This window comes from Hemiscyllium ocellatum, chromosome 24, assembly GCF_020745735.1.
Source record: "Hemiscyllium ocellatum isolate sHemOce1 chromosome 24, sHemOce1.pat.X.cur, whole genome shotgun sequence".
Lineage (NCBI taxonomy): Eukaryota > Metazoa > Chordata > Chondrichthyes > Orectolobiformes > Hemiscylliidae > Hemiscyllium > Hemiscyllium ocellatum.
In genome coordinates, this window is record NC_083424.1 from 32,901,366 (window position 1) to 33,178,510 (window position 277,145).

Sequence of the window (277,145 nt, forward strand, 5' to 3'; positions counted from 1 at the left end):
TCTTCTCCGTTTAAGTAATGTTCTGTTTATTTTATCCTTTCTGCAAAATGAACATGTTCACATTTTTTTCATATTATGCTCCATCTGCCAGATTTGTACCAACTCACTCAATCTCTCTGTGTCAGTTTGCAACCTTGTAAATCCCCTTCACAAGATTCTTTGTGTCATCAAATTTAGCTGCCATGTGTTCAATCTCCTCATCTAAGCCGTTGATGAAAATTGTAAAAGGTTGAGAGAACAGCACAAACTCCTGTGGAATCCGAGGCATCACATCCTGCCAATCAGAAAAAGATCCATTGATACGAGTTCTGTGTTTTCTGCCAGTCAGCCAATATTCTAACCATGCCAGTGTGTTGCCCTCTACACCATAAACTCTTGCATTGGGAAGTTCAACCTTATTTTTTTTCCTTGACTGGCCAATTACTTGCACCACTCAAAGAAGCAAAGTGGTGGACTCTCAAAGCTGAAGGTTCACTGGGAGACTGTCCAGCATGGAAGGAATGCTGCCATAATGCTGCAGATAAGGGAGACAGAGAGGCCACTTCTTAAATCTATTCACAGCACTTAAAACCCTTGAAGCAAAACATAAGGCCAGGGAACCATCATGGATAGATTGTGCCTCTTCTGAATGACAGGATGGCCTGTTGCAACAGGAACACAAAAAGTTATCCTGAAGCACTGGTCTCCCAGTTTGTCACCAGGAGAACATTTCCAGGAAGCTGCCCTGTTCTTAATATTGTGACAGGTCTGCAAGCTGATGGGAAGATTCCAGTGAACCTCTGATCAGAACTTACCTTCCTTCGCCTTTTAACCATCGCCCGCAAGCAGGCGATAGCCATTCCATCTCCAATCCAACTTCTCAAACATGGTTTGGTGGGTGTTGGGTGGCTGGAGGAGGTGAGCTAATTGTACAACACAGTCAATACAAAGTCTCGCATCCATCCACCTCAGTTCACACTCCCAGAGAAGTCTTGGTTGTGGTGCCAAATTAATGGCACAACTTTTGCCGACTTATTTATAAACAATATTGTACAGATGGAAAGATATTCTCCTAAGGCTACAAGAACACAGGGTGATTGAATGTGGGCCAAGGGATAATGAATGTTGAACTAGTACAATGTCAGCAGATCGGATAAGTGGTTTCCCTGATGACATTGATTATCTTTAGGCTTCAGTGGTAAAAAAAATGATGTCATCTATATCTCATCATTGGCTCCTTTAGATGAACAAGTTTATGGGTCATTAATCGGTCAGGATGACTTTTCTTTCTGAATCCTCCCTGCATGTTTCTTTATCGCAAATTGTTCTCCTTAGATTCTTTTTTTCTGCCCCAATTGCTTTCAGAATATAGCCCAAAATATTCCCAAGTAATTCCATTCCTAAAATTAAACAGCATTATCATCGCATCAGCAGATTGTTCTCAAACATTTTGAAAGTTATTCCCTAAAAATTGTTGTCATGATTTGAAAGTGAGTGTCTTTCAAGTATGTCGTGAGCTTTATCTGATTTAGTTCCTGAGCCCATATTCTCAACCCTTTTATCTAGCACAGGGGGCTTAGTGTCTTTACTTCTGAGCAAGTATCTCTAGATTCAAGTTTGACATCAAGCCTTTTTGGCCAATGAAGCATTGACTGTGATGAGGTTCAACAGGCTGATAATCTTCTGTCTCCCCTGCACCAATTGTCAGAGGGAAAAGAAAGTGTATGCAGAGATACACCAGAGATAAAAATCCAGCCCCTGGGAAATTAGCAATTACAGCAAATTATATTGTCAAACACAAGCATCTATCATTTCAACAATACTTTTAAATACTTGTGATAATTCACTGTCTCTCTCACAATTTTACCTTAAAGTCTTAAACCCCAAAATTCCTCAGATTATGGATCTGTTTGTACACAGGTCAGCATTACTGGATTTGCAGGATTTGTCGGGTGAGTGGGAGGGAAGATATCATTAGAGTTGGGGAAGCAGTCTAACTGTGGATGCACCTCTGGCATCTGCTTGCTCCACTTCAAAAGAAATGCCAGGTTTGGCATGCCCACAGAGGGACAGATCCTCCTTGCCAACCTTGAGTCTGTTCTCCCCTCCTCCTAGAACAAATCCCCACTGATCCTTTGCCACACTCTTACAGAGTCCAGTGCACTGGCCTGGCCTATATTCACAAAGGCATCTGATTCAATACATTCTCAAAACATGAATGTAATGACACCACCAATTAGTGGTCGTTAGCACTCCACATGTTGTAAATACCACACATTTATATCCAAGGCAAACTTTAGTTAGTTGCGTGCATAGCCTGTGGATTCACAGTCAGCAACAAATGAATAGAATTTTTAATGCAGAACTTGTGGCCTGATGAGATTTTGTCAGCTGGGGGATGGGTGCTTTCTTGTTATTGGGGAAGATGGCCAAATCCTGGATGGTATATACTTTGATGAAACAGATCAACTATATATCAGGTTAGTTCAAATACTTGCCCTGAAATGTGATTTCAGACACAAATCAATGCCCAGTACTGCAGTATCATATTAAACATGGTTGATCAGTTCAGTCATTCAGATTCCTTTTTTTTTAGAGGGGTCTGTGGCTGTGGCCTTTACAATAAACTGGCAATTTCACTGTTTATTTCACAACATCCATGGATCTCATTACCATAGCTAGTCACATTTTACAGCTGCACTGTATCCACCATCTGTGCAAAGGGTATTGATCTGAACCCAAGTAAGGCCCAAGTATGTCTTCCGATTTCCATGCTACCCATTTGCTATCCTAGAGGAGGCAGGGCAAGATCAGCGGAAACAGACAGTGCTGCTCAGCCAAGATCTCAATTAGTTCTTGCTCTGCATCCTAATACTTTTGCCGTGCAAAATGGCAAACATCCAAAAAGTGATATTCATCTGCACAAGTACCCAGTACTCTTGCCAAATATAGCAACACTTTCAAAACGTACAACAGTACTTCTGGATAGCAGTTTCTCAATTTCAGACCAAAAAGACTGTCAGGGCATCTCGGCATTCATTGCTTCAAATTTACTCAGCCTTTCAATAGGCGTTGCTGGTATGGCATGGTGGTACAGTGGTTAGCACTGCTGCCTCACAGCGCCAGAGACCCCGGTTCAATTCCTGCCTCAGGCGACTGACTGTATGGAGTTTGCACATTCTCCCTGTGTCTGTGTAGGTTTCCTCCGGGTGCTCCGATTTCCTTCCACAGTCCAAAAATGTGCAGGTTAAGTGAATTGGCCATGTTAAATTGCCCGTAGTGTTAGGGGCAGGGGTAAATGTAGGGGAATGAGTCTGGGTGGGTTGCGCTTCGGTGGGTCGGTGTGGACTTGTTGGGCCAAAGGGCCTGTTTCCACACTGTAAGTAATCTAATCTAATTAGTTACCCTGGATGCTCCACAAACTGAGAATGTTTGAGGCTGATTATTACTCCCATGTGTTTGCAAGTACAAGATGAGGGAGGGACAGCTGTGGTGGAAAGAGTGAACAACCACACCACCACCCAGCTTACAGGTTTGCCAGCATCATCCTACCCTGCACCATTTTCTTGAAGCTGGGATTGGTAAGAACTTTTGAACATAAAAACTAGGAGCAGGAGTAGGTCATCCGGCCCTTCGAGCCTGCTCCGCCACTCAATAGGATCACGGCCAATCTTTTCGTGGACTCAGCTCCGCATTTTCACCATATTCCTTAGTTCCTTTATTTTTCAAAACCGTATCTACCTTCACTTTAAAAGTGATTACTGAAGTAGCTCAATTATTTCCCTGGACAAGGAATTCCATAGATTAACAACCCTCTGGGTGAAAATGTTCCTTCTCAGCTCATTCTGAACCTGCTCCCTCTAATCATAAGGCTATGCCCTCTTGTCCTAGTCTCACCCACCAATGGAAACATCCTATCTATTTCTATCTTAATGATTCCCTTCATAATTTTATAGGTTTCTATAAGATCCCCCCTCATTCTTCTGAATTCAAATGAATATAATCCTAGTTAACTCAGTCTCTCCTCATAAGCCAACCCCCTCAACTCCAGAATCAACCTAGTGAACCTCCCCTGCACCCTCTCCAGTGCCAGTACATCCTTTCTTAAGTAAGAAGACCAAATCTGCACACAGTACCCCAGTGTGGCTTCACCAGCACCTTGTATAGCTGCAACATGACCTCTCTGCATTTAAACTCAAACCCTTTAACAATGGAGGACAAAATTCCATTTGCCTTCCAAATTACTTGTTGTACCTGCAGACCAACCTTCTGCAATTCATGCACAGGGACACCCAGGTCCTTCTGCAAATCAGCATCTGCAACTTGTTATTCAAGTAATAATCTATTTTGTTGTTACTCCTACCAAGATGTATGACTTCACATTTACTAACATTCTATTCCATCTGCCAGACCTTTGCTCACTCATTCAATGTATCTATGTTCCTCTGCAAAGTTTCACAGTCCTCTGCTCACTTTGCTCTGACACTCACTACCATCGGCAAATTTTGACACCATACACGTGATTTCCAAATCCGAATCATCAATATAAATTGCAAATAATTGTGGTCCCAACACAGACCAGTAACAGAGATGCTACCCATGTAATAGTAGCTTAATTTTCAGGAGTGTTATCAGAAAATGAGAAATATGGATACTGCTTCAATACAGGGAGAATACAAGCAGCTATTAGCAAATTTGGAAAAATAAGTGAAGTTAACCAATGCATGTGTAACACTGTTATTTTTGAAGACATTATGCCAGGGCAAAATAGCATCACCTGTGTGTGTTCAGGGCAATTTTGGCCAGAGGTAGTCTTTTTCCACTGGCATCAGTTGTCATGAGTCCTGGAGAGCTCAGCTTGGCAATAAGCATCTGATTCATCAGGTTGCAGTTTAACACAGAGTCTGTGAGGGAACAGAGCGAGGAGAAGCACAGAGAATTCAAGCTGGTGCATCAATACTTTCTCTTTTCTCTTTCTTTGTAAAGTTGCTCTATCCAATTTCCTGCTGAAAGTGCAGGAAAAAGTACTTTCAGAGAATATGAAAGGAAGAATACTAAAGGTCACAGGAAAAGAAAGACTTTGAGTACAATCAAAAACCAGTGAGCTAAAGATGGTTCATCACTATGCAGATCACACCAAGGTCTCATCAATAAGTCAAAAGGGTTTTGGAAACAAATCTAATATTGGTGTGGTGATACAGCACTCTTGTTCTGCCTTTTTGTGTATGTGTGTGGTGTGGAGGAATTTTAAAAGAAGTAAAATTTAATCTGCACAAATTAGAAATCTGTTTTTAAACTGTTCAATTTAAAGTTAAGTGTGTTACAATTATGTTTTTTTTATTGTTACTGAAGTAACCTGGTGTGGTTTACTTTTAACCTGGGAACAGGCAGTCAGGGGCAAATTGGGATTTTTGGGAGTTTTGTTCAATCTTAACATTTGTCACAATTCTGGAAATATGGAGTTTAATTTCAGTGCAGTACCTGAATGGACCATTGTAAAAAATGTACCAACTTATTTTAACTACAAGAACTAATGTATGACCCCACAATAACAGTTAATGCTTAAAAGAAATTAAAGTTCAAAAGAAACACACAAAATAATACACATTGGCCTGTTAAAGTTTCCATTTTAAAAATGTAGCTATCTCTTTGAGCTCTGTCTAGTTCAAAAGTATTTACATATTGTCAATCGAAGTTTACATCAGCTTGAACCTTTAAAAGCAACCAAAGAAAAAACAATGGCTTTACTTTTATTCTAGGCATATAGTTTTTTTCTGTATGGAAAATGTTTAACAAATGACCACAGATAAACCAAATAGCATTTAATTCCTCATTTGCTTAATCAAGTCAAAATTATTAATTACTTTTAAAATCACTCAATTTTGAATTAGGATATGCTGGAAGAACAGTTGCAATCTACCTTAGATAGTCTGGAAGCTGACTGTAATGATCTGTCATAAACACTGAGAGTGCATGGGCATGATCATACAAAGAAGATAGATTCGTCTTTGCCTGTTGTAACGATAAGTCAGACACTGAGATAGCTATGATTGGCATGCATAACAATATTTCATATTCATTTATAATAAGTCTAGTTCTGCACACAGTTCTTGACTTTTCCTTTCTCTCGATCAGTTTGTTAAGATACTCATTATGTGCCATCAAACTACATGATAAATGAATCACTGAAATGGAAGCTGAACTCATGCCTGCAGGTGATACACCAAGATTCAGCATGTAACTGAGAAAAGGAAAAGCCAAAGGTCTATAGGGATACAACATTGTAATCGCAATACTACTGGACAAGTAATCCTGCATTAATTAGCCAGAGAAACCCAATGCAAAATTGATCCACGGCAGCTTGGAAAGAGATGTACAGCATGGAAAGAGACTCTTTGGTTCAACCCGTCCATGCCGACCAGATATTCCAACCCAATCTAGTCCCACCTGCCAGCACTCAGCCCATATTCCTCCAAACCTTCCTATTCATATACCCATCCAAATGCCTCTTAAATGTTGCAATTTTACTAGCCTCCATCACTTCCTCTGGCAGCTTATTCCATACCCTTACCACCCTCTGCATGAAAATGTTGCCCCTTAGGTCTCTTTTATATCTTTCCCCTCTCTCCCTAAATCTATGCCTCCTAGTTCTGGACTCCCCCACCCTAGGGAAAAGACTTTGCCTACTTACCCTATCCATGCCCCTCATAATTTTGTAAACCTCTATAAGGTCGCCCCTCAGCCTCCGATGTTCCAGGGAAAACAACCCCAGCCTTTTCAGCCTCTCCTTATAGCTCAAATCCTCCAAACCTGGCAACATCCTTGTAAATCTTTTCTGAACCCTTTCAAGTTGCACAACATCTTTCCAATAGGAAGGAGACCAGAATTGCACACAATATTCCAACAGTGGCCTAACCAATGTCCTGTACATCCTCAACATGACCTCCCAACTCCTGTATTCAATACTCTGACCAATAAAGGAAAGCATATCAAATGCCTTCTTCACTATCCTATCTACCTGCGACTCCACTTTCAAGGAGCTATGAACCTGCTTACCTTTAAATGTATAAGTCCTGCTAAGATTTGCTTTCCCAAAATACAGCACCTCGCGTTGATCTGTATTAAACTCCATCTGCCACTCCTCATCCCAATGGCCCATCTGGTCAAGAACATGTTGTAATCTGAGTTAAACATCTTCGCTGTCCACTACACCTCCAATTTTGGTGTCACCTGCAAACTTACTCCCATCCACATCATTTATATAAATGACAAAAAGTAGAGGACCCAGCACCGATCCTTGTGGTACTCCACTCATCACAGGTCTCCAGTCTGAAAAATAATCCTCCACCACCATCTTCTGTCTTCTAGCTTTGAGCTAATTCTGTATCCAACTGGGTAGTTCTCCCTGTGTTCCGTGAGATCTAACTTTGCTTACCAGTCTCCCATGGGGAACCTTGTCGAAAGCCTTATTGAAGTCCACATAAATCACATCTACCACTCTGCCCTCATCAATCCTCTTTTTTACTTCTTCAAAAAACTCAATCAAGTTCATGAGACATGATTTCCCATGCACAAAACCATGTCGACTTTCCCTAATCCAAATACATGTACATTCTGTCCCTCAGAATTCCCTCCACCAACGTCAGGCTCACTGGTCTATAGTTCCCTGGCTTGTCCTTACCATCCTTCTTAAACAATGGCACCACGTTTGCCAACCTCCAGTCTTCCGGCACCTCACCTGTGACTATTCATGATACAAATATCTCAGCAAAAGGCCCAGCAATCACTTCTCTAGCTTCCCACAGAGTTCTAGCAAACACCTGATCAGGTCCTGGGAATTTATCCACCTTTATGCATTTCAAGACATCCAGCACTTCCTCCTCTGTAATATGGACATTTTGCAAGGTGTCACCATCTATTTCCCTACAGTCTATATCTTCCATATCCTTTTCCACAGTAAATACTGATACAAAATATTCAATTAGTATCTCCCCCATTTTCTGCAGCTCCACACAAAGGCTGCCTTGCTGAACATTGAGGGACCCTATCCTCTCCCTAGTTACCCTTTTGTCCTTAATGTATTTGTAAAAACCCTTTGGATTTTCCTTAATTCTCTTTGCCAAAGCTATCTCACGTCCCCTTTTTACCTTCCTGATTTTCATCTTAAGTATACTCCTACTGCCTTTATACTCTTCTAAGGATTCACTCATCTATCCTGTCTATATCTTACATATGCTTCTTTCTTTTTCTTAATCAAACCCTCAATTTCTTTAGTCATCCAGCATTCCCTATTCTTACCAGCCTTTCCTTTCACCCTGACAGGAATATACTTTCTCTGGATTCTCGGTATCTCATTTCTGAAGGCTTCCCATTTGCAAACTATCCCTTTACAATGCCGAACATCTGCTTCCAATCAGCTTTTGAAAGTTCTTGCCTAATACTGTCAAAATTGGCCTTTCTCCAATTTAGAAATTCAACTTTTAGATCTGGTCTATCCTTTTCCATCTCTACTTTAAATCAAATAGAATTATGGTCGCTGGTCCCAAAGTGCTCCCCCACTGACACCTCAGTCACCTGCCCTGTCTTATTTCCCAAGATGTTTTGCCCCTTCTCTAGGAGGTACATCCACGTACTGTATCAGAAAATTGTCTTGTACATACTTAACAAATTCCTCTCCATCTAACCCCTTAACACTATGACAATCCAGTCTATGTTTGGAAAGTTAAAATCCCTACCATAACCACCCTATTATTCTTACAGATAGCTGAGATCTCCTTACAAATTTGTTTGTCAATTTCCCTCTGACTACTGGTGGGGGGGGGGCGGTCTATAATACAATTCCAATAAGGTAATCATCCCTTCCTTCTTTCTCAGTTCCACCCAAATAAATTCCCTGGATGTATTTCCAGGAATATCCTCCTTAAGTACAACTGTAATACTATCCCTTATAAAAAGTGCCTCTCCCCCTCCTCTCTTGCCTTCCTTTCTATCCTTCCAGTAGCATTTGTACCTTGGAACATTAAGCTGCCAGTCCTGTCCATCCCTGAGCCATGTTTCGCTTGAGAAATTAATTCAGTTAAAATGTTAACCCTGTCAAATGATTGTGTTTAATAGCCTTTAAAGGGACCTGCTATCTTTCTGTAGCTTTGTCACCATGTGACTCCAGTTCCATGTGAATACTGTCGACTCTAACTGCTTGTTGAAAGACAATCACAAACCGGTTCAAAGAATGAATATAAACAGTGTACAGCTATTTTCACCATATCGTCCACAAAGATTCAAGAAGGGATGGGCAATGAAATGACTCCACAAAGGCTGGTATCCAGTCCCCAAGTCACCCTTTATTGACATGTATATAGTATGTCAATGACACTGATCCAGCTAGCTCAGAGCTGGCTCCTAGAGTGAACACAGTCACTGACACTCCTGTCTACATCTGTCAGCATGGCTCCCTGATTGAACCAGGTTAACAGGCCCAATCAGGGAACTCCTAATCTATGAGGGCCTAGCTGACTTCATTTCAAACACTACAGGCAGCAAATGACAGGCTTGCCAGCAAAGCTTATATGCCAAGAAGGAGTTTTTTTTTTCAAAAAGTGTCAACTCTTGGATTTCCAGCAAAGTTAGGCATTCAACTGAATAAAATATTTTAGGAGTTCGTGAGCGGCACAGTGGCACAGTGGTTAGCACTCACAGCGCCAGAGACATGGGTTCAAATCCTGCCTCAGGTGACAGACTGTGTGGAGTTTGCATGTTCTGCGTGGGTTTCCTCCGGGTTCTCCGGTTTCCTCCCACAGTCGGGTCAGGTGAATTGGCCATGCTAAATTGCTCGTAGTGTTAGGTTCGGGGGTAAATGTAGGAGAATGGGTCTGGGTGGGTTGCGCTTCGGTGGGTCAGTGTGGACTTGTTGTTTCCACACTGTAAGTAATCTAATCTAAAAAACAGGAAATTCATTTGTATTTTCAACTTTTTTTGATTGGTATGTAAATGTAGTTTTATTCTGCAATTTTATTTTTAAAAAGCTGGAAAATTTCAATGAACAAAGAATGAATGAACAATGAATTTCCATGAACAAAGCAACCACTTGATCAGTTCTCCATCCATTGTGTTAAACAATCATTCCCTCCACTATTGATATACCATGATGCCGTTTATTTGTATAAAATGCACACAATAGCAACTTGCTCGAGCCTCTTAAATGGCACAATCCAAGAAGGAAAATGGCAGCAGGCACACTGTAACTCTGCTATCATCCCAACTTGGATATATAATCACTGGGCCTTCCGTGACAGACACAGGTCTCGCGTTCCTGACCTAGCTGTGGCATTATCCTCTCTAAACAGAAATAGAGGGGTTCAAGTTATCAATTCACAGTCACACACTCTGGGGCAACTATAGGACGGACAGTAAAAGCTGTCTAGTGTACATTCCAAAAAATGAACACATTTTGTTTTAACATCTAATCCTAATTTGCCTGGAGGCTAAGATTCCTATGTTCTATATACAAAGGTGACAAATGCGTTTAGTGATAGCAGCATTTGGTTTTGCTTTTTGTTACCTGAAGAGGCTATTCCAATATGGAAGCCTCGAATGAACTAACCAGGCAACAAATTAAAATGGCAATATTAGTGACCTAAGGAAAAAACAAACCTACAAGGTTAAATATTTTCCTAACTCATTTTCCACAAAGAGTGACATCAGGAAGTTTTTATTGTTGTGAGGAGATGGGAGTGTCTCACAGCAGATTCTGTGGGGAGTATGGCGATTTGATTTCTCTCCATAAGCACATTCAGCCTACGCTAGCACAACAGTGAAGTTTAAATGTCAATATGTTAACATACGGGCACCCTGGGGAGAGATTTACATGTTTAATTAAACTACAAGTGCTTTCCTATTGAACAGGTTTACGATTTTGTTGAACATAAAGTGCAAAATCCTTCTCGCCGTCATGTGAAAATCTCAATAAAGGTTTTGAACAGTTACAACAGCAAAATATCCAGAACTACAATGTGTCAATATTAGTCAAGTCAGGAAACGAGATGAAGGAGTTTACCAAAAGGCCTCTTGATTACATCGTGGTACCCAATATAATGCAAAAGCAAACAAAACATTCTTAGGTACTGGCATTAATTTATGAAATTTTAATTTATTCAGCCAGAAAATACAAACTGTACATTTCAGTGCTGCATTTCAGAGACTACTGATCCATATTAATGATTTGGATTATCTCAGTTTTCCCCAAATTTTAGCAGCAAAAGTCTGAAACCCCGGCTCTCAATCCAATCAAAGCACAATATGAGAGTCAGATCAGCTAAGGTAGTTTGGAACCCTAGGTAGAAAGTAATGCCAATATTTAAGCAATAGATTGTATTTTTAAAATCACAATTTGAATAGAAATTAGTGCCATTAAGGAGTAAAAACCATGTGGAAAAATTTGTCCAACCATGGCTAACATGGAATGTTAGTGTCAGAATAAGGGAAAAAGATTTCTAATATTGATAAAAAGAGGAGCGCACCTGTCAGTTGGAAGGATTTTCGAATTCAGGAAAAGACAACCAAAGAAAGTCGATGAGAGAGAATTGGCATCTGTCTGTCTTGGGGATATGACGGACTACCCTCAGACCATTTGTCACTTCTGTACACAGACTTCATCTGTTGTCGCTGCAGAGACAGATGAACAGGCTGTAAAGACAATTGATAAATGGATATAAAGAGAAATTTGCAGAGACTACAGTGACAATTGATAAATCGATAAATACAGAAAACAAAACGAGAGTAAACCAACTAAAGATATCAAAACAGATTACAACCACTTCTACTGATATATAAAAAGAATGAAATTAGCAAAACAAAATGTAAGGCCTGTGCAGACAGAAGAAAGACAAGTTCTATTGGGAATATGGTAAAAGCAGATGATAGACTTTGTCTCTGTCTTCATGGAAAGAGGCATAAAGAAAATTCCAGATATCATATAGGAACTAGAGGTCTGGTGAAAATGAGGAATGTAAAGGAATTAATATTAGTAAATAAATTTAAAAAAACGTGAAGGGGACCAACAATGATGCAAATGCTGCTTCTTAGAGTTTTAAAAGATGTGCCTATACCCCAAGTGAGTGATCTTCTAGATTCTAGCCTAGTCCCCACAGATTGTAAAGTAGCAAATATAACTCCACTATTCAAAAAAGGGAGAGAAACTAGAGAAAATACATCATTACAGGGAGTAGGGTAAATGTTGGAAACTATTATCAAGGATATGTTACCAGGGCATCTAGGACACCAAATTTATATGGAAGGGAAAATTGAGGTTGTAACTGGCAGGATAGATTAAGGAAAATCCATGAATGTATTTGGATTTTCAAATTCCATTCAATTTCAGGTGGCCCTTTAGAGATTATTAAATTAAATGGTAAAGTTTCCACAGTCTTACCAGACCACAGGGCTACTCTCTCGCTAGAGGAAGACGACTTCCTGGGGTCACAATGCCTCAGGAGATGGGAGAGGTTGAGAAAGAGAATCCTTCATCGCAAACCTAGATTAGGGCACATGGGATTGGGGGCAATACATTCACATGGATTGAGGATTGATTCATGGATAGAAAAAGTGATTTGGAATAAAATAGTCATTTTCAGTCTTATGTGTTGCAATGAGAAGGGTACCACAAGACTCAGTGATCAGACCTCAGTTATATTCAATCAAATCAATGATTTGGGTGAGGGAGCCAAGTTCAATTTATCATAATGCTGATGATACAAAGCCAGATGGGATAATAAGTTGTGAGGTGGACACAAGGAAGTTGCAAAGTGAGGTAAGCATGGTTAGGTAAATGAACAAATGGAAAGTAATGTGGAGAAATATTAACCACACCAGTAGGAAAAATGGAAAAGCAGTATAGGTGATGAGAGACCAGGAAATGTTTAAATTCAGAGGGACCTGTGGGTCCCTGTCCATGAATCAGAGAATGTTAGCATGCAGGTACAGTGAGCAAATAGGAAAGCACATTTTATTTGGCCTTTATTACAAAAGGATTGGAGGATTGTAGACTGTAATTGAATAGGGCTTTGGTGAGGGCACACCATTGTACTTTAGATTTCTTATGCAAGAAGGATAGATTTGTTTTAGAAGGAGTTCAATAAAGATTCACTGGACTAATTCCTGAGATGTATTTATCACCCACTGAGGAGAGGTTGAATAAACCAGAGCACCTTCTCTCAAATTTAGAAGAATGAGATCTTTAAAATGTCTAAAACTTAACCATTCCTTAAGAAGCTTGATAGATTGAAGACTTTGAGATTATTTTGCTGAAACTAGGAATGATAGATTTATAATTGTTTGGACCACAACTGATGGCAATACTGGATAATTCAGATCTCACAATGATTTAATACTCCATAAAGCTTAGTTTTACAAGTTAGTTACTGTGTGGTCATTCAATTAAAATACTTCAAGAAGAAGCCAATGTAATTTTGACAAAAGAAGGATAACAAGGACAAAGAAAATGATTTTAATTTGTATAAGAACTATTTGAAACTGCTGCGTTACATATATCAGAAATAAAGATTCAACAGTATTTTTCTCATCATTAACCTCTACTGATGCTTCATCCCAGTGAAATATTATCACCATTTTTATTGTTTAAGTTCTTGCTCAAATGACAGGGTCACAAGCATTTCCTTTCAGTGACATTCTGTACGTACACCAGATGGGAGTCTCTCCATCTGTCTTTGTGGCACACATCCATGAATTAACTTGCTTAATTTTCTCACTGAACTCTAAGCAGAAAACCTCAAGGCTTTACTGTCAGGCTGCTACACAGCACAGCTGCTGAGAGGAATCTATTCTTCTGAACTGAATTTGGTTCTTGCCTCTGATATCTACCTCTCTATGGATGATAAACGCTCAACTGACTAAACTCTTCAGCAATTATCTCATGCAGCTTCTCTAGTCACTTAACGTAAATCAAGTGATTTCTCAGAAATGCTGTTTTGACACTCTGCTAAATAAAAGATCAAGTTTCTGAACAAAAGAAAAGTCAACCTTCACAGGACTGAAAGTCAAAAAAACATTTAGCTTTACTTTAGAACTCAAGTTCACAAATAATAATCATAATACTACATCCCAGCTTTCCTCGCTGAATAAGAGTTAGCCATTTAGGACTGATTGAAGGAGAGAATTCTTCATTCAAAATGTTATGAAAAATGGAATTCACTATTCAGGAGAGCTGTGAATGCTTGGTTCTTGATAGTACTCAAGATAGAGATTAATAGATTATAATTGCCAAAGGAATCAGGGGATATGGGGATAATGTGGGAGGAGGGAGCTCAGGTGCAAGATCAGGCATGGTGTTGTTAAATGATGGAGTGGACTTGAAGGGATAAATGGTCTATTCCTGCTACTATTCCCAACGTTCTTATGTTCAGGAAATACTTACAACACTGAAGTACTGAATGTTTGCTAATACTTGCCTCTTGATCATCCATCAAAAATGAATCTTCCTTTGTACATACGGTGACAAACAGTGTTTATGAGTCTACAGTGGTCATTTGCGTTGTCAAGGGACCTTATTTTGACAACCGTTAAAATAAGAGTACACTTATTTTCTAAAGTGTACTCTCTCCCAATAACATGCCTTAGGAAACAGCTTCAAGGATTGCACTGCATCCCTCTGGTCTGATAGTTTCAGGTCAATTTGTGCAAGGTTGTCAGTGACAATTTACACTGGCAGACGGACATGTTAGGTCTGCTTATCCTGATCCATTCGGAATTGGCTGGTATTAGCCAAGCCGACTGCCCACAGACAATTACCCTTATAAAAGCAATTAGAAATGATTAAATTCTGATCCTGCAAATAATGCTCACAGCCTGTAAAAGAACGTTTAAAAAATAGGTAAAGAGGTTTTGTCCATCAGGTTGGTTTGGTTTTAGACTTAATCTCTTGAAATAATAAATGTACTAATCCATCTCACTACCCAATCAAAAATCAAATTCCCATTTGTCTGAATCTTTTAAGGTAGCTGCACCAAATGTCTGACCATTGCCTCAGCAAAATGGAATTCCCTGTTGATCTAGAGGTTTCCCAAACAGTTTTGATTGAAGGAGCCCTTTTCAATTTAGCTACGATTGGAAAGCACTATGATGCAAACAATATAAGTCTTCGTTGTCAGGTCAATCAAAATATTTGACAGACACTAACCTCCCTACATTATGTTTAAAAACATTGAAAATAGGAACAGGATAGGCCATTCGGCCCTTCATGCCTGCACCACCATTCAACCGATCATGACCGTTCATGCAATCTCAATATCCAATTCCCGCCCTCTCCCCATATCCCCATTCCTTTAGCCTCAAGGGCAACATCCAGTTCCCTCTTGAAGATATCTAACAAACTGGCCTCAATTACTTCCTGTGGGAGAGAATTCAACAGATTCACAATTCTCTAAGTGAAGACATCCTTCCTTATCTCAGTCCTGAATAGTTTCCCCCTTATTGTTAGATGATGAACCCTAGTTCTGGACTTCCTCAACACCGGGAACATTCTTCCCACATTGAGCCTGTCCAATTCCATCAGGATTTCATATGTTTCTATGAGATCCCCCCTCGTATTTCTAAATCCCAGTGAATTCAAGCCTAGTCGATCCAATCTTTCCTCATATGTCAGTCCTGCCAGCCCAGGAATCAGTCTGGTGAGCTTTCACTGGTTTCCACAATAGCTAGAATGTCCTTCCTCAGGCTAGGAGACCAGAACTGCACAGATTACTCAAGGTGTGGCTCACTAAGGACCTGTATACCTGCAGCAAGACATCCTTACTCCAGTACTCAAATCCTCTCACTATGAAGGCCAGCATGCCATTAGCTTTCCTCACTGCCTGCTGCACCTGCACGCCAACCTTCAGCGACTGTTCCACCATGACACCCAGGTCTCATTGTACCTCACTTTTTCCCAAACTGCCACCATTCAAATAATAATCTGCCTTCCTGTATTTGTGACCAAAGTGGATAGCCTCACATTTGTCCACACTGTATTGCATTTGTCAAGTATTTGCCCACTCAGCCAGCCTATCGAACTCACCCTGCAGCCCCTTAGCATCGTGCTCACAGCACATACCCAGCTTAGTGCCATCTGCACATTTGGAGATAGAATGTTCAATTCCTTCATCCAAATCGTTAATGTATATTGTGAATAGCTGAGGTCCCAGCACTGAACCCTGTGGCACCCCACTCATCACTGCCTGCCACTCTGAAAAGGACCCAATTATTCCAAGTCAATGCTTCCAGTCTGCCAATCAGTTCTCTCTCCACATCAATACATTATCAACATTTTAAACACATTCAGTGAATCCCATTACATTGTTCAATACAGTTAGCAGAAATTAGGAGATGGCCAGGCAGTTATTTGCTTTGTATACCTTCATGCCACTCCCAGTGCTGTCTGTACATGCTCTGACATACACCCATCCCACATCTGGCAGCCAAACCCTACTTGCCTCCATCACCAAGTCTAACTGCAGATACCACTATGGTGGAAACTTTAGTTCCAAACTTGAATTTTTAGTTGAAATCCTAAATGGAATGCAAGTGGAAACTTCAGCCAACAGAAAGTAAAACTGAACTTATCGAATAATAGAGATGTACACCACAGAAACAGACCCATTGGTCCAACTCGTCTACGCCAATGAGCTATCCTGATCTAATCTAGTCCCATTTGCCAGCACTTGGCTCACATCCCTTTAAACCCTTACTATTCATTTACCTATCCAGATGCCTGTTAAATGTTGTAATTGTACCAGGCTCCACCACTTCCTCTGGCAGCTCATTCCATACACACACCACCCTCTTCATTAGAACGTTGCCCATTAAGTCCCTTTTAAATTTTTCCCCTCTCACCTTAAACCTATGGTGTCTAGTTCTGGACTCACCCAACCCCAGGGAAAAGTCCTCGTCTATTTATCCTATCCATGTCTCTCGTGATTTTATAAACCTCAATAAGGTCACCCCTCAGCCTTCGATGCTCCAGGGAAGACAGCCCCAGCCTATTCAACCTCTCTCTATAGCTCAAACCCTCCAATCCTGGCAACAAGTAAGTGCAGCATGAAGGATGTTCAGTAAATGTGTAGTATTTTGTAAAGACTGTGCATGCAGAACTCAAATTGCTGGCAGCTGCTTTCAGCTGGGCATCTGGCTAACCCTCAAAGTTAAAGGAGTGGAATTCCACCTGAACATGTTCATAGCTTTGAAGGGCTTGGTTTCAGTAAAAAAACGTAATAAGCTGAGTGGATTGCTGAGAAATCTGTGAAATCTACCCTTATTATACTATTTAACATGTAGCTTACAGGTTATATTGATCGTAAATTGCTTGTTAGGTAATGCTTAATTTATATTGATATTGGTTTGATTGTTAAAGTAGAAGTTATAAGTCATGGAATATTATCTATTGGTTCCTCATTGACAATGTACAGTACATGCGGCTCTTTTGGTTTATTTTTGTTCACATAGATCACACAACATTGCTTATTCATTTACTTGTCTACTTAACCAGGACAGGTCTATCAATATAAGCAGACAAGTTGATTTTCTTGAACTACAATTATTTTGAGAAGCTCTTTTCCCTGAAAGTTTCCATAACTCACACTTCCTAAAATACTGCCCAGCTCCTGGAACATCTCCATAGATGCTCATAATTCTGCAAACCTCACTTTGAGAACCTTTGCACTAATAGATTAGAGAAACAATTACTTACACAATAACTTTAATGTACAACGTGTAATTTGGCTTTGAAGGTCTAGGATTATTCTCGGGACATTTTAGAATACTGTTTGTTTTGGAGAAAAAAAATGAAAATTTTAATTCAATTAAAAGGAGACATGAAATCAAGTGAATAAGTTTCCTTTTACTAAAGTTTGAAAAAAGAGTACATAACAACACAGGACTAATAATTGAAAGATCAAGTAAGTTAGCCTGATCACATGCAAGTGTAAGATGGGGTCAAAGGTCATACACAAACGAATAACTGGCACTAATAATTTCAGCACCTTATTAAACTAACCGACGGAGTTGCTTTAGAATAGTAGAATTCCTTCGGTGGGAACAGGCTCTTCTGCCCAACAAGTCCATATGGACCCTCCACTCCCATCCTACACTTACCCCAAACTAATCCACCTGACACTATAGGCAATTTAGCATGGCCAACTCACCTGACCTGCACATCTTTGGACTGTGGGAGGAAACCAGAGCAGCCCCGCACAGACACAGGGAGAATGTGCAAACTCCACACGGACAGTTACCCAAGGCAAGAATTGAAGCTGGGCCCCTGGCACTGTGAGGCAGCAGTGCTAACCACTGAGCCACTATGCCACCCCTCCCTAAGTGCTAATTAAAATGATTGCAAGTCAGCTTATAAAAATGGCTGGTTTTCAGAAAACACCTAGCTTTGGACAGCTGTATTGGAGACATTGCACCTTAGTTAGTTACAAATATGTAAAAGGTTTTGAGACTTGTGCAGTCTGCTTGAAACCTCCAAATTGACGGATAACCAAGTCTCCAAAAAAACCTTTAGGTCAGCAACATTCGTTATGGTTAGAAACATGATTGCAATAGTGGAATCAGCAGTTTAAATTATTTTGCATGACATCGTAATAGATGGGAAATGATAGGAGATCAATATTTCACAATCAGAAATCCAGCTATTATTAGAAGGCAAAGTTTAAAGGTCTCACTTTGCTAAAGTACATAATTGAGAGGTAGAATTTCAGATTCTGCGTAACATCCATTAGGAAGTCAAGCAATTAAACAGATACAAAGTCCCAGGAGTATTTTAATGGCTATTCTATTTCATTCTGACTTTCATGTTGGTAAAATGTTATACCTGCTAACCTTCAGGGATAAAACCAGAGATCATGCCAGATGTGCTAATCTCAGTCAACTTTGAAGCAGTCAACACTTCACTTTCAAGTCAACCTCCAAGGTCAGAAGAAGAGAAAATAGGAAAGCACATGTCAAAATGATAAAGGCAAAGAATTAAATGAAAGTCAAGGTTAATGAAGAGTACATATCTGGAATGGTGATTTCAAATTAATTTCTTCAACACAGGTTTAGCAGTGTCTCTGTTGAATAATGTTGAACTTCATCCCATCTCAGTTCTGTATAGGCTGGCCTATGTGTTTGCACATTTTAAGAAGTAATGTCCTGAGTTTTTAATGATGTGGCATATTAGTACAATTAGCATATTTTCTGGACATTGTTGCTTGAAGCGACAATGAGAAAGGTGGCAGCTACAGATGTCATTAAGCATCTGGAGACAATAGAAAATGATGAGGAGTCTCTTTTTTTGATGGTTAACCGGGACTCCACAATAATGGAGTATTGTTTTGTTTTTACCGATAATGACAAATTCTACAATTTTCAGAACCTAGGAAGGAGCAGGGAGTTAATTCAGAATGACACACTGGGATACAAGATTCTAAGCAAAATTGTGAGAATCAGTTTACAGTAACACTGCACAGAAAGAGAGTAGAAAACAAGGTGAAGAAAGCAGAAGGGGCATTTGTAGGAAATACACAAGAGAGGGCTAGAGAGTGTGATGATCACGGGGTGGCACAGTGGCTAGCACTGCTACCTCACAGTGCCTGAGACCTGGGTTCAATTCCCGCCTCAGGCAACTGTCTGTGTGGAGTCTGCACATTCTACCCATATCTGCGTGAGCTTTCTCCAAGTGCTCTGGTCAAAAATGTGCAGGTTAGGTGAATTAGCCGTGCTAAATTGCCTGTAGTGTTAGGTGTAGGGGATTGGGTTGGTGTGGACTTGTTGGGCCGAAGGGCCTGTTTCCACACTGTAGGTAATCTAGTAATCAGGTGAAGAGAGATGGAATGCTTCCCTCTTTTGCAACTGCTCATTTGACTCCAACGGGTTTTTTTTGTAAAGGATATGTTTGCCAATAAATGAGAGTGTTTAATCGGTCATGTGCTGTAACTATAAAAGGCACAAACAGATGGGTTTTCCTGAGGCTTTCTGTAAAAAGCCACTTTTGTTGGACTTAACCCGATCCAAGTGAAATAATAAAAATGCTCTGACTTTCATGCACACACACTCAAGGTCACACATTCAAAAACTGAGCTTACTAAGATTAACGTGATACAATTCTCTTTGGATAGTGACGAGGGCAGATGCAGGCTGCATTTGATGCTCCTAGTTTCAACACTGAGACAATTGACTGTGGTATATAGATAATCTAAAAGATGTGCAGGTCAGGTGAATTGACCATGCTAAATTGCCCAGAGTGTTAAGTGCATTAGTTAGGTGTAAATTAGAGAAATTACTTGTTGGGCTGAATGGCCTGTAGAGAATGTAATCTAATCAAACAACAAACAGAGTTGAAGCTTGCAGAATAGATGGTGAGGAAAAGAGATCTTCTCAGGTATCTTTTGTGCCATTATTCTGGATATCTGCTTACCTGAAGTCAATTCTGATCAAGTGTTCTCCTGATTCCTACGTTCATTTTCCACATAAATGTGACAAAGTTATAAAGTTGGAAGTAAGAGAAACAGAAATTGTAGTAACATTCTGAGGAAGAGTCACCAGACCTGAAATGTTAACTTTGATTTCTCTCCACAGATGCTGCCAGACCTGCTGAGCTTTTCTAGCAGTTTCTGGTTTTGGTTCTAATTTGCTGCAGTTCTTTTGGTTTTTATTTTGAAGTTGGAAGTCATTGCTATACAATGGAAAATGGAAATGGTGACTATTCACAACTACTAAGACAACTTGGTTTCTCTATACCTCTCTTTGTTAAGTATCAGGTTCAGAGGCAGTGAATCTGACAGTCCATGGATTTTGAAATTTAGTCGGTTCATAGATAATAGGAAGTGCAAATTCCACAGATAAATTCATCTCAGCACGTCCATTCAAGGGACAGCATCCCACCCAGGATAATTTAATTAAGGATTTTTCTGATTTAACTTGACATAAGCATCAAATAATCCTTTGCAGCCATCTTAACTTACTGTCTTAAAACTTAGTGATTTTCTGCCAATAAGCACATAAAGTTATTAAAGTCAGTCTGAATAAAATATGGTTTTGTAACAAGAGGGATTAAAACTGACCATTCTGAGTCATACCAAATGTAAATGAAGCTGATAAAGCAGGAAGTAGATAGATGCTAATTGAATATACTACTGGAAAACGAGACATAGGACATGGTGTAAAAATTGAATCTGTTCGGTGAGAGGTAAAGAGTAAAGCAAAAACAATCACTCCATTGGGAATATTTTGAAAGGGGCTATTGGAAAACATACACAGACAAATTGCTCTTTTGAACAATCTTGAAGCTGTCATTAGGCATTCTGCTAATTCGTCTTTGACTTCCCTCAGTTTTACAGGATGCATGCCATCATGCCTGGTGTCGTTTCACTTTGAATTCTGCCAATCTCTTCAGCACTTTTCCCTTAATAAAGCTATAGGAGCAACAGGGCTGTTACAATAGGTGACTTCAAGATGGGAATGGCTTTCCAATCTAAATCCAGGACCTCATTCCTGTTTATTCCACCTTTAGTCCAAAAAGGGAGCGAGCACTTTGGGATTTTGCTATGGGAAAAGGGTAGGGAAAGATACAGATAACAATAACAAAAAAAAATTCATATTTAGAATATAAATTGAAAAGAGAGAACGGATAATGACAATGGTGTTTAACTGGAAAGAGAACAGTTACAATTAAGATCAACAAGGAAGTAACTTCGATGAATTGGTAGATAAGAAAATGAGCAAACAACAAGGAGGTGTTTAGAGTTAAAAACTGGACACATTTTCAAAAGAATTAAATGGGACACAGAAAAAAACAAATGGAGCTTCATGGAACAATAGAGTTATATAAATTACAACACAACTTTTAAAAGGCAGACTTACGGCCCATTCACTGCAAATAACAAAAGGAAATTAAACAGAGACTAAATATACAGAGTGAGCAAAACAGATTAGAAAATGAATAGGGTATTAAGGATGTTTGCTAAGGAACAAGCAGAAAGAATCAAGGGTTTTAAAAGTATATGAAGTAAATTAGTAACTTGGGAAAAAAAATAGAAATAATTAGTCGATAAAAAATTAATCATTTGGGACTTCCAAACTTGTTGTCAATCATCCTATTCCATATTTATTGCTTACTGATTCTTTCAACAACCGTAACATTCACTGTCACAACACATGCATGTATCCACCTCACTGGGGTGAATTGTTTCCCCATGGCTTTCTGCATTTGTAACTCAATTAGCAACATGGGTGCAGTAAATTAAAACTTGGAAAACTGAGTCAATGCATAGATCCAAAGGATCTCAACAAAGTTTTGAAGAAACTTCAATGTCCCGTGCTAGCCATTGAAGAAATTTCACTGTAACCTATCAAAACATCAATCTTTAATAGTCTTGATGTGACAGATGGTAACTGGGAAGTGAATCTGAATGAAAGCAACTGTTTTCCACCTACTTTTTAGACTCTGTTCAGGACAATTAGATGATAGCGCATGTTGCTTAGCATCTCCAATGTTCCAGAGGAATATCAACATAGATAGCACGAGATAGTCAGTGACCTTCCCAGGGTGGAAATTAGTGTGGGTGGTCTACAGTGAATGAATATCAAGAGCTCACTGGATAAAACTGAAGGTGACCAAGAAAAAGATGCAAATGAAGATGTCTGAAGTCAAACAAATAGATCACAAATTGACAGCAAATAGATTGTACTTGGATCCTGACAAGGTGAGAGCTGTAGTGGAGAAGCAACAGACAGATGTGAAAGCTATGCAACAATTTATTGGTTTTATGAACTATTAACAAAGTTCTTGCTGAATTTGACAATAGAATATGAACATCCACAAGATGCTAAGTACGTGCGGTGGGCCATAGAATAAGTATTAACCAACACTAGGATCAAACAGTTAGTGACAACAATGTCAGTGCTGGGATACTAAAATGTAATGATGAAACCATCTTCAGTAAGATGGCAGTGAGACAGCATTTGGAACAACTCGATGACAACTGGATGTATTTGCATCAGGATGCTAATGCAAGAAGAATGACACTACCCTGAAATAGAGATGGACTGTCTGGCTATGATCTTTGCTTGGGAGCAATGTGGGAGAGACAAAGTGATAGTGGAATTCAACCATAAACCATTTCAAAGCACCTTGCTCAACCCGTAACTGACTGCTCCAAAATGACAGCAAAGATTATTGTTTTATTTCCAAAGGTATCATTTGGATTTGCATTCAAGGAAGGCAAACAATGTTCTTTGCCGAAATGCACTCCCCCTATGAAGCTTGTGGAGAATGCTAAGACAGAGTCTGAAATCTTTCAGATTCAATCAGGAACAACAGCTCAACATATTCTGAAAGTTTTCAACCCAGCAGAGATATTGAACCTGAAAGACACCGAAATAATTCCAAAGAGGCTGATATTCCATCACCCCTTACCTGTATGCGGAGAGTCCTTAACACTGATCCAGCTCCCTCAGAAGCAGCTGTCATGGTGAAGAATGTCAGACACTTCTGTTCTTATCAGTCAGCCAGGGCTCCCTGATTGGACCTGATTAACAGCCCCAATTAGGGAACTCATGTTCTATAGTCCACCTGGCTGACCATGTCACAATCATTTTAGACAACGTCTTCTTCATATCAAGCAAACTATGCAACATGATGTAACACTCTAAGTTTTCTGCAAAAAAAGTAGTGAAGAAAGAATAGCCTCTAAGCTTCAAGTAGGCATTCGATGTTAAAAGAAAGTGGTGGGCATACAGAGGCAAAGTCATAGCCTAAGTTGGTATCTTATGCAAAGGAATGAGAGTCATAATCCCGAAGAAAATGAGAAGAAATGTTGAATTGCAAAACATCAAAAAATTGCTGAGGAAGAAGAGGAAAGTGTTCCACTGCGTAAACAAGAACAATGAGACTAAAGACCACCTCAGCCAATGCAGTTCACATAATGAATACCAAGCTCAGCAAAATAAAGAACACTCGTGACGTATGACATCCCAGGCAGATTATGGAAGAATCTTGGAAATGAGTCCTTCTCACAGGAACTGATTATCTTATCACCACCGTTATTCTGACCACTGGGAGTTAGACCGGCTGACATCAATGGCTATCAGCGAGACGGCAGAATGCCTGAAAGCAGACTTCAATCATTATGGCATTTCAGACACTACCATGAGCAACAATGACCCACAGTTCTCGAGTGAAAAATTTAGTCTCCATAAAGGATTGGGAAATTCAACATTGCCATCTCTAGACAAATGGAAAGGCTAAGGTGGCAGTGAAAATCACCAAAGGGATCATAAAGAAATTGAGCAAATCCAACACAGAGCAAATCCTGAGTGAAGAAACACTCCACTGAAGGCATGGAAAGTTGTCAAGGCCAAAGATTAAAGTAGTGGTTTTTACAAATACATTAAGGACAAAAGAGTAACTAAGGAGAGAATAGGGCCCCTCAAAGATCAGCAAGGTGGCCTTTGTGTGGAGTCGCAGAAAATGAGGGAGATACTAAATGAGTAATTTGCATCAGTATTTACTACGGAAAAGGATATGGAAGATATAGACTGTAGGGAAATAGATGGTGACATCTTGCAAAATGGCCAGATTACAGAGGAGGAAGTACTGAATGTCTTGAAACGCACAAAGGTGGATAAATTCCCAGGACCTGATCAGATGTACCCTAGAATTCTGTTTGAAGCTAGAGAAGTGATTGCTGGGCCTCTTGCTGAGATATTTGTATCATCGATAGTCACAGGTGAGGTGCAGGAAGACTGGAGGTTGGATAACGGGGTGCCACTATTTAAGAAGGGTGATAAGGACAAGCCAGGGAACTATAGACCAGTGAGCCTGGCATCAGTGGTGGGCAGGTTGTTGGAGGGAATCCTGAGGGACAGGATTTACATATATTTGGAATGGCAAGGACTGATTAGGGATAGTCAACATGGCTTTGTGTGTGGGAAATCAAGTCTCACAAACTTGATTGAGTTTTTTGAAGAAGTAACAAAGAGGATTGATGAGGGCAGAGCAGTAGATGTGATCTATATGGACTTCAGTAAGGCATTCAACAATGTTCCCCATAGGAGACTGGTTCGCAAGGTTAGATCTTACAGAATACAGGGAGAACTAGCCATGTGGATACAGAACTGGCTCAAACGTAGAAGACAGAGGGTGATGTTGGAGGGTTGTTTTTCAGACTGGAGGCCTGTGACCAGTGGAGTACCACAAGGATCAGTGCTGGGTCCTCTACTTTTTGTCATTTACATAAATGATTTGGATGTGAGCATAAGATGTACAGTTAGTAAGTTTGCAGGTGACACCAAAATTGGAGATGTAATGGACAGCAAAAAAGGTTACCTCAGATTACAACAGGACCTTGATCAGATGGGCCAATGGGCTGAGAAGTGGCAGATGGAGTTTAATTCAGATAAATGCGAGGTGCTGCATTTTGGGAAAGCAAATCTTAGCAGCACTTATGTACTTAATGGAAAGGTCCTAGGGTGTGTTGCTGAACAAAGAGACCTTGGAGTGCAGGTTCATAGCTCCTTGAAAGTGGAGTCACAGGTAGATAGGATAGTGAAGAAGGCATTTAGTATGCTTTTCTTTATTGATCAGTGTATTGAATACAGGAGTTGGGAAGTCATGCTGCGGCTGTACAGGACTATGGTTAGGCCACTGTTGGAATATTGCGTGCAATTCTGATCTCCTTCTTATCAGAAAGATGTTGTGAAACTTGAAAGGGTTCAGAAAAGATTTACAAGGATGTTGCCAGGGTTGGAGGATTTGCGCTTTAGGGAGAGGTTGAACATCTGGGGCTGTTTTCCCTGAAGCATCGGAGGTTGAGGGGTGATCTTATAGAGGCTTACAAAATTATGAGGGGCATGGATAGGATAAATAGACAAAGTCTTTTCCCTGGGATCGGGGAGTCCAGAACCAGAGGGCATAGGTTTAGGTTGAGAGGGGAAAGATATAAAAGAGACCTAAGGGGCAACTTTTTCACACAGAGAGTGGTACGGGTATGGAATGAGCTGCCAGAGGAAATGGTGGAGGTTGGTACAATTGCAACATTTAAGAGGCATTTGGATGGGTATATGAATAGGAAGGGTTTGGAGGGATATGGGCCGGGTGTTAGCAGGTGGGACTAGATTGGGTTGGGATATCTGGTCGTGTAAAAAATGAGGTCTGCAGATGCTGAAGATCACAGCTGCAAATGTGTTGCTGGTCAAAGCACAGCAGGCCAGGCAGCATCTCAGGAATAGAGAATTCGACGTTTCGAGCATAAGCCCTTCATCAGGAATACCTGATAAAGGGCTTATGCTCGAAACGTCGAATTCTCTATTCCTGAGATGCTGCCTGGCCTGCTGTGCTTTGACCAGCAACACATTTGCAGCTGGGATATCTGGTCGGCATGGACGGGTTAGACCGAAGGATCTGTTTCCATGCTATACATCTCTATGACTCTATGACTCTAGCCACAGCCAAATTACACTTGAAAATGTGAAGTTCAGTGGTGCCACAAAGCTAATCTTTTTTTCTAAAAGCTGTTCCTTTCCTCAAGGATACTGTGTCCTTGGTTTTGTATAGAGGGATCAAAAAACAGGCTGGGTTCCAAAACAGCTGGGTTCGGTACAAAGATGAAAGGCCTTTTTGTTTATACATAAACAGATTGTTCTTTAGACCAAAGCTTTGATGTTTTTAGAAATAACCTGTATAAATCAACAGGGCATGGCCAGTTTTCTGTCTGAGCAGTTCAGTCCAGAACTAGTTCGTGAGTTCAGCTGTGGGCTGTGTGGAAACAGGCTGCTAAATTCTCTCTCCTCTGCCCTTCTAACTTCAACCTGTAAGTCTTTGTTTCATTTTTATTATGTTTGAGGGGTTTGCTTGTTGGGACTGTTGTGTTTATTTGGAATGGCATAATTAAGTCTAATTTGGATAAACTGAGTTCTGTTTGTGTTCTTTATTCTGTTCTTTGTGTTTCATTGTTTAATTTTGTGAAAAGAAATTTTGTCTGTTTGAAAACCTGGTAATCAACCTAGCTAACTTACCCTGGATAATTTTGACTGTACACTTAATGAAACAAATTGCAAAGTTATGGTCTGGGCTGCCTGCTTAAGAATATTTTGAGTGGTCTGGCCTTGTTCATGACAGTGGTAATAGATGTGAGTGACAAAATCAAGGTGAAATGTCAGAAAGCCAAATTTTATTTTAATAAAATTGCCAAATCATTGTCGAAAAGTGTGGCACTGGAAAAGCACAGCAGGTTAAACAGCATCCAGGAACAGGACAACTGGCATTTCGGGCATAGCCCTTCATCAGGAATGTGCCCGATATATTGACTCTCTTGCTCCTCAAATTCTGCCTAACCTGCTGTGCTTTTCCAGTGCCACACATTTTGACTCTGATCTCTATATCTGCAATCCTCACATCCTCCCTGCCAAATCATTGCCAAAGCTGAGGTTTGGAGCGTCAATCAAAACATGTATTCAATGCGATCAACAAGTGGCAACTTGAGACCTGCATTGAGTAGTTGTCAGTTTGATTGAATGCAGTAATGTAAATTACCAGATATATTGCTGCAACTGCAGACATCTATGTACAATGAGCGAAGCTGCGATTCTATTGCAGACAGCTGATCAGAAAAACATGACCTCACCACCTGCACTGAGTACAGAATGACCATTAGTACCACAGATCCTTTGCTCCCCAGCAATGGAAGTGAATCAGTAAAAACAATGACAATACAATAGGACTCACCACAGGAACAGCAATTCCCAGACAAGGAACACCACCCTAGGAACAAGAGCTTTCAGATAAACAGCCAACAACATCATACACGTATACCATTAACAAAGTTACACAATTTAATGATTATGCATGCAAAGCACATGCAGAGGCTGACAACAGCGAAACTAACTAAAGTTAACACATTTGTTAACGAATGGTAATTTTCATAGTGACCATGGAGATTAGGTAACGTGCAAAATTGCAAATAATAGGGGCTTGTCCCCTTTGTGTGCTGGTTGGCTTGCCATACTCACTTGATCTCCATCTCTGCTATAAGCGCCTTTATGACCAATCTGTGACAGCTAGTAAATGCACGTTACTTGTAATGAAGGCTGCTTCCAAGGATGCAATGATAATGGAAGTGCCCATGCCTAGTACTTAGATTTCACTGTAGTAAGAATAGAGGAAGGAGCAGCATATGTAATGCAGTAATGAACATTAACATTTGTGCCATGATTAATCTCACTGGAGTGATTGAAAAGTGATCAGCCAGTGGACATCCTAGAATATGAGTTCCCTATTGGGGCTGTTATCCTGGTCCAATTGGGGAACCCTGGCTGACAGACATAAGCAGGAGTGTCAGGGGTTCTGCTCACTTTAGGAGCTGTCTCTGTGTTAGCTGGGCCAGTGTCACGTGTAAATAAAGGGTAACGTGGATACAGGATACTGCCTTCATGGAGTTATTGCACTCCTGTCCATCATTTCTACCTAGCATAGATTTCTTTCTGAAAATATATAATTTTGAAGTACTGACATAAACAGTAACCTCTTCCTCTACAACCAATTTATTTTGCTCAATGAAGTATACAACTAAATTTATTGAAAACCCTGTCAATGTAAAATTAATAGGAAAGCAGCACTCCCATCACCATAGTGTGTCATTTTTGTGCATTCTGCTCATCTAATTAACTCATGTGTAACTGGTTTCTATGGATGTGGAAGATATGATTTTACACAGAGTGTGCACGTCATGTATATACTGTCAGCTCTTTACATAACCCAGTAAAACAATAACATGTTGCCCAATGTACACAATTCAATTTTGTAAGTCTATTAATACACAATGCAGAAGATAATTTGATTCTTGCATAAACAAATGTTGGCCTTATTGGGTCTAAGTGTTAGGCAGTCAGATTGTCACAATAGTGATGTCACAGTCGATCATTCTGCATGCAGCCCTTGAAGAGGCAGAGGAAATATGTGAGCCCTAGCTCTTGTGGCACATTAGAAATGTCCCTTCCTCGGGTCCCAAGCCCAGATTCAAGTCACATCTCTTCCAGAAATATTTCAGACCAAGTTTTAGCAGGTTAGTTAAAACTAATGCCCTGGTAGGCAGTCTTAAGACATGAAGTCGTGCTGCCCATGCTCAGCAAAGGTGGTGTGGCTTTGTGTTGGTGTGCTGCATGTTGCACAAGGTCACCGTTATTGGGAGAAAGTCCTTGTCAGTGAAGAGGGAAGGAGAACAAGGTGATGGGGAGAGTAGGGAAGGATGAGAAGGAGCTGCTGCTCTCTGCTTGAGCTGTCCAACAGGAACAACGGCAGTAACGTTTCATGTAGCCCCAAGTCCTTACTCAAGAGCAGCCACACTTTCACTGACTGTCAGTGTTCACTTTACCACAACGCAAAATCAAAAGTAACAGAATGCAAGATTCCAAAACAATTCCTTTAAAAAAAATTCAAATTATAAAAGCCAACTAATTATCCTCTTGCTTTTCCTTCCAGCTCATGTCTTTGTCTATTTCTAGGAAATGCCTGGCCAGTGGCTGCAGGATGGATGGTGCAAGGTGGCTAATATTCAGAGCTGATCAGTAATCCCACCCTGAGGAGCTCTGGACCAGGAAGGACTGGCTGCTGCTGGTCTGTGTCTCAGTATTGGTGGCTGAAGTCTGGGCCAGCTGCCTGACAGGCAACAGCAAGTGCACTGATGGTTACAGGGCTAGGTGGGTGAACACTGTCCTCTTGAGGATTGCAGATTCATGCACCACCAAGCCATTGCCCCCCATAACAGTGTCCCAGCAATACTAGCAAGCGTTTGGGGAACAGACTGCTACACTGCTATGATCCCACCGTGCAAGATGCAATGCACACTCTATTCTGCTGCAAAGACAGCAGCAGTCTGATTTTGCTCAGCAGTGAACATAAACTTGTATGACTTAAATCTCAGCTTCCACAATGCAGCATCCAGATGTTAGATGTATGTTCCTTCTGCCAAAATGAAAACTGATACAAAAAATGTAAAAGACTTTTGCGTAAGTACATGACTAAGAAATGTTTGGAGGGATATGGGCCAAATGCAGGCAAGTGGGAATAGTTTAGTTTGGGATTATGGTTGGCATGGACTGGTTGGACCAAACGGTCTGTTTCCATGCTGTATGAATCCATGATAAGTTGGCCATCTGACACTGCATCATGTTTGGGTCACACCATATGCTACACGAGTTGGATATACTTCACAAGTTCTATCTAAATCCCTGTGCCTAGTTGGTATTTCATGATTCTTGGCAGTGACAAAGGGCTTTCAGCAAACTTTCCAATTCACCATGTATTTAGCTGAGCATACTGTTGTTACAAGGTCTAGAGGGATAAATGAATTCCTCTCTTTTTGTTCATTGGTTGGTATGACAGAGTTTTGAATTTTTCAAAATAATTGTTTTTTATTTCAATCCATTATGTATTTGACCCTGTGTAAAGCTGTGAAAGATCAAACCACTTATTGCACTTATCAAGAACAAATTCAAGAATACCAAAGGACAACTAGCCAAATGAGACATTGCCATGTTGAAAGCAAGGGGCTCCCAAGTTTTGTGGGCAGCATGGTGGCACAGTGGTTAGCACTGCTGCCTTCACGACTCAGCCGACTGACTGTGTGGAGTTTGCACATTCACCCTGTGTCTGCGTGGGTTTCCTCCGGGTGCTCTGGTTTCCTCCCATAACCCAAAGATGGTGAATTGACCATGCTAAATTGCCCGTAGTGTTAGGTAAAGGGATAAATGTAGGGGTATGGGTGGGTTGCGCTTCGGCGGGTCGGTGTGGACTTGTTGGGCCGAAGGGCCTGTTTCCACACTGTAAGTAATCTAATCTAAAAAAAAAGTTCCCAGCTCTTTCAGAAAAGGCATAAGGACTTGGGTAAGTGGACCTTTCTTGCTCCCTCCTCAGAGTCTGCACTTTCTACTCCACACTGGAGTTCCAGGAGAAATTCTACCCTCGGATGTTTGGTTGACGGCACTTAAGGCAACATTTCCTAAACATTTCCTCAAATCAGGAAAAATAAAATTTTAGGCAAGTGCACAAAACAACAATGTAAACAGAAAAGGAGCTGCATTGATAGAAAATAAGAACAATGCCAGGAGGAAAGGGCCACCAGTAATAACACCAGTTTCCTTTTTAATCAGAGGGAATCTTATTCAAGTGCATTATCAAGTGAAAGCCTAAGAGAAACTGTTTATCACACCTTCAGAATAGCTACTGTTCACTGGATTTGCTGTGGAAAATGGAAATGGTAGGTCATATAGAGGAATCATGATGCTTAATTACCACATGACAACATGGGGCAGGCTGCTTTGACCTGCTGGTTTTATTTACCATCTGCCGATTTTGTATGTTCATAATAAAGGAGGACTGAATAGTTGCCTATTAACTGTCCTCTAGACAATTTGAGATGGGCAATAACTGTTAGCACAGCCAGTGAATGGATGGAATTCATCCTGTAAACGAGTTTTTAAAAATAATGTCAGAAAATTGGAAAAAGAGATTAGACAATGAGATGATTAGAGCTGATAACATCAATAATTGTAAGTGAGTTGGACCAGTATTTGGTAATAAAATAAAATGAAGGCTGTACGTAGTGGAATGTATTTTTTTTTTCTTTGGATACCTAGGTCAGCCAGATGGACAGCAAAGCTGTTCTTCAATGTTATTTATTTTTACATTCTTACATGGTCTTGAGGCTGTTTCAGTTGAATCTAGCATTTCTTTTTCAGCAAGACACAACATGCTTTCCCATTATTGACCATTATTGACCCTGTGAGGAAAAATACAGGAAATTAAGGAAGATGGTCATAATAATCAAGTCCAGCAATAAAATCTTAATGAGGCAGTCACATACTTTCTGTAAGCACACGTTCATACAATAGGTTCTGCCAAGCAGAAAGTCAAAGTAGGAACCAGGTTTAAGGTCTGCTGTGCCCTTTCTCAATGCAACCAATCCACATCAACACAACGGCAAGTAGACTCAAACAATCTTGCCTACTAACTGGTATGTAATATCTTCAAAAATATACATGCTACCTATTGAAAATTTGTTTTGCAAAACTTGTTCCTTTTTGCTCAAGATCACCTGGAAAGCTATTCCATTTTTTAAAATGCTGACTACAGCATAAATGCAATGAACTTTTAGTCAAACTGGCTGCTTTCTCAATATAGTCGGAATGAGAAACTAGTATCCCAGTTGCTTGTTATAGTCAAGTCAAATTGTGAAGAGTTACAAAGATAAATTTTACAAATGTACTAAGTTAGAAACTATGAAATTCAGTTGCAATATTTTATAGTAACATGAATGATACATTTCCTTGGGCCCTGCTGACAAAGCCTATCTCCTAATTGAAGGATCGTACATTGTATTCATGCAAATAAAACCTGAAACCAATAAAAACAGTTATTCAACTTCAAGTCCTTCAGATAATAATTCTCCAAGCTCCAGATGTATATTCTGATTTACATGAGTGCCCAAAGCAATGCTCACTGCCTCCCTGTTGAATAATCACAACTATCACAGTTGTCAACAATTCTTCTCGTTCTTTTATGCCCAATGGCATCATTAACAATATTAACATTCATAATAGATATTGAATCATTGCTGCTTTATAATTTTATCTCCATTAATGATGATTTATCTTTCTGACAGCCAACCTCTTCAAGCCAGAATCCACCACTCCCACTGATGTCATTGTCATCACTCAAACTAAACAATTAAATACACATTTTAAAAGGAAGAACGTATTCTGAACCATTGTCCTAAGCAATTATTTGAAGTTCGTAAGTTCTCCAAATATGATTTATATGCACAGCTTGTCCTATATGATTAAGTTATATCTGTGCCTTTGTAAATCTGCACAAAAGACTCAAACAAAATAAAAGTCCTCAGTTTGGTTTGAAACAGTCATAGCTTGTCGTGTTTTAGATACATATGAACAATATATTCAAAATAGGGATGAAATACACTGGGTAATGCTTGGTCACTTTTTTGTATTTATATTTATTTCTATTCCTTCTATTGCATGTGAAATAATGGCATTGACTGCCAGGTGCAAACACAAACATGTTCTGTACAAAAGCAACCTTACAAATTTCAGTCAATTCAGGAGGGAGAGATCCAAATTCCTTGACTTCTTTGAAGTGACAATCCAAGTGGAGGCTTTAAAATTGTAATTTGACAAAAGATCCAGATGAAAGTTATTGGCTAAAAACAGATTGTCAAGGTAAACCTCAGAAACAGAAATCAACTAAACTGTAGCAAACAGCAAGCATTTCTTAGAGATCAGAAGTCACATAACACCAGGTTATAGTCAACAGGTTTATTTGAAATCACAAGCTCTTGGAGCAGGTGAACACTTCCAGTCCAATCATTACAATAAATCAGATTTGTTTTCATTTGAGTAACCATTGTGCGCATGTGATTGTAGTCCAAGAGCTTGTGATTTCAAATAAACCTGCTGACTATAACCTGGTGTTGTGCGACTTCTGATCTCTAAGAAATGCTTGCTATTTGCTACAGTTTACTCGATTTCCGTTTCTGAGGTTTACCTTGACAATCTGTTTTTAGCCAATAACTTCTCATGTGGATCTTTGTCAAATGACAAATTATTTTCTTCCTAATTCTGTCTAAATATTGATCATACTCAAAATCATATGATGATAAATAATGTTTTTTGACATAAAACTAATGAAAAAATATACTATGATTAATTTGCCTGTATATTTGCACGAGAAACAGTTCCTCCAAATAACACTAAATGTCTAATATTTCTGAAACCATCAATCCCGCACTGTGTTCTAGTTTGTAGTTTACTAATATAAAGGAATATCTAAACAGTGTCAGAGGAAACTGCTTGGAAAATATTGAATCATTTTATGTATTACAATTCTAATATTAATTATTAATTCATTGTTGTTACAGTAAGTAAATTTTCATTTAAACATGCAATGTGATCAAGTGACCACAGGCCCCTAAATTGAGCATTTTAAATTGATCCATAGCCTAAACCTAACCCTGACCCTACCCTTGACTCATAGCCTAACCCTAACTCTTCATCTGACAAAAAAGCTCCAAAAACTTGTGATTTCAAATAAGCCTGGTGGACTATAACCTGGCATTGTATGACTTCTGACCTTGTACACCATTATTCAACACCATCACCTCCACATCATACTTCTTAGAGGAATTAGGATTTCCCATTAACTGCCACCTTGGGATAAGACTAGAACATGGGACACAGAGAGTATAGAAAATGTTTTATTACATATTTCTGGTCACAAGCAATATAGAATGGGGGACCCTTAGGATTCGGTGTTGAGATTACTACTGTTTCTAATTTACACAAATTACCTGGATTCAGAATCTCATGACAAAGCATTCAAATTTATTGATCAGGTCCAACTGGTTTTAAGAATAAAGAGGAGCAGAAAGTGAGTAGAACATTGAACCACATAGCAAGAACAGTACAATATAGGTTAGACCGCATCTTGATTTACTTGTTCAGTGCATTGACCAGGTCATAACATGAATGCCAAATCCAGGTCTAGCCACCAGTTGGTGGTAAATACTGACTGAAAAATGAAGTGTAGGAGAATATTGGTTAATAAGAGAGTTAATTTGTAAACATTAAAGGCTGCTAATGAAAATTTGGTTCTGCTCTAAATACCTTTCTCAGGTTCAATGACATCAGTTGGTTAATTTCTGTCCTAGATCTCACTTCTTGTCACTTTCTGTCTCATAAACTTAACACCCCACTTCCCCCAGCTTTTATTAAAAAGAATTTTGTTGGCATTTTCCCAGAGTGACTGGGGGATCATGATGCTCAGTTGCAACATGGGACAAGTTCATTGGACCAGATCATCTAACTTTTCATCTGCCAATTTTGTATCTTTATAAAAAAGGAGCATTATCTAACTGCATTGGCAAGAAGAGCAAATTATCATTTGATTCATGTCACCTGTACATTCATTGCTGATGCAACTCCAGTATCATTCCGTGAACATCAGTCAAAGTAAATTCAAATTATTTAAAAAATAAGGCATATTAATACTAAACAAGAAATTAATCACTTAAATAAGTCAGTCCTTAACAATTTGATAGTATTGTCAAGTTTTCTTGTTTTAAGGAGAATTACAACAACCAATTTCTAACAAACACAAAATACCAAAGAAGAAACAACATGGAATGACAAAAATAATCAAACTCTGCCAATAGCAAAATGTACACAGTATTTCACTCTGTTGAATTTAAAATGATTACCAAAATGGGTGGCATTTTTAAGAGACTGGGCGGCACGGTGGCACAGCAGTTAGCACTGCTGCCTCACGGCGCCAGAGACCCGGGTTCAATTCCCTTCTCAGGTGACTGACTGTGTGGAGTTTGCACATTCTCCCCGTGTCTGCGTGGGTTTCCTCTGGGTGCTCCGGTTTCCTCCCACAGTCCAAAGATATGCAGGTCAGGGGAATTGGTCATGCTAAATTGCACCGTAGTGTTAGGTAAAGGGGTAAATGTAGGGGTATGGGTGGGTTGCGCTTCAGCAGGTCGGTGTGGGCTTGTTGGGCCGAAGGGCCTGTTTCCACACTGTAAGTAATCTAACCTAATAAGAGTTTGTGACTGTCCCTGCAGACTCACACCATAACTTCGGAAGAAGCCAGCTAGAAGAGCTGGTTTTATGAGGTTCAAGTCTCTTTTTATTCATTGAAAGACCTTAAGGATTTGAGGTAATGATAGAATTCTCTTGCTTGGGTCTTTTTAGTTGTGTGGAACACATGAGACTGCAAACTGGAATTGTGACCAGGACTGGCAATATTTTATGATTCATTTAGCACCCTTTTAAGGAGAGCTTGCAAGTTAGTTTACCTTTCCATTCAAATGCACAACTTATCCTGCTGAACAATAAGGATCCCCAACTCTGCCAGATGCCTGACCATGTCCAAGCCCCTGGACTGATATCTAATGCTGGCCTTTATCCAGTCTCTGCTGCTTTCAGCTCTTACATTCTGTAGTTCAACCAATGAGAGAGCTGTTGCCAGACAGAATTTCCTTAACAAAATATTCTTGGTCTCAAGAGATTGAACTTTGAATTCTTCCAATACCATCAGCCTCCTGCAAACATCTTGTACCAGAATTGAAGAGCAGCAGAAGTAATTGTATGTGAAAATGAGATGACCTAATAAGAAAATCGAGACAAACTTAATCTGCATGGCCTTGCACAAAGTGGTTGGATAAGAATCCTTTTGAAGTAAACAAAATAATCTATGGTTTTGGTAATGTAAGCTCATTTAATAGGGTGAGAGAATAAACATTTTAATAAATGAGAATTCATTAGAGATAGATAAGTTTTTGATTGCCATGGGGATCAAAGGATATGGGGAGAAAGTGAGAAAATGGGGTTGAAAAGCCTATCATTCCTGAAGAAGGGCTTATGCCCGAAACGCCGAATCTCCTGTTCCTTGGATGCTGCCTGACCTGCTGCGCTTTTCCAGCAACACATTTTCAGCTCTGATCTCCAGCATCTGCAGTCCTCACTTTCTCCTTGAAAAGCCTATCAGCCATGAATGAATGGTGGAACAGATACACTGGACCAAATGGCCTAATTTCAGCTCAAGTGTCTTATGGTCTTATAATTAGAAGGTACGAGAAGAAACTTTTCCTAAACAGTGAAACATATTTGGAATAAGCTGAAGGAGGGCAAAAGTTTGGACATGTTCAATGCTTTAGCAATTTTTTTCATTACTCACCTTAATTTGAACTGTCATGAAATGCCTTACTCATTTCAGATCTTATGTAACTGATAATACTGTGCTCCTGCAATTGTTCATTTTCAATTTGGCCCCTGAAATTAAGGTTCAGTGAAGTCCTAATGTTTTAAAGTTTAGCACTAAATGACCAGTTATCTCCCCATGTTAAAGTAACAGGGTATCTCTGGCAGGTTGCATTGGATTACTGGGCCTTCCATCAGCATAGGACCTATCTTTCAGCTGGGAATGATGGCATCAACAGGTCTCCTAGTTAGTCACCACATAATTCTGTTTGGCAAATCAGCATTGTAGCTTTATTATTTTAGTAATTATTGTTATTAATCAAATTTTCTCACCTCTTTCCTCATTGAGATTACAATTAGGAGTTTCTTGTTCATCAATAGCTGCCTCTAGTCTTCCTGTTCTTGTTCAGTTAAGAGAGTCAACAGAGCATCCAGTTTTGATCTGGCAAGTCTGCCAGCACAGATAGCCTCTGATACACATGTGGTGAACAGTCCCTCTATCTCTACCAATACAACTATCTGTATGCAACATGAAACTAATTTGGAGATTGATGTTAAGGGGAGACTATCAAATCTATTCAACTTCAAAATTCATTTTCACAGATAAAACAGCAAAAGAACTTCAGATGCTGTAAATCAGAAACACAAACAGAAATCTCTGGAAAATCTCAGCAGGCTGGCAGCATCTATGGAGAGAAATCAAAGTTAACAGTTCCAGTTGAGTGGACCTCAAATGTAGGTTCTAGTTGCCTGAATGTCCTGTAATTTAATTTTTGAGTGGTCTGACATTAAAATGAACTGAAGTGTTTGATTTCCTATTCTGTTTTCACTGTTTGCTTTAGTATGAATTTCTCTTCCTCGGGTCACATTTTAGAGCTACTTATAAACAATGTCTATGAACAATATATGCAGGACAGTAAGCTCACGGGGGTCCCTGCTCTGAGCTGCACTAGTTTCTGGCAGAGTCTTTGAAACATGACTATTGAAGTCACATCATCGCATCATCGGAGACAGATCTGAATATTCATTAAATCTTACCTTTACCCTTTTTTACAGCAAATTTTACATTTACTTAATGCAGAAAAAAATGAAGCATTTGTACACAGTATTAATTTTTTAAAGATACCACAGCAAATATAGTGTTAAAATTAGTTATTGCAGGTTTATTTCTCAGACTGCACAGAATATAAAAAACGGGCTGATATGCTGAATATATACATCCAGCTGAAACTGACACCCGGAAACGGCAAGAACATCCATCAACAGACACATCGACCTGGACCCCACATACAAATCACTGCAGCTGAAACTGACACCCGGAAGCGGCAAGAACAAACCACTATGAATACCGGAAGAAACATCAAAGCAGTGCTTCACACGAGGCTCCAACAGCACTGATGATGTTCCCTAGCCAGGGAACGAAACGTTTGCAGCAAAAACTTCCAGCTCGGCGAGCAGAACCACAACAACGGATACCCGAGCTACAAATCTTCAATCAGATTTTATATACATCCATCTGCAGCTTGTTCCCATTGTAAAAAAAAGTTTACTATGCTGGTGTATTTTGTAAATATATCTAATGAAGATTATCCCTGATAACCCTGTGAACATGTTGCTAACTTTCAGAATCTCAAAGTGCTTAAAACAAAATGCTTTATTAAATGTTCTAAATCCTTTAGAAGTAATGAAGCCCAGACTTTGCAGTCAATACCAAAGAGGTATGTCTCACCACTGACTAATTAAAAGCTGCCCATAAAGATTTTGTATGGTCTAGATCAACAATTTCCTCTGTTCTGACATAGGTTTGAACTTGACTTGGTATCTAGCAACAGTGCAGATATTAGTCAGGCTGATAAATGAAATAGATTGAAGAATTCTCACAGGAAGGAGAAAGTATAATGCATATTTTAATCATTGTCCAGTAATGGAATTAATATTGGGACAGACGCATGAGTTTATGATAGAAAATGAAATATTAAATCATCATGAATAAAAATAAAATAAAGATTATTTTTCACTATATTAAAAGCCATGCAATTTTCAAATTTGCTTATGGGGGAGTGATATTTCATACTTGTAAATTAGTTTTTCTGGGTCAAAAAGATTGTTTATAGTAATTATGACTTAATAAACCCTTGTAAATTCAGTGAGTCACTGTTTAGCAATGCCTAGTTTTTTAAAAATGTTTCTGGAGTGGGAATAATGATAAACCAATGATGTTTGTATCATATCATTAACTCTGTGTTGATTGCATCTGCAAAGACTGCAACAGAACATTCTGTGGAAAGCTATTGACAGCAACTTTCAAATTTCAATGCCAGATGTTGAAGTCTATTACACAGTAATAGTGACAAGTATTGAAAGTTTCCATGTCATTACAGTTGCAAATCTTGAGCAATTAGTTTGGATAAGCGGTCATATTTAAGCTGAGAAAATATAGTCACAATCTTTGTTCTGGACTGTCTACAAAAGGAATTTGGAATCAATTTTTGATTATGATTTAGCAGCAATTAAGTTATTTTGAGAAATCAGGAGTAAAACGCACATCAAAGGAGCTACGGCAGTGCTTTGCCTCCAGGGAATGAGACATGTGTTGGATATTACTTGTGTAAAAGGTTACCATAGGAGTCATGCATTTTTAAACATTCCTGGAAAGCAAAAATGATTTAAAATTTTGTGAATTAATTTTGAGCACTGTACACTTACTGTTAAATAAATTGTTTGTTGATTTTGCCTGAGCCATTTTCTGTTGCATCACATAATATTCCAGCTTCTTTAGTCAAGGACATCGTTTGAGAATGTGTGATATAAACCAGTCACCTGGAATTCAGAGGGATAAAATCTCTATTCAAACTCATGAATTCCAGTATATTTCCCCAAATATCAGGCCTACAAAACCAAAAGAATTTTTTAAAAGTGTTAAAAATTGCCTTAATTAGCCAGAGTGTGGAATATAGGAGCAAGAATGTCTGGTTACAACTTTATAAATTCACCGGTTAGGCCACAGATGGAATATTGCTTGCAGTTCTGGTCACCACAATATCAGAAGGATGTGATTGCACCGGAGAAGGTGCAGAAGAGATTCACCAGAATGTTGCCTGGGGATGAAGAGTGTCAGTTATAAAGAGACCAGATAGGCTGGTTTGTTTTCCTTGGAGCAGGGGAGACTGAGGCAGGGTCTGAATGAGGTACACAAAATGCTATGAGACATGTCATAACAGTAGATTGTGAGAATCTCTTCCCAATGGGCAGACGTGTCTCGGATCAGAAGATATTAAGTTTAAGGTGAGGAGAAAGTGCATTAGAGGAGATTTTAGGAAAAATGGTTTCACTCAAAGGGTTACAGAAAGATGGAAAGTGCTAACAGACAGGGTGATGGAGGCAAGTACTTGTGAAACATTTCAGAAGCATCTGGATGAATACCTAAAATGCTAGGACATAACAGGCTATGGACCAAGTGCAGATATATGGGATTAATGTAGTTTTGACTTGTTTCTATGCTATAGGATTCTACAACTCTAAGTGTGATAAGCCATATCTCTCAAAAATCTTAATACAGCCTTCAATAATATTCTTTCTCATCCTTGCCAAATACTAATCAATGAGCAAAGGAAAGGCATTAGATAATGTTCAAGGGTTCATATCAGACTCGAAATGTTAACTCTGTATTTCCTTCCACAAAGGTACCAGACCTGCTGAGTTTCTCCAGCACTAGATAAAGGACTTGGGATAATTATTACTAATAATAAGAAGAAACATTTGCATAGGCCCATGTTGTAAAGTTTTTGAAATTCTATGCAGGAAAAGGTTATTCTACAAAGTTACCTCATATTTCTTGCCTACTGTTTCTTGAAAAGGGAAGTTTCAAATGAAACCTGCCAAAGGGTTAAATGTAATTACCTCAGATAACACATCAGTTAGCAGAACCTGCCAGTAAACACAAATTGTATCACAAATGAGTTAAAAAAAAACTGGCACCAGTCAGTTTCTACGTGACATCAGTCATTTTTCTCCTAGTCAAAAACAGCTTTTGTCAAATCCCTCAGGTCAACAGTGCCTTGAAATAAGAATTCCCTTTTCTTCCAACAACCACAGAGTTAACCATCTGCTTTGACTATTACATCAAGTTCCTCAGTGCTCAAGTATTCTATTTCAACTAGTCCCATACAATGTACCAGTGTGGCCAACTAAGAGGGCAGACAGGTGACTTGTGAGCTGTTCTTAGCTCATGCATCTTTGCAACCAGCTGCCCTGAGGAACCAGAGAATAGCCTGGTTTAGTTCATGGTCCAATTTCCTCTCTCAATAGACCACCTTTGCTCAGCCTGGCCCAGTGGAACAGAAGTCAAACATTATGTTTGCCAGACCATAATACATACATCTGTGCTAAAAAAAAACGTTTACATTGCCATGCATCTTATGGTCTGAAGGTTATCCTGGAGCACAGATCATCATCGTGTGATTCAGAGATACACACACAATGATAATGGCACAAATAGTTAGCAATGGGTTTTCCATAAAATCTGGTGAAAATGGCAACAAAACCAAAAAGGGAACCAGACTGACAAGGTATGGCAAAGAACATGGAAATAGATCAACTCCAACAAGAAAAATGCTATTTGAAGAATTGAAGAGTCAAGATGAATAAGTAATGACAATATAAAAATACAACCAGAATTTTGCAGAGCATTCTGGAAAATATCAGCTAGAAGAGGTAGAAAATTGAACAATGGATCACTAGAGAAAATAAATTTCTGAATCCACAAAAATGACAGTGTGCAAAGCAAGAAGTGTAGCTAAATTAGGCAGCATGACTGATATTGAGGGGATATGTTCATTTAACAGATCTATGAGAAAGTATGGGCTTTTGTACAAGAACCAAGGTAGCTCAGAATATGCTGGCAAAATAAGAAACAAAGATATTTGAATTTCATTGGTTCATGATTAATGCAGGGAGAGAAATGTGGTTAATTGCAGACAGATAGTCAATATTGGTTTTCACTTGTAATCTCTAAAACTGGTGCCCTATTAAACAAGACTTTGGGTATTAAAGGTACTAAAACAATACCAAAATGATGGTCTGACCACAGGAAGATTGAATGCTCTGTCATGCTGGTGTGTTATTCTGATCCCTAAAAACTACTACAATGACTGATCTCTAAGAGAAAATTAGCACCAGGTTCTACACAGTATCCTTGCTCATTGGTTATCTTAAAGGATAGGTGAATGAACAAGGGGTCAAATTGTGACTGGAAAGAAATGTGATTGAAGCAGCCTTTTAAATAAACCAGCCCTATTAGCACATGACACGGACACCCAAGGCTATGAAAAGAAGGCTTGCTGAAGGATTAAAGATGCAGCCAGGTGGTGGTATTACTACCTGTTCCCAGATATTTTGACAAATAAGCCATTTAAAATAGTAAGGACTGGACCAAATAGATGGAGACACCAGCACATCTATAATGTGCATGAAACAGTCACCATGATGTGAAACTTGTAGCCATTTGTGAAAAACAGCACAGTTGTAAATTTCATCAAAAATGTGGTTCTAGCAATTCCACGACAACAATGAAAATGGCATGCTATTTGAAGAAAGCAATTCTGACAGCATTGATGAGGTGTTTTTCAGCTTTTATGATTGGTAAGATATCATGAATTGTTCGTTTTCATCTGCAATGGTAAATTTTAATAATAAATATATACAGACACAGATATGTTTCTCTGGATATATGTTCTAACATCCTGTTGTACTTTATGCTCCAATCCATCTTAATAATCCAACAAATATAAGACTACTTTCTACATTAAATTGGTGGGTCTTTAGTAAGAGTTCAGAATTTGTTGTTTTTAAATATTTTGTTTACATATTGAAATGCTCAGCATGCATAACATTGTGGGGATATTTTGTATCTGGAACTTACTACCATGAACAATAGAATATGTAAAGAAAGCCATTCTGTACAACTCTCCTCGGATAGAACTAAAAAATATTAATTAGGGGCATTCAAGATGGTGGCAATCTAACAGGTTTGCCTTGCAGAGCTCTGCGCCATAATTCAGGCAAAGTGGAGCTCTTACTGTCCCCATCTAAGCTACTTTGAAGAAAATTGATAGCTGAATATCAATAGAATTGCTACAAACCTTTTTTTTTAGTATCGCAAGATGACTAGAGACAAAGGACTGAATAAATTGCAATAAACAGGACATGCCCCTGCAGCATTAGACACGCCTGCGGCTTCCGCTGAAATCCTGATGGACACGCCTACCCAACAAGGTCTGGCTGCATAGATTGCGAAACTCCGGGAGAAGATCGAAGTATCGGTTTAATACAATCGCGTCAGGCTGCAACCGACCTTGGCCATGCTGCAGAAGCACGAGCAGGAGCTGCAGAGTCTCAGGTGGTGAGTGGTACTGGTTGAGCGGTGCACCGTGACATCAGCGACCGCAGTCGAGTCCTCACTGGGACATATCCAGGCCCTGGAGAAGTAGGTACGAGCCTTAGTAGAACAGCTTCATGACCTCAGAAAAGACATCCGAGTGGTCGGGCTGCTGGAGCGAGAGAAAGGTGAGCAGCCAGCCAGTTTTCCCGAAGAATGGCTGCCATGACTTTTGGGCTGGGAGACCGAGGAGGGCTGGGTGCGGATTGAGAGAGCTCCCTGGGTGGCGGTGCACAGGCCCAGTTCAGACCAGCGTCCCCGCCTGGTCCTAGACTGATTCCAGTATTATAGGGACAAACAAAATGTAATAGAAGCCTCCAGATTGATGGGAAAGGATCCACTGGCTGTGGTTTATAACGGATCAAAGATTATGTTTTTTCAGGACTTTTCTGCAGCTGTGATCCACAAGAGAAAATCCTTTGATGAGGTGCAGAAAAGACTGAGGGATCTGGATATTCAATATTGCATCAGGTACCCAGCAGTGCTCTACTTTAATCATGAAGGATCCATGCATGAATTTGACTCCTCAGAAAAAGTGAAGAACTTTCTGGACACGTTGAAATAGACCAGATGGTCCAAAGAACATGGACAATCTTGGTTCTCTTTTCTTTTCCCTTTATTTATTTTCTCTACCTCATGTACTTCATTTTTAAAATTATTTTATTACAGAAAGTGTTGTTGGTTTCTTTTCTTCCCAGTGATACTTGAGGTCAGTGTAGGGTTGGGGATGGGTGAAGTGCCCACTTTTAATTTCTTTACCCATAATACCTTTTTTTTAATCCTTCACCTGAGTGTGGGACAAGGCTCAAGCTGGAAGGAGTTATGGAGGTGTATGCGGGTAGTGTTAGTGCCCCCTGTAGGTGATAGGTGGGGGGGCGCAACTCTCCCAACAAGTGTTTTTTGTATGTGGCAATTTGTTTAGTTGGTTGGTTTTTAATAGAGGTAGTTTTTGAAAGTTTTGTTAACATAGTTTTACTGTGTGCATTTTTTAGACTCCATGGGTTATTTACACTCCGTACGTTGTGAGTAGGGTTCTTCTTCTCAGTGGTTCAAGAGTTGTTATAGAGGGATATAGCTAAACTATGTCTGCTTAACTGGTGCACCTGGAATATTAAGGGGAGTCACTCACCGGTCAAGAAAAAAGTAGCTTTGAGTCTCAGGATGGAGAGGGTTGATATTGCCCTGTTACAAGAAACTCATCTGGATGATAAAGAGTACTTAAAGTTACAGCACAGTGGGTTTGATCGGGTTTTAACACTAAGAGCAGGGCAGAAGCCATACTTGTTCAGAAAAATCTCCCATTTAAGGTATTAGATTAAATTAAAAATGGATATGGATGGTTTGTAATCCTTAAAGCTTTAATACATGGTAAACATTCTAAATGTTTACTGTCCATGGCACATCTCCTCAAATTCCTGATTGATGCACTAAGTTGATTGCCCTTGGAATGCAACACACAATCATAGGGGGAGAGTTTAATTGCCTCATGGACCCCATAGTGGATAGAATGCCCAAAGGTCCCCCAAGCAACTGGTTGACATAAGCATGAAATTGGGGCTGGTGGACTGGGCTTGTGAGGACTCAAGATCAATATGATTGGATATTGAAGTCTCCCAGGCAAAGTGTCCCCTTACTAGTCTGCTGTTCATGGTTAAGATGAGGACACTTATGGAATACTGTCAGAATCTAATCATTATCAATAAGGACAAAGCATGGAAAGCAATGCAACAGAGCGAGGGCAGTTTATCAAAAAATCTCCTGGGAGATCCAAGATGGCGGCGACTCAGCAACTCTGAGTCTACACAGCCCTTCCCAAAACCTGGGAAAAGTGGGTTTCCTGCCCCCACCACACTTGCCAAACCACCCAAAAAATTTCTTTAATCTTAATTAGCTGCTGATTATTATATTTAAATAGTCTAATACTGAGTGGATAATGAGTAAATCAAAGGGACCCCGCAGCTCTCAGAAAACAAAGACCCCTCCCCCACCCTCCTCTCCTCCGGCTGCAGCTGATGTAAAAACAGGCCTTATAGAGATGATTGCTAGATTGGAATCGACACTCGTCAATTTCATCGCAGAATCCCGACAGAGATGGAATGCATTCGAAGAAAAGCTGCAGAAACAGAATCAAACTATAGGAGAATTACAGGGCCGAGTGGAGGGGGTGGAACTAAAGGCCACGACCTCCGAGGCTGCAGCTCAAACAGCTGCAGAACAGGTGCGAACCCTCGAGCAGAGAATCAGGGCCTTTGAAATCTACGTGGATGATATTGACAACAGAAATCGGAGAAAGAATATTCGGTTGCTGGGCCTTCAAGAGCAAGAAGGGAAAGGACAGTTAGCAGCATTTCTGGAGCGATGGCTACCCCAGCTTTTAAACCTGGGGGCTGAAACTGATCGGGTAAGGGTGGAGTGGGCCTACCGGGTCGCAGTACGCGGATCTGGCCCAAACCAGTGCCCACGCCCGGTCCTGTTCCGGCTGCAGAGTTATAGGGAGAGGCAGATACTCCTGGATGCCTCCAGAAAGCTTGGAAAGGATCCTAAAGCTATGATTCATGAAGGATCCAAGATTATGTTATTTCAGGACTTCTCCTCGGCTTTGGCATGAAGAAGGAAGGCGTTTGATGAGGTGAAGAAATGTTTAAGGGACTTAGATATTCAATACACCTTACGCTACCCAGCGACGTTATGCTTTACCCACGAAGGATCCGAGTATAATTTTAGATCATCGGAAGAGGCCAAGAAACTTTTAGACTCGGTTAAATAAATCGTAAGAGACAATTTATGTTGGCTTGCCTCTCCCACACTCCGTGGGGAGAAATGGATACTTTATTCTACTTTACTTTTGCCTCTGGGAGCGGGGTTGTCTTCTTTGTTATGTTATTATACTTAACTGTAATCTGTTGGAGTTGTAATTTTATAGTTATGTGTGTTTGTACGTGGCATTGATGCTATTAGATATACTCAGGTATGGGTGGGGAGGGGTGGGGGTGCGGCGCTCACTGTTAACTCTAGCTCGGTATTATATCTAAATCCTATTAAGGAGCGCCCGGGTCGAGGGTGGGACACTGTTTGGGAGAGGATATGGTGGAACGTTGGAAAGGTAGTAAGGCCCCCTGAGAACAAGGGGGAAGATCTCCATTCAAACATGTTTAATTTTTTTTTGTTCTTATTGTTTGGAAATAGCTTCCTTTTTATCATACTGTTATGAGTGTATTAGAGAACATTTTCTCTTATTTGAAGGATGTAAGCAACTCAACTATACACTCTGGATGATTGTGGATTAGTTGAATTTTGATGATTATATATTTAAGATCTATTTTTATATTAATGTTTGTGCTTGAAAATTCTGCTTATTTTTGTAAATTTGTCAAAATGTTAAATTCCCAATAAAAATATCTATTAAAAAAAAATCTCCTTTCTTACCCCTATAGTTGGTACACTAGGATTCCGGCCAGGGATGATGGACCCCGGATTCAAACTGTGGGCAACTAGGGGAGTTTCCTGTTTGGGGGAGGTCATGATGTCCTTCAACTAAATGAGCCGCAAGTATGGATTGCCCAGCAGAGATCTTTTTTGTTACTTTCAGGTTAGGGCCTTTATCCAAAAAAAGACTACGCTTTTGACCAACCTCCTGTTGTCTGACACAGAGAAGAGTGCTTCATGCCGCAAGCATTCTCTCGGTTAGTACTCTCTACCACCTACTGGGGTGTGATGACTCGAATGATATTGAACAACTGTGTGAGGTCTAGGAGCAAGAGTTGGGAGTGGAGATCCCATAAGCGACGTGGGAGGACATTTGGGAGAATGCGAGAAAGATCTATATCTATAACAGAACACACATCATGCAGTTGAAGGTTCTTCATGGGGTTCAGTTGGCTCTAGATCATCTTGTGAAATTCAAAAAGGGAACATCTCCAATGTGCCCCAAGTCCAAAATAAGCATAGGTACCCTCACTTATTGTTTGTGGTCAAGCTTTGTAGGTACTGGAACGCGGTGGCAAGAGTAATAGAGAAGGTCCTGGGGACCGAAGTGAAGGTAGACCCAATCTCTTTTCTCTTGACCTTGCCGAATTTATCTTCCTTAGGAATAATTGGGAAAAAGCTATTTAACATTCATTTTTACTATGCGAGGAAGGACATTTTGATCAGCTGGGTGCCCTAGAACCGTCCGGGCCTGTTGGGGAGGCGTACATTAATTATGGAACATATCTCTTTGGATTTCCTCACAAACATGTGCACCATTAACACAACCTTTTTATTTATTTTCTTTTTCTTTTTCTTTTTTTTTCCCCCACACTACCGTCTAACTGTGGTAGTGCTTATTATTATTTTTTTTTCCCCAGCACCCATGGTGTGTGTGTGTGCAGGTGTGAGACACAGTGAAAGACACAAGGTGTATGAATCTTTATTCAATTTCCACCACCAGGAAGATAGGAAAACACCCGAGTGGCCAGTAACAAGCAGTGCCCCTCACAAAGGGCAGTGCCGTGTGATCAAAACAGTGAAGGGGAGGGCAGGGGCTAAATCAAAATAGCGTTGGAGGGGGAAATGATGCACTCCACTCCCTGCGGCGCCCACCTCTCCCTGAACAACTCCAGGGTGTTGGTGGACACCGCGTGCTCCTTCTCCAAGGACACCCAGGCCCTAACGTAACCACGGAAGAGGGGCAGGCAGTCGACCCTAACGACCCCCTCCACGGCCCGCTGCCTGGACCTGTTTATGGCCAGTTTGGCCAGGCCCAGGAGCAGACCCACGAGGAGGTCTTAACACAACCTTTTTATAAGACATGGCAGCCCTTTGTGAATTACCAGGACAAAGACTTGTCTGTAATTTTAATTAGGGCACTTGTTTAGCCATGATGATTGGGTTTAGTGAGCCTTGTACCCTGGAAGGAAGAATCCCAAATAAATATAGGTGTAATAGTTGATGCTCCCGATGGTTGGGAGCTTTGGTGTGGTTGCGTTGAGTGGCATTATTTATTTATTTATAGATTTGTAGTGAGTGTAGTTTTGATTTGTTTTGTAGCGTAGGATAGTAGTTAGTTCATTTTAATTGTTGCAATATTAAATTTGTGTATTTTTGTAATTTTAATTTTGAAGATGATCCCTGCTGACTTAACTGAGCACTGCTACCAATCATGACAAGTCCCCTAGCTTTGTGTCTGTGCTAAACAGCAAGGCAACTCAGATATTAAAAAAAAGCCTGTTAGCTCTGGCCGAGGCAGCGAAGTGAAAAAAAAAGCAAGGCATGGCAAGGCAGAGATGGCGTGAGCATCCAGGTAGGGTCAAAGCGTGTGTGCGAGATCTAACAGCAATTGAAGAGTCTGGAGTTGTAGCATGGTCCAGTCCATGAGCGGATTGTCTCTCTGGGCACACAGTATTTTTGCTGCAGCTTCAATGAGTTACCAGTGCAGCCCACAATGCAGCAGTAGGTGCAGGAGGTCCTGTATGTGATCAGGAGGTGTGATACGAAGGCTCCTCAAGGCTGGCACATGTCAAATGTTCATGGGTGTGAGGTGCATGGTGTCCACAGAGCATGCCCTGAGATGTTGGTCTCCAGTGTCCAGATATTGTCTGGAGAAAGAAGTGAGCTGAATCAGTCAGGTGGTCACTCTGGTTTCTTCGCCAAGGCTTCTTGACATTCAGGAGGAAGTGAGGACAGCAGATGCTGGATAGTCAGAGTCGAAAAGTGTGGCACTGGAAAAGCACAGCAGGCCAAGCAGCATCTGAGAAGCAGGAGAGTCGACATTTCAGGCATAAGCCCTTCACCACGAATGTGGAGGTGGAAGGGGGCTGAGAGATTAACAGGAGGGTCGGGGTGTGTCTGAGGGTGAAGGTAACTGGGAATGCAATTGGTGGAGTGTAATAGTGATAGTTCGGTGGGGAGGGTGGAGCAGATAGGTGGGAAGGAAGATGGACAGGTAGGACAGGTCAAGAGGGCAGTGCTGAGTTGGAGGGTTCGATCTAGGATGAGGTTTGAGGGGGGAGATTTGGAAACTAGTCAAGTTAATGCTGATGCCAGGTGGTTGAAGGGTCCCAAGGGGGAAGACGAGGCATTTTTCCCTCCAGTTGACAGGTGGCTTTGATTTGGCAGTGCAGGCAGCCCAGGATTTGCATGTCCTTGGGGCAAGTGGGAAGGGGAGGTGAAGTGGTCGGCCACAGGGTGGTGGGGCTTGTTAGGTTGTTCTTGACATTCAGTTTAATGATAACTTTGATAAGATAGAAAGCTGAATATTAATGAGACAAGTGAAGGCATAAACAAAACAACCACCCTTTTAACTGCCAACTCACTTCTGCCTAAGAAATCCACCAGGCTGCTTGTCAAAAAGCATAAAATGAAGTGAGCTGCTCCCATCTCAAGATAGGCCTCGCTGGACTTCATGCCCCAAGTCTCACTCTAGCCCAAGTCATTCTGGCCCCTATAAGATTCCACCAACAGAACCAATAGGTCTTTGAAGGTTTTGTTGATTTGACATAAATGGCGATAATATAGTCAGGTTTTGACTAGATCGTAGTTGCCATAGGTCAGTTTAAGGGGTGCATCTATTTGTAGGTATAATTGACAGGCAGTGCCTGACATGTGCAGAGATACATAGAGAAATGGAATTCATGATGCATGCACAGCTATGAAGGAGTAGGAACACATAACGAAACAGCAGAAGGTAAAAAAAAATCACTGTCTGAGGACACTTTCTGCAAAGGATTGAATGAGAGGGATAGGAATGGTTTGACTTGGGAGAGGTAGAAAGAATGGGATAGGGATAGCTTCAGGGGAGTTGCACAGGAGTAAAAGAATCCTTCAGTTATGGTAGTAGGTTATCATTGTCCCTGAAAAATTAGGCAGAAGTAGCTTCTGACATTTACCAGCGACTGTACCTGCAGTAAACTTGTGTTTGACAAGCTATGAATGAAATAAACTTAAATCATTCAGAAAAAAATCCTGGTTTGTAATATTAAATTTTATTTTCAAAGGAACATACAATTTACAGGGATTCCTATTTAAAACATATGCAACTAATATAAAATGCATCATGTACATCAGCTATTGGAACTGTAGCCATGGAAATGGATAGAGTTGCGAATATTAGAAGATCATGCACCACCACAAAGAATGTACAATACAAGCAAGCTCTACTGCCTGTGGCATTCCAAAAGGTAAGCTCATCTTTAACCATTTCAAGACAAACACAGCCATTGTTTTTTATGTGAGCTTACAGCATACAATAATTTTAATAACTTACAACCAAGCAGATGTTTTTCAAACATATTCTGAGCTTCCCAATGTTAAAAGGCAAAACCAGGGACACTACCAATGCGCTTTATTTTATTTTTACATTGTTTACTGAGGCCAATGACCATCGCAGAGTTAAGGGAACATATCCCTTCCAGATAAACGATACCCTCCAAAATAAAAGCAGGCTTTCACTGTGGTATAGAGATTTTACACAATGAACCAAATGGTATGCAACATATTACTTTGTAGTGCAAGTCTACTGTGCTTTACAGTATGAAATTATTTCCTTTAAAAAGTCACATAACACTGGTACAGAAACAAAACTTTTCATCCATGATATTAATAATTTGATGCTCAATAAAAAAGTTTATCCATCAAGTTCAATTTAATTTAAAAGATCAAATATGGGGTACATCTTGGTTTCTTTATTGGCCATTATGATGTTTCAGGTCTATAAAGAATTACTCACATTCTAAGAAGCTTGTTTCTAAAGCAAATGTCTCATCAAATGGGTGAGTGTTTAATCAGGAAATAATACCAAGAATTCCATATATTTAGGTGGAAAGTTGGTTTTATGTCCTACACAAAATGACATTTTCCAATGGAAAGTAAAATCAGTGTTACACCAGATCCTGATGGTGTAACAGGCTTGAATAAAGCTGCTACGTTAGACATGTATATTGCCAATCTAGGTTTAAAAGTGTATTCTATACTGAAGAAGCATAGAAAAATAAACAAATGTAAAATTGCATTAAACCTCTTTCCTGTAACATTGCTATTCTGTTAAATAAAAATTACTTTGCACATATATACATAAAACATTCAGAAGTTCTGGAGTTCAGGAATGTTCTTGTAAAGGTCAAGAGAATCTGGATTGGAGAAGGCACTCCGCTGCTTCACGTCCTTGCCAGCAATAACCTGCTTCACCGCCACCTCTACTTTCTTTCCACTAATAGTGTACTACAGATGGAAAAATAAAGGGATATGAGAACAGTTTGTCCTTCTGTTTCTGTCTATTTATGATGGGTCAGTTCACTTTGCATCAAGTCATTCAGGATTAAGTACTTGTTTGAGATGATACTTGCACATAGTACATAACTGTGGCAGTGAGTACCATATGACTCTGGTATGACAAAGCATGATACACGTCTAAATGGAGGCATGTAGGCACTCATCACTGCTCAATCCTAGCAAAAAAATTAATGTTCTCTCTTGCTGCTAAGGATTGTAAAAAAAAATTTTTTTTAATTGTCCTGTAATCAGCTGACATAGAAACATCTTTATAGTTCCATGGATTTGTAACAAATACACATCTATTCCATATTAGGTTTATTTTCTTTGATATTTATTGTCTGATATAGGTATGCTCTATTCTACGTGAAAACTTTAGACAATATTTTATCACCTGATTTAATATTACTGTTCCAGTAAAAGTTCTAAATTTTATTCGAATTATAGTCAATTTATTTCACAGAATTCAGATCATTTTAAATGATAAGTGAAGTACCAATTGTAAGTGTAACAAAATAGAGAGTACAAAAACTGCAATTTTAATTTTGAATGGAAGGCTTTAATTACTGAAATAACAAACTGAAATAGTTCCATATAAATTGATTTGAGGTACATTTTTAAAATATTTGGCCAATTTTAAATAAGTTACAATAAATGCAGATCAGTTTTATTGAGCTTATTGCTCCAAGTTACCCAGGTGATTGCAATTCTGAAATGACGTGGATCTTCTAAAGAAATACTGAAGGCTAATTCAACAGAGTTAATCTCTGAGGATTTATGCCAATCTGAAATGTTATTTACATCAACATAAACTAATGGCTTGAAAGCAATCTATAAACCAATGTAAAGGATCTGAGGAAACCATCCGTGATGGCTATTAAGAAAAGATTTCCACTCCTGTTATTCAGGGACCATACAGATATATTCATGGTCAACTCCTTATTCCTCAAGTAAATTGATGAAAATAAATATTGGCCTTATGTCTACAATGAGCCCATCAAGTCAAAGAGTTCTAACGAAGGGTCATCTTTGTACAACTCTGTTTGCTCACAGATGCTGATTGAAATTTAAATGAAAATGCTACAAAACAAAGGCAGCCTCTACAATCTTCTGTTTTATGATGTGTATATTTTAAATACTACGTATAGCAGCTGAGCAACTTCAATTTTTATTTTTTAATAAACTGCTAGTTTAACAAAATGGGATCAATTGAAATTCAGCGATAACATTTTCAGTCCTTTGTTCACATTAATTATGTTTCAGTCAAAAATAAACCAGAATATGATGGAAGTGGAAATGCTGCTTTGAACCATCCCACTAAAACATATCTATCTCTATAGTCACCCAACGGTGACTTTACACATAACAGGAAATATCTTTTTTGAAGGAGACTATATAAAGCTACACAAAAGGTACACTGACTTACTGGAATGTCTTTAGTTTCCAGGATAAAGGCAGGTACATGTCGAGCTGATAAAGCCACCCGAATGGCATATCGTATCCTCTTCACCAGATTCGCTGTAAAAACCTGATTGTTGGCCATTTTCAAGAAAAGAATGACTCTTTCTTCACCATCCTTGTTGTACTGTGGGACACACAGACTGTCCACAACCTCCTCAAAAGCTTCAACTAGAAGACAAAATGGCAGAAGTTTTTTTCAGACAGGAAAAAAGAAAAAGACGTTGGTTTTTCCAATGGATGGACATCTTAGCTACCATACAAAAGACGTGTTAAGCATTCCAAAAGCTGTACAATGCAGCTATCTTGCGCACTTCAATTCCTATGTTAAGACTGAGAAACAGCAAAATCGGACTGATTGTTACATATTTTTTGAAACTTGCTCCTTCAATCCCCAAAAATGAAGACATTGTATAGATCATTTAAAGTTGAGAGAACAGGAGTGTTGTAACATTATCCACCATGGCTTCACGTGAGATGTCTTAACTTTTAATGTGACTGATATTACTGTGTTGTGCTTGCAAAAAAAATAAAAACTCATCTTCATCACGCACACTTCACACTTTAGTGAACTTTCCATTTCCAAGGTATCATAAATTCAGGGATTTGGAAAACAATACATTTACTGCACTATCCAACATTTTCATTTCCAACAATATTGCTAACCCCAATATCAGGAGTCATAGGGTCAGAATTTCTGCAAAATTCTTCGAACGCCAACCCATAACTTGCAAAAGATTGAGAAAAACCCCAGATAAACAGCATAAACAGATAAATGTATATATATCTGCAATACAGGAAACAAGCCAATCAGACCAACTGGCTTATTTTAGGTTTTGCATTTCCTGTCAGCCTCTTCCTACTTTAATCATCTCTTCCTTTCCCTCATGTTCGTGCTTTATCAATTCCATTGCTGCGTTTCACAATTTATGGATTTTACTTAATTCTTTATGTCTTATATTCTATTTAGTTTCAGGCCTTTTAAGTAGTGAGGCTTATTCTGATCAAAAATGTAGGATGTTACATGTTGCTAGATATAATCTCATTCATCATTATCTATCCAATCTGCAAGTTTGATTACATCTTCCTGTATTTTGATGCAGGCTTTCTTAGTCACCATCATCCCATTTCAGTATCACCTACAAGACATATATTGCTGAGCCAAAATAACTTATGAACAGTACCGGTCCAAAGTACAGACCCTTGTGTGGCATTATTTTCCACTTTGCCAATCTGAGATACTTCCTTTAACTCCTACCTAATGGTTACTGTACTTTCAATGTATTTTGCATCTTAGACCCTGACTCCACACACCTTTGTCACAAGTTTCTTATATGGTCACCTTATCAATGGCCTTCTGATCAGCCATGTATGCCACTCACTGCTTGTTAAATAGAGATGTACAGCTTGCAAACAGACACTTTGTTCCAACTCATCCAGGCCAACCAGATATCCTAAATTAATCCAGACCCATTTACCAGCATTTGGCCTATATCCCTCTAAACCCTTCCTATTTATATACTCAGTGTGATATATTCCTGACAAAGTCTTTTTTTGAATTTATTTTCTATCTTTAGATTATTTACTATTTAATGGAATAAGAAAACGTCTGTTGTCCTCTGTACCACTGGCATTAAGCACTGAAATGAACGGAAATGTAACATTGAGCAATTTTGATTATGCACAGCCAATCTGCAGATCCAGTTTCATATCCAAGAGAGAAATCACACCATTACGTTGCCAAAGATTTCAAACCAGCTTCCTTCTGGACTGCCTATCTTAACCCACGGCAGATAAAAGGATAAAAGCACTAGCTAACTGAAATACAACTTCAATACCAAAGAGAAAAAGACTTTACCTTTCGACACCATTACATCCAAATATGTTGGAAAAGAAGCAAATTTCAACCAAGTAATCGGGAACTAAAACGACCATTAAGCTCTATACTGAAATTCAAATGCATTCAACGAAAAGGTTGTTTAAAAATATTCAGTTACTGGAAAAAAAACATTGCATCAGACTTCCATACTTTAAACATTACCGATATGGTAGATTTCAGAGCTTCCAAATCTCACTCCATTTGGATTTAAAGTGCCATCACTGTAGAAAGAGGAAACACATTTAGAGCAGTTTACCTTGAAAAAGGTAAAATAAAACACAGCTTTTATCACGAGTAATTTTGTAGGATAGGGCACAAATTACAAAGTGACTCTTCATCATTGTTTCTAGGGTATGTCACCAGAATTGTTTCAGGGTCAAGAATCCCAAGGCAAGTAATGGAATCAGGTAGAAAGAAATGGATATTTTAAACTGGATGAGAGATTTGGAAATTTTCAATCTATTACATCCACCAAAATTAATTGATGGCAATTTTATGTCTAGTTTATACTCTGAGTCTATCAGATTAGTTTATTATCAGCTAAAATGAATTGGCACTCTTAGGTCTATTACAAAATGCTGCATTTCTCAAACAATGGAGTGTTGCTAAAATTGTCAAGGTCAGATCCAGTCTTCGCCTTTAAGTCAAATAGGAATTGTCTATAGCCTTCAATTGTTGGCATGGTAAGATGGTCAGTAATGCAATTTTAATTAAATAAGAAGAATCTGTGTTGGTCTTGCAGCTTATCATGCAATATGTCTAATTAAAGATGTTCACATTTCAAGGAACTAGGTCATAGAACTAAAGTCAAGGTTTATCCCAATTGAAGGCTCCTTTGACAAGCAGCCCTGTGTTGCGTACAATAGCAAGTTTGTATTTGCTCTGATTCTAATGTCAGTGGTTCAGATCATTGGCTTAATATGTGACCATAATCATAATAGTAAGCTGTTAGGCTAGGCAGGGCTCAAGAAAGGGAATTGTGCATAGTGCTCCTCTCTGGGGACCATGTCCTTTTGTGGGGGGGGGGGGGAGGGGGGGGGGGGGGGGGAGAGGAGGTGGGAGTGGGAACTGAGCTTAGGCATCTGTCACAAGTGATGGTCAGAATACGGCAATCCCCATACATGGCTGAGGCAGAATCTTGAGGAGCTATCCTCCAATCACAGGCTATTGCTCAGCTGCATTTTCTACTGATAGGTTTACTAATAAATGGAGGGAGTGAGAATGGCAAAGGAAAGGCTGCAAGAGGAGAGGGAAGGAGGTGAGTGACAAGTTTTAAAATGTCAAGAGGAATAGCCAACAAAGAAAAGAGGCAGGAAAAGTTTACTAAGTTGTGAATACTTTTATTGACTGGCTGAAGATTTGTCTTTTCAGTGCCTTTGAAAATGAATTTGCCCCTTTTTGCCTTTCAACAAGGGAATTTGAGCCTGTCACAGGAAAATATTGAACAAGAACAACTACCCGGAAATTTTCTGTTATTTCTTCATACAGGAGGGAGACCGAGATCTAAGCGCTCTCCCATTGCAGACTGGATGTTTCTCCAGAAGTATCCTCTGGCCACTTGGGTAGGAACCAATCAAGTGTCGGTTATTATGCTGAGCCCATGATAACAAGGCACTTGAAAAACAACCAATCGGATGGTCCGACTGATCAAACTGTGACCACACACACAGTTTAAGAAATAGTTCTAGTTTGGGATTAATCATAAACAAACATCCACAAAAATGTTGTATAAAAAGAAAGATGCTACACTTTGTAGATGGGTAGTGTTATTTCTACGTTTGATGCTATGCATAATGTATGCTTTGCTTTGCTTATGCCCGAAACGTCGAATTTCCTGTTCCTTGGATGCTGCCTGACCTGCTGCGCTTTTCCAGCAACACATTTTCAGCTAAGATAGAATTATTACCTGGCAGCTTAATACATGACTGTATATACATGTGAAATTGTTATATTTCTGGACTGCATTTAAAACTTCTCATACTCACCTTCGACCAAGCATTACAATTCCTCCAGTCTTTGGATTTATTTTGGCATAGTCACCATGGGCCCAAACTCCTAAGTGTGGACATTAGTAACAACTATTATGATAAATGTAGCAGTTGTAATGTTTTTCATACCATGATCATACACATGTGGCAACAAATTGTTAAAGTATGAAGCTACTCAAGAGCCTTTATTATTGCAAATGAATGTAACATCAGAAATTGAGCACTTTTAATTCTTTCTTTCCAAACTTAAGCAAGAAAAATCAAAAGTCCACATCTGGCCATATTACTGTTTAGTAAAATTGATACAATCAGATCTCTGCATGAATCTCTAAATAGTCAAATAAACAAAAAATGCCACAACTGTGCTTGTGGACAGCAATATATTTTATATGCATTAAATGACACTTCCACAGTCAATAAATAATTTGTTAATTGAGAGTGCTATACATTTATTAATAAATATTAAGAGACTTAAAATAATAAATTGACACATGAATGAAAACCATTGGTGCTCAATGTACGATATATATTAATCTGATTTGCACCAAGAAAAATAGCACCAAGTACATATCCAATACTATATTTCTATATCTATATATATCTATATCTATCTATATATCTATATATGAAAAATATCTAAAGGGTGGGAGGGCATTAAAATTATAATTTAGTCAACTGCCATTTTATTTGCTGTATAATCAAGCGGGGTCTGAATACATATTTAGCAAAATGTCATCAGACATGCTCCATAAATCCTAAGCACTTGTAATTCTAATGATCCTTCAGAGTGATTATGCTAGTTACATGTGGCAATTAATGATTGCCTCAGATTATTCACATTTAGTAAACAAAGCATCATCCTGAGAATTAGCACAAAACTGACTTAGCAACTTGAAAACATTGCAGAAGAGCATTCAATAATTGTGGTTATTAGACCAGAAATTACCAAAGAATGTGATTCAACAGCCTTGTTTAATAGGCATGCAGAGCAACAGACTGGATGTCAGAGAAAACTCCAAAGTTAAAAAAAACAAAACTTGCAACCATGTTCCCAACAAAACGTGATGAGAATTAGATCAATACAAGTTTTGTTTCCACCAGAAATTCATCCAACAGTCACAGTAAAATGGTAATAAACCAAATAAAGTCTAAAAGCTGGCATCAATTGTAGTAAGACTCATCATTGAATTAAACCAAGTTCTAAATAATTTGCAAAGTTACTGCTTATGGAACACAAAACAAAGAAAAAAAATGGTCAAGATTTGACACAGTTCAGAGGATAGTAAATATCTTTTGGATATGGATTTTAATTTTGAGTCAGAAGATATGTCCTTTAGAGATTGATTGTAGAGTGTAACTCTTCACAGTAGGATAGACATACTGCTCCTGAGTACGCAACACAAGTTGTTGAGTGAAAATCATTGGGTAGGTGGAATTGTTTAGATTTGTGTAATTACTTCTTTTATGGGATAAGGTAAGCAAACTTTCACAAAGAACATTATGTGTTCCCAGATTCAACTGTTCAATGCGTACATCAGAATATGAAATAAATAAAATAATTTTGATTTTTTTTGTCCTTTTTATTTACATTACACTTGGCATAAATCAAATGAACATATGACCTACCCAAGCTAATTTAATTGTTTTACCATGACTTTAAAATTTGGCTAAAAAGTCATCACTAAATCCTCCTCCCATAACCAAACAAAAACATCTGCCTGATTTAAAAAGGTTAAAATGCTGTAAAATCTGGATCACTCCAAAATTAAGTAAGAGCTTGTGTGTACATTGCTTTAAGACATAGAAAATGTAATAGGAAGATTTCACAGTCATTTACATTTCAGATATTTAGTCACTGTTGCAATGCAGGCAAAAGGTAATTTCAAGTGTTCTGCACAAACCTGGGAATTTAGCAAAGTATGCCTTGTGGTATTTGATACCACTTTCATCATTCCAAAAATGTGTAGGCTGACACGGAATGGGTGTGGTGCACACCAACTCTCCACTTTCCCCCCACAGAACATTCCCTATGAAGAAAAGAAATAAAACAAGACAACATTTTCATCCTTCCAGTTTATTATTCTGTTTTCTGGTAACTTCCTGTAAGTGTACTGCTCAAGACCATATATAAATATTCATTACTCTCATCTACTCATTATGTCAACTGCATACATCCTACCACTTAATGTTACAGCACTCCATATTACATTCATCGCCTTTTGGTGAAGCAGAACTAAACAGCTCATCCGTGAAGAAATGGAAAGAACAATCCAGAGATTGCCAACAGGAAAAAATAATTTTAATTAGCTACTTTTGCCATACAACTATCAGCAAAATAATGAAACAACTGCTGCAGCATGAGTCAAGTAATGACTATCATCAACAATGTAATGAGGACAGGGGAGGAGGAGGATGGAGACCAGTTCTCCCATAATAAGGGATTCTCACTTACAATGGCATTCAAGAGTTAAAAACAACAGTAACATGCTGTCCGAGTCAGCTGCAGTGATTAAATGGGAGGGGCTTACCAGTGGGAGATGAGCAGAATACAAGTATTAACAAGGGGAGAGGAATAAAAAGTGAATGCCAGCATCTAATTGGAAGAGAAGAAAAAAAAAATCATCTTGAATTGGGGAAAAATAGCACAGAATGGACTGTGAGGTTCAGCAAGGATTTAGTGTCTTTGAACTCAAAATTGGAGGGGAAAAAAAAAAGAGTTTGGATGGGGGAAGTGGAAATTATATTCTTTTAAAAAGTGAACTGCTTTTGTGAATGAGAGAAAACGAGTGAAGGAGCTTTCGGGTAAGCTATGGTCTGGGTCAAATAAATAAGCAAGCATGAGCCTTTGTGAGAAGATTAAATGAGGCAACTGGCCTTAGTCTTAGGTTGCTGAAGGGATTGTAAAGGTAAGCAGGAAGATTGAGATGCAGGGGTTTCTGGAGTTCCATAAGCAGAGCTTAAATGGTTTATTGTTCCAGAACGAAAGATGGGCAGAAGGAGACAAGATGCAATGGAGGCCTGAGGTAGAGAAATAAAATGGGGAGGGATCCAGGCTAGAGATCGTTGCAAAGATACAAAGGGGAATTTGAAGACCAGGATGTTGAATTTCAATTCAATTTTTTGGGAGGGTGAACCAATATATAATCAGTGAGGAGGGAAGCAACAGGCAAGTAGGCAGAACAATGTATGGGTAGCAATGTTTAAGATAATTTGGTATATTATCAGTACTGACCTGAATTGTCAGCCTTGATTTTTGCACTCAGATCCAGGAGTGAGATTTGAACCTGGAACCTTAAAGATTTAGAGGCAAAATCTCTATCCAGAGATCAATGGCCAAACAGCGGCTCAACACAGACAAGTGTGCCAATGTTATTTTAAGGAAACACTCGAGACATTTTAGGCTTTCCCAAGTACACTCACTTAAAATTTTCTGAAGTTCCAGCAGCCACAGTCATAAATTCAGAATTTCATAGTCCAGTTAGTCCCATCTGACCAAGTTGCAATGCTTCACCGTCTCACCACCTCAAATAATCATCGAGTGCACACAGGGCATCAACATGAAAGGAACAGACGATGTGACCAAAAGGTGGAATAGATTATAAAGTTTCTGCACTAACCTTCGTCATTCCAAATTTCCACACCCATTCCCAAATTCCTTGCTTGTATCTCTCCTCTGTAGACTGGGATAGTGAAGTTCTGGCCCATGAAACATGAAATGATGTCTGTACCACCTGTAGAAAAAAGGACAGAGAATGAACTTACCATTTGTCCCTCCAAGAGTCATAAATGTTGTATAACTCAAAACGAATTTCCTCCTATTAAGACCTGAAGCTCTACTTCCTCACTGCAGGTATTCTGCCCCTACCCACAAACACAACATTGAAAACACTATGAACAGCTCTTACTTCTTATGGAAAATGGACACAGAGTGGCTGTTCCTTTTTTGCCTATCACAAACACTCAAGTTGTGAGTTTATACAGCAAAACATGTCAAACGAGATGCTACTTCACATTTGTCAGTGTGCATTCTGGTACTTAGTACAAATATTAGCAAGGAATCTAACGCTGTATGGCACAGTTACTGCATTTAAATTGCACCTATTAGAATTATGAGACTTACAAGATTGCTATGTTTTGGGGAGTCTTTGAGGTAAAATGGCAGGGCATGGAATACAAATGGTTAAATCTGTTTTTAGAGACCAGCTGAGTTTGTTTAGCACAGGGATGACATGGTGGCTTATAAGGTACTGATGCTTAAACTGGAAAATACAATTAGAATGAAACTGAACCATTATCTAGTGTTCGTTTAACTTTCTTTTGGGCCAATTCCAATTTTGACTTAAGCCAATAAAGAACACAATCTCGGTTATCCGAACATCAATTATCTGCATTTTAGATTATCCAAACAATATCTCAAGGTCCTATAAAAACATTATCCGGAAGATCAGTTATCCGAACAAAATAGTCCCCATCTGTCTCGTTTGGATAATCAAGGTTGTTCTGTCGTTTACAGATTCCCTCAAGTTCCATCCTGGTTTTTGACTAGTTTTACTGATCTCGAGATCAAATTTCTGTTTTTTCCCCGAAGGAAGGTACAATGAAGAGGAAAATAAATCAGGGATAGCTGATCAGTGCCTTTGATTAGAATCATATATTTATTTATAGACATGGATCCTGAACAGCATCAGAACGGCCATGGTGGGTTCTATCTGTTAAATCTCCACCAATTCCTGTTATTGACGCACTTTTTCTTTAAAGCACAGATTCAGAGGCTCCCATGAAAGCTCTCCTGCCCATGAAATCATACCCTATATGTAGCTTTCCACTTTTAGGAGAAGGAAAAGTGAAAGGAAATGTGCAAAACATTTGACGAAAACACGCAAAGTAGCACAGTAGCCAGATTGTGTATCTGGATAGACGGTTGAATATTTCTTATTTCAAAATTTCTAAGACACAATTAAGTAAAAGATATTCCTTATTAGACTTCACCTGTGCAGTACATAGCAAGGAGTTTATAATGTTTACTGTGGCAATGAATGCAACTGTCACTCTTACTTTTCATTACATCAATCACAATGGAGAGCATTTCAGTGCTCATATACAAACAGTGTGAGCACATCTGGCAAAATATGCACAATGGCACCACACAGTGGTACCCAACTGCAGTAACGATGTCCTAGTCACTATAACTCCCCTGGCACATATTTTGTGAAGCAAACTGATGTGCTCCATGGGAGGGTAAAGAAAAAATTCCACCTCAAGGCCACAAGAAAGACATTACAACTTTTACAGGAATATCATTTATTGAGAACTGTGAGCAGCATAATCATTACCCTCAACAGTAACATCTATAAAGGGCATAATAATGTTTCCAAACCGAAAATTAGAGTAGTGAAACGGCTGTTGGAAATTAACTTCTTGTTTTGAGGAAATAAACTCGCTGAAACATATTGTAGGTAATAGTCTACAGTGACCATACAAATGAATCTTCTCGACGCACTGTGATCAGCTAGTTAAGTTTCCTGCATAGTTATACCTTTTGGGAGTAAGCCTTTAAGCTGTTATTTATTATCAGTCAAAATCTAGTACTTACTACTCTGTTTAGCCAAACAAGCGCAATATTTTTAGCATTTTACTATTTAGGTTTAATGTGCATTCTGTCCTTCGCACTTTTAAATCTTACTATGGAATAGAAGATGATCAAAGGATGCCACAATTAAAGAAACTGTTGAACTATCTATCACATCGAGACAAAATCAAATATTCTGTTACACAACACAAAGTAAAGTTGAACAAATAAATAACGGCTCTGATCTGATTTGGATTGACACAACTATTCAAATCTCTGAATTGACAGAGAATATATCACATTTTAAGGAGGTACAATTTATTTGTGATGGAAATTGGACTGAGCAGCCTTCAATCAGCTATGTGCTTTGGAGGTCTCATTTGGATTACAGTGACGCCAGAGGTTTATGCAGCATCACAAAGAAGAGAACTGCCACTCTCAATGGCTCATCAATTACTGCATCTCTGTTGAATTTACTTAATTAATCTCACTGATCACAAAGTAGGTTTCTGAATATTATTCAGCAACTGATTGTGAAAACTAGCATAAAACCAGATAGCAATTTCCAGTGATATGAATATGATTACATCATAGTCAACATGCGCTTCAGCCTTCAATAAACCTTCAAAAGAGCTGAATTTTGTGTGCGACAATATATAAAAAAAATCAATTTTCCCAACAAATCTACAGTATCCATTGTAATGCACATTTCCAAATAAGGTTAAAAAAAAGTCCTGCAGTAACTGTTTATATCATCATCCCTGTGGAAAACTATTATTTCCCAGAGTTAACAAAATGATGCAAACATGATTAGCACAAATTATAAAAACAAATGTAACCATGCCAAAAGAACAACCATTTATCAGTGTATTGAAAATGCATTAATTACCCAACAAGGGAATTCACGAGCTCACAGATCCTGGAAAGGTTTCAGTACAGCAGCTCAAACAACACATTCCACACAGTCCATATGATTAATTTAATTTGCTTCAGAAAAATCACGTAAAGCAATGCTCCAGTACTGTTAGCTGGTTTGCATTCATTTAATTATAGAACATTGTCAAGTAATATCATAAATCATTTAAATCTGGAAAAAAAAGCATTGATTTAGTGGTGTAATTTACTGCTCTGAATTTATAGGGACCAACCTATTACCAGGAGTTGGAGATCAGGCATGACAGAAAGTGATTAAAGCTAACAGCAGAAAATGAAATGAGTTTTTAGGAGATTTAGCCACGTACCAGTTGATTCATCTTGCAGCTTTGAGGGGCTTGGCTTGTCTGAACTGTTAAGTAAGCTCTTGTAACTGATAAAAGATTTTATTTTGGTACAATTAAATCCTTCACCCTGACAGATTTCCATCCCTTACCACATCCCGATTCATGACTGTAGGGATTAATTAGAATTGGATTCTGCTGCAAATTTTCAGTTCAGGGCCCAACCATGTCAAGCAGGGAACAAGATTTTGTTGGAGTGGTAATTTTCTCCAGGCAGTAAAATGGTTCATTTTGCAGCCTTGTTAAAATTTACAAAGCCCACCTTATACATCTTGGCAGATTGAATTGCCATCCACAGAGGGAATTAACCTCTGACCCACATTTCTGTGGCTGAAGAATCTTTTGCTCTTTTTCATTGAAATAAAATAGTGCTTAAGCCTAGCAACCAGAATTAACTGCATTTATTCTGTTAAGTGAATACTCTCAGATCCTGCACTTCTTTTTAAAACATCAACTTTTACCCTGTGCTGAGGGTTGTGAAGTCTTTCTTCTACAAAAAGATAGAGCAATGTGTAATCGATGTACTGTAACAGCAGAAACTGGTCAACATTTTACACACCACTGCTTTGGCTCAAGAACAGTAAACACAAGTTAAATTAGGCAGATAAAAAGCATTAGGGTATAAGTAAGATAGGCACTATTCATAACTGTGCATAACTGTGCATATGGGATCAGACATTTAGATTGACATCAAACAAGATGCAGAGGCTGGAAATAATGTGAGATATAAACAAGTGTTCAAAATGCACATTCAAGTTAAGCATCAGTGTAGAGAGAAAAGTTAACAATTCACGTCTGCAACCCTCCATCAGAACGGAGCAAGGTTGAGAATATAATAAGATTTGTGCAAGGGCGAGTCAAGGAGGAAGGGCCAATCTGTGTTTCAGTGAAAGAAGGAGAAATTGAATGGCAGAAGAGATAGCTGTCCAGCGCGAAAGGAAATGGTGAGGAGGCAAGAACAGAACCAAAGGATGTGCCCAGGGAAGGTGTGCTACTGGTCTTAGCACTGGGTTCCAGTGAAGTTCAATGGAAGCCTCAATTAAGCACTTTACTGCCTTCCAGACTCCATCAGTTCAACAACTTCAGACTCTAATCGCCTGCCACATTTTGTTTTGCTTTCAGTAAACAGCAAATTTGCTTTTTGTCTTGCTCCATCTCCAATCTCTTTGTCCCTAAGACTAACTCTTCTGTCATTCAATTAATCCTGCTTTAGACCCAACCACAGACCTTCCTATTGTCCTTATCAAACCTATTCCATTTATAACTTTGTTCACTTCTGAATACAGATCACAAAGCCATAATGTTATTTTTTTTCTCTCTCCGCAGATGTAGCCTGACCGACTGAATATTTACGGCTTTTTCTGTATCTGTTTCCAGTTCCATTATTTGCAGTCCTCCACTTAGTGATCTGTAAACAGTATAGTTTGGCCTGGAACCAGAAGAGAGGGGTGGTGTTGGTGGTCGGGTTACAGAGTAGGGCTACATTTACCATGGAAGTAGGGATTAGAAAGGGCATTGGCTTCCCAATATGTAGCTAGAGAAAATAACAACTTTTCCAACAGTTACCACTGAATGTCATTTGCGACACCTTCAGATTCTTAAATAAGCCCAATGTCTTGACGTCAGTTATCTTTTGATCACTGTGTAAAGAAATACTTCCTGAAATCAATTCTAAAACTGCCTGCCACAACTTTGAACCAGGTCTGTGCTGCCCTGGCATATCTGAAAGTATTGCTTCCAGCTCAGTTTCACTAACTCATGACATACCCTGTTGATCTCCAAAAATGTGAGATGACTTATTCTGAGAGTAATGAGCTCAGCTCATTAAATCATTTGCATGGTTTTTCCTTTGTGCACTGCCTATCACCTTCTTAGCTCTACATTGCCTTTCAGTCTAAGGTAGCCATCTAATGTTGTGGGAAAGACATGTCAGTAGCACTTGTGGTGTAAATCAGGTCACAGCTCAGTGCACTTGCAGTCTGATCACTGGAAATAGAGGCTCACCCGTTTTGGCAACGCCATCCAGCATCAGGTTTGTTCCACTTGTCCTGTTTGGTCTTGACCTGCTGTCACCCTTACATTCTGAACTTTCCCCACCCCTTAATAATGTGGGCACTGGTGAATCTGGAAAAATGAGACTCTGGACATCAAGAAAACAAAAAGGTCAAAATCTGCAATCACGTTTTTGAGATGAGAATATCACAAGTGAGCAGCATCAGACTGGTCTTCCACATGCCAGAGAGAGCGAGAGAGCGAGAGAGCGAGAGAGGGAGAGAGGGAGAGAGGGAAAAACCAGTCAGCAACAAATCCCAACAGGGAAAGACAGAGCAGGTAACTGGTGGATCCAGCTCACCACCTCCGCCCATTTCCCCCCTCCATTTCATGGGCTTGCTCCTTTAGCTCTCCCTCACCTTACACCAGCAACACATTTGCAGCTGTGATCTCCAGCATCTGCAGACCTCATTTTTTACTCACCTTACACCTACCTGCATACTCAAAACATTAGGTTGGCATGGTGGTTCAGTGGTTAGCACTGCTGCCTCACAGCAGCCGGGACCTGGGTTCAATCCCCACCTTGGGTGACCGTCTGTGTGGAGTTTACACATTCTCCTTGTGTATGCATCATTTTCCTCCCACAATCCAAAGATGTGCAAGTTAGGTGAATTGGCCATGCTAAATAGCCCATAGTGTTAGATGCATTAGTCAGAGGGAAATGGATCTGGGTGGGTTAGTCTTCGAAGGGTCTTGTTGGGACGAACGGCCTGTTTCCACACTGTCGAGATCTGAAATCTCTCTGTCTCACCTCAGCTTTTTGCAACTTGCTGTCTCATTTAGAATTTAAAAGGCTCACTACCCTCTGTCTTGTCTTGCCTTTTAAAATGTAGAAACAAAGCCAAGCAGCTTGTCATGGTTATCAGCAGTCTTCAGTCAATGTTGCTGCACAGCACCATGCTTCAATCTCACATCTGTACCATGTGAAACATACTGCTTGTGCTTCAACCAATAGGCCATGTCTGAAAGTCTGAGGGTAGGAGTCCTCGGTCAAGTGCAAGAAAGCAGCCTTTAGTCAAGAGGTCACATCACCATAAGTAAATACCATCATTCGATATCAATCCAGGGAGTTGGACATGATGAGTTGACCACTTGAAGCGTGCAGGGTCAGGGATCTGCACTCTTACAGCACAGGGAGTCTGTCTACAGTTCAGTTCAACCAACCCAGGAACTGGTGAAAAGTCTGTCAGACAGCTGCACAAAGATCAGTCAGGGTCTGCTCATCCATCAGTCACAGCTGTCTTTCCAAGAATGCAGCAAAGCCATTGCTTGTCTTCCATGCAATGCTGTGCAAGTGAGAGATGGGCAATGACATTGTACCTTATCCAGTGTTGGAGATCAGAATGCCATTTAATCATGTCAAGTGTAACTGCAATGAAACACCTTATTCTAATGGGATCATCAGAATTTCTGCTCTACAGTTGGAGGATATACTGAGTCTAAGGGAAGAACATTGTGATCCTTGAGAAGTGCAGCATTTTGCTGGAGTAAGAACATGAGGATGTGCTTCAGACAGAACAGCACCTTCAGCTTTCTTCAGAGCAGGAGGCTCAGACACAGAGACACAGGAAGGACCTCTTTTGGAAGCTCATTCAATAGAAGGGTGTTGCATGAAGTCTTCTTTCCCTCACTGCAAATATTCGGACACTGACAAAAATCAGCATCCCCTGTATAATCCCAATCGCAAGTGCAGCTTAATGCCTTTATCTTTCCTTAAAGTTCATTCTGTTTCAGAAATGATGACATTAAAACAGTTGGAAGCAATCATAATATCCAACACTCTCCTTCATTCAATCCTCACAAAGTACAGGCACAATGGAAAGGACAGCCATCACTCTGACAGCATTGTAACATCAGGATGCCAAGCCACTGTAACTTCATTCTCATCGATGCATCTAAAATAAAATTTGTTCACAAAGCTGATGACAAAAGTAAACAAACGTTTATAAAGGTGACAACATATTTATAACGAAAATGTCACCTTTACCCTCATAAGGTCTTTGTGTTTTTTCTCTCCCACCATATCTCGGTGCTGTCCCAGTGTCTGCAGCTGGGGTGGAGACATCCTGCCCTATAGTAGAGCTTTGCTCATGTGAAGACAAGGCATTTGTGGCCCAGATATTCTGTATCCTGCCTGGTAGAGGTTCACCCTTCTCACTTTGAACTCCACAGGGTTGAGGGTGGCAGGCAGGAGCCAAACACCTCTGGAGTGTCCTGAGGAGATATTGCCTGGGTGTCTGTAAGTGGTTCCTCTTCCAGCTGGGTATCCACTGGCACCACTGTCTCTTTGGGAAGGGACACCTGGAGTTAGGCCCAGAAATTTTTGCCAACCTGTCACCTTATCACTGGTAAAAACTGAAAAAACTATGGATGCTGTAAATCAAACAAAAATAGACATTGCTGGAAAAGCTCAACAGGTCTGGCAGCATCTGTGGAGAGAAATCAGAGAGTGAATGTTTCAGGTCAACTGACCCTTCCCCAGAATCACTGGTGTTGAGCACCAATGGCTAGGGAGAATCGGAGGTCTACACTATTCATTAGAAAACAAACTTCTCCTACTTAAATTTCCACCGGGTGGCTCAGTAGTAAATCGCAGTACACAGTGGCTCATATTTATCCAGATGGAACTTCATCTGTTATTAACCCAATCAGTTGCAAACCTGTTACAAAATCTCAGCTGTCTTCAATGTCTGCTTCTTTTGCACAGCCATCTCCATCCAACACAAACTTCCTGCAATCTGTCAACCAACCAACGTATAAGGAGGTGCCAATTCATCTATGTGCATCATCTCCACGTTTTTCAGGCTTTTTCTTTACCTAACATTATCTCCCTTTACACTGACCACTTCAACATAGCTACCTGCTGTTTGCTTCTTTTGAAGAGTTGTTAATGCACATTAATGGATTACCTTGGTACACACTGACCTTTACTTTCAAAAGGAGCCATTTATTTAAGCTGTTTTCAAAGTCTAGGAATGTGACTCTGGCTTTTTTCTGATAATTTGGGAAGTTGACTTCTAGAATAAGTTTGAGACATCTCAGATCCACCTTCTTCTAAAACCATATTTGCTACATTCATAGATTCTTCAGAAAGATCTTGTATTAATAAATTATCTTTCATAGTCTTCACGTGTCCTAAATGTAGTCACTGCTGTAATGCAGGAAGTATTGGCAGCCAATTTCTGTACAGCAAGATTCCACAAGCACAATAATGGCCTAGAGGATGTGCTTTAAGTTGAGGGATAAAAGTAGGCCAAAACTCTATAAGATTTCCACTGCACTTCATCAGTGCCTTGGGATCGGTTATATCTACAAATTATGTCCATGGTTTCACCCCACGTGAAAGATTGTTATCCCTATATGTTCAAGATTCGGGATTGAGAAATTAAACCTCAAACTTTATGACTTTAATCTGAGAATGTGCTTAGAATGAAGGCTGTCATTTAAAAGGTTTTCTTTAAATCTGAAGCTTTGATTTCATTAGTTTTCTCAGTATAATTGCAGAATGTTTGCTGTTTGTGCTCACCACATTTGCCTAGTTGCAGTCTACAAGAACTTCAGTCAAAATGACTGACTAACAGTACTTCATAAATCATTTCCTTTGTATATGTGCACAGTGCATCAATTCCTAGAGATTTGTTTGTTTTCAGCTGATCTTAAACCTCTGTTCACAAACACAAAACTGGAACGCATGATGACTATTTGTCGGTATACTGTTGCCTCCTCGCCATTTAAATAAAATGGTCATTAAGTCCATTAACTGAGTTATTCATCATCCTCGCATTGAACTGTATACAAGCTCTTTGGGATCCTAACTTATTATGGCTGGTATATTTTAAACATCATGTACATTTGCTGTGGATTCATAACTTTTACCCATTTTCTCTTTATAATCGTAAGCACAATCCATTTGCCACTCTCTTCCCATGTCATGCTAATGTTCCAAATCTTATTTCCTAATTTCCTTTTCATTTCTCTTCTGTCTCTCCATATTATATATTTCTATTTACCAAGTAGTTTACATATGCAATGGTTCTTGGTATGCAACAAATTATTTTTGTACAATATCAATTTGTCTTGAACATTTCAAAATTTAGGTCAACTATTAATCTATACAACTCAAACAAACTGTAAATCTGCCAGTGTGTGAAGGAAGAGAAGACAGGCTAATGTTTTATGTATTGGCACTTTGACAAAATTGAAGCTGTGTGAGTCCTTGATCTGGTGCAGATTCCACATCTAAACATTGTTTTCTTTCTGTTCCAATGCGATGCTCTTCTGCCCATGCACTCTTCCCTTCTGTCCCATTTTGCTCTTTCAGCCATCATAAGCCACACTGATTTGAATGCCTCAGCTGTATGTGCCCTTTCAACATTTCTCTTTCCACCAGAGAAGCATTTCCATATATAAATAGCTAGATACATACATCATAAAGATGGGTATTATATAGCTAGAATCCATATATTCACAATAGTTTATTTGTTTGGAATTCCTTCTCCAAGCAGTATTTAAACAATTATAAGCTTTCAAGTCTTAACCTAAGAAATCAGAAAAATTGTGAATTCAATTTAAAGGACCCAAACAAGATAGATTTCTTAAATGCTCAGGATTTATCATACCTATTAGAAATTTAATTCATTTAACTATCTTTACCATCAATGTCCGGATACAGCCCCTTTCTAATCAAATCAAAACTTTAAAATGACATCTGCCATAAACAGATAAAACTAAACAAAAATTGATATTATACATGACTTCATTCTATATTTGAAGATAATGCCAAATCCAGGTGTTTTAAGGTTACCATTTTTAAGTGCAGATTCAATAAAAATGGATTTTAAAAAACTAAAACTGTCAATCTGAAAATCCAAAAAAGATGTATGTTTAAGTTGCATAACTAATAGACAATAAGATTAATTACAATTGGATTAAAAATGCACATGTACTTAATAGTATAACATGGACTAGATCATCTGACCTGATGAACAGTAACTGGAAAATAGCAATTATCATTGCTCAATTTAGATCCAGCCTTCAGAGGTAATTTTTTACGCTTCAGTGAATTCTGATTCTGGCAAAGTTTTGAGATGGATTGATTAAGTACCAGCAATCCTGATGTGTACAGCAATTGAAGCATAATTTTTCATATGGATCCAATAAAAACACTTCACAAATCAATTGATTCCAAACTTGTGTTTTGCAGATGTTCTCTACGCATATTGTCATGTGCCACAACCACATGCAAAAATAGTGTTTTATGTTCTTAACTGGAGCATGACTGATGTGGAAATCAAAGTACTGAGATATTTACACGGTTACAATTTCTGTTGGTGCCCGAACTATAGAATTTCTCCCAATGACATACCTCTTTGCCTATCAGCGATAATACCTCATTTGCATCCAGAGAATTTGCTACAACTTTTTATCTCTTTTATTCTTTCATGGAATATAAGTACTATTGGAAAAGCCAATATTTGTTGCCTATCCCTAAATGACCTTGAATTTAAGTATCTTGATGGACTATTTCAATTAAGAATCAATCACAAGGATATCCAAGATGGTGGCGATCCAGGAGGTCTGCTCTGCTGAGCTCTGCACCAGAACCCAGGCAGACTGGTGCATTCACACCTCCCCCCTCCTTTCTTCATTGTTTTGGTAAAAATCAGTAGTTTTAGATCCCCAGAGTTGCTGTATGTCAGTTTGATTGAGTAAATATGATGACCTAGGGAAAAGGACAGTGAGGATTACAACAATCAGAGCACTCCCCTGCAGCTACGGACACGCCCGCAGCCACAGCCTTGGCCTCCTCGAACGTCCCGGGGACTTACCTGTGGAGCACAGCCTGGTCTCAGAGTTCGTGAAAGTTTGTACATTTTCCCCGTGTCTGCGTGGGTTTCCTCCGGGTGCTCCGGTTTCCTCCCACAGTTCAAAGATGTGCAGGTTAGGTGAATTGGCCATGTTAAATTGCCCGTAGTGTCAGGTGAAGGGGTAAATGTAGGGGAATGGGTTGCTGTTCGGAGGGTCAGTGCGGACTTGTTGGGCTGAAGGGCCTATTTCTACACTAAGTAATCTAATCTAATCTATTCAGCGATAGAGGAGATCCGGAACCAATCTCGGCCATGCTGTAGAAGCATGACCAAGGAGATCAAGCATCTCAGGCAGTGTGACGTGGAAGTGGAGCAGTGGACCACAGCCTCCGAAATCACAGCAGAATCTTCAGTGGGGTAGGTCCAGGCCCTGGTAAGGCAGGTATGGACCTTAGTAGAGCAGGTGGACAACCTCGAAAATCAAGGCCTTCGGAAAAACAACCGCTTGATCAGGCTGCCGGAACGGGAGGAAGAAGGCCTGCTAATCAGTTTTGGAGCAATGACTCCCGCAGTTTTTGAAGCTGGAAGTCGGGGTAGGCCGGGTGCAGGTCGAGTGGGCCCATCGAGTCACAGTGCGCAGACCCGGGTCAGACCAGTGCCGCTGCCTGGTCCTAGTGCAACTCCAACACTATACAGACAAGCAAATGTTACTAGATGCTGTTAGTGCACTGGGGAAGGATCCACAGGCTCTGATATACAAAGGATCAAGAATTAAGTGTTTCCAAGACTTTTCTGTGGCTATGACCAGCAAGAGGAAGGCATTTGAGGAGGTAAAAAGACTGAGGGTCTTGAATATTCAGTAATCTGCAAGATATCCAGCAACATTACATTTCAGCCACATGAAACAAGGGCCCATGTTTAATTTTCACTCATCGGAAAAGGCAAAGGACTTCCTGAACGCCTTAAAATAGACATGGAATAGCTCAAATCATATAGACAATAGTGTTCACTTTGTTTCTCCCTTATTTCTCTCCTCCCGTTATCCTGTGTTTTTCTGTCATACCCTTTTCAGTTCTCTCGCTTGATACATGATGGTGGGGTGGCAGGCTGGGGTGGGGAAGAGAGGCGGTTTACCAGGATTGCCCAGGCTCAAAGTATGGATGGGACAGCCTGGGTGCCCACTTTTAATTTTCTCATTGTAAGATGCATGCAACGTTTGTTTTTATACTTTGTTTCGCCTGGGTTTGGGGCACGGCTTCAGCTAGAAGGAGCCATGTGGAGTTAGTGGGTTGTGTGGGTGCCCCTGTGGGCAAGGAGGAAAGTTTCCTCTTATTTGTTTTATATGTTAGTTCATTGTAGAAGTAGTTGTTAGAAGTTTTGATTTTGTAGCTGTATTCTCAAGTTTAGCAGAACCGGTTACTGTTTTTGCTCGGTGCATTATGGGCAGGGTTCCGCCTTCTGCAAAGGTCACTGGCTGTTTCGGACGGCTATGGCTAATAGTTTGTTTAAATGGTGCACCTGGAATGTTATGGATAGTTATTCACTGATTAAGAGAAAAAAAGATGCTTTCAAGCCTTAGAAAAGAACAGATTGATGTAGCCTTGCTCTAGGAAGTATACCTAACCGACAAGTGGCACAAAGTTACAGCAGGGAGGATTCGGTCAGGTATTTTATTCATCCTTCAATTCCAAAAGCAGAGGAGCTGTTATAGTCATCCAGAAAAATCTCCCATTTCAGCTGTTAGACCAGATTAGGGACAAATATGGGTGGTTTATGATCCTTAAAGCTTTAATACATGGAGATGAGTATGGAATCTTCAATGTGTATTGCCCCCCCCACCGGCTCACCCCCTCAAATTTTTAACGGATTAACCTTCAAGGCTGATGACCCTTGGGGCGTGTCATACGATTGTGGGGGAAACTTTAATAATCTTATGGACCCCTGGGGTAGACATGATGTCTCGGGGCTTTACAGGTATATCCCTGCAATCCAGGCAACTGTGGACCTGAGCAGAGAGCTGGGGTTGGTGGACGTGTGGAGATGTCTTCACCTTGAGGGTAGGGACTTCATCTTTTTCTCTAACCGACACAAGGGTTATACTAGGACTAACTTTTTTTTTGCTCCACTGGCCTTTTTGAATTCGATGTTGTCCTGTAGAATGGGAACATAGCCATTTCTGATCATGTGGCTGTGTACATGGAGGTTAAGGCCGGTGGTAACGGGACAGACTCATGGCATTGGCGCATAGATCCTTTTCTCCTGAAAGATAGCAAGTTTACTGAGTATTTTTCATGGGAATTTAAAATGTTTTGGGATATTAATTCAGCTACGGCTAGTAATCCATTGATTACTGGGATACTGCCAAATCTTCTGCAAGGGGTTTGATTATTTCTTATTTGGCGACCCGGAAGCAGCAGAGGGGAGAGCAGCAGCGTATGCTTGAGGCCCGGCTGAGACAGCATACTTTGACAGACTGTCTGTAACTAAATTGCAGCAGATTACCGCCCTTAGGACTGCTCTGAATGCTGCACTCACCCAGACAGCAAAGAGGGAAATCTCTTTTGCAAAGCAACGGTTATTTCAAGTATGGTGATAAGCCAGGTAGATATCTGACCAGAAAGAAGAGCAACCCCTCCCCCGCCAAACTATCACATCCATCAGAGAGTGTGTTAGTACTCTCACTTTCAATTCCTAAAAGATTAATGCCCCATTCAGGAAATTATACTCTTGAGTGGTACTGGTCGGTGGGCTGAGAGGACAGATTGGCAAATATGGAGTCCTTTTTTTAAGGCCTTGGATACCCGAGATGTAACTTCAAGGCGTCTCTTTTCAATGCCCCTCTGACAATCCAAGAGATACAGGAGGTGGTGAGGCAGCTCCAGAGCAGTAAAGCGCCCGACCCAGATGGATTTCAGAGCAAGTTTTATAAGGAGTTTATAAGCATGCTGGCCGGGTCAATCATTCGTACAGTCAGGACTGCCTCCCATCTTCTGAGAGAAGCAAATATCTCCCTTATTCTGGGAAAGCCCCAGAGGATTGTACTTTGTACAGGTCCATATCGCTATTAAACATAGATTTTAAAATTTTGTCAAAAATGCTGGCATTGAGGTTGGAGAAGGTCTTGCCGTCCATCATAAAGGAGAACCAGACAGGTTTCATTAGGGGTCGCAAGTCTTCTAATAACATTAGAAGATTACTGAATATGGTTCAGATATGCCAGCAAGGGTCGATTCAGAGCTTGATAGCGTCCCTGGATGCAGAGAAAGCATTTGACTGGGTGGAGTGGCCATACACTTCTATGTCCTGGAATGGTTTTGCCTTGGAGGGGGTATTTGCTAGGTGGGTGGCAGCGTTATTTAGTTATCCCAAGGCAGCAGTTCTCACTAATGGTATAAGGTCTGACAATTTAAGTATTGGTAGAGGCAGCTGACCAGGGTGCCCTCTTTCACCGTTGTTATTTACATTGGTGATTGAGCCATTGGAGAGGCTGTCTGGAGGGATCCCAATATAATCATCCCAGAGGTAGAATCAGGACGGCATCTGACCCTTCATGCAGGTGACATTCTTTTTCTAATTAATCCAACAATATCTCTACCCTGTTTGATACAAGTGATTAATTTGTTTGGTTCTTTCTCAGGGTATAAAATTAATTTTATGAAGTCGGAGGCCATGCCTGTGGGGGGTCTTGTTAGAGTACCCGACCTTGGGGGTGGAACCCGATTCCCTTTCAGGTGGTCACAGGGAGGTTTCCTGTATTTAGGCATTTTTATCACCCTGACTTTCAATTAATTATATAAGGCTAATCTTGTGCTGAGAAGATAAGACAGGACATTCAGCGCTTGGTAGGATCTTCCAATATTCTGGTTGGGTAGAATAGCTCTGGTCAAAATGAATGTTCTTCCTCATTTGTTCATTGGAATGCTCCATTTGATGTTGCCTAGGCAAGCGCTACAGAGGCTTAACAGCTAGCTTGGTTCTTTTATCTGGTGTCATTAACAGCCCCTTATTAAGCTTGCCTAACTGCAGCTCCCACAGGAGTTGGGGAGTATGCACTTTCCAGATTTAAAAAATATCAATTAAGTTGCCTATTATCCTATGTGGCTAGCTGTGCCTGCCAGGACCCATGGTCAATCTGGCTGGACATTGAGGCCTCCCAGGTAAAATGCCCCCTCATTAGTTTGGTGTTTATGGACAAGATGAGGAATGCTATGGAGAAATCAGATTGTCCTTAACATGGTTAAAGCATGGAGAGGCATGGTGAGGGCAACTTTTAAAAAAAAACTTCCCCTTTCACACACATAATGGGAATGCCAGGATTCTGGCCAGGATCAATAGATTTCCACAGCCTAAAGCCAGAATCCAGAGGAGTTTCTTGTCTGGGAGATTTGAGGGGGAGGTCTTGATGTCTTTCGAGCAGTTGGGCCAGAAATATGAACTATGAAACATATAGGAACGACCTCTTTCATTATTTTCAGATTAGGAACTTTATACAGAAAAAGGCTACATTAATGGTTAGTCCCTATAAGTCTGATGTGGAGAGGAGCGTACTTCAGTTCACAGGTACTCTCTCGGTCAGCAACCTCTATCAATTATTAGGGGGCATAGTCTCGAAGGACGTTGTGCGGCTGTGCAGGATCTAGACTCAGGAATTGGGGGTTGAAGTTTCACCAGAGGTATGGGAGGATATTTGTGGAGTAACAGTATCAGTTTGTTTACTGTTTTTGTTGCTATAAGATTGTTACACTATTTTGTAGTAATTTTATACTTTTTTTTACAAAATTATAATTTTTTTTCTCAATAAAAATATTTACGAAAAAGAAGTCAACCACATTTCTGTCAGTCTGAAATCACATTTAGGCCAGATCAGGTAAGGACAGCAGATTTACTTCAACAAAGAACATTCGGCAACCAGATGGTTTTTTTTTTACTGTTGATGGTCGTTACGTGACAGTGACTAGCTCTGAATTCCAACTCCCATTGTGGTATTTGAACACATGTCACTACAGCATTAGCTATGAACCTATCAATTACCAACTGGTGACATCTTCACTACATCGCCATCTCCCCCCAAGCCATAGTCCCTGCTTAATGGACGCCCTAAATGTGAACAACAGAAAATATTGAAAACCAACAGGATAAAAATTACATTGCTTATCAGTGCAGACATCTGCGCAGTTAATAACCTACTGAGACACTGTCTGACAAGAAGTTAAATGAGAAGAATCTCAGGTTCCAGTGCAATGACTCTGACTAAATTAAATTTGGCAGTTTATTGCCCAATTCTGGTCCAATCTTCTATTGTCTGTTTTATCACCATGAAACCAACTCAACCTTGAGAGATGCTGCTTCCTTCAATTTCCTCCTCTCTTAAGGTGATACACACCAGCTGGTTATTAGACGACAACTGAGGTTTCACCCTCTTTCCACAGACAGACAATCATGCCAGGAAGTCTTCACAAGTGACAATATAAAAAAGAAAACTCATCAAAAAAAAAGTGTCCAAGCATGCCAAAAATACCACCAGGCTACATCATGGATATGTCATATTTCAATAAATGTAACTTCCTCCAATTGGAAGCACAGAAATTCAGCAGCATAAACTCTAATCTAATCATGGAAAGTATAAAATTCCGAACATCTCAGCCTGTATTTTCACACCCATCATTCAAGAAACTCTGTTGCCAGACAGGAGCTCACTTTCCGTTCAGCAAAATGGCAGATATTTGCTTTCAGAATGCTGGAAGGACCTGCAAGCAAGCAGCTTATGATATTCCAACCAGCTTTATGCTGTGTACCGAGTGTCAGCGCACAGCGAACAGTTTTTAAATCAACCTACTCATTAGAGGCTTTTGTGCAAGGAGATGTGCCCATTAAAAAACTGATCACTCTATTCAATGTGCTGAGCAAGAGATCATGTTCACCTACAGCCTGGTTTCCCTGCAACAGTTGACCTTTTTTGTCACAAATCCATTTGACAGCTTCACTTGCTCAGTGCTCCATTGTCTGGAGGAAGTTTGAACACCTCTGGAGTACAAGCTACAGGACAGATCTTGTGTGTGACAAAAAAAAATGACCTACATTTGAGCTTTACTATATTTACACAATAGAAAGATTCAAGTGTGCCTAATGATAAAAATAAATCAGAATTTACAGTTACTCCCAGACAAATGGGTTTAGGATCGCATGATTTCAGTATGCACAGCTTTCTCTAGTCTGTTATGTCGTTCTATCAATATAGAGCCAATGAATGCTCTGCACCTCTGACTTTCTCTCACCACATTTCTGGGGACAGGAGCCTCGGAATCAAGAACTGCCAGCAGAGTTTGATAAATGAGGTCTCCCATTTAAGATTGAGAGAGGGAACAACTTCCTCTCCCAGAGGTTCAAGAGTCTCTGGAATTTTCTTCCCCTGAGAGCAGTGGAGGCTGAATCATTGTATTCAAGGTCGAGTTGGTCACATTTTGGATCAATGAGGCAGTTAAAGGTTATGGGGGCCAGAGAAGAAAGAGGAATCAAGGTCACAATCAGATCAGCCGAGATCACATTAAATGTTAGAGCAGATTCAAACCACCAATGGGCTAATCATCCTCCACTTGTTCCTAGTTCGTATAATCTCCTCAGTGGTAGAGACAATGGTAGGATGACAACAGCCACTGAAACATGGGATGTGTGCATCCTCACAGACAATGCCATAGCTGACCACAAGAAGAAGAACTGCTCTTCGCATACAAAGCCCAGATCAGCATGCTCAGGACATACCTAACTGAGGAGAGTCAGCTCAGGGCAACTGCTGCAGGCTGCAGATTCTCTTAGAGTGGCCATGGAAAAGAAAGATTGCACAAAACAGACATGAATTTCACTGCCAGGAGCCATCATGTCAGTTTATTGACATCTTCCCAAACGTTCATGATTGTTTGATGGTGCTTCAACATCAGACAAGCTACTCTCCTCAGTGATTATCAACACAAATGACCCTGATAATGGCAAAGGTAATTCTACAATGATCTCCTACTCCTTGATTGCTCCTAAGTCAATGTGAGACAAGTGAATCATTCTCAATAAATTCAAGGAGTGCAGATCATAAGAGGTGGAATGGGTTCATCAGGAAAAGATAGTGGGCAGTTGTAACATCTCTCTGAAGACAGGTGTCAAGCTTGAGCTATTAAATATCAATACAATTTTCTGCTTCCCAAATTGCAACACATCATCTTGGATGAACAGCCCCCTCGTTCTATGGGGCTGGCACCTAATCAACCACATCATCATCATGATGAGCAATAAGTGGAATGTAGGTGTAACAGAAGCCAGAGCCAGGACTGACTGCTGGGCTCAACCCAGTTTTATGATTTTGAAAAAAAATCAAGGTCTAACCCTCTCCACAATACCCTCCCATCTACCCTATGGTAGAGCCTAATAGACTCTTAATATCTCAAGACTCAAAAGGTACTCAGAAGAGATCCCTCTGACAAACTTAATGGTCCCCTGTGGTCAATGGGTGATATGGTGTCCTCCACAGTTTTAAAAGTCGTTGGCTCATTGCCTCAATCTTGATGCTAATGAAACAATGTTAAAGTAACCTTGATGAGACATTATGACACAACAGGTTGCACATACTGCACCAAAGTGCATTGGTGATCCAAGTGCACATTGAACAAAATGGCAAGATCACCCGATCAGACAAACAATTCTTTCTGGATGGGATCACTTTTCTTGCATGTGCTGCTGTAATGACACAGCCAAGTGAATGATGAGCTGTTCATCACATTCCTGGCTCATGACTCTAATCAGAAAGAGCTTCAATGTAAAAGGACTGCATTGCATCCGAAACCTGGCACAGAAACAGGCCATATTGCTCAAACTACCCATGTTGCTGTTTACACGCACTTGAGCATTCTCCCACCTTTATTCATGTAAATTTACCATTCACAATCATCTATTCTTTTCTCCCTCCTACACATGCTTTGCTTTCCCTTAAATGCAACAGTATTTTAACTATTGTCATAGTGAGAGTTTCACATTCTCATCACTTTTTAAATAAAGAGGTTTCCCCTGAATTTACTATTGTGATTTTTGGTGGTTATTTTATTAAGTTTTAACTAAAACCATTCTCTTCAAGATAGCATTGCCACTTCATGTCACGTGTTCTGTCCAACTCTCACCATGCATCAATAAAACAATATCATTGTGAACAATGGATCTTTATTATCCATCTGACTAGTTCCATGTCATTATGAAAGACAATAATGTTTAATAAGATTGAAGAGCTATCAAAAAGGCTGTTAAAAGTCATTGGTAAATTACAAGTGTGTTTTCCAATTGAAGACAGCAGAAACTATTCATGTCCCTCCAAAACAGCAAACATCTCAGCAATGAGCAGTAATTTTCCTTCATTGGTACAAAAATAAGAAGTAAAAATAAAGAGCGCTCACCACTTACACATTTCGTATATTATAAGCAAGTCAATGATTACAATCACTGAGGGCAAACCTACCCCACAAATCAAGCCAAATATTACAGTTTCTCAAAATCAATGAATTTTAATCTGGGTAGAAGTCATTAAAATGAGTGAAAAGCTATAAATGTGACTGCGTCATCAAGTTTTTAAGCTTGTTAATTTACAATGTCATCTTGTTGGATTGCATTATTCTGGCAGTTTCCATTTGGACATGAGGAAGAACAATTAACCAAACAAAATCAGAATGTACAAAATTTATTTCATCATTTCACCAATCAAGTAGTGGAGCACTTGCATGTGGCTTATTCTTCCTGACTCGCTCGAAGGACTTCTTTAGAATGTAAAAGATTTCCCTTCAAAATAAAGCTTACCTTTCTGCTCTCAATATTGGTCTTTTCCATCAAGGTTGCAAGGGAGACAAGAAATTGTACGTCCCATCTAAAAGCTCTATACTGCAGTTATTGTAACTCGGCACTCTATTAACTCTGTGGTTAAATTAAATCAAGCAAAATATGATCGCATTAAGAAGAATATGAGCCAATGTTCTCCTTCTAAAGTGTTACAAATCTCCTGAAAATCCAATCCAGTTGCCAATGTAACGTTACTTTATGTTATTTTTCCTCCTCACAACAAATGAAAAATTTCATTCCAGTTGGCAGAGCAGACATGTAATCTCACAGTAAGATTTCCACTCAAGTGCTTCTCTTTGTGCAGTTCATATTGTAAACTCATTCTGAGGGGGATCTAGGTCATCAACTCATGTTCCATCAATCACTTTGCTTTGCATGGCAGAATGCCACACAGTATTAGCATTCTAGCTACGAACATCTTTACCAATGTACTTGGCTTGATGAGAATGTTACTTCAAGGATGAAACACATTTTATTCATAAACAGCATCACATAATGCATGGCTCTAAATGCACTGTTGAATAGAAACACCACCAATGCCCAGAAATCGTACCTGTGATTGATCCTAGCAGGACCGTACTCTTGATGTGTTTGTAGACATAATCGTAAGTTAGAGGTTTGAGGGGAGACCCTGTTGACAGAATGGTGTGTAGAGTCTGCAGACTGTGAGTTTCACCTGAAAAAGGTGAATGTGAATCAAACTTCAATTTTATAGTTCACTATTACATTCATTAGTTTTAATGATATGTTAATATTTACATTAAAATAGAACTTTGACAAGTTTCATAAATTAGTATAACTTCATTTATAAATATTTGGTTTTTAACTATTTATACAAGTTTACACTTTTTACTCCTGACAATTGAGTTTATTAAACTAATTTCATTCACATCAGATTTCTAAATATGAACAAATTTGTCTCATTGGAAATGACAAACTTAAGTGACATTTTATATCATTTCATCTTCATCACCTGTAGCTTCAGGATTGAGACAGAATTACAACAGCATCATCTGAACAAAGATGCTTTACGTATTTTTGCAAAGCTTTGGAGTCAAGAATTGTGGTAGTTATTGAATACCAAGTTCTATTTGACATGATACAAAAAAATTCCATAATTGATAAGACCTTGATACACAAGTCATTTTGCAAAGCAAACAAAATTATGACAGCATAACTGTGAATAGAGCAACAGAATTTCAATCATTTTATCTTCTTAGTTTTCAAGTTGGCAATAAATATTCAGGGTCACTTTGGAAGTACCGAAGTTATTTGGTGATGAAGATTTTGGACACCAGATCAAGATTTAATCAGAACAGAAACAAAAGCAGAATTTGTTGGAAGAGCTCAGCAGGTCTGGCAGCATCTGTAGAGAGAAATCAGAGTTAACATTGGGGGTCAAGTGACCGTTCCTCTGAAATGGTAACTCTGATTTCTCTCCACAGATGCTGCCAGACTTGCTGAGCTTTTTCAGCAATTTCTGCTTTTGATTGTGATTTACAGTGTCCACCGTTCTTTTGGTTTTTAATTCAAACAGATTTGACTTTATGCAAAGAGCATTAGCCTTATTACAACCAGATGGATTTTTGTAGATAAAACTTTTTCTTGTACTTGGGCTCTGAAATAAGCTTTTCTGCCACAGCCCTGGAATCTGTCAAGTCAAAACCTAGCCATTAATGTTTGAAAGCAAAGTTAAAATGGGCTCTTAAATCTAAGTACTGGCACAAAAAAAAACACTCAAATGTACGTTGATTTCAGCAGATGCATTCTCAAGAATCTGTAGTGAAGTATTAGTTAAAAGTCCTGTACAGACTTAACGTGTAAAGTATAGGTGGCATGAGTGATAGAATTGCGGTAAATCTACAGGGAAAGAAATTAGAATTGTTTCACACAATGTCTCTGTACAAAATGAGTAATAATCCTTTCTAAGTAAGGGTTCAAACAGTTGCATAAGATTGACATTGATTCCATGTGAAACTAAATTATTGTTATAGTAGTTCATGTCAAAAAGAAACTCAACAGAACTGAAATGTACTGCCTGAAATGGATTTTGCAACTAGATTCAATGGCAGTTTTAATCAGGGAATTTGATAAATATTTGAAGGAAAACCATGTTCAGGGCTATAGAGGAAAACAACTAGGAATGGGGCTAATTGCATAGCTCTTCCAAATAGTGAACAATCCCTGCTATGTTTGAAGACTGGGAAGGGGGGTAGGGGGTGGAGGCGCTCCTTCTGGGCAGTTTCATTGTGTGGTCCTGTGGGCTGCATTATAAGAAACTATTAATCTCAAATAAATTCTTAATCTTATATAACAATTGCAAAATTCATAAATTGACAATGTTTTAGAACCCATACCAAGTAAAATAAAATCGAGCATATTTTCAAGAAAGAGCAAGTGTTACCTGGTTTCAGATTTTTTTCTTCTAAAACAGCCAGCCATTTTGCACCAGTTCCAAGTATAGTAATTCTGAGAATGGAAAGACGACAGAAGGAAAAAGATTTACAGAATTATAAAATTCCTGTGGAAATAGGCCCTTCAACCCAACAAATCCACACTGACCCTTCAAAGAGTAACCCATCCTGACCCATTCCCCCTATCCTATATTTATCCCTGACCCCTGACTAATGCATCTAACCTACACATCCCTGAACATTATGGGCAATTTAGCAAGGCCAACTCATCTAACCTACACATCTTTGCATTGTAGGAGGAAACCGGTGCACCGAGGGGAAACCCACACAGAGACGAGGAGAATGTGCAAATTCCACACACAGTCGCTTGAGGCTGACATTGAACCCACGTCCCTGGTGTTGTGAGGCAGCAGTGCTGACCACTGAGCCATAGTGCTGCCCCAGTTTGGTTGTTAATTTCTAAATTGTTGCATCTGGTGAGCTTTGGACCAGAGTTTTTTTTTCCTTTTTTACTGCATTTAGACAATGAGAGATGATAATGTTTTAAAACATCCAAATTTTGGATAGCAACCTCAGCCACCTTATATGGGTCAGAGCAATTTCAGTATTGCTCCTTTAAGACAAATCATTTTGATTCCAGTGCCTATATGAATGAGTAGGCCACTCAGCCAATTGAACCAGCCACACCATTCAGTACAATCACAGCTGATGAACACTAGAATGCCTTCCACTCACCACACCCACATAGCGTTCTGATTACCAACGGCATTGAAAGTTATCAATCGCTACCTTAAACCTTCTCAAAGACTGATCCTCCACAGCCCTATCAGATAGAGAATTCGAAAAGATTCACAACCCTCCGAATTAAAAAACAAACAAACATGCTCGTCTTGGACCCAAGTAGCATTCAATTCTTTTTAAATTGTGCCTCTTGATTTTAGTCTCCCCACCCTGGGGGGTATAACCTCCTGCAGTTAAGATCTCTGTCCCTTTAAGTATTTTGTTGATTTCAATTAGATCATCTCTGATTCGTTGAAATCCAAGAGAACAGGCCCATTTGCCCAATGTCTCTTCATAGAATAATGCCACCATCCCTGCAATAAGACCAGCTAACCTTTGTTGGTCTGACTATGGAAATAATGTATTTAGCAGAGTCAAGGAGACCAAAACTGTACACAGTGCTCCAGATGTGGTCTAACCATGTCCCCATACAATGACACAAGACTTCACTATCCCTGTACTCAAATCCTCTTGGCAGAAGCAATGACACAACGGTATTGCGGCTAGGTTACTGATCCAGAAACTCAGCTAATGCTCTGGAGACGTGGGTTCAAATTCCCACCATAACAGATGGTGGAATTTGAATTCACAAACAAAAACAAATGTGGAACAAGAATCTACTGATGACCATGAAACTGGAAAAAACCCATCTGGCTCATTAATGTTCTTCTTTAAGAGAAGGAACTCTGCCAACCTCACCTGGTTTGGCCTACATGTGACTCCCAACTCTCAGCAATGATCCTCAAATGTCATTTGAAATGGCCTAGCAAGCCACTCGGTCATATGAATCACTATGAAGTCTTAAAGAAATGAACCTAGATGGATCATCTGGCAACAATCTAGGTATTGGGAAAGACAATGGCAGAAAAAGCTCTTAGAAAGTCATCGTTATTAACATAAGACCATAAGACATAGGAGTGGAAGTAAGGCCATTCGGCCCATCGAGTCCACTCCGCCATTCAATCATGGCTGATGAGCATTTCAACTCCACTTACCAGCGTTCTCCCTGTAGCCTTTAATTCCTCAAGACAACAAGAATCTATCAATCTCTGCCTTAAAAACATTTAGCGTCCCGGCCTCCACTGCACCCTGTGGCAATGAATTCCACAGGCCCACCACTCTCTGGCTGAAGAAATGTCTCCGCATTTCTGTTCTGAATTTACCCCCTCTAATTCTAAGGCTGTGTCCACGGGTCCTAGTCTCCTTGCCTAACGGAAACAATTTCCTAGCGTCCACCCTTTCCAAGCCATGTATTATCTTGTACGTCTCTACTAAGTCTCCCCTTAATCTTCTAAACTCCAATGAATACAATCCCAGGATCCTCAGCCATTCCTCATATATTAGACCTAATATCCAGGCGACTTGTGCCAAAATTGGGAGAACAGTTTCACAAACTAGTCAAACAATGGCTTGACATGGTCATACTCATGGAATTGTACCTGAAAGACAATGTCCTAAATACCACCATTACCATTCCTGGATGCCCCACTGGCAGAACATACTCAGCAGAGGTGGCAACATCATGGTACACACTCAGAAGGGAGTTGTCCAGGGAGTCCTCAACATTGATTCCAGATCCCATGAAGTCTCACAGCTTCAGGTTAAACATGGGCAAGGAAACCTCCTACTGCACTCCCTCTGCTGATTAATCAGCGTTTCTTCATGTTGCATAACACTTGGAGGAAGCATGAAGGGTGGCAAGGGTACAAAATGTAAACTGGGTGAGAGATTTGAACATCCAACACAGAGTGGCTCAGCAGCATCACTACTAATCAATCTGGTCGGGTCCTAAAGGACACTGCTCCACAAATAATTCCCATCCTCAATGACGGGAAAGCCCAACACCTCAGTGCAAAAGATAGAACATAGAACAATACAGTGTAGAACAGGTCCTTCAGCCCTCGATGTTGTGCTGACCTGTGAACTATTTTCAGTTTGTCCCCCTACACTATTCCAAAATCATCCATGTGCTTATCTAACGATTGTTTAAATCGCCCTAATGTGGCTGAGTTGACTACATTAGCAGGAAGGGCATTCCATGCCCTTACCACTTTCTGCATAAAGAACTTTCCTCTGACATCTGTCTTAAATCTATCACCCCTCAATTTGTAGTTATGCCCTCTCATACAAGCTGACATCATCATCCTAGGAAAAAGTCTTTCACTGTCTACCCTATCTAATCCTCTGATCATCTTGTATGTCTCTATCAAATCCCCCCTTAGCCTTCTTCTTTCCAATGAGAACAGACCCAAGTCTCTCAGCCTTTCCTCATTGACCTTTCTTCCAGACTAGGCAACATCCTGGTAAATCTCCTCTGCACCTTTTCCAATGTTTCCACATCCTTCCTGTAATGGGGCGACCAGAACTATACACAATATTCCAAGTGTGGCTGCACCAGCATTTTGTACAGTTGCAGCATGATATTGCGGTTCCAGAACTCCCTGTACCAATGAAACCTAACACACCGTATGCCTTCTTCACGGCACTATCTACCTGGGTGGCAACTTTCAGGGATCTATGCACATGGACTCCAAGATTCCTCTGCACATCCACACTACCAAGAATCTTTCCATTGACCCAGTACTCTGCCTTCCTGTTATTCTTCCCAAAGTGCATCACCTCACATTTAGCTGCATTGAACTCCATTTGCCACCTCTCAGCCCAATTCTGCAGTTTATACAGGTCCCCCTGCAACCAGTAACATTCTTCCAAACTGTCCACTACTCCACCGATTTTAGTGTTGTGTGCAAATTTACTAATCCATACACCTATGCCTGCTTCTAAGTCATTTATAAAAATGACAAACAGCAGTGGTCGCAAAACAGATCCTTGTGGCACACCACTAATAACTGGATTCCAGGCTGAATATTTTCCATCAACCACCACTTGCTGCCTTCTTCCAGAAAGCCAGTTTCTAATCCAAACTGCTAAATCACCCTCAATCCCATGCCTCTGCATTTTCTCCATCAGCCTACCATGTGGAATCTTATCAAAGACTTTACTGAAGTCCACGTACACCACGTCAACTGCCCTACCCTCATCTACATGCTTGGTCACCTTCTCAAAAAACTCCGAGGTTTGTGAGACATGACCTGCTCTTGACGAAACCATGTCGACTATCTGAAATCAAATTATTGCTTGCTAAATGATTACAAATCTTATCTCCTATAGTCCTTTTCAAGACCTTTCCTACAACAGAGGTAAGGCTCACTGGTCTATAATTACCTGGGTCATCTCTGCTGCCCTTCTTGAACAATGGCACATTTGTAATCCTCCGGGTCCTCAGGTACTAAACCTGTAGACAATGACGACCCAAATATCAAAGCCAAAGGCTCTGCTATCTCCTCCTTATCTTCCCAGAGAATCCTCGGATAAATCCCATCCGGCCCAGGGGACTTGTCTACTTTCACTCCTTCTAGAATTGATAACACCTGTGCATAACTAACCTCAATCCTTTCTAGTCTAATATCTCATACCTCATTCTTCTCCTCCACAATATTTTCCTTTTCCTGAGTGAACACAATATTCATTTAGCACCTCTCTGATCTCTACCGGGTCCACACTCAACTTCCCACTTCTGTCTTTGACTGGCCCTATTCCTGCCCTAATCATCCTTTTATTCCTCACATACCTATAGAAAACTTTAGGGTTCTCCTTTATTCTATTTGCTAAAGATTGCTCGTGTCCTCTCTTTGCTCTTCTTAACTCTCTCTAAATCCTTCCTAGCTGATCTGTAACCCTCCATCATCTCATCTGTACCATCTTGTCTCATCAACACATAAGCCTCCTTCTTCTTAACAAGAGATGCAATTTCTGTAGTAAAACACGGTTCCCTTACCTTATCACTTCTTCCCTGCCTGACAGGGAAATATTTATCAAGGATATGCAATTCCTTAAACCAGCTCCACATTTCAATAGTCTGCATCCCCTGCATTTTGCTACCCCATTCTATGCATCCTAATTCTTGCCAATTCGCATTATAATTGCCCTTACCACAGGTTGAGTTATCAATGGGGCATGTACCTATCCCTTTCCATCACTAAACGTAATTGAATTATGGTCACTCTCTCCAAAGTGCTCACCAACAACTAAATCAAACACCTGGCCTGGTTCATTACCAAGCACCAGATCCAGTGTGGCCTCCCCTCTTGTCGGCCCTTCAACATACTCTGTCAGGAAACTCTCCTGTACATATTGGACAAAAACTGATCCATCCAACGTACTAGAGCTATAACATTTCCAGTCAATGTTGGGGAAGTTAAAGTCCCCCATAATAACGACCCTGTTCCTTTCACTCCAACTCAGAATAATTTTGCTAATCCTCTCTTTCACCTCCCTGGAACTCGGAGGAGGCCTATAAAAACTCCGAGCAGTGTGACCTCTCCTTTCCTGTTTCCAACCCCAGCCCATACTACCTCAGTAGTAGAGTCCTCATTAAAAATTCTCTCAGCCACCGTTATACTAGCTTTGACGATCAAGGCCACGCCTCCCCCTCTTCTACTGCTTTGCCTATTCTTAATGAAAGATCTAAACCTGGAACCTGCAACATCCATTCCTCACCCTGTTCTATCCATGTCTCCGAAATGGCCATAACATCGAAGTCCCAGGTACCTATCCATGTTGCAAGCTCGCCTACCTTATTTCGGATACTTCTGCCGTTGAAGTAGACACACTTCAAACCAGTTTACTCTCTGCTAGCACATTCCTGTGACTCTGAAATCTTATCCCTGTCCTTCCTACTCTCATCCTCCTGTGCACTGCAACTACACCACCCTATCCCCCGACTGAGCTAGTTTAAACCCACATGAATAGCACCAGCAAATTTCCCGCCCAGGATATTAGAACCCCTATGGTTCAAGTGAAGACCGTCCGGTTTGTACAAGTCCCACCTTCCCCAGAATGAGCCCCAATTATCCAAAAACCTGAAACCTTCCCTCCTGCACCATCCTTGCAGCCACGTATTCAGCTGATATCTCTCCCTATTCCTTGTCTCACTATCACGTGGCACGGGTAACAATCCAGAGATAACAACGCTGTACATTCTAGCTCTCAGCTTCCACCCTAGCTCCCTGAAATCCTGCCTTACATCCCTATCCCTCTTTCTACCTATGTCGTTGGTACCTACATGGACAATGACTTGAGGCTGGTCACCCTCTCCCTTCAGGACACCAAAGATACGATCCGAGACATCACAGACCCTGGCACCTGGGAGGCAACACACCAACCGAGAGTCTCGTTCGTTCCCAACAAACCTTCTATCTGAACCTCTAACTATCGAGTCCCCAATGACTAACACTCTGTTCCTTTCCCCCCTTCCCTTCTGTGCAACAGGGACAGGCTCTGTGCCAGAGACCTGGGCCCCACTGCATACCCCTGTTAAGTCACCCCCCTCAACAGTATCCAAAACGGTATACATGTTTTTCAGAGAAATGACCACAGGGGATCCCTTCAATGACTGTTTTTTCCCCCCTTTCGAACGGTCACCCAGCTTTCTTCTTGCTTAGGAGTAACAAACTGCCTGTAAAATAAGGCTGAAGCATTCATAACAACTTTCATCCAGAAATGACCATCTTCAATAAGAGAATATCTCACCACCACCTCTTAATGTCACTGAATCCCACACTACCATGATCCTGGGTGGTGGGGGGAGTTTCCACTGACCAGAAACTCAATTGGACTTGCCACAAACACACAATGATTACAAGAGCAGGTCAGAGACTAAGGAAACTACAAGAAAAGTTGTCAGTGTGTGCTAACTGACACATTGCTCTGTATAATTTTAACAATTACTTTATGGTGTAAAATGGTGGGCGGATGGGGGGGTGTAGTTCAGAACTGTAATCTCAAGTGTTCACGGAGTAAGACACAAACCAGCAGCAAATATAACACCCAAGGTGATGAACCTTCAAGGATCAATAAAACTAAACGCAAGCTCTTTCAGTCTTTGATAAAAGGAACAATCTTACTACTTGGAAAATCAGTTCAAGTTCTGTTTACGTTCTCTTCAATTCCACATAAAATTATTTTCAGTCATAAGCATTTATAACGATTGGATTGCATTACATTAAAATGCTCTGCATGTAAAAAGGGAATAAATTCCATTCTCAAATCAACAGGATCTCATCTCAATTTCAATCTAAGGTCATAGATACATTTTTTTCAATGAAGACACTACATACTTATATTAACTAAATGAAAGCATAGACTGATTTTTTTTTTGTAAATTACATTTTTCCTCAAAATTTTCCCAACATATGCATCAATAACACTTGTAACCCAAGAAATTGTATTTTGAACAGCCAATTTAAAGTCAAATTGATAGATTTTTAAAAAGGTCTTCAGTCGTGCAACAGTGGGATCTGGATGTTCAGTCAAACTGCTCTTTCACTTAGGCTGGGAGCCTATACTGTTACACATCAATCATTTCAGATGGCGGAAGATGAAACTGTTGTGCATAACCAGAAGTATGTAGTTGTATGTCTAAATGTATTAGAACTTAGAACATACGTGCAGATAGGAAAAAAGATATTCAAAATAAATCGAAAGAAATTATGCAGCTACAGTTCATTACATTCTATTCAACACCATTTTGTGTGCCCTTATTAAATTCTGCTTAATGTACCATTTCATTTGTGGCAGATATTATATAGGTCAGTTATTCATAACAAGGTCAAAATAAACGTGCAGAAGAATCAGTGACCTGATTTAGTCTTGACACTCTGTACAGTTACAGAATTTTATAATCTCAGCTAGGAGCACAGCAGCACAAAGCTCCAGCAAATGTGCACATTGATGGGCTTCCTAATATTTACAGACTATAGGAAAGACACCAAACTTGAATAATAAAACAAAACTGCGGATGCTGAAGCTCTGAAACAAAAACAGAAATTTCTGGAGACACTCAGCAAGTCTGACAGTATCGGTGGAAAGGAAGCAGAGTTAGCATTTCAAGTCCAGTGACGTTTCTTCAGAACTGACAAAAGCTAGGAAAATGCTAATGACAGGGGTCAGTGAAGGGGTAAGGGGTAGATAGGTGGAGGTCAGACACATGATTACACAGGCAAAAAGATGGCTGATAGTAAGCCAGGGAAGGAGAAAAGCTGATAAAGGGGGCAATGAGATGAAAATGGGTGGAATGTGCTGAAAGCAGCCTATGTCATGACAGGGTAAAAAATGAGGTCTGCAGATGCTGGAGATCACAGCTGCAAATGTGTTGCTGGTCAAAGCAAAGCAGGCCAGGCAGCATCTCAGGAATAGAGAATTCGACGTTTCGAGCATAAGCCCTTCATCAGGAATAATATTCCTGATGAAGGGCTTATGCTCGAAACGTCGAATTCTCTATTCCTGAGATGCTGCCTGGCCTGCTGTGCTTTGACCAGCAACACATTTGCAGCTATGTCATGACAGGACCAGGGGTGTGGGGATAGGTAGAAGGAGATGGAAGGTGGTGCTCAGACCCTAAAATTATTGAACTCAATATGAACTCCTGGAGACTACAAGAATCCCAAGGCAGAATAGGAGAGGCCGTTCTTCCAGCTTGTGCTGAGCTTCGCTGGAACACTATAGCAAACCGGAGATAGTAATGTTGGCCGGGGAATATACGGTGGCATACTGAAGTGACAGGCAACTGGAAGCTCAGGGTCATTTTTTCAGACAGAATATAGGGGTTCCGCAAAGTAGTCACCCAGTCTGCATTTCATCTCTCCCGTGGTCTTCTTTTCAATACATTACAGGAGTCTCCTCTGTGAGCACTTCATCGTCCAGCTACCATCAGTTCGAAAAGCTAACTCTGCTTTCTCTCCACAGAGGAGAAAGTGAGGACTGCAGATGTTGGAGATCAGAGCTGAAAATGTGTTGCTGGAAAAGCGCAGCAGGTCAGGCAGCATCTAAAGAGCAGGAGAATCGACGTTTCGGGCATAAGCCCTTCTTCAGGATTCCTGAAGAAGGGCATATGCCCAAAACATCGATTCTCCTGCCCTTTAGATGCTGCCTGACCTGCTGCGCTTTTCCAGCAACACATTTTCAGCGTTTCTTTCCACAGATTCTGCCAGACCGGCTGAGTTTATTAGCAATTCCTGTTTTTGTTTCAGTGAACTGTAATTGGACTGTCCAAGAACCTGCCCAATGTGTGCATACTTAATTTTAGGAGAAAATGGCAAAATTATGCAATAAACGATAGAAAAGATAAACAAAAACAAAACACTGCGGACAGTGGAAATCTGAAATAAAAACAGGAAATTTTGGAAATATTCAGCAGGATTGCTCAAGAGGAGAAATAGGGATAATCCAGGAAATCATGGACTGGTGAGTCTCACATTGGTGGATAGGAAACTATTGGCAAGAATTCTAAAGGATAGGATTTATATGCCTTTGTTTATGCATGGCCTAATTATGCATGGCTTTTTGCAGGACAAGTCATGTCTTACTAACCTGATTCAATTTTGAGGAAGTGACATTGGTGATCAGTGAGGATACAGCAGTGGATGTTATCTACAAGGACTTTAGTAAGGCTTTCAACAAGGCCTCTCATGGTAGATTCATCCAAAAAATTAAGATGCATGTGGCCCATGGTGACTTGACCAGGTGGATTCAGAATTGGATTGCTCTCGGAAGATAGTGGGTAACGGTGGAAGGATATCTTTCAGGCTGGAGGTCTGTAACTTGTGGTATTCCACAGGAATCCGTACTGGGACCTCTGCTGTATGTGATAAACATGTATAAACAATAAATGACTTGGATGCAAATGCAGCAGGGTGGGTTAAGTAAGTTTGCAGAAGATACAAACAACGGTGGAGTTGTGGATAGTGTAGAAGGTTGTCAAATGATACAACAGAATACAGATCAGTTGCAGATATGGGCAGGAAAGTAGCAGATGGGAGTTTAATCCAGGTAAGTGGGAGATGCTGCACTTTGAGAGATCACATGTTAAGAAAATGTATACAACTAATAGCTTGACCCTGAACAGCAATAATGTACAGAGGAATCTTGGGGTTCAAGTCCATAGCTCCGTAAAAGTGGCCACACAAGTAGATGGGGGGTGAAGAAGGTGCCTTTATTGGTCAGGAAACAGAGTAAAAGAACCAGGATATCATGTTGCAGCTTTAAAAGACTTCGGTTAGGCCACTCTTAATGTATGGTGTTCAATTCTGGTCACCACATTACAGGAAGGATGTGGAGGCTTCGGAGAGGGTGCAGAAGAGGTTTTTTTTTAAGATTAGATTAATTACAGTGCGGAAACAGGCCCTTCAGCCCAACAAGTCTACACCGACCCTCTGAAGAGCAACCCACCCAGACCATTTACCCCTTCACCTAACACTACGGGCAATTTAGCATGGCCAATTCACCTAACCTGCACATTTTTGGACTTTGGGAGGAAACCAGAGCATCCAGAGGAAACCCACACAGACGTGGGGAGAACATGCAAACTCCACACAGTCAGTTGCCCAAGGCAGGATTTGAACCCAGGTCTCTGGCGCTGTGAGGCAACAGTGCTAACCACTGTGCCACCGTACCACCCAACCAGGATGCTGCCTGGATTAGAGGGTATGAAATATAAGGAGAGGCTAGAAAAACTCAGGTTATTTTCTCTGGAGCAGCAGAGACTGAGGGGAGACTTGATAGAAGTCTATAAAATTGAGATACATAGAAAGGGTTGACCGTCAGAATCTTTTACCCCCGCAAGAGTTGAAATGTCTAAACCTGGGGGCATGCATTTAAGGTTGGGTGGGGAGTTCAATGGAGATGTGAGAAGCAATTTTATTTTTAAATACAGAGTGGTAGGAGTTTGGAACTTGCTGCCAAAGGTGTTGAGGAGGCAGATACAATAGGAGCATTTGAGAGGCTTTTAGATTAACATGTGAATAAACATGGAGGGATATGGACCAAGTGTAGGCAGAAGGGGTTAGTTTAATTTGGGGTCATGTTCGGCACAACTCCATGGGCCAAAGGGCCCGTTCCTATGCTGTACAGTTCTGTGTCTGACAACAGCTGTGGGCAAAGAAACAGGTTCAAAGTTTCAGGTCTCTGAAAACCACTGGGTTTCTACATCAAGTGAGAGGAGGAAGAGTGAAAAAGAAGAACAAAAGCAAAGACCAGTGGCAAAAGGAGTGACAACTGGACTAATAAAGAATCAAATGGTCTGTCAAGAATAGGTGAAAATGTCAGGGTCCTGAATAGCAAAGGAAATAAGAGAAAACCAGCAACAAAACACGAAACTAAAATGCAGGCAGGAGTTAGGATTTAAAAGCTTTGAACTCCATGTTGAATCCAGGTGGCCATAAAGTGCCCTGTTCAAGGATGAATGTACTGTTCCTCTAGCTTGAATTGAATTTCATGAGAACGTTACAGCAGATCCAGGACAGCAAGGTCAGAGTAGAAGAAAGATAATGCACTAAAAGAAAAGGCCACTAAGAAGATAGAGGTCATGCTTGCAGAATGAACAGGGATTATTCATGTTTAATCACTGTCTTCAGTTGGTCTCCCTACTATGGAGAAGGCCACATCATCAGCAGAGAATACACTACACAGGTTAGACAGAGAGAGCATCGCTGATATAACAGGAGAAACAGGAGAGTCAAAAGAGGCAAATTTTCATACAGTCTTTAAAAGTTGTGGGCAAGACAAAGGGTATATGCTATTTTAAATAGATTTACCATCGGACAACAGATCTCTCTTCAAACTGGTTTCACAAATGAATTTTATTTGCTTTGTAAAGGTGTGTATGAGTGACAGCTCTCACAGATTGTTGTAAGTTTGTTGATTTTCATGTTCTTGTCATAATGGATACTTGTTGAGCACTAATGGAGGGGAGGTGGTATAAGGTGTTGCGAGTCACATGAATTGGAATGAAGGCTAGAGGGCCTGAAATCTAAGAAAACCAGTGGGCACCTTTTAATCAGCCCATCTCTTCACTTTCCTGACCCCTTGGTCACCTCTGATCTAATTCTGTAGTGAAAACTGCATGTGACAGCAGCCTGTATTTCAAGGTGGGTCTGCCAAGTCAAGAGATTTCCTGCAAAGGTACCAGCCCCAATTGTGAAAACCCTACCCAAAGTTTCAATTGTAAAGTTACTTTTAGTACAATACAGAATTGGAGTTCAAGAATCTAAGCAAATAATCTAGGCTGTTATCTTCATACAATGTGCATTACATTTGATTTTTATTCCTTACCACTTTCAAAGCTGAACACATAACAAGATGTACTGAATAGAGGATGATATCTGATACTTCATAGTAACAAAAGAGCAAATAGAATTTAACTGCATTGGGAACAGTAATTCAAGCACTCAATTGGCAGAGCACAAGTTCAGATACTTCTCACAAAAATGTCAAAACTTTAGTGTTTTAGTATTCATTTGGACAAACAATATTAGTAACCTGGCAGTTTTGGGAAAGAAAACAAGAATCTGCACGAGATAGATAATGCAAAGGTGCTGAAATGAGCAGGGAGGAAGAATGTGCTGTGTTATGTATACTTACTATTTATTTGAAGCAACTGCTAGACATTAAAGGTGGCTCTTCAGGACTGGAAATGTTTAGAAAGAAATATAAGGAAACAATTTGATGGGGTAAATCATGGCTGACAAACCTCCTTCACATCTTCTAGATGTTAGAAATCTAAAGTTTTCATTACTGAAGTATTCAATTATCCAGACTCCAGGTTTGATGGGCTAATTGGCCTCTCTCAACAATCAATTCTTTTGTTCTGATTAGTTGATTTAGAATTTAGAAGTTTCTTTAAAAGTTCCAGATAAAGGACTTGTATTCAAACTAAAGCTGCAGGGTCGTACGAGAGCCTGAGTATTTGTAAATGATGATGAAGGGAGAGAGTTATGTAGAGTTGCAGAATAATTAGCACTTGGACCCTTGTGGATTCTAAACTCCATTTACAATCTGGCGTCCAAATATATTTGTGTGCTAGTGAAATGTGCTAACGACACTAAAAATTACTGCAGCCCATTATCCAAACATAAGCAAAGCCGCACTCTAAAATAACAAGGTTACCGAATAACAGATTAGGAGAAATCTCCTGATACTCACAAGAATGGAAAACATATAATTAGCAGACTCCCACCTTTTCCAATTACATCTGACCTACTGTTTCTACAGCAAGCACCTCATTAGTGGTGTTACAGTCTATCAGTTAAAACCTGAAGAGTGGCAGAACTAGAGAAATATTCACTATGCTATTTGTACAATAAAACAGATGAGAAATTACTTATTTCCTGTGGCTATGCAAAACATCTGAATATTGCCCTATACAACATCAACTAACACATAAAATAAATGATCTCATTCATTCATTGCCTTCTGTTTGTAGGATTGTCCACTGTATAAATTGACTGCTTTGTTCCCTACAACACTGACTTTACAATCAATCAGATACTTTTGATGCAAAGCACTTGAGATGTTCAGAGGCACACAAGTTCTATTCCATGCAGACCTGTCCTAAGCGCTGAATTTGAAATCATCCCCACCCCTTTACGAGATTTCAGATTTGTTCTGTGACCCATCATCCTTGGGAACAGCTTCCAAATAGACTAATTAGGAATGTAACCGAAATGTGCTTCAGGTGAATCTCCACTTTCTTATCCAAGTGATTGGACGTTCTTTATGCTACAAGTAAATATCTCTTCACAAGCACAATCTGACTATCAGAAACAATACTCCACACAAAACCACTTCACGCTTTACACACTAGAAAAGGAGAGGCCAGGTTTTCTTGGAACAAAATGCATTTTCTGTACTAACACATGAATTAAGAATGTATGAGTCAGTAGCAGCCTGTTTCCTGTCATAGGCTTTGACATCATTTTGCCATCACAGTCCCAAACTTCTGGTACCTTTACAATGAACTTTGCAGGGAAAAGAAAAAGAAATATTGAGCACAGATCCTGCAAAATTAAGAATTTACCTTCTGAAGTGTCCTAACTTTATGTAAGATACTTATGACTATGGAAAACTAAAATGTTTAAGTTTTATTTTTCTAATTTTATTTATACCATAAAATGGATGGATGGTGGGAACAGTTTTCAGCCTTCATTTGTGATGATCCACGTGTTTTCGGAAGTAACTCTTTCTGTGCAATATCCCTTTAAAGTACAATAAAACACACAACTACGGTTGGAGGAGAAACTCAGCAGGTCTGGCAACAAGTGTGGACAGAAGTAGAGTTAAGGGAGTATTCTGAAGAAGGGATAATTGGTTTCCAGATTTTGACATCATTAAATGTGAACTTGTGCCCACATGACCTAGGATTGTCATCAGGATGAACAACTATGAAGCAAAGGGTCAATATTAAATTAATTACAATGAATTGAACCAATGTTGTCTGCTTGGCAATTCAAACACACTGAGGTGTGAACAGAACAGTTCTTTGTTTGGCAGACCGCAAACATATCTTGCGTTTGGAACCAGAATATTGCTTGGAAGGCCAGAATAGAGCAAAAACTGCTTGTTATACTGTTGAAATCGAAAAGAGCAGAGAGCAGAAGACAGGCAGAGTGATGGATTGTGGACTGAACAAGACCTGTTGTTGCAGTCTCAGTTTTTGCCCAATGGACCATTTAAATGGTCAGAGAAGGGAGTCTCTAGGCATTCTGTGTAATCAAGACTGTCACAAGCCGACAGGGGCGTCTCGTAGCTATGTCTGGTGACTTTGGATGAAACAACAGCTAAATGTGACTACAGAACTGAAAACAATTGGATCGGAAGTGAGAAATTCCACTAACAAGGGGAAAGTGGGGAAGACAGTTTTTGTACATGGTCCAACTTTGTAAAAATGTCATGTGAGCATTTGTAACTCAGAGATAGATCTCTGTTGTACAAACTATTTAAAGTGAAACATACTTTTTAAAATTTGAAATATTCTTGATCCTTTATTTCAACATTAATTAGTTCATTCGTTACAGGAAAAAGTCTTTAAAAAGTGAAAAAGTTGTCCAGAGGGGTTCCTTTCATCTTTTAAAAAAAGGATTACTGATCTCGACAAGGAACATAACACAGCCCTTTAAAATGGAGCATCAAGATGCTGGGAAAAAGTACCAATTCTTTTCATCTGAAAACTGGAATGATATTGTACACTGTTGTTCAAACTTAGATAGTAACATGAAGTGTGCAAACAAATCTTGAGATTAATCTTGACTAAGATTATAACTGTACTAGAATGGTGCTCAAAAAGCACAGCAGGTCAGGCAGCATCCGAGAAGCAGGAAAATCTACGTTTCAGGCAAAAGCCCGTCATCAGGAACGGCATTCCTGACGAAGGGCTTTTGCCCGAAACGCCAATTTTCCTGCTCCTCGGATACAGCCTGAACCTCAGTGCTTTTCCAGCACCACTCTAATCTTGACACTGATCTCCAACATCTGCAGTCCTCACTTTCGCCAATTATAACCTTACCGAGTGTTACTGTCAATGTATTCAAAATAGATAGGCTTGACTTCTTAAAGAAGTCTTTCATAGTAAGGCAGAAATTCAATAATTTCCTTATTATCAAAATTACAAGAAATTAACCACAAAAAAAGGGAATAAATAGATTGAAAGGAATAAGAGGCAATATTTTCCACCCTTATAAATTATCTGACCAGGACCACACTGAAGTATCAGGTTTCAATCAGATACGTAACTTTAGATCCTTCAATCCAAATCCTCACTTATTAGAAGTTCAACATGTACTGGCATTTCCCTTCAAGTTGGTTCACTACCTTCAATTAAGTGTAAAAAAAAGGCAAACATACAATGTCAAATTGTATGACACAGTATCACACAGGTGTACAGGCTTCCCTCAATAAAACAGATTCCATTTAAACCTGCAGATAATAAGCAAACGGATTTGGCAGTGTATAGCATCGCAGTGAAACTTATGCCGAGTTCTTCGTACTAACTGATGAACATTAGTATTTTCCCTATTAATCAAACACCAGTCACCTTCATTAGCCTATAACAAAAATAGAAATTGCTGGAGAAACTCAGTAGATCTGGCATTATCTGTGGAGAGAAAGCGGAATTAATGTTTTGAGTCTGATGAACCTTCTTCAAAACTAGAATTTCTTCAGCATTTTCTATTTTTATTTCAGATCTTCAGCATCTGCAATTTTTTAAATTCTTTAGTCTATTCACATGCAATGCTAATTCTGGATGTTACTTTCCAATGGATAAGGTAGACATTATTGATGGAATTAGCTATGTAACTGTTCCTTTGCCTTACCCATGTGATTGTATGAATCTACAAAAACAAAATTTTGCCACAAATACATCAATATGCATTACAGATTTATTACACAAGCTAAACCTTATTTTCCATTAAGCCACAATATATAAACGAAGTGATGTATTTTGCTCAAAGTCTTGTATTACTCCCAGACATATTCATACCATAAAATCTCTGGGTAAAATATCAATTATAGAGTCAGAGATGTACAGCACGGAAACAGACCCTTCAGTCCAACTGTCCATGCCGACCAGATATCCCAACCCAATCTAGTCCCACCTGCCAGCACCCGGCCCATATCCCTCCAAACCCTTCCTATTCACATACCCATCCAAATGCCTTGTAAATGTTGCAATTGTACCAGCCTCCACCACTTCCTCTGGTAGCTCATTCCATACTCGTACCACCCTCTGTGTGAAAAAGTTGCTCCTTAGGTCTCTTTTATGTCTTTCCCCTCACCCCAAACTTACGCCCTCTAGTTCTGGACTCCCCAACTCCAGGGAAAAGACTGTCTATTTATCCTATCCATGCCCCTCATCATTTTATAAACCTCTATAAGGTCACTCCTCCGCCTCTGACGCTCCAGAGAAAAAACAGCTCCAGCCTGTTCAGCCTCTCCCTGTAGCTCAAATCCTCCAACTCTGGCAACATCCTTGTAAATCTTTTCTGAACCCTTTCAAGTTTCATAACATCTTTCCAATAGGAAGGAGACCAGAACTGCACACAATATTCCAACAGTGGCCTAACCAATGTCCTGTACAGCCGCAACATGACCTCCCAACTCCTGTACTCAATACTCTGACCAATAAAGGAAAACATACCAAACCCCTTCTTCACTGTCCTATCTACCTGTGACTCCACTTTCAAGGAGCTATGAACCTGCACTCCAAGGTCTCTTTGTTCAGCAACTCTCCCTAGGACCTTACCATTAAGTGTACAAGTCCTGCTAAGATTTGCTTTCCTAAAATGCAGCACCTCGCATTTATCCGAATTAAACTCCATCTGCCACTTCTCAGCCCATTGGCCCATCTGATCAAGATCCTGTTGTAATCAGAGGTAATTTTCTTTGCTGCCCACTTCACCTCCAATTTGGGGTCATCTGCAAACTTACTAACTGTACTTTTTATGCTCACATTCCATATAAATGACAAAAAGTAGAGGACCCAGCCCGATCCTCGTGGCACTCCACTGCTCATAGGCCTCCACCTCCACCACCACTACCACCACCACCACCCTCTCTTCTACCTGTGAGCCACTTCTGTATCCAAATGCCAAGTATTCCCTGTATTCCATGAGATCTAACCTTGCTAACCAGTCTCCCATGGGGTACCTTGTCAAACGCCTTACCGAAGTCCATTTATTGACATCTACCACTCTGCCCTCATCTATTTTCTTTGTTGCTTTTTCAAAAAACTCAATCAAGTTTGTGAGACATGATTTCCCATGCAAAAAGTCATGCTGACTCTCCCTAATCAGTCCTTGCCTTTCCAAATACATGTACATCCTGTCCCTCAGGATTCCCTCCAACAACTTGCCCAGCACCGACATCAGGTTCACTGGTCTATAGTTCCCTGGCTTGTCCTTACCACCCTTCTTAAGTAGTGGCACCACTTAGCTAACCTGCAGTCTTCCGGCACCTCACCTGTAACTATTGACGATATAAATATCTCAGCAAGAGGCCCAGCAATCACTTCTCTAACTTCCCACAGAGTTCTAGGGTATACCCGATCAGGTCCAGGGATATATCCATCTTTATGCGTTTCAAAACATCCAGCACTTCCTCCTCTGTAATAGGGACATTTTGCAATATGTCACCCCATCTATTTCCCTACATTCTATCTCTTCCATGTTCTTTTCCACAGTAAATACTGATGCAAAATATTCATTTAGTATCTCCCCCATTTTCTGCAGCTCCACACAAAGACCGCCTTGTTGGTCTTTGAGAGACCCTATTCTCTCCCTAGTTACCCTTTCGTCCTTAACGTATTTGTAAAAACCCTTTGGATTCTCCTTAATTCTTTTTGCCAAAGCTATCTCATGACCCCTTGTCTCAAAAGATTTGTTATTACACAATTATTGAAGCACCACCACAACTTGAAGACTGGTTATTTACAGCATTTTGGACTTAAACATTGTTGTAGTTGTGGAACTAAGTATACTTTGTTTTCTAAATTGGGTTGTGGCACTGCTGGAATGGCCAGCATTTGTTGCTAATCTCCAACTGCTCAAGAAAGTGTGGAGAGTTCACATCTCAGTGTTACACCCATCTGATGCAGGTACCCTTACAATGCTAGAGTGGTGCTGGAAAAGCACAACAGGTCAGGTAGCATCCAAAGAACAAGAAAATTGACTTCATCAGGAAGGAGCCTGGGAGTGTCGGTGGTGGAGACATAGATGGGAGGGGGGGGATGGGGTGGTGGGAAGGTAGCTGAGAGTGCAATAGTTGGTTGAGGACGTGGCTGAAGAGCTTCAAGGCAGAGGAGGTGACCTGGTGGTTGCAGAGAGAGAGAGAGAGAGAGACTCACTGAGATCCTTGTAGAGGGAGGCGGAACACGTCAAGGTAGGCATCCTTGAAAGAGGATGTGCAGGAAGGTTAAAATCATCTAGGCAAAAGTGGGTACTCCAGATGCTGGAGATTAGAGTCAAGCTCAGAGTAGTGCTGGAAAAGCACAGCAGGTGAGGCAGTATTCCAGGAGCAGGAAAATTGATGTTTCAGACAGAAGCCCTCCATCAGGAATAAGGCTAGGAGCCTACCTTGAAGAAGTTTTCCTCCTCTCTCTACAAGGATCTCAGTAAGTCTCTCTCTCACACACACACACACACTGCAACCCCCAGGTCATCTCCTCTGCCCTGAAGCTCTTCAGCCACATCCTCAACCAGCTATTGCACTTTCAGGTACCTTCCCCCCTCCCAGCCCCAACTCCCTCCCATTTATCTCTCCATCCCAGAGGCTCCCAGCCTCACTCCTGATGAAGGTCTTTTGCCTGAAACATTGATTTTCTTGCTCCTCGGGTGCTGCCTGACCTGCTGTGCTTTTCCAGCACCACTCTAATCTTGACTTTAATCTCCAGCATCTGCAGTATCCACTTTCACCCTCACTATTCTGCTAGGGAAAGAATTCTATGATCATAATCCAGCAACAAATAAGGAACAATAATATAGTTTCTTGCATCTTGGAGAAAAACTCACAGGCATTGGTAAAAAGAGAAATTGCTAGAAAAGCTTAGCAGGTCTGCCAGCACCTGATAGAGAGAAATCAAAGTTAACACTTTGGGGCCAGTGATCCTTTCACAGAATGGAAGGCACAAGCACTGGAGTTCCCCATGCATTTATGGGCCTTTACCTTCTCTGTGACGTAGATTAATATTTTGGAAGGTGCAGTGAAAGGAACCTTTGCGAGTTGCTGCAATACTTCCCACCTATGGTACATACTGCTGCCACTACTAACATTTTAGTTGTTGGACAGGACTCCCAGCAAACAGACTGCTTTTTACCTGGATGGTGTCCAACTTCTTGAACATTGTTGTATAGACACTCATCCAACTAAGTGAAAGTATTCTATCACACTCCTGCCTTTTACCTTGTAGACAGAGTCATGGAGATGTACAGCACTGAAACAGACCCTTTGGTCCAACCTGTCCATGCCGACCAGATATCCCAACCCAATCTAGTCCCACCTGCCAAAACCCGGCCCATATCCCTCCAAACCCTTCCTATTCATATACTCATCCAAATGCTTTTTAAATTGTGCCAGCAATTGTGCAATTGTACCAGCCTCCACCACTTCCTCTGGTAGCTCATTCCATACACTTAACACTCTGTGTGAAAAAGTTGCCCCTTAGGTTTCTTTTATATCTTTCCCCTCTCTGATAGGTGAATCAGTTGACAAGTCACTCTCTGCAAAATTCCCAGCCTCTGTCCAACTCATCTAGGCACAGTGTTTACATGGCAGATCCAAATCAGTTTCTGGTCAATAGTAACCTACAGGATTTTAACAGTGAAGGATTCAATTATGAAATGCCATTGAATGTCAAGGAGTGATTATTAGGTTCTCCTTTGCTGGAGATTGTCATTGTCTGGCACTTGCTATTTATCAGCCCAAGCCTGAATGTTATCCTGGTCTTGCTACACATTAAGACACACTGTTTCAGCATGAAGAAGCCATAAATAGTATTAAACATCATGCCATCATCAGTGAACTTCTCTATTTCTGACTTAATGTTGAAGGGAAGCTCCATTGATGAAGCAGTGGATTATGATTAGGCCTTGGAAACTACCTGAAGAACTCTTGCAGAGTTGTCCTGGAACCAAGACAATTGGCCTCAAAACAACTGAAACCACCTTCCCCCATGCCAGGTATAATGTCAACCAGCAGAATATATTCCATTGATTCCCAGTGACATCAGTTTTGCTACTGCTGATTATAACTCCAGGGTCGTTTGCTAATACAGACCTTGAATATTAACAAAATGGAGATAGCTCAATGAAAAGCTTCAGCAACCTATTTGTCTATTTTACCTTATATTCTAGCAATCTATTGATCTCCATCTTGAACATTAACAAGGGCTAAGCTTCCAAAGCCATCTCAGGTGCACAATTGCAAAGATTCATCATTCACAGTTAAGAAATTCCTTCTCATTTTAGTCTTAAAAGGACCTTCCCCTTTGTGATGAGATAGTCTCCCCTGGTTCTAGATATCCCCGCCACAATAACAATTCTTGTATCTATTCTGTCTAGCCATTTAGGAATTTTCTAAGTTTCAATGAAGTCACCTCTCATTTTCCTAAATCTTAGACAATCCAGGCCCAGTCTCTTCCATATCTCCTCATTGTAATTAGGCAAAAATGAGGACTGCAGATTCTGAAGATTAGAGTCGAGAGTGTGGTGCTGGAAAAGCACAGCAGGTCAGGCAGCATCCGAGGAGCAGGAGAATTGACGTTTTGAGCAAAAGCCCTTCATCAGATTCCGAAACGTCGATTCTCCTGCCCATCATTGTAATTAGTCTGGTGACCATTTGTTACATCCCCTCTATGGCAAGTATGCCATTCCTTGGGTAAGAGAACCAAAAATGTCACAATACTGCAGGAGCAGTCTCAATAAAGTTCAATACTACCGAAGCAAGACTGTATTTGAATTAGAATCCCTACACTGTGGAAACAGGCCCTTCGGCCCAATAAGTTCACAATTACTCTCCGAACAGCAACCCACCCAGACCCATTCCCCTAACCTACGCTTACCCCTGACTCAATAACCTATGGCAATTATCATGGCCAATTCACATAACTCGCACATGTTTGGATTGTGGGAGGATACCAGAGCACCCAGAGGAAACCCACACGGACATGGGGAGAATGTGCATACTCCACACAGGCAGTCACCCAAGGCTGGAACCATACCAGTGTCCCTGGCGCTGTGAGGCAGCAGTGCTAATCACGAAGCCACTGTGACGATGTGATCTTCATTTGCTTTCATGATTGTTTGCTGCATCTGCATGTTAGCTTTCAGTGAGTTATGATTCAAGGACATTCAAGTCATTTTGAAATTTAAAATTGCCCAACTTCTCAAATATTTAAAGAGAGGATCTACACCTCCATTCTAACTACAAAAGTTGACAACTTCACATGACACAAATTCACTCAAAGTGTCCAAATTCCCTTGAAACCACCTCACAATTCACATTACAACTCAGTCAGCTGTAAACATGGAAATATCATTATTGGTCCTCATGTCCAAATCATTAATATAGATCGGAGAGATCTAGGGCCCATGCAGAGATCCTTACACCCACCCCACCCCCCCACTAGTCACAGCCTGCCAATCTGAGAATGAATCATTTATTTTGACTGTTTTCTTTCCATTAAAAAAATCCTCAATCCTTACTAGTATATCTCCCTTTTCCCAATGTGCACTATTTTGCTGAATGGCCTCCTGTATGGGGGCCTTTTTGAAAGCCAACGAGAAATCGGTACACACCATTTCCTGTAGCTTCCCCTCATCTACTCTGCTAATAACATAATAAAAACACAAAGAAAGGTGCAGTTCGAGAGACTAGTGCACATTTACAGGTTGTAGCAAAAGAATAGTTCACGCATTTGGCCTTATTGCAGAAAAATCAGTGAATTTGCAGAAGTCAATTGATTCTTGCCGGTCTCTTAATATCTTGTTAGGTAAAAACAATGACTGCAGATGCTGGAAACCAGATTCTGGATTAGTGGTGCTGGAAGATCACAGCAGTTCAGGCAGCATCCGAGGAGCAGTAAATCTTGTTAGTCTATTCTGAATGATAAAGCATAGTTTCCTGAAGCTTCCGAAAGGACACTAATAGGAAAATAAAATCTAAGCTTGCCATTACAAATATGTCATATCAGTACTCATGTGCTGATGAATACAAAAAAACATCAACTCAATGTGCTCTGTTCAGAACCACTCATGGAGACAACCACCATTAGGCAGAATGACATGCTTTCTGGGTTCATGTCGTTTTGGCAGGGCAACCAGCTGCCGGGTGTGTTTTTTTTTAAAAAGAAGAACCTAGCCATATCCATAAATTGATAGAAATAAAAGTAAAATTACCTCAAATGCTGGAAATCTCAAACAAACACAGAAAATGCTAGAAAAATCTCAGCAGGCCTGGCAGCTTCTATAAAGAAAAAAAAAACATTTTGGGTTCAAAAATTAAAAATCACACACCAGGTTATAGTCCAACAGATTCATTTGGAAGCACTAACTTTCAGAGCGCTGATCCTTCGTCAGGTGGTTTTGTCTGATGAAAGAGCTACGCTTTGAAAGCTAGTGCTCCCAAATAAACTTGTTTGACTATAACTTTGTGTTGTGCGATTTTTAATTTTGTACATCCCAGTCCAACACTGGCGTCTCCAAATTTTGTGTTCAGCTCTGATGAGGTGGTTGTAGTGGACTTGAAACATTAGCTCCCTCTCTCCCCAGACACTACCAAATCTGCTGGATTTGTCCAGCATTTCCTGTGTTTGTTCCCTAAATGGGATGTTTATCCTGTTTTTTGGCATGCAAGCAGCATTTGTCCCTTTTTATAAAAAAAAATAAAGCAGGCATGTGGAATCTGCCAAATAAAAATTGCAGATGCTTAAATCAGAAACAAAAGCAGAAATTGGTGGAAACGCAGGTCCGGCAGCACCAACAGAAAGTTCTGTTCTGGGGAAGGGGTCACTCAACCCGGAACGTTCACTCTGGTTTCTCTCCAAAGATGCTGCCAGACCTGAGCTTTTCCAGCAATTTCTGTTTTTGTTCATGACTTGGAATCTGCTGGTGAGGCCACTGCAGGGAAGACTTTCAACTTGTGTGTGTGGGCACTTCTCTTGGTGGCTCTAAGTTCACAGATGAGACAGCACTACTGCACCTCCTCACTCTCCCCTTTACCCCCACCCACTCTCTCAAACACCTGGTCTTTTGGCAATGCCAAAGAGTGTCCCTTAGATATTACCTTACACACAGTCAGCCTGCATTTTAGTGCCCTATGTATCTGGTTACCACAGCTAGTGCCTGGTTACCACAGCTAGTGCACAGTCTCCATTTTCACTTGATATCAATATGAGCTTAATTTATTGCCTCAGCCATAAAGAAGCATTCCAGTTTATTGGCACTGCACTTTTCCCCTGCGCTGCAATGAAAGTCACTTTTCTCATACCTTTTATTTGTCTGCAAGATTCATTCCATTAAGTGAAAGTGATCTAAATTTGCAAAACAAACTACTCCAATTTTATGATTACTGTAGATCAATAATTCACAAAAGCAAAAATAAAAATCATATTAAAAGGATAGAACAGTGGAACAATAAACTGGTGGCTGTGGCAGTATGGACATAAAGCAGTTTTAGCTCAGCTTCCCACTACTCATGATTACAATGCATTACAACGAATAATTAAGATAAATAATAATTTTCCAAGCTCTCTTCAAAATGAAACTCATTGAAATCAACTTTCAATATCTACAAGTCAGCTCTATCAGACAGATTTAGATCGGCTTTCAATGCTGCTGCAGAGGAACCACAGTGTCCTTGCGCATGAATCACAGAGGGTTGGTCTGCAGGTACAACAGGCAATTAAAGCAGCAAATAGAATTTTGTCCTTCATTGCTGAAAGGATTGAGTTTAAAAGCAGGGAGGTTATGTTGCAGCTATATAGGGTGTTGGGGAGGCCTCACCTGAAGTGCTGCATGCATTTTTGAGAAAGAATGTACTGGCACTGGAGGGGGTGCAGAGGAGTTTCACAGGGCAGTTGAGGGGGTTGGCTTATGAGAAGAGACTGAGTAGACTGGGATTATATTCATTGGAATTTAAGAGAAAGGAGGGGTTCTTACAGAAACATATAAAATTATGAAGGTATAGATAAGATAGAAGTAGAGAGGATGTTTCTACTGGCAGGTGAAATTAGGACAAGAGAGCATCACCTCAAAATTACAGGGAGCAGATTTAAGACCTAAATTGAGAAAGAACTTCTTCACCCAGAGGGTTGTGAATTCATGGAATTCCCTGCCCAGGGAAGTTGTTGAGGCTTCCACAATAAACTAAGATAGATAATTCCTTTACTGTTCAAAAAAAAAATAAGGGTTGTGGTGAGAGGACGAGTAAGTGAAGCTGAGGCCATGAAAAGATCAGCTATGATCTTATTAAATGGCAGAGCAAGCTCAAGGTTCAGATGGCCTCCTCCTACTCCTAGTTCTAATGTTCTAATGGTCTCATGTTCAAGTATTTGTGATTGTATTACAATGAAAAGTTAAAATTAACCATTTTCCAAACCTTCTTCAAAATGAAGCTTATTTAAATTAGCTTTCAGTTCTACAAGTTAGCACTGGTACACAGATAGTTTGGCAACAAGCTGCAACAATTTAGTGTTTCCTATTCAACAAGGGTTCTGTTGAAGGATGATACTTAAACCTTTATTAGCTTGGTCAAAGGCAGTAGTGTCAAGTGTTAGACTGCTCTATTTCTCTCTTCTACCATACCCCAATCACTAACATCATAGTTTGTCTTCTAAATAATGATACAATTCTTGTCAATCCTTAGTCTAAAAAAAAATCTATTTGTTCTCCTACTCATGGGTGAAGGACATAGCAAAGCTATTTCCTGAAACACTATTATCCTGGATACGTTATTCATCAAAATGTTAAAATGCAATTTTTAAAAAGTAACTGGTCAAGATTTTAATAGTATATCAATTGAACATAGCCTCCCTTACTATTGTAAAATTATTTTTTGTTGAAGACAAATTAATAGTCACATACAATTTTTACACGATTACCTTAGTCTTTTAGATAGGTGGTGGCTATTATGACTCCCTGAGCTCCTTCAACAACCTTACTTGCTCAACCATTCATGTCCACTGATAGCTAATATTCATCTAATTAGTTGAATTATAATTGCTATAATATTTTAATTATTTGAAAGACACCAAAAACTAACTTTTCACTTTAAAAACAATTCATTTGTGCAACAGTTCACATTTACACCACCAGAAAAACATTAATTGGATAAGCTGGGCAAAGCCCCTAGCATTCATATTAATGATACATAAAAATGAAATGAGGTTGCTATTTTTAAAGCATATCAGCAGCATACAAGAGTTTAGCATGCAGAAAACTAGGGTTTCTAAAATAGACATGCTACCAGACATCACACTCAGTTAATTTGAAAAGGTATTAAATATTGCAATCAATGCCTCTATGCAAAATCTCATACCCTACGCTTCCTCCAAGCAACAATTTGACAAACATAACACCTGGAGTATTTTAACGAAGTCATAAAACATTAGGAGAAAATGGGCTAAATGATTCGAGAGAACAACTGTAAAATCAACGCATTTTCAAAACGATTTGTGTTATTGGCTTCAAATTTACACCAACATCAACTAGTTATGATTAAAGGTATTTGTCTCAGGAAAAGCTCTGCAAATCTGCTAGGAGCTGTCAGCTTCCAACGACGCCCATTAAAATACACGAGAACTTAATTCACTATACGAAATGCAGTCGTCTCATCATGAACTAAACACATTTGCAGCCACAAGAGAGACAATCATGCATTCGATTTTCTTGAAAATACAAAAGGGATTTGGCTGGGAACAATCCACATATCAGCATCAGAATTAACATGTAAATTACAAATTGCTATTACACTCCTTTAGTCAAATTTGGATGGAGAATAACAAGCTTAGAAATAGCTGTTTGCTACTTTAGAATTTTGAGTATTGCTGAGAAAAAAAACATTGTCAAAGCATTTCATCACGTACTCTTCAGGACATTTTTCAACAATCATCCAAAAAAAGGGAAAAAAAATTTGGAGTACAGAAAAGGAGAACGCTGATGAGTTGACAAAGGTGTTGCCATGTAGAATGCACCCATTCGTGGTGAATGGCAGTTAAATGTCAGACTTTGTTTAAGTCTGGTACAATGACTCTGATTTCTAAGGGCATTTCCCTGAGTAATGAATCTGGAAATGACTGTCACTTGTGGCTGGGAGAAAGTGAGGACTGCAGAGCTGGGGAGTCAGAGCCAGAAAATGTGGCACTGGAAGAATACAGCAAGTCAGGCAGTATCAGAGGAGCAGGAGAGTCGACATTTTAGGCACAAGCCTTTAATCAGGAATGTTACTTATAGCTACCAACTTAGCGTGACTGTGTGAAGAACCATGTTGACAATTGATTTAAAATTGTCAGTCAGGTTCAGTGTCCACGTTTGTGTACACTAGAAGGTGCATGTATTCATACACAGCCAGTCCAACATATACACACACTGCATAGGTTTCAAATCAACAAAATAGCTGATAGCTATTTGCTTATGTATTTCGCTGATAGGATGATATATATCCTAACTAATCAGCACTCTCCATTCATGCAGTATGAATGTTTTCCCCTTTAATTGGTATTTTGTGAATTGATCAATTCAAACATCGGCCTTTTACACCTAAAAGTTGCTGAATTCTTGCTTTGGTCTGAAACAGTTTAAGAGCTTGATTCATAGCAATTGCACTTGGAGAAGATAGGGGGTGCTGTGACACCACCTGCCTGTTCATACAGTCTCAGAAAATCTCAAACTGAACAATCATTCTAGTCCCATTAAAATAAATCTACATGAAAGCTCTACTTTCAACTACTTAGCAGTTTTTGATACATCTTGTTGCAAGATTATCAAAGTCAAATTGCTTGCAATAAGAAAACAAAAACAGTATGTATTGAACTGATGTAATTTCTCTTATTTTAAACAAGAACTGTAAATGCATGTTCACGTAATATAAAGCATACTTTACGACATGTACTTGGTTGTATTGGAGTTACATTTAATGCCAGGCAGCATTCATTGCACTGCATCCAAAATCCATCAGAAAGCACTTTAATTAGTTCTGAGCTCAAATTAATGAACATTGGATGCGCTTTCTGTATTTCTGCTTGATGTATCAGGTATAGGATATGAAAGCCATTTTAATCTTCATAACTTAGTCAAAACACAGACTAAGCACAGGGTAGACATTCAACCCATCATGCCTGTTCTCTCATTTAATCTGATCCTGGTTGGTCATTCAACTCAGTCCCCGGTTCCCACTGTCTCCCCATTCTCTTTGATCCCTTTAGCCTCAAGACCTAAATTTAACTCCTGCATGAAGGAATTCATTGCTTTGCATTCAACTCCTTTCTCTGACAAAGAATTCCACAGGCTCACCACCCTCTGGGTGAATGAATTTCTCCTCATCTTGCATTATTCTGATCTATTTCAACCCTCCCCTTTACATTGTTGTGTGTTGTCACAGAGAAACAACATCTTACCCAAGCTTGTCAACCAAGTCCCACAGAACATTTGGGGAAGGAACAAGTGGAGAGCCATCATACAGGACAATGGAGGCCCCTGTAGCAAGAGCTGATAAAAGCCAGTTCCACATCATCCAGCCAATCTGGAAAAGACAGTGGGAAAAAAAATGCAGCTTCATTCAACAGTCAGGTGACATAATTAGTAAAGGTGCAACTAGAAACATGAGCGATTCCCAAACTTGGTACCACTGGTTTCATGGATGAGTGCAACATCAGATAAAAACTGCAGAGGAACAGGTCACAAAGACCAACATTTTGCATTTACAGTGCAACTTGCATTTAAATTACAATAAATATTATCAAATGGCCTATTCTTGCTTTCATTTCAGAGGAGGCAAGACAGGAAGAAAGAGGAATAAAGATTGCAAAAACAAAATTGGGAATTCATGAAACAATTACACCATCAAGTATATCATGGGAATGGCTGCTATTCATGAAGAGAAAGGTAAAGATCAGTTTACCACAACATCAAGCAACTGGGGTCAGGGGTGGGGGTGCGGATTCAAGTAAACCTTTAGTGAAATAAGTTATAAAGGTTCACTCATCAGTCATATTGCATGTTGAACTTTGTACAAGAATAAAATCTGAGATTAACAATGACCAGCTTTTGAACTGCGGTGGCTTGGATGCTCAGACAAAGATGTGGATTAACTTGTGGCAAATTCTAAGTCACATACAGAGTAAACCGCTGCTCCATTGGGGTATACCAGCTTGTTACATCCACGTATGTAACAATAGAACAACATTCTCAGATCAGCCAAGGATCTCACCTCCACGGGAATTCATGAACTCGATGGTGGATATAGCCACAGAAGTGGCAAGTGCCCTTCCACACTTAAACATTTCCAACTCCTATCAGGGATGGGATAAATAGTGTTGAGATTGTGCATTTTCCTTAGAGGAATTTGTAACCCATATTTCATGCATGGTGAAGAAGGTTCACTGGTTGGCAAGATCTCAGGAGCAAGTGAAAGAAAAAAAATACAGTGGGGCTGGGGAGTTAAAAAATGACAGGAAAACAACATAACCCAGCAAGAAGAAATTGGGACCAAGACAGGGGATACAACGCTCCTACTGCAGCAAGGCATCCGATTTTCAGGGCAGGACGAAATTGGACAAATCCTCTTGGATCATCAATTCACGCAAGTTCCAGTCACCACAAGAACGATCCAGGTCAATGCCAGAACTGTCAGCACGCACATGTGAATGGATAGTCAGACAACTAGGCTCTGAATGGATCAAATCAGAGGGTCAATGTAAAGAAAGAGGGATGGAGGAAAGAAAAGGAGCAGCAGACTAAAACAAAATGTACAAAAAGTAACATTGGGTGCAAGCAGTAAACAGCATTTTATGACCTCAGATATAAAAGTGATTTTTTTTCTAACTCACTTATTCATGGGATGAGCATCACTGGCGAGGCCAATATTTATTGCTCATTCCTAATTGCCCCAGATGGCAGTTAAGAATCATATTGCTGTGTGCCTGGAGTCCAGACCAGGTCAGGATGGCAGCATTTCCTTCCCTGAAGGTCATTAGTGAACAGATAGGTTTTTCCTGACTCTCACTTCCAGAGTATTATTGAGTTCATATTTCACCATCTGCTGTGCCAAGATTTGAAACGAGGTCCCCAAAACATTAACTGGGTCTCTGGATTAACAGTCCAGCAACATTACCACTAGACCACCAACTACCATTGAATGCAAGAACAAAGTCCGAAAATGGACACCACTGCTGTGCATACAGGTGATGCCTAAGGTAGTCACTGACAATAACAGGAGGTGAGCAGAAAACACAATGACGATAGCTGTGTTACACTGCTCTTTTAATTTCATGGTCAATTGAAGCTCTTTCCCCACCCCAACCCAAATGAAACGATAACAAATTCAAGTATAATCATTTGTGTTTTACAGAAAGGCCCTAGCTGCCCTCGGTTATGTAAATGAAATGACAAGCGTTGACAAGCGCAGAGATTTATTTATGCTGCTACAACAGAGAAGGTGGTGCAGCTTCCCATTCTGTACGTTATTTATGCACACAATAATCCGCACTTACTGTAGAGTAGTAGATAATGACATCATTGCTGCTCATGTTGCCATGGAGAATGTGCTCCTTTAGATGCTGGATGAGCGTGCCCTGTGAAGAGATAATACTTCTTGAGACATCGATAGCTAGAACTTGCGGCTGTAATATCATGTCCTTGCAGTGCTCACTTGCTGTTACACTCCAGTTAAGTGTTAAGCCATCTTACACTTGAAATTATTCATGTACTTATACAATAGCCTGAACAAGAGAAATGACACACCACTGTATGGAGAGGGAAGTCTCACATCATTCTTATTGACACCATATGTTGGTGCACTGCTGTGCTAAACAGACATTGATGAGGCCCAGTAGTCCCTTAGTCACTCTTAAAGAACTGCATGTAGATTTAAAATGGCTAAACAATGTCATGCTGCCTGGTACACTGCGTAAACTATTAAATGCAAATGCTAGACAACAGCCTCTCAGCCACAGATGGACACCCAATGCTGAAGCAAGCAAAGGCTGTTCCTTCCCCACACCACCCCACTTGCAAATATACGTTTGTGCACTTGTCTCCCTGTGCCCACATTTTCCCCAACTCCATCAAACAGACAAAGCCCACGGTCCCTACAACCCCAAAACATGGGGCAACATCTCATCCACCCTCAATCAGGTGAGTGAGGTCTCATCTCCAACTCCTGTGGCTAACAATGGATCAATAAGTAGTTGGGAGTCTCAATCCTGTGCAGCATTTGAAGCACTCTCATGGAAAGGAAGCTAACTACATTAGGAGTTTAACGTCAACCTGCTCAGGAAGTGCGAGTGACAAATTGCCTCAAGTATGTGAAAAGCTGCGATGCAGATTTTCCACACTAAAACAGCGAAATTTGTTGACATGTTACATCTTTACAAAGGACAAATCATTACCTACAACTGATAAATTTGGAGGAAATGTGTGCAGCATATATTCAGTGCCATCTTTACCCAGTAATTGAAAGAGAGGGCAGGAGATCAACAAAGATCAGGGAAACCATAATTTAATTGTCACCAACTTTTCACCAGCTAAAAAGTGTGCTGGCTGCCTCTTAATGGTTTGTAGAATGTGGGTATGGGACACTTATTGTTCAGTTGTAGTTGCTCTGAAGCTATGTTTCACCAGGCCTCAAGCATCAGTTGTTCGGTCACACTGAAATCACCACTGTGGGTCAGAACGGATAAAGATAGCAGGATAGTCATGAATAGCTCACAAATATTTGAATTCCATATCTCACATTGTAACAGTCTAGCAACCTAGAGATTTAAGTTCAAGGTACCTATGACAGTGAAAATTACCCCTGCATAAGTCATCTTGCATTAATAATTATTTTTTGGAAGCAACATCTCCCAAAATTATTTGTAAAATTGTCGATTTTAAAAGTACAAAACAAGAATCTTGCTATAAGTGGAAATTGCAGTTGCCACTTATAAAATGCAAACACTCGATACATAATTCTAAGAAAGTTTATTTCTACTTAAACTCAACATTAGAGCGAACTGAATTAAATGATGGGATTTTTCTCTCTAAAATATAAGTAACAAAATTGTAAAGGCTTTCTTCAATCATGTTCACACTTAGCCTTGGTGTGGCATTGTATAATGGTGCAACACGACTGCCCCCTGGTGGTGCACGCCTCTCTACAAAACACAGCATCCTTTAAAACACCCGACAAACTGGGAAGTGCAGGGACTGCTAATAATGATTAACAGCTCAACATTCAGTCAGGTTACAGCTAATGACCAATTCTCAAACTGACCTAGTCTCTTGCCTAAATGTAAATCAATGAATCAACTGTCTGGCAACAACAATAACAGCTGTACCACACTAATGCAGACTAAACAGAAGAATGATCACAAACTGCCTTTCAGCTCACCTGGAATTTATGGATAATACATTATTTCAAGAAAGGCACATGGCTGAAATCAAATCAGTCCTTCAATAAGTTACAATTCTAAAATAACTGACCATCAGCATTTCAAGCTTTTTAAAAGTCTTTAAATTCTGCATATTGCAAACTGCATTAAATCACACATTCTGTCTTCGTTTATTTTTTCTTCTTTCCGGTTTCTCTCTTTTTTTAAAACCCCACACTACCACCTAACTGCGGTATCTTCCAGTGTTTAAGCTGTCATCTTTACTTGTTTTACCCTAATACTGATTAAATGACATTAACCTATGTACCATAGCTATGCTTGCGGAACATTAGATTTTGCATTGAATGTCCTTTAATCAAAAAATGATCATAATCAGTGCTGTATGAGTTCCTCATGGCTTTCAACACCAAGGGACAGAAGAAACTTGTGAGCTATAGAAGCATGTAAATAAATTCTGATGCAATTAGCACAATGTGATCTGAAAATAGTTTTTTGGTAAATATGTTGGAACTAGTACAAAATGCATCTTGGATGTGATATTCTGAAGCAGGTTTACCTACATTCTGAAATGGTGAATACTTGTTACCTGAAAACTATGCAAGATTTAAGTTAAATGGACAACATGATATAAGGAAAAGTGAAACCCAGTTATTTTACTAACGTACATCTGAAACGTGAGAGTCAACACTGAATCAGCTGTAAAAAAAAAGAAATTTAATTGTGAATACCTACAAATGTCCCTTAAATTCATAAATGGATCAGAATAATCCATCTTACTTTCTCATGAATGGGAGAGGTTGATAGAGTAAAAGGCAGATATTTAACGAGTTTATCAGCAACTATTATTACTCATCATAGTAAATATTCACAATAAACCCAGATATTATCATTCAAGTTATGGTTATCCACAAAACAGCAAATATCCCCTGTATCTACCATTCTTTTGAGGGATTTATTTTTAAATTTTTGTTCATGGAATGTGGGCATCATAGGACTAGCACTTTTTGTCCATTCCTAATTTTCCTGGAGAAGCTGCTTACATTCTCAGAGCTATGAGGAAATGAGTTCTGGGATTTTAACCCAGCAACAATGAAGGAATGGTGACACAGCTCCCAGGACCGATGTGAGTGGCTCAAGGGGGAACTTGAAGGTTGTGGGATTTCTGTGCATCTCTGTTGCTGTCCATGTATGTAGTACAGGTGGTGGGTTTCTGCAGTGCAGCTTATCAACAGTACACATTGTGCACGGTGGTGGAGGCAAACGTAAAAGATGGCTTTTGACTAACTTCAGACGTCACTCATCACTAATACCACCCACACTCTGCCACTGAATAACCTGCAAGATTTCCCATGTGGTTGTCAAGCCTGAGGACACAGAGCTTCATAGGGTCAGTTGTCTCCAAAGCGTTATTAAACCATAGATCTGCTCTCTCATTAGAGAAAAGAATCATGTCTTAGAGTCATACAGATGTACATCATGCAAACAGACTCTTCAGTCCAACTCATCCATGCCAAACAGAAATCCCAACCCAGTCTAGTCCCATTTGCTAGCACTGGCCCATATCTCTTTAAACCCTTCGTATTCATAGATCCATCCAGCCTCTACCACTTCCTCTGGCAGCTCATTTCATACCACCCTCTGAAAAAGTTGCCCCTTAAGTCTTTAGAGCGAAAGAGACAACCAGTGGGGGTTTAATCAGAGGGTCATGATACCTCAGGTGAGGTTGAGAAGGACAGTCCTTCATGGTAACCTCAGCCAGTGACAGCATTTGAACCCATGCTGTTGGCATCACACTGCTCTGCAAAACAACCATCCAGCCAATTCAGCTAAACTGACCCCCAGTGTTTCCAATAGGCAAGCAGTGAATCACAGAGAGAACTGGAAACAAGAGCATGTGGAGGCAGTGCAGTCAAAAGAAAGATCTTTTCCAATAAGGCCACGTGAAGACCAGGGCTGTATGAAAATAAATTTTTCTAAATTTAAGAGAGGTTAGGGTAAGTGAGGTTCCATTTTCACCAGTTTCAAAGTGCTGCGTATTTATTATATAATTAACTGTGGTGAGCAGCAAAAGGTATAACTGCGTGGAACTCTCCGGATTGTGTCCACCATCAGGGCTCATGTTGTACAATTTCAGGTTCCAAGCTGTTGGAACAGCTTACTCGCAGCAGGAAACCCTGGCAGAGTCCAGAGGTACAAGGATGTTGGACCTACTCAGCAATCTGCTAACACCTTCTGTATTTATTTCCAATTTGTACTACTTTGCTTTTGAAGATCCAACATAGCCGCAACCACAGTTTCAATCTACTTTAAATGTGAAATTTCAAGACCAGTTGGTGAGCTCCAAATTCAAAAGTTTCTAAATTCAAATAAATAAGTAACTCACATTGGAATTATACCAAAAAAAGCCTCTTGAATAACAGGCACCTTTCTTCAAAAGGAAAATGACTTTGGAGTAGAAAAAACTGTCAAGGATCTACTAAGGAATAATTTACATTACAGTTCAAAACACATATAAGCTCCTTTATCAGCTAATGGCTTGTTCCCTAATGTCAGGGTCTTTATAGGCATAGGAATGGAGATGTTTCGATGCTTGGTTGAATGTGGAATGCTCTTGCCAATCTACATATTTTGACTGTAGTCCATATTAGGAGGTTCTGCTCTAACAATTCTATATTGATTGTTTAAATTTAGCACTCCCACTATTTTGCTATCATTGTAAGAAGAGAACATGCTAATTAACAAGTAACTAGGATGTAGAACGTGGGACTAGCAGCCAGCGTCAGTCCAGCATGCAGCAGCATGTATGTCTAAGAAAGTGCACAGCTACATTATTCCAAATCAACTAGTTCTGAACCTCTAACAAATCTGTCCAATGAGCAATTCTATTTTAGATCTTCAAATAAATGGAACCTACATCAGTTTCAGTCCAGGAGACAGATTGCTAATATTACCATTTGGAAAGCACAACAGCCATATCTGCCTCAATTCTCACCAATAGATATCTGTAATGTAGAATTAAGATGTCTTTTACAAAACCTGTCCCTCTTTTCATCATTTGAAGATGTTCATGAATTTACGTATAAACATATTATAGTTTAAGCAAGATAGCAACATTTTCAGAACTATGATTAAATTTCAAAATGAAAAAATATTTTTATTAAAGGTCTGCACCATTGAAACACAGGGATAACCGAAATAAAGTTACTAAATATTTGGTAAGAGTTGTACTCTGCACAATTATTTGCAGAGTACAACTCTATAGATTGAATACGATGTCTCAAAACTATGGTGATTTTTGAAGCATTAAACCACTGATATGAAAGAAAAGGATAGTCTTGGAGTCCATATCAAAAGCCTTTGTGAATTAGGGTGTTGAATTAACCTCTCACAAATGAATAGGTTGCACCCTGATTAATAAAATCCTAACCTCCTGAAAGCCATGCTTTTTAAAATGTTAAATATTCTGCATTCCAAATGAAAGCATTTAGAGATCTCGTCAAAACACGGTAATTAGAATTAAATACTAATTGAAACATCTTTGCATTTGGAAAGAAACCATTGCAGGAAAAGGGCAGTTTCATTAAAAGAAACATTTTCTAATTGCTTTCCAATGTAATTACAGTTTTATTTTTGCCTTGTAATTATGTCCATGCATGCTTGCAATGTTGTTAGAAAATAATCAGTCCAGAACTTTTACACGAACAAGCTTACATTGTTTTAAACATAGTGAAGCTATTAGTGAACAGCAGGCATCTTATGGCATTCTTCACAGGCAGTCTCAGTGCTCAGCTGAGATGGTAGATTGCATAGGACAGGTTAAAAAAGGTCACCACTGCACAGACGCTGGAAGTCAGAGACAAAAACGGAAAATGCTTGAAATACTCAAATCTGGCAGCATCTGTGCAAGGAGAAACAAAACTTCTGAATCATTAGCGATCTGGAACAAGAAGTCCATTTCCCCTTCCTCTTAAGCCTATTTCTGGCACGTTCTGCTTTGAATACTCTATAGACAGGCCACCCCGGTAAGCACTTATAAAGTAATGAGGTCAGTCAGACAGAAGTTAAAAGGACAGATAGAGGGTGGAGCACAACAAAAAAAAAACGAATAATCTGGAAACTGACCAAATTCTTCAAGGCTGCTATCATTGCTAGGAACAGCAATCTGCACCCCTATGATTGGAATGATTCTCGCAAATTATTAGGGCTGCCCATGACTGAGTGGCACAAAATGGCCAACAGCTCCCCATAGCTAATACAATAGAACATGGCTGACAGTAGTTAGAGCGTGTGGGAAAATATTTGCTTAATGTAGTCTCCGCAATAGAACAATAGCATCTCTGTATAATCAAGGTTACTTAAAATGAGCTAATACGTGCAGCTGCAATTGCTTAAATAGATAAGAACATTTCATATTAATTAGCTGTTTGCTTAATAAATTTGTTACAATATTAAGAGTAGTTTTTAATTAAGACTCTTCAGACGAATCATAGACATAGATCTACATATATACACACAACAAAAATCACTAAAAGCATTAGAGCAAGAGATTTCAACTATTTCAGATAGTAAAAGCAATCCCCAAGTAATTAAAGGGAGGAACGGATACAGAGATTAGCAGACATGGGAATGTGGATTGAATGATCACATTAAGACACAACTTGTTAGCTAAAGAATTCTACATTAGGTGTAACCACATGACTTTGTTGGGACTGATCAAAAATCAATAGAGTCCTGGATTCTCTAATGAGAAATTTTAAAAAGTTCCTTAAGTAATAGGTAGGCATCCGAATAACTGGCATTTAATACAATGCAGCTAGCAAATGTTACTTGAATACAGTATCCATTGTGAAAAGTTTCCAGAAGACAGATAAGAAGGTCTGATAAAACATCATGAAGGACCAAGAGTGGACCACAAGCCTGTCCATCACTTTGTCATTCAGTAATATGATTAGTTTATATGGAAATACATTGAAATTGCTGACGCAAGCTTGAACGGTGTAAGATGATGCACCAGAGAGCCAATTACAAAGGGATAACTCGGCTCTACTGACCAACAGTATTCAAAGGAAAGTGTGTGTGCTCTAAGTTTAATAGTTAAGACATTCTGAAGTCATGTATTGTAATGTACTTGCTATGTACTGTAACTGACTTGTAAATCACAATAAAGATTACCTGAACCCACCCCACAATTCAGACTACTCTTATTGAAAATACAGGACCTAACACCAATGAAGACCTATTCAAAGAATGGATGGGTGATGACATTGGCATCTTTTTAAAGAGGAACAGAGCACTGTTCATTTTTTTTAAAAATAGGATAGAAAACATTAACATATTTAGTGGCTAACCAGAAGCTCAGGAGTTTTCATGCTGCAACAAAATGTAATTTTATACTGGAAATTAGAACATACATTAAAGGAAATAATTCCTAGAAAACATTCTAGCAAAATGACATTAAACAGGGAAATACAAAATGAGGGCAGTGTCTGATTGAAGAACTTGGTTCTGGGAAATGGGGATGGCTCTCTGACTGTAACCAGCTGTCCTGACTTCTCAGCCTAACCCCACTCTCTCCTCTTTGTTTTTGTTTCAGTTTTCCAGTAGCCATAGTTCTTTGTTTTTATTATTAAAAATAAGGTGCATTTGCTTCTGGGAATAAGAGACTACTTGCCTTTTGACCAACAAATTTGCAGTCAATGAACAATGCCTTCACACAACTTGCATCCATTGAAACCATATGCCAGTTAGGTTCTGCATTAACTTGTTGTGCCTGATGTTGCACCATTCAATCACCCTGAAGGGGACAATCCTCCTGCTCAATATCCTCACACTCCCCCTCTTCAGAAAACTGCTACCATTCCCCTACCTCTTCAACATCCATCACATCCCCTCTTGGCTTTCTCCAGTTCTGCAGAGCACAGCATGCTAGGAATTTCCAGCACATCTGTCTGGACCATACAGCAAGGCCCCTCCAGACTGATCCAGGTACCAGAATTGTCTTCAGGAGGCCTGTTGTCGGATTGATAATGGCCTTGGTGGAAGAATTGATCATACCGCACCTACACTGAGTCTCGGTCAGGGGTTACATAATGGAGACGTCGGCCATGGTTGCAGAGGGTAGCCCAGTGACTGACAATGAGGGACAAGCTCAATCCCCCAGGATCCCGCAAGCAAACACAACAGAGTTGTTGGCTTCCACCCTGATGACTGGCCTGCCTGTGAATAAGGCTCTTAAGTGGAATAGTGTGTTCAGTTCTGGTCGCCTCATCATAGGAAAGATGTGGGAGCTTTAGACAAAGTGTAGAGGAGATTTACCAGGATGCTGCCTGGACTGGAGGGCATATCTTCTGAAGAAAGGTTGAGGGAGCTGGGACTTTTCTGTTGGAGCAAAGAAAGATGAGAGGTGACTTGATAGAAGTGTACAAGATGTTGAGAGGCATCGATAGAGTGGATAGCCAGAGGCTTTTTTCCCAGGGCAGAAATGTCTATCATGTGGGGGCATAATTTTAAGGTAATTGGAGGAAGGTTTAGGGGAGATGTCAGAGGTAGGTTCTTTATGCAAAAAAATGATGGGTGTGTGAAATGCACTGCCAGCAGTGGTAGTAGAGTCATATACATTTAAGCGGCTCTTCGCTAGGCACATGGAAGTTAGTACAGTGAAGGGTTTGTAGGTTAGTCTGATCTTAGAATAGGATAGAAGGCCCTTGTACTGTTGTACTGTTCTATGTTCAAAAAGGACATTAATTACTCTACTTGACAACCTCAAATGGTTGAGGAAGGGGAAAGGCATTCAGCATCCCTCCCACCCCAGATGTAAACAGACAGAGTCACCAGCAAACTGCTTCCCCCCAACCAACCCCTGATTAACAGCCTCCAAATCCACCAGAGCAAGTAGGAAAGGGCAAAAACAATTTCACTTTTAATAAAAGCAAATATCTTTCATCCTTCTACTGAATGTAACTTTAAAACACAACATGTAAAAATTCAGATAAACACAGCCAAATTAAAACTGAATGAGTCTTTATCCTTTCTGATAAGAGGTTACCTACCCCAGCTGAATGTACCATACATTTTGGTGCCCCTGTTGTGCCAGACGAATACATGATAAAGAGTGGGTGGTTGAAGGGCAGCTGCTCAAACTCCAGCTGTGGTCCGTGGTCTCCTTCCTTTCCAATGGAAAGGAAAGCATTCAGAAACATGCTACAAAAAACAACACAAATTATTTTGTTATAAAACTAACACATTAGAATCATAGAATTCCCACAATGTGGAAACAGGTCATTCAGCCCAATAAGTCTGCACCGAGCCACTGAAGGGCATCACATACAGACTCATCCCCCTAAACTATGTTTCCCATGGCTAACACATCTAACCTACACAGCCCTAGGCGGTGTGGGGCAATTTAGCATGGCCAACCTACTAACCTGCACATCTGTGCACAGTGGGAGGAAATCAGGGCACCAGGGGGAAGTCCCCACAGACATGGGGAGAATGTGCAAACTCCACAGAGACAGACAGTCGCCAGAGGGTGGAATTGAACCTGGGTTCCTGGTGTTGTGAAACAGCATTCCTAACCACTGAGCCATCTTGCCGCCATAGCAGTACTCAAGGAGAGAAAGCTTGGCAGTAATGCTTTCAGAAATAATATTCAGCCCCTCTGCAAAAGGAAATTCATGTAAAATTAAGCACTGACATTAAAAGAAACAAATTTCTACCCCATGGAGTTCTGGACGTCATTTCCCATATGATTTCTTAGTGAATTTCAACATTGGGAAAGGGTTGCCTATTTCCCAGAAAACGCTAAGTTGTTCTGGAAGATGGATCATCAGCCTAGCCTGAAGCTGATCTACAGCCATTGCACCCAAGAGACCATAAGACCATAAGACATAGGAGTGGAAGTAAGGCCATTCGGCCCATCGAGTCCACTCCGTCATTCAATCATGGCTGATGGGTATTTCAACTCCACTTACCCGCATTCTCCCCGTAGCCCTAAATTCTTGATGTCACGAGGAATTAATCAATCTCTGCCTTGAAGACATTTAGCGTCAGGCCTCCACTGCACTCTGTGGCAATGAATTCCACAGGCCCACCATTCTCTGGCTAAAGAAATGTCTCCGCATTTCTGTTCAGAATTGACCCCCTCTAATTTTAAGGCTGTGTCCACGGGTCCTAGTCTCCTCGCCTAACGGAAACAATTTCCTAGCGTCCATCCTTTCCAAGCTATGTATTATCTTGTAAGTTTCTATTAAGTCTCCCCTTAATCTTCTAAACTCCAATGAATACAATCCCAGGATCCTCAGCCGTTCCTCATATGTTAGACCAACCATTCCAGGGATCATCCATGTGAATCTCCGCCGGACACGTTCCAGTGCCTGTATGTCCTTCCTGAGGTGTAGGGACCAAAACTGGACACAGTACTCCAAATGGGGCCTAACCAGAGCTTTATAAAGTCTCAATAGCACAACGGTGTTTTTATATTCCAACCCTCTTGAGATAAGTGACAAATTGCATTCGCTTTCTTAATCACAGACTCAACCTGCATGTTTACCTTTAGAGAATCCTCGACTAGGACTCCCAGATCCCTTTGTACTTTGGCTTTACGAATTTTCTCACCGTTTAGAAAGTAGTCTATGCTTTTATTCTTTTTTGCCAAAGTTCAAGACCTCGCATTTGAGGTCTTAAGAGGATCAATATAGTAGCTGGATATACTACACATTATAGTGTGTTGTGGCCCTTTTGAACAATGTCTTGATGCAACTTCTTTTGTGTGCCACACACTGCAGTACACCAGAACTGCAAAAAGAGGAAGAAGAACACCTATACAATGTATTCGCCAGAAACAGATACCTGCGCAATTTCATCAACAGATGCCTAAGGGAAAGACATCGGAACGAGGACATGCTGCAACCCAAAGGACTAGCCACACTACCATACATCAGGAGCATTTTTGAACTGACTGCCAGACTACTGCGACCACTAGGACTCATAACAGCACACAAACCAACAGCCACTCTCAGACAACAACTCACCAGAATGAAGGACCCGATACCCAGCATGAGCAAAACCAACGTAGTGTACAAAATCCCATGCAAGGACTGCACAAAACACTACATAGGACAAACAGGAAGACAACTATCGATCCGCATCCATGAACACCATCTAGCCACGAAACGACACGACCAGCTATCCTTAGTAGCCACACATGCAGATGACAAGCAACATGAATTCAACTGGGACAACACTGCTATTATAGGACAAGCCAAACAGAGAACAGCCAGGGAATTCCTAGAGGCATGGCACTCATCCACAGATTCAATCAATAAGCACATCGACCTGGACCCAATATACCGACCACTGCAAGGGACAGCTGGAACTGACAACCGGAAGTGGCAGAGACAAACCACTATAAATGCCGGAGGAAACATCACAGAAGTGCTACACAGGATGCTCCCAAGCACGGAGGTTGTCACCTAGACAGGGGACGAAACGTCTGCAACACAAATTCCCAGCTCGGCGAACAGAACCACAACAATGAGCACCTGAGCTACAAATCTGCTCACAAGCTATGTTGTTTCCAGGAGGAGGGCTCCTCCAGCAACCAAGGAGGAATGTCTAACCATTCAACAAGAATTCACTTGGAGGCATCTGGGGTTTATTGGTTGGTAACCCGACACGGTAGCAGATCCTGCCCAGAGACAAAATGGCAGTGGGCACATAACTGGCTCTTATGACATCCAATAGGTCAATATTAGCTGCCATTTTACCAGCCCTCCCATCACCCAGTCCATTGACATGGCTCATAAAATATCGTGACTAGGAGAAAGTGAGGACTGCAGATGCCAGAGAGTCAGAGTCAAAATGTGTGGCACTGGAAAAGCACAGCAGGTCAAGCAGCATCCAAGGAGCAGGAGAGTCGACATTTCAGGCATAAGTCCTTCATCAGGAACGGGGAGGTATTTACGCCCGAAACATCGATTCTCCTGCTCCTCAGATGCTGCCTGACCTGCTATGCTTCTCCAGTGCCACACTTTTTGACTCGTAAAATATAGCCTCAGATCTACTGTTACAGTGGAATTCAGTTCTTTAGCAAGATTTGATAAACAGTTGATATTTAATCTTGGCTTAACGTCATTAGAAAATCTCAATCATACAAATGTTAAAATGTTAGTGCTGCTTTGTATTTCTTCAAACAAATTTTAAACTATTAGATTACTTATTAACTACAACTTTTCATGTTGAAAAGTCAGCATTTATATCTTGAAAACAAAATACTACTTGTTTATTAGTGTACAAATCATTTCATTCAATGGATGATAAATATGAAAATACAGCATATCTTTGTTCTGTGCATTGAAATAAAGGAAAAAAACACCAGAGTATAAAATCCTAAAACAGAAATGCTGAAGACAATCAATATATAAATTGAGATATCACATTATACCGAGTCTGGCTTAACTATGTTGTAGAGCAAATGACCAGAGCAATTTCCCCGATGTACTGTATATGTTATATTGCTGTTTGTTTGATAGCTTGAACATCATTAGAACAAAAAAGAAGATCTGATTTATTTAAGGGCAATAAAAAGATCACCTTGGCATCCTAACTTCTAAAATGGGGAGGGGTTTGACAGTACACAAGTGGAAGATGGGATAGAAAAGCAATATCTTTCTTTAAAAAGAGAAAATCTCCAGGTAAAAGCTGAACAAAGGAGAGAGAGATGAAAGAAATTCTACATTTTGGGAGCACTGATTGAGGAAGGAATGTTGGTGAGGATACAGAACTCCTATTCTCTTTCTCAGACTGTGCCATGTGGTTCTTCACATCCATCTGACTGAAGAATGATTCACTTTAGTCTGATCAGAAAGACAGAACCTTCAATAATGCAGCATTTGCTCGAGGGTTATGTATTCAAGTTCTACAAGAGAACTGGAACCTGCAATTTATTTCAATGTAGAGACAAGAAAAGGCATCACATATATTCAGATATCATCCCTGCCAGCACATCATTTCTGCTTGCTTCTAATCACTGCTGACTCATGGTTGGCACTAATCCTTTTCTATCACTGCAGATATCAGATTTTTTTTGTTAAGACCCGAAACCTTCAAGGACGTTTTTAATCAACTAATTCAGGCATTTAAATGACACCTCTGAAGTTGATAGAACTTGAAACAAGGCTTTCTGGGCCAGAGGTAGGGATACTACCACTACTACACTACCATAGGCCCTTTAATCAGGAATCAATTCTTCAAATGTGCCATGAGCAAATCACACAAATGTTTCGGTCTGATTACAGACCAAGCAAATGTGATAACCACTACACCTCAGAAATGAAACAATCCACCTCTCTACGTTGAGTCTAATAACCTGTCTAATTGTCACTGTTGAGGATAATGCAGGACAGAGTCTTAACGAGCCGAGGAATTTATCTTGCATAAAAAGATATACTTCATTGCATGAAATCAACAGATGAAACCCAAGTTTGACTTCACAAGTTCAGGTGGTCTGGAGATTTCACAATTCTTCCAGAATGCGCCCTATTTGAACTTGGAAAGTTGGTAAGCCATGGGCTTCAGGACATGTTGACCTTGATTCACATCTTAACTGTCGTCCCTTATCCATACCCACTGCCATGTACCCAATTGTGTCAACCATCATGCACAAATGACGATTACGTAGGAAGTAGCCTGCTACCCAATGTTCTTGTTTAAAAACAAAAACATATATGCAGTCCCAAAGAATCAATGATGATGACAACTGCTTCAGTAGGATAGGGAGTTGAGTCTTCAGTTTTCACCTCATCAGCAATTCTGATGGTGATAAGCCACATTGGAGTGGGATGGAGCAGTAATTTAACAAGGCTATATAAAAGTCAATGTTTGGACACCACACACAGCCTTCCCACTTTCCTGTGGGCATTTTAGTGAACTTGTTACATGTTCAAATCTGAAAGTGGCCAAAAACTGGCTGAAAGATTCATTATCAAACTGTGACCCATTGTCTAACACAACCATATCTGGGATGTCTTGTGCAATGCATTTTTCATGTAAGGCATCACAACTGCTTCTCTCATGACAATCTATAACTTTGTACCTCTATCCACTGTGAAAAATAGTCAATAGCGATAAGGCAAGAGCATCAAACAATCTGTTTTAAATTCCTTTGTCTTGTTGTTAGTTCAAACCTTTTAATTCTAAAAACCTTTAAACCTTCAGACTCAGCAATGCTGTATGATATTCTTGCAATAAATTAGATTAACTACAAATGCTATACTATGTTACATCTTGCCAATTTCAAATTGCATGAAATGGTAATGCTGTTTTTCTGTATTGCTTACCAGTGAATTTCCTGCCTTTTTAAAATAATTCAAACGGCGGTCCCTTCCTTCTGAAAGGTTCATCATTACTTCTCAGGTAAAGCGGATATATTCCTGCCTTTCACAAGTCAAGCACAAAACACAGCTCACACAATTTTTAAAATCAAGTTCTTTGGCTGTTACCTTCCTGAATCTTCCCATCACAATTTTTGTTTCAATCCTAGGTATCGTGATCTTCCTAAAGTCTTAGCATTGTCCAAACTTCCTTCTTCATCTGCTCTTTGAATTTTTTTCTCTTTTTTTTCAATTTAGTTCTGGAATGTGGGATTCACTGGCTGAGTCAGAAATTCTTGCCCATGCCTAATTGCCCTCAAGTGGTGGTGAGACGGCTTCTTGACCCACTGCAGCCCATTTGGTTTAGGTATACGCACAATGCTGTTAGGAAGGAATTCTCAGATTTTCACCCACCGACAGTGAAGGAACAGCGAGATATTTCCAAGTCAGGTTGGTGTGTGGCTTGGAATGGAACTTGCAGTTGGTGATGTTCCCATGTATCTGCTGCTCTGGTCGTCACAGGTGGTAGTTGTTAGGGGTTTGGAAGATGTTGAAGCCGCTTGGTGAATTTCTGCAATGCATCTTACAGGCGGTACATGCTGCTGCTGCTGAGCGTCAGTGGTAAAGGGAGTGGCTGTGGTGCTAATCAAGCAGCCTGCTTAATTTTAATCTTCATTAATATCTGTAGCCTTTATGCTACTGCAACCGCAATAAAAGTTATTTTGTGGCTCAAACCCTGTCCTTGCTGCTGTCCTGTGGAGTCTATTCACGATCACAGAGATGCTTGTTTTGAGAGATGAAAACACTTTTCTCACTCTTTCCTCCCCTGCCTGGACATCATTTTAATAAATGTTTCACTCCTATTCCCTCAGGGATCTTTAATTTTACTTCTGGGGCCTCCAATCTCTCCAAACAGTTTTGGAATGAACAAATGAGAACAGCTTCATTCCAATGCAGATCTTCTGACAGACACACTTTCCGTTTCACTACTGGTGACAAAATCTGAAGCCATTTTGGCTTTGTTTCTGAAACTATTTAACTTGTTAACCCCTCCCCAACCTCATCCCTTTCACTAATGCATGCAAAACTCCCCCTCCACATGATGCTCCCTTTCCTCTTTCTTCACATACGAAATTTCCTTCTCAAAGCCTATTGCTTTATCAATACCTTTAGTCAACTCTACCACTGTTCAGAGCTAATTTTCTCTGTGACCACAGTGGGAGATTTGCTACACTCAAGATGCTACAGAATTGTTAGCCATGGCTGTTGTATTATAATACACCAAAATATCTACTGACATTGCAAAGAGCACTCCATTGAAACATTATTCCTGAATATTCACCTGTTTGGTATCCTTGACAGGTCTATGGCATCTTCTGATTGCACATATGGAATTACTATAACCTTCTTCAAGTCTGGTAAACCTAAAAAGAGAGCAAGTAAAGTCATGTCAATCAACCTCAACTTGCATGGTGTTACTAAGACTTAGACTAATCAGGAAAGAATTGCCAAGTTTTAGCCAAATTTTCCTAGACAACATCCCTCCTCTCAAGAGTGACAATAATATGACTGAGTTAAGAGGGTGAACCAATTATTTTCCTTGATCTACTCCTCCACTATCACCCTGTTGGGAGTTTTCTATAGGCCTCCGAATAGTTCCAGAGATGTAGAGGAAAGGATAGCAAAGATGATTCGCGAAATGAGTGAGAGAGAAACAGGGTAGTTGTCATGGGGGACTTCAACTTTCCAAATATTGACTGGGAACACTATAGTACGAGTACTATAGATTGGTCAGTTTTTGTCCAGTGTATGCAGGAGGGCTTCCTGACACAGTATGTAGACAGGCCAACAAGGGGCGAAGCCACATTAGATACGGTACTGGGTAATGTGCCCAGCCAGGTGTTAGACTTTGAAGTAGGTGAGCACTTTGGTGATGACGATTACAACCCTTCTGTTTACTTTAGTGATAAAATGGGATAGGTGTATACCACTGGGCATAAGTTACAGCTGGGGAAAAGGCAATTACAATGTGATTAGGCAAGATTTTGGAAGCATAGGATGGGGAAGGAAACTGCAGGAGATGGGCACATTAGAAATGCGGAGCTTATTCAAAGAAAAGCTGTGTGTCCTAGGTAAGTATGTACCCGTCAGGCAGGGAGGAAGCTGTAGAGCATGGGAGCCGTGGTTTATGAAGGCAGTGGAATCTCTGGTCAAGAGGAAGAAGAAGGTTTATGTTAGGATGAGATGTGAAGGCTCAGTTAGGACGCTTGATGGTTACAAGGTAGCCAGGAAAGATCTAAAGAGAGCTCAGAAGAGCCAAGAGGAGACGTGAGAAGTTGTTGGCGGATAGGATCAGGGTAAACCCGAAGACTTTCTATAGTCATTTAAAGGAATAAAAGAATGACCAGAGTAAGATTAGGGCCAATCAAGGATAGTAGTGGGAAGTTGTGTGTGGAGTCAAAGGAGATAGAGGAAGCACTAAATGAATATTTTTCAACAGTATTCACTCTAGAAAACAACAATGTTGTCGAGGAGAATACGGAGATACAGGCGACGAGACCAGGAGGGATTCAGGTTCACAAGGAAGAGGTATTAGAAATCCTGCAGAGTGTGAAAATAGACAAGTCCTCTGGGCTGGACGGGATTTATCCTAGGATCCTCTGGAAGCCAGGGAGGAGATTGCCGAGCTTTTGGCATTGGTCTTTAAATCGTCATCGTCTACAGGAATAGTGCCAGAAGACTGGAGGATAGCAAATGTGGTTCCCCTTTTCAAGAAGGGGAGTAGAGACAACCCTGGTAATTACAGACCAGTGAGCCTTACTTCAGCTGTTGGTAAAGTGTTGGGAAAGGTTATAAGAGATAGGATTTATAATCATCGAGAAAAAAATAATTTGATTAGGGATAGTCAGCACGGTTTTGTGAAGGGTAGGTCGTGCCTCACAAACCTTATTGAGTTCTTTAAGAAGGTGATCAAACAGATAGATGAGAGTAAACCGGTTGATGTGGTGTACCTGGATTTCAGCAAGGCTTTGGATAAGGTTCCCCATAGTAGGCTATTGTACAAAACCTCCTAACCTGCAATCTTCTTCCTGACCTCTCCGCCCCCACCCCACTCCGGCCTATCACCCTCACCTTGACCTCCTTCCACCTATCACACCTCCATCACCCCTCCCCACCTTTTATCTTAGCCTGCCTGGCACACTCTCCTCATTCCTGATGAAGGGCTCTGGCCCGAAACGCCGAATTTCCTGTTCCTTGGATGCTGCCTAACCTGCCGTGCTTTAACCAGCAACACATTTTCAGCTATTGTACAAAATGCAGAGGAATGGGATTGTGGGAGATTTAGCAGTTTGGATCAGTAATTGGCTTGCTGAAAGAAGACAGAGGGTGGTGGTTGTTGGGAAATGTTCATCCTGGAATCCAGTTACCAGTGGTGCACCGTGAGTGTCGGTGTTGGGTCCACTGCTGTGTCATTTTTATAAACAACCTGGCTGAGAGTGTACAAAACTCTGCTGCGGCAGCACTTAGAGTATCATGTACAGTTCTGGTCACTGCATAATAAGAAGGTTGTGGAAGCTTTGGAAAAGGTGCAGAGGAGAATTACTAGGATGTTGCCTAGTATGGAGAGAAGGTCTTATGAGGAAAGGCTGAGGGACTTGAAGATGTTTTTGTTAGAGAGAAGGTTGAGAGGTGACTTAATGGAGACATATAAGATAATCAGAGGGTTAGATAGGGTGGACAGGGAGAGCCTTTTTCCAAGTATGGTAACAGCGAGCACGAGGGGTCATAGCTTTAAATTGTGGGGTGATAGATATAGGACAGATGTCAGTGGTAGTTTCATTACACAGAGTAGTAAAGGTATGGAATGCTTTGCCTGCAACGGTTGTAGATTCGCCAACTTTAAGTACATTTAATTAATCATTGGACAAGCATATGGACGTACATGGAATGGTGTAGGTTAGATGGGCTTCAGATTGGTATGACAGGTCAGCGCAACATCGAGGACCGAAGGGCTCTGTAATGTTCTATGTTCCACTGGTCACAACAAAGTTTGAATTTAAAAAGGGATATGCTCCAGCCAATTGTATATCCCAGACTGAGTAGTTCATCATCAGAAAGAAGTCAGTCAATCAGTTTCCTTGAGCAACAAATAAAGAACCAGGGTATTGCAAACAAAAAAACTTATCCAAGAAAAGATGTAAAGATTAACAAAAGTTTTGAACTGTGTAGACATATACAACTACTGTTTTTAAAGATTACCACACAGACAAGTCTGGGTAAAAATCTAATAACTTCACATATTGTTATGTTAAATGACAGTTAAATTTAGGAAAAACATTCACAGGTTGTCCAAATGTTGATCTGTAGCCAAAGTCATTTTGTTCATGAGCTGTTAACACTAGATTTTCTTCCAATTTCAGGAGTGGCAGCTGAATTCTTCTTAACTGCCGATAGTGGGGATAGATTCTGTATTCACCTCGAAGAACTCACCAGGAAGAACAGAGCAGTGAAGATTTCTTCCTTTGGGCACCCTCCCTTTGCCAACTGGAAGACCACAATGTTGCAATCAACTCTTAACTTTGATTGGACGATTTTCAGAGACACAAAGAAGAGAGGGCAAAGGCTGTTGCCCTAGGCAAGATATCTCTTGCCATTCAAAGCTCCAATAGCTTTACTGCACTCAAGCTGTCCTGTGGCCACTCTCTAAATGATTGACAGACAGTATTTCCAGTCAAGTAGCTTCTGTTCTTTGCAAATCTAAAAATTTTCTTGCGCAACTAATGTCCTTTGCTTTGCAAAGTGCATTTTTTCCCAAAATAGCCAATATGTGTCAGCTTAGTCACTAATATTCTAAATTAATATTTTAGCTAACATCTTGATAATCATGATACTTGTCTATTATGATTACTGCAGAATGAGAGAGAATAGACGACTTTAAAAATGATTGCAAATCATCCGATATATCCGGCTCCAATGCAAGAATGGTTTTCCTAATCACTTACATGTTCTCCACAGTACAAAAGGGATCAGTGATCTTAAAGCAGAAATGCCAACATAATTCAAGGAAATAGCTATTAAAAATAGAATGACATTAAAACAGAAAACAAAATTACCTCCATGGAGGTAACTTAAAATGAGGACTTACTACAAGTAATGTTTTCCTTCCAAACATAATAATTGCACATGTAGGACCACAAACCATGATCAACAGCCAAGCTGAACTTCAGATAGATTTCTCCTTCTGCACTTAACCAATTTTATCTGTCCTTGTTTGCCTTGCCCATAAAAAGCAGGATTATTCAAATGTGGCAAATCACTGTCCCATTAATCTCTACTCTCCACTATCAGAAAACTGATGGAACAGTAGTGCTATCAAGCAGCACTTGCCATCCATATAAATACACTGGCTACATGGAGCTAAGAATCTTGCAGCAATTAACTCCAGTCTCCCCAGTCTCTGTCTACTATCCATTGAGCAAGGTGCGGTGATGGAATACTTCCTACTTGTCTGGATGGGTGCAACATCAAACAAACACAGTCAAGAGGTTTGACACCAAAAGGGATAAAGCAATCACTTCACTGGCACCACTATTCACTACCCACCACTTTTCATATTCATTCCCTTCATCACTGATACAAAGTGACAGCAGTGTATACCCTCCATAGGATGCTCTGCAGTTACTCATCAAGACTCCTTCAACAGCATTTTTAAATCTGTGACCTTTACTGTATGCAAGGACAAGAACAGAAGATGCATTAGGAAACTACCACATGCAAGTCCCCTCCAAGCCATACACCATCCTAACATGAAATTATCACTGTTCCTTCAAAATCACTGGGTCAAAATCCCCCCTAATGGCACTGTGGGTTTACCCACACTCTAAGGACAGCAGTGAATCCAAAAGGCAATGAGGCACGTGTTGAGATATGACTGAACACTTGATCAGAAGCTTGGCTTTGAGGAATGTCTTAAATGAGGCAGAAGAGGAAAGGACATTGAACCAGATGCTTTATGAAGGGCTTTAGCCCGAAACGTCGAATTTCCTGTTCCTTGGATGCTGCCTAACCTGCTGTGCTTTAACCAGCAACACATTTTCAGCTCTGATCTCCAGCATCTGCAGACCTCACTTTTTACTTTAAGAGGGATTTCCAGAGTTAGAACCTCAACAGCTGAGGGGTTGACCACCAAAGAGGGAACAATTAAAATCAGTGATGAGTTCGAAGGTAGAATGTTTTGAAAAAGTGCATAAATCTGGAGAGAGGGAGGTTATGGGGAAAGGTGATTATGGAGATGAGTAGAGTCGAGGCCATGGAAGCATTTGAAAACATAAGGAATTTTAAAATTGAAGCATTGCTGAATTAGAAAATAACGTTGGTCAACAAATAGGGAGGTTAAATTGAGCAATTTCTGATCAACTGCAATCAAAATTACCTTCCATTAAAACTTCCTGGTTTGTGAACCACTGGATATCAAGCATAATAAATTAACATAACGTCATTCTTCAAGTATATTCCCAGCAAGTTTCATTTTTTTTTAAACAGAAAAAAGTATTCTGCAATAAACAGTTTTTGTATATTTTGATGCCTTGTAAATTGTAAAGCAATGTGACATATTTGGAAAGCCACTGCAGAATGAAAATCAAAGCAGCTCTCCTAAACATTTGAATAGTTTTATCCTTTCCTGAGTTAACCAGTTTTGTCAAATGGACATAAGGCTTGTTAAGATCTTTGCTAACTCTATTGCGGACGTACATCATTCTCAAAAATAAATCTCATGAAATTTTAGATGCTGCCAATAGCTATACAAGTATTTTCACTTAGTTGCTGTTATCATTTTCTCAAATTGATTGCGATGTTTTTTTCTGGCACAGGACTAGACACAGATAAGACCAATAGCACAATGTCAGGGTTCTTTTTCAATAAGAGAATATGAATACTTAATGTATTTGCTTGAAATTGTTTTACCTCGTATTAATGGCAGTGCCAAGCAACATATTTATATTAAATTTCACTTCCATTAAAAAACTGGGCATGGTAATTTAATGCAGATGCTAAGAGCCTAATTTAAGATGTTTCTTTAGTATTATCTCAACTATCCCTTTAATCAAAGAAAAGAGGAGCTAAAGTGATTTATACCTACAGATTAAGTATCAGATATGAAAGGTTGTTGCAAAAATTATGGCAGATCCTTGGTGTGAAGAAAAAAGGTTTTAGCTAAGATTAAAACTGCAGCTTTTCAAACCTGACATTTAATCCATGATTTAAATCACTGCACAGAGCCACTTTTTGAGGATATGCACTGAATGCTTTGGTTTTTCATCCTGCAAAATGAAACACTTTGAACCTTTTAGTTCTTTGTCATGAAACAGATATTTAAAAATGGAAGTCTGAACCTTGAAATACCAAACAATTTATGCAACAAAGAATTCTTTGCAAATATTCAAGATAATAAATACTATGCTTGTTGCTAATTTATCATAATTGAAAGTATTTTTGTGCTGAAGTATCCTCCTGGTAATTTGAGGTGGCAAATATACTTTTACCAAAAAACTGAAGCGTTAAAATGACTGTGCTAAATATTTTCTTTAAGGTGTGAAGATTACAAGCAATTACATTCACATCATTAATTGGCCCTTTCATTAGAGAAAAAACAAATCAACAAAGGTGAAAAACAAAACAAAATTTCATGTTTTGCTTTTGAAGAACATATGTTTTAATCTGATGGAAGGAAGCAATTCAGAAAAGCAACACAAGATTGAAAACAATCCAGTTAAGCACAGACAAATGACTACTGCCTGAGGTCCCTGCTCTCAATTCCTGTGGTGACGCTCCTTTGAAAAGGTGAGGGATGGTGGAGCTGCAAAAAGAAAATTGCTTTGCATTTCAGGCATCCAGCATTTGGTTGAAAAATACCTGTCTTCATAGTGCTTGATATGGTCACTTTGGCATTGGCTCCATTACACTCGAGCCATTTGAATTCTTAAACCGACTATTTATAATAGTCAGCCCTGAAAAACTTTCAAGAATACGAAAGTCGACTTGGTAACAAATTGCATGCCATTTTGTGCTGTCAGCTATGACCATTACAAAAGGAACACGTGACTATCTAATCTTGGCACATATAATGTATCCTCACAGTTAGCAGAGTTTTATCCCAAAAAACCAGGGCTGATTATGGCAAAACTCCAAAATAAACTGTTGGAATAAGTTTTAAGACACAAATAATTACAGAACTGCTTGAACAATCTCATGTCATTCCTAAATGCCCAAACTTTTACAAACAAATATAGTTCACCAGGTATGCAAAGTGAATGCTGAGAAATAAAATGTCTCCAAACAAATGGATCTAATATTATTAGGCACGCAGGTCAGATGCAGTATAACACAGCTGGACACACACCGAGCGAAAAGCTCTCCATTTTCAGATTCATACTCAACCCTCAAAAAAAAACTCTTATTCTAACATGTTTTCCTCGTTTTTCCGAGCAGCCCAGCATTCTCAGTCGGACCACCAAACTGCCAGATTAGTAAAATATTAGAACAAAAACAGAAACTGATGTAGGGCAGCACGATGGCTCAGTGATTAGCACTGTTGCTTCACAGCACCAGGATCCCACATTCAATTTCCAGCCTCAGGTGACTGTCTGTGTGGAGTTTGCACATTCTTCCCATGTCTGAGTGGGTTTCCTCCGGGTGCTCCGGTTTCTACCCACAATCCAAAGATGCACAAGGCAGGTGAATTGGCCATACTAAATTACCTATAGTGTTGGATGCATTAGTCAGAAGAAAATGGGTCAGGGTGGATTACTCTTCGGAGGGTCAGTGTGGATTTGTTGGGCTGAAGGGCCTGTTTCCACACTGCAGGGAATCTAATCTAATCCAAATTAAACACCGCGTGTGTGGCACCATCTGTGGAAAGAAAGCAGAGTTAAATGTTTTGAGTCCACTACTCTGCTTTCTTTCTGTAAATGCAACCAGACCTCCTGAGTTTCTCTCTCAATTTCTGTTTTTGTTTCAGATCTTCAGCATCTTAAAATGGTATTCTTGCAGTCACGAAACTAACTTCAGCATGACCTGGATTTGAGACCAACCCATAAAACTGAAACCCAGTGTTCAAAATCAACAGCCACCAGCTATTTCCTCATTATTCCTCAATTTCTAATATTTCAACTGAATTTGTTTTCCGAATCAGTGAAGGTCACGCATTAATTTCCACCCAACTGACAACAGTTATTTTGGACAAATTACCGATAATTGAATGCTAATCAGGATACCAACCTGAATGGACTCCTTGAAGATTTAATGGACTGTATATATCAATGTTCATGCAGTTTGTAAAGAAAAAGGAGTTGTATCTTGCAAATCACAAACAAAACGTGTGGATTACAAGAAAGGCTAAAACAAAATCTGATATTTTCTTTCCACTGTCAAAGTTAAATGTTAGCTTTCTTTTAAAAAACTATTTACCCTAGGAAAGAGAATGCTGAGGAGTAACTTAATAGATATTTTTAAGAATATGAAGTGGTTTGACAGGGTAGATGCACCATACAAAGATAACATTGCCACATCAATGAGCCCAAAACTAGACTCCTAAAATAGCCACAAAGAAGCCCAATAAGGAATCCAGGAAAAACTTCTTCACTGGAAAGTATTGTTAAAAGTTGACTCTTACTGATTCAAATAATATAGATACATTCAAGAAATTAGTTGTGGAAGAAAAGAATGAAGGAAATGTTGATAGGTTTAGGCAATAAGGGTGGCAATATATTTGTGAAATGAATAAACAGCATATACCAACTGGTCTGAGTAGCCTTCTCTGTACTGTAATGTTTCTTATAACATTGATATATTCAACAATACACTGACTGTACTTAAGCACTGCTATCCACACAGATTCCACAAATAAATCAATAATTTATGTTCCACGTCCCAAGATGCTTAACAAGATTTGCATTTGAAAATGAACAGGTACATGTAATGAATCACTATTTACCTTTCACTACATTCTGTAGCTTCTCCATGTGATCATGCTCTTTACCATTGTAAATAACTGCTTCAACTGAAAAAATTAGCTTGGGTTGGATTTGAGAGATCCTATCCAGTACACCCTGCAGAGAAATTTGCAATAATGTAAGTTTTAGAAAAGCATGTAACATAAATAATTAGGTAAAAACTTAGCATCTACATTCAATGTATTTTCTGTCAGACCAATCCTGAAGAGTAAATACAAATGCATTATCTTTTATTGTTCCTCATTCCTCACAGTGTTGCAATGAAACAAAAATTAACTCCAAGTTCAATCTTGAGAAAACATTCACATTTGGCAGAAGCAAAATTCCTTCAACATGGAGGGAGGAGAAACAGAACAAAGTGCTTAGAAATTGCAGCATAAGAACATAGGAGTAAAGCTAGGCCATTCAGCCCTTCAATCCTGCTCCACTATTCAATGCAATCATGGCTTAGCTGGTTGTGGTACCAGACCCACTTTGCTGTCTGCACCATTTGTCTCTTAAAAATCAAAGTTAGCCTTGAATAGGTTTAAAAACACATCACTAGTTATTACATCCTAAGGAAGAGAATTTCCTATTCTAAAGAGGAAAAAAAACCTCATCTCATAACGTACAGCTCAGTGGTTAGCACTGCTGCATAACAGTGCCAGGAACCCAGGATCGATTCCAGCCTTGGGTGACTGTCTTGTATGGAATGTCCAGGTTCTCCTCATGGCTGCATGGGTTTCCTCTCAGTCCACAGATGTGCAAATTAGGTGGATTGGATTGGCCATGCTAAATTGTCCATGGTGTCCACGGATGGGCAGGCTGTCTGGATTAGCTGTGGTAAATATGAGACAAGGAGCTGGGTGGGATGCGGTTCAGAGGGTTGGTGCAGACTTGATATGTTGCAAGGTTTCTTCCCAGAATGTCAGGATTCTACAATTCTCTTTGTTAAAAGGGAAACCTCTTTTGTTTTAAAAATGAGGGTTATCATTTTAGTCTCATACAGGGGAGCAGCACACTTGGTACACATGTTCCCTCAAGATAGAGTCATAGAGATGTACAGCAAAGAAACAGACCTTCAGTACAACTCATCCATGCCAACCAGATATCCTCATGTATTCCAGTGCCATTTACCAGCACTTGGCCCATATCCCTCTAAACCATTCTTATTTATATACCTATCTAGATGTCTTTTAAAATGTTTATTTGTACCACCTCTTCGTTACTTCTGCAAAATATTCAATCAAGATCATGAGACATGATTTCCCATGCATGAAGCCATGTTGACGACCAATAATCAGTCCTTGTCTTTCCAAATACATGTAAATTCTGTCCCTCTGGATTCCCTCCAACAAACTGCCCACCACCGATGTCAGGCTCATCAGACTATAGTTCCCTGGCTTTTCCTTACCACCTTTCTTAAATAGTGGCACCATATTAGCCAACCTCCTCTTCTGGCACCTCATCTGTGACTATCAATGGATACAAATGTCTGAGCAAGGTGCCCAGCAATCACTTCCCTAGCGTCCCACAGAGCTCTTGTATGTTTCAATAAAAACAGTCTCATTCATTTAAACTCAGACAAATAGAGGTCTAATGCAACACAGGTGAAGGTTATACATTTTGGTAGGAAGTATATAGGCATAGGTTATTTTCTAAATGGGGAAAGGGTTCAGAAACCTGAAGCACAAAGTAACTTGGGAGTCCTAGTTCAGGATTCTCTGAAAGTTACCATGCAGGTCCAGTTGATGGTTAGGAAGGGAAATACAATGTTGGCATTCATTTCAAGAGGGCGAGAAAACACAAGCACAGATGTACTACTGAGGCTGTGTAAGGCTCTGGTCACCTGCATTTGGAACATTGTGAGCAGTTTTGGACCCAGATATGCTGGCGTCAGATGGGGTCCAAATAAGGTTCACAAGAATTATCCCAGGGGATGAAGGGCATGTCAAATGAGAAGCAGTTGAGGACTCATGGTCTGTACTTGGAGTTTAGAAGGAAATGGGCTATCCGATTGAAACTTGCAGGACACAGAGGCCTGGATAACGTGGACGTGGAAAGATCTTCTCTATTAGTAGGAGAGACGAAGACCTGCGCCATAGCCTCAGGATGAAGGGAGGACCCTTTAGAAAGGAGGAATTTCTTCAGCCCGAGGGTGGTGAACCTGTGGAGGCTAAGTCATTGAATATATTTAAGGTAGAGTTAGATAGGTTTCTGATTTGTAAGGGGATTGAGGGTTATGGGGAGAAGGCAGGAGAATGGAGTTGAGAAACATATTAGCCATGATCGAATGGTGGAGCAGACTCGATGGGCTGAATGGTCTCATTCCATTCCAAAACCTTATGCACTTATATACTCAATCTTTCTTCATAAAGGTAAATCCTTCATCTCAGGAATGAGTGAACTTCCCTGAAGTTACTAAAGCAGTGATATATTTTCAAATAAAGGAGACTAAAACTGTAATGCGTACGTAATCTCCCTTCAGCCCTGTACAGCTGCAGTAAAACGTTCTTATTTTATATTCTGTAAAACAAAATAAATAATGGCAGCACAATGTGCAACACACTCGAGCATGGAACATAAACCAAGAGGTACAATTTGCAGCTCATTTTTGAATCTTTAATTCAAGAAAGAGTGACAGATCCAACATTGGGATTAAAAGCTAAAGTAAAACACTTCCCAGAAATCAATGCACCACTTTCAATTCTCTGTATAGATCAGTATTTAATTTTGTCCAAAACAGATGCAGTTGAAAAATCTAAACTTCTTTTAAATTAATTATACTTCATATATGTAAAAATGAGAACACTGAATTGAATGCCAATTTCCTCAGGGCACTCTCTATGATAAAAATGATTCTGACAGTGTAAAGAAGTGCCCAGTATAGTCTGCGTTTAAGTTCAGGACTGGTAATGTGGCCACCCTCAGCCAATTAAACAAACAGACAGTATTATTTAGCAAACAGTATTGGGGTACTCTGGCTCAGTTGGCAAATAAAATGTTCAATTAAATCATCTAAGTAGTAAGTTGCAATGAAGGAGTATTCTGGCTTCTGAATGTGTCATGAAGAATGATTGAAACATAAGCGATGAAAACTTCAGTTTATTTGGAAATGAAACAGCAGGACAAAGACTGTGAAATCAATCAACTATTACATCATACAAATAGAACAACTCACTTCAAAACTTGGGGACTTTTAATTATTTGTTCAACAAATTTGATATCAACTAGACAAAAGTGAGGACTGCAGATGCTGGAAATCACAGTCTAGATTAGAGTGGTGTTGGAAAAACATAGCAGGTCACACAGCATCCGAGGAGCAGGACGCTGCCTGATCTGCTGTGCTTTTCCAGCACCACTCAAATTTAACATCAATCCATCCCAATTATCAACAGCATTACTGAAGCTCGGCATTTACCAAAGATATATTTTAGGGGAAAAACTGAAGTTCTGAGATCACCTTTTTTGTGTAATATGACCAGCCCACACTTCAGAATTGAATAAAACTACGTGGCCTGTCAATTAATTAAGATATTCACAAGGAAAGAGACTAGAAAGTGTCTTGCAACCTCGGTGCTCCATTGTCATCTTTAATCTTCATTGCACAGCATGCTGCCAAGTATTGTCAAAAAGATGAAATAGAGCTGAGATTTCTCAGGATCAATGACAAAGAAATCTGAATTCAAAATAGTCTAAATTGTACTAATTACAAATCCTCAAAATCATATTTGTGAAGATTCTGACTTAAACTAGAGATGGGGAAAAAGAAAAATGATCCTCGGTCTTCAAGCTGAGAAAAAAAGCTTGCAGTCAAAAATACAGACAGATTTATTAATTCTCTTTCATGTTTGAATATAACATAACTTTTTTTCAATTTCACTTCAATACACAAATAACCTCAATGCATAACATGGTGCCATTCCATTTAATTGCTGAATGTCACTTTCGTTGACAATACTAGCTTCCTTAATAGATCAGAGATCTTTGATGTATTCAGTTGCATTCGAGCTCAAAAAAAAGTTGAGATTTTCCATCAACTTCAAACATACCAATTAACTGAAGATTTTACTTCAAAACAATTTAGCCAACTTTTGAAATATTGGCTTGTCATAAAACCAATTGCTAGATTTTTAAAAGATTATTGTCTTGTAATTTATGGACTGTTTTGAAACTTTTACAATTCCAGAAATAGTCTGTAACCAGATAAAAGAATCCTCACTTGTTATCCCAAAGGCTCAGCTCAATAATCCACAGATAATCATACAGACAGGAAGGTCCTAGCACTAATCTTCAGTCCCTGCTGACATGTCTGCTAATGGAAGGAGCTAAACAGCTTAATGGTGCAAGGGAGGGAAAGACAGCATAAAGCTCAGTGCCGAGTCATGTGATGAAGTGAAGGAAGGGGAGGATAACCAAGATGTCAGATATGAAAGAACGCAGACTACCCAGAGGAGCGCAGAGATAGAGAGGAGTAAACCATGGCAGTGCATCAGCTTCGGGATATCCATTTTAATGATACTGCAATATGATGATGACTCAGCAATGAAAGTATCCTTTCAAAGGCAGGTGAGACTGACAATTGGCTAGAGAAGGAGATTTTTAATAATGTACCACTGTATACAAAATGTAGTTCAAGATTAAAAAGGATGAGTATTGCCATAAATAAATGCTGCAAGGATCAGTGACTCCAGGCCTAATAGTACAATAGAAATACTGGCCTGCATTTTAATGAGGCATACCAAATATTATGTTAAAACATATACCATGACTACTAAGTAGATGGTCTTTGATTGCTACAGTGAGTTGCAATTTAGAAAAAGGAATGAGAGGAATTTCTCCTGTCTCCTGGTGTTACTTACATTGAATGACCAGGGAGACTGCACTAAAGTGCATACAATCATGAAACCATGCTGCCACAGGAGACCTTCCAGACAAAATGTGTTTTATAACTTCATAACTTCCTTCTTTTGTACTCTCTGGTCCTAGTTAGAAAGCATAGGGTCGCATACACAGTAGATGTATTTGGCAGGTCACTGGACCAGTAGTTCAGATACCCAGGTTAATGCTTTGGAGACATGGGCTCAAATCCCACCATAGCATATGGTGAAGTTTAATTCAATAAAAAAAATCTTGAATTAAAAAGAGATAGTCTAAGGAGATCAGTAACCATTGTCAATTGTTGGAAAAATAAACCATCTGGTTCAATAATGTTATTTAGGGAAGGAAACCTTCACCTGATCTGGCCTACATGCAAGTCCAGACCCAAATCCCATGTGGCTGACTTCCTGAAATGGCCCCAAATATGTCACTCAGCTCAAGGAGCACTATCGGCAAGACAGTTAAAAACTCACCCAATCACAATCCATAAGCAACTTTTAAAAATCACCCATCAGCATTCTGTGGTCAAGAGGTGACCTGGCCTGTCAGCAGTTTCTTGATGTTTTTCAATGTATTTCTGATATCATCCTTGTGAATACTATTGCAACCGTTCATGTTTCTGTAGCTTATTTATAATATGACAACCAGAACAGTACACATCTTTTCAAGTATGATCTAACCAAGATTTTATATGGGTTTGAGAGAACTTTCTTACACTTCAATTTTATCCTTCCAGAATTAAGTCTCCTACTTTGCTTGCTTTTTTTCATGGCCTTGGTAACTTGTGATGGACCTTTGAATGATCAGGTGTATTCATACTCCAAGATCCCTTTGTTCCTATACTCACTTAGGCTTGCAACATCCAAGTAATAAAGTGACTTCCCTGCTCTTTCTACCATGATTCATATCTCACATTTCTGTTAAAATATATTTGCCAATTAATAAGCTTGCACAATAGGCAAATAATATCTGGAATAATTGACTAATCTAATCAATTTGGTTCCATCAGCAAATTTAGAAATTGTGAATGCCAGAATTCAAATTATTATTATAAATTGTGAACAGCAATAGTACTAATCCTCGACTAACAGCACTCATCTTCTGTCACTCTGAATAACTATCCTTTACTCCCACTCTTTGTCTTGATGCCATCTAGTAATGCGTTCTGCCATTGTGTCCCAACACCACATACTCTTGGACCTTTTTCAATATTCTACTGTGGAGCACCTTATCAAAAGGCCTTTTGAAACTCCAAACAAAACACATTTGCTGCATCATCACTGTCTTCTTTCTCCATCACCTCCTCAAAAGTTCACTACTGCTGGCGAAGTAAGATATTCTCTTTTGAAATCCAAATTGACGATTCATGTTTTTTTTTCTTCTGTTCTAGATATTCTTTTACCTTCTTCTTTAGTTGGGATTCCATTATTTTTCTCATTACCTATGTTCAGTTCTGGTCCCCATCAGTCCTCTAGCACTACACATTTTTTGTTTTAAACAAATTATTAAATGAGCAGTAATGCATCTCATTATCTTCTCCTTAGAGTCTTTTAAATAACTGTTCACCCAGATGATGAACGAGATAAGTGCATTAAAGTTTTCTTTCCAAAAAAACCCGACTCATTGAATTAAATATACTTGAGAGTATATTTAATTCAATGAGTCGGGTTTTTTTGGAAAGAAAACTTTAATGCACTTATCTCGTTCATCATCTCATCACTCAGTGATGTGTACTTGTTTCATTTTTCTAGTAAATATTGAATCAAAGTGATTCTTTAATATTTCTGTTATATCTCTAATGTTACTTGCATTATTAATGTCTTGACAGTCCATTACTATATTTTTATTGATATGCACATAAAATATTTTACAATTCTTTGGTCCTCATTAATTCATTTTCATTATTCCTCTTTGCCTTAATTTTTTTTTATTATGAGGCATACCTCTGCTTAAGAAATATCTCTTTCCTAAACCCCAGTTGTTCCCTTATATCTTCATCCGCTGGTGTTGAGTTTGTTCTCTTCTTTTAGTAGGACATATTTTTCCTGGACTCTCTTAAACAGCATTTTAAATGCTTCCCATAAATTGTTCTATATTGCTCTTTGCCAACATTATCACTTATTTTCCTCAGGTTCTAGTGAATCTTTCTTTTTTGTGCTTTTTCCACACTGGATTAGAATGCTCACCTGTACACACTGTAGGAACTCTATTCCTTTACCCTCTATACCTACCTATTCTATCCCATTAACATCAGGGTATTGAAATGCCCCAAGACTATTAATTATGGGTCTTACTCAAGTTCCTTACTTGCAAATTTATTTCCCTACCTTCCACAGTTTGCTCATCAGGAGTTAACACCTATCAAATGTGATTAATTACCTCAAACGTCTGTCCATAGAGATCCTATTTTTGCTTATTGTGGTGTATTTTCCACTGCCCATGTTATCCCAACTACTCTTTCTCCCTTTCTTTCTTATTTTATCCAAAATATGTGGCAAGACTGAATGTAGCATTCAGAATCCCAATTTTTCAGTAACCACATTTCATTAATCCCTACATCTAGTTCCTCCCAATGCATGATAACCCTCCAGTGCCTCTGCTTTATTTCAGGCACCATTTTATTGCAAATACACATGTTAAGATGAAATTCTATTAAGAATGTGTTAACATATGATTAAACGTGTTGTTAGACTTCTGTTCCACAACTCTATTCATTCTCTTGCTATCAATGCCCTCCCTTACTTTGATCTTTACAAAATCCACCTGCCATGTTTTGTTTACATTTAAGCTACCTATGTTTCTTGTTGATCCTTCATCATCTTACTACTTTAAAGCCATCACCACCTCTCTATTTACCCTTTCTACCAGTCCATCTATCCCATTGTAATTTGGGTCAAGTACAGCTCCTTACTGCACTTGAACTGACGTCTGCATTTCATTAGCCAAGTGTTAATTGATCTGACCTGATCCAATTTGTACAAAGCTCACCCCACAACCCAGAGACTCCTACTTTCAAGACTCTGCTTTCAAATTCAATGCATAACTCCTGATGCTCTTGCTTCCTGTCCCCACTAATATTGTTTTGCTCCAAGATGGAACAGAACAACTGGATTTACACTCTTTTTCCAAATTCCTCCCAGCATTTTCCTGAGGAATATTCCTTAATTTGACACTAGTTAAGCAACAAACACTTTGGAATCCTCATTCTTTGCTGCAGAGAAACTATCCATCCTTAATTACAGATTCACATCTATTACTACGTTTGTATTCTGCGCTTTCCAGTTCTAGACAGCTTTCTGAGCTACTGTATCTTGATCTGCATTGTGATTCATCCATGCAGTCTTTCTCCGAGTGGGTATATCGAAGCTGTTGGATGGGACCAGGGTCTGCAGGATTTCCTTCCCAACCTCTCCTAAATCCCAGATACCAAGTTCCCAATAGTCCTAGTTTCAGTTTACTGAATCAGATGTTTTGCTCTAGAGAAAATCTGTACTCTGGCTCAAACAGTCCAGAAGTTCCTCCACTTCTCCAAACTCACCCTCCAGTTCAATGACTATGAGCCAGACAGTTAAGAGATGAAGACATTTACTACAGATGTGATTGTTGGGGCCAGTCAAGATATCCTCAAATTCCCACAGCTAGTTGTGGAAACTCTCAGCCTATCTAACCATATTCTAGATAAGCTTTAAATTTTGTTTATTTCATGAATTAAACATTTTATTGAACAATTATGTGCAGCTATATCGAACAGTTTAGTTAGTTAAGCCACCTATTTAATATAGGACTCACCTGTCCATAGTTTAAACTATTGCCCTTTGAGAGAAAAAAAATCTTAAAACTCATAATTGAACAAATCACCTTCCTGCTTACTTAATCAGTGTTCCAGATGTCAGCTTTGACAGCCTCGTGCTTCCTCTTTCAGACTGGTCCTTGACTGCAAAAGACAGATCACTCCTTCCCAGGCTGCACAAAATTCCCTCACTCAGCAAACTCCCCTAGTTAAGCAAGTACTCTGCTAAAGTCATACTAACTTGCTCTGGCCTTTTGCAGAAGCAAATAATCTCCTGTATTTATCCCTATGGAAATTCCAAAGACTTGAGACAGCCCCTATTAACTAAGTAATTCAGCTTATTTGGGAAGATAGAAATCAAAGCCAAATTTACTTTACTCTTGTATTTACAAGCCCAATCTTGAGCTCTCAAATATTTCAGAACATTATTCACTCCAACAGGAAGAACATAACATGAATGTTGCCGAAAGGGGAGACGTGTTGCCAATGCAAGAATACCAAATTTCAAACAAGCACAATGTTTATACTACTTTGCGAAAAGGAAGAATACGGTGGTATTGTTTGGCAAGCCAACTGATTGCATGACATGCTGCCACAGATGATGCAACTGGGCATTACAGACTCTTACATACCTAGGTTATTCAAAAAGGGTGCAAGGCTGGAACATATTACTTTGTATTATTACAGGGGACGAAACGTTTGCAACAAAAACTTCCAGCTCGGCGAACAGAACCACTACAACATATTACTTTGGTTTGTACAGAATAAAGTCCCTACATCTGAACGTGTGCTGCTTCTATTATGTGTGAATAAGCAATGTCATAAATTTTAAAAACAGGTTAAGGAAGCCATTTCACATATCGGCTGTGTAATCATTAAGCAAATAATATTTTCCACTCATCAGGATGTTGTATCCGTCTTAAAAAAAAGTTCTGCCTATCACTCACAACATTGCTCAATCATTAGATTGTATGGATTTTTAGTGTCAGTGTGATGCCAGACATATAGGCTGCACATTCCAATGTTTGGCTGATTAAATTAAACCAACTTGACCATACCCAACCAGCCCATTTACAAAAACTCAAAACAAAAATGTCTACTGTTAGATACATATACATATACACACACACAGACACTTGTCAACAATGACATACAGTCATACAAAAGGAACACACTCTCAAAACACAAAAGATTATGTTTAACCTTGGCTCTATTTTTAAATTATCTAAAAGTTGAAGAAAACCGTAGTTCATTGGTGCTGTCTCCAAGAAAATGCCTTAGCCAGAATTGACCTGCCCAACTAATCACATTTAAAAAGCAAAACATTGTGAATGTTGAATTAAAAACAGAAAGTGCTGGAGGAACTCGGCACATCTGGCAGCATTTGTGGAGAGAGAAGCAAAGTTAACATTTTGAGTCCCATGACTCTTCTTTAGCACTCTTACACCTTTTTTTGTTGTTTATATTGTCATGACTGCTTGAAATTTCACATGCTTATGTTTGTTTGATGAATACAAGTTTCATTAACATATCTTTCCAGTGATACTATGTATTTTATTAGAAAACTATTTACGAAAAGTATCAATTTAACTTCTGATCACCATTAAAAGCAAATAATGCTGGGAGATATACTGTATTTAGGTCCATTATTTTCATAATAGCTTCAGAAAATCCATTTGCCCATGCCCATGGAACAAACCAGGACTTTTACCTCTATTCCCTTAATGCTAATAGAAATCTCAACCAACTCCCTGACAAGTAGCTAAAGGAGGGAGCATGACTTCAAACTATCTGCTGAAACATCATGAAGTCATGAAGCCAGAGGAGCCGACACTACTGTCTGGGAAATCAATATTTCCAAGTTGGGATTCTTCAAGTCAACTTTTGGCACTGGATTGGCATCATGGAACACTGCCAATAATTTGTATCTACCAATCCAGGAAGAGTTCTTGGTGCTAAAATGAGATGGTTAGGTCCACTCTAGACAGGAAAAGAAGGGAAACTTGCTGATGGAAGGGTTAATAAGGGGTGGGGAACATTAATGAAAACAAGTTTGGGAAGCAGTTCCTCAGATTTATTTTATGATTTGTTAATAGTTAACAGAATTCAAACACCTACCTTTTCTCAGAAAAAAACTGTTAATAAATTACTCCACCACTTGAAAGGCAGTTTATAATCATTTATCTCTTATCCAAAATTTATTTAATCTTACTCCAAGATTCTAAGTTAAATATTTTCTTATTACAAGAAACCTCAACTGTATGACAGTGCTTTGACCTCACAGTAGCCCAATGTTTCAACACTCTCCAACAATTCCTCGCTTTCCAGCTCAATTAAATGTTTCTCAAGAACAGCAAAATGTGTTATTTCTATAAGAGTTCTCTGTAAAAGGTTTAAGAATCACAATTAGAACTAGGAGTGGCACAGTGGCTCAGGTGGTTAGCACTGCTGCCTCAAGGCACCAGGGACCCGGGTTTGATAATACTCTCTTGCGACTGTCTGTTTGCACATTCCCCCCTTGTCAGCATGGGTTTCCTCCCAGTGCTCCAGTTTCCTCCCACAGTCCAAAGATGCGCAGGTTCAGTGGATTTGTCCTAGTAAATTGTTCATGGTTTCCAGGGATGCATAGGTTAGATGGTTTAGCCATGACAATTGCAGGTTTAAGGGGACAAGCTCAGGGTCTGGGTGGGATACTCTTCAGAGGGCTGGTGCAACTCAATAGGCTGAATGGCCTCTTTCTGCAATGTAGGGATCCTATGAATTTGTATAGCGGTAAATATTTAAAGTGTGTTTTGCTTCATCTTGTGCTGCTAAGTTTGGGTTTTTGTATCTTACAAAAATCCAGCTGAAACTGACAATTCTAAAACCTTTAAAAAAAAGCCTCAACGCCTACTAATTTACGTGAAGGCTTAAGCAATCTCAGTGGCAGACAGTGAAAGATCAGAATACAAATAAAGTAACTACAGGAGCTTGTAGGCAGAATCCACTCCCCCACCCCGCAATCACCAACATTCAGAATGCTAGAAACTGACGAGATGACACAATCATTCTACAAGTTTTAGCTCTTAAAATAGCAACAAAATGACACACTGGCTGATTAGTCAAAGGCACAGCAGTGAACCTGCCTTCTGGTAACTTGTCACTGTGTCCTGTATGATCTCTAAGAGCTTGAAATATGTAAGGTAGCATTGAAATCAGAAGTGAAAATAGTTTAAAAGAAAATAAGTGGCTATGTTTCCAATCGGTTAAAATGGGGTTTGATTAGACATTAATTAAGTAATATTATATCATGTAAAAACAAATTGAACTGTTCCTTTAAAATAGATTTTCTACTTTCATAGTCATTCACAATTAAATGAAAGGTTTATGGAAAACTAGTTGTCATCTTTGCACTTTACCATTAGCACTGGGCATTAAAACCTCAGTTAGTATTGTAGAAACAGAAGAGGAGAGGGAGAGAGTGACAGCCATTGATATCAAGGTCACAGAGTGTGGCCTCAAGGAGCACTAGTAAAACTGGGAATAGGAATTTGGGCAGACTGTCCACTGGTTGGAGTCACACCAGGCACGTAGCAAGTGGCTGTTGAAAGTCAGTCACCCCAGCTCCAGGGCACCTCTGCAAGACTTCCTCAGGGTAGCGTCTTCAGCCCAACCACCTTCAACTATTTCAATGACCTTGCCTTCAACATAAAGTCAGAACAGGGGATGTTTACCAATGATTCCACAATGTTCAGGACAATTTGTGACTCTTCAGATACTACAGCAGTCCATATTCAAATAAGCACAACTTCAATAATATCCAGGCTTAAATTGACAGGTGGCAGGGGTGGGGATGCAATATGGCAGCGACCCAGCAACTCTGAGTCTACAGTGCTCCTCCCAAGACTTGGGCAAAGTGGGTCACCCACCCCCACCACACTCACCAAATCATTTAATTAAGTAAAAACTATTTGTAATTAGTTGTTTAGTTTTCAATTTAAACAATTTAATCTCCAGTAAAAATGACTAAAGGGAAGGGAGCCTGCAGCTCTCAGCAAGCAGGAACCCCTCCCCCACCCTCTCCAGCTGCAGCAGAGGCGCCCGCAGCCGCCCCGGGGACTTACCTACGGTGGTGAGCATCGTGGAAATAATCTTCAAACTCTACGCGAAGATCGACGCTTTCATTGAAGAATCCAGAAGCCGATGGAACTCACTCTCGGCCGCGCTGCAAAAGCACAACCGAGACATCAAGGAAATCGAGCGCCGAGTCAGAGGGGCGGAGCTAAAGGCCGCCACCTCCGAAACTACAGCACAATCGGCCTTGGATCGGATCCGGACTCTCGAACAGGGAGTCTGGTCCTTAGAGAATCACACCGACGAGAATTGAGGTCATCGAAAAAATATTCATTTGCTGGGCCTTCCCGAACGGGAAGAGGAAGGCCAGCTTACAGTGTTCCTTGAACATTGGCTTCCACAGCTTTTAAATCTGGAGGCTGGATCAGGCCAATTAAGGGTGGAATGGGCCGACCGGGTTGTAATACCCAGGCTCGGCTCGAACCAGCGCCCCCGCCCGGTCCTGTTCCGGCTGCAAAGCTATAAGGAGAGGCAGATACTCTTAGAAGCCTCCAGAAATTTTGGAAAAGATCCCCAAGCCATGATCTATAAAGGATCCAAGATCATGTTATTCCAGGATTTTTCCCCAGCTCTGGTCCGAATGAGGAAGGCGTTTGATGAAGTAAAGAAGTGTTTAAGGGACTTAAATGTTCAGTACTCCTTGCGCTACCCAGCGACACTACGCTTTAACCATGAAGGATCTGTGTATAACTTCGGATCGCCAGAAAAGGCCAAAGAATTTTTGGACTCTGGGATAAATTATAAGAGTTAATTGATGTTGGTTTGCTTTCCCCCCCCCCACCCCCTCTGGTTTACACCCCTCCTTTTCTTTATATATTAATCCACTTTATTTTTTAACCTTACTGTTTAATATTATCTTGGGGGGTGGGGAGAGGGATTTATTTATTTGTTCTCTACTTAACTATTTTCTCCCCCCCTTACATATATATAGGCCGGGGGGCTAGTTAAGGTTGGTGGGGGGGGGGGGGGGGGGGGGGGGGAGGTGTTTATCTCATTCTATTTTATCTCTGTCTATAGGAGCGGGGTTGTTTTTCCCTTGTTATTTTGTACTATTATATCTAATTATTGCTTGTTGAGGCTGTAATTTTATAGTTATATATGTTTATACATGGTATTAACATTACCAAATATATCCAGGTGCTGGGGTTGGTGGGTGGGGGGGGGTAGGGTGCTCACTGTTAACTCTAACTCTGTAGTATATTTGAATTTTCTTCATCCTATTAAGGAGCGCCTAGGTCAAGGGTAGGGCACTGGTTGGGAGAGGATACGATGGACTTTTGGAAAGGAAGTGATACCCCCTGGGGACAAGGGGGAGAATCTCCATTTATTTATATTTATTCTTTTTTTTAAAATGTAGAAATAGTTTCTTATTATACTGTAAGAGTGTGTCAGGGAGCCTTTATTTTTGGAAATTTTTATGTTGTCTATTCTCAGGATGTTCTGGATAGGGTTTCCCCTCCTGAGGGGTCTCGGATCTGCCCGGACGATTATGGTTGATCACTCGGTTAAGTGGTGCACTTGGAATGTCAAGGGGAGTAAAAAGGAAGAAAATATTATCAAACCTCAAGAAAGAAAGGGTTGATATAGCTCTCCTACAGGAGACACGCTTATTGGATGAAGAACACTTGAAATTACGACAGGGTGGATTTGATCAGGCCTTTTTTTCTTCTTTTAGCTCAGGGGAGTGGTTATTCTTATTCGGAAGAATTTCCCTTTCAAAATCCTAAATCAGATAAAAGCCGAATCTGGACAATATATTTTGATTAAGGCCCTTATAAATGGAGAGGAATATGGGATCTTAAATTTGTATTGTCCCCCAGCACATCCTTTTAAATTTATAACGGAAGCCTTCTCAAAATTGATGGCTCTCGGTGCCTGTCATACAATTATAGGGGGAGACTTTAATTGTATTATGGATCCGGATATAGATAGGATTCCCAAGAGTACTGCAGGAGTATCTCCCAGATCTAGACAATTGGTGAATTTGAACAAAGAATTAGGATTAGTAGATGGATGGAAATGCCTTCATCCACAAGGCAGAGATTTTTCTTTTTACTCCAATCCACATAAATGTCATACCAGAATCGATATGTTTTTTGCCCCCTTGACCTTTTTAAATTCCATATCATCCTGTAAAATAGGCAGTATAGCAATTTCCGATCACGTTGCTGTATATATGGAAATCAAGGCGAGGAACAATGAAACATCCCCCCGGCATTGGCGTATGGACCCTTTCCTGATGAAAGATAGTAAATTTGTAAAGTACTTCTCTCAAGAATTGAAAACTTTTTTAGAAATTAATTCAGGTACAGCTAGCAACCTATCACTGATGTGGGAGACCATCAAAGCTTACGCACGAGGTTTGATCATCTCATACTCAGCGACCCAGAAAAAAATTAAAGGGAGAACAATAGCGTCAGCTTGAAGCTCAATTAAAAGCGGCTGAAACAGCATACGCTGACAGACCTTCTATTATCAAATTACAAAGGATTATGGGCCTTAGGACAGCTCATTACACCACGCCTACCCAAACGGCTAAGAGGGAAATATTGTTGGCAAAACAAAGGTTATATGAATTTGGCGATAAACCCGTTAGATACTTAGCATTTCTTGCAAAGAAAAAGAAGCTCCCTCAAACTATCACATCTATCAAAGAAAGTGCGGGTATTTTGACTCATGATCATAAAAGGATTAACACAATCTTTAGAAAATTTTATTCTGATTTATATAAATCACAGGATTGCGAAGACAGGACTAGGAGGACGCAGTCATTTTTTAAAAACCTGACCTTTCCGGATCTAACTCCGGAACAGGTATTGGTCTTGAATGTTCCCCTAACACTCCAAGAAATACTCGACGCAATCAGGCAACATCAGAGCGGTAAGGCACCTGGCCCAAATGGCTTTCAAGCTGAATTCTATAAAGAATTTACAGGAATATTGGCTGGAAAACTTATGGATATGTATAACTATTCATATAGTCAGGGCTGTCTCCGGCCTTCGCTGAAAGAGGCGACTATCTCTCTTATCCTTAAAAAAAGGAAAGGACCCAGAAGATTGCCCAGCATACAGACTAATGTCCTTGCTAAACGTAGATTTTTAAATCCTTTCTAAAACGTTAGCATTGAGGCTAGAAAGGGTATTGCCACACATCATAAAGGAGGATCAGACGGGGTTTATTAAGGGCTGTAGATCATCCAATAATGTTGGAAGGATTTTGAATGGTGATTCAAGCCTGCCATCAGGGAAAGATACCAGGAGTAGTAGTCTCTTTAGACACGGGAAAGGCATTCGACAGGGTTGAATGGTCATATTTGTTTTACACATTGGAAAGGTTTGGCGTTGGAAAGGTGTTTACCAAACGGGTCTCAAACACTGTAAATAGTGATCCCAAGGCAGTTGTGATTATCAATGGATTAGGCTCGGATAGCTTCAGTGTGGATAGGGGCTGCTGTCAGGAATGTCCTCTCTCGCCATTGCTATTTACACTAATAATTGAGCCACTAGCAGAAGCTATATGGGCTGACCCTAATCATAACAGCCCTGAGGATTGGTATAGGTAAACATAAAATTACCCTTTATGCAGATGATGTTCTTCTATTTCTCAGTAATCCCCTGATGTCCGTGCCTCGCTTAATCCAAGTTATTAATACATTTAGTGTATTTTCAGGCTATAAAATTAATTTCTCAAAAATCAGAGGCTATGCCAATGGGTGGCCTTGCTAGAATATCCCACTTATTGGACGGATCCCACTTTCCCTTTCGGTGGTCCCTGGAGGATTTCTTATATTTAGGCATTTTTATTACCCTAGTATTTGGTCAGTTATACAAGGCTAACTTTGTGCATTTACTGGAAAGGATAAGGCAGGACCTCCAGCGATGGGGAGACCTTCCAATTTCCTGGCTAAGTAGAATAGCACGTATTAAAATGAATGTCCTGCTCCGTCTCCTATACCCTATGATAATGCTTCCGAGGCTGGCACTACGTAAATTATATGGCTGGTTGGGTTCCTTTATCTGGAATCATAGACAACCCCTCATTAAGCTGAAGAAGCTACAGCTTCCACAGGCAAGAGGAGGATTGGATTTCCCAGATTTTAGGAAATATCAGTTAAGTTCCCTATTAAGTTACACAGCTGATTGGGTCTTGTCTGACCCGCAATCAATCTGGCTGGACATCGAGGCTTCTCAAGTAAAATGCCCACTTATTAACCTCTTATTTTCAGACAAGAGGAAAATCATTACAGACCACTGTAAAAACCCGATAATACTAAATACACAATTAAAGCTTGGAATATAATGTGGCAAAATGAGGGCAACTCACATAAAACATCCCCCTATGCCCCGATAGTGGGAGCATGGGGGTTTCAACCGGGGCTTACAGATGCCACTTTCAAACTCTGGAGATCCAGGGGTATCTCCTGTTTAGGGGATCTGTTTAAAGAAGGCGTCCTGATGTCTTTTGAACAGCTGCGTCAGAAATTTGGATTACCTAATGGAGACCTCTTTCGATACTTCCAAATTCGAGATTACATACAGAAGAAGACTACGTTATTAGGTAGTCTTTATAAATCAGATAGAGAACATAGAGTGCCACGGCCAATGGGGGTATCTTCTGTCAGCACTATTTATAATTTATTACAAGATGAAGTATCGGGAGATATGGACAATCTGCTTAAAACATGGGATCAGGATTTGGGACTGGAAATATCATTAGAAATATGGAATGACATTTGGGAAAATGCCAGAAGAATCACCATCTGCAACAGAACTCAGGCCATTCAGCTGAAGATACTTTATAAGTTCCATATAGCACCAGATCGATTGGCAAAATTTAAGGCAGGAGCATCTCCAATGTGTCCTGAATGTAAAATAGAGGTGGGCACTCTTGTACATTGCCTATGGACCTGTCATAAGATCCGTAGATATTGGACTAAAGTAGCAAGTGCTCTGACAGAAATCTTAGGAACGGAAATTAGAGTGGACCCTGTATCTCTCCTTTTGGGCTTTTCAAACTTACCCTCCCTGGATATGCACGGGAAGAGATTATTTTCTATTCTCTCTGTGCAAGAAAAAATACTTTGGTAAACTGGGTGGCTGAGGGCCCCCCTGGACTTTCGAATTGGCACAGAATAATCATGGAATGTATTCCCCTTGACTTCCTTACAAACATGGTGCACCAAAAGACTGCATTATTCCATAAAACATGGCAGCTCTTCTTGAATTATATAAATACAGATATCTCGGCCATCCTAACGAGGGCTTTTATTTAATTGAGATGGTGAACCTGGCTGGTCCGGGGCCCCTTGGGAGAGGAATCCCACATGAATACGGGTTTTGTTACGATTTCATGTTAATACATGCCAAGCATGTATCTCACTACCCAATTTGTGTTATCCGTCGGGTTTTTTTTTAAATCTTATTTGAATAATGCAAGAGACTTAATTATACACTCTGGTTAGTTGTAGGTTAGATTAGTAGTTAGTTAAGTTTTGTTTTTTTTTCTTGGTATTTTTTCTTTTGTTAAATTTTGGTAATTATTTATTTAAGATTTAATTGTATATCAATGTTTATACTTGGGTTTTTTAAATATTTTGTAAACTTGTAAAAATGTTAAATTTTCAATAAAGATATCTATTTTTAAAAAAACTGACAGGTGGCAAGTAACATTTGCTCCACACAAGTGCCAGGCAATGATCATCTCCTATAAGAGGGTGGAGAGGATGCAAAGAAGGTTTACCAGGATGCTGCCTGGATTGGAGGGCTTGCCTTATGAAGAGAGGTTGAATAAGCTCAGACTTTTCTCTCTGGAGAGAAGGAGGAAGAGAGGACGTCTGACCGAGGTATACAAGATAATGAGTGGAATGGATAGAGTCAATGGCCAGACACTTTTCCCCAGGACAGGATTGACTGGTATGAGGGGTCATAGTTTTAAGATATTAGGAGAAAGATAGAGAGGACGTCTATTTGCTACAACATTACTCCATTAACATCTTCTTAAACCCCACTACTGGATCTCAGGGCCCATCTAAATAACAATGATGGATCATAAACCAAAATCAAATATTAATGAAAATAGGTACTTGGCTTTACACAAAATTAGTTCAGTGCATGATCGCAATAGGCTGAATATTTAGTCCCCAGAATCATACTTATTATCAGGAGCCAGAAGTGACATATTTGACTTTATTACGGCTCATGTTAAACACCTCCTTCTCCAATATTAACCCTTGCATAACCATGCTTTAAACAACATCTCACTCCAAACACTTTTATACATACCACTATCCTATCTCTTTTGTTTCTTCCCCCTACTCCTCTATCCCAGTCTCTTACTTCACTCATTCAAGTGGTCTAGAAGTTTCAAAGTTGTTCCAGAGCATGTTGTCTGTTGACTGAAAAGGTCAGTTGCTGGAAGACTTTATTTTGAATTTGACCTTCATTAGTCCATGAACTACTTCTCCATTGGGGGATTTTTTATCTCTCAGATACCCTTCACAAAGGATGTTGCTTCCACCAAACCTAGTTGCCGGTTCTTTTCTGGAGGACCCATAATCTCCTGAATGCTCTTTTTGGAAGATGACTGCTCTGTTGAAACAAGTACAGGTTTTCTTGCAGTATCTGGGCTTTTAGTTGAGGCAACTTCTCTTAAGCACGCCCTGAATCTTTGGATGTTGGTCTGGCTTAATGCAGGCTTAAAGCAGCTCAGATCCATTTTGTTCAAAAAAGATTTTTAGTTTCAATCTGCTAATAACAGGTGTGTTGAAAGACATAACTCTCAAACTTAAAGTGAGGAGCTTAAGTTGAAAGCTTTCATTCATCCTCTGTTCCTGGGGAATTAGACATTTTCACAACCTCAGTGATGGTACAAACATATTACTGCTTACTTATCATTATCACTGATACAGATCACTATTACTTGTAAGACAAAAAGACCAAAATTTGTCATCCAACATCAAACCCAAAGTTGTGTATCGATTTGTTCAGCAGACTGTTTTGTTGTTTGAATAACTTCAGTTAAAGGTTTGTGCATGAACCCAAGTGGGTTGAAAAGTTCATTTCTGTTCTTTCCTAATTGTTTCTTCTGATAAACTTTGCTAAGTTTTGTTCTTTGACAGTTCTTCTTAGGCGATATTAAAAATGGAAAACATTTCCTTAACACTTGTAAAGTCTGTGGTTTCTCTTTGTTGACAAAGACGTAATTCCCTTTTGCCAAAATGGGTCACCTTCAACATTTGTCTTCTTTTTGGGTTCAGTCTGGAGTCTAAGTAGTCCAATTATAGAGGAACCTCAATTATCTGAAGGACATGGGTGGGTGGGCAGTATTTCATTCAGGATGAAATCGGGACCCTGCAATCTTGGCGGATGATCCAATATTTGGATAATTGAATGCCAGATAATAGAGGTTCCTCTATATACCCTTTATTTTGCCCTTTGACCACTTTGACAATAACCATTTCTGGACCAATTGTTTGTTTGGAACTAACTGAACTCCTCCTGCTATCATAAATGTTGATGTCAAGATCTGCATGCAGATTCAGAAGTGAGAAATGTTCATAGCAAATTACACAAATGTTTTCATTAGCTCTCTTAGCTCTGTGTTACAATGTTACTTGCAGCTTATCTTTGCTCTTCAGAGTTACTCATTTGTGTCATCTCTGTGGTATAATTTCAGTTTCTCGAGTCATTGTAATTTATGATAGGACACAGAACTGCAACTGTATAGAGCTTAAAATTAACAAGAATGCTCAGTGACATACACAAGCTCTGTCAAACTTGGGTTGGTTGAATCACTCATTTCCCTCGGAGTGCCCAAGGTATCTTTCCGAGGAAGAGGTTCTATACATTCACCTGACATTTGGCTAACCAAAACGGTGTCCTCCTTATGCATAATTACTAGAAGTGACCTACAGTTTTCTGGTAGCTGTGGTATTATTTTGTCATAGTTGGGCATTGCTTGTTGTAGGGAGGCTCTTTTGTTCTACAATTTTGATACTGATTCTCAGTATCTGCTTTTCATCCTACTCATTGTGTTAGCTTGCCACATTTGTCTGTAGTGTGGTTTTAAAGTGGATAGACACTGTTAGTCTCCAGTGACAAGACTGTCCTCCTCACAACTGTCAACAGGTCTACCTGGTTTCTGCTTGTCGAACAAATTGAATAGCTTTCTCCAATGTCCAATGATACAGACTATGATCAGTCTGACAACACCCATCAATAATTCGTACATTCAAAAAAAAGTGTCTCTTATGAATTCTGATTTCAAACTCCATCACACTTCCTAAATAATCTGAAGAGATTATCAAAAATATATAGATATTTCCCTGGACACTGAGCTCTTCTGTTAAAAGTTCTCTTTCAAAAATCTTTTTCAAGCTCATCCATAACATGTTTATTTACTACCTTTAGTGCAGACACTTGCCCCAGAAAAATAATGCAAAGTTATCAGTCATTAATACAAAGTGCCTGATTAATGTAATATAGTCAAACGAGCAAAAAAAAACTAGAAAAAGATGATCACTGACACAGATAGGTGAACAAAGTTAAAAATCACACAACACCAGGTTATACTCCAACAGGTTTAATTGGAAGCACACTAGCTTTCAGAATGACATTCCTTCATCAGGTGATTGTGGAGGGCTCAATCGTAACACAGAATTTATAGCAAACATTTGCAGTGTGATGTAACTGAAATTAGATATTGAAAAATTGATTGTCTGTTAAGCCTTTCATCTGTTAGAATGCAGTGATAGTTTCACTTCTTTCATGTGTAAATCACAAAACCCTTCTTTTTAAAGTTGCATTCTCAGGTTAGCTGCTAACAATGGTGATAGCTAGACAATATGTTGAAGGTGTTGACCCCCTGTGTTCTCTGGCTATGACCTGATGTTTAGATTGATTCTAATCTAATAAGTGAGATAACAGTGTTTTACATAAATTCATGCAGTTTTTGAGCTCAGAGTTCTACATGAATGCATGCAGTTTTTGAGCAAAGTACAATGTAACTCTGCAAGTACAAATTCACCACACAAAATATATGTGTGCATGTGGGTCTTTGTCTGTCTGTGTATGTGTATGTCTGTCTGGAGTGGGGGTTCTGAGTGAGTGAGTATGTGTGCGGGTGTAGTGAGTGCAGAGTGTCTTAAGAATGTGTGTGTGTGTGTGTGTGTGTGTGTGTGTGTGTGTGTGTGTGTGTGTGTGTGTGTGTGTGTGTGTGTGTGTGTGTGTGTGTGTGTAGTGCAATGATGATCACCTCTAATGTGACATGAACCCAAAGTCCCGGTTGAGACCCTCCCTATAGGTACCGAACTTAGCTATCAGCTACTTTCCTCTGCTGCCTGTCCCGAAGTCCACCTTGGAGGATGGTCACCCAAAGGTCCAAGGCTGAATGTCCTGGACCACTGAAGTGTTCCACAACCAGGAGGGAACCCTCCTGTCTGTTGATTGTTGTGTGGTGCCCATTCATCCGTTGTTGTAACCTTTGCTCGGTTTCCCCAATGTACCATGCCTCCGGGCATCCTTGCCTGCAACGTACAAGACAGACAACGTTGGCTGAGTCACATGAGTACCTGCCATGTACAAGGTGGGAGGTGTTCCCATGCGTAATAGTGGTATCTATATCCACAATCTGGCACGTCTTGCAGGATCCACCATGACAGGGTTGTATGAAGTTGTCCCGAGAGCCAGGCAGTTTGCTACGAACAATGATCTGTTTGAGGTCAGGCAGTTGTTTAAAGGCAAGTAGTGGAGGTGTGGGGAAGGTCTTGGTGAGGAACTCATCCTCATTGATAATGCGTTGCAGGTCACGAAGAACATGGCGTAATTTTTCAGCCCCTGGGAAGTACTGAACAACGAAGGGTACCCTGTCAGTTGCAGCACGAGTCGGTCTCCTGAGGAGGTCATTACGGTTCCTTGCTGTGGCACGGCGGAACTGGCAGTCGATGAGTTGGGCATGGTACCCCGTTCTTGTGAGGGCATCCTTGAGTACTTCCAGGTGTCCGTCACGTTCCTCCTCATCTGAGCAGATCCGGTGTATGCATAGGGCTTGTCCATAGGGAATGGCTGTTTTAATATGCTTTGGGTGGAAGCTGGAGAAGTGTAGCATTGTGAGGTTGTCTGTGGGTTTGCGGTAGAGTGTGGTGCTGAGGTGTCCATCCTTGATGGAGATGCACGTGCCCAAGAATGAGACAGACAGTCGAGAGTAGACCATGGTGAGTTTGATGGTGGGATGGAACTTGATGTCACTGTGTAGTTTTATCAGTGAATCCTCGCAATGGGTCCAGAGGAAGAAAATGTCATCAATGTACCTGGTGTACAATGTTGGTTGGAGATCCTGCATAGAGAAGAAATCTGGTTCGAACCTATGCATAAAAATGTTGGCATATTGGGGTGCAAATTTGGTCCCCATGGCTGTTCCGTGTGTCTGGATGAAGAATTGGTTGTCAAAGGTGAAGACGTTATGATCAAGGATAAAGCAATGTATAATTTCAGTTACATCACACTGCAAATTTTTGCTATAAATTCTGTGTTACGATCGAGCCCTCTACTATCACCTGATGAAGGAGCGTCGCTCCGAAAGCTAGTGTGCTTCCAATTAAACCTGTTGGACTATAATCTGGTGTTGTGTGATTTTTAACTTTGTACACCCCAGTCCAACACTGACATCTCCAAATCACAGGTAGGTGGCACTGTAAGTAATGGAATTGCTTGCTTCCATCTACAAACAGATGTTAATAGATGAAGTGATTCAGGAAAATAATGACAAATAGATTTCAATATAGGCAAAGATAAAATCATCCACTTTGGATCTAAAATAGGCTGGAACACCATGCTTTCCAAACAGAAAAAGTAAAGGTTGAAAAGACTTGCAGGTCAGAAATATGAATCATTAAAAGTGTAACAAATAGATATAAAGCAATCAAAAAAGGCTCATGGAATGTTAACCTTTATATGTAAGAGTAACCTTTATATGTAAGGCACCCGATGTGGCCTCCTTTATATTGGGGAGACAGGCCGCTTACTTGCGGAACGCTTCAGAGAACACCTCTGGGACACCCGGACCAACCAACCCAACCACCCCGTGGCTCAACACTTTAACTCTCCCTCCCACTCCACCGAGGACATGCAGGTCCTTGGACTCCTCCACCGGCAGAACATAACAACACGACGGCTGGAGGAGGAGCGCCTCATCTTCCACCTGGGAACCCTCCAACCACAAGGAATGAACTCAGATTTCACCAGTTTCCTCATTTCCCCTCCCCCCACCTTGTCTCAGTCGGTTCCCTCAACTCAGCACCGCCCTCCTAACCTGCAATCTTCTTCCTGACCTCTCCGCCCCCACCCCACTCCGGCCTTTCACCCTCACCTTGACCTCCTTCCACCCATCACATCTCCATCGCCCCTCCCCCAAGTCCCTCCTCCCTATCTTTTATCTTAGCCTGCTTGGCACACTCTCCTCATTCCTGATGAAGGGCTTATGCCCGAAACGTCGAATTTCCTATTCCTTGGATGCTGCCTGACCTGCTGTGCTTTAACCAGCAACACATTTTCAACCTTTATATGTAGACAACTAGGATACAAGGAGAATAAAAATAAAATCGTGCTTTATCTCCAAATCTCTTCTTGGATCACATTTCTGTGGTACAATGATCAGTTCTGAACTCCATTAATAAAGGAAGAATATTTTGGCATTAGAAATAGTATAGCATTGCTTTACCAGAATGATCCCTAAACTCAACAGTCAAATAGTTTTTTGTGCAATCTCTCCTCAGCATTGTTTTCCAAACTTAGATGGTTACAGGTAACACAATTGAGGTTAAGATATTAAAAAAGGGATAGAAAAGCTATACTATAATTACTGCAATGTTTAACTTTGTTCTTTCTTTCTACCTTGTTCTGAAGATCTGTACCTAGGTACTTGTACCTTGTGTGGCGACATTATACAATTTTCACTGTACCATTGTACTTTAATAAATATGACATTAAAGTCAAAATCAAGAGAGAGAGAAGTCATTTGGTGAATATTCTAAAATTTAAAACCAGATCTTTGAGTGTGACATGAGGAAATACTTCCACACAAAAAACAGGGTGGCTGGAGTTCAGAAATCTTATCTGCAAACAACTGATGCCAAGTCAATTGCGTACTCCGTTTCCAAGATCAATAAACATCTTAAATTTAAAATTTAAATTTAATAGGAATTGCACAAATGGAAATTACGGAGTTAAGTCACAGATCATCCATAGTCTCGCTGAAAGATGAGACAGGAATAGGAGTAAACAATTTAGCCTCTCCAACTTATGCTCTTAAAAGGAAATCCTAAGAATACCTTCAGTGACTGTGAAGAAAATCGAGTTAGTCATGAAGAAACTAATTATTCAGTTAAGTGAAATGTTTGAGATCATCAAGCTTTTCTTAACCATCTGTATTTACAGTGTACAGTATATCATAGCTTAGCTGAGTTCAGTTTAAAATCACTCTAGTTGAACACATTTCAACCAGCAGATGGCATGCTTTTTACGTGAAAGTAAAGATAAAAATAAAGTTGCCAGAGCCTTATTACGCCGCACAGATGCTCTCTCATTGTAGAGAGAATGAGCGGGAGCGAGAGCGAGAGTTAAGTGATGATGGTTTAACCTGAAGGTCAGGTGAGGGGAGAAATTGAGAAGGATAATCCTTCACGGTAACTTCAGTCAATGCAGGAATTGAACCCAAACCGTTGGCATCGCACTGCTTCGCAAGTCAACTGCCCAGCCAACTGGAGTGCAATCACTGGTGTAAATGTGGGTAAATCAGCAACCAATCAGCATACAGCAAACTCTAAAAATATCAGTGTGATAATAACCAGACAGTGTAATCGCTTTTTTGATGTTGACTGAAAACTAGATAACATTCCTAATTTTTCTTCAAAATAAGTGTCATGGAATCTTTTACACCCATCAAGAGGACAGAAGTGGCCTCAGTATAACATCTCCAATATTCCCACAGTTCTGCACTGCTGTGTCAACTCTGCTTTTTGTGCTCAGATCCTCGCGGCGGCTTGAAGCTACAAACATTTGATACAGAGGAAAGTATCATCTACCGACACCAGTTGACAACTCAATCGCCCAGTTTAGGCCAATCACACATGCCCATCACTTACATTTACACCAAAATCTGGAGCAGTTGCACTCCAAATGGCTCCAATGCTGGCTGTTGCTAACATGGCTTCAACAGCATGAATACCGTTCGGCAGGTAACCTGCAATTAAATGAAAGAACATTTAGAATTAAGAAAAAAAAAGTACATAAAACTATTATCTAGAAAAAACTCATATCGCAGCTTTTGCGGCCTCCATGTTCTAATAGTTTTATAGCCAATGCATTTCTTTTGAATCATGACCAGGTGTTATGTGAGTAAATATAGTAACTTACTTTGGCAATCAAAGATAGCACACATTGTTATAAATGAGCACATGACTAGTGCCACTTCTATCTGAGCAATCATACAATGGTTTAATAACTTATATAGATGCCAGCATCTCCAGTTTTACAGTAGTCCCTCAGTATCACACTAATAGAAAGGACAGCTGAGACTGTATGTTCAAGTCCTAGATCAAGGCTTCAACATGTAACAATCTAACAGAGATGTAAGCATGCTATTATTTCAACCAAGATGACAATTATAAATGAGAACCACATTTAGTTTGGATAGCCACTGCTCGGCAATAATTTGAGCCTTGCTACAATTAAACTTTGAGTAACGACCCCTGAACAGCATCACTAATTCATCCACAGACATCTGTGTGACATCTCATTACTGAGCAGATGCCACTCAATGGATAAGTTTCTAAAAAAACAATGCTTGTCTAGGTTAACGATTTGGAGATGCCGGTATTGGACTGGGGTGCACAAAGTTAAAAATCACACATCACCAGGTTATAGTCCAACAGGTTTAATTGGAAGCACAATTGCCACAACCACCTGATGAAGGACCAGCGCTCTGAAAGCTAGTGTGCTTCCAAGTCAACCTGTTGGACTATAACCTGGTGTTGTGTGATTTTTAACTTTGTCTAGGTTAAAACTATGCTCTGTAATTCAGCTGATTAGAATGAACTTACATCAGCACATTTACAGTGCAGAACAGATTTCTGAACACTGGCTATAGATAATTGCTCAACTGGTCAAACAGGGAGAAATCCCCAAAATTGTCTTGAATATTTAAAAGTTTGTCTCAGACACTTCTCCTTTCAAATAGGAACAGAGGTGCAAAGTCTAATATATTGTTCAAACCAAGTAAGTCAGTCCAATCACCACAGTGAAAGTACAATCCAACTGGGGTAAAAAAAACTAATGAACCAACTAACACAAATTATCTAGAGGTTAAGGTCAGAAGTTAGGCCACACAAGGTAATAGTCCAAGGTTTATATGAAATCACAAGCTTCCATAGCATTGCCCCTTTGTCAGGTGAAGCCCCCTTCGAAGGGCCAACACTCCAAAAGCTTTGTGATTTCAAATAAACTTGTTGGACCGTAACCTGGTTTCATCTGACTTGGACCTCGCCCACCCCAGTCCAACACCACACCTCCACATCATGCCTAGAGGTAATACAGTTAACTCTTCAATAAAAGCCTTGAACAATTTTGCTCTTGCCCTTGTTAGTTCATTTGGAACTAGTCTACACACAATCATCCTTTTCAAACATAATATAATTCTAATTATTAAATAAAATAGTCACCCATTGATTAAAAAGAGATTTTTTTTTGATCAGGCTCATAACTTCCTCTTTGGAAGAATAGTTCAGACAATATCTCCAAAGATGAAGGTCCAAACAAAAAGAGATCAGACATTATTTCAACTGAGTAAATACTCCAATCATTTCTAATGACAGTTTCATTTTTGCCACAAGGAGAGCCAGTCAAATTCAAGCAAATATACCCAGAACCACATTTTGCACAGCACCATCGCAGATGGGCATTTAGGCAGGAGGAAGTACACTCTCCAGATTGTAGGAGGCCAATCCCACCACCCCACCAACTTCAAACTTAATGGCAGGAGATTGCAAAATGCAGCCTGCAATGTATTATAGTCTAATAATAGATACACATTGAGAAAATTCCCACATTTTCATGCCACAATAAATTCCCATATTTCTAGCCTCAGTTTCTGGTGTGGCTTTATTCCGGTACCCAGAGTGTACCAGAAATCCAATTCTTGCCTTGTTGTGTAGGATTGTCCACATCTTATAGCACTAGTTGTATGTGCCATCAGCTCTTTATTTAAGAAAATATATTATTTTATTGGAGGTAGCTGAAAGAAGGTTCACCAGGATTGAGGAATGGAGTCAAAAAGCGTGGCGCCGGAAGAGCACAGCACGTCAGGCAGCAACCGAGGAGCTGGGGAGCCGACATTTCAGGCATAATCCCTTCATCAGGGATGAGCAGGGCATTGTTTGAGGGGGGAGAGCTGAAAGATAAATAGGAGGGGGGGGTTGGGGCTGGGGGAAGATAGTTTGAAAGGTGATAGGTAAATGCAGGTGTTGCGGGGGGGGGGGGGGATGGTGATAGGCCAAAGCAGAAGGTGGAGTGGATAGGTGGGAAGAAAGATGGACAGGTGGCACAGTTCAAGAGGGCAGCAACCTTTCACCATCATCCTCCTACTTGTATCTATCTATCGCCTTCCAAGCTCCTTTAACCCCAGCCCCACCCACCCATTTAACTCTCAGCCCTCTTCGATCACATCCCTGCCCACACACATTCCTGATGAAGGGCTTATGCCCATACATCGACTCGCCTGCTCCTGGGATGCTACCTGATCTGCTGCGCTTTTCCAGCACCAGACCAGTGGAGTGCCACAAGGATCGGTGCTAGATCCTCTAATTTTTGTCATTTAGATAAATGATTTGGATGCGAGCATAAGAGATACAGTTAGTAAGTTTGCAGATGACACCAAAATTGGAGGTGCAGTGGACAGCGAAGAGGTTTGCCTCAGATTACAACAGGATCTTGACCAGATGGGCCAATGTGCTGAGAAGTGGCAGATAGAGTTTAATTCAGATAAATGAGAGGTTTTGCATTTTGGGAAAGCAAATCTTAGCAAGACTTGTACACTTAATGGTAAGGTCCTGGGGAGTGTTGCTGAACAAAGAGACCTTGGAGTGCAATGTTCACAGCTCCTTGAAAGTGGAGTCGCAGGTAAATAGGATAGTAAAGGCGTTTGGTATGCTTTCCTTTATTGGTCAGAGTATTGAGTACAGGAGTTGGGAGGTCATGTTGCTGCTGTACAAAACATTGGTTAGGATACTGTTGAAATATTGTGTGCAATTCTGGTCTCCTTCCCTGGAGCAGCGGAAGCTGAGGAGTGACTTTAAGAGGTTTCCAAAATTTTGAGGGGCATGGATAGGGTAAATAGGCAAAGTCTTTTCCCTGGGGTCAGGGCGTCCAGAACTAGAAGGCATAGGTTTAGGGTGAGAGGGGAAAGATATGAAAGAGACCTTAGGGGCAACTTTTTCACGCAGAGAATGGTCCATGCATGGAATGAGCTGCCAGAGGAAGTGGTGGAGGCTGGTACAATTGCAACATTTAAGAGGCATTTCGATGGGTATATGAATAGGAAGGTTTTGGAGGGATATAGGTCAGGTACTGGCAGGTGGAACTAGATTGAGTTGGGATATCTGGGCGGCATGGACGGTTTGGACGGAAGGGTCTGTTTCCATACTCTATGACTATCTCAACTCCAGTCTGCAGTCCTCATTTTCTCCTGGAGATAGAGAGATTTGTTTTTAAGCAAAAGCTAAACAGGTTGTGACTCTCCTTTCTTCTCAACCCCAGCGAATAAAGTGATCTCATTCAACCATATAGGATTTTTAGGGGGTTTTGCACAGCAAATGCTGAAAGGATGCTTCCCCTCATGGGAAAGTCGAGGACCAAATGGCATAGTCTCAGAATAAAGGGGTGCAAATTTAAGGCTGGGAGGAGGAGGAATTTCTATTCTGTGAGTATTTCTATTTGAGTGCATTTGCAACACCATGCCATGCAGAGCTGTGGGAGCAGACTCCTTGCCTATATTTGAAGCTGAGACAGATCAATTCTTGATCAGGAGGGGAATTGAGGGTGATGCTGCCTAACCTGCTGTGCTTTGACCAGCAACACATTTGCAGCGGTGACAGAGAAAGGCTAGGCAAGTGGAGGTGAGGAATGCTGGATCAACCACAATCCAATTGGATAGTAGTGCAGGCTCAAGGGGCTGTACAGCCTACTCCTGCTCCCATTTCTTAAGGTCTGATACTAAGATGCTAAATGCCCCAAAGCTGCTGTTAATTCTATTATTTCCAGTTGCTTCATGGTAAAACAAAAATTCAAATGTTTTGTCTGCGAGTATCAATTATCTCGTGACCAACATTTCTTTGTTCAGTATTGTGCCCCATGAGCACTGCATCCACCCCTTCAACACTGAAACTTACATACCCTCTCATCAGGCCCTCAAGCCTGTTGTCCCCTTCCCTCAGGGATCTCCCTCTCTCCCTTCCCAAACCTATTTCTATTACTTGCCTCAGTCCATGGCATGGGGTGCAGAGAGATGGAGTGCTTGCATCGCTCCAGATAGTGGGAAGGGCTGCTGAACATTGCTCTAGATGTTAGAATGTCAAGACATTCTAAATTATCCAGAGTTCTCACCCAAGTCAGCTTTAAACCTGCTAGGAAAAGATCCAAGTTGCAAAACCAATGCAATATCAGGCATGTGGCCCAAGTCAGTGAAATTCTGGCACTGACCAAGTAACTTGGCAGGGTAAAACTTGCCAAGCTTGGAGGTTATGACCAAGTAACTTGCAACGACTGGGTAAAAATACCAACCAGAAGTTTAAACCTTCTGCAGAAGTGCAATGATGCGCTTACAGAAGGCTTCCTCACAGATCAAGAGCACAGCAATACAAGTCGAATTGCAGGTCTCTCCCCCATGTCGGGATTTCTGCCTTGGTGTCAGTTTCTATCCACATGCAAGATAACTAGATAAACAATTTCTGTTTACCCCTTGGGTGCTCCCTTCGCAGGTTATCAAAAAAAAAACAACTGACCACCATGTTGCACTGACTGAATTATCTGGCTCCCTTCAACAAACAGCTGCTTCTTAGGAATGAACCATTCAAAACCAAATCAATTTGACCAGAGATTCCAGATGAATAAGCAGTCATGTTTCACCAGTCAGTTTGACAAAAATAAAGTGAGTGCTAACACCATTGAAAAAAGGACTAAAGGCACATTTGTGGAATTTGTAAAGCCTGCATGCTGAGTTTACAGCCTTCAAGACACATTCCCTACAAGAAAGAAATGCCTTTTGGTTTGTTTACTGGATAGAGTAAAACGCCAATGTTTGAACTTTTTTTTTGTTTCTTCATACGGTACTGTGTAGAACTGAACAGCATTAGTGACTATGTATTTATACAAAGATCTTTTTTATGAATAAAGCATATTTTGAAATTTTTAAAATGTCAAAGACATTGAGGCATATATAGAACTTCAAAGAACTTGCAAATGAAGTAATCAGCTTTGATCATGATGCATATTTGCAAACTTTTAGTATGATCACTCTCAAAACTTAATTGAGCTAAAGTCTCAAATGTTGGAATAAACAAGAGATGCTTCAGCAGAACAAGCAGGATAACTCTAAAAGCCCTCTTCAGCCCTCAATGAGTAATTACTGAAGGCTTTGCTGATGAGTAGCATCATGGCAATTTCAACTATTGCCATTTCAGGCATTTCAAATTTTTGCAAGTGTGCAATGGATTAGCCAGCTGCAATTAAAACTCAATACATGTTATACTTCTTCCAAAGGAAACTGAACTTTGAGCTCTACGAATTCTTGCAGGGACTCTCAAACAGCTGCTTCTTAGGAATGAACATTCAGAACCAAATCAATTTGACCAGAGATCCCAGATGAATAAGTTTCAGTATTCATTTGAGGTGCGGCCGAACTATATTCTCTCTGCACACTGTTCAAAAGAAAATTAGGAGTGGGACTCTAGGTCTTGAAACCAATAGAGAAAAAAAAGAGTAATTTACATCTTTCCAAATGCTCATTGGATTATTGAGTTTAACATTCACAGCTTTGCGCCAAACATCTGGAGTGTTAAAAAAAATTACTGGCTCCTCCACTTATTTTCTGTCATAGGGCAGGACAGCATTGCAAGTGAATAAATTGTATGGCATCGAAATATCAGTACAAAATTGGGTCCATGTTGTAAATATTTAATAATGTGTTTTAGCACATAAAACATTAATTCTGGAAACTTGATGTTAACTGTAAAACCCTAGGGTCTGTGTTTGAGAAACTGGCAAAAGCTGTTCTGAAATCAATGTAACTAAAACATACTTGGAGTTTATAATGCTTAAAAAGGTTGAGGCTGTGCAGACTTGAGGTTAACAGACAGAAAGGTAAGATCATAAGCCAGCAGTCGAGAGTGTGTTGCTGGAAAAACACAGCAGGTCAGGCAGCATTCGAGGAGCAGGAGAGTCAACATTCCGGGCAAAAGCCCTTCATCAGCCCTTCCCGATGAAGGTCTTATGCCCAAAACATTGATTCTTCTGCTCCTCAGATGCTGCCTGACCTGCTGTGCTTTTCCAGCAACACACTCTTGATTCTCGTCTCCAGCATCTGCAGTCCTCACAAGCCAGCAGTTGGGCTTATCTAGCTAAAGAATTGGAGACACGATATATTAAATCCTTGCAGTAAGAACCATCCAGCAAGAGGTTTTTGTTTTGAGAGTCAGAGATTCTTAAACTTGCTAATACCCAGTTGTAAAGAGACAATTTCTTTCATCAGAGCAAACTTATTTTAAATGGGGAATACACTGCGCTTAACTTGAAAAGCCTGCTTGAAGATATCTCCGCAGTCTACATCAAGAGGCCGGGTGGTGCTTCAGAAAGTTCTCTAGTTTCAATTTATTTGGGTGCTTGCAGAAGAGAGTTAGTTGTATCTTGGACACGGGCTATCTAGCTTCCAGCTCAGAGGGTGAAGACAGTCAACGTGTAGAACAATTCATAAATCTGCACTCTAAGCAGAGAAAACGTTAGCTTTATCATTTGCCATGTGGAATGTGGGTAGGCTTAATCTAAGCTTTTATTTGATAAGCAGAGAAAAAGCCGGAAGACTGGCTAGTTCAAAGTAGAAAATCCTATTGGTGGTCCTCAAAGAACATTGTGGCGAAATAAAGTACCCAGCAGTTGGTTAGGAGGCACTGAGAAGGCAAGGGACAGAGGCATTCAGTCAAGAACAGTAAATTAAAGGTTTTATTTTTGGGAATACCTAGAATGAAGGAAATTTGAAATTTTTGGGGACTGTAGCATATTTTAATGTGGTCTTTCTAGTGGTAAATAACCAAGATATCATAAACTATATGAAATTTTTCAATAAAGTCTTTTTGATACAATAAAGTTTGTTTTTGTTTAAAAATGCAAAGTCTGTTACAAGAGACGTTCATAGTTTGCTTTAAATGTTAATGGCCCCGAACAGAAGTGATACATTACTTCCTTCCTTTTTTAAAATAACTCTTCATTTGACAGTCCACAGTAAAAAATGTGCAACTTATCCAAATACATAACAATGATCCTAAGGGAATGCAACAGTACAACCAGAGGTGGTGATGTTAGAACACACAAATATAATGAGAGAAAAGAAATGAAAACAACAGAGTTAAGTATCAGGGCTCATCTCTTCATGAAATGGGTATCAAAAAAATAGGCACCACCTTTTAAAAAGTTGTTGGTAGACCTGCTGTGCCAGCTGTCCTCTCACTGCAGTTTTAAAAAAAACCTCAGATCTGAAGAAAGCTATTTCCTTTCCCTCATCAATTGCTGTAAATTGTGGCTTTTAGCAAAGACGTCAGGGGCCTTTGTAAAAGTGTGAACCAGTCGCTCTGTGCCTTCTACAAGAAAGCAAAAGTACCTAGAGAAGGAGGTTTGAGAAACAAGCCCTGATCAGAAAAAGAATAACCTCAGGAGAACCCTTTGGTCAGTCCTGTAAATCCAGCTTTCTCAGTCTCTTCCTCTTCCCATAAAACACAAAAAAAGGTGTCATCTGTAGTTTCTGGCAGCGTTTTTTATAAAGGGAGTTAGAGTTTTAACCAGTAGAGTTAGACACCAATGGTTCACAACTGTTGACTTGTAGCTAGAATGTACATATTTGTAACAAATAGTCAGTCATTATGAGTAAACACAGAAACTTAGCCTGTGATCTTGGTCAACGTTGGTGTATGTGACAGGTAAAATCTGGAATTTTGTGAACTTTTGTTTTATGTTCATTCACAGATGAAAGCATCACTGGATAGGCCAGCAATTATTGCCCATCCCTAATTGCCTAGAGGGTGGTTAAGAGTCAACAACATTGCTGTGGGTCTGGAGTTATATGTAGTAAAGACCAGACAACGATGGCAGTTTCCAAACCTAAAGCACATTAGGTGAATGGTATTTCAGACAATTGACAATGATTCATGGTCATCATTAAACTCATAATTCCAGATTTTTAAAAAATTGAATTCAAGTTCCACCATCTGCCATTGTGGGAATCAAACCAGTGTCCCCAGAATATTGCCTGGATCTCGGTATTATCAGTGGACTGTTCATCCAACCAGGCCATCACCTCCCTTCTATTAAATCTTCAGCTTGTGACAGCTCCAGGAAGAGCGAGGCTTGATTACCATAGTAAGACAAAACAATATTAATACACCTGATTCTCACCAATTTCTCACCACAGCCTATGCTGTTCAGGGCCTGAGAACATTCCCCCAAAAGAAATCAGGGTTGTTATGAGCTATTTGTGTACCTGCTCCATTAAAATTAGTCTTTTGGTACAACTTACATGCACTAAAGCCAAGGGCAAGACAACCAAAAGTGGTATTTGTATCAATGTTCAAGAATTAGAAAAGTGACAATGTACAGGAATACCATTCAATTGAACTCATTGAAGGAAAGCAGAGTAAAGTTTAAAAAGAGACTTGTACATAGCCACAGGGTTAGATGTTGACAGTAGTTAGTCTAACATCACATGCTGTTAAAATTACAGAACACCAGCTTATAGTCTATAGTGCAACAGGTTTACTTGGAAGCACTGCTCCTTCATCAGGTAAATGGATTGGGGCAGGATCATAGAACACAGAACTTTTAGTAAAAGAACAAAATGTCATATAACTGGTGAAATGTATTGAACAAACCTAGATTGCTGTTAAGTCTTTAATCACTTAGAATGGGTTGCAAGTTTTGATTCATTAGTATAGAAAAGCTAGAACTTCTTTCAGGTCACATTCCCAAGAGAACTTAAGGTTTTGTAACAAACAAAAGTCGATATCTCGGCTCAGACAAAGCATTAAAAAAAGGTGTGAAGTTACAGTGTGTCTGTATTCCAACCTTGAGTCAGTCAAGTTCGACTTCCAAAGTAGGAATTTATAAAATGTCACAGACTGACTGCCTACAGTGTGTGTGCTTTTTGAATCGAAACCTGCAAACCAGTCTAAGTGATTAAAGACTTAACAGCAATCTAGGTTTGTGCGATACATTGCATCAGTTATATGACATGTTGATATTTTACTATAAATTCTATGATCCTGCCCCACTAGCTACCTGGCGAAGCAGCGCTCCGAAAGCTTGTACATCCAAATAAACCTGTTGGGCTATAACCTGATATGGTGTGATTGTTAAGCTTTGTCCACCCCAGTCCAACACCAGCACCTCCACATCATCATATGCTATCACATTAAAATTTAAACTTTCCTGCAGAAGTCAACTCAAAAAGATGCAACTTCAAGAAAATTTAATGGTGTCTCGAGAATGAAAAACTTACTGCTTTGGGATTTCACAATATGAATCCTATCTAAAGGCAGCTATTGAGAACAAATAAATCAAGTACCAAGAATGATCAATTCACCTGCTTTAAAAAGAATTATATCCTATTTAAAATTATTTATGTGATGAAGTTTGATTACAAGGTTATCTAAAGTCACAACAGCTGTGTACATTTAATACTGTGGGAGAAATTAATCACCAACGTTACACAAATGCATTAGTAAAGCTCCCTGAATTATTGATCACCATCACTGATCTATTCAAGCCCTCTCGAGGCTGGTCATCAGTAATTCCACCCAGCTGGTTCCTTCGAAGTGACTGTGCTCAATGTTTAAAATGAGAATCAGCTCAAATTTCAGAGATGCAACTTACTTTTATACCCATCAGGAAAACACCTTAAATTAGTCCCATGAAGCTGAACAAAAAGGAGCTACAAATAATAATTAAATCTATTCAAGCAATGAGGGATGGAGACAGGAATTCCAAATTTCAGAAGCACATATCTGAAGGCAAATTTACAAACCACAATTGACTTTCTGATTGCAAGTGAAAACAAGCACAATATAACTTAGATGTCTTCTGAAAATTGGATTCAAGATCAAAACCAATTCCGAGGCAAGAATTGGCTAATACGTTACGTTACAGCAATGTGTCTGGTTTCAAATGACTGTTTCATGCCCAAAACCCAAATATAATTCTTCATCACACTTCCAGGCTCTGAGCAAGGGCCCAAATAGTTAGATCAATCTTAGAACAGATCTGACCATCTATAATTCTCTTAAAATTACCCACTTACCTGTCAATGCTTTCCCTGGCCAATGTTTTGATTCTGCCACATCCTGAATGTTTCGATGAGGGAAATAGCACTATAGGCCGAGACACACTTTTTTTTTTAAAATGGCACTTGCCATTATTTCAGGACTCAAAATTCCAAAATCAATTTGACAGTCACTCAGGTGAGTGAGGGGTAGGGATGCAGTTGGCTAGTAAAAGAGCAGTGTGTCAGGTGGGTAGGGAACGAGTTAGGTGGTGAATACTTAACATACCAGGGGAGAATGGGGTTAATTCAGATGGGTCAGGGCTGCTCAGTGTTGCCGTTAGTAGGGTCATGTCACTGTTCTCACAGGGAAGGGGCAGCAGTGAGAAACGTGTTCAGTTTAATAGTTACAATTCTAAATTATTGGACTTTCAGACCATAAGATCTAAGAGAAGAATCAAGCCATTCGGCGCATCAACTCTGCTCAGACCATTTGTTCGTGGCTGATACGTTTCTCAACCCCATTCTCCTGCCTTCAGGTTATAAGCCTTGGTCCCATATTCATTGAGAGCCCATTTATCTCAGTCTTAAATACATTAAATGATTTGGCCTATGTGGCAATGGGTGCAACAATCACCACTCTCTTGCTGAAGAAATTCATCCTCATTTCTTTTCCTTCCCCCACATCCCAAAGTTTTTCCAATTCAAGAGAATTACATATCAGAAAGCTCAATTTCTTGAACAATTCCCATATAGTTAGCTGACTTGGGGATTCTAGACCACTCCAATCTACACTGTTCCACACATCACTCTGGCCATCAGATTACTCGTTATTCAGGGGCAAAGTAAGAGTGACTGCCTTTGGCATCCAGGCACCATTTAACCAAATGTGATATCAAGGAGCCTGAACAAAACTAGCCTTAAATGTGATTCCGGAGAAAGTTTTCTAATGTTTGACATTTTACCTTGCACTAAGGAAGGTGGTTGTGGTTGTTGGTGGTTCATCATCTCTGCTGGAGGTCCTCAACATAATGTTCTCGGCTTAACCATATTCAGTTGCTTCACCAATGGCCCTCCTTCCAGCATTAGATCAGAAGTGGGGATGTTCACTGATGTTCTCACAATGTTCAGTCCCAGTCACAACGCCTCAAGTATTATCAACATAGGCAGCATGACCAGGATAATCTTCCAGTTTGGACTGACAAGTGGCAAGTAAGACTCGCTTCACATAAGTGTCAGACAATGACCATCTCCAGCAAGAGACAGTCCACCTGTTACCTCTTCAATTTCAATAGCCTTCACTACCAACATCCTGGGAGTTACCACGGACTGGAAACAGAACTCAACCTGCCATATAAATATGTACCTCCAAGAGCAGGTTAGATTCCAGATATCCTGCAAAAAAATAACTTGCTTCCTGTGTTCCCAACACCTGTCCACCATCTACAAGACAAGTCAGGAGTGTAATGGCATCCTCTCCACTTGCCTGGATGGGTGCATCTCTAACAATACTTAAGAAGCTTGACACCATCCAAGACAAAACTGCCCTTAGATTGGCACCCCATCCAACATTTCCAAAATTAAAGCCACTGTGATTTGGTGATGAAGTCAACATATACCATTTACAAGATATACTGCAATAATTCACCAAGGCTTCTCCGATAGCATCCTCCAAACTTGTGACTTCTCCTGTCCAGAAGTTGAAGAGCAGCAGATACATTATCATCCTGGTAAACCTTCTCTGGACCCACTCAAAAGGCCAGTAAATCCTTCCTTAGAAAACAAAACTGCTCTCAATATTCCAAATGAGGTCTTACCAGAGCCTGACACAGCCTTATCAGTACACCCATGCTCTTGCATTCTAGCTTTCTTGAAATCAATGCTAACATAGCATTTGCCTTCCTAACTGCCAACTGAGCCTGCATGTCAACCTTAAGAGAATTCTGAACCAGGATCCTCAAGTCCCTGTGTGCTTCAGATTTTGGAAGCTTTTCCCCCCATTTGTAAAACTGTCTACACCTCTACTCTTCCTACCAAAGTCTTCTGATGTTTGTGTCATTTGCAAACTTAGCAACAATACCCTCAGTTCCTTCATCCAGATAGTTAATATAGAACATGAACAGTTGTGGTCCCAACACTGATCCCTGTGGAATTCCACTAGTCACCAGCTGCCAACCTGAAAATAAAAAGACCCCTTTTAACCACACTCTCTGCCTTCTGCTTGTCAATCAATCCTCTAACCATGCCAGGACCTTGCCTCTACCTCCATAGGTCTTATCTTATTTTGCAGCCTCCTGTGTGGCACCTTATTAAAGTTCTTCTGGAAATCCAAATAGATCACATCCTTTGTCTAACTTGCTCAAATGTCCACAAAGAATTCGGAGAGATTTGTCAGGAATGACCTACCCTTGATGAAGCACACACTATTTCACTATGCACTTCTAAGTACGGTACTCCACAATATCGTCTATATTAATAGACTGAAAATCTTACCAATGACAGAGGTCAGGCTAACAGTCTATAGCTTTCGGTCTTCTGCCTCCTTCTCTTCTTAAATAACAGTGTTACATTAACCATTTTCTAGTCCTCTGGGATGTTCTTTGACTCAAGCGATTCCTGAAAGGTCACTACCAATGCCTTCAAACTTTCATCAGTTTTGGCCTTCAGAACTCTCCGGTCTAGTCCATCTGGTCCTGGTGATTTATCCACCTTCAGACCTGACACCTTCCCCAGGACCTTCTCCTTAGGGACAGCGACTATGCTCATCCCTTCCCCCTGACTCAAGTTCTTGTATACTATTGGTGTCCTCCACTGAATTCTGATGCAAAAGTACACATTCAGTTCCTCCACTTTATCTTTGTTCTCCATCACTACCTCTCCAGCTTCATTTTCCAGATGATCAATTTCTCACCTCTTTCTTACCTTTTATATATCTTAGAAAAAAGTTTCCAATCTTCTTTTATAGTACTAGCAAGCTTATGCTCTTATTTAATCTCCTCCTTCCATCCCATCACTTCGCAACCCCCCAGCCCCCACCATTGCTTTTTAACTTATCATCTGCTAGTTTTTTTAAAAACTTCCAAATACTCTACGTTCTCAGTAATCTTCAATACATAGTATTTTTTCTCTTTTATGCTGCTGTCGCTGACTTCCCTGGTCAGCATGGTTACCTCATTCTCCACCTCGTATGTTCCTTTCTCCTTTGGATGAATTTCTACCATGCCCACGAATTACTCCAAGAAACTCCTGCCATTGCTACTTCACCATCTTTACTGCTCAGCTCCCCTTCCAATCAATTCTGGCCAGCTCCTCCCTCACATCTTTGTGGTTATCTTTAATCAACAGTACATCAGATTCCAGCTTCTCCCTTTCAAACCGTAAGGTGCATTCTATCGTATTGTGGTCAACGCCATTTAGGGGTTTCTTCGCCTTGAGCTTCCTAATCAAGACTGCCTCATTTCACAGAATTACCTGCTCCCCAGTGGAATCTACTCCAAAAACAATCTCAGACTTTCCAAGAATTCCTTTCTTACTGTGTACAGTTCTGATTGCCCTAGTTGCCCTGTTATTAAATTGGACAGGGACCAGAATAGATTTACCTGGATGTTGGCAAGATTGGAGGGTTTGAGTTATAAGGAGAGGCTGGGACTTTTTTTCACTGGAGCACAGGAGGTTGAGGGGTGGTCTTACAAGAGGTTCCTCAAATCATGAGGGGCATAGATAAGGTGAATAGCAAAGATCTTTTCCCTTGGGTTGGCAAGTTCCAAACTAGGACACATATTTTTAAGATGAGAGGAAAAAGATTTAAAAAGGAACCTGAGGAGCAACTTTTTCCACAGAGGGTGGTTTGTATAAGGAATGAACTGCCAGCAGAAATGGTAGATGCAGGTATAGATACAATATTTAAAACACACATGGACAGATACATGAATAGGAAATATTTAGAGGGATATGAGCCAAATGTGAACAGGTGGGACTAGTTTATTTTAGGAAACTTGGTTGGCATGGTCAAGTTGGACCGAAGAGTCATACACATGGAAACAGACACTATGATTCTATTCGCTGCCAACCTGCTTTCCCCTGTCCACTGCATATGGAAGTCCCCCATGATGATTGTAACTTTACTTTTCTTACATACCTTTTCTATCTCCTATTTTTTTTTCTGCCCCACATCCTGACCAATGCTAGGGGGGCCTCTACACATCTATCAGGGTCTTTTCTCCTTTGTGGTTCTTCAACGCTACCCACACAGATTCTATGTCTTCCAACCCTAGATGATTCCTTGCTATCAATATAAATTTAATTTCTTGCCCGCATGGCAACCACCATTCCCTGTGCCCATCTGACTGCCCTTTCAACAGGAAATGTATCCTTGGAGAGTTAGTTCCCAGCCCTGATCCCCTTGCAGCAATGTTTCGGTGATGCCCACAATATTGTACTTGTCAATTTCAAACTGCATTTCAAATTTATTTACCTTTTTGTATACTGTGTGCAGTTGAGTACAACACTCTCAGTCCTGCATTCACTGACCCCCTTCTCATAATTGTCCCCTTATCTGCTGTGCCTGAAGTTAGACTTCTGACCCTTCCCATACTTTCTGCCCTATTGCTTATTGTGGAAGCTTTGGTGACCTCTGTTGAGCCCTCCCCAACCTCTTTAACAAGTTTAAAAGTCCTCAAGAGCATCTTAGTTAACCTTTCCACTTGGTTCCTTCTCTCAGGTAGGTTCCGGTGGATTCCATCCCAATAGTACAGCTCCTTCCTGTCCCATTACCAGTGCCTTACAAAATGGAACCCTTTTTTCTTGCACCATGCGTTTAACACATGATGTTAATATGGAACTATTGATTAAAACATTAATAATCTAATAACTGTTTCACTTCTAAATGCAGTCTTCGTCAATATCATTTATTTTGGAATTTATGACAGCAGCAGATGAAGGGATCCATCTCAGCTAGAATTAGTAAATTTGATTTAACCAGCACAGTGAGGAGAAAACTAAAATCAGATCAATGGGAGCCTGTCAATTTAGTCAATGGAATGAACGCGATACTCATGCCCAGAGAAAAGAAGCTGTAAACTCTCAATGAGTCATTCAACAGCACATCATTTCATTCTGTAATTGTTCTCATGGAATTCACACCTATGGTCAGATGAGGGTGTGTTCATTCTGCACATTCTAATGGAGTATGAAAGTGGGACATCCACCCTAATGTGAACTGAGGTAATGAGCAGCTTTCTTTCAATCTCTCTTGCTTTCGTGAATGGAATGGATCAATTTCAAAAAGCTTTTCATGTATTCTTGCATTATCCTGTTATTGAACAGAGCAAGTTAACAAAGTTACATTTTATACAGTACTGATTGACATATTAAACATCCTGAAATGATTTTGATAGAGTAAATAGAAAGAAACTGTTTTGACTGGTAACAATATTGGTGGCAAGAAGACCCAAGTTTAAAGTGATTGGCAAAGTAAAAGGAAGGTCTTTTTTTTAAAAGCAATGTATGGTGGAAACAGGGACACTCGGAGAATTTGGAAGAGAAAAATTCATTACAGGCCAATGGAGAAGGAACAGGGATTTGAAGCTAATTGAACGGCTTTACTAAACAACTGGAAAGATGGTGGCTTGAACAGCCTCTTTCCAACACCAATGATATCCATATGCTTGCATACATCTCAGGATTAGCATTATTAAAGTTCAAGTAAATAGTTTACCAAGTCGGACACAACCTTTTACAAACAAGTATTAACTGATAACACCACGCTTAAACAAACAATCAAGTTCAATATTTTAAAAATAACTGTGAATAATCACAGAAGTATTTCACAGTAGTTTATCATTGACAGAAGTATAGAAAGAATGTAAATTTTACATAAGCAATCTAAAAGAAAACGCAGCACACAAACAAGTTTGAATACTCAAATCAATAATTATCCCACTGGGCTAGTCTCCAGAGGTCATGAGTCAATTTCCATTGTGGAATATTGTGAAACAAATCAAATAAATGTAGTCATTTGTAAGTAATCACCAAAAAATAATGACCGGAAAACCACAGGCCATGATTAAAACAAATCAACTGATTAATTAACAACATCGACAGGACAAGGATTTTTCATAATGTGGTTGATCCTTAACACCCCCAATGTTGTAAACAAATCGCTCCAAACAAAATAATATTGTAGTAGCCTAATGACATAGAACCAAACAAGTCAGTCTCAGATGACTCTTCAAAGTCCCCTGCAATATCAGGTGACTGATGCTCAAGTTGAAAGAAATTATAGGAGTTGGGATTTCACTTTGTGGTTATACAGGACATTGGTTAAGCCGCTCTTCGAATATTGAATTCAATTCTGGTCTCCCTGCTATGGGAAAGATATTGTTAAATGTGAAAAAGAGTTCAGAAAAGATTTACAAGGATGTTGCCAGGATTGGAAGTTTGAGCTCTTGGGGAAGGCTAAATGGGCGGCACGGTGGCACAGTGGTTAGCACTGCTGCCTCACAGCGCTTGAGACCCGGGTTCAATTCCCGACTCAGGCGACAGACTGTGTGGAGTTTGCACATTCTCTCCGTGTCTGCGGTTTCCTCCCACAGTCCAAAGATGTGCGGGTCAGGTGAACTGGCCATGCTAAATTGCCCATAGTGTTAGGTAAGGGGTAAATGTAGGGGTATGGGTGGGTTGCGCTTTAGCGGGTCGGTGTGGACTTGTTGGGCCGAAGGGCCTGTTTCGACACTAAGTAATCTAATCTAAATAAGGTGGGGCTATTTTCCTTGGAATGTCAGAGGTTAGGAGTGACCTTATAGAAGTCTATAAAATCATGAAGGGCATGGAGAAGTTAAAGAGGCGAGCTCCTTCCCCCTGGGTTGGGGAGTCCTAAACTAAGGACATAGATTTAAGCTGAGAAGGGAAAGATTTAGAAGGGACATAAGGGGCACCTTTTTCACAGAGATTGGTGCGTATATGGAATGAGCTGCCAGAGGAAGTGGAGGAGTCTAGTACAATTACAGCATTTAAAAGGCAGCTGAGTGGGTATTTCCTAATGGGACCCTTGCTTTTCTTTGGTGTGCAAGGAACCATTTCAAAGTTTACAGACAACACAAAACTTAACAGAATTGTGAACTGTGAGGGGAGCAGCTTAGAACTTCTAAAGGATATTGGCAAATTTGTAAGTGTGCGAGTAGGCAAATGAAGTTCAATTCAGAGATGTGTGAGGTGATCAACTTTGGTACAAAGAACATGGAGACGGTATAAAGTAAAAGGTATTGTGCGAAGGGGTTGCAAAAGCACAGACACCTGTGTGGATATGTAGATTAGTCATTATTAACTTTGTAACTGACTTGTCCCCTTAATGTATAGAGTATTCTGGACTTTGTACAAGAGCAGGGAGATTATGATGAACTTAAGACACTAGTTAGTCCTCAGCAGAAGTATTTTGTGCACTTCTGGGTGTCACACATCAGAAAGGATGTGACTTCATTAGTGTCCCCAGAAGAGACTTAAAATAATGGTTCCAGGCCATAATCTCAAAGTAAGGAATTAGCCAGTTAGATTAGATATCCTAGAGTGTGGAAACAGGCCCTTTGACCCAACAAGTCCACACCGACCCTCCGAAGAGTAACCCACCCAAACCCACTTCCCTCTGACTAATTCACCTAACACTATGGGCAATTTGGCATAGCCAACTCACCTGATCTGCACATCTTTTGGAGTGTGGGAGAAAACCCACACACACGAGGACAATGTGCAAACTCCACACAGACAGTTGTCAGAGGCTGGAATTGAACCCAAGTCCCTGGTGCTGTGAGGCAATAGTGCTAACCACTGAGCCAAGGAGAAATTTCTACTAGGATAGTAAATCTGTGAAATTCTGCAAAGGGTTGTTGAGTCTGGGACATAAGGTATATTAAAGGCTGAGTGGAGTGTGTGTTGCTGGAAAAACACAGGTCAGGTAGCATCCAAGGAGCGAAAATCAACACTCTGACCCGAAATCTCTATTTTCATGCTCTTCAGATGCTGCCTGACCTGCTGTGCTTTTCCAGCAGCACACTCTCAACTCTGACCTCCAGCATTTGCAGGCCTCACTGTTTCCTATATTAAAGACTGAGACAGACAGATTTTTAAATCATAAAGGAAGCAAAGGATTATGGAAAAAGGCAGGAAAGTGGAGTTGAGGATTATTTGATCAGCCATGACTGAATTGAATAGTGGAGCAAAGTCACTGGCCTGCAGCTGCTCCTATGTCTCAGTCTAATCTGTAAGACATTTCAGCTGTGAGGAAAGATTGGAGAAGGTGGGAACTTTTCTTTGAAGAGGAGAAGGCCAAGAGGAAATTCGATAAGATTTCAAAATCATGAGGGATCTGGACAGAGTGGGAGGGAGAAACCGTACTCACTCATAAATGGATTGAGAACTGGAAGGAACAGTTCTAACGTGTTTTGCAAATGAAGGAAATAGGAGGCACGAGAAAGTCTTTTTCATACAGCGAGTAGATAGACTATGGAATGCACTGCCTGGAAATGTGGTAGAGAATGTTCCTATTGTGGCATTCAAGGTGGTTATAGATGGTTTTATGAATACAAATAATGTGCAGCGGGTTGGGGCAAGGCAGGTGACTGGGAAGAAGTTAGTGCTCAGGCAGCCACGATGGTCAAATGGCCTCCTTCTCCACTTGAACAATTATGTTATTTTAAATTCAGAGACTGAGTAAATATCATTCTTCCGGAGATGTCCCATGTTATAGATGAGAACTGACATAGCATTAGAAGCAGCTGAGTTTACTGTGGGCCTTATTTCCATTCTAGACTGCGCACCAAAGCTATCTGGCCAACTAGCCAAGCCGAAAATGGATGGCCCTTCCCTGTCAAGGGGCAGGAATTCACCATTTTAAAAATGATGGTATTTCTAATAGTTGGCTGCAGAGAGTACAATACATGAAATCGTCCAAAGTGATTAGTGCACTTTTGTTAAAGACCAATTTGTTTCCAACAAGGGCGTCATTATCCTATGGCAGGCCATTTAATGTGAAAAGCTGCAGACGGTGCAATGAAGGTTCAGAGACAGTAGCACATATTTCGGGATGGTGTCCCTATATGAAGAACAAGCGGATCAAGAGGCACAATAAAATTATAGACGAGCTAATAGGGTACATGAAGAAGTTTGGTTGGACAATTTTTGTTGAGCCTCGGATCAAGGATAGATCTGGGAAGCTCTGGATTCCAGATCTTATTTTGAAAAAGGATACGCAGATTGTGGTGGTTGATGTTACCGTAAGGTCGGACTTTCAGATTAACTCTCTCGAGGATGCTTGGGAGGAGAAGGTAAAGAAGTACAAACATCTGGTCAAGGAGATATTGGACCTTGTTGGAGGTGGAACCGTATCTTTTTATGGGTTTGTTATGGGAACCCGGGGAAAATGGTTCGAAAAGAACACAGATTTGATGAAGAGCCTCGGGATTACAAGATTTAAATCATTTGCACAAAACATTTCAAACCGGACTTTATCGTTGACTCTTGAGCTTTTAAGAATTTTTATGGACTCATAGGAGCTCCATGCGACATATTATGTTTTGTTTTTAGGAAATTTAAGTCTATGGTTTTAGTAGTTTTTGTGATATTTTATAGTTTTAATTGGGGTTTTAAGTAGAATTTTGGTTTTTAGGTTTTATTAATAAAATTGTTTGATTTTATAGATCACTTAGATTAAAGGTGGTGGGTAAGTTAGGTGTTAATTAATAAATTTCACACAACAAAGGATGAGTGGGTATCCTGTTGAACAGTTAAGAACCTTAGCTCATCCTTGCCTTGCTGGAATTCTGCCGCACAATGTCATTTTAATTATTTATTGTTTTTACCGTCCCCCTTTTAGATCTTCTGGCTGTGGTTTCGCTAGATAGGGGTTTGTCATACGTCGACGAGCGACGTTAAAACTCGGAATGGACACTCCATCATGTATGATGAGTGCACTGTTACAGTGCAAATTAACAGCATTTATGGAGCTGATTTTCTAGATCTCTTCTATTTACCAATATTAGAATGAACCTAACAAATAAATTACCACTGAATCAGTCTTCCCCCATGGATTATCTGTAAATTAATCAATGACATATTCACCCAATGTTCAGTTTTGATTCTACTCAAACGTTACGGTTACAGACCACATCACAGACTTGATCCAGATGGCTGAATGCCACAGGATGATCATCATTGCTGTCAGAACCAATCATTATATTCACAGAAACAACAGCAGTCTAACATGAAACAGATGATTTGTGTCTTCCATTTCCAAGGATGTACATGAACAGGGATTAAAAGCAACATTTTCTTTGTACTCATCTCACATTGCACATACACACTAATCTGCATTCTGTTTTTATTTCTCCTGGGGTTTCAAAATGAATAAGCTCAAGAAAGCACGGTTAAATTTGGAGAAAGGTTTACAGGATCCTCTAAATTCTTTTCAAATTATCCTTGTTGAGCCCCATAGATGGGCATCCAATAACAAATGGGAACCAATACATCCATCCTCACCCAGGAGTTTGACAATTTGGGTTTTTCACATCTGGGACCATAATTAATTGGGGACCATACCCAAGGAATTGGTTTCAACACAAACTACCATGCAAGAGTAAGTTATAAAAAATTTCACCAAATACTTGCCAGAGTCGTCAACGCCACCATCAATAGTTGCCATTATCTCAACACCATGGACACAAAAGCAGGGCAGATCATATGTATCAATTGGCAGATCTTCCCCATCTCTAAAACACCTTCCCATAGTCTTCAGGGCTCATCACAAGTAGAATGAGATAGTGCTCATGAGATTTGGAAACAACTTTCAAGAAGTCTGACATCATTCAAACCAAACCAAACCAGTTTGTTTGATGCCTTGACAACTGAAAATATTCATTCTCTCCAACGTGGACAATCTGACTGCATTTACCATTCTTACTTTACAAACTCCTCTTACCCTCATGATCTCAGTCAAGAAAGACAAAAGCAGTAATATTATCAAAGCATCAACATCCGAAGGTTCCCCTTCATGTCATACTCTACTCTCACTGGAGCATTGGCACAGCTGGATCAAATCATTCATTTCCCAAATAGCACCAGGATCAGAATAACTATGGTAGCTACAGAATGTGAAAAGGTGCTACACAAATGCAAAGTTCTTCTATTTGGAATGGAGACATGTTGTTTGAACAATATTTAGGATTAAAAGACATGTTGTTGGAGAACTATTCTGGGATTTTTGTAATACACCTGCATGTTTATTGTCTATCACTACTTTTCCCAGTCATTAATAAGTTGAACAACATCGGAAAAAATCATCATTACAGATTCCACTCAAGAGAAAGACCACAAGTTCCAACTTAGAATTTTGAGAGTACAACTCTAAAAATATTAAACTATTTACATTACGGCTTCCACCTACACTAAATTACCTATTTTAAAAAGTTAATTCAGAAAACTACCTCTAATTGTTACCCATGCATCTCCTTTCCCAAAGGCACATTCTTAATTATAGCAAACTTTTACAGCCTCACAAACCATTGGTATCACAAGACAGCCAGTTCAACAGAACAGTGTGCACGTCCTGTTCAAGTGATCCTGTTTGGTACTGTGCCAGCCTCCTCAGAGGCAGGTTGGCCATCCATCTGTAGCAGGCCTCAAATGAACATAACTGCGAGAAACAAGCATTTTCTTTTTTAAATGTGCTGTCAAGCAAAGTTCGAAGTACTTCCATGACCTAAGAATTTGAAATTGGCTGCTAAGCAGCATTAAAACACATCAGTTTCATGTAATACTGGCGAGCAAGTCGGTTACTGAGTTTAACGCGCACAGCTTGCATGTCCAGCAATGACAACTGTGCCAGGCCACAGAACATCATTGTAGTTAGGGCCACACGAACTGAACACATTTTAATAAACTAGTAGATTAGCTTTACAGTGGCTTAGTACTCATGTTGCAGCACAAGATTAATTTTACTATTTCACAACAGTTCAGCACAGTGGTTAGCATTTTTCTGGTAGATTTGCAGTGGTTCGTCATAACACACATTGGTATGAGATTGGGCTTTGATGTTAACTAAGTTAAACAATAGAGCATCTTAGGGGTGGGGCAAATTAAAAGGAAGACAGTGAATTGATGTCAATTGAATTTTCAGAAGTGCATCAAACTGAACTCCCCAACAGGCAAGTTGTTTCCCCAACATGCAAAGATAACGTACCTCAAATCATCATTACAATTTAACTAAACTTATATTTTGCCAAAGGTAAAAGGGAAAGTTGCCATTATCCGACCATATCATAAGGCTTGCTCTCTCATTAGAGACAAACAACTTGATGGTGGTTTAAATCAGACTGGTGGAGAGGTTGAGATGGAGAATACTTCATGATAGCCTCAGCTCATGCAGGAAATCAACCTACACTGTTGGCATCACTGTGCATCACAAACTAGCCACCCAGGCAACCTTGGCCTTGGATGATTCAGTTTTATCCCTTATACAACGACTGTTTTTCCAAGAATGTTTGTTAGAGATTAAGAGATATCTGCCCAAAATAAGTGTTTTGTGGCTTACTCACTTTAGATTGATTTTAACCCTACAAAAGTAAGATTAGCAACTAAATAAAAACAAAGGAAGCAGATATGTAGAATCAGTAACTAGAGCAGAGCGATTATTGAGCCTCAATATGTTGAAAAAAATCACACTGATGCATTTACAGCATATATCATTGCTATGGTGCAGAGATTACAAGAGATAGTCACGTCAGAGACATAAGTAGTGACACCCATAATGTGGTAGGACTTTTGCATGGCTCCACAATAGCCCTCACTGAAAATGTTCAGCACCTAATGATTATACCTCAGCCACCATTACTATCAATGCTGAGATCAAGATTGCTTCAATAATTCCACTGTGACCTCACTGCCATTCTCAAAAAAGGGCATAAATGGCTCTGGTAGCCTTCGATTCAACCACGGACTACATATTTCCTGATATAATTTCACAAATTTTTCAATTCAGTAACAAAATAATTATTTTGACAGCTAATACTTGTACTGATTTCTCATGACAGATTTTTTTTAAAAACATGAGAGTTTGTGTACCAGCACAGAGTGAATGCAGCAATAAAATATTGTTAAATGTCAGGGGCAGATCAAACAAAAAGCAGCCAGTGGACATGTAGACATCCCTTCTTAATGTCCATTTATACATTTGTGCTGCCTTATACAAGCAGATCATTCCTGCCAGACCAACAAGGACCACCTTTCAAACTTCAAAGCAGTTGACAGCCTGTAAAATACCAGAGTCTAGTCTGCAACAAAAATGGTTCACTCGCCCAGTATTTCCCTAGTCAGCCATGCACAATCTGGTCTATTCTAAGCTAATAACATCTTTAGAAGAAAAGTAGTGATTAAACTGGGAATAGATGTCAGCTCAGTGCTGTACAACAAAAGAGGGATTTTGAAGGTTCAAAGTAACTGAACAGGAGGGGTAGTTTGTCAGGTTAAGTCAGTGAAATTTAGACTGTGTTGCAAAAGAAAAGGAATATAAAAGCTAAGAGATTACAATGAACATATATAAAAACTTTAAAATCTCAATACAGATGCAGTAAAGGACTTCACAGTTTAAGAAAGATAGTGAGACTCAAAGAGATTAGTTTTTAAATTAATTCTTGGGACATGGTCATCCTTGGCAAGATCAAACTTTAGTGAATGACTGTAGGTGCTCCTGAATGATTGGCAGTGAGCACATTCCTGAAGTGAATGTGATGAATGATCTCCCAGAATACTGTTAGGTCATGGGTTGCAAGAATGCGACCCAATGATAAAGGGATGGAGGGGACGTCTGTCCAAGTTGGGATTGTGCTGCCTTGAAAGTGTTGACATTCCAATGCATCCGCAGCCCCTACCCTTTCAGGTGATGTAGGTTACACAGACTTGTGGCATATTTCCAAAAATAATCTTATTGAACTGCTGCACTGCATTCTGCAGATGGTCCACAATGCAGCCACCTTGTGCTATTGGCAGAGAGTGTGGATCTTTAACATGGTATGCAGAGTGTTGGGCAGGCACTGCAATATTCTGGATGGTGACAAACTTTCTCACTAATGAAACTGCAGCCATCAGGCAAATGAGTATTTTATCATATTCTCGATTGGATCTCCTAGATGTCTGTGAATACCAAAACTTGCCAGTTTCTTCCCAATTAAGAGCTATTCTGTGTCTCTCTTTTGTTCAAACGTAGCAACTTCATACTCCTGAACATTATTCTCCAGCCACCAAGAGCATTGCTTATACTTTTTTACATTTTCCTCACAGCTTACATTCCCATCCAACTTTACATCAGCAGCAAACTTGGACAGATCGCATTCAGGTTCCACATCCAAGTCAGGCATACAAATTATCTGTAACTGAGACCCAAGCACTGATCCTTATGGTACCCCACTCATTACTTGTCAGCCTGAAAATGCCACTTATGTGATTAGGCTCATTAACCAATTCTCAATCCTTGCTAATTTCCTCCAGTCCAAGACTCTCAATTTTGCATGAGTTCCTGTTAATCGCTTGTTGTGCACCAATGTTATCCTGACCTTGAAGTAATGGATACTTTAACAGCAACATGAAAAAAGGGCTTTCTATTGCTCCATTGATTTTTTTGCTGATGTCCTGTTGTATTTCTTTTATTGTTGCCGAAAATATAACAATCAGTATTTCAACAAAGCCAGTCTTTCATTTATAGATGACTATCTGCTGCAAATGAAATCTCATTGGTAACGTTTTCCACAAAAGCATGATTGTGTAAGCAGAATGAAACAAATTCCAAAAGGAGTGTTTAAACTTTCACTCAAGTTGCAGATGCAATATGCATGCAATGATCAACAAAACTGAACTCAGACTGGATTGATTTCTAAGTCTAATCCAACGAAAGAAACAAATTTGTATTAGAATACAGAATGTAGTAACAGCCCCTATATATTCTATGAAGACATCTTGCATTAGAAACTGTTATTAAATAACAGACTCCCCTTTGGCGATGTTCTAAGTTTAAAAGCAGTCAAACCTACTCTTACAGGAAAGCATTCCAGTGAAACAGTTGTTCAGAACATTTCCTTCAGCTGTTTAATGTCAGATAGTGCAGCCTCTATGTGTGAATCACTGTGCCAAATCTTGAGGGAATTAATCCTGAGATTTCTACTGAATTATTCATCTAAGAAAAATTACTTGGTATCTCAATTTAATTGATATACCAAGACACTAATTTTATACTACCTTTATACTAATGGTTCCTGTTCCAGTTTCCGTGATTTAAAAAAAATTAAGACTGCATTTGTTGTGAACTGACTGAGACAATTGTCAAACTTTCCCTCAGACAGTTCATACTTAAATTGAAAAAGCAGGCCACCCTCACTACAAATGCAATCCACTATACATTCATGATACACTACAATGCTACATGTCAAAACTGATCAGCTAAGATCAAACAATATTGGCTCCTTTTCAGAAGTTCTATCAGTTATAGCCAGCTACAATGTTAGCATCAATGTGGTCAACTAAATGAGGCAATCTGCTTCTTTTTTTTAGATTAGATTACTTACAGTGTGGAAACAGGCCCTTCGGCCCAACAAGTCCACACCGACCCGCCGAAGCGCAACCCACCCATACATTTACCCCTTACCTAACACTACGGGCAATTTAGCATGGCCAATTCACCTGTCCCCGCACATCTTTGGACTGTGGGAGGAAACCGGAGCACCCGGAGGAAACCCACGCAGACACGGGGAGAACGTGCAAACTCCACACAGTCAGTCGCCTGAGTCGGGAATTGAACCCGGGTCTCAGGCGCTGTGAGGCAGCAGTGCTAACCACTGTGCCACCGTGCCGCCCACTTGTGGCAGCTGGAGTGCTAGTAACTCAAGGGTCCTTCAGCAGCACACCCCAAACCCACAATCTCTACCATTGAGAAAGGCAAGGGGAACGGATACTTTGAAATACCACTACATGCAGGTTTTCCTTCAGTTAGGATAAAATCCTGGGACTCCCTTTCTAACAGAAACAGGGGTGCACCTACACCACATAGTTCACAGCAGTTTAAAGGTAGCGGCTCACCAGCGCCCACTCAAAGACAGTTAGGACTGGGCAATAAATGCTGGTCTTGCCAGCAATGCCTATATCTGGTGGAAGATTTTTTTAAAGCATCCTAGCAGCAAATATAAAAGGAAATGATCTGTGCCTGGTAGATGGGGGCAGGGCAGTAAGATCAGTGCGTGTTACAGCATTTACTGTAATTTGTAAGAGGACATGGAGATAGGCTCCACTTTCAAAAAAAAGATATATAAACATGTTGCATGATTTGCTGAATAATTTCCTCAAATGACAGGCTTCCGCACCCTTTTCTTTTGTCTTTAAAAATGTACCAACTTTTACTTTCTAATTTAAATGCTTCAAGTAACCAAAAAGAAATTGCCTCAAACCTTGAGTTTGTTTAGACAGAAAATTAAGATTCTACATTTAGAAAAGTCAAATGAGTACCTACCAACAACTCTGTCACCTATCTTCACTCCCATCTTTCGGAGTGCTGCAGCATACAAAGCCACATCTCTCTTTAGTTCCTTGAATGTCATTTTGACAATCTCCTCTTTCCCTTCCGCTGTTAAACAATAAAACACACCGATTAAAACTTGACAGTAGAAATTCAGTACAATACAAAATGCTGTTACCCAATTGTATTTGGTGTATATAATATTTATAAAGAAGCATCCATACACACTTTGTAACTGTGCTCCTCAGCGCTTAAGTATATTAAAATTTAGACACACGAGTAAACATTCAGTCCAGAAGAATAATTACAAGACTCTGGAATAAACATGCAAGTACATGAAGTGTCACCACATCCAAGATACTGACAGCTCTTGTGAAGTGGAACACTAAGTATGTATTTTATGGTATTGAAGATGCGGAATGGATAGAACAGAGCTTGATTTACCTTTCAGAACCTAGATTTCCCTTCAGTATAGAAGCGGGCCACTTAGCCCATCAACTCCAAAGTGACCCACCAAACAGCATCCCACCCAGACCCACCACTGCATCTCCCATTATACTTCCACCTAGGCTGCACATCCCTGGATATTATGTACAATTTATTATGGCCAATCCATCTACCCTGCACATCTTTGGACAGTGGAAAGACATCGGAGCACCTAGAGGAAAATGCACACAGACACAGGGAGGTGCAAACTTCACACAGACACAGGGAGGTGCAAACTTCACACAGACAGTTGTCCAAGGCTGGAATCAAACCTGGGTCCCTGACGCTGTGAGGCAGTGCTAACCACTGAGCCACCATGCCACCCTAACCCACAAATGTTGCAATTGAAATTCAAAGCAAATCACCCGAAATATGGAGGTTCAATGGCATATCTGGCTAAATACAAGACTTTGTTTTTAATAAACTACCATAGAAAAAGGGACCACTTTAACACATTAGCAAAACAATCTTATCAAAAATTACTGCAATCCAGCCAGGTATTTGACTTTTCTCTTGGGAAAGGGAAGAAGAGAATTGGTCACAATTAAACAACCCCGAGTGATCATTATACAACAATATACCATTTCTAGTATCATCAGTATCTTGCCACTTGTACACCAAGTGCTGAAACTACTTAGTTTTCTCCCCTCACCCCGCTCCATGTAGCAGATCATCAACCAATCTCTACCTCAATCATGAATGTAAATGTGGATTTTAGTTTGGAAATGTTTCAAATGGATCAATAGATTTGATCAAACTTTTTAAAAAAGATAAAACTTGCTATCTTATCCACTGATGAAAGAATTCTCATAAAAGCTGTTGCTTGTATATTAAACAGGGGCTTGTTGTAACAATGGACTTATTGTGACATTTGATGGAAGCCAATCAGGGTATCTCTGTGACAGGTTCTAGCAGATTTTCATTTTCCACTGGCAGCTTTTTTTGGGGGAAGGTGTGATAGGGTGGCAGACCATTGTCTGTCAAGTGGATGTCACATATGCGCTGTTCAACTCTTCATGATTTTCATCTAGCCTGATGACCTTTAAAAGCTGGACAGCTTTAGTGTAGAATTCAGTCTTCAACAAATCAAATAGAAAGGACAGAATTATGACAGGACAGATTGCGTGCATATTGTGGCGAATTCAGGCAACTGGCTTTTCATGTCCCACACAAAGCAAAGCTGAAAGGCACATTTAGTTTTGCTCTGATTAAAACCCATCATAATTTCAAAAGAAGAAATTCATGAAAAGGAATGTCTTGTTTCACCATACTCCTCCTGAAATCAAATCAATAAAATACTTACATGCAGCATAAAGTGCCACTTTGTCATCATCTTTATGCTTCAGGAGATTTTCTGCATAGTTTAATCTGCTTCCTTTGAACCACTCAGGAACATCTGCAATTCCTTTTGTCCTGTCAACCACCTGGAGGCAACATCAATAAGTTTTTTTAGTTTGTTTCCTTACAACAGTAACCTAAATAGTTCATCTATTACATACTTTATTTTCAGTTAAAACCATGGCTGACATTGTGGTTTTAACAGCATTTTTAACTGGGGAAACAGAAAGAGACTGATGGGTAAAAAGAAAATCACCAAAAACAAAGTTTCAGAACTGAAAGCATATTTTACTTAAAATTCAAGTAGCATTTAGGGCATTTTAATAGTTTACAATCTACACATAACAGGCCTCAACTTTAAAATAATATTATGATACTAGAGGTCCAATCACATATGAATCTACAATATTCACAAAAAGATCACCCACACACTTCTACCAATACCGTCTCACAACAATGTGCACATCAAAAGCTACAATATAACACTATCTCTAAATGAATTTAGAGCATGAATTGAATTTCCGATAATCTGACAGATTTTGCTCTCAGTACAGGAGATAGCCTGAATCACCAATTCGTAGAAATCTCATTCAAATGAAATAAAATAATTGCAAAGATAACTTTTCACAAGCCATCATAACATTCTTCCTGACAAAATAGGAGATTCACAATATGTCGTAATCTCTACACGGTTCCCTGCTAAGTGTAATCACTGACTGTATACAGTTTCAAAACTAAATGCCTAGATTCTGGTCCTCTTTTTAAAAAAGGACTAAATTTTAAAATTTCTTTCTTTTCTTTAGAAAGTTTGTCCCTCCACTTAGCTTGGAATTTCAGCTGCAAAATAATAGAATCCAGTAGTCACTGATTTGTTTTATCTCTTGGGTCTTCCCTGCCTGGTGCTTCAAACACCGATCTTGTGTATTGTCAGCATTTCAGTTTTATTCAATGTTCCTTCCCCTCACATCCCACCCACTGACATTTTGATGATGTGAAAAACTGCCAAATTTGTGTCCTCCCCACCAGAGTCCAAGAGCAGATGTTTTCTCCTCAGCCTCTCGAGGACTTCCTGCTCCGAGAACAAACTATAACCAGAACTCCAGATATCATTTATCCATTGCATTTGGCTAGCCTGCTTTAATAGAATACATTTCAACGCGGAGGTTCTTTTTCCACTATGCAGCGTAGCCCTGTTATCACCATGTGATTCTCCTGACCCATAGCCAGGCATTCTACAGGTTTTCAAACCAATGTTGAGAGTTTATGCTGGTAAAGCATCTTTTGTATTTAAGCCTCCGGCTATACATTGCTGAGTCAGAGTTAATACATCAAAATGTAAATTAAAAGATCACAGTTTAATCCAGGATCTGACCAGTGAGGTGGTTCTACTATTCTCCATCAACTCTGCTACCATTTGCATATAGAAAATTTAACTGCTGACCTTTGACAATTTGTTACTAATAGTTACAGCAGGACATTGAGCAGTTAAAAAGTAACAACTTCCCAGTGTGCTTAATAGATTTTTGAAAAGAGTGCCCTTTTAAACATCGGTGATACTGTGGTAGCTTACTTGTCCCTGGGGAAGAAAACCATATTCAAAGTCCCACCATAGGATTTGATGGCCAACAGATGGATATACAGCCTGAGAATCACTCTCATATGTTTACTGCAGACAGCAAGAGCAGGAGGAGTTTCCTGGTCAGCTAGAACTGGTTGCAGTGCAACAGCCATCCCACATTGCAAGAAGGTGCATTTGGAGTCTTTAATGAGCAAAAGTCATCCTCATTCCTGAGGGACCATCACACAGACACTGTTTTCAATTTGTAACATTTTGTCTTTTCTTTCCAAAATTCTCACCACAGGAGCTTATCAGGATCAAAACCACATTCTGAGAATTCAGAAACATCCACTTTCAGGAGTTTCCAATTGGTTGCTTCTTTCCATGAAGTTCGCTGGCTATCTCTTGATTTTAAACAGTGCCCATTTACAAATATTACTCACATTTCGTGAATATTTAACTATTCAAGTTTAAAAAGACTGTCTAATCATTTGTAAATTTAATCAACTGTCAGCATTTAGGCTGAATTAATCCTCATTCCAACTTGTAACAAACAAGTTGTGGTTTTAAATGATTTGGTCTCCAAGAAAACTATCAAATAAAATATATAATTCTAAAGCACTAGCAGCAATGAGTTGAACACATACTTCGGATACATCTAAATTTGTGAAGTTGATATCAATAAATTTACAACTCACATCTTAATCATCATCTTCAAACTATAGCATCCTGACAAATCTAAAATAGGAGTGTCAAAGATCATATTAAATTTTGCTGTAATCTTTCCTATCTGAAAACAAACATTAGAAAATCAGCCTACCACTTTAGTCACTACAACTCAACAGTTTAATTCAGAGCTCACAAACTGTTCCATTAACATTTCTTTGCAGTTGGCTGGCAGGAATGCAGCGACTGACAGTAAACATTGCTGCCCTTCATAAGCTCTAAAAACGCATCCCGAAGGAATTCACCACTGACGTACTGCACAAAGCCATGCTTGTTCCGATTAGCCAGTTTGCATTGGACTGGTCATTTCCAAATTTCCAAAGCACTTCCAAATTAACACCTAGTTGCATGGCACAGTTTTAAGAACACACTCTACCCATAAAACACAGTTAAGTGTCTACATGTGGCACCACACCCACAGCAGTCTGGTGGTCACTGAACTGCCCTCTGGGTAATTAGAGATGGGTAATAAATGCTAGCTTAGCCAGCAACACTCCAAGAATGAAGAATGAATGAATAGTGGCTAGGTTATAGTCAACCTCATTGTTCATCCATAGAACAAAATGATTGAAAAGAGTAACATTTTTAAAGAAAATGTAATTTGGTCCATGATGACCAGTAAACCAAAAGCAGACAAAAATCACACAGTAACACAAAGAAATACTTATAGCAATACAGCAAGAATTTTAAATCACTAATGTCTGATAGAATAGAGATTTGACTATGTAAAAAAAAACTTTACCAAGCCATCACCCTAATCAAATGACCTGTATAAGCCAGCTCACGACATATGACTCATTACTCAAATAAAATACTCGTTCACTATTGGAGGTGCACCAGGAAACCCTCTCATTCATCAGTTTCTTTTCCTATCAATGGACCAAAAGGAAGTCCAGAAAGCTTCATAGGAGGAGCTAAAAGTGAGAGAGAGAGATAGAGATAGAAATAAACAACACATCTCAACAAAATAGGGACTCAAGAAAAATTAGACTCCTAAACATTTTAGGATGTGTCAATTTCTTTGATCTGATCTGTCAAGGCATCAGGTTTAAAATGGGCAGTTGTTGACATGAAGTGCGCACTGATCTAATGTCACAACTCAATGTGTTAGTGACAGCATGCTGGAAATTAAGCCTTGCTATTCCCAGAGTCATCATAAAAAGGTAAACATTTTACAAAAGTGTAAAAAAAATTCCCTAAATTACTTACCTTATGCAACAAATTTGACAAAAGCATATACTAGGTTTCCATACTTAACAAGAATTACAAATAGGTTCTGGATACAGATAAATTATTATGAACCATCAATGCTTGCGAAATCTCTAACCCCTTTGTAAAACTTCCCATGCAGACACACACAAGAAAACATGCTCACGGAAAGATGGGAAAACCAGTTCAATGATCCATGGCCATGTAATGTTCACAGAGATCATCGTCATTTTGGCTTGTCAGAACCAGAAGCTCCTCAAATGTACTTCTCAGGGTCCTTCCACTTGCTTGCAGAAAGCAGAGTCATTAATTCACATTTATGAAGATCTCAGATTTGTTTGATTAAGAGCCACAGCTTATAGCAACTGAAATGGAGAAATAAACCAACTTTCTTCAGACTTGGGGTGCTTTCTCTTTTACTGTTGCGGGCAGAACAGCATCTCGTCTTCTGGAGGTCACAGACACAGACAGACACACACACACACACTTCAGCTATCTCGTGAGCCAATCACCTAGCTGCTGGCATGCAGAAAGCCTTTATCAGTCAGTCATTGATAATTGGTCCCAATTCCCCAGACCATTCAGCCACTTGTTTCCAGTTGAATTTCCACCTGCTGGCATCAGCCTATTGCAGTCCCTCCTCTTTGATCGAAGGTGCTGCAGTGTGAACAGCACTGATAATTATCATCACATAAAAAAATGCAGCCATCCCTTCAACAGTCCTAGATTTACAAAATATTCCTTTTCCCATTTCAGTCCACAATTATAAAATCCCTACAGTGTGGAGACTGGGATGGGACTTATTTGCCACAGCAGATTCACTGCGAACAATTAGCCACTGCCCTTTCACCACCAAGGACGCTTAGCCACCGCCCATTGGCCACTGAAGATGATTCGCCACCGCATATAAGTCATATATTTTGAATATTGGTGGTATATAAAATTGTCGTTATATTGGTTAAGGTAGTGTTTGCATTGTTTCAGTAACAACTTATTTTCGTTACAGGAGAGGTTTTTTTAAGCTTGTATTTTTGTAACAGGAATTTTCAGTATGGAAACAGAAATTATTAGTAAACGTGGAAATAAGAAGTTTTACCATGATGGTTTGATATATATTTTTGAGAAACTATCCAAGAGTGATTCAAGTATTAAGTTTTGGCGATGTGAACAAAGGGGCCGATATAATGGATGGATCCACACCAAGAGTGGCACTGTGATAAAAACAATTAATTGACATACACATTCTCCTTCTGCAGAAAGTGTCTGAGTTGCAAAAGTGAAAACAAGTTTAAAACATCGTGCAGAAGAATTGCAGGAAGTACCCAGTGTTTTTATTAACGAATGTGTTGCTGATGTCCCTCAGTCAGTCCTAGCATTTTTACCGATGACAAGCAGCATGAAGAAAATAATTCGACAAAAAAGGAATGATATTAATTTAGCGCCACCAAACCCTACTGATCTTCAGCATTTGGTGATTCCAATTAGATGCATAGTATATAAGCCAGATTTATTCTGGTTAAAGAGGTTTATCTTGGATTCACTATTCAATTTATTGGTGACCAACATAAGTTTACAAATTATTAAACCAAATACTGATTACCCAAGGTGGGGTAGGGGCATGAACTTCCTACAGATGCAAAAAAACACAAATAATGCTTCTATGAAACTCACCAATGTGCCACAAAGGACTGGGCAAACAGACCACACACATCAAATGAGAAAAGGGTAATAGAGCCAATCTCATGTACATGGATAGTGAATCAGCAGATGAAGGGGAGTGTATATAATATGATCAAACATATGCCAAATATACTGGAATATACTGCACTACTTGTATTAATCTAAAATACAAGTGGATTATTTCATAAAACATTAAATTCATTGTAGTACTCTGGAATTCACATTCGTAACCATGATCAGGTGATTAAAACAGCATAATTTCTCAAATTTATATTTCAAGGTTAGAAAATGGTTGATGCTATATTAATATCCACAGTAGACAACAACTATTGGTATAGCTTTTTAGCAATATTTGCTACATCCAATCATCAGGGATTAGACACTTATCCCATCAATGCACAACCAAAATGGGTATTGATCCAGTGCTATAAAGCAAACACTACAGAAGCAAAAATGTTCACTCATTAAAAATGTATAGGCCCCACATATCCTGTATGCACGGATCAGTTGCTCACCAGTGTACAACTGAAATCTGCACTTAAACCTCAACAACTGTTTTCTAAATTCAATTCCTCAGTAATTTAGAAATCTACCTATCAGCCAAATCCTCCAATTTTCCAATAGTCCCTTCTCAAATCCACCTCAGCCTCAATTCTCTTTTACTTCCTACAATGGAAAGGATTGAACTGCTTTCAGCCACTGGTGCAGGCAAAACAGGATATAGTGGTGCTAGTCCCAATCTCAAGTAAATGGAAAGGGTTAGCAGCAGGAGTAAAAGATGAGGATAGCTGAAGAAGAGATGAAAAGATGTCAAATTCAAAATTGTAAGTCTAAATGTTGGTAGCCAGATGGGGAAATGGAGTGAAGTGACTAAAGTCATGGTAAACAAATGAATACAAACTGCCACAGCCAGAAAACCAATGGCAGTTATAAACTTCACTGTCGTAGACTGAATGGAAGAAAAAATGGTGTTGGAATTAAATTAAGCATGGAAATGAGGACAAGATATTGGGAGTAGACAGAAATCAGCAATAGAATCAGAGTCAATATATAGCTGGAAGGAAGGAATGAAGAATTATATACCACAGATTCGATTAGATTCCCTACAGTATGGGAACAGACCATTTAGCCCAACCATATACCAACAAGTCCACACCGACCCTCCAGACCCATTCCCCTACCCTATATTTGCCCCTGACTAATGCACCTAACTACGGGCAATTTAACATAACCACATCCTAGGACTGTGGGAGGAAAGTGGGTATCGAACCCAGGTCCCTAGCACTGAGAGACAGCAGTGCTAACCACTGAGCCACTGTGCCACCCCTCTGGTGTGGACGAGAGGAGAAAAAGGTATTGTAGGAACAGATAGACAAATGATTTCAAACTATACAAAGCAGTGACAGGCCAGTGACAGCAGCTGAACACGTAGAAAGAAAACAAGATGCATCATGATGGACACAGTTTAGAAGAAGCAAATGATGAAGGAACCAAGATCCTGGAGTTCACTGTGTTTTACCAACTGATAACAATAAAGGTCGAGTGTGTGATGTTGGAAAAGCACAGCAGGCCAGGCAGCATCCAAGGAGCAGGAGATTCGACGTTTTTGGCATAAGCTACCACCTGAAATGCCGTTTCTCCTGCTCCTCAGATGCTGCCTGACACGGCTGTGCTTTTCCAATACCACACTCTTGATTCTGATCTCCAACTTCTGCAGTCCTCACTTTCTCCTAGTTGATAACACTAATCACCTGATACCAAAAATATAGACAACAACAGCTGGAGTACATCATAATTAGAAATATTGCAGTGGTGGTGTTCCGACTCCTTGACCTGGAGGCGAAATTCAAGTCCCACCTGTTCCAGAGGTATGTAATAACTTCTCTACATAGTTTGAGGAGAACATTTCTACATGAAAATGAAACAAAGAACTGCAAAGCCTAAGGTAGAGACACTGACCATGGAACAACGTGCAGAACAAATTCCAAAGTACAGTCGCAGAGCAGGGGTAGACAGATCGAGTGTGGGAGCTCAAATATCTGCAAGTGAAGGGGGATTTCAGAGAACAGAGGGGGGGGAGACAGCCAAAAGCAATTAAAGTTATAAGAAACACTGTGGAAGATTCATGGAACTTGGTGATAAACTCAGTTAGAAAAACTGATAAAGTGTATGAACAATCATTAGGAAGCAGAAAAGCTGCAAAAGAAATTTGGTGCTAGAATGAAAACACAGTAGAGTAAAAGGACCTGTTAAAGAAATGGAAATAGTCTAGGCTCAAAGAAAATAAACAACGATACAAAAAACAAAAGTACACAGCTTAGGTGAATGACAAAGATATGGCATTTGGAGTGTCTTATGGGAAAAGGTGAAAATTGTTCATTTTGGCAGGAATAATAAAAAAGCTTATGTCTCAGTGCTGAAAGATTTCAAAGATGCAAAGGCCTCTTGGTGGCACAGTGCAAGAATTGCAAAATGTTAGTCTGTTGGTACAGCAAGTAATTCGGAAAGCTAATTGAATGTTATTGTTTATTGAAAGGGGAATTATATGTAAAAATAAGCACGCTATGTCTCAGGGTACAGGAGAAAACACATCTCATGGCCCAAATATTTTGTAATTCTAATAATCGGAAGATGTCAGACCCAAATTCTCCAGATTTGGAAACTAGGGGATAAATACACTATTCTTGCAGTTAATCATTTCCTCTATACTTAACCCTGCTAAGAAAGAAACTAAAACTTGCTTCTGAACTCAACTCTTATGTCTTCTCAACTAAAAGTCTGGTATTTTCTGAACTGAACACAGAATTAATGTCAGTCGAAAATGTGGTGCTGGAAAAGCACAGCAGGTCAGGCAGCATCCGAGAAGCAGGAGAATCGACATTTCAGGCAAAAGCCCTTCATCAGGACATGTACAAATGAAGAAGGGCTTTTGCCTGAAACGTTGATTCTCCTGCTCCTTAGGTGGTGCCTGACCTGCTGTGCTTTTCCAGAACCACACTCTTTACTCTAGTCTCCAGTATCTGCAGAGCTCACTTTCTCCTACAGAATTAATGTGGCCTGTCATAAATCCAAAATTATAGATAACTAATTCCATAAACATTCCAGGGGTTCTTGATTATAGTCACATGATTTTTTAGAACTGATGAATTTGGGTCACTGGTACAGAATGACTGACTTTTTTTTAATTTCAAAGCACCAATTCATGTCCACATACACCTCTTGTTGAACCAATACAAATTCCAAAAGCGTTAATACATTTGCACACCTTTCATCACAAATGGAGGATGGGGATATGAAGATCAGTAGACTAGAGATGCAATATATATGGACAGTCAGTTTTAGTTCAGGGAAAAAGATCAAAGTGGAGGTATGAAGGCTTGAAGGAAACTCTCAGTTTCAAGTATCCAGTAGTAGCACAAGGTGGAAATATGGAAATGGAAATTAAGGATGAATTAGCTCATCTTGAAGTAATCAAGAGTTGTGTGAAACAAAGTGGAAGACGATAGGACACCAGCTTAATTTATAATGGAAGAACCAAGGCAATATCATGAAAAGGGAACCAATGACTGAATAACGTGATACAGATGATCAAGTGAATGAATGGAACATTGACAAAGGAGAAAGAGATAGTAACGACAATAACAGGGGTATTGAAGAACGTAGTTGACACGAGCCGAAAGAGATAGAGAGAGCAGGAGAGCGAAATCCATGGCGTAAGTTCATCTTTCAATCCTTAGATTCTAAGTTCTCTGAAAACAAAGTCCAGTGTAATTGCAAAACAGAATTAAAAGGACGTTATGTGGTGATGAACCTCCAGCAATAATTCAATATACCTGATTGGATTACTCGAGTGTCTTCAAGGAAGATTTCATGCTCAAAATTTAAGCAATTGGGCAGTTATGCTGAAGTTTCTGCACAAGTGGCACAGTGTCCAATGCTTTCCAAATATCTTTTTGCCAATTACTCCTTTGTACAGACACAAAGCCATAATCCCAAACATGTCCTACTTGTGCTACAAGTGTTTTTCACAATCCAGAATATTATTTAGGTGTTGTCGGTTGCCACTCATACAATAAAACAACCAAACAATCCTGTCCAGAAATGCATACAACTGCACAATTAGGTTACTGTATCCCACTGTTCTCAGGACCAGTCAGGAAATCACAATGGCTGCTTTGTACTGGATACCTTAAACCCTTGGTTATTTGCATTCTTACTACTGTACCACACATGAAAATAACATATTCTGCTTTGCTGTCACTGAGCAGACAGCCTGGTCTTCTTAATAGCACATTACTTTCATCTTTTGGCAAAGATCCCTTAATGCACTTATGAAGAATCTTTAACAACACAAGGCATTAAATCAAAAGTCATGTGACTTAAAGATAACCCAAAACAAAACACCTACCTCACTGTAATGACGAGAGTAAACCAATCCACTAAATTTCCAAAATTCTGCCCAAAACTCCGGGTAGTTCTCAACCGACCAATGGTACAACTCGTTATAATTGGCTGAGAAAACAAAAGATATAAGTTTTAAATATGGATCTCTAAAGTCTTGTCTTAATTGCTTGTTATAAATGATAAGGGTGGAGGAAATAAATACACTTTCAAGTCACCATTTAATGTCCAATTGTTAAAGACACTAGCACCATTCAAAGATACAAAGGTGAATGGGGGAAACACAACTGGTATATACTGATTTATCAAAATTAAATTATATCTAAATAATTATGGAAGGCTTTTAATTTTCAATTACCAAAGCCATGTGACCTACAGAACTACAATTATCTGACTGTGTTCTGAAGGCAGCATCTGACAAATGGCCAACTCTTCAGATTTGTTACCCAAGTACCATGCCAAGGCGATCAGAGTCCTCCAAACTTTCCAATCACAACAAAATCAATAAATGTTACTATATGTTTACAAAATAATTTGTGAAAAGATACATTGTCAGTGTGCCTATGGCCATTAGTTGCACACAAACCATCAACTTATCATGGATTTTACTGTGCAACTATGGTATGCTGGTTTAAATTGCTTTAGACGACTTGGCAATTAAAGGGCAGAAGAGTTAGTCAGACAAAGCTTCTTCCAAGTTTTGGATCACAGTTTCGGATTAATGGCCTGGTTAATTACTCTAAATATACAATTCCATTCTGACAAATATTGACAGGGAACTAGTTCGGTACCAACAATTTCTCTTTACAGGACGTACACCTAGGATAATACCCACTGTCACAGCTGAAGAAAGGACTGTTCTTGGAATTGACAGGTGAACTTCACTCTATTAATCGTCTTAAGTGGAATGGGGGTTACAATCTCCTCAAAAGTGGTGACACCAATTTGGCGAACAGGAATTAGAAAGCAGACCAGAGTGAAAGGGGCAATATGGACAGAAGACTAGATGAGGTCGTGCGGAGTCGGGATAATGGAAGGATAAGGATTTTACACTAGGTACGGGGAGAAATTTGGAGAAAAGCTCAGGTTGCAGCAGATGGACTCCCCATGGGCGATGTCCCCACCCCCGTACACACACACACACACACACACACAGACCTACCCAACTGGAGACCGAACTTCTCGTTGATAAGGTTCTTGAATCGGTCCATGTGTGTGTTCCTCTTGGAGTCGGGATACCACATCACTTTGGACTCCACAATGACCTCGCTGACTACCTCTTCCTTCGACATCTTCGCTGGGTATCGGTGTCAATGTGTCCCTGCTTGGTTACAATGTATCACCTCTTGGTTACAACGTGTCCCCCTCTTGGTTACAATGTGTCACCTCTTAGTTACAATGTATCCCCGAGGCTGGCAGCAGCTGGAACCCTCGCAACGAGCTGATATCCGGGCCACACGGACACACTCCCCTCCCCGACACGAGGCCGAAACTCGCCTCCTCCGGATCAAACTGAAGAAGGCAAATCATTCGAGGAGGCGGCAACCGCACACCTTAAAACCAGAGTCTCCCCCTCCCCCTCTCTCCACATGGTACGGCCGCTTGGTCCATCAGAACGCCGCGCTCTGATTGGCTGCGTTGTCTATCGGCTGAGTCCAGCGCGCTGGAGGTGTGACCAATTGGCTGACAACAGACATTCGCCCCCAGGTACAGCAACGGGCCAATGGCGGTGACAGGATGTGTGGGCGTTGGCCAATCGCCACTTAGATTCAAGCCACCGCCGACGTCTCCATTTTGCCCAATCAGATTTCGGAGGCGTGTACAGCTGATCGGGACTGCAACCAATCACCGAAACGAAAGCTCGAACGTGGTTGACAATACCAACAGGGCGGGGGTGGCTGAGGGGGTGTTTAGAGGAGCAGCAGAGAATCTACTTTGTTGGCGAGGAGGCTGAATCCAAGTATAAATAAATACATAGTTAAATTGAAGTGTCATTTTTTTCCCTCCGGGGGAGTAACAATTATTCAGCTTGTTTTCAGATTTGTTAATTGAATCTCACTGCAAACATAGTCTTATATATTATAGTCACTCGTCATCCTGGCATACGATAACATTGTGCTTATGTCACTGATCCCGGAAGCTTAGGGGTGGCCACTTATTCACTTTTATGTCAGACAGTTCAGTTTTCCTCTGATATGCCTATGTCTCTGTTTTCTTTAAACTTTTCACAATCAATGGAAATTAACTAGTGTCATGAGAAATGCTTTGCAAAGCAGGTCAGAGCATCTCTCAGTCCATATGCTGGAATTGACAGTTGGGAAAGAGGTATATATGACAGAGGGTGTGCACTTATTTACTTATTGAGTGTGAATTTTCATGCTATCACTGAGCTGTTCTCTTGCTATAATGGGCCATGGTGTTGACTAGGAAACAGTGAGGTCTGCAGATGCTGGAGATCAGAGTTGAGAGAGTGTTGCTGGAAAGGCACAGCAGGTCAGGCAGCATCCGGGGAGCAGGAAAATCGACGTTTTGAGCCCTTCATCAGCCCTTCATCATGGTGTTGGTTAGCCCAGTCAACTGGGTGGCCCGTGAAATGCAGAATGATGCCAACAGCATAAGTTCAATTTCTGTACTGCCTGAGGTTACCATGAAGGTCCCACGTCCTCACCCTTACCCCCGTCTCAGTATGGTGGCCGTGAAGTTAAACTCTCCATTTGTCATCTCTCTCACTCTCTCTCTCTCTCTAATGAAAGTGTGGTTGTCTGAGACAATGGCAACTTTACCTTAAAATGGGCTGTAAAGGTCATGGACATGCGAACGTCAAATTAAGTGGTCTTGATTCAGAGATGTATGAGAATTATAGATCAAACAACAGATCCATGATGATGATAATGATGAATTAACAGAAAGATTTCACTTGAGGTTTGCTGTTTCATATTTTGCATGAAATTTTTATTGGCCACTTAGTTTGCTCACACTAAAAGGAAAATAATGAAACTGAAAAACACACAAAACTGGTGTGTAGTTTATTGATGATGTTCAATCTGGGGCTTCACTCATCATAAACATTAGGATACATAGCAATTAGTCCAGATTTATACCAGGGAGTCCATTTTTCACTGCATTGGTGTCTGGTATTCATCAGTTGACAGATATTCAAAGCCAATAGCAACTGGGAAACTTAAAGTTGAATTTGATTATTGAATAATGCTACTATAAATCCAGCGATTGAGAGAAAATGAGGACTGCAAACGCTGGAGATCAGGGTTGAAAAGTGTGGCACTGGAAAAGCACAGCAGATCAGGCAGCGTATCTGAGAAGCAGGAGAGTCAACATTTTGAGCATAAGCCCTTTATCAGGAATGTGCAATGCAGAATGACGCCAAAAACATTAGTTCAATTTCTGTACTGGCTGAAGTTACCATGAAGATCCACTTTCTCACCCTCAACCTGATTAACATTGTGCCTGTCCTGCTGTGCTTTTCCGGCACCACACTTTTCAAATACTATAAATCTATCAACTGTTAACAAAAACCCATTTAGTTCAGAGGTGTCCTTTAGAGAAGGAAGCATGGTGTCCTTGGCAATCTGACTTATCCGGAAAACAGTGCAAGAGTTAATTGCTCCTAATTTAGCAAATTGCTTTCAAGAAAATGGCTAATGTATGGTAATGGGATTAACATTGAAAGCATACATAATGATGATGATGCAGTGATAATGTCAGACTCACTTGATTAAATAATGAGAGCTGAGAGAGAATTGAGGTTCTAACCGAGGTAAAGTGAATACATATATAGATCAAGCTGTAAGTAAATAATTCTTGCAGAAATTTCCATGGGCTCCAGCAACATTACTTTGTGAAACTAAATACCCAAACCCCACAACAATACATCTAATCATGCCCAACTATATCGTCAATGTGGCTGGATAATCTGGCAAGGCCAACAGCAGACTAGGCGTCAAGTCCAGGATCCTAATTGAAATAGCAACAGATGCAACACTCATAATATCATCGGAAACCATACAAGTGGCACATCATATAGATATATCTGTTTGAGACCAGGCTATTCTGAACGTTCAAGGATAGATTTCCTGTTCGTATCCTTTTCGGGTTCACTTCATTTCTGACCACTGCCTCATCTGAGGTGACTGTCAATTTCAGGAAAACCAGAGAGTTGAAAGCCAAAATTGAGGTTGTGTTGACTATAGAAAAATTCAAGGATGCAGGATATAGACAGGTAGTAAGTTACATAAGAGGTGACTTGATTGAAACATGCAAGATCATCAGCGATCATGACAGAGCAGATGTAGAGAAAATGTTTCTTCTCATGAGAGACTCTAGAACTAGTTTAAAACAAAGATGAGGCAAAGGATTTTTTTGTCTCATGGAAGGTCTTGAGTATTTGGAATTCTCTTCCTAAAAATGGGACGGACGCTGAATTTTTGTATAAGTTTAAGGCACAGAGTGAGGATTTCTTGGGAAGCAAGGGCTGAAAATTATCATGGGTAGTTGGGAATGTGAGTGAAAGTTGCAATCAGATCAGCCAAGATCTTATTAAATGGTAGAGCAGACTCCTAGTGCTGAATGTCCTCCTCCTGTTCCTTGTCTGTATGTTCATATGAAGAGTTATCAACCCTGACTCTTTACTGTGGAGACCTCCATGTTCATCTTCCTACACAGACACTGTTCCATAAAGTTAGCTGAGATGTGCTCATGCTTCTTCAAACAAAACATGCACACACACACAGAGCTATGTGATCAGCAGCCAAAAGGAAGAAGATGGATGGGTGCCAACAATTAAATCTGATATTCTGAAGATCAGAAAATCCTTTATGACATGAAGCCCACAGAAATCATTTGTCTTTCCAGTTCTCTCTGTCATCTATCAAAGGTCTTTGGAAGACCATATGCAGAAAGTCTGGGCAAATACACAACTGTGGATGAGTAAGATTAAGACTGTTAACAACGTCAAGGCAAATAAGACTTCTAGAATCAGCAGCTTACTGACTGAGTTGTTTTTGACTCTATGGAACCATGAGGAAAGGCATCAACACCATCGTCTACAAGCAGGAGGGAAAGATCAATGAAATGAGAAATTTACAATCCATTTCATGGTTGAGTGCAGTTTACAATATTCTGTCATTGCCAATTGAGTTAAGTTACCCAGACAAGTCTGTGCTATATCCAGCAGGAAGATCTCTGTAAATCTTTTGTTACTGAGGGATATAATTGTGTCGGGTAGGGATGAGTGTCTTACCAGCTAGGATCATGAGAAGAGCTTTGCCAGAATCTCTACAGGTATATGATGGATGAACTCTCCAAAATGGGGTTTGTGGATGGAATGCACAATTAGTTACAACTATTTCACACTAAACATCAGCACTACAGCTTCACAGAATCACTAAAGTCACAGATATGCTCCAGCTCAGAAGAGGCCATCTGTGTGGAGTTTGCACATTCTCCCTGTGTCTGTGTGGGTTTCCTCTGGGTGCTCCAGTTTCCTCCCACAGTCCAAAAATGTGCAGATTAGGTGAATTTCTATGTGAAATTGCCCCGTAGTGTTAGGTGAAGGGGTAAATGTAGGGGAATTGGTCTGGGTGGGTTGGTCTTCGGAGGGTCGGTGTGGACTTGTTGGGCCGAAGGGCCTGTTTCCACACTGTAAGTAATCTCGTCTAATATGCCCATCATGGATGTGCTGGCTCTCCAAATGAGTACTGTGACTTAGTGCCATTCTCCTGCCTTTTCCAAACACCCTGCAATATGTTCAATACAGCACCCGAATAGGACAGGGAGAGAGGACGGCATGCCTCTACTCAGAAAGCTTTCAGATTACTGTCCATTACTTGAAACAAATGATTTTTTTGGGTTGGAAGGGTCAGTAATGTGTCCTTTGCTTTTCGTGATATGAATGGTCTAGATCTTGGAGTGCACGGGATAATGTCAAAGTTTGCAGGTAATACAAAACCTGGAAGCATTGTAAACTGTGCAGGCAGTATATAACTTCAAAAGGACAACAGCAAGTTAGTGGAGTGGGCAGGTGGGTGGGAGATGAGGTTCAATGCAGGGAAGTCTGAGGTATACACTTTGGTAGGAAGAACATGGTCAGACAATACAAAATAACAGAGACGATAGTAAGGAGAGTGCAGGAGGGGAGGTAACCTGGATGTATATATGCAGAGATCATTGAAGATGCATAGATTAAGACTGTTAACAATGTCAAGGCAAATAAGACTTCTAGAATCAGCAGCTTACTGACTGAGTTGTTTTTGACTCTATGGAACCATGAGGAAAGGCATCAACACCATTGTCTACAAGCAGGAGGGAAAGATCAATGAAATGAGAAATTTACAATCCATTTCATGGTTGAGTGCAGTTTACAATATTCTGAAGATGTATATATGCAGAGATCAGTAAAGAGAGCTATTAATAAAGCATACTGTGTTCTTTGCTTTACAAATAGGGACATATAGCACAAGAGCAAGGAGGTGATGCTGAACTTGTAAAAGACACTTGTTAGCCATGAGCTGGAGCATTGTGTACAGTTCTGAATACAACACTATAGGAAGGATGTGAATGCATTAATGAGAGTACAGAAGAGATTTACAAAAAGTGGTTCTAGGGATGAATAATTTCAAGTCTGAGAATACATTGAAAAAGTCAGGACTGTTCTCCTTAGAGAGAAAAAAAGAAGCAATCTAATAGAAGTTTCAAAGTTATTGGGAGTTAAATAGAGTAGATAGTGAGAAATTATTTCTGCTTGTAAAAGGATTAAGAATGACAGGGCATTGGTTTGAAGTGACTTTCAAAAGAAGCAAATACAATGTTAGTGAAAATTTTACCATTAGGGCATTCCTATTGCTAGGAATTCAGGTGGAGGCAGGTACAGAGAGACATTCAAGAGGGCATGAGATGGTTATTAAATAGAAACATTGTTCAGGATGTTCGGGCAGAGAGGGTCAACTTTCCTCTGCAACCCAGACCTGAAATGCGGTCGCTGACGGATTCTTTCACTACTGCATAAAATTACCAAGATTCACCAGAAGTAGAAAAGAAAAAAGACAGAGAGAATCAAAGCAACAACAAGGGAAGAGAAGTGACGTGAAAGACTGAAACAGAGACAAACTAGAACACAAAGAGAGCAGAAGTAGGTACCTGGAATGATATGCTCTTATCAACTATACACAACACGATGGGTGATAGTCATTTTGTAACATACTGATTGTAATTGGAATGATTGTACTTCTGATATTTTTCATCTGCATACATTTCCAGGTAGCCTTTTGTTTGCAACTAGAGTTCTAATATTCTTGTCTGTTTTGTATCTGCATTCCATAACTGCTTTAAATTTGACTTTATCCCTCACCACCTCATATTTATCTTCCCTGCCACTCCTTAGATTCTGCATTGTCTTTCAAATCATAGAAACTAATGATTTTCTTTCCTTTTATCAGACATATCCTGGCTACACCGTGTCCTTGGATTAACACTTAATCTCAATTTATCCATTCATATCAGCTTCAGCATTCATTTGCAACCTGCACTCATTTTCTGCAATCAAGTCACACCCGTTCATTGATACTGTTTTTTTGTTGTTGCAAACTTTTTTTTATTCATTCATGGAATGAGGATGTCACTGGCTAGGCCATATTGCCCATAGGCCAGTTAAGAGTTAACCAAATTGCTGTGGATCTGGAATCACATGTAGGACAGGGTAAAGATGGCAGTTTCCTTCCCAGATGGTGAACCAGATGGATTTTATTTTTACTGACATTGGTTTTGTGGCCATCATTAGAATCTTAATTCCAGATTTTCATCGAATTCAAATTCCACCATTTGCCATGGTGGAATTCAAACACTGGTCCTCAGAACCTTACCAGGGTTATTGGATTAACAGTCCAGTGATAATACCACTAGTCCATTGCCTCCCTGTTTCTGCAAACAACGATAGCTTCTAAAACTGTGAAGTGTTTCCATGCCCTGTCCTGATATCTCAAATCAACTACTATGGAATGTTTAAGGTGAAGTAACATGGGTTGGTCATCATTTACACTGCCATATGATTCTCTTTGACTCTTTAGATTGTAGTGAATGATTTGAAAATGAGGGAATTATTCCTCTGCAATACAAGATATGCAAAAATACTCAAAAGCAGCTGAATGTCATAAAATGCACTGATCTATCCCAATTCCTTTGTCACAATTCCTTTGGTTAAGAAATTGACTTCCCACTTCAGCAAGGCATCCTTACAAGGTCAGAACAATTTCAAATTCTTACATTTCAAATGAAGAAATCACATTATTATGCTTGCTCACCTGATTGCTCAGTTATTGTTGTCTGTGCCTCACATTTCAACAGCTGACAAATGCTGAAAAGGCATAAATTGACACAAACTAAACATCACCCCAAAAACTTGTTTCAATGAGGCTACAAAGTCAAGCTCTTGCTTCAAATGACCCAAAGTGGCAGGACTAATAAACATTGGCCAGAATTACTGGGAAGGGAAGGAAGGGGTAAGAGCAAGAGAGAAAAAGGAAACTGGACGTGCCAATCCATTGACTTCATCAGAGACCTTGGGACACAGGGTAAATCAGGACACTGCCTGATGCAATATCTCAGTCTAATAAAACTCAAAACTGCCGACATCCTGCACTCAGATGATGCAATCTATATTAACCAGAAATTTTACCCCCTCAATCAGTTGTCTCAGGCCACAGTAAAAGAACTGAGATCATTATAGAATTCCTGGTGCAATCAACTCTTTCACACAAGAAGCAGCTGTATTGTGAATTATAAAACAAAAGAATTCTGTGGTGTTTGAAGGCAAATCTTGAGAAAAAGGCTTCTTAACTTTGTCTAGATTTTTAAAAATCAATTAAGTATGTAATAGTCTTAATGTGTTCCATATTGAGATTACTCTCCATTAATTATAGAATATTTCTTTTCATCCTTTAAAGATTCTCAGTTGCACATAAGTGACCCACGGCACTACTTCAATGAGGATCAGGCAGCTCTACTCCTTGCTCTGGCCAACATTTATCTGTCTGTAAATTTCATTGGAACAAATTAGCTGATCATTATTGTGTTGCTGCTTGTGGAACTTTGGTGTGTACAAATTGGTGCTGGAAAAGCGCAGCTGGTCATGCAGCATCCGAGGAGCAAGAGAATTGATGTTTCGAGCATAAGGCCTACAACAGCCTTATTCCTGATGAAGGGCATGTGCTCAAAACATTGACTCTCCTGCTCCGCCTGACCAGCTGTGCTTTTCCAGCACCTTACTCTTTGACTCTGATCTGCAGCATCTGCAGTACCCACTTTCTCCTAGAAGGAATTTATTGCCTGTAAAGTGCTTTGGAAAGCCATTAGGTTGGGAGAGATGCAATACAAAATTTGGAAGCATTGTAAATTGATTTTTATTATTTCAGGTGCCATTTCTATTTTATTTAATCAGATTTGTTGAATATCCTGTGAAATATATGAAACAAAAGCATGAATACAATGTACTATTGCCTGCTGAAATCAAATACTGAAACTATGAGATCTGTTTACTACCAATAATTCAGATCGAAACCAATAATTCTAAAAAAACTCATCTGATTCATGTTACCATTTGTGTTCATGTTTGATGCATATATTTTCCAGAAAACTAGGAGACTAACCAAAAATGCAGCCCCAAATAACACCGTCATTAGCCACAGATGAGGTTCCAGAGACCAGAAGGATAGCGCATGTTGTGCCCAGTTTCAAAAAGGGCTGAAAAGGAAAGCCTGGGAATTATAGACCAGTAAGCCTAACATCTGTGGTAGGTAAGTTACTTGAGAATTTTCTGAGGGATAAGGTATACATGCATTGAGAAAGACAGTGTTTGATTAGAAGTAGTCAGTATGATATTGTGCGTGGGAGATCATGGTTCACAAATTTGCTAGAGTTCTTTGATGAAGTGACCAGGAAGGCTAATGAGGGCAGTAGACATGGTCTATATGGATTTCAGTGAGGTCTTTGGTAAGGTTTCACTTGGTAGGCTGCTCTGGGAGGTTAGATCGCATGGAATCCAGGGAGAGGTGGCAAATTAGGTTCACAATTGGTTTGATGGTAGGAAGCAAAGGGTAATAGTGGAAGATTGCTTGTCAGACTGGAGACCTGTGGTTAATAGAGTGCCTCAGGTGTCGGTGCTGGGCCCATTGCTTTTTGTCATCTATATCAATGATTTGGATGAGAATGTATGAAGTATGATTAGTAAGTTTGCCTAAAATAGGTGGTATCATAGACAGTGAAGATGTTTATCAGAAATTACAGCAGGATATTGATCAGCTAGGGAAGTGGGACGAGAAATAGCAAATGGAGTTTAATACAGCTAAGTGTGAGGTGTTGCATTTTGGAAAGTCAATTCAAGTATGAGTTTCATAGTGAATGGTAGGGCCTTAATGAGTAGAGTGGAACAGAGAGACCTTGGATTTCAGGTGCATGGTTCTCTGAAAGTGGAGTCACAGATAGAGAGGGCAGTGAAGAAGGCTTTTGGCACACTGGCCTTCATTAGTCAGGGCATTGAATATAGAAGTTGGGCAGTAATGTTGTGGTTGTACAGGATGTTGGTGAGGCTGCATTTGGTGTATTATGTTCAATTTTGGCCACCTTGCTATAGGAAGGATGTTATTAAACTGGAAAGAGTCCAGAAGAAATTTACAAGGATGTTGCCAGGACTCAAGGGACTAAGTTATAGGAAGAGGTCAGACAATTTAGGACATTTTATTTGAGAGCATAGGAGACTGAGGGGGATCTTATAGAGGCACGTAAGACCATGAGAGGGATGGATAGAATGAATGCAATCAGACTTTTTCCCAGGGTTTGGGAATTGACGACGAGAGTGCATCAGTTTAAGCTGAGAGGGGAAAGAATAAATGGAAACCTGAGGGGCAACCTTTTTACATAGAGGTTGGCGCGCATGTAGAATGAGCTGCCAACAGAAGTAGTTAAGGTGGGTACATTAACAACATTTAAAAGCCATTTGGACAAATACATGGATAGAAAAGGTTTAGAAGAAAATGGGCCACATGCAGGGAAATGGATGGACATTTTGATCGGCATGGATTAGACTTTTTTGGATTCCCTACAGTCCACACTGACCCTCCGAAGAGTAATCCACCCAGACCCACTTCCCCTACATTTACACCTTCACCTAACACTATGGGCAGTTTAGCATGGCCAATTCACCTAACCTGCACATCTTTTGGATTGTGGGAGGAAACCAGAGCACCCAGAGGAAACCCACGCAGACATGGGGAGAATGTGCAAACTCCACACAGACAGTCGCCCAAGGGTGGAATCAAACCTGGGACCCTGGTGCTGTGGGGCAGCATGCTAATCACTGAGCCACTGTGCCACCCTAGTTTGGGCCTAAGGGCCTGTCTATGATTCTATGCCTCTATGAAAATAGAATATGACTTCAAAAGATATTAATATTACTTTTCCTCTTGCTCTTTTTTCCACAGTTCAGATCTCAAAATGATCACCTTATTGGGATTGTATTATAGAGCCCCTAATAGTCAGTGGGAAATTGAGAAACAAACTTGTAAGGACATCTCAGTTAACTATAAGAATAACAGGGTGGTTATGGGAGAGAATTTTAACTTTCCAAACATAGACTGGGACTGTCATAGTGTTAAGAGTTTAAATGGAGAGGAATTTGTTAAGCATGTACAAGAATAATTTCTGATTCAGTGTGTGAATGTACCTATGAGGGAAGGTGTAAATCTTGGCCTACTCTTGGGAAATAAGGCAGGGCAAGTGACTGAGGTGTTAGTGGGGGAGAACTTTGGGTTCAGTGACCATAATTCTATTAGTTCTAAAAAAGTGATGGAAAAGGATAGACCAGATCTAAAAGCTGAACTTTTAAATTGGAGAATGGCCAATTTTGATGGTAGTAGGCAAGAACTTTCAAAGGCTGATTGGGGGAAGATGTTCACAGGTAAAGGGATGGCTAGAATCCTTCACAAATGAGATAATGAAAGTCCAGAGACAGTATATTCCTTTTAGGGTGAAAGGAAAGGCTGGTAGGTATAGGGAATGCTGGATGACTAGAGAAATAGAGGGTTTGGTTAAGAAAAAGAAGGAAGCATATGTCAGGTATAGACAGAGTGAATCCTTGGAAGAGTATAAAGGTAATAGGAATATACTTAAGAGGGAAATCAGGAGGGCAAAACAGGGACATGAGATAGCTTTGGCAAATGAAGTTAAGGAGAATCCAAAAGGTTTTTACAAATACACTAAGGACAAAAAGGTAACTAAGCAGAGAATAGGGCCCCTCAAAGATCAGTAAGGCGGCCCTTGTATGGAGCCGCAGGAGATGGGAATGTACTAAACGAGTATTTTGCATCGGTGTTTACTGTTGAAAAGGACATGGAAAATATAGAATGTAGGGAAATAGATGGTGATGTCTTGAAAAATATCCATATAACAGAGGAGGAAATGCTGGCTGTCTTGAAATGCATAAAAGTGGATAAATCCCTAGAACCTGATCAGATGTAACCTAGAACTCTGTGCGAAGCTAGGGAAGTGATTGCAGGGCCTCTTGCTGAAATATTTGTATCATCAATAGTCACAGGTGAGGTGCCGGAAGACTGGAGGTTAGCTAACGTGGTGCCACTATTTAGAAAAGTGGTAAGGACAAGCCAGGGAACTATAGACCAGTAAGCCTGACATCGGTGATAGGCAGGTTGTTGGAGGGAATCCTGAGGAACAGGCAAGGACTGATTAGGGATAGTCAACATGGCTTTGTGCATGGGAAATCATGTCTCACAAACTTGATTGAGTTTTTTGAAACCATAACAAAGAGGATTGATAAGGCTGAGCAGTGGATGTGATCCATGTGGACTTCAGTAAGGCATTCAACAAGGTTCCCAAAGAAGGTTACCTCAGTTTACAATGGGATCTTGGTCAGATGAGCCAATGGGCTGAGGAGTGGTAGGTGGAGTGTAAGGTGCTGCATTTTGGGAAAGTAAATCTTAGCAGGACTTATTCAGTTAATGGTAAGGTCCTAGGGAATGTTGCTGAACAAAGAGACTTTGGAGTGCAGGTTCATAGTTCATTGAGGGTGGTGCGTGTGTGGAATGGGCTGCCAGAGGATGTGGTGGAGGCTGGAACAATTGCAACATTTAAAAGGCATCTGGATGGGTATGTGAATAGGAAGGGTTTAGAGGGATATGGGCTGAGTGCTGGCAGGTGGGACTAGATTGGATTGGGATATCTTGTCAGCATGGATGAGTTGGACCGAAGGGTCTGTTTCTGTGCTGTACATCTCTATGACTCTATGACTTGTTGACTTATGTTAAGTGGCAGCTGTCAACATCAGTGCATATTATAATAATATAAAATTAATACGAATAAAATTAATATAAAGAGATTCTTTGAAAAATGCATTCATCTATTTCAGGTACATTGATGATCTATAACCTTTACTAAAGATTTTTAAAACAAAATTTGAACATCAGAGTGTGGTGCCATATGAGGTGATTCAATGAATGAATTACACAGTGTGTACTTAGGGTCTGCTCTTTTCATATAAATCTTATGCAATAAAGGTACATTGACATTTTTGGCTTTTGCAATGCATACTTAACCCAAGGACATCCTCTATATTTCTCACTCCAGAGATTTGAGCAAAAGAAACTGAAGTGAAAAATAAAACCTTTCCACGCAGGAAGTCGTTAAGTCTGGAATCCGGAGCACGAGCTTGTGGTGAAGGCAGGTTCAATCAAGGTATTCATGATTAGTTTAAAAAGAAATGAAGTGCAGGACTACAGGGAGAAGGCAGGAGAATGCTTATTTGGAAAGCCAATGGAGACATTGTTTTAATTTCAAAAATATACTTAATTTAAAAAATGCATGCAAAGTCACTAAAGCAATCCAATTCTGGATAGAAGTATATGAAGAAAACATATACTTCTATCGTAATGAAGGGTTTTTTCCTGAAACGTCGATTTTCCTGCTCCTCGGATGCTGCCTGACCGGCTGTGCTTTTCCAGCACCACTCTAATCTAGACTCTAATGTAATATATTTCTATCCACCAAACAAACCAAGGCATCTCTTACTTGTGTAAGATTATATTTACATAGATTTGAAGCAGCGGGAGGGTCCGATAACTGAACAGAGCTTCCCCCCCCCCCAACAAATTCAGCAGACAGACCTCAGACAGTGGTCTTTCCTGAGTCAGTGGGCTTTCCCCTCATTCCCTTGGTGACAGTGGCCCCCAAGCATTATTGTGTCCCTCAGCACACAGTCTTGGGCCTTGGAATGTGCCAGTCTGCAACATTCAGTCAGGGTCAACTCCTCATTCTGAAAGATCAGCAGGTTTTGGGCAGACCAATGAATGTCTTTCACTAAGTGATGGTCCTCCAGGCACAGTGAATGTTTGCCTCAGTGTGCGTCCTGGGGAACGTAGTGCACAGTGTCCTGCATCACAAAGCTGCATGGAATGAATCTTGACAAAACCCACTGCATCTTTCTCCAGACTTTCTTTGCAAAAGTACATTCCAGCAGGAAATAGGTGACAGTTTCTATCCCCATGCAGCCACTTCAGTGGCACAGACAGACCGAGCATACAAAAAGGATCACCCCAGGTAATGCCTTCTAACTTCCCCACCAACACCGCCCCCCACCCTCCCACACACACAGCCAAGTGATGTCTTGGTGCTTGTTGGAAATTTCTGTTAATGAGGCGTTCTGGCAAATTACTTTGACAGTCTGATTCTGTGTTTCTGAGAACACTCCACTGTAGTAGCGAGGGAATGGTACAATATGATAAGTGCCACTAGATGAAATGTTAGACCAGGGCCAAATCTTCTTTTGCAGTGGACATAAAGGATCATATGACACTGCTCTGGAGAAGAGCTGGTGAGTTATCGCTAACGTCTTGCCCAATATTTACCCATTAATCCACATCACAAGTTAAAAAGAAATTATCTGGTCAGAATCATATTGGGACTTCTGGCACCTTGTGTGCACAAAATGGCAGCCACATTTATTACGTAACAAAAGTGATTATATTTCAGAAGTACTTATTTGTCTGTAATTTTTATTTTAGGAGGTCTTGAGAGAGCAAAAGATACTACATATGTATACTGCATCTTTTTTAATAAGTGGTATTATTTTTTATTTGGAAAACATAGGTAGAGTTCTATGAATAGGTTAGGCTGGACAATGCATCTAAATGAAGGAGCGAGTGGCTTTACGGTTTCAAATAAACCTGTTGGACTATAACCTTGTGTCGTGTGATTTTTGACTTAGTACATCCAAAGGTTAACCTATGTCAGTGTCAGCTTTAGTTTAGTGGCAGCTTTTGTGCCAAATCTGAAGATCATGCATTCAAATTCATTCCTGAAACTGGCGGACAAAAATGTATGATGGCATTTGAGTGCAGTTCTAAAGGAATCTTTCAAGTGTAATATTAAACTGAGATCCCTACTGCCATCTCACGTGATAAACAAAATTACGCCAAGGAAGAGCTGTGGAGTTCTCCCAAATGTCCCAGCCAATCTCTTAACTAATGTTAATTTATGAGAAAAAAATCTGGATATTAATAATAGCCATGTAACTGCTATCAATTACTCTAAAATCTCACCTGGTTCACTAATGTACTTTCAGGAATGAAATTGGTCATCCTTGTGTGTTCTGCCCTGTGTGTGACTCCAGTCCCACAGCAATGTGGTTGACTTTTAACTGCCCTCTGGGTAATTTAAAATTGGTAATAAATGCTGGCCTCACCAGCTACATCCACATTCCATGAATGAAGAAATCATAAACAACTCCATTCAGAGTTTCATATGTTTCAATGAAATGTATTAAAGTTTATAAAATAATGAGGGGTATAGATAGAGTTAATGGTGGTTGCCTTTTCCCTAAGATGGGGGATTTCAAGACTGGGGACACATTTTTAAGGTGAGAGGAGAAAGATTTAAAAATGATATTAAGGGCAAATGTTTTACACAGCGGGTGGTTTGAGTGTGTAATGAACTTGAGGAAGCGGTGGATATGAGTACAAATATAATGTTTAAAAGACATTTGACATAAGTACATGAACAGGAAAGGTTTGAAGGGACATGGGCCAGAAACAGGCAGGTGGGACTAGATTAGTTTGGAATTATGATCAACATGGACTGGTTGGACCAAAGGGTCTGTTTGCATGCAGTATAACTGTCAGACTCTTTGACTCTATGACTTCCCATCCTTCTAAACTCCAGAGAATATGGACCTAACTTTTTTAGATTAGATTACTTACAATGTGGAAACAGGCCCTTCAGCCCAACAAGTCCACACCGACCCTCCGAAGAGCATCCCACCCAGACTTATTCCCCTACATTTACCAGGACAACAACTCACTAGGACAAAGGACCCGATACCCAGCATGAGCAAAACCAATATAGTGTACAAAAGCCCATGCAAGGACTGCACAAAACACTACATAGGACAAACAGGAAGACAGCTAACGGTTCGCATTCATGAACACCAACTAGCCACGAAACGACACGACCAGCTATCCTTAGTAGCCACACACTCAGATGACAAGCAACATGAATTCGATTGGGACAACACTACTATTATAGGACAAGCCAAACAGAGAACAGCCAGGGAATTCCTAGAGGCATGGCACTCATCTATAGATTCAATCAATAAGCACATCGACTTGGACCCAATATATTGGCCACTGCAGCAGACAGCTGGAACTGACAACCGGAAGGGACAGATTCAAACCACTATAAATGCCAGAGGAAACATCACAGATTCGCTTCACAGGAGGCTCCCAAGCACTGAGGATGTCACCTAGACAGGGGACGAAACGTCTGCAACACAAATTCCCAGCTCGGCGAACAGAACCACAACAACAAGCACCCGAGCTACAAATCTTCTCCCAAACTTTGTACATTTACCCCTTCACCAAACATTATGGGCAGTTTTAGCATGGCCAATTCACTTAACCTGCACATTTTTGGACCGTGGGAGGAAACTGGAGCACTCGGAGAAAACCCACGTATACACGGGGAGAATATGCAAACTCCACACAGACAGTTGCCTGAGTCGGGAATTGAACCGGGGTCTCTGGTGCTGTGAGGCAGCAAAACAAACCTCTCACTCCAAGAATCATTGTAATAAACTTTCATTTACACATCCAAGGCACATATATCCTTTCTTGATGATGGACAGCAAAATGGAATACATTCCACGAGAAATTTACTGGAATATATTTGAGGAGGTAATGAGCAGGATAGGTAAAGAGTAAGCAGTGAATGTCGTATGTTTGGATTTTCAGGAGGCATTTGTTAGAGCTCCACAAATTAGACTACTCAATAAGATAAAAGTCCATTGTGTTGAAAGTAGTTTATTAGCATGCATAGAAGAATGATTAAATAACAGAAGGCAGATTGAGAATAAGGGGGCCATTTTCAGGATCCCCCACAGGGATCAATGCTAGGGCCACAATTATTTACAATGTATATCAATGCCTTAGATGAGGAAAGTGAATACACTATAGGTTGAAAGGTGAACATGTCACAAAGAGTCTGCAGTGAGATATAGACAATTTAAGTGAGTCAGCTGAGAGATGAGATGAGATATAATGTGGGAAATGTGAGGTCATGTACTTTAGCTGGAAGAATAAAAGAACTGAACATTATTTAAATGAAGAAAGACTGCAGAAAATCACAGAACAGAAAGATTCGGGAGACCTTGTCCATGAAGAACAAAATGCTAGATTTCAGGTTCAGTAGGTAATAGAGAAGGCAAATGGAGAATTGTCCCCAGGCTGATGACCGGCATTGACAAATGGTCATGATTGCACCAACCAATCAGCACCTTGTTGCCTGCTGAATCTCACTTTGTATACATACCTTGGTGCTGGGCCATCTCTTCGTATAGCCATGTCCCCCTCACCTACTTGCAAACTAACAGTGTAAATAAGACTTATCAAGAGTTTTAGTAATGTGCTTTTAAAATATACAGCAATTTCTTCCTCAGTCCTTTTCCCAATTCAGATCACAATCAAAAATAAAGTTAAATAATATGGTGCAATCTTTACAATACTAACCTGTTGTGTGGTACCTTTTGTAAATCTCAATAGACTATACCATTGGCTCCACTTTATCTACCTGCTCGTTGCATCCTCAAAATAGTTTAATCAATTTGTCAAACATAATTTTCCTTTTATAAAACGATGTTGACTGCCTGTTAAGTCCATGGTTATGACTTATTTAATAATAAATTCCAGCATTTTCTCTGTAACTGATGTCAAGCCAACTTGTCTGTGGATCCCTACTTTTTCTGTCCCTCCTTTCAGTTGTCTGCCACATCTCCTGTCCTATACACAGCCTTTCTTTCCTGAGACCTGCCCAGATGACAAAAAAACAGTAAAAGAGAAACGTAATACTAGGAAATCAATGTACTGGTCATATTGGAGCACTGTTCTGAAATACACAAAACAAATTGGACCATTATGCATGTTTTACTGTTTTTTTTGTATGCTGTGCTGTTTAAGTTTATCAATCTCTTCTTCTTGATTCAAAAACTCTTAGCAATTGAAATCACACACTTACTTCATATTTCAGATCTTATCTTGCAAGGTTTGTAGCTCAAGTTGAGATTAAGGGTGTAGGTTTGCTCACTGAGCTGTAGGTTTGATATCCAGACGTTTCATTACCTGGCTAGGTAACATCATCAGTGGCGACCTCCAAGTGAAGTCCAGCTGGCAAACCTACACCCTAGATCTTATCTTCTTCACTGTCCAAGAATGGCAAGTTAAGTACCATATGTAGACGACTTACTGACATTATCGACATTATCACATTACTGACTTACTAATAGTGAAAATAGAATATCCTTCTTTACTGTGTAAAAATTGTTCATAATTTTGAACACCTCAACAAAGTCACATCTTAAGCTTGTCCGCACAAGGAAAGTAAGACCAATTTCTCTCCTTTTTCCTTGCATCTAAATTGCCTCATTCCTGGTATATTCTAGTAAATCTCCTTTGCACACTCTCCAGGGTTTTAATAATGTGACCACAACCTTAGGGGAGGTGATAGCATTATTGCTGGACTGTTAATCTAGAGATCCAGACCCACAGCAATGTGGTTGACCCTTAAATGCCCTTTAGGGATGAGCAATAAATGCTGTCTAGCCAACAACACCGTCATCCTGTGAATGAATAAAGAAAACAAAGAACTGAATATGATACTCCAAATGTGGCCTGGTCAATGATTTGTAGAAATGTAGCATCATGTCCTTACTTTTATACTCTACCTCTTTTTATAAACTTGAGAATCTTCTAAGCCTTCTTAATAACTGTCTCAACTTTCAAAGAGTTATACACTTGAACCCCAAGGTCTGTCTGCTCCTGTACTCCCCTCAAAGTTGTACCATTGAGCCTGCATTGTCTCTCCATGTTCCTTCAACAAAAATGCATTACCTCACATTTCTTTGGATTGAAATTCATCTGCCAGATGTCTGCCCATTTGGCCAACTTGTTAATGTCTCTCTGAAGTTGTTCAGTGGAATCCTCACAATTCACTATTCTCCTTAACTTAGTCTTATTTGCCCTCAACACCTGTCTTAATATCTTTTATTTAAATCAGAAAAAGCAAGGGTCTCAAAATTAATCCCTGGTGTACACACTTCCAACTCGTCACCAGTCTAAGAATTGCCCATCTGTGCTTACCCTTTGTTTCCTTTCTTTTGGTTAACTTTTAACCCCTGGTGCCAAACATCTCGAGTTTGCTAACCAACCTGCTATGTGACACAGTATCAGATGTTTTCTGAATGTCCAAATGCAGAGGAACCCTTGATTATCTGGAGGACGCAGGCGGGCAGTATTTCATTCGGTTAATCAAATTCTGGATAATCGAATGTTGGATAACGTAGTTTAGCTAAGCATTGGGACCTAGCGATCTTGCTGGATAATCTGATGTTTGGATAATCGAATGCTGGATAATCAAGGTTCCTACAGAACTAACCCCATCCACCGCCTCATCAAAGAACTCAATTAAATTTATCAGGCATGATTTACCCTTGACAAAGCAATGTTGACTGTCTAGTATTAACTTAAATTCTCTCAGTGTATATTTAGATTATATTAGATTCCCTACAGTGTGGAAACAGGCCCTTTGGCCCAACCAGTCCACACCAACCCTTTGAAGAGTAACCCACCCAGACCAATTTCCCCTCTGACTAATGCACCTACCACTATGGGCAATTTAGCATGGCCAATTCACCTGAATTGCACATCTTAGGGCTGTGGGAGGAAACTGGAGCACCCGGAGGAAACCCATGCAGACATGGGGAGAATGTGCAAACTCCACACAGACAGTCGCCCGAGGCTGGAATCGAACCTGGGACCCTGGTGCTGTGAGGCAGCAGTGTGAACCACTGAGCCACCGATTTACCTTATCCTGTATTATGGCCTCCATCAATTTTCACACTATTGATATCAAGTTGACAGGTCTGTAGTTTCCTGGGTTATCCTTTGTCCCTTTCTTAAACAACAGCGTCATAATTGCAATCTCCAATTCCCCAGGACTAATCCTGCATTCAGAGAGAACATTTCTGTCAACGGCTCTGCAATTTGCTTCCATACCTCGCTCAGCAATCTAGGTTACATCCCGCCTGGGCCGGGTGACTTCCCTACCTGGAATATTGCCGGCTTGTTTTCGCACCTCTTCCTTATGTTTCACTAGACTGCTCAGTTGTTCAACACCCACATTTTTTTCAACTGGGCTATTGTCACCATCTTCTCCTTTGGTAAAGATGGCAGCAAAGTATTCATTTAGTAACTCTGCCATTCCGTTTGCATCAATGAGCAGCTTACCCTGCTGTTCCTTCCGGGTCCCCCTCTATCTTTCACTAATCTTTTACTGCTAATATGTTTGAAGAACATTTTAGTATTTGTTTTAGTGCAGCCTGTCTTTCTTTCCTCATATTGCCTCTTAGCCTTCCTTATTCCAATTTAAGCCTCTCTCCGGCATTGTTATTGCTATTGTTATTCTGGTGTTCATTATATGCCTCTTTTCTTTCCTTTTTTTTCTCATCAATATCCTTAGCCATCCAGGAAACTCCAGCTTTGAATACCTCACATTTATTTCTTATGGGCATGGATAACATATTGTACCCAATCCATTGAATCCCATTTTTCATTCACTGTTTTATCCACAAAAATGCATTTCCAATCAACTTGCTCCAGTTGAACTTTTAGACCCCTAGCAACTGTTCTTTTCCAGTCTGGGATCTTAATCCTTAACTAAACTTTAATCTTTTCCAACTTAATGTTAAATCTTACTGTATTATGATTGCCATTTCCCAAATGGTCCCGTACTCTGACATTCTCACCTTGGCCTGCCTCATTTCGTAGGACCAGGTCCAGCATAGATTTCACCCTATGTGGATCTGGAAACGTACTGTTCTAGAAACTTTTCCTGCACACACTGCAGGAGTTTCTACCTATCTGTGCCCCATACTCTACCTCTTCCCAAACTACCCTAAGGTAATTGAAATCACTAACTACCACAACCCTCCTTGTCATGCAGGTTTCCATAACATGCCTGCAAATGCTGCCTCCTACTTCTTACCCACCATTTAAGGTCTTTACAATGTAACCACAAGGTCACTGTTCCCCTTCCATTTCTCACCTCAACTACATAGATTCTAATTCAGGATCTTAATCTTGCTCAAGAGCTATAGTACTATCTTTGACCAAGACTGCTACACCTTCTCCATTTTTAACACCCTGTTTTTGCTAAAAACCTTATAACCTGGGATGTTGAGTATCTCCTCTGGCTTCAGCCATGATTCTATAAATGCTACTACATCATATTCCCCTGCTTCCGGGTCCCCAGTTTTGTTCATTGCACTCTGTGCATACACAACCTTGCAGTCAAGCTCTGCCTTATCTCCTTTTTGCCCTTTTGGACGCAACATTTTCTTTGTTCACTGTCAACACTCAAGCCTTCGCTCACTTCCTTTTCCTTATTCCCCATCTTTTCTCTCTTACCCTCACTGATACTATTAATATTACTAATACTAACTAGCCCCATTAGTCAACCAATCCCCTGCTTTGTGCAGGAATACTTTCAAGATAGTTTCTTGGATGAGCATGGTCTGGAACCAATCTAGGAGGAGATTATATCAAATTTGGTATTACTTGATGTGACAGAATTAATTGATGACCTCAGAATAAAGGCACTTCAAGGTAATACCAAGCACAATATGATAGAATTTTACATCCGGTTCGAAACAAAGATGTGTCTAAGACTAGCATTTTAAGCTTAAATAAAAGCAACTATGTGGGCATAAAAGCAAAGTTGGCTGAAGAGAGCTGGGATAACAGCCTAGAGAACTCTGGTGACAACATCTGCAGAACTACGAGCAGTTTTGGTCCGCTATTTAAGGAAAGATACCCCATTCATTGGAGGCCATTCAGACAATGCTCACTAGGATGATCCCAGGCCTGAAGGGATTGCCTTATGAATGAAGGCTAAACAGGTTGGGACTCTACTCACTAGAGTTTAGAAGAGTGAGAGGTGATCTTATGGAAACATATAGTTCCTTAAGGGGCTTGATAGGGCAAATGTTGAGAGGATGTTTCACCTCATGGGAGAGTCTAGGATCTGAGGGCATAGTCTCAGATTTAAGGGGTGCCAAGTTAAGTCCGAGATGGGAAGAAACATCTTCTCAGAAGGTTGAGAGTAGAAAAGTGTGGCTCTCAAAAGCACAGCAGGTCAGGCAGCATCCGAAGAGCAGGAGAGTTGACGTTTTGGGCACGTCTAATGAAGGGCTTATGCCTCAACCATCGATTCTTCGGCTGCTTCCTGACCTGCTGTGTTTTTCCCGCGCTTCACTTTTCGAGTCTGACTCTCCAGCATCTGAAGTTCTCACTTTTTCCTCAGAGGGATGAGAGTCTTTGGAACTCTTTGCCACAGAGAGCTGTGGGGGCAGAGTCCTTGTGTTAAGGCTGAAATAGATAGATTCTTGATAAGTAGGGGGATCAAGAGTTATGTGGAAAATACAACATGGACATGAGGATATTGAATCAGCCATGATCTTATTGAATAGTGCAGCAGGCTCAAGGGACTGAACAACCCAAGTCTGTTCCTATTTGTATGGCCATATTGTCTAGAGGATATAATAACAAAGAAAGCGAGCAAAGTTAGGGAAAGCAGCAAACTTAAGTAAAAAGATTTGTGCAAAGATGAATAAGCAACCAGAGGAAGTGGTGGAGGCACAACATTTAAAAAGCATCTGGATGGGTATATGAATAGGAAGGGTTTAGAGGGATATGGGCCACATGATGACAAACATGTCGGATTGGGATGTCCAGTTGGCATGGAGGATTTGGACCAAAGGGTCTGCTTCCATGCTGTATGACTCTGTGAGTGACAGGTCAGATGATTACACCAAATACTGTATAAAAGAACAGCAGTGAACGACTAAAACATTTGCCGGGATAAAGAAATTAGAGTGAGAGGAAACTAGCTAGAAATATAAAGAATGGATAGCAGGTGTTTCTACAAGTATTTAAAAAAGAAACGAGTAAGTAAAGTGAATATTGGTCCTCGGGAGAGTGAGAATAGGGTTAATAGTAGATAATAAGAAAATGGCAGATGAAATAAACTAACATTTTGTTTTTGTTTTCACTGTTAGGTGCATAAAAAAATTAATAGCTGTAAATCAGGAAGTGGTTAAGAGAAAGAAACATGAAATTACAATCACAAAGGATGCTGTACTGAGCAAACAGATGGAGCTGCAGATTGTCAAGTCCCTGAGTCCTGTTGAACTTCATCCTTATATCTTGAAAGATGAGGCTAATGAGATAGTAGATGCAGGAGTATTGATTCTCCAAAGGTCACTGCATTCTGGAAAGGTTTTATTAAACTGGAAAGTAGCAAATATAACTCCTACATTCAAGAACAGGAAGAGACAGGAAACTATAAACCAATTACATTGGAGCATGTCATGGAGAAGATATTAGAATCAATCATTAAGGAGGTTGCAGCTGAGCACTTAAACTCCAAGTAATCAGGATGAGTAGCGGGGATCCTTCCATATCCGCCAAAAGTTCACCTGCACCTCCACACACATCATCTATTGCATCCGCTGCACCCGATGTGGCCTCCTCTATATTGGGGAGACAGGCCGCTTACTTGCGGAACGCTTCAGAGAACACCTCTGGGCCGCCCGGACCAACCAACCCAACCACCCCGTGGCTCAACACTTTAACTCTCCCTCCCACTCCACCGAGGACATGCAGGTCCTTGGACTCCTCCACCGGCAGAACATAACAACACGACGGCTGGAGGAGGAGCGCCTCATCTTCCGCCTGGGAACCCTCCAACCACAAGGTATGAATTCAGATTTCTCCAGTTTCCTCATTTCCCCTCCCCCCACCTTGTCTCAGTCGGTTCCTTCAACTCAGCACCGCCCTCCTAACCTGCAATCTCCTTCCTGACCTCTCCGCCCCCACCCCACTCCGGCCTATCACCCTCACCTTGACCTCCTTCCACCTATCCCACCTCCATCGCCCCTCCCCCAAGTCCCTCCTCCCTACCTTTTATCTTAGCCTGCTTGGCTACTCTCTCTCATTCCTGATGAAGGGCTTATGCTCGAAACGTCGAATTTCCTATTCCTGAGGTGCTGCCTGGCCTGCTGTGCTTTGACCAGCAACACATTTTCAGCTGTGATCTCCAGCATCTGCAGACCTCATTTTTTACTTTGTGAAAGAGAAATCAAGTTTAATTAGTTTATTGGTATTGTTTGGATGGATTAAGATATGTGGATAAGGGGGAGCTTGAAGGCATTTGACAAGGCATCAGAACAAAGGACTTGATACCCAGCATGAACAAAACTAATGTAGTGTACAAAATCCCATGCAAGGACTGCACAAAACACTACATAGGACAAACAGGAAGACAGCTAACGATCCACATCCATGAACACCAACTAGCCACGAAACGACACGACCAGCTATCCTTAGTAGCCACACACGCAGATGACAAGCAACATGAATTCGATTGGGACAACACTGCTAATATAGGGCAAGCCAAACAGAGAACAGCCAGGGAATTCCCCGAGGCATGGCACTCATCAACAGATTCTATCAACAAACATATCGACCTGGACCCAATATACCGGCCACTACAGCGGACAGCAAGAACTGATAACTGGAAGCGGCAGAGACAAGCCACTATAAATGCCTGAGGAAACATCACAGAAGCGCTTCACAGGAGGCTCCCAAGCACCGAGGATGTCACCTAGACAGGGGACGAAACGTCTGCAACTCAAATTCCCGCTCGGCGAACAGAACCACAATAGTAGGTTATTGCACAAAGCAGTGTATGGTGTAGGGGGTAACATATAGTTATGGGTAGAAGATTAGCTCACTGGCAGAAAGCAGAATATGTGTGAATGGGCTTATTTCTGATTGGCAATCGCACTCTGAGTGAAGTCCTAGAGGCATTTTTGTAGGAGCTTCAACTTTTTACGATTCACATCAATGATTTGTGTGAGGCAAATGAAGGTATTGTAGCGAAATTTGCAAATGATGCAAAGATATGCAGGAAAGAATGTTGCAAAGCTTACCTAAAGGGGTTGTAAACAAATATGGATAAATTTAACAAGTGGGTAAAAATCAGATAGATGAACCATAATGTGGGAAAAACGTAAAATTGTTCACTTTAGCAGGAAGAGTGAAGAAGCAGAGTTTTAACAGAAAAATGACTACAGAGGGATTTAGGTGAACAGTATAAATGTCAAAAAGGTTAGTATGCATCGACAGCAATATGGTCCTAACTATTATTACAAAAGGAATTAAATGTAAAAGAAAGATATGATGTTTCATAGGGACATTAGTGAGAAGACAGCGCAAATACTTTATACAGTTTTGGCTTTCTTATTTAATAAAGGATGCAAATGCATTGGAGGCATTGGAGGAGGCTTATGAGCATGATACCTAGAATGGGCATGTTGTTTGGAGGCTGAAAGGCTTTATTGCCAATGGGGTTTAGAATAATAGTGGATGACTTAATTGAAGTATATAAGATCCTGAATGATCTTTATAAGGTGGAAGGGGAAAGGATGTTTCCTCTTGTTGATGAGTTTAACATATCTCCCACTCAACTATTTCCATCAAGCCATGGTTCAACCCTGGTTCAATGCACAGTACAGATGGGCATGCCAGGTGCAGCACCAGGCATAGCTAAAAATAAGGTGTCAAATAGGTGCAGCAAACAGACAGGACTACTTGCATGCCAAACAGCATAAGCAGCGAGCAAAAGACAGAACAGAGTGATCCCATAACCAATGGATCAGATCTAAGCACTGCAGTCCTGCGACATCCAGTTGTGAAAAATTAAACAACTGCAGAGGAGACTCCATAAATATCCCCATCCTCAATGATAGAAGAGCTCAACGCCTTAGTGCAAAGGATAAGGTTTAAATATTCATAGCAATCTTCAGCCAGAAGTTCCAAGTGGATGATCCATCTCAGCCTCCTCTAATCGTCCCCAGCATCAAAGGTACCAATCTTCAGTCAATTTAATTCACATCACATGATATCAAGAAATAGTTGGAGGGACTCAATGCTGCAACGACTATGGACTTTGACAACATTCCAGCAATAAGACTGAAGACAAATGCTCCAGAACGTTCCACTCCCCCAGCCAAGCTGTTCCAGTACAGATATAACACTGGCATCTAACTGACAATGTGAAAAATTGTACAGGTGTGACCTGTATATAAAAAGCAAGACATATCCAACCCAGCCAATTACTGCCCCATCAGTCTACTCCGCATTGTCGGTAAAGTGATGGAAAGTGACATCAATAGCACTGTCAAGCAGCACCTGTTTAGCAATACCCGCTCAGCGGCGACCAGTTTGGGTTCCACCAGGGCCACTTAGCTCCTGACCTCATCACAGCCTTGGTTCAAACATGAGCAAAAGAACTGAATTCCAGAGTGAGGTGAGTGAAGCCCTGAACATCAAGGCCACTTTTGACCAAATGTGGCATCAAGGAGCCCTAACAAAACTGGAATCAATGGGATCAGGAGGCCCTCTACTGGTTGGAGTTATCCTGGAACATAGGAAAATTGTTATCGTTGGAGGTCAGTCATCTCAGCTCTAGGACTTGTCTGCAGGAATTCCTCAGGATAGTGTTCTTGGGCCCAACTATCTTCAGCTGCTTCATCAATTACCTTCCCTCTCTCATAAGGTCAGAAGACGGGATGTTTGCCAATGATTTCACAACGTTCAGCACCATTCACAGCTTCTCAGATACTGAAGCAGTCCATGTACAATTGCAACAAAATCCGGGCAAGTAGCAAGTAACATTCATGCTACACAAATGCCAGGCCATGAACATCTTCGATAAGAAACAATCAAACCACCACACCTTGACATTTAATGGTGTTACCATCACTGAATCTTCCACTATCAAAATCTTTGGGGTTACCAATTGACAGAAACTCAACAGTGCTACAAGAGCATGTCAGAGGCTAGGAACACCACGGTGAGTAATTCACCTCCTGACTCCCCAAAGCCTATCTACCATCAATAAGGCACAAGTTAAGAAAGTGATAAAGTAATCCCCATTTGCCTGAATGGGTGCAGCTCCAACAACACTCAAGAAGCTTGACACCATAATGACAAAGCCGCTTGCTTGATTGGCATCACATTCACAAGCATGCACTCCCCCCAAGTGCTCTGTGACAGCAGTGTGTATTATCTACAAGATGTACTGCAGAATTTCACAAAAGATCCTTAGAAAAGGCATTCCAAACCCATGACTACTTCCATCTAGAAGAGCTAGGGCAGGTGATATAATGGGAACGCCACCATCTGCAAGTTCCCCTCCAAGCCAGTCACCATTGTGACTCGGAAGTATATTGCTCTGCCTTCATTGTCACTGGTCAAAATCCTGGAGTTCCCTCCCTTATGCCACTGTCTGTCACCCTGCAGCACATAAACTGTAGCGTTTCAAGAAGTTAGTTCACCAACATCTTTTAAAGGGCAACTAGGCATGGGCAATAAATGCTGATCCAGTCAGCAATGCCCACATCCTATGAATGAATATAAACAACACATTAACATCTCTGAAGTAGCATATAAATAAGTTCACAGTCTGAAAGTGCCAGCAACAAAAATAAAAATTATGCCTAGGTCATGTTGTTGGCTTCTTTCATGTTGTGGTACATAGTTGAATATCATAAGAAAATAGTATAACTTGTTTTTATAGCTCTGGGGTGAAGTTAATCTTCAAAACAGACAATTACAAATTGGGAGCTTATTTTGCCTTGCAGTCAATTCTTTTCTTTCTATTGAGTTGAAAGGAAAAGAAAAAAAAACAGGTAAAATAGCTGCTCACTATTACTCCTGATGAATTTCAGTCCTATTAATTAATTACATATTCAAAGCGGGGCCAGCATATCCAATTTGAACGTAAGGATCCAATGACTATGTTTAAATGAATGCTTGATTGGCAGCTTTACTTAAGTGAAAGAACTGCTATATATTTAAATTCTCTTTCATCTGGTCAATTTAGTTTGTTTACTAAAATCATCAGATAGCTGTCAGAGAAATCATGGAGTTATTAAAATAGCTTGGGCCAGGCAGTTTCATACTGAAGTATGGCAAGGAGGATTCTATAAACCTGTACCTATTGTAAACTTATGATGCGCCATTGCTATGTTTTCTAGCTTAATTCAGTTGAATACTCTTTGTTCAGAACATAGTTAGAATGTGGAACTTATTAATCCACTGGAAGTTGTTGAGGTGATTAATGTAGCCATGTCTAAAAAGAGGAATGATACTTTGATTTACATGGCGATGCGAGGACAAATATCCTTAAAATTCCAAAGCTCTCTTGATTCAGGAATTGCCCCTTTAGATTGGAAAATTATGAATGTAACACCTCTGAGAAAATTCAAACTTAAATTGCAACTATTAAATGCACAAAGTCAGAAAATTGATGCTGTGGAACTGATAATCAATATATGGATTCATTCAGGGTGAACTGCATGATACAATTGATAGATGGAACTTGCAGAGAATTAATGCATCTTGTACCATTTATATGGTTTGGTGGTCAACATGTTGCCTTGCACCAACATTTTTTTTAAAATGTGGATATTAAGAGTTTATTTATGGTAGATAACTGCAAAATCCAGTTAACACTAAGTTTTGCATCATGCATCAATTGTAGCATGGTTGTTGAGGGTTGGATTAAAAACTAATGAGACAATTTAATTCTCCCCATTGCTCTTTGAAAAGGGTGGTGTTATTAAATCATAAGTGAAGGATGAGGTATGAATTAGAATTCCTCCAGTGTGGAAACAGGCCCTTCAGCCCAACAAGTTCACACTGACCCTCCGAAGAGTATCCCATCCAGACCCATTGCCCTACCCTATTACTCTGCATGTCCCCTGACTAATGCACTTATCCTACACACTATGGACAATTTACCTTGGCCAATTCACCTAAGCTGCACATCTTTGGACTGTGGGAGGAAACCAGAGCACTCTGAGGAAATCCATGCAGACATGGGGAGAATGTGCAAACTCTACACAGTTGCCCAACACTGGAATCGAACCCGGGTACCTGCCACTGTGAGGCAGCAGTGCTAACCACTGAGCCACCATGCCACAGTTAAAGTTGCGAATTCCAGGATACTTCAGCTTTTAAATAGATCAGAGTAAATTTGGTGAATCATTTTGCCCTTACAGACTCTGTGGTTTACCTTTGCTGAATAATTTTGGTGGTCACGCTGTGTAACAGGACAGCAAAAACAGCCTGGGATAGGAAATGGGGTAATCAGAGAATGATAAACTGGTTTCCATCTGCTGTTTTCTGAGAAATATCTAATCTTAATTTTTTTCGTTCCTGATAATATGTCATATTGCAATGACTTAGATGTGACTGTGCTTAGTGGATTTCACCCTGGCCTTTGTGTCAAAGACCTCTAGGTGGAGGCCAACTTCAGGACCGATTACAGAAATCAGTTGCTGAGATAACCTACTCCAATGGACGTGATGTATTTCAGTTGAGATGTGAAACCAAAGCCCTACGCCTCTTTCAAGTGCACGTAAAAGATCCATGGCTGTATCTTGAGGAGCACAGGAGTTATCACTGAAATGAAGTATTGGTCAAGACACCAATCAACATCATAAAAACAGATAATCTGGCTGGATCACATTGCTATGTACAAACTTTTATAACATGGATACCATGTTTCCACATTACAACAGCAACTAGATCTCAAAAATGCTCATTGGACACACTGATTTCACACCAGACATGCTCATGTTATCATCACCATATCATGGCATGAGAGTTAATAACACTCTCAGTCACCAGCATGCTGGGTTGTTCTCTTGCAGCATTGGAACTTTGTGGTGGTAAATGGGTCTTGAATGGGCTGTAATTGGACCAAAGCACGATAAACAAAATGTTTTAATTACATTTGCATTGGCAGATGTCCATTATTTAAGATGAGAGGGAGACACAGAGGGAAACAGAGAAATTAACCAATTATGGACTTTAGATCATTATGGGAAGTAAATAGCAATTAGCAGAACAGATGCACAGTTTGTATAGACTTCTGGAAAGTAGAGACTGATCAACAAACAACTGCATCTTTAGTTACAGACATTATTGCGTACATTTATATTCTCAGACAGCAAAAGACACATTATTGTGAGATGATTAAGTGGTAAAGGAAAGTTTAGTGACAATGTACAGTATGTGTACTATATCGGAAAGTTACTAGTTATGGTCCAAAGGAATTGTGCCCACTAAATAGTCACTGCAACTATTAAGATCTGAATAGAGACCAAAACCAAATTTATGACAAAAAAAATGGAGAAAGTCACATGGATGAAAGCTTAAATGTTATAAAGAAAAATTCTAAATGGAGTGAAACAGAAGCAGTTGGATTTCACACATAAAAAGGAAGCAGGGTAATCCGAACTCTTCATGTCATTATTTGAGCTTGCTCAGCAACATACGCAGAGATAATCACCCATCGAGAATGGACTGGAGGAAAAAAAAATAAATCAAACCTAATAATCCCTGAAGCTATGGCATTGGTTGCAAGGGAAAATGACAACAAAATGGTAAGGAACTGAAAGTTTGGGGTCATTCCCAAGGAATGAGTGAAGATATTCCACAAAGCAGTCAATCAATCAGTCTGCACTTGGTCGCAAGCGTAGGGTAAACCTTATTGGAGTCATAAACATAACAGACTAAATTGAAAGTAAACCACTGCTCCAACTGGAAAGAGATGTGTGCACGTCTGTACGTGTGTGGGCAGCAAAAGGGCAATTATTACATCTTCTGACATGGGAAGGTACCATTTGGGGGGGGAAGAAACTTAGGAGTGATGGATAAATGGATTCATGTGTTGCAAAGGGAATGATCTCTGCAAAATGAAGGGAAAGGCAAGATGTAGTTCGATGATGGCATCTTGCTGCAGGTAGTGGAAATGGTGGAGGTTGATCTTTTGAATGCAGAGACTGGTGGGATGGAAAGTGAGGACAATGTGAACCCTATTGTTGCGCAGGAAGGGAGGGGAAGTGGAAGATAAAAGTGAAACAGCTCAGATAATGGGTGGAAATCCAATGCTGAAGAAAATAAAAAATGTGTCAGAAGTACCTCTGTGAAAGGCAACATCATCAGAACAGATGCAATGGAGACCTTGCAGGAAGTATTGAGGGGAAATATGGTGTTAAATTAACTATGGCAGTTAGTGGGTTTGTAATGAATACCTGTATTTCAAGAATAGCCTATCCCCAGAAATGGAAACAAAGAAATCAAGGAAAGGAAGAGTCAGAGATGCAACCAAGAAGTGAAATTGAATAACTTTCCTCATTCCAGATGTGCTGGAAACTCAATGCATTAGAGAAACACTTCCATGCTCATGCAATCGCGCAATAGTCACACCATTTAAACTAATGGGGCCAGAATAGAGTTATAAAAATACAGGTAAGGAAAGTTTGCATTCTACAAGTAACAGTCTAAATTCTTAAATTGTGTTAAAGCCAATTCACATTGAAGAAACATGTCATAGCAGAACTGACTGTATCAGAAAAATCACAAATGTTAAGTGGAGAGACTGGATGCAGGAAGAAAAAAAATAGAATCAAGATACTAAGTAGTACGTTCAGTGTGGCATGAACGGGCTAGAATTAAGAGACTGCCTAAGCAGTTCTGTTTATAAATTTTGAGAAGATAGGGCTGTGCGCAGTTGTGTACAATGAGATAGGAGCTTCTGGAGGGAGATCATCAGAGGGGATGAAGACAGTAACAGTCCTGGAAACGACAGCTGGATGGTCAAAGATCAAGCTCAAAAATATCCCAAAAAATTTTTAAAACACCAACTGTTTTTTAAATCTTTATTAACATACAGTAACATTGTGCTTAACAGATTCTATTATCCATTTTTGTTAAAAATGACATCTGGAGGTTGAACACAATCCAAAATACATCAAGTGAGATTTAAATACAGCAAATTTAACAAACACCCCAATTTAAAACGTGACTCTGGAGATATTTGAACTGCTTTTATTAAAAGAAAATTGTGAAATTTAAAAGGCATGTCAAATCATTCTACTTCTTACAGCTGTCATGATCAATTTTGTGATATATGTAGAATCAAATGTTCTGAAGTCAGCAGAAACCCATGTACATTAAATAATCTTAAGTCTGTAATTATTGCAATCCATCTTGCTTGGTAAATTTGGTCAAAACAAGCTCAAGTATAGTTACTGATGCAATTTAAATCATAACAATATACAATATAGTCTAATAAATAGATTGTTTATTCTGCATGTCATAATTCACAAGAATTCTCATTCTACTTTCTTTCTACGGGTAGAGAAATCAATATTTTCTGAGCAAACAAATATTGTCAGCCTTTAGTTTCCTTTTAATCATTTCGAAAGATCTTTACATATAACCATCATTTACTCCCAAAAGGCACATCATCTGGAATCAAGTAAATTAATGCAATTTCTTGGTACTTTACGGATAGTGTTAGATCCATACAGCTTCATTGTAAATTGCAGTAATTTCATCAGTTAAAAATCCTTCTTTCCGAGGTTTTCTTTACACAATCATGGCAAAGACATTCAGGACCTTTCATCACTAAATTGATTGAATTGGATCCACCAGCTCCAAAACACACACACACGAGAATGACATTACTGCCTCACTTAATGCCATTCAGGTCTAATATTGTCATACTAAAAATCTACCTTGTGGAATTTAAAAAGACCACTTCTCAAAAAGAGGAGTAAATACAACTTTGTGAGACCAACTTTACAGATTGGAGGTTCCCTACTATTTCAGCGGAGCTGTTGTGGAAACCAAAGATGGGGCAGAAAGTCTTTATGATTAAGAAACATTAGTAGATATTTTCACATTTAGTTTGGAGAATTTCTTATTCAATTGTTTCAATATCACATGCCATAATTGAACTATATACAGATAACCTGATAGACTTTTTCACCACATTTACAAACATGCCATCTTAAATATCCAGAATATAGAAATTCATTGGCAAAATCTGCAGTTTGAAAAATATACACTTTCCATACAGTAATTCTGTTCATATGGAATGCATTCACAGAACCAAGAAAAAGGGGAAACACTAGTGAGATGCACAATAGAAATGGTTATTTTTCATTTACTACAGCACATTACATAGAGAACATCTACTCAAACAGATTCTTACTTATGTAAGTTAGAGTCAAATAATGTAGCAGCACTGAAAGGGATAGAAGGGAAATGGATGAAAAGATTATACAGATTTTTGACTTCAAAAACTTACTCAGTTGTTTCACAAACTATCCTAAACACTTAAAATTACAACTATCCTTCACATTCAATGCACTAACACAATAAATCACAATAGTGCACAAATGTATTCTTCCACCTTGTTCCTCTAGCAAGACAGAATTTGAGGGAAAAAAAGGGTCCTTTGTTTGGCATTTTTGGTAGCAAATTTAATTTTGTTTGCGCTAAAGATAAATTAATTATTCACTTAAGACAAAGAAAAGGAAATTAAGAATTTTAAAAATATTCCCATTTATCATGTGACTGATGAATATAAACCAGTTAAGTATAAAAATAAAAACATGGTTAAACGATTGCAAAAAAAAAACTAATGAATATAAATCCTTAAACATGGGTTATTCACACTTGTTAGACAGTGATTCACTATCCATTAAACAGTGCTGGTGATATGCAACAGCATTCCTTCTCACACTAACCAGCGTTTTGATCAAGTTTTTCCAATACTCTATTGAGACGAATGTTCATAAGCCTGATTTGACCATCAAGATGTTCTAGTTTTTCCTCAACATGACTAGTATTTCTCCTCCAATAAAAGCCGACTGGACCAGTCATAATGTAAGTCAAAACTACAAAACAAAGTGGGAGCACGGCACCTTCAGGATCACCTTCAGATTTCTGCAGAATGTAGAGGCAAGCAAGGGCAAAAAAGACAATTCGTGCAATCCAGAAGCACCCACCACATGTTATGCGTAATGTATAAAATATAAGCCCTATAAACATTGACAAAAACCAATAAGCTACAAGCACAGCAACAACTAACAGCAGAACTTGAGTTGGGTGAGTTACAGCTGTTGTTGGATTCAAATACTGGCTCACATTTGATCCTGCAAGAAAAAAAAAATGGAGAATTAAAATTTTGCTTGCGATAACAAACTTTAGCTGGTCACTATAGATTCTTTACAGAAATGAAAGAACAAACTATTCAGCTTTCCAAGCTATACATTCGCTCCTACACAATGTATTTCAACTGCAAAAATAGATATCCAATCATACAACCCTGTTGTATAAGATACAAATGTTAGAGATCATCCCAGGCAACAATGGGGTTTTTAGTCTGCTCCACAATGTCATATGATCTGCAGCACAATGATGATTAAAAGCTGTGCCAGTTCACCAGTGCACAAGGCTGTTGGAACAATAATTTGATGATTTAAAATTGCTGAGCAGCTGTAAGTTACTGTCAAGTTCAAGATCAATGATTGCTTGTATTTTCTAAATGAAACAAAAGCTGGGAGTGAAATGGATCTACAAAACCCACATTCCCGCTCAGGCAACCCACTATGCAATGCAAGTGCAGTGGCCAAGTCTTTTAGACTCTACTGCCAAAGCTACTCTTGAACTACTTAAAAAATGCCTCATGACTGATGTTCAAAGTTTATAGAAAGTAAGGTATAAAGCTATATAGTTCTCGTTAAAATGAAAACAAAAACTCAAGGGATGTGTAGGTCTTCTTCCAGCACTCATTTAGTGGCTACAGAAAAGCTGCTCACACTCTTATTTGTGACAAGTGAAGCAAGTCGTGAAAAGCATAAAGACCAAGAACTTCCTTGACTTCAATTTTCTCCATTAAAAAAAAAAAATCGGTGACGTATAACAATAGTCTTACCATCAATTCCAAGAATATCCAGAAGATCCATCCATATTTTCCAGATGGTTTGCAAAAGCACATCCATCCCAAACACAAACTGTTCAGTAATCCTGGAGAAGAACTAAAAGAATATTTCTCATTAAACCATGGATTTTAATCAGTATATAAATTATGGTAGCTACAAGAGCTGGTCAGAGCACTGAAATTCTGCAACAAGAAAACTCCCCTGATTCCGCAAACTCTGTCTATTACATTCAGGGCACAAGTCAGGAATGTGTCCCAATTAACCAGATGGGAGGGCAGCCCTAACAACACAAGAAGCCCAACACCATCAAGGACAAATCACACTGTTTAATTGGCACTACATCTAACAACTTGAATATTCACTCTGACAGTGAAAGGAGCAGCTACAATCCATAAGATACCCTGCAGCAACTTCTATTGCTAACAATGGAAATTACAGCAGATACACAGAAGCACCACTATCTGCAAGTTCCCTTCCAAGCTCACACCATCCTAACTTAGATCTATTGCTGTTCCAGGATTTTGAACCAGTGACCGTGAAGGAACTCCCTCTCCATAAGCACAGTGCGAGTATATCCAAGCCACAAATTGCAGTGGCTCAAGACACATCCAACCAATACCTCCAAGACTAAATAGGGTGGGCAATAAATGATGTTTCAGCCAATGGTGCCCACACCTTCTGAATGATTAGTAAAAATAAAGCATCAATGGAGGTGCAAGCCAATTTCCAATTGGATCACAGTTGATTTTCAATCTAAACCATAATATAAAGGAAGCTTGAAAAACAGTTAGAAATGAGAGCGATATCACCGACTAATATCACATCTCATGAGACCTTGTGCTTGGCCTTCAATAGACAGATGTCACAAGTACCTAAGTACAGTAATAAAATTGTTTTAGACACCATATTCTGTACTAGTTAGATCAGTTTAATTATTAAGACCAACTTTGGGGTTCAAACTTTAACAAATCCCACTTTCTTGCTTGATTCCCACATCCTTCAATCTATATAGGTCTTCAATATTCAATAACTGTTGATTCACAGCCTTTTAGAATACAGAATTCAAAAGGCTCAGATTGAAAAAGACCTTCACACCTTCATTCCAATGTCAATATCTACTAACCAAATAAAAATCATGAGAGGCTCCGCAGCCTATGTTTATGCATAAACCACTTGTCCAATACAATCTCAATTTCCTACACTTGGTTTATTGTCTTGCAAATTATGACACATTGGATGCTGATCTAAATTCCTATAAATGGAGTGGAAGACTTCAGCATTATCAGGTCCTGATGCTTGGAGCATCGCTGTCATATTTTGCTCCAAGTCTAATTTTTCCATTTCACACTTCTAAAATGCATTTAAAAAGGGCTTCTCAGTCCTCCCTCCTGTCATTTCACCTACTGTATTGACATCTCCCAGGGACCAAGTGTTAGACACTCACTCAGAATAACAAACAAACCTTAAAACTGTTAAGTTTTTATTTTTCATTTAGTAGATTTTCAAAGTTTAGCAGAAATGAAAATTTAAGCCATGAACTGTGCATTTGTTATGCAGAGCATTAGATTCAGGTTTATACTGTATCTATGCAAATTATTACCACTAGAGGATGCTTTTCACAAAGTAGTAAAACAAGTATCACTATGAAAACAAGGTAAGCAAACCCGGTGTTAATAATGCAACACAGCAGAGATTTCTCAAACTGCCAGCATATTTTTATTTTAATCCATGACATTCAAGATCATCAGAATAACTTAACAGACTTCCATACTACAAAAGTCAATATCAGAAGTCACATGACACCAGTTTATAGTCCAACACATTTATTTAAAAATCACAAGCTTTCAAAGTGCTGCTACTTCAAGTGTAGTGGAGGGAGTTGCACAGAGACACAAGCCAGTGTTTACTACCTGTTCTTAATTACTGTCCTGGAAAATATTGGGGAGCCTTCACATAGTCTACAGAAGTGCAAGACAACATTCTTACAATGCTGATCATTAACAAATTTCATGAGTTCAACCCAGCAATGAAGAAAACAGAGAAATGAATCCATTTAGGACAATGTATAATTTGGATTTTGTTGGGTTCCCAGTACTTGCTGCCTCTGTTCTTTAGATGACACAAGTTACTGATATGCAAAGTGTCACCCAATACAACCTAGCAGTTCGCTACAGCAATCTATAAATATTAGACACCGTGGTCTTAATACACCAATGGCCAAGGGTGTGCCAGACTACCTTACCCAGAATGCTTTTGAACTTGAACACATTGTTAGATCCATCTAGGAAGTAGAGAATACTAATCCTACATTTATCTGGTAGGACGCAGAGGCACGTTAACGTCAGGCACATTAACGTCAACAGCGACCTACTTTGAGGAAGAGGAAGGTGTGGCACTCTGCAATGGTATACCACCAAACATTAGGGAAAGATAGCTATGCTCTTGCTAAAGTCGACAACCGCCTAGCACCCATGTTGCAAATGTTATTTGCCATTTATCAGCCCAAGTCGTGATATGGTACATGCAAAGGTGAACTGATGTAACAGTCAATAGACCACACTACTATTTATACAGGCACACATCAATAATATTCTCACTTTAAATGCTGGGCTCTGTTTGCAACTGTTCTTCAACTACACTCATACTTAATTGAAATCCATCAAGTGTAAAGCCCTCATGTTAACTGATAGAAATATGAAAACAGAAGAATTGAAGTTTTCAAAAAAAGGGAGATCCCCAACTAGCAACTACAGCACTGCCTCTTTCTCTTTAAAGAATTACAAATACTTCAGCAATATGCATTTAAACAACTCAAATTAAAAGCAGCTAATTTTAAGTGAAAAGAAACTTTCCAGAAGAACAGAGCAGCAAAACACAAACCACTGAAGGAACAGCAGACAGGAAAACACTAAAGGCACAGAAATAGCTCCACCTTCTGTACTCAAAGTATTTTTCCATATATAGAGGCACCGCGATTATCTGGTATTCAATTAACCGAATTTCGGATTATTCGAGCAAAATCACAAGTTCCCGATGCTTGGCTACATTATCCAGCACTTGATTACCCAACATTCAATTAATCAAACAAAACACTTCCCACCAGAGTCCTTCAAATATTTGACGTTTCTCTGTAATGACTATATTCAACCTGCACATGTTGGGGTTGAGGGCATTTCCATCACAAATAGATCTTTAGTTAAAATATTCACAATTTTAGAGCTAGACATTTGAGGGCAAAGTAAAGTAACTTATAAATTAATACATAAGGCTACAAGTAATGTGCAATAGAGGTTCATCAGAAGTGAAGCAGAAAAAGGAAGTACGAAATCTAAAATAAAAAACGTACATGTAAAAATTAGAAAGCCAGACAGCAAACAGCTCACACAAGTAGATAAAAACTCCATGTTGGCTCATTAACAAGTTACAGTTACAACTCCCTATCTACCAACAGTATACAGAAATGCCTCAAGTCAATAGCTAGAAATTATTACCAGACATCGTGACCACTAAAGCATTGGCTGCCCTGATATTCCTTGCAGCTTTCAGCTGTGTCAAAAAACACCATTTTCCTCCAAATCTCAGGGAACCCTCCAACCACACGGGATGAATTCTCCAGTTCCTCATTTCCTCTCCCCCCACCTTGTCTCAGTCAAATCCCTCGAACTCAGCACCACCTTCCTAACCTCTCTGCCCCCACCCCCACTCCGGCCTATCACCCTTACCTTAACCTCCTTCCACCTATCACATTTCCAACACCCCTCCCCCAAGTCTCTCCTCCCTACCTTTTATTCTCCTGCTCCTTGGATGCTGCCTGACCTGCTGCGCTTTTCCAACAACACATTTTCAGCTCCTCAATAGAAAGCTTCCAATTGTACATTGACTATATTCAGCTATATCCTCTCCTACCATCAATTTAAGCTCCTTCACTGCTCCTGTGCTATTTTAATGCTCATTTGATATTCATTCTCAAACAAGCTGTTATTCCATTCATTTCATTCAGCTGGGTCTGGACAGACCAAACTTGAAGCATTCATAACTGAACAATTCAGTTCACTTTTTCAACTGGACAATTGCTCCGGGAAAAAAAATCTCTAAGGACACCATCCTTCTAAAATAACCATCCATAGACTGCCACTTCTGAACCAGACTACCCGGTGCTCTCCTGACCAGATTCATGTCTATATATCTCAGTACAAACATTGTCCTGCACGATTTTCAAAGTTCCACAAGTGGGGAAGATGAAGGTACTAGCCTTATTATTGCTTGACTTCAGGAATCGAAGGTCTAATGACAATTGTAAAAGTGTTTGTCGTAGAAACCAAATTTCGTTCACTAATGCCCTTTAAGAAAGGAGCTGTCACCATTACCTGACCTGACCAATATGGGACCCGAGATCCCAGCAATGTGGCTGACTCTTGACTGTCCTCTGGGCAATAAATGCTGATCTAGCCATGGACACCAATGTTTCATGACAAAAAAAAGATTTTTCTCATCAGCCCTATTCTCACCAACTTGGAGGGTTACATTTAAAAAAAAGTGGTCAAAAGTAGACATAATTCAGCAAAATAAAACTATATAAAAAAAAAAGGTGTATGTGAAACACTTGACTGACTCGGGAAATGAAATGAAACGCAATGGAAAGAAAATGTGCAGATCACTAACAAACACCTTGTCCTGTATGCAATGTTGCCCTATAGCCAGTCAAGAGCTGAAGATGACAAAGAGACACACACGTTACACAGCAAAGTCAGTAAGGTGCATCTATGCCACTTGAAGTGACAATGTGTTAAGGTCAAGATTATTAAACTAATTTTCCCTTTGTTTAAAACGTATTACTAATGAAGTAATGCATATTCATTTATACAAAATCACAGTAACCTCACCACTTCAGCATTTAGTACAATTAATACAAGTGGTATAAACTAAAACATGAATGCCAGAACATTACTATATGGGTCAGGTAATTGGGAAGCCAAGGACTAAGGATGGGGAGGAAATTAAACTAACTAAAAATCAGAAATCCACCAACCGGTGGAAATTTCTTATCCTTGCACAAATGGTTATAGCATCAACCACAGACAGCTTAAACACCACTGTAAAGAATAGTGATACAATCAGTATTCCACAGATTAAGTGAATCCATGCAGTGAACGTTTCTAGTAAATTACTTGTTTACAGCAACAGTTTGAAAGTGTGAGACTAACACTGAGGCATGCTGTGAGAACAATCCATCTCACTTCAAAATCATAAGTCACCACCTCAAAACAGCAAATATAAAATGGAGTCTCAAGTGCAATTACCTCCAAAACACACAACCTGGGAACTCAGTGCCCCCCAAAATGGGGTAGGGACAATTCCTGGCATATGCCTGAAACATAGATTCTCCTGCTCCTCAGATGCTGCCTGACCTGCTGTACTTTTCCAGTACCACACTCTCGGCTCTGATCTCCAGCACCTGCAATCCTCACTTTCTCACAGGACAATTCTGTCTACAGTAGTTGCAAATCTGGCATAATACTGTAACAAACTGGAATTACCTCTACCTTTGTCCATAATTTTTAAATGTTACCTTTCAAGTTGGAGAGAGTAGGGGTGATGAGCAAATGTTTTGACTCATTCATGGGATATGGGCACCAATGGCTAGGTTAGCATTTATTGCCCAGCAGATAGTCAGAAGTAAAAAACTTTGGAGCTCAGAGATTCAGGGGTCAAATATCAAAAGATAGGAGCTAGTTTGCTACAAAAGCAGCAAAAAGTAGACGGTAAAGAGTATTTAGACTAGCAGAATGTGTGAAGTGAAAGAGAACCTCTCAAAAGGTCAATCCAGTGGCCACTGTCATTCAGAAAGATTATTTTAAGTCAAAATACACCATCTAAAAATGCCACTGACAACACAGAGGAGGACTTCAGCAAAATACACAACAAAGTTAATAATCAAGCAGAATGGAGTATACAATGACAAATTAATGTCAAGACAAGAAAGATTTGTATTTTGAAAAAAGAAATAAGGAAATCACATAATACTTTGAAAACAGGTGTGGAAGCACAAATATGTAAATCACTAAAGCATGACAGGTTAAAAAACAAAAGTTGCCAGGTTATATCTCAAGGGGCAAAATCAGATTGTAAAGAAGGCATGCTCCTATCAAGCATGGGTTAGGCTACACGTGGGAGATCTAGTGTGGAATAGCAGAGGGGGCGCAAAAAAAAAGAGACAAGCATTGAAAGTGCCGTTCACCCGTCAGGGAAAAGCAAGGACGAACGGGTTGGATCTTTCTGTACTTAAGAGAAGGTTGACAACCGGAAAACCTGTTCTGAAGAAGGGCTAGGGACTGAAGGGTCTGTTTTCATGCTGTACATCTCTATGACTCGGATGTGAGCTGCTGTTTCGCCACAGATGCTGGCGGAACGGCTGAGTTTTTCGAGAAATTTCTACATATTCTAGGTCTAGATCGCCCACCCCCATCACTCTCTCATACTCACAAACAGGTCTCCCTTCGCTACTAATTCACACACTTCGTACCCCCGGGTGACACACACGCTCCTCCCCAATCTCTCTCTCATTCACAGCCTCACGCCTCCACACCTTCTGCACCGCCTGCACATTCTCCTCTCCGAACACCGCCGCCAGATTCCGGGAAACGCCACTCGCCGCCCGCCTGAAGAAGTTATTCTGCTTCTCGTTTCCGGCCTGGCGGCGGGATTTCACCGCGTCCACCGACACGAAGCTGGCGGCGAGCAGCGCGGCCGCCATCGCCATCACGGTCACCGTCTGCCCGCAGAGCGCCGCCATCACTGAGCAGAGCCAAACCAACCGTCACCGCGTGCACCCTGCAAACACGTCCGACCCGCAGCGCCCGGAACCAACCTCCTGTGTAACCCGAAAACCCCTCCGGCCACCAACTTATAGTGCTACTGCTCCTCATCATGTAAAATACAAATTAGAAACCTGGTGGAGGTGTCCCTACCTTTGAACCAGGAACTGTAGGTTCCAATTGCACTTTGTTCAGAGGCGTGTACTACAATCCCTGAACAGGCTGGTGAGGAAAATATGTCTAAAAATAGCAAGTGGTAGTGTCACCATGTCTGGACCAGGAGGCCTGGGTTCAAGTGCAACCAGCTCCAGAGGTGTGTAAGAACATCTCTAAACAGGTTGATTAGAAATAAAAGAGAAGTTTACGAAGTTAAAAAAATAAAAATTTCATGGAAACAAGTCAGCAGGTCATTCCCCATCTGTGGAGACGAACACAACATTTAAGAGGAGAAAGTGAGGACTGCAGATGCTGGAGGTCAGAGTCGAAAAGCATGGCACTGAAAAAAACACAGCAGGTCAGGCAGCACCTGAGGCGCAGGAGAATCGACCATTCCTTCATCAGAAATGTCCTGATGAAGGCCTTCTGTCCGAAACATCGATTCTCCTGCTTCTTGGATGCTGCCTGATCTGCACCACAATTTTCCAGCACCACAATTTTCGATTTAAGAGGAAGACCTTTCTTCTTAAATCCGTAAACCAAATACGAGGCAAACTTGAGATAATGATAAGTTGCCTGTGTGATCGCTGTCATTTTCAAGAGGAAACTATCATAATCAATGTATAATTTATTTTTATACATTTGTGGCATTTGAGTAGGGCTGGCTGAGTGAGCATGTATTGCCCGTCCCAAGTTGTCCTTGAGAAGTGGTGGTGAGCTGTACCTATATATGATAATCTAGAATATGAGTCTTGGTGAAATGTGCATACTCATTTGAGTACATGTGACAAGCTAATTCATTCATATTTTCATAGCACTTACTTTGACAGAGGACAAGGCTATCCAACCCCTAGTTTTTCTTTTTAAACCGGAAGACCATTACACGCAGCAGAAAACCTGGACCATTCAGGTCATCGAGTCTTTTCCATCAATTAGATCATAACTGATCTAATAATTCTCAACCCCACTTTCTTGTTTTATTCCTATAACCATTGATTCTTTTACTGATTAAATATCTTCAGTCTCAGCCTTGTATATTCCAAATGTCATTCATCTGTATGTGCAATAGTTCAATTTCTGAGAACCCCCACAAATGATGAAATTTGTAAGTGCAGAGCCCATTAAAAATGCTTAAAAATAGCTTTGAGACCGCAGATATGTGACTTTACCCACAGATGTTGAATTTTCTTACTACTTTTTAGCATTAATAGATAAATTCGTGAGTCATGATCTCATGGATACTACCATCCTCGCCTTGTCAGCTCTCTGCAGTAACGAGGTCCACAGATTTACTTGATTCCAGGAAAAAATTCATCCTCATGTCCATCTTAAATGATCAAAACCTTACTCTGAGATAATGTCCTCTGGTCCTAGATGCTCCCACAAAGTGAAACAGCCTCTGCAGTGCCTTAAGAATCTTGAAATTTCAGTAAGGTCTCATCTCACACATCTAAACTCCAATGAATATGAGCCTACATGACCTCTCTCCATAAGAATAGCCCTGTATACTCAGAATCAACCTAGTGAACCTTCTCAATTGCCTCCAATGCCAGTATATTTTCCTTAGATAAGGCTTCAATATTATGCATGGTATTCCTGAAGTAGTCTTGTACACTATCTTGTACAGTTTTAGCAAGATTTTTTTACACCATCCACTTTGAAGTAACAAATAAATAATCCATGGAAGTAACAAACCAGCCCATTTTCCTTCTCCAATACCCACTAACTTGGATGCTAGTTTCTTGTGATGCATGGACACTATCTCATAAATCCCTCTGTGCTGCAGCTTCCTGTACTCTTTTATTGTTCTCAAACCTGGCAATAGTGCATTCACTTTCCTTAAGTCCTAACATGTTTTCCTCATTCGAAATTTGGAGGTGCCGGTGTTGGACTGGGGTTGAGAAAGTTAAAGATGACACAACATTAGGCTATAGTCCAACCGGCTTATTTGGAAGCACTAGCTTTTGAGATGCCTAGAAAGCTAGTGTTTCCAAATAAACCTGTTGGACTATAATTGTGTTGTGTGATTTTTAACTTCCTCATTCAAGTCATAACAAGCAGCGTAAATAATTATGACTCAGCACTGATTCCTGTGGCATTCCACTGGTTGCCAATGCAGCCTTTAAGCCAACTCTGTCTGCTAGTTAGCCAAATAATGCTATTATGTAGTACTTACTTAGCACTAAACTGCTCACTGATGCTTAATTTGAATTCCACCTTGCTCCCTTAACTCCTGGTCTCATTATAGCATTGGTTCAAACATGGACACAAGATCGAAATATGGGTGAGGTGTGATTGACTGCACTTGATATCAAGGTTACATTTGATCAAGTGTGGCATTCAAGGTAGCATAGCAAAAGTAGAGTAATTGGAAATCAGGGATAACTCTCCAGTGGTTAGAGTCATACTTTGTACAAAGGAAGATATTTGTGGCTGTTATCATCTCTGCTCTGTCACATCAAAGCAGGAGTTCTGCGAGCTAGTATTTTAGGCCCAAACATCTTCAGCTGCTTCATCAATTATCTTTTCTCCATCATAAGGGCGTGAGGTGGGGATTTTTTTGCTTAAAGTTGCACATAGTTCAGCACCATTCTCAACTCTTCCTCATATGCAGCAAGATCTGTACAATATCTCAACTTGGGCTGTCAAGTAGCACACAAGTGCCAAGCAATGATCATTTCAGACAAGAGGGAATCTAACCACTGACCCCTGACAATCACTGGCATCACCATTACTGAATCTCCCATATCAATATCCTGGGGCCCACCATTGATCAGAAACTGAATTGGACTAGTCACATAAATACTGTGGCTACAACAGCAGGTGAAGAACTAGGAATCCTGAAGAGGGTAAATCACTTCCTGACTCACTAAAGCTTGTCCATCATCCACAAAGCACAAGTTAGGAATGTGGTGGAAGACTTCGCACTTGCCTGGATGAGTTCAGCTGCAACAAAAGTCAAGAAGCTTGACTCCGTCAAGGACAAAGCACCCCACTTGTTTGGCACAGCATCCACAGAAGCTCACTCCACCACCAGTGCACAACAGCTGCAATGTGTACCATCCACAAGATGTCCTGCAGCAATTCACCAAGGCTCCTGAGACAACAACTTCCAAACCCATGACATTATCTTAAGTACAGCGGGTACATGCGGATATCATCAATTGGAAGAACCCCTTCAAGACAGTCACCATCCTTATATGGAATTTTGTTCCCATTTCTCAGTGTCACTCGGTCCTGACAGCTGGAAGATTGTAGGATTCCCTCCCTAATAGCATTGTGTATGCACCTATAAGGGCTGTATGGCAACTCAAAGGTTAGCACTGCTGCCTCACAGTGCCAGGGATCCAGGTTGAATTCCACCTTCCACTTGTGTCGGGATTGCACATTCTCCCCAAGCCTCTGTGGGTTTCCTCCTGGTGTTCCTGTATCCTTCCACCGTCCAAAGATGCGCAGGTTACATGGATTGACCATGCTAAATTGCCCATAGTATCCGAGAATGTGCAGGCCAGATGGATTAGCCATGTGATATGCAGGGTTACAGGGATAGGGTACGGGGTTGAGTTTTGGTGAAATGTTTTTCAGAGGGTTGGTTTGGCATCGATGGGCCAAATGGCTTCCTTCCACAGTTTAAGGATTCTACATTATAGCAAATGCACTTAAGCATTTCAAGAAGGGAGCTCATTAACATCTTCTCAAGGACAATTAGGAATGAGCAATAAATGTTAGGCTAGCCAGTTCAGTCAACATCCCCTGAATAAAAGGAAATGTGTGCTGTAAATGATGTTGTCATTTTGCCCACATAGTCTACAAGCGATTTTATTTCTATGTGCACATGCAATAATGTTCTCTCTTCAGAATTCAACACATTCATAATGACATTATTATCAGAAAAAGTGACAATAGATACTCAGTCTGGACTTGGATGGGCAGTGACAGTCTGTCTGGAGAATATTTTAATTTCTGCTGTGTAATTGGGTATTCTTTTTCTGTCGGTGCACTCAATTTTGAGAAGAAACTGCAATTGCAAATGTGCGTAATAACATTGGTGGACAACAAGAGACTAACCATTGTAACACTTAAGTAAGAAGGAACAGTACACATATTTAATCAATAAAAGTGTAGAAAAGCATTTCTCCAGCAAAAGGTAGTAAAAGAAAGTGTGAACTGGAGAATCATGACACAGAGACAGACATTTTCATTAATGCTGAGTGTGAGTTGGTGGGGAAAATTATAAAATGTTTTAATAATATTAAAATGAATGCAGTCAAAGATTCATGTTCTAATCTGATAGTTTGCCTTCTTTATTAGATATTTCAGGTTGCTAGGCAGGTTTCTGACAATAAATTAGCACTCAAGGGACAATCATTTAATGGAATTAAACTAGAGAAATAGATTGTTGTTAGTGTTCATTTTGCTTTTTATTTTTGACTCCATTTTATTACAGACCGTTTTTGAGGAATCTTAATAACATCAACATGACAGAAATCTGTCCAGCAGAAATTAATATTGAAAGGCTGAATTTTACCAGAATTTGGCACCGTGTCATTTTTTGCTGAGTTTCCTGGTGAGTTTCTTTCTGTGAGTCCCATCATATTGTCTCACAACATTCTCTGCAGTTTACCTCGTTAGCTATGCACCAGGCCTCTGGCACCCCACTCACACTATCTTTCACTTAATAGTGAAGGAAGCACTTGCTCATTACCAATGGCAAGGTGACAGGGGTTGAAGGACCTTGATTTTATTTCAGGTGCCCCTCCCTCTCAAAGAGGCAAAGTGGAGGTAGTAGGCATGGAGAAGGAACCATTGACAAGCCCCACCCCCCAAATCTCTCCAGAGGACACCCCAGAAGTAGCTGCACACCTCCACACTGCCTAATACCTTCAACCCAATGCGCGTACAAGTCCATTTCTTGACATTGACCTAGTTAGCGGATTTCAATGTCTTCACATAAAAATGGCAATTTCAGTGTAGGTGGTTTTGTTTGTTCCACATTTCTCTCACAAAATGTGGCTTAACGTATGATCAAGTAGTCAATGCAACTGCTTTATTATAAAACAATTAATTCATCAAAGGTCTCAGGTGCACCAATCAATTGAGGGAAGTTAAAATTCAATCATTTTCAATTGAAACATTGTGTATGAGGTAAAGACAGGACATAGGCTGGTTTCAAAAATTTACTGTACGTTGATTGACAACATCATCTGCCTGTAGTCGTGTGTGTGTCCAATGCGCACCCTGTCAGAAGATAGCATCTGTATTTTTGAGCTGAATTTCTCCCTCTCCCAGTATGTATCACAAATATGTAGATAAACTATGTTTCATTTTTGTCTGAATTATACACACAAGCCAAAGTGCAAGAAAAAGAAAAACATCACAAAATCTATGAATCTGAAATAAAACTAAAAATGCTAGAAATACAGAGGAGGTGTGTAAAAATGTCTAAAAGTATGGCTGTACATTTCAGGTGCAATTATTGAATACTGGCCATTGAACAGACTAACCATTTTAAAAAATCTAAATAGAAAAAATATGCATTACACTGATTGACACAAACTAAATTTGCACACTACCATCTCATTGAGTTTGAAAATTCCACACACTAGCTCCTAGCTGAAGTGTGATTCATCCAATTACTGTACTGAGTTCAATATTTGCACAGATGATGATTGGTACTGGCCAACAAAGATCCATATTTCCTTAAATGTTTTGATAGCGAGCACCTACAAACTGAAGCAGAAGTATGAGCATGTATAGTGCATTAACAAGCATCATTATTCTTTATTTACAATGGAGTTGAAAAGGAAATCCTGTTTAGGAAAGTATGCTGTTAATTTAAAATGAAAATTATTTACTGATGATTCACGGATAAAATCAAGCTTAAAATGAAATTGAAGAGTAAGAAAAATGAAAGGAATTGTGACAAATGATGCTGTTCAGGTTTTAGAGCTTCTTTGTATTTATGGTGCTCATGAGTCATGGGGTTAAATTTAGAACAGCATTGATAAATAATTTAAACATTTGGAGAATTAAGTTAAGTACTTCCAGTGTCTAGGTTAATAATAATTTCAAACTGATCCATACAGTTCAATGCTTTGTAAAATTCAGCATCTGTTGTCTCAGGGGAGACCTGGGGCTGGACTTTGCCAGTTCATTGAAAATAGACTACAAGGCAGGAGGGGTAGCAAACACTGGCAGAAGGTATTAAGGAAGAAAACCTGATGTGTTCCTAAACCACAGAATATTTCAAAAGGTGCAAACAGCAGTAGCTTCGATGATGCAATTAGATGGGCTGCCAATTAAACTAATTATTTGGCCTGTTAAATGCCATTTTAGAAAGCCACCAATGTTCAATTGGTGCTGGAAGAACACCCTGCTATGTAAGTATCCCCCTGCTATATTGAGACTGTCTCCAGTAGCTTCCCAGTGAATGGATTGAGGGTGGTTCCCTTCCCAAACAGGCTGAGTATCAAGTTGCTAATCCTTCCAATTCATGTTTACAATGAAAACTGGGTATACTACCACGTCTGCCTCCAGACTTCCTATACAGGTGCTCTATTCAGGACTAGGCCAGGCAACCACCCAAACACACTCGAGAAGCTGCATTAGGACCCTGTTCAAAAGGGCTACAATACATTGCAGTACTCCTGACCTACAAAAGGAAGAAGAAGAACACCTCTACAGAGTATTTACCAAGAATGATATCCCCACAACTTCATCCATAGATGCCTAATAGACAAACAACGCAATGAGGACATGCCACATTACCTTACATAAAAAACATCATGGAACTGACAGCCAGACATCTCTGACCACTCGGGTTCATGACAGCCTATAAACCGATAGCCACGCTCAGACAACAACTCACCAGGACAAAAAACCCGATACCCATCATGTGCAAGACTAACGCAATTTACAAGATTCCATACAAAGACTGCACAAAACACTATATAGGAGAAACAGGCAGACAACAAGCAATCTGCGTCCACAAACACCAATTAGGCATTAAACACCCCAACCAGCAAAACTTGACTAGGACAACACAACAATCATAGGACAAACTAAACAGAGGACAGCCAGAGAATTTCCAGAAGCATGGCACTCCATCAACAAGCACATTAACCTGGATCCAATATATCACCCACAACAAAAAAACAACCAGAACCAGCAACTGGAAGCAGCAGAAACGAAACCAAATAAATTCCAGAAAACACAGTAGAGCAGCACTTCACAGGAGGCTCCAAAGCACTGAAGATGCCACCTAGACAGGGAACAAAACATCTGCAAATTAGCTTCCCAACTTGGTGAATAAACCCACAACCATGACAACCAGTACCCAAGCTACAAATCTTTACACAAACCTTGAGGAAGCCCTTTTGCAGAGGACCTAAAAGAAACATTTGAAAGACAACATCATGCAACCAAGAGGCAATCAAAAAATAGTAAATGACAGTATTCAAGAGGAACAATGTTCCATTGATGAAGGGAATAATACATGTAAGGTTTGAAAATTGAAATGCTTGAAATACATCTGACAGCATCAGAGAATGCTCTCCACCTTAGCCACCTCCATCTATGCCTCCTTTGTCTGACTGTATTGCCTCCTCGTGCTGACCTGCAGAAACAATCATTTCAGCTACCTCCAACAACTCCAAAGAGGGGTCAACCAATCAGGGGGCTGCCCTTCCACTGCTCACTGCCATGTTGGTGCTCCACTGTGTTCTGGTCTCTGTCCCTGCCTGAGGTGCCAGTGTCCACAACTGTGGTTGCCAGGTTTCCTTTAAGTCCAACCCTCCACATTTACATCCCACTCCCTAAACCTACCTGATGTATCTGATTGGACAACAAACGCACTAGCAAGTCACTAAAAGGCCATTTCTTTCAAAATACTCTGAGATATTCTGCAGCAACATGAGTAGGTTTGCAACCCAGAAACAGTCTCAATGTAAATAACCCACCTTTAGAAAGAAATTACAATCTATTAACCATGTTTGTCTTTCCACGGACACTTCTAGACCTGCAATATTGTCTACCTTTCAGATTTCCAGCATTTGCAGGATTTTGCTTCTGAAAGTTTAAAGCAGATATGGATTCAAACAAAAGTGTTAACAGAGCAAATTTTTATTCTCCTGATATTGTTAGGAAAGGTATCGAAACAATGAGCATACAATTTTGTATCCAGTTTTTATGGTATCAAGGCGAGGAAGGTCAACATTTTATCGACATGCAAGGCTTAGGAAAGTTGCTGGAACAATGAAACCCTGTAATAATCAGAAACGTCTGATTAATCCTAGCAGTGGGAGGAGAAGAATCTCTACTCCAGCAAATCTATCTAAGCAACTAAAATTATAGCTAACATATTGCCACGGAAATAAGGTTTTCGCATTCTAAAATCCAGCACCACAGTACTTGTAGTTTTAAATCCTACAACAAACGTTTACACTGCACACTCTTGCATTAGCCTATATCAGTCACTTTGGGGAGTATGCCAACATTGCAAGCATGTACCTGAACAGTCGGCAGATAATGACATCAGTCACAATCTCCTGCTAATTTGACACTGCACACCATTTTGACCACATCATTCTTATCAGCACCCTCTCTTAAACACAGAACTGAATGTGTGTTCAGCCAGCGGCTAATTAATGGTCATAGTCAGATTTTAAATAATCCTTTCTTAGGCATATGAGCATCACTAGCAAAGCCAGCATTTGCTGTCCATCCCTAACTGGTCTTGAGAACATGGTGGTGAGCTGCCTTCTTGAATTGCTGTAGTCTCTCAAATATATTAGGAAGGAAATTCTGGATTATGATTCAGTGACAGTGAAGGAATGACAACATAGTTCCAAGGAACTATGATGTGTGGCTTGGTGGGAAACTTACAGATTAATTTCTGCTGGCAACCTTTAGAGAAATCCCCAATACCTGATCAGGTGTACCCCAGAACTCTGTGGGAAGCTAGAGAAGTTTTTGCTGGGCCTTTTGCATGGATATTTGTAACATCGATAGTCACAGGTGAGGTGACAGAAGACTGGAGGTTGGCAAATGTGGTGCCACTGTTTAAGAAGGGCGGTAAAGACAAGCCAGGGAACTATAGACCGGTGAGCCTGACCTCAGTGGTGGACAAGTTGTTGAAGGTAATCCTGAGGGACAGGATGTACATGTATTTGGAAAGGCAAGGACTGATTAGGGATAGTAAGCATGGCTTTGTGCATGGGAAATCATGTCTCACAAATTTGATTGAGTTTTTTGAAGAAGTAACAAAGAAGATTGATGAGGGCAGAGCAGTAGATGTGATCTATATGGACTTCAGTAAGGCGTTCGACAAGATTCCTCATGGGAGACTGATTAGCAAGGTTAGATCTCATGGAATACAGGGAGAACTAGCCATTTGGATACAGAACTGGCTCAAAGATAGAAGACAGAGGGTGGTGGTGGAGGGTTGTTTTTCAGACTGGAGGCCTGTGACCAGCAGAGTGCCACAAGGATCGGTGCTGGGTCCTCGACTTTTTGTCATTTACATAAATGATTTGGATGCGAGCATAAGAGGTACAGTTAGTACATTTGCAGATGACACCAAAATTGGTGGTGTATGGACAACGAAGAGGGTTACCTCAGATTACAACAGGATCTGGACCATATGGGCCAATGGGCTGAGAAGCGGCAGATGGAGTTTAATTCAGATTAATGCGAGATGCTGCATTTTGGGAAAGCAAATCTTAGCAGGACTTATACACTTAATGGTAAGGTCCTAGGGAGTGTTGCTGAGCAAAGAAACCTTGGAGTGCAGTCTCATAGCTCCTTGAAAGAGGAGTCACAGGTTGATAGGATAGTGAAGAAGGCGTTTGGTTTTCTTTCCTTTATTGGTCACAGTATTGAGTACAGGAGTTGGGAGGTCATGTTGCGGCTGTACAGGACATTGGTTAGGCCACTATTGGAATATTGCGTGCATTTCTGGTCTCCTTCCTATTGGAAAGATGTTGTGAAACTTGAAAGGGTTCAGAAAGATTTACAAGGGTGTTGCCAGGGTTGGAGGATTTGAGCTACAGGGAGAGGCTGAACAGGCTGGGGCTGTTTTCCCTGGAGTGTCGGAGGCTGAGGGGTGACCTTATAGAGGTTTACAAAATTATGAGGGGTATGGATAGAATAAATAGACGTAGTCTTTTCCCTGGAGTCGGGGAGTCCAGAACTAGAGGGCATAGGTTTAGGGTGAGAGGGGAAAGATATAAAAGAGACCTAAGGGGCAACTTTTTCACACAGAGGATGGTACATGTATGGAATGAGCTGCCAGAGGAAGTGGTGGAGGCTGGTACAATTGCAACATTTAAGAGGCATTTGGATGGGTATATGAATAGGAAGGGTTTGGAGGGATATGGGCCGGGTGCTGGCAGGTGGGACTAGATTGGGTTGGGATATCTGGTCGGCATGGACAGGTTGGACCGAAGGGTCTGTTTCCATGTGTACATCTCCATGACTCTATGACTCTATAAATAGAGTTTGTAGAGTGAAACAAAAACAGAAGAAGTAGGTAAACGCAGGATGAGACCTTAAAGCATGTTGAACTATTCAATACGATCCTGGCTGATGGAGGGCTTCAACTCCAAACACCCAGAAAAGCTTGCCTCACCTCATAATCTGTTAAAATGTGAGTGACAGAGAACTCCTAATTTCCACTATTTAAAGAAAAATAACAATTTATTTTTCTAACTCTAATCGTGAACACTTAACAATGTTACAAAATTGAAAGCATGTATGTTCACTTTAAAATAGAAAGTGTTTTCTGAATTTTGAACAATTTGCAGGTGCCGGTGTTGGACAAAGTTTAAAAAAATCACACAATACCAGGCTATCGTCCAACAGGTTTATTCAGAAGCACTAGCATTTGAGGTATTGCCTCTTTCTCAGGTGATTGTGGAGTAGGACCAGAAGACAGAATTTATAGCAAAAGGGTTACAATGTCATGGAGTTGTAATGACATATTTAAAAAAACTTAAAAATCGCACAAACTTAAAAATAGTCCAACAGGTTTAATTGGAAGCACTCGCTTTCGGAGCGCTGCTCCTTCATCAGGTGACAACCATCTGATGAAGGAGCAGCGCTCTGAAAGCTAGTGCATCCAGTTAAACCTGTTGGACAATAACCTGGTGTTGTGTCATTTTTAACTTTGTACGACCCAGTCCAACACTAGCATCTCCAAATCATAAACAAATTTAGATTAAGTCTCACATCCTTTAGGATGGGACATGCTGGTTTAGGCTCTTTAATATGTAAATTCGAAAACTCCTTTTAAGTTACATTCTCAAGGTGGCTTCAGTTTATCTAACAATAAGTGTTAAGTTAGCTCAGACAATGTATCAAAGGTATGAACTTAAAGTCTGAGTTAAATCTTTCTTTAAAGTCTGAACTTAAATCAGCATACCACATCCTAAAAGATGCAAGACTTAATCTAAGCTTGTTTAATATGTCATTACAACTCTGTGACACTGTAACCCTTTTGCTATAAATTCTGTGTCTTCTGGGCCTGGTGGGCTCTGTTGATGCCTCAGCTAAATATGTGGACATATGATGGATAAACATACAGCCCTGTATATAAAAGTGATAAATTCTGATCTCTGTATATAAATGTTTACATATGTATGGCACGACCAACTGTGCAGACCATCAAATTATTTTAGGAATAAAGCATATTTATGAAATAAAAAAAAGTCTTCTGGACCCGGGTCCAATTTATATGGAGGTCAAAGATGGACCAGGTCCGAAGGGACTCGATGTATAAAGATCTGGACAACGGAGGAAGAAATACACCCAATGCCACCCTCACCCTGATGGCCACCTTTGTGTGTGGCTGCATCAAGCTGTGCGTGGATCCCCAGTACACAAACACCAAGTGTCACTACGTTTTGAGGTTCTACCTGTCCCCGGTGTTGCGAAGGATGGGCCTGGCCTCGCTGCCATGGAACGCTCCGAGTAGTTGGACCGTTCCGTATCATCTGGCCTTCCTGGAGAAGTTTATGAAGAAAAACACCTTTGATCACAAGTCCATCAGGAAGTGGTCAGCACGTAGTATCCTTGAGACCCTTCAGGAAAAGGAAAGGGCGAATCCTATCGAGCGGTTCCCTGAGCAGACTGTCAAAGTCATTTGGCAGAATGCCTCATTGCTAGAACATTCCAACAAGCACCAAGACATGGCTTGGCTGGTGGTGAGAAGGGCTTTGCCTGTGAGATCCTTCATGCACGCCTGGACTCTCAGCCGCACCACACGCTGCCCTCGAAGCGGCTGCGGAGGAGATGAGACTGTCACACACCTCCTTCTGGAATGTGCCTACACAGAAGAAGTCTGGAGAGGAATGCAGTAGTGTTTGTTAAGGTTCGTCCTGAGCAGATTCCGTGCTCTACGGTCTGTTCCCCGGGACGCACACTGAGACAAACATCAACTGTGCCTGGAGGATCATCAACTTAGTGAAGGACGCTCTCTGGATGGTCCGAAACCTGTTGATCTTCCAGCTGAAAGAGTTGACCCCGACTGAATGTTGCAGACTGGCACATTTCTAAGGTCCAGGACTACGTGTTGAGGGATGCACTGAAGGTTGGGGCAGCTGCCGCCAAGGCGCAGTGGGGAAAGACCACCGTGTAACATCTGCCTGCCTAAGAAGAACAGGGACCCACGAAGTCATTTAGGCTCTGCTGACGCCTCATATGTAATCATACAAACTGTATATATGAATTATTACTCTGTCTCTGTATACCAAGAAATGGAATGTTTACGGATGTATGGCATGACCAACTGTACAGACCATCAAATTATTTTATGAATAAAGTATATTTTTAAAATAAAAAAAATTCTGGACCTCAAGGAGGTGAAGGGCCAGCAAGCCTCGGTCTTTGCCTCGGAGGCCTCCAAGATAATCTTCCGGTCCAGGGTCCACTCGGTAGAGCAGGACGAGACGTGCTCACGTTTTTTTCTTCCAGAAGGTGCACAAAGAGAACTCCGTGTTCAGCAGCCTGAAAGAAGAAGATGGCTCGATAACGTCATCTCAGGCTGACATCATGAGGATCAACAAATCCTTCTATGCCAGTCTGTATGATGCGAAGCCGACCGACAGCACGGCCTCCCAGTCATTCCTGTCCTCTTTCATAGACATCTTAGACGACAGAACACGGGAGATGCTGGACCAGCCGCGCTCTCTGGATGAGCTGACCAAGGCCCTCGAGTTCTTCGGAAAGAATAAAACTTCTGGAAGCGACGGCTTACCGGTCGAGCTCTATTCCGCTCTGTGGGACTTGATTGGCCAGGACCTGCTGGAGGTGTATGTCAGTATGCTTTGGGCAGGTACCATGAGTGAATTCATGAGGAAAGACATCATCATCCTCTTCTACAAACAGAAGGGGGAGAGGGAGGAACTCAAAAATTGGAGACCAATCTCACTGTTAAATGTGGATTACAAATTTCTGTCAAAGGTAATTGCCAACCTGGTCAGGTCTGCTCTGGGGTCGGTGATTCACCCTGACCAAACCCGTGCTGTGCCGGGCAGGAGGATCGCTGAGAGTCTCGCACTCCTCAGGGATACAATTGCCTACGTGCAGGACAGAGGGTTGGACACCTGCCTCATCAGCCTGGACCAGGAGAAAGCCTTTGACAGGATATCACACACGTATATGAGAGATGTTCTCTCCAAAATGGGCTTTGAGGAGAGCATCTGCAATTGGATCAGACTGCTCTACACCAACATTGTCAGTGCAGTCTCAATCAATGGGTGGGAATCAGATAGCTTCCCAGTCAGATCTGGAGTCAAGCAGGGCTGCCCTCTCTCTCCTCCCTTGTTTGTGTGCTGCATAGAGCCATTTGCCGAGTCCATCAGGAAGGATGTGAGCCTGAGAGGGGTGACTATTCCTGGCAGTGGGAGCCTGCAGGTTAAGGCCTCCCTGTACATGGATGACGTCGCTGTTTTCTGCTCAGATCCACTGTCCGTACACAGATTCTTGTGCATATGTGACCAGTTCGAACGGGCCTCGGGAGCCAAGGTAAACTGAGGCAAGAGCAAGGCCATGCTCTTCAGGAACTGGGCCAATCAATCCTTGATCCCCTTCACCGTCAGGACCGACCACCTGAAGGTGCTGGGTATTTGGTTCGGGGGAGGGCTGCGGCGTGCGCAAATTCTTGGGAGGAGCGTATGAGCAAAGTGAGGCAGAAACTGGTCGCTCTCCATCACGGGAAAAAAACCTGGTCATCAGGTGTGAGGCACTGTCATTGCTATTATACGTGGCACAAGTCTGGCCTATTCCCAGAACCTGTGTCACTGCAGTCACCCGGGCCATCTTCCAATTTATATGGAAATCAAAGATGGACCAGGTCCGAAGGGACTCAATGTACAAAGATTTGGGCAAGGGGGAAAAAATACAACCAATGCCACCCTCATCCTGATGGCCACCTTTGTGTGTGGCTGCATCAAGCTGTGCATGGATCCCCAGAAAGCAAACACCAAGTGTCACTACGTACTGAGGTTCTACCTGTCCCCGGTGTTGCGAAGGATGGGCCTGGCCCCACTTCCGCGGAACGCTCCGAGTAGTTGGACCGTTCCGAATCACCTGTCCTTCGTGGAGAATTTTATGAAGAAAAACACCTTTGACCACAAATCCATCAGGAAGTGGTCAGCACATAGTATCCTTGAGACCCTTCGGGAAAAGGAGAGGGCGAATCCTACCGAGCGGTTCCCTGAGCAGACTGTCAAGGCCACTTGGCAGAATGCCTCATCGCCAGAACTTTCCAACAAGCACCAAGACATGGCTTGGCTGGTGGTGAGAAGGGCTCTGCCTGTGAGATCCTTTCTGCACACCCGGACTCTCAGCCACACCGCACACTGCCCTCGAAGAGGCTGCGGGGGTCGGTGGGGCGAGACTGTCACACACCTCCTTCTGGAATGTGCCTATGCAGAAGAAGTCAGGAGAGGAATGCAGTGGTGTTTGTCGAGGTTTGTCCCGAGCAGCGCCGTGACGCCGGACTCCGTGCTCTACGGTCTGTTCTCCGGGACGCACAGCGAGATGAACATCAACTGTGCCTGGAGGATCATCAACTCAGTGAAGGACGCTGTCTGGGTGGTCCAAAACCTTTTGATCTACCAGCTGAAGAAGTTGACCCCGACTGAGTGTTGCAGACTGACACATTCCAAGGTCCAGGACTACGTGTTGAGGGATGCGCTGAAGCTTGGGGCAGCTGCTGCCAAGGTGCGGTGGGGAAAGACCACCGTGTAATGTCTGCCTGCCTAAGCACAGGGGACCCACGCAGTAACGGGGGTCCGCTGACTCACCCCTGCTAAATATGTAATCGTACAGACCTGAATATATGAATGATTACTCTGTCTCTATATGCCAAGAAATGGAATATTTACAGATGTATGGCATGACCAATTGTACAGATCATCAAAATATTTTATGAATAAAGTATACTTTTGAAATAAAAAATAATTCTGGTCCTGCTTCACAACCACCAGATGAAGAGGCAGCGCCTTGAAAGCTAGTGTTTCCAAATAAGCCTTTTGGACTATAACCGGCTGTTGTGTGATTTTTAACTAAATTTGCTTTTTAGAAATATCTTTATTAGAGTACTTTTTAAATCTTTTACAAAGCAACTATATACAAAAAAGAATAATACCAAAAAACAGAAAACTAGAGGCAGTACAACAAAGTCATATCGTGATACATTAGTAATGAACGACCTACTATTCTACCAGAACAAACATATCTACTTAACTTAAACTAAACTACAAACAAATTAAATAAAAATTAAATTAAAGTAAATTCAAATTAACATAAATTATACCTCACTCTATATTCTATTTCAGTCTTCACACCTCTACTGAGGCTCCAGTCCCTGAGAGTACCAGCCATTGTACCCGTATTCATTTTCCCCCAGCCTGCCCCTCCCAGGGACCAACTGGCACCCATAATAATTCCTACGGCTATACTGCAGTCCTAATTAATATTGCTGATAAGTCTGCGTCAATATAATTTAGAAAGGGCCACAACGTCTTGTAAAACTGCTCCGTTTTGTGTTGCACCATATTTGTGAGGTAGTCTTGGGGGAGATGCTCCATCACTAGCCTACGACACCCTATAAGACCTGGTGGTTTTTCCAATGTCCAATTCATTAAAAAGTTCTTCCTTGCACAGTGGGTAAGAATGTTACATAGTCTCTTCCTGTGTTCCCCCAGAGAGGGCAAGTTAGGCAACCTCAGAAGAAATACTGGATCCATGTTAATTTCAATCCCCAGGATATCCTTGAGCTCCCCTACTATAGCACTCTGGATTCTTACAACAGAGAGTGTGTGAGAGCACCTGTACTAATTTGACATTTGGGACACCCTGGAGACGTTCCTGTCTTGAACTTAGCTAGCTCTCTGGAGCCATATGAGCCCTGTGTAAGATCTTCAATTGATGGCCTGCGCTCTGTTACATACTGAAATTTTCCTTACATTTCCCCATATATCTTCCCATACGTCCGATGAGATATCCTCTCCTAGCTCTCTATTCCACATCCTACAGAGTCCTTCCACATCTCCTAAGGCACGATCTTCCTGTAAATGATACAAAGTACTGACTGAAAGAGCGTCCATGCACTGGAGCACTCTTTTCTCCAAGTCTGACTTGTAACACTGAGGCAGGAGCGTGGTCTTCCTCTGGTACCTGAAAGTACCAGAAAAGATCCCTATTTGACAATCCATTTGTCTGACTTAACTGGCTAAATGACATCAAGACCTCCCCCTTGAACAAATCTCCCAGGCAAGAGATTCCCTTATTTTCCCATAACTTAAAAGCCGCATTCCAATGCCCCAGGTTTAAATCCTTGGGCTCCCGCCAATGGGGTAAATGGCAAAGTCTTAGACCAATTGCCCTCTTCTTGCCTCATTTTCCTCCAGATTTTCACCATTTTTAAAATGATTGGATTCTTACATTGCTCAGTCACAGATTTCATCTTATCCATAAATAATAGATTAACTAGGGGACATTGCGACTGTGAGGCTTCAACATCAAACCAGATTGACCCCAAATCCCCCTGTACCTGGTCACCCACATATGCTAACGGGGCACATATTTGATATTTCTTCAAGTCCGGAAGATCCACCCCTTCCTCATCCTGCGAAAGCTGCAATTTTGGTGAATTTAATTAGAGGGCACCTGTGGCACCAAATAAATGACCCTAGCCAACCACTGAGCCTCTGTAACACTTGTCTGCCTAGCAACAACGGGAGTATTCTCATGGAATGCAACAGGCGAGGAAGAACGTTCATTTTAATCAGTTCTATTCAGTCTAACGGTAACCCCTCCCACCGCTGCAAATCCTGTTTTATCCTCTCCATTGTACATAGTTAGCTTTATACAGCTGGTGAAAGGCAGGCGTAATAAAAATTCCCAAATACAAAAAAAACTTTTGATGACCATCTCAATAGGAATTGCATTCCATCCTTTAGATTAGGCACCTCCACTAATCCCCCTACTGGCATGGGTTCCGATTTTGTAATGTTGATCCTGCAGCCTGAGAAACAGCCAAACAAATTAATTGTTTGAATCAATCGAGGAACGGACTCCTCTGGATTGGCCAAGAACAAAAGGACATTATCAGCGTATAGGGAGATCTGATACTCCCCCATTCCCACCCTTGGCACCACTATTTCAGGGTCTCTTCTGGCAGCCTCAGCTAATGGCTCAATTGCCAAGGTAAATAACAGCGGTGAGAGAGGTGTCAACTACCTCTCCCAATGTTAACGTTTTCTGACTTAGTGCCATTCGTAATGACTGCCGCCTTCGGACCATTATACACCCATCTGACAGACCAAAGCGCTCTAGGACCCCAAACAGATACAGGCATTCTATCTTTTTCTGCATCTCAGGAGACCATCAAACCCAGGATCAATCTTTGCTGACATACCTGCACTATGTTCAGTACCCTCCTGATATTGTTGGAGGAGCTACGGCCCTTGACAAAACCTGTCTGGTCTTCTTTTATAATATGGGGCAAGACCTTTTCCAACCTCAGAATCAACATCCTGGATAGAATTTTAAAGTCCACATTTAACAGTGAAATGGGTCTGTATGAAGCACATTCTTCAGGGTCTTTCCCCTTCTTTAAAATGAGGGAGATATTAGCCTCCCTAAGAGATGGTGGCAGACAATGTTGTGCATAAGAATAGTTACACATCTCCAAATGTGACTCCACCAGCACACTTATGAATTCCTTATAGAATTCACTTGGCAATCCATCTGGCCCCAGTGTTTTGCCACCCTAGAGATGCTTTATTGCTTCCTGCACTTTCTGTACCATCATTGGCGTATTCAACAGGGAAGGCTGTTCCGTGTTTATACTGGGGAGGTCCAGATTCTCAAGGAAGTACAGCATTCTCGCTGCATCGTGTTCACCTCCCTCCGATTGATATAGCTCTGTGAAGTATTCCCTAAATCTAACATTGATCTTCTTCAACTCATGGGTAATCATGCCAGTCTTCTCTCTAACAGACGTAATAAATTGAAAAGCTTTTTTCCTCCTAGCCAAATGTGCCAGATATCTACCTGGCTTACCTCCAAATTCAAACAGTCTTTGTTGAGCAAAGAAGACCTTTTTTTTGCCACCTCTGTGCGCAATGAGTCAGGAGCCACCTGGAGGGCTGTGACCAACTGCAACTTGACCAAAGAGGGCCAATTATAATATACTTCCTCAGCTATCTGCAGTTGGGCCTCCAGCATCTGCTGTTGCTCCTCCTTCTAGTCACAGAATATGAAATGATCAGGCTGTGTAAATATGCCTCAGTGGCATCCCAAAGTACTGCCGGATTACTGACCGTACCTGAGTTGATATCCCAGAAAGCCCTGAACTCTCTTCTGAAGTACTCAATGAATTTGCTATCCCTTAACAGAAATGGGTCCATGCACCAGAGCCAAGCACCCATTCCACCACCCTCGATTTTAACATCTAAATACACTGGCACATGGTCTGAGACAGTTATAATCCCAATTTTGCACGCCAATGTTCTGTCCAAACTATCAGTTGGCATAAAAAACATGTCAATTCGCATATGGCACTTGTGTGGTTTAGAGTAGAAAGTAAAGTCTCTTCCATTAAGGTGGAGATGCCTTCGCACACCCACTCGTCCTAATTCCTCAGACACATTCACCAACTGTTTAGACTGCGTGGGCATACCTGCCGGGCCCCTTGACACCCTGTCAACTTTGGGTTCTATTTGGCGATTAAAATCCCCTGCTATGAGCATGCAGCGGACCCCAAGATTCATTAATTTAGCAACTGCATCAATTAGAAATTTAAGAGGGGGATAATAAACATTCAAGATGCCATACTCTTCTCCATGTGTTAGAGCTTTAAGAATGATGAACTGTCCATGTTCATCCTTAATTTACTCAGTTACCTGGAAAGGGAGGTTCCTTCTTACCAGTATAGCCACTTCTCTACTCTTAGAGCTAAAAGAGGTGAAGAATACCCTGTCATAACCCCCCTGCTGCAGTTTCAGATGTTCCTTATCAGTTAAACGCTTCTCTTGCAGTAGGGCAATGTCCTTTCCTTCCTAAGGCTTGACAGCACCTTCTTTCTTTAAATAGGGGAATGGCTCCCTTTTACATTCCAAGTGCACCACCTGAACGAAACACGAGCCATGGTTGTCCAGGGCAACCCGTGGTTTCCCAAGAGGAGGAAGCTCATCTGAGGTGCCTTGAGCAACAAAGACATTAACGCTATAAAGTCTAAAACTACTCCTATAAAAACTACTACAACTAAAAAACTAATCACTACATTTAACTGAAGCAAACACCCAAAAAACTATCAATTCACTAGACAGCTTCCCCCTTACCCATAGGTGGCATTCCTCCCAATCCTTGCTACCATCCCAACTCCCTGTAGCTGAGGCTGTTCCCTTGCCCAGGCAATTCACAAATGAGGAAAACCTGTTATTTACATTCTGACAGTCAATAATGGATATGGCCTTCCTCAATACAAAAAACAAAAGGACAGCAGTTAAAAAAAAATTCGGTTTTACATCAAGGCAGTACGTATAATGCCAATAACCACAAAACAAAAAAGGGAAGAGAGAAGAGAAAAAAGGGGCAATTAAAAATTTTTAAAAACCCATACCATTGTCCATAATGATGCCCCCTCCCCTCCCACCCCAACTCGAGTCCTTTACTTCAGAGAATTCACAACTCTTTGCATTTTCTGCAGAGTCAAAGTTTTATACCGTCCCTTCATAAGTGAAATGCAACACTGCCGGGGTACCTCAAGGAATATTGAATGTTCAAGTCCCTTAATTCTTTCTTAACTCCAACTGTTCTTAATTAGGGTTCCTGAGAAGACATGAAAAACCATTATCCTTGAGTCTTTGTACATTAAAGCCTGTGAACTTCTTCTCAGTCTAAACGCAATCTAATTTGAATTTATTGTTTGACAACATTGGACCAATGAGATAGTACGATGTTGGGGGTATAGAAAAATGGGCATTTTGAAAATTGGTCAGAGAGGAACTACCGTCAATCAGCCAAGCAACTGCTGTAGAGATGGAGAGCTAACTGCCCATCTAACATCTTGCTTTCAAAGAAATTAGAAAACACTGTCTCTCAGAGGTCCTGGGTTCAAATCCCAGACAAGCCCCCAAACTGTTATGATATGGAAGTCAAACACCTCTGTTAATTAAAACCAAACGTTCAGAAAAATGTGCCTCATGTTATAATCTGTTAAATTGTAAGTGACAGAGAACTCCCAATTCCATTATTTAAACAATACTAACAAATGATTTTCCTAACTCTAATAGTGAACACTAAACAATAATTACTAACAAATCCAAGCTCTCCTTGTTCTTAACTACTTACTATCTGACCTCAACTCTATTAAACATGCTATTCCAATAACACACTTATTAAACATTACATTAACTTAATTTCAAGACCACACAGTGTTTGTCTTCTCTGCAGTCTTCAATTTTCCATTTGTTGATATCCTTGGTTTACTTCTTTCTTTTTACTGCAAGTATGTTTTACATGAAAAAGTACTTTTGATAGAGCGTGCTTTCTAATTCTTTTGAGCAAGATGTTAGATGGGCAGTTTGCTCTCCAGCTCTACAGCAGTTGCTTGGCTGATCAATTGCAGTTCCTTTCTGCCTTTTTTAAATACACCCTAACATCATTCCATCTCATTGGTCTAATGTTGTCAAAACAATAAATTAGAATTCAATTGGGTTTTAATATCCTGTGCATATTTTAAACTAATTGGTTAAATTCAAAATGTTAGGAGAAAGTGACGACTGCAGATGCTGCAGACCTGAGTTGAAAAATGTGGCACTGGAAAAACACAGCAGGCCAGGCAGCATCTGAGGAGCAGGAGAACCAACGTTTCGGGCATAAGCCCTTCTTCAGGAATGAGCAAATGTTGACAAAGCAGCAACCAAAACTCAGGTTTAACATTTAACAGCCATTTACTACGTGTTTATATTTTTAACAGCCATTCCATTTGGGCAGCTGAACCTGCTATTTAAGTTTACTTCAAAATTCAGAAAACATTTTCTATTTTAAAGTGAACATACATGCTTTCGACTTCGTAACGCTCGCATGAACATTTGTTGCCTATCATTAATATTTCTGAACTTAATGGCTTCATGGGCCATTTCAGAGTGCAGTTAAGAGTCAATCCAAACCTGGAGTCCCATGTAGACCAGATCAGGTCAGATGGCAGACTTTCTTCCTCAAAGGACATTAGTGATCCAAATGGATCCTTATGACAATTGATGGTACAGCAGTTTTTGTGTTAATTTCAGATTTTATTAATTTAACTTTCACCAATTTTAACATACTTGTTCAGAAGATTTATCTGGATCTCTGGATTGCTATTTCAGTGACAGTCCCACTGCACCACTGTCTACCACATTTATCCCAACCCCACATGTATTCAATAATGGTCTATCCACAAATTTCTGGGGTTGAGAAGTCTGAAGTTTTACAATGCTTTGAGTGCAATACTTTCCCCTCATTTCAGTCCGAAGTGAACAGGCCTTATCTTGAGATATGGTGCACTGAGTTGTAGTTCCTCCAACCAGCAGAAACAATCTCTCAGCATTCACACTATCAAGATTCTTCAGAATATTGTATATTTCAATTAGGCTTTCTCTCACTCTTCAAAGGCCATTGGACAAAGCCATTCCTATACAGCTTTTCATCATAGAGGAACCTCCTTATCCCAGGGACCAATGTAAGGAACCTTTGTAATACTGCCTCCAGTGGAAATATATCCTGCCTTAAATATGAAAATCAAAACACCATGCAGTCCAGTCTAGATGTGCTCACCAAACCTCCACACAATTATAGCAAAACTTCCTTATTTCTATACCTCAATCTTTGAGCAATAAAGGTCAATATGCTATTCACCTCCCTATATGTTTGCTGTATCTGTTTCTAACTTTTTGTGTTCAGTGCTTAACTACATTCACTGAGCGTCAGCATTTATAACTTTCAAAGACAATTCTGCTTTTTTAATCTTGTAACCTCACACTAGTCTACACGATAATCCATCTGTCATGTTGTTGTCCACTTGCTTAACCAGCCTATGTCTCTTTGTATTCTCTGTCTGCCCTCCTCATAGTTTACACTTGTTGTGCCTTGGTTCCTAGTGTTATCTAAAGTTGGTGCCACAACAGGTGAAGAAGACTTTGGTTCTGACTTCACGTGTTTCTGTTCAATTACTTAGTCATGAGTCAGTTATAAGTATTAATAGTTACTCCACTCTGCTATTGACTTTCTTCCACCTATACCCTCCTAACCCCCTCTCTCCTCACCAGCCCACCCTTGGGATCCATTTGAAAAGTGGCAGGAAGTAAGAGGACAATATTCTCACAGTGAAGAAGAACAAGGAAGGAGCGCTCTCAGCAGGAGCCCATAAAAAAAGCTTTGCAAGGAGAACTCACTTCCAAAAGGCAATAATTATTTGAAAAAAGTGCAAATTGTTAAGTCCTCTTTATGCTAAACAAACAGCATGAAGGTCTGGAGAATACAAAGCACCATTATTAATTCCAATGGCAGTTCCATTAAGTAGGTATTAGCAAGATTCTAATTTGTGCAATCAGGTGCCAACAATGATGCCACTGAGACTGCCAGTTTGGTAAGAAGAGGCAAAGCTTCCAGCCTCCATTGCGTACACCTCAATATTCTGTAACTTTACATTCTCCAGTTTTTCTGTTTCCTGCTTTTGTTTTCTCTCCACTTCACCAGTGTGTTCATACTATATTAGATAACCTGGACTCTCTGTCTTAAGTCACCGAAAGTGTATGACTCAGCATAAAATACAAAAGCAGCAGTTTGGATTAAAACAATTAAATGCCATCTGTAACAACAAGTGCACAGAGCCTGATCACTACAATCTGATATTGGAAATGCATATTCTCCAGAATAAACTGAGATACTGCTGGGAAATGGAAGATAACATGGGCCAATTCATAAAAGTAAGAAATGTACATTATCTACAGAAACCTGATGCTCAGTGGAACATTCAATAAATTCTTTTCTAATATTGAAACAGTAAAAATCAATCCAATTAACCAGAATTAAATGGAAAGGGAATATGATTGTTCTAATTCTGTTGTTGCATTTTACCATTTCATTTTATCTGAGAGAACAGCTGCAATGATAAAAGCATTAAACAGAACATTTCCGTAATTTCAAAGAAATCTGACATTTCAATATATTGCATACCAATGGAATGGTTATTAAAGTAATCAAAGTCTGAATGCCTCCAAAATTCAGTGATTCATTTTAGTATGTTTAACAAATTTAAGCTGTGGAAATTTCAAAATCACACAACACCAGGTTATAGTCCAACAGGTTGAATTGGAAGCACTAGCTTTCGGAGCGTCACTCCTTCATCAGGTGATGAAGGAGCAGTGCTCCAAAAGCTAGTGCTTCCAATTAAACCTGTTGGACTATAACCTGGTGTTGTGTGATTTTTAACTTTGTGCATCCCAGTCCAACACCGGCATCTCCAAAATCATAAGCTGTGGAAGATTTTCAATTTTTAATACAAACTGTTTCAACACCTTTAGGAGACATTCAGTAACACAGAAAATACATTAGCAGTCTCAGAGCAGAATTGCTTTACAAAAACTGGAACAAAGTAATAAAAATATGACTTTAGGCCCTAAGTTTCTTGTAAAATATTAGATTCAAATTTACAAGCTGTTCAGAACAGGTGTAAGTTCAGGAAATTTGAATGAGCTGTAATTTTCAGTGGGCATACAGGTATGTCTATGAATCAGAGTCACAGAGTCATGTACAGCATGTAAACAGGCACTTTGGTCCAACTGTCGATGCCTACCAGGTATCCTAAATAAATCTAGTCCCATTTGCCAGCATTTGGTCCATATCCCTCCAAACCCTTCCTATTCATGTACCCATCCAGATGCTTTTTAAATGTTGCAATTGTACCAGCTTTTACCACTTCCTCTGGCAGCTCATTCCATACACACACCACCCACTGTGTAATAAAGTTGCCCTTAGGTCCCTTTTAAATCTTTTTCCTTTCACTTTAAACCTTTGCTCTCTGATTTTGGAACCCAAACCCAGGAAAAAGACCAGGGAAAAAGAGTTGTAGAGTAGGTATTAGTTCACTTTTATTTGAACCACTACTGAGACCAATGGGGAAGAAACATTTTCAACTTATAAAATCAGGGATTCACCTTATAGATGCAGGCATAACAAATCTTAGCTTGTCTGATTTTATATTTACAATTCTATGTTTACATTCTATATTTCTTTTGTTTGTTTTTCTATTTGTATCTAAGATTTGTACCTAAGTACTTTGTACCTAAGATAGCGCTGTGAGAGGTGACATTTAAACTTTTCACTGTACTCCTTTATTACTGTACTTGAGTACATGTGACAATAAACCTAATTCTAACTCTAGTTGATAAGAGTAATCAAAAATGGCATCCTGAAGTCCATGAATCCACCTAAATTAGTGGTTGTTTAGCAATTGTTTTGCAAAGATTCAATGAGACAGAAAATACTGGGATAAGAAAAATAGGAAAATGGAACCAAAGTAGACCATTCAGCCCCTTGAGCTGTTTCACCATTCAATGGGTGATCTGTGGTTTAAATCCATATACCTTGCCTTTGGCCCATATCCTGTCATAGCTTTGCTTAACAAAAAAAACCTCTCTCAGATTCAAAATTAACAACTGATTCTGATCAACTGCTATTTGTAGAAGAGAGTTCCAAACCTCCACCACCCTTTGTGTGTAGAAGTCCTTCCTAACATCTCTCCTGAATTGCCTGATCCTAAATTTTTTGACTAGCCCCCAACTAGAATCTCCAGCCAGTGGAGATTACCTAATCTGCCTTTTCCTGTTATTCTCTTGAAGACTTTGAGCAGGCCACTGTAGCACATTCTCACACCTCTGTATTAAAGCAATGCTTCTGAGTGTAGGAACGTAGGGAAGAATAATTGGAATGATACATCAGCTTCAGTGCTTCACATGAAATCTTAACAGAAACACAGAGAGCAAAACAAGTATGATGGATCAAATCCAAAACAGCTTGAAATACAAACTTCAAAGAAGCAGCCTTAGTTTCACATTGACTGTGCATAGATTGCTCCGTGCACAGCTGAACTTTGAAAGCATGAAACTGCAAGTAAGTCTTCTTTGTGCAAAAATTGTCAGACTGCATCTTGGGACTCCTGAAAAATAACTTGTCATCCACATTTTATCTGTTTTTAACTGATTTATCCACTTCAGAGCTTCTGGTTATTGATATGATTTTGGTCTCACAGCACCAGTCATTGTTCAGGATCTCTGTAGGTAGCCAGACTTTCAGCCACTTAAAAACTAATCTCCATCCAACCTGGGGAAATGTTCCAGAGGTATACAGCAGGAAATTAAATTGCAGAGCTAGGTACTGGGCAACCAGACACATAAAGCAGATTTGCAGTGTGGTCTCATTGCATTTCCATGAACACAATGAAACACTTAATTAAATGACACACAGCCTGGTGCAATATTATCAGAATTAGCCACTTAAGTTTGCAACCTTGACTGACTTGACATCAACCACACTGACCACTCTGAAAGTGATGCTATGAATTGTATAATGTTAGTGTGCACTAATACTCCAGACCTCAAAACAGTGTTACACATCACCTGGTCAAATGCACTGGACAACATTGAAGTAATATATTGCATAAGACTTGGCTAATATATTGGACAATACTGGGCCTATGATCTAACACCATTGACTGTGAAGTGTGTGAGACCTTGCTGGGGGCAGAATCCAAAAGGCAGTCACTTCCGGATCATATGTGCAAGAGCAGACAACATTAAATGGAGATAATTTCATGAAAATTCTGTTAGCTCTAATCACACATCATAAAAACTGCTCTTTATACCTTTACTTCCAAGTTGACCTCGTTATTTTCTCTACTAATTTTATTATTACTGCAAAATGTAGATAAAGAATATATTATAGTGCACTGCATAGTCATAAGTTTGATGAAATGCGAAGAGACTAGCTGGAAATGAATTCTGTATTGAACACACTGATAAATTTGTATGAAAGTAAGAGTGATAGTAAATTAAATTGTACTTGCTGAGGACTGATCAAAAAGGTGGAGGACTAAAATGAAACATAACATAATAGCTGTTTTGTGAATTGGAACTGGGATTTACATGATGTCAAATTCCTCTAATGACAAAGCAATCCAGAAATGATCACGTTATTGGGATTGTATTATAGACCCCCTAATAGTCAGAGGGAAATTGAGAAACAAACTTGTAAGGCAATCTCAGCTATCTGTAAGAATAATAGGGTGGTTATGGTGGGGAATTTTAACTTTCCAAACATAGGCTGGGACTGCCATAGTGTTAAGGGTTTAGATGGAGAGGAATTTGTTATGTGTGTACAAGAAAATTTTCTAATTCAGTATGTGGATGTACCTACTACAGAAGGTGCAAAACTTGACCTACTCTTTGGAAATAAGGCAGGGCAGGTGACTAAGTTGTCAGTGGGGGAGAGCTTTGGGTCCTGCGACCATTATTCTATTAGATTTAAGATAGTGATGGCAAAGGATAGACTAGATCTCAAAGTTGAAATTCTAAATTGGAGAAAGGGCAATTTTTACGATATTAGGCAAGAACTTTCAAAAGCTGACTGGGGGCGGATGTTCGCAGGTAAAGAGACAGCTGGAAAATGGGAAGCCTTCGTAATGAGATAACGAGAATCCAGAGAAACTATATTCCTGTCAGGGTGAAAGGAAAGGCTGGTAGGTGTAGGGAATGCTGGACGACTAGAGAAATTGAGGGTTTGGTTACGAAAAATAAGGAAGCATATGTAAGGTATAGACAGGATAGATCGAGTGAATCCTTAGAAGAGTATAAAGGAAGTAGGAGTATACTTAAGAGGGAAATCAGGAGGGCAAAAAGAGGACATGAGATAGCTTTGGCAAATAGAATTAAGGAGAATCCAAAGAATTTTTACAAGTACATTATATACAAAAGGGTAACTAGGGAGAAAATAGGGCCCCTCAAAGATCAGCAAGGCGGCCTTTGTGTGGAGCCGCTGAAAAGGGGGAGATACTAAATGTGTATTTTGCATCAGTATTTAATGTGGAAAAGGACATGGAAGATATAGAATGTAGGAAAATAGATGGCGACACCTTGCAAAATGTCCATATTACAGAGGAGGAAGTGTTGAATGTCTTGAAATGCATAAAGATGTATAAATCCCCAGGACCTGATCAGGTGTCCCCCAGAACTCTGTGGGAAGCTAGAAAAGTGATTGCTGGGCCTCTTACTGAGATATTTGTATCATCAATAGTCACAGGAAAGACTAGAGGTTGGCTAACGTGGTGCCACTGTTTAAGAAGGGTGGTATGGACAAGCCAGGAAACTATAGGCCAGTGAGACTAACGGTGGTGGGCAAGTTGTTGGAGGAATCCTGAGGGACAGGATGTACAGGTATTTGGAAAAGCAAGGACTGATTAGGGATGGTCAACAAGGCTTTGTGCGTGGGAAATCATGTCTTACAAATTTGATTGAGTTTTTTGAAGAAGTAACAAAGAGGATTGATGAGGGCAGAGCGGTCGATGTGATCTATATGGACTTCAGAAAGGCGTTCGACAAGGTTCCCCCGGGAGACTAGTAAGCAAGGTTAGATCTCACGGAATACAGGGAGAACAAGCCATTTGGATACAGAACTGGCTCAAAGGTAGAAGGCAGAGGGTGATGGTGGAGGGTTGTTTTTCAGACTGGAGGCCTGTGACCAATGGAGTGCCTGGGTCCTCTACTTTTTGTCATTTACATAAATGATTTGGATGTGAACATAAGAGGTATGGTTAGTAAATTTGCAGATGACACCAGAATTGGAGGTGCAGTGGACAGCGAAGGTTACCTCAAATTACAACAGGATTTTGACCAGATGGGCCAATGGGCTGAGAAGTGGCAGATGGAGTTTACTTTAGATAAATGCGAGGTGCTGCATTTTGGGAAAGCAAATCTTAGCAGGACTTATAATGGTAAGGTCCTAGAGAGTGTTGCTGAACAAAGAGAACTTGAAGTGCAGCTCCTTGAAAGTGGAGTCACAGGTAGATAGGATAGTGAAGGAGGCGTTTGGTATGCTTTCTCTTATTGGTCAGAATATTGAGTACAGGAATTGGGAGGTCATATTGCAGCTATACAAGACATTGGTTAGGCCACTGTTGGAATATTGCATGCAATTCTGGTCTCCTTCCTATCGGAAAGATGTTGTGAAACTTGAAAGGGTTCAGAAAAGATTTACAAGGATGTTGCCAGGGTTGGATGGCTTGAGCTATAGGCAGAGGCTGAACAGGCTAGTGTGGTTTTCCCTTGATCATCAGAGGTTAAGGGGTGACCTTTATAGAGGTTTACAAAATGATGAGGGGCATGGATAGGATAAATTGGCAAAGTCTTTTCCCTGGGGTCGGGGAGACCAGAACTAGAGGGCATAGGTTTAGGGTGAGAGGGGAAAGATATAGAAGGGACCTAAGGAGCAGCTTTTTCACGCAGAGGGTGGTAGGTATGTGGAATGAGCTGCCAGAGGAAGTGGTGGAGGCTGGTACAATTGCAACATTTAAAAGGCATTTGGATGGGTACATGAATAGGAAGCATTTGGAGTGATATGGGCCGGGTGCTGGCAGGTGGGACTAGATTGGGTTGGGATATCTGGTCGGCATAGACGGTTGGACCAAAAGGTCTGTTTCCATGCTGTACATCTCTATGACTGTATGACTCTATTTTTACATTCCCTCTGCACCAAATTGTTTATCACTTCTTTCATAAGCCTATCAGTTCTATCTATTATAGCATTTTATGTGTGTGAATAATGATTTGACCACTCCCAGTGTGTGGAATGAGCTATTCTCGTCTCAGTTGCAGATGGAAGGTTGGTTGCAGTATATTCTGAGAGATCAAACAGCTTCCATTGCTCCAATGAATATTAATTGCATCAACAATAACATTAGGGAGATTGTCTCACATTGGAGTCCACATGAAATAAGTCCTGCAGGCATTTCTGTCCACTAATTATGCAGTTGGCACTCACTTCAAAAGAATGTGATTAAAAGAGATAATCTGTTCTAGAAATACGTACGCTTGTTTAATTTTAATATTCCTACATTTTGTTTCTTTAAGGGAATGCAATGGTCTAGTTGTATTATTGCTGGACTGCTAATCCAGAAACCCTGGTAATGTTCTGGGAACCTGGGTTCGAATCCTGTTATGTTAGATGGTGGAAGTTGAATTCAATAAGCATCTGGAATTAAGAGGCAAATGAGGACCATGATTCCATTATCAATTAGAGTCATAGAGCCATAAAGCCCGGAAACAGACCCTTCAGTCCAACTTGTCCATGCCGACTAGTTAGCCTAACATAATCTAGTCCCATTTTTCAGTACTTGTTGGGAAATTGTTGGAAAAATCCGTCTAGTTCACTAAAGCCCTTTAGGAAAGGAAATCTGCAATCCTTACCCAGTCTGGCCTACATGTGACACCTGACTCACAGCAATGTGATTGACATTTAACTGCCCTCTGGGCAATAAATGCTAGCCTAGCCAGCAACACCCTCATCCTGTTAATGAATAAAAACTATTGTAAGGAGAGGCACTGTCATTATTCTGGAGATGTACAAACTGTACTAACATTTAGTACAGGTTCTAAATGCCCCGCTCCTCTCCACCTGCACCTAATACCTGCTAATTTAATATCAGTGATACCACAAGTCCTTTGACTGGATTTTGTTTTTCCTTTTATTAAAGAAGCCTACATGTGGATATTAGTGCAAATTCCACCACTTCCTCCCCCCTCCACCCCAATCCCCATTCACCCAGTGATGAATCAGCCAATTTATATGTTGGGCATCTTTGGAACCAGGCTTCTGTCCTGTACCAAAGGACCACCGAGCAACCTTGATCCTTTATCTGCACTGCTCCTTGTATGTCAGTCCACTACTTTCATTTGTTTTCACTAAGGATACGAATGATTATCCAAGCAGCAGCTTGTCAGGTCAGGTCACTTATTTGTCAGGTCACTTGTATCCTTTGCAGAGGAGCAAGTTTATTCGTTACAGTTGGCATCACAGCAAAGCAACAACAGGGGGCATCTAGCTTTGTTGCTTTCCCGAAGCTCCAGACATTTTTAAAAATAGCTATACCTAATCTCTTTGCATAGTCCCACTGAATAGCTCAGGCTGTTGGTAGACAGATCTAGCCTGTGCACCCGCAGACGACGAATCAAATAAATATTCTTCCTCAGTCATGTTAAAGCATTTCTCACCCTGATTAATTCAAGTTGACCTGAAAAACACATTGTCTTCCTACACCACAGTATTATATTCTCTAAGCACTTTGCTTGATTTATTTTTTCACTGCAGGCATTATTGGCAGCTTTGAAGGCATTTTGGACACAGGAGGACACAATTCCATCAATGGCCAATAAGATGAATGACCAGTTAATGTATTTTGGTGGTGTTGCTGGTGAAGAATATTGGCAGAACACAAAAACAAACAGTCCTTGCCCTCTTTAAAACATGAGATGGAATCATATGCAGTCACAATCGGTTTTCTCAGCTGAAACAAAAATACAACAATCACTTGTTTTTAGTGAGGTCAGTTAGCAGGATAGCAGGATGGTGACGCATAGTCAAGACCAACAGAGTGGGTTCAGTTCCTGCACAGGCTGAGGTTACCATGAGGAACTCTCCTTTTCAATCGTTCCCCTCACCTGAGATGTGTGGCCCTTAGGTTAAGCGCACCACCAGTCATTTCTCTCTAATGTGAGAGCAGCACTATAATCCAGTCAAATTATGGCTACTTTCCATTTTCATTAATTTTAAAATATTTACTAGTAGCTTGTGGGCATCGCTGGCTGGCCAGCATTTATTCCCCCTCCCTGCTTGCCCTTGGGAAGGTGGTGGTGTGCTGCCTTCTTGAACCGCTGCAGTCCACTAATGCCTTGAAGATGTGCACTGTATTTTCAATCTCCCCCAGATGAAGTCTCAGGGCATAATGTGGATTGCTAAACATTTTTGTTCATATCTATGTGAATTTGACATTGGCTGGCCATTTATATTCTTCCTTCAATTCCTGCTCTGAGTTTTGGCCTTTTGAACCATGTTTAATGAAAGCTTCAGAAACCCTACCTGATCTGCTGGCAGTTTAGAGGCCTAACTGGTAGACTTCATAAAGCATTAAAATGTTCATATGTACTCTGTATCAAGATTGATCGTAGTAACCTCAGATGTAATTTTATTCTGCCTTTCCTGAGGGGGTGGGGTGACAGCCATTGGAATTATTCTGAACAGGAAGTGGACACATTAGCAGACACAAATAGCTGAATTTTCCCAACCCTGAATGACAAAGGCGATGCTGAGTCAGTTGGGAAAATATGGAGAAATTGGAAAAATGAGCTTCTCAACATTGAGATAAAAGGTCTGATTTTGCACTCAAGGTTTGAATAGTAAGATGAGCATCCAGCTGGTTCGCAGCGAGAGATCTATTTGTATGCATTAGTACCTCAGTCTTATCTTGCCTCATTTATGAGGGGTTTGCTATTCTCCAGTGCAGTGTAAAGAAACTAGAGGGTGCCAATTCTGAATATGTAACTCAGAATGGATGCCTGTCAGCTCCAGCTCACCACTTACACTGATCCATCTTGGCCAGCAATCCCCATCATCTCAAGGTTTGCTATATGGGCAGTGACTGTCTGTACATTCCTGTCTACATACGTTAACTTTAGACCAGGATAGCCTCACCACATTGTCATGGCACATTTCTGATTTACTTGGAATAGACTTATCCACTTCAACGCTGTACTTTGATGTACATGCTGGAACAGGCACCTGTTTGACGGATTGGAGCAGAAACATCTCAGGACTTTTTGCTTATCTGCCTAGCCCTCACTCACTCTGCGGCTACTTGGATGCCCTTGCCTTGCCCTGCCTTGCCTTGCTTTTTTGCATATTGCCACATCATTCATAACTTACGGACACAGTGTTCTTCTGTCTTGTCATGCCTTGCCTTTGAGCGCATAAGGCTGCTTGTCAGGTTAGCCAGCAGTAATTAGTCAAGGGGGTTGATATGTTGCTTTATAGCACCATGGTACCTCAATGACAGTATATGCAAGTAGCCTATATGGCAAACATACTGCATGTATTTCCATCAAATGTCCATTTCTGAAAATCTAAGAGAATAATCCTCAGACGAGTTAAGGGGATCTGTTGTCAATCAAGGAGTACCACCACCATAAGTCAAAAGCATTGTCTGCTACCCATCCAGGGTTTTTGGAACAGTCAGTTGGGCACTTGGGGCAATGAGGATTGGAATTCCATGTATGTCCTGAGAGTGGGCCATCTTCAGCCCTTCAGGTTGGGTATTACCCAACAAGGGATTAATAGTCAGTCAGACAGGAACTGTACAGAGATCAACCAGTGATCTGGACAGTTATCAGCTGGGATTGTTTTTCTATGTTGGTTGGGTGGTGTGAAGACATTATATTATGCTGGGCTTTGGGGAAAGAGTAGCAACCCTCTACGCAGGTTTTAAACATGGTATGGAACTCAAGACTGGTGGCCTATGTAGTGTGATTCTTGTAACTGTAGTTACTATGACAATCAGATAGGTGATGATGTAAATTGGCATTGAATGTGTGCATCTATTTCCAATTATGTGTCACCTATAAGCCCTCAGATGCTATTCCTTCTGTTTTTCCCTCCCGGTTTTGTGCACACCTTTTCATGACTGATGACAGTTGACCTAATACACCACGGGACTTCAGGTATGGCATGAGGAGCTGAAATACTGGAATGCCCCAGGAGAAGTGATGAATACATCAGAGCGTTGCCAGAGAGACATGGTGCATATGAAGAATCAAAAGATTTTACAGTGCAGAAGTAGCCAAGTTGACCCAACTGTCTGTACCAACTCCCAAAGTAAATTGCGTGAGAAAACTCACTGGTGCTCACAAAACCCTCCACG

The 277,145-nt window shown here is 40.2% G+C and overlaps 2 protein-coding genes across 2 annotated transcripts; both read right to left on the minus strand.

The window, feature by feature from the left end:
* Window positions 1-50,183: 50,183 nt before the first annotated feature.
* Window positions 50,184-202,774, minus strand: aacs (acetoacetyl-CoA synthetase). The gene is made up of 18 exons (XM_060844006.1): window positions 202,335-202,774; window positions 201,180-201,283; window positions 191,564-191,684; window positions 189,769-189,882; window positions 162,805-162,902; window positions 136,885-136,999; window positions 128,233-128,314; window positions 121,572-121,722; window positions 112,642-112,722; window positions 110,548-110,672; window positions 82,760-82,824; window positions 80,909-81,031; window positions 60,403-60,516; window positions 58,687-58,812; window positions 56,783-56,852; window positions 54,960-55,018; window positions 52,887-53,089; window positions 50,184-51,409 (listed from the first exon to the last, which is right to left on the minus strand). Exons 1-18 carry the CDS (start codon window positions 202,462-202,464, stop codon window positions 51,272-51,274), a joined length of 2,019 nt encoding a protein of 672 aa, XP_060699989.1. The 5' UTR covers window positions 202,465-202,774; the 3' UTR covers window positions 50,184-51,271.
* Window positions 202,775-233,625: 30,851 nt separating this feature from the next.
* bri3bp (bri3 binding protein) lies at window positions 233,626-243,504 on the minus strand. The gene is made up of 3 exons (XM_060844007.1): window positions 243,247-243,504; window positions 236,654-236,756; window positions 233,626-235,871 (listed from the first exon to the last, which is right to left on the minus strand). The coding sequence occupies exons 1-3, from the start codon at window positions 243,451-243,453 to the stop codon at window positions 235,459-235,461; spliced, it is 723 nt and encodes a 240-aa protein (XP_060699990.1). The 5' UTR covers window positions 243,454-243,504; the 3' UTR covers window positions 233,626-235,458.
* Between the last annotated feature and the right edge of the window lie 33,641 nt (window positions 243,505-277,145).

Excerpts from the sequence above, each read along its gene's own strand:
- aacs (XM_060844006.1), bottom strand. The coding sequence starts at position 202,464 with ATGTCGAAGGAAGAGGTAGTCAGCGAGGTCATTGTGGAGTCCAAAGTG. Across the intron at positions 82,825-110,547 it reads GACTTGGTTGACAAGCTTGG|AATTACTATACTTGGAACTG; the intron begins GTAAGATGTTGT and ends TTCCATTCTCAG. Across the intron at positions 56,853-58,686 it reads ATACTTTGCTAAATTCCCAG|GAGTTTGGGCCCATGGTGAC; the intron begins GTTTGTGCAGAA and ends GTCCACACTTAG.
- bri3bp (XM_060844007.1), bottom strand. The coding sequence starts at position 243,453 with ATGGCGGCGCTCTGCGGGCAGACGGTGACCGTGATGGCGATGGCGGCC. Across the intron at positions 236,757-243,246 it reads ATGTGCAGGCGGTGCAGAAG|TTCTTCTCCAGGATTACTGA; the intron begins GTGTGGAGGCGT and ends ATATTCTTTTAG. Across the intron at positions 235,872-236,653 it reads GGATATTCTTGGAATTGATG|GATCAAATGTGAGCCAGTAT; the intron begins GTAAGACTATTG and ends TTTTTCTTGCAG.